At 43.4% G+C, this 288,358-nt stretch overlaps 3 protein-coding genes, 1 long non-coding RNA gene and 2 pseudogenes across 7 annotated transcripts; 3 read left to right on the forward strand and 3 right to left on the reverse strand.

Annotated features, from left to right (window-relative positions):
* Positions 1-12,079: 12,079 nt before the first annotated feature.
* KCNK18 (potassium two pore domain channel subfamily K member 18) lies at positions 12,080-29,697 on the forward strand. Its single transcript, XM_082407114.1, has 3 exons — positions 12,080-15,570; positions 17,850-17,998; positions 25,635-29,697. Exons 1-3 carry the CDS (start codon positions 15,275-15,277, stop codon positions 26,426-26,428), a joined length of 1,239 nt encoding a protein of 412 aa, XP_082263240.1. The 5' UTR covers positions 12,080-15,274; the 3' UTR covers positions 26,429-29,697.
* A 17,240-nt stretch (positions 29,698-46,937) lies between these two features.
* SLC18A2 (solute carrier family 18 member A2) lies at positions 46,938-86,682 on the forward strand. Its single transcript, XM_082407257.1, has 16 exons — positions 46,938-47,006; positions 47,492-47,640; positions 49,056-49,407; positions 57,161-57,219; positions 57,495-57,578; positions 57,893-57,985; positions 58,693-58,782; positions 58,886-58,929; positions 59,000-59,060; positions 61,597-61,692; positions 70,962-71,040; positions 71,209-71,260; positions 72,309-72,372; positions 74,416-74,535; positions 74,676-74,809; positions 81,175-86,682. The coding sequence occupies exons 2-16, from the start codon at positions 47,520-47,522 to the stop codon at positions 81,277-81,279; spliced, it is 1,554 nt and encodes a 517-aa protein (XP_082263383.1). The 5' UTR covers positions 46,938-47,006; positions 47,492-47,519; the 3' UTR covers positions 81,280-86,682.
* On the reverse strand, positions 86,415-178,884 carry PDZD8 (PDZ domain containing 8). Of its 2 annotated transcripts, XM_082407251.1 has the most exons (5): positions 177,878-178,884; positions 144,608-144,733; positions 121,742-121,844; positions 94,191-94,353; positions 86,415-89,509 (listed from the first exon to the last, which is right to left on the reverse strand). In XM_082407251.1, the coding sequence occupies exons 1-5, from the start codon at positions 178,741-178,743 to the stop codon at positions 87,303-87,305; spliced, it is 3,465 nt and encodes a 1,154-aa protein (XP_082263377.1). In that variant the 5' UTR covers positions 178,744-178,884; the 3' UTR covers positions 86,415-87,302. The 2 variants fall into 2 exon arrangements, with proteins under 2 accessions (XP_082263377.1, XP_082263378.1); XM_082407252.1 differs by lacking the exon at positions 144,608-144,733.
* On the reverse strand, positions 104,640-105,703 carry LOC309635704. The gene is made up of 2 exons (XR_014248975.1): positions 105,617-105,703; positions 104,640-105,249 (listed from the first exon to the last, which is right to left on the reverse strand). It is a non-coding gene; the product is annotated as an uncharacterized lncRNA (long non-coding RNA).
* Positions 151,799-157,348, reverse strand: LOC309635696 (gamma-aminobutyric acid receptor subunit alpha-5 pseudogene; annotated as a pseudogene). Its single transcript has one exon. The product of its transcript is annotated as a gamma-aminobutyric acid receptor subunit alpha-5 pseudogene (transcript).
* A 40,443-nt stretch (positions 178,885-219,327) lies between the features above and the next one.
* Positions 219,328-246,076, forward strand: LOC309635699 (non-histone chromosomal protein HMG-14 pseudogene; annotated as a pseudogene). The gene has a single exon. The product of its transcript is annotated as a non-histone chromosomal protein HMG-14 pseudogene (transcript).
* The last annotated feature ends 42,282 nt before the right edge of the window (positions 246,077-288,358 follow it).

Below are 288,358 nucleotides of genomic sequence, written 5' to 3' on the forward strand. Positions count from 1 at the left end.
CTCCAAACACATTAAAAAAAGGGAAATTTCTGCAGGAGCAAAATAATCTTGAGAAGAAGGAAAAAGCAGTTGTGATGTCCTCACATGGTAATAAGGATGAAAACCTCGTGAACTCCAACTATTCTAATCAACAAGTGATCTAAGGTGGGGTTTGTCATGCTCTTGGATGCAGCTGCTGCATCTCTTCCCTGGGAATCTCGTCCCTTCATCCTGGCAGCAGAACACCACACTGCTGCATCCCCACCCCAACTGAGATGAGGATCTGCAGTAAAAAGGAGGCATGGGGAATCTAGCAGCTGGAAGCAATTTCCACTTTAATTTCAATGCCTGTATAACACAGTCTGTCACATCAGTGTTGTCATATGTTCACGGGTAGCTTGGAAAAGAGGGGCCTGAGGAGTGGGGCTGGCACTCCTGTGGATGTTGGAGATAGAATCTGGGCCTGGTTCTGGTTGGGAGGGCAGTTCTGGAGGCTGTGAATCCAGGCGGGGAGAATGCTGGCATCCCATCCTCTGAAGAGAGCACTATGGGCAGATTATAAAGGCAGGACTTCTGCTGTGGGGATCATCTGAGTCTGAAATATTCATGGGAAGCTCAGGGAGGAGGGCAGCCATTCTGTAAATCTACAGATCCAGCATCATTCTGCCATGTGTACTTGTCACAAAGTAGGAATGAAGTAAAACTGTTACGGGGTTTTAACTGGTCTTTGGACTGGCTGAAGGCAGAAAGCAGCATTTCCCCCTCTTCCTTCATAAATGAGAAGGAAGGAAAATTCAGGCTTGTTCTTTGAGCTCCCTCTGGTGGCAATTACCAGAAATAATCCAGCTCTGTGGGGTTTGCAGGGAGTTAGTGACACAGTGGCGGCCTGCGTTTTCAGTAAGAAGCTATAGGAGAAAAGATCCTCTACACTTTAATAGTGGGGCAAAGGGTCCACTGTCCCCCTCTGCAAGGTGGCCGCCCTTCGGATTCTGAGGAGTTGGAATTCCTTCCGATGTCCAGCCCTGCTGATGTGCATGTATCCTGGGGTGAATGGTTCCTGCAGAGGACTTGGAAATCTGCTCTGTGCTGCTTTGGCGCTTGTATTCTTGTTTACCCTTTCCTAGATTGGTCTCAGTTTCTCAACCAGATTGGCAGCTTCTCCAGCCCTGAGATGGCATCTTAATCACCTTTGAAGGATGCCTCCTTCCCTCCAGCACCTAGCAGGGGGCTTTGCTGATTGGAGTGCTTCCTGGAGGAACGCTAGAGCCAGGGCAGGTCACAAGGTGAACTGCCTGTGTGCCTCTGAGGCTGACGCTGGGTGATCGACCACATTAGCTGCTTGCCTGTCCCGTGCCGACTGGGTTCTCATAGGTTTTGACGGATGGTGGAGGTTTTGACAGCTTGTCAGCCCTGCGTGGACTCTCATCCCCAGTCACTGGTCTCGGACAGCCAGCTCGCTCTGAATGCCGGGCTTTTCTGCTAATGCTTTTGCCTTGGGAGATGGGAGCCAGGAGCAGCAAGGTGGGAATTCGAAGGCAGCCGTGGGGTTGGAAGAGAGACTTGCCCTGCCGCAATCACAGAAGTGCTTATGTCAACACGCAGACATCACTTGCTCTGAAAGCTCAGGGAAAGGTCGAGGAAAGCTCAAGAGAGCAGGAGGCTGTGGTACCGAGAGCATCAGACATGAAAACACTAGACCTGGGTTCCAGGCCTCACTCACTCTGTGGCTCTGGGCTGCTCACTGAACCCAATTTCTGTATTTATATAAATTTGATGGACATGTTTTCCAAAGATTCTTTTCCAGATCCAATATTCTTTTCAACATACATACTATATATTTTTATTTTATTTTATTTATTTTTTATTTTTTTCATACTATATATTTTTAAATAGCTGATGATGTGTTCAGTAGGCTGGGGTTATTTGCTACCACTTTCAATGATGAAAACTGGAATCTGCAACTCAAGAATTCTAATTTGTCTTCTTAACTGGTGGGGCATTGCCTGGACACCACTGCCCCCTTGTGGCAGCGAATCTAATTTTGTAGTGGTGTGGTGAGTTCAACAATTTATAAAGCCTTATAAACTTGGATTTATAAAGGGGCTGGAGAATGTCCCCAAAGCTTTACTCATCCCTGGAAGGAAGGCATGCTTGTAACTAGATCAGATTCCCCCTTAATGCCTTAGCCTTACTTCAAGATAGTGATTTAGAGGCAATCTTTAAGTGGATTTGCAGCCAGATTACCTAAATCCACTCATAAATTGACTCACAGATTAAAATTTGCAAGCTTCTGAGAACTGGTATGCTCCTACTTCAGAGTGGATTCATTAAAAAGAGAAATGACACTGGTGGCACTTGTAGGTATTACACATCCCATTTGTATGAAGACAATTTTTTCTTTTTTCTTTTCATCGAGGTAAGATCTATATAACAAAATCAACCATTTTTAAAAATTGAAGTATAGTTGATTTACAATGTTGTGTTAGTTTCTTGTGTACAGCAAAGTGATTCATATATATATATATATATATATCCTTTTTCATATTCTTTTCATTATGGTTTATAAAATCAACCATTTTAAAGTAAACAATTCAGTGGCATTTAGTACATTCACAATGTTATGTAACCATTTAGTTCCAACACTTCTATCATCTCAAAAGAAAACTCCCTACCTAGGCGGTTAGTCCCCATTCCCCCTGGAACCTGGAAACCACTGATTTGCTTTCTGTCTCTATGGATTTACCTTATTCTAGTAAATGAAATGGAATCATACAGTATTTGTCCTTTTGTATCTGGCTTCTTTCACCTAGTGTAAGGTTTTTGAGGTTCATACACATTGTAGCATGTAACAGTACTTCATTCCTTTTTGTGGCTGAATAATATTCTCTTGTATGTCTACCACTCATTCATTGATGGCCATTTGGGTTGTTTCCACCTTTTGACTATTGTGAATAGTGCTGCTATGAACATTCATGTACAGGTGTGTGTCTGAGTCCCTGTTTTCAATTCTTTGGGGTATGTATCTAGGAGTGGAATTTCTGGGTCATACAGTAATTCTGTGTTTAACTTTTTGATGAACCAAGTCCTCAGGAAGATGACATGTTCTAGCATCTAACAATTCCTACCAAGTCCTTGTTTATTCTCCCAGATCTCTTGCAGGTTTGCCAGCTGGCTGGTCTGCCTTTGCTTGGATGGGGGCGGGGAGTTCTGGTTGGCTCCACATGTCCCGCACAAACAGCTCCCAGAGATGTTAAGGTGCATAGCAGAAGCCCAATCCATGGAAACACATTAAAAAGCCATTTCTGGGGACTTCCCTGGTGGTCCACTGGTAAAGAATCTGCCTTCCAACGCAGGGGACGCAGTTCGATCCCTGGTCGGGGAACAAAGATCCCACATGCGGCAGAGCAACTAAGTCCACGCGCCACAGCTACTGAGCTCGCGTGCCTCAGCGAGAGAGCCCACGTGCCACAAACTACAGAGCCCACGCGCCCTGGAGCCCGTGTGCCACAACTAGAGATAGAAAACCCGCACGCCATAACTAGAGAGAATCCCGCGCGCTGTAACTAGAGAGAAACCCGAGCAGACGGTGCGCCATAAGGAAGAGATCCCGCATACCTCAACAAAGATCACGTGTGCCACAACTAAGACCCGATGCAGCCAAAAAAAAAAAGCCATTTCTGGCATCACATCTGTTACTATTTTCATTGGCCAAAGTCACGTGGCCAAGCCCAACTTTAATGGAAAAGGGATATAATAGTTGCCGGCTCTGTTGGGAGGCACTGCAAAGTCACAGGGCAGCAGGTGTGGCTGTATCATGGTATTAGAGGCAAAGAGTAAGGAACAGCAACAATTATACTCCGCACCGTCCCCAGTAAGGCTTGTTATCTCTTTGTAATGGGCTGGCTGCGGTTATTTTAAAAACTTACTTTTTCTATGTCATATTTACATTGTATCAAGGACATTCATGATCTTGATGCAAATGTGTTTGCACTGTGGGATGTTTGCAGTTTTTATTTGAGTTTTCATTGTCCTGGCCCTCAAACCACAGGGCCAGGACAGCCAAGCATCCTGACGGCTGGAAATGCCTCTAGGGAAGCTGGGCTTGCACTGTGTGGAAACCTCCAGCCTCCTTTAACCCAGGCCTCTTAAGGAATGTGAATCAATAAGTGGCATAAATTATTCACCTCAAGGAACGTTTTCAGAAATGAACAGCAGGCTGGAGAAATCACCAGCAGGATATTCATTCTTTTCAGTGTTTGGACCTCTGCTCACCTTCTGAAGGGCTGGGCATTTCTAAACTATTAAAAATTCAGATCTCAGAGTAGAACGAATGTAAGTTGTGCTTAAATTTCAAGGCAACTCCGAGTTTCCTTTTCCTCCTCTTCTGCAGGGTCAGGGGAATGAGCATGTAGGAACAGTCTTGTTTGTGGGAGATGCCACCGGCCCCCTCTGTGATGTGATCTCAGGGCTGTGGAAAGGGCCTATCCTCTGTTCAAAACGGTCTTTTTTACCTGTCTTCCAAGATATCAGAAATTCATTCCACCTCTAAAAACCATTCTGAGGGCTTTGCCTCTTTGGAAGACTCCATTCAGAATGCAAAACCTCGGGAAGGGAGGGGAGGAAAATTAACATTTATCAGACACCTATTATGTGGATGCATCCTCACCCACAAGATAGATATGCTTTGCAGATTTGCTTTATTAGTTTTTCCTTTTAAATAATTAATACATTACAGAAATATGCAATATTGGAAAATAAAAGTTAAAAAAAAAGGAAGAGTCTCTGCATTCCAGCCCTCAGAGATAATCTCTGGTAATGGTGTGGTGTATAACCCTCCAGGATTTTCTCTATGCTGATACTCACGTGTATTTGCATCTCACTTGACCTGTCAGCAGCACTTGACTGGATTGATGACTCTAGGGTGTCCTGGCTTCAGAGATGGAATTCCCCATGATTTCCCACTTACTACTCTGGCTGCCTGACCTCAGTGGCTCCTGTGGGTTTCTCCTCTCCTTGCCCCGTATGTTGGAGTTTCTCAGGGCTCAGCCGTGGGCCATCTTTCCTACTCATTCTGTACGTGTTGGGAAATCTTGTTCACTCCTTTACCATCTCGGTGTACCATCATATACTATCTGCCTAATTATGGACCTCCAGCCTTCTCTCTTCTGAGCTCTGACCTAAATACCCAAGTGCCTTCTGACATTTTTCACTAATATGCCTTATAGGAACTCCAAACTTACTTTTGAGTGAGAAGTTGATCTCTCTCTTTCAAAATCTGCTGCTCTTCCATCTCAGAATTTGGGACTTCCGTCTCCTGAATTATGATGATATTTTTCTCATCCTCGTTCCCCTCACTCAATCCATCATTAAATCCTGTCAATTCTGCCTGCAAATATATCCACATTTTACCAAATCTAAGATGTGTTGCTGCTGGCACTTAATCTTACCAGAAAGTGTCAATGGAATGTTTTCACCACACAACAACCTCGCAATTGTTTCATGGTTGATAGCAATTGAAAGACGCTATTGATTGAAGAGTACGTCTCAATTTCAGAGAAGTATAAATGTGAAAAAATGTGGATCTTAGAGTCGGTGAAATAGAGAAAATTAAATCTATCTCTGTCAACACTATTCTAGCCTAAGCCATCTTCCATCTGGACTTCCTGTCTCTTCTCTCAGACCTCACATTTACCCTCCTCAAGACTTCTGTTCTCCCATTTATTCATTGGTAAGTCCTGCTTACCTCCAAAATATATCTGGATTCCAATAACTTCACACTATCTTCCCTGCTATGACCCTAGTTGCAGGCCCCACCATCTCTTGCCTGGATAACTGGTCTACTTTCCTCCTCCACCAAGCCAGAGGGATCTTTCTAAAGAGTGAACCAGCCACATCACCCTTCATCTCAACACTCTCCAGAGGTTTCCACGTGTACCTGGGATACACTGCATGGCCCTCAAGGGCCTACGAGGGCCCCCCGTCTGCTGCTCCATTCTCATTGGTCTCCATTTGGCACCTTGCTCCCTGTGCTCCAGCCACCTGGGTTTCACTCATTTCCATCTGAGGGTTTTTGCATTTGCCATTCTGTCTGATTCAAAAGCTCTTATCCTGGATCTTTGCACAGTTAGGGGTCAGCTCAAATGTCACTTCTGAGGAGAGGCCTTTCCCAGACCAGCCTCACTAAAGCTGCTCCCCACCTCCACTCCCATCCGCCCCGCCCACCCACCGAGTCACATTCTACCACATGTAACACCTGACAGTATCTGATTCATGTATTTATTTCTTTTTCTCCCCTCACTAGAATGGAAGCCCCTTGAGGGCAGACACTCTGTCTTGTTCCCTGCTACCACCTCAGCACCCTAGTGCTTACCAGTGCAGGCACTCAATAAATATTGATGAAATGTTTGGTTGATGTAATTTCCTAATCCCTACTTCCTCTTTTGTTCTTCACCTCTCCTCCTAAACTCAATTGCTAGACAGACTGACCTTTTAAAAACAAAAATTCTGACCATGTTACTGCCCATTGCAACACTTAGATAATGCTTTAGCAGTATCCCACTATATCTGATCTGTTGTATTTTCATTCAGTTCAAAATGCTTTCTAATTTCCCTTGTGACTTCTTCTTTGACTTATGGGTTATTCAGAAGTATGTTATTTAGCTCCCAAATATTTAGGGGACTCCCAGTTATCTTTTTGTTACTGAATTTCAATTTAATTCCGTGGTGACCAAAGAACATACTTTGTATGACTTAGATCCTTTTACATTTATTGAGACTGGTTTTATGACCCCAAATATGATCAATCTCCATAAACATTCCATCTGCACTTAGAAGAATATATATTCTGTGGTTGTGAGGAGGAATTTTCTGCAAATGTCAATTAATCAATTTGGTTGATAGTGTTGTTCAAGTCTACTATGTCCTTGGTGATTTTTTGCCTACTTTTATGAACTATTTAAAGAGGGGTATTGAAATTTCCAACTACAGTTATGGATTTGTTTATTTCTCCTTGAATTTTATCAGTTTTTATTTAATGTATTTTGTAAAAGTCTTTATTTTAAAGTCTATTTCATCTGATATGAGTATTGCTACTCCCGCTTTCTTTTGATTTCCATTTGCATGGAATACCTTTTTCCATCCCCTCACTTTCAGTTTGTATGTGTCTCTAGATCTGAGGTGGGTCTCTTGTAGACAACATATATACAGGTCTTGTTTTTGTATCCATTCAGTCTACGTCTTTTAGTTGGAGCACTTAATCTGTTTACATTTAAAGTAATTACTGATATGTATGTTCTTATTGCCATTTTGTTAATTGTTTTGGATTTGTTTTTGTAGGTCTTTTTTCTTCTTTTCCTCTTTTGTTCCCTTGTCTTGTGATTTGATGACTATCTTTAGTGTTGTGTTTGAGTTCCTTTTTCTTTTTTGTGTGTATATCTATTATAGATTTTTCATTTGTGGTTACCATGAGGTTTTGATATAGCAGTCTGTATGTATATGTGATTGTTTTAATTTGCTGATCTCTTAATTTCAAATGCATTTCAAATATCCTGCATTTGTACTTTCCTCTTCTCACAATTACTGGTTTTGATATCATATTTGTGTGTGGGTAATTTCCTACCTTTACCATCTGTTTGCCTTTACCAGTGAGCTTTCCCATTTCATAATTTTCTTGTTTCTAGTTGTGGCCTTTACTTTCCTGCTTAGAGAAGTTCCTTTTGTTGTAAAGCTAGTTCCATGGTGCTGAATTCTTTTAGCTTTTGCTTGTCTGTAAAGCTTTTGATTTCTCTGTCAAATCTGAATGAGAGCCTTCCTGGGTGGAGTATTCTTGGTTGTAGGTTTTTCCCTTTCATCACTTTAAATATATCATGCCACTCCCTTCTGGCCTGCAGAGTTTCTGCTGAAAAATCAGCTGATAGTCTTATGGGTATTCCCTTGTATGTTATTTATTGCTTTTCCCTTGTTGCTTTTAATATTTTCTCTTTGTCTTGAATTTTTGTCAATTTGATTACTATGTGACTTGGCACGTTCCTCCTTGAGTTAATCCTGTATGGGATTCTGTCTTCCTGGACTTGAGTGACTGTTTCCTTTCCCATGTTAGGAAAGTTTTCAGCTATTATCCCTTCAGATATTTTCTCAGGCCCTTTCTCTTCCTCTTCTCTTTCTGGGACCCCTATAATGCGAATGTTAGTGCATTTGATGTGTCCCAGAAGTCTCTTTAACCATAATTTCTTTTCATTCTTTTTTCTTTATTCTGTTCTACAGCAGTGATTTCCACCACTCTGTCTTCAAGCTCACTGATTCGTTCTTCTGCCTCTTTTATTCTGCAATTAATTCCTTCTAATGTATTTTTCATTTCAGTTATTGTATTCTTCAATTCTGTTTGGTTGTTCTTTATATTTTCTAACTCTTTGCTAAAAACTTCTTGTAACTTCTTGCTCTGTGCATCCATTCTTTTCCCAAGTTCTTGTATCATCTTTATGATCATTACTCTGAACTCTTTCTCAGGTATTTCATGTATTTTGAAGCTCTGTTATTAAGAGAAAACCATTTAAGATTGTATGTCTTCTTGACTAATTGACCCATTTATGATTATGAAATGACCTTCATTATCTCTGGTAATATCCTTTGCTCTGAAATCTATTTTATCTGATATTAATATAGCCATTACAGCCTTTTCTTTTGATCAGTGTTAGCTTGGTATATCTTTTTCCATTCTTCTAACCTATTTGTGTCTTTATGTTTAAAGTGTTTTTCTTGTAGACAGCATCTAGTTGGGTCTTTCTTTTTGGTTTTATTTTTTTATTTTTTTTGGTATTTTTTGGCCATGCAGCACAGCTTGCAGGATCTTAGTTCCCTGACCTGGGATCAAACCCAGGCCCACAGCAGTGAAATCTCAGAGTCCTAACCACTGGACCAACAGAGATTTCCTGGGTCTTGCTTTTTAATTCAGTCTGACAATCTGTGCCATTTTATTGGGATATTTAAACCATATACATTTAATGTGATTATTGTTATGGTTAGTTTTAAGTCTATCATCTTGCTATTTATTTTTTATTTGTCTGTTCTTTTCTCTGTAGATCACTATCTTTTGTTGCCTGATGTTCAGGTTTTTGTTTTTGTTTTTGTTTTTTTTTGACATTGTTTCATGTCTTTTTTCCCCCTGGTAAGTCTTATCCCTGTTATTCCATCTTGACTGGACCTATTGACTCTCTTTGAGTTCATTAGTTCTTTCTTTTGTTGTGTCCAAGTCCTCAATTAAACCCATCCAATAAGTTTTTTTAAAAAGTAGACTATTTTGGGTGCAGTTTTAGGTTCACAGCAAAATTGAGCAAAGTACAGAGAGTTCTCATATACCTCTGGCCCTAATACATGCACAACAACCCTTGCTATCATGATCTGACACCAGAGTGGTACCTTTGTTACAACTGATGCTGATGAACCTACATTGACGTATCATTATCATGCAAAATCTATAGTTTATATTTGGGTTCACTCTTGGTGTTGTACATTCTTTGGGTTTTGATAAATGTATAATGACATGTATCCACAAATACAGTATCATGCAGAATAATTCCATTGCCCTAAAAATCATCTATGCTGTCTATTCATCCCTCCCTACCCCATACCCCCCAGCAAGCACTGATCTTTTTACTCTTGCAATAGTTTTTAGTTTTGCCTTTTCCAGAATATCACATAGTTGGTATCATTCACTACGCAGCCTTTTTCAAATGGCTTTTTTTACATAGTAATATGCATTTAAAGCACCTCCATGTCTTTTCATGGCTTGATAGCTCATTTTCTTTTCAGTGCCGAATAATAATCCACTGTCTGGTTGTATTGCAGTTAATTTATCCATTCAACTATTGAAACACATCTTGATTGCTTCCAACTTTTGGCAATTATGAATAAAGCTGCTGTAAACATCCACATGAAGCTTTTGTGTAGGTGTAAGTTTTCATCTCCTTTGGAGAAGCACCAAGGAGTATGACTGCTGGATCATATGGTTAGAGTGTGTTTAATTTTATAAACAACCACCAAACTGTCTTCCAAAGTGGCTGTGTCATTTTGCATTCCCATCAGCAGTGAATGAGAGTTTCTGTTGCTCTACATCCTCACCAGCATTTGGTATTGGCAATATTCCAGATTTTGGCCATTCTAACAGGTGTGTAGTGGTATGTCATTGTTGTTTTAATTTGCAATTCCCTAATGACATATGATGCTGAGCATCTTTTCATATGTTTATTTGTACCTGTATGTATCCTTTGAAGTGTCTGTTCAGATCTTTTGCCCATTTTTAAATCAGGTTGTTCTTTTTCTTTTAAAAAATTATAAATATTTTATTTTATTTTCCAGCTTTATTGAGATACAATTGACATATAACAGTGTGTAAGTTTAAGGTATACAACATGTTGATTTGATGCTCTTATATATTGCAAAATGAGGTTGTTCTTTTTCTTATTATTGAGTTTTAAGAGTTCTTTATATATTTTGGATAAATTCTTTATCAGACCTCTCTTTTGCAAATATCTTCTCCCAGTCTATGGCTTGCCTTCTCATTTTCAGTAAGTTTTAAATTTCATATTTTTAAATTTTAAATTCTAGAATATCTTTTTGATTGTCTTTTATAAACTTACAGATTCTCTGTTAACATTGTTCATTCATCCGTTTGTCAACCTTTTCTTCTATCTTCTTTAACATGTTAGTTATAGTTAAAGTACTTGTCTGCTTACTTTAACATCTGGATCATATGTGGGTCCACCTTTCTTTTGTTTCCTCATTTGATTATGTTCACAATTTCCTCTCAATATGTCTATCAGTTTTTTACTGGGTGCTGAACAGACAGGATGGAAAGGGTGGGAACCTCCATATGCCAACATTCTAGAATAAAAATCACAAAAAAACCCCAAACAAAAAGCAAACCCCCAAAGAGGAACATCACCCCTTGAATTTATACAGTGCTTTAGAGTTCCCAAAGCACTTTCAAAGCTTTTTTTGGGGGGGGGGTGCTGCGATGGGTCTTTGTTGCTGTATGCGGGCTTTCTCTAGTTGTGGTGAGCGGGGGCTATTCTTCGTTGTGGTGCATGGGCTTCTCATTGTGGTGGCTTCTCTCATTGCAGAGCACGGGCTCTAGGCATGTGAGCTTCAGTAGTTGCGACTCGCGGGCTCTAGAGCGCGGGCTCAGTAGTTGTGGCGCATGGGCTTAGTTGCCCCGCAGCATGTGGGATCTTCCCGGACCAGGGATCAAACCCATGTCCCCTGCATTGGCAGGTGGATTCTTAACCACTGGACCACCAGGGAAGTCCTCAAAGCTTTTAATCTTTTGGCTTTCCTCATTCTTCCCTCACCAACCAGGATAATTAATTGCAGGCTATAATAAGAAGTCATCTGCAAAAGGAGATTTTATGAAAGCCCTTATCAAAGACTCAGAGATGTGCATCTCCTTCTGCCAGTGTGGCGACTTAGCAGCAGTCTCAGGACGTTGTTGCTCTGTTAGCGTGGTTGTGGTCAGTTGTGTCCTCATAATCAATTCCCCCTTCTTCCTGGGCAGTTGCCACCTGCTAGATGCTACATATACATTTTCCAGATGACCTTGTGTGACAAAATTCTCATCAACTGAATGTGAGCAGGAGTGATGTGTGCAATTTCCATCTCACTGGCTTCAAAGGAAAGTGATTTTATTTTACCTGCATCTTATGCACCTGTGTTCTCTGCAAAAAAGCCATTTGTTTAGAAGGGGAAAAATCCTTGCTATTATTTCCATCTACCCTTAGCCCCACCTCCAGAACTAGAAATTTGACCTCAGTCCAATCTATTACCATGGATATGCTCTCATCTGTCCATTATTCATCTCTTCCTTTGATATATTTTTAAAATTAATTAATTAATTTATTTTTATTTTTGGCTGCGTTGGGTGTTTGTTGCTGCGCACAGGCTTTTCTCTAGTTGCGGCAAGCGGGGGCTACTCTTCGTTGTGGCAAGCAGGCTTCTCATTGCGGTGGCTTCTCTTGTTGCGGAGCTCGGGCTCTAGGTGTGCGGCCTTCAGTAATTGTGGCACGCGGACTCAGTAGTTATGGCTTGCAGTCTCTAGAGCGCAGGCTCAGTAGTTGTGGCGCATGGGCTTAGTTGCTCTGCGGCATGTGGGATCTTCCCGGACCAGGGCTCGAACCTGTGTCCCCTGCAATGGCAGGGAGATTCTTAACCACTGCGCCACCAGGGAAGTCCCCTTTGATGTATTTTGAATTCTTCTGTTTCATGAGGGCTGCTGGGGCCACTCGAGCTCACAGCATCCCTCTTTCTTCCGACTCCATAAGCCACATAGTGTTTGCATCTCACTTTGTCATTCATCCCTCACTATATTTAAGTGCATAAACCCATGTATCTACATCCTCTCCTTTGATGGACATTGGGATTTTAATTGCCCTCACATAATCTAGTCTCTAGCCGACCCTCAGGAATGGCTTCTTGTCTGGTCCATCTGATGCCTCATTAAGAGAGAGATTTAGGCTTCAGGAAGAGGCCTGTAGCTACCCTGTCTCACTTCCTTCCTAAGAAAAGGGTCTGGATAACCTATGGGACTGTAGGAAAATTTCTCCTTTCTAAAGACAAAAGAAACTCAGATCACTTCAAAGGTGTTTCATGTAGTGGAGAGTGGTGGCTGGATTTCATGGCCCTGACTTTATCCACAAGAGTCCCCTTCTCTTGTGGGTTCTTACCCATTCCTGCTGCCACCATCACATTGGCCGAAATGTGGTGAAAAGACTCTTGTACACACACATTGAGTGACATGCAGCTAGATAATCTGGCCAATGAGCTGGAGCTCACTTACTGTCAGTTTGTGGCCCATCACAGGGTCCTTCTCTTCCCAGCAATCAGTCTACCTCCAGAAGGTGCATTACATCATGATGCCTATCATCAAGGGTGATGAGTACACAGGTTCTGTTATTCTCTAGACTATTCTAGATGTTGAAATATGTCTTCTAAAAAGACTTAAAAAGAGGAGTACAAATACACTTTCTGACCTCTACCATCTAATACTTTCATCCATTAACATTGCCCCTAAACACATTAAATAGCACTCAGAATGCATTACATAACAAATAACAAATGACTTATGCATTGTTATCTTACAATGTTGATTCTTGACTTGGGTAAAGAATAATGGGCACACGCTAAGGTGTTGTTCAAAAGCAATGGCCAGGAGAGACAGACAGGAGACATACTGTGTTCACGGAGTGGAGGGCTCAACATGGTAAGAGGTCAAGTCTCCCCACATTGATCTATGGGTTTAATGCAATTCCTATCAAAATCCCAGTAAGGTTTTATGTAGACATAGATAAGATTATTTAAAAACATATAGAAAGGCCTTTTGTTTAGAAGTATAGTTGATTTACAATGTTGTGTTAGTTTCAGCAAAGTGATTCAGTTACATATATATACATATATATATGTGTATATATATTTATATATGCTCTTTTTCAGATTCTTTTCCCTTATAGATTATTACAAGATATTGAGTATAGTTCCCTGTGCTATACAGTAGGTCCTTAAAGTAGCTAAAACAATCTTGAAAAAGAAGAATAAAGTAGGAGGAATCACTATACCCGATATTAAGGCTTTCACAAAATGGGAGCAGGGAGGAATATGGGTGGCAATCAGGTGACCCAATGGACAAACACAAGCAAGTCCAACCTGGAAAGGCTGTGGTTACCAAGGTCTCAGACCCTTCAGGAATGAGCATTTGGGTCATGCCATTGGGAAATCCATTGAAAGCAGTAAAAGAGGTGGCAGAGGGCAAGGAGAATTTAGAATGAATAGTGAAGTAAGGAGACAACGAAAATCAGTTGCCGTCCTGAGTTCAACTGCAGTGGAGGCCGTGCTTTGTCCTACTAACCTCCCTTTCTAAGTTTGCCTTCAGGGGATCAATGCAACTTCCTAATAACCATCCAAACTTATCCTTATATTTATCATTCCTTTCGTATGTTTTAAATGCCTGAATTGTTGCACCTGCACACCATCCCAGCTCACCATTGCCAAAAGTGTAACAACTGGATGGCTACCTTGAGCCAAGAGCTGCCTGCACGCCATCTCCTTACCAGTGGGTACTGAGCGACCCAGCGCTGAAACCCCATTTAAGAGCCTGCTCTCTCAGGTCACTCCTGTTGCCCACTAGCGCAGGTTGGATCCTCTGCGAAGCAGACACAGATAGAGTAAGGCATCCAAAAGCTCTATTTATTGGGAAGTAAAGGCAAAGGGAGGAAACAGGATGGGACAAGGGGAGCCTTCATATCACGATGCAGACCTGACAAAATCTCTGGCAGACCAACAGAGAGCGAAGATTTCATGTTGGAGGAGTCCGGCAGGCGGCAGAAATGGTTAAGCTCTTGTACCCCACCTTGCTCAGCCATTGGACAAGGGCTTCCCGGAGAACAGGGCCTGAAAGCTGAAGCAAACCCCGAAAGAACGAATAGCTGGAGGCTGTCAGGAACCATGCTCCCTGAAGCTGCATGGAGAAACCTTTCATGAAGGGGGATCTAAACCCCCACACATCTCCACATCCACCATGTGGGGCACTTTTTTTTCCCTAGTGGCAGAGGCAAGGCACAGGGGAGCAAGTGCCATTGTACGTTCACTTTTCAGGTCCCTGCTTACGTCATGTCTGCTAACACCTGATTGGCTGGAGCAAGTCACGTGGCTTAGTCCAATGCTAAGAAGGAAGTATGCTCTGCCCACCTTGAGGCCAAGGCAAGTCTGGGTATGCTAGAGGGGAATGAAGAATTGGGACCAATAATTAGATCCACACAGAATAAAGGCCATTTGTAAACTGTGGAGCTCTGGCCGCACTAATTACTATTATTTCTACCTGTCCAAGAGTCAGGGTACCACAGACAACCCCCAGGAAGGATGATCACTTGACTAAAAGCCAAAAGTCACATTTGGTACCTGGAGTCAAAAGCGCAACTTTGGGATGGGAAAGGCCAAAGCACAAGGCAACCACCACGCATTCCTCCCAAAGCCCCTGAAGGTCAGCTCTCGGGCTGGCCAGGCTGCTGGGAGCGCACCTGCCTGATGGATCAATATTAATTTGAGACACTAGGGGGCGCGCTATCTGAGAAACTCTCAGGAACTGAACGCGCAAGGAGTGCCGCCTGCTTCCCAAGTCCTTGGGGGAAGTTCTGGCACCATCCACTTAGCGCTGGAGCCGGGCCATTCTCGGGGCACTCCCCCTCCTCCTCCTGGCGGGACCTCTGGGCTCCTCCCTCTTCCAGCAGCTCCTGTCCTGCCCACTCCTGGGAGGATGGAGGCTGCGGGGCCGCCTCAAGATAGGAGGTGCCGCTGGGAGGCCCTGAAGAAAATCTTCCCTCACCTCTGCTTCCACTGTTCCCTGGTGACGTACGCGCTGGTGGGTGCCGCGCTCTTCTCAGCCATTGAGGGCAGCCAGGACCTGGGGGCAGATGACCCGGAGTTTGAGGAGTTCCTGGAGAAGCTCTGTGACATCTTGAAATGCAACAGAACAGGTAGGTGGCATACCTGGGCAGGGCGGACCTTTTCTCTCTGGGTAGAGGCAGGCCCCAGAGAGCAGAGACCTGCCTTGTAGGAAGCTGAGTCTGGGAGCCCTCTGCTTGCATCCTGCCCATTCCTGGGCAACCTTAAGCAAGTGACTTCTCTCTGGGCCTCAGTTTTCCCCTCTGTAAAATGGGGGTGGGAATAATGGACGGCCTCTCAGGGTTGATGTAAAGAATGTAGGAAAAGTGCTGAGCACCCAGCGGGTGCTCCCTTCCCTTTGCCTCAGCTCCCAGCCCTACCCAGACCGGCAGACTCTGAGGAGGATGGATTGCTGGAGATTTGATGAGGTGGGGTGGGGTGGATGGGTGACCAGATCTGGAGCTGTGGGTTCCTAGGCTGGTCCTCAGATCTGCCTGCCCCACCCCATGATTCAGTTTACAAGGACTGGAATTCAAGGAACAATCCAAATTGGGCTTGGACTGCCAAGATAGTAGCCTGCCCCCTGCTCTCCTACTTCTTGTTTCAAGTGGCCTTTTTTTGTGGTCGGACTCAGGGGAGGAAGGAGGTGTTGTGAGAAGAACTTGGGTCCTGGTTTCAGTCCCAGTTGCTCTCCCAGCTTGCTGTGTGATCTGGGGCAGATTGCCCTCTCTGGGTCTCAGTCTGCCAGGGAGAAGAAGGCCCACAATCTCAGGCCCACCAATCACAGGGACCCTGTGGGAAGCAGATGAGGTAATGGACATGAAGCCTCTTGGAAGGCACAAGGCACTTTATATATGTCCTTATTGCTTTTCATTCGTATTTGTCACTTATTTCCATACTGTCCCCTAAAGCTTGGAAAGATGCATTCAACAAAGCAAGATAAAATAACAGAGTAAATAAAAGACAAAGGAAAAACAGACTCTAAAGTTCAAGGGAAGAACAGGGTCCCATGGTATGACAGGTCCTCAGCCAGTCTGGTAATGACCCCTCCACCCTGTGGGAGGTCCTTTCAGCGGGGGCAGACCAGAGGCTGATCACAGGTGGCAGCGTCTCCTCTCCATAGAGGGTCCTACTCCTTCTCTCTGCATCTGCGCCAGACAGACACAGCCTACTCAGATGACCCAGGAGATGCCATCTGCCATCAGACACTCAGAGCCATCACTGGGTCCAGACTGTCAACATGTTCAGGGCTTTCCAAACCTGGCCACGCATCAGAATCATCCAAGGAGCTGGTCTAAAATACACATTTCCAGGCTCTTCCCCACACCCACTTAATCAGGATCTCCAGGACTGGGCTGGGAATCTTATTTTTAAAAAGTTTCCTGGGTGATTCTGATGCACAGAATGGTATAGGAAAACACAGCTGGTCCATCCGCATTTTGTACTGATTTTCACTGGAGATTAAAATGCTCAGTAAGTGCTGGTTAGTGCAGACCCTGTGCCAAGTGTTTTTCATGCACTATCTCACTTGATCCTCACACCCACCCTATGAGGTGGATATGAATTGTCCCCCTTTTACAGATCAGGAAACTGAGACACTGGGAGTTAAACAACTTGCCCAAGGTCACCCACTAGAAAATGGAGCCAGGGATTCAACCCCAGGCATTTAGATTCCAAAGCCATGTCATGCTGCCTCCCCGATGGGGAAACTGAGGCTCAGAAAGAAGCCTTTTGTCCACGACTACAGGAACTAGTCATGGTCAGAACTGGGTCTAGATTGCAGGTGTCTGGACTCCCAGGTTGGTGCCCATTCAAATGAGTGGTGACTTCCTGCTGTGCCAGGCTCTGTGACATCTTCTTACAACTGTGCCAGCTGGCAGGTGACTTCTGGGATCCCTAAAACCCACTGGCTGCCAGGCCAAAGGTACCATTTGGACACCTCCCTGAGAAACCAGGGCCCCCAGGCTTGCTTCCGCCAACTCTTCCCAGGCGTCCTCAGCCAGCTGATCCCAGTATGATCACCGCACTCCATCAGGCTTAATGGCTTCCAGGAGTGGATATGGTTTGCAGGCACGCAAGAGCTTGCATTTCATAAAAGCCTTTTTCTTTCAGTTCTCAAGACCCGCTGAAAGAGACAGAGCAGAAGTTAGTAGGCCCCTTTGCAAGGCTCAGAAAGTTCAGAAAGGCCACAGGGCAATTCCATGGCTGAGCTCAGGCTGGACCCCTGTGGGCCTCTCTCTTGGGTGCTCAGCACACAGGGTTACATGACCTCCTAACCTCTGCAGGTGCTGGAGCAGTACCTAAACTGCAGAGACATTGAACAAAGGGCTCTGAGATCCTCCATTTAGTGTTGATGAGGGCCACAAGGCAGGGGGCGTGGTCCCTGGGGAAGACACCCCTCCCCCTGGGCGGGACCTGTTTTAAAGGGTGTAACCTTCTCTCTCACGCTGGTCATCTCTTTCTGGAGTTGAGGAAGGCAGGAAGCGGGATCTCGGGAAGCTGCTGCAGAAGGTGAAGCCCCAGTGGTTTGGCAGGTCTGCAGACTGGTCCCTCCTGAGCTCACTGATTTTCTGCTGCACATTTATCAGCACAGTGGGTAAGTCCAGGGGCGAGGGCAGGCCTGTGGCAGAAAGCTGGGGGTGGGCGCAGGGGAGAGGGGGAGGAGGACCCTTGGTGGGGATGCTGAAGTGTTCAATTCATTTAGTGCAAGAAACAGCTGTGGAGTGCCTACCCTGCGCTCAGGGAGACGGCAGTGAGCAGGGCTGCCACTGGCCCATTTGTGGGAATGAGAAAAGAATACCCTTCCTTCAGGTGGGCACGGCCCCATTCCCCGGGGCAAAGGCCCCAGTGAGCGAGGTGTGGGCTGCGTTTCGGTTTCTTCTTGTCTCCCAGTGAGTGCTCTTGTACAAAACACAACCTGCCGGGTACCTGCCTGCCCAGGTTCCTTTACTCAGGGGCAACCAAACGTGGTCCGTGTGATGTGCTCAGGGTATCGCGGGAGCACAGCTACCCCAGCCTTGGGGCTGGGGAGTGGGTTTCAGAGTCACCAGCATACTGATGGCAGCTGACTCCAAGGGAATGGAGGAGGGCACGGCGTGGAGGGGGAGGACGGTGTGCCAGAGCAGGACCGGAAGCACCAACAATAGGGCAGAGGAGGAAGGGGAGCTGCAGCGCTAAGGAGAGCTAACAGTTGCCTGCAGGGGCCGTGCTAAGCTGCCTCCTTTAAAGCCCACAGTGAATCAGGTCAGGGAGCCCAAGCCCAGAGAGGTGATGTCAGGGGCCAAGGTCACGCAGTGAGTGGAGCTGGCGCCCACGAGAGCTGTTGACACTCCAGGTCCAGTGCTCCTTCCCCAAAGTAGGCTGCCAGCTTTGCAGGTCTGTGGGGTGCTGTGGAGACTCTGCTTACCCCTGCTCGGGGAGCCCCAGGCAGAGCCTCGCTACGCCTGGAAGCAGGGGCCGCTCAGATTCCTGTGTCCCGTTGGAGTGGATGACAGTTCCCAGAAGGGAAGGACTTGGGGAGAGGAAGGAGCTGGCCTCACCCTGTTCCCTGCACTTGCTTTATACGTGTCTCCAGCCTCCACGCAGGGAAAGACTCCTGTGCAAGACACTGTCCCAGCGAAGTCCCTTCCGGAGCCCTGGGCAGAGGGGAGGGTGTGGAGGCAGAGCTGCTTCCCTATGGTGACCACTTGCACGTTTTAAGATGGGCTCTGTGGACCCTCAAAGCCACACATCCTCCTCTCGGTGGCTGCACAAAGGGTGGGCTCCTGTGTGACACCGGACATTGGAACTGGGCTGTGGAGATGGCCTTTGCTTCTTCCCTCCCCCTCCTTCCTCCCTCCCTTCCTCCCTCCCTTCCTCCCTCCCTCCCTTCCTCCCTCCCTCCCTTCCTCCCTCCCTTCCTCCCTCCCTTCCTCCCTCCCTTCCTCCCTCCCTTCCTCCCTCCCTTCCTCCCTCCCTTCCTCCCTTCCTTCCTCCCTTCCTTCCTCCCTTCCTTCTCTCCTTCCTTCCTTCCTTCTCTCCTTCCTTGCTTCCTTCACAAATACCGAACGCCTATGATTGCAACAGCAGACAGCAGTGGCTGTGCTGGCTAACGCATGTGTATTTAAGGCTCATCAGGCTCCCTTTTAAGTTCTTTGTGATGATTAGCCCATTCAAACGTCGCAACAACCCTGAGGCAGCTGTTGTTGTTATTCCCACTCTCTGAGGCAAGGCAGGGCCACCGTTTTTGCAGGGGGCACAGCTCAGGTCTGGGTCCAGGCTGTCTGGGTCTTAACCTGGAACCCCACTGCCTCTCCCTGTACATGACTTATTCTGTGCGGGGCCTGGGGCTGACCTAGCTGGGTGCCTCCCCGCCCTGGTGGGCCTCCGAGTCTGATGGCGGCGGGGACAATGGCCAGCTAAGCACACAGACGTGCTCAAGAGGAGAAGCTCGGGCTGTGGAAGTGGGTGAAACAGGACGGGGGAGGGTGGTCCTGATTTTCGGGGATGGGGGAGAGGCTTGTCTGAGGAAGTGACCTTTGAGTTGAAGGATCTGTGGAGATTAACCAGGCAAAGAAGGCTGAGAGAGCTTTCCAGCCAGGCAGGAGGCAAAGCTCCGGGGCTTAGAGGCCCCTCTGAGGAAGAGACCACTGAGGCTGGCGGGCTGTGAGAAGCGGGGCTGGTCTTGCACTCAGGCACCGTGTCCCTGGGCCAGCGTCGGAGGACCTTCTAGTAACTAAGGGCCCCAGCTTCCCTCTGCGGCGCGGCAGCAGGGTGGGCCAGGTGCAGGGGCCGAGCCAGGCCTGGCAGGAGCCACCCCTGCTGGCGGTGAGGGGGTCACAGGAGTGGAGGTGGTGGAGCTGCCCTCAGCCACGGGTCAGGGGCTCCTGGGTCAGCGTCCCCACCAGGAGTGTGACTCATTGCTCAGCCCCTGCCCATCTTGGGCAGCGAAAGGTACTGGGGCCCCATCTTCATTCAAGAGAGCATCAATTCAAGAGAATACCGATCCCCGGGGGGCCTGAGCTCACGAGGGCCGTGGCTGGGCACTCGTCCCGGGGTCCCCTCACACTCGGGGTAGAGGTGGAGCACGGTGGCCAGCTGCGGATTCTGGAGGCCAGCCACCTTGGGTCAGAGCTGTGTGACCTCCAGTGAGCAATTTAGCCCGTCTGAGCCTTGTTCCCTAATCTATAACTCCTCCCAGACCTGCCTCTGAGGGTCAGCGTGAGGATCAGCTGCGACTGACAGAACACCCAACCCAGCTGGCTTAAACTGCAAGGAAAATGTGTCACCTCCCAAGTAGGAAGTCCAGTGGGGGACAGCTCTCAGGCCGCTTGATGTGCCGCTCAGCTGTGACATTGACTATCAGGTTCTCTCCGTCCTGCTCAGCGGGTCACAAGATGGTCACCAAGGTCCACTTCCCGTCCGGGCATAATTGCATCTCATAGATAGAGAAAAGGCTGGCTGTCATAATCGGCAAGAAACTCTTCCTGGGAGCCTCCCACCCCCCAAGCCAGTCCCTGGCAAGGGGATTGGATTACCAGGATGACTTAGATGGATCGTATCGATCTCGAAATCAGGTGAGAGAGCAGCGGCATTCCAGGGAAAGATGGGGGAATGGCTGCTGGGTGGACGACCTGTGCCTACTGCAACACACTTTCTTAAATGGGCACATATGCCTGTGTCCAAGGGCGCCCCCACGTGGTTTCTTTCAGAACCGGTCTCATTCACCTGAATGTTGATCCAAGCAGGGACAGGTCAGGAGCAGAAAGAATAAGAGTAACTTAATAGCTGCACTACTGAGCACTTACCAGCGCCAGGCGTTGTGTCAATGTGCTTTATATGCATGATTTTGTTTAATTCTCATGACAGCCCCACGAGGTAAGTGCTGTGACTGTCCCATTCAGCAGTGACCTTGGGCTCTGGGAGGGAAGTGGTTTCAAGCAGGGTAGAAGCAGGGCACAGCTGGCCTTTTCAGGGACCCCAGAGCTCCAGGGAATGCTTTGAGGAACAACAGTTACAGGGGGTCAGCAAGCGCAAGGAAGAGACTGGAAGCAAACGGGCTTGAGAGTATGGGGTTTCGTTAGGTTTTTTCTCAAGAACAAAAGGGGACTGATCTAAGGCAGCGTTTTTTAGCCTTGGCACTACTGGCATCTTGGACTAGAGGATTCTCTGTGGCGGGGACTGTCCCTTGCATTCATTGTAGGATGTTTGGAAGTATCTCTGGCCTCTACTCACCAGAGGCACCCACCTTTTCCCCTGCTGTCTTTGCCAGTTGCAACAGCCAAAAATGTCTCCAGACATTGCTAAATGTCCCTTGGGGGGCAAAATTGCCCCCTGTTGAGAACCACTGATGTAATGCAATGGTTATTAAAGCGTGGTCCCTGGACCAGTGGCGTGAGCATTACCAGAGAGAACTTGTTAGATATACAAATTAATTTCCAGACCCCATTCTCGATCTACTGAGTCAGAAACTATGGATGTGGGACCAGTGATCTGTGTTTTAGCCAGTTCTCCAGGTGATTCTGATGCACGTGGATGTTTGAGAAGCACCCTCCTGGGGCAAGTGTTCTCAGGCCAGGCTGCACATCAGATTTACCTGGATATCTTTTACACGCCCCCATGCCTGGACCCCACACCAATCAAGTCAGACTTACTAGGGACAGACCCAGGCATCAGTATTTTTCAGAGCCCTCCAGGTGATTCTAATGGTAGTCCAGGCTATGAACCATTGACCTAATGGAAATGCATTAGCTTGGTTTATATCCCAAGAAAACGATGCTGCCACTCATGGTACAAGTCCATTAAGACATCAAGCCATCCAGTGATTACAACTGGAAGAGGATTGGGGAAGGTTCTTCGCTGCCCGTAATCAGTAATGGTCCTGCTGGTAATACTGCTTCCCGCCCTACATCTCTGGGTCACCTGAAATGCACCTGGCCTTGATGCTGCAAAAGGGACCCCTGAAAGGTATGAGGTTGGTCAATCCCCAGTCATTCCCAATTGGATCAGCCCCCTTGGATTAGGAAGTGTACGGGCTGTTAAATACTCACAGGCTAAGTGGCGTGGACTGATGGAATATCGGCATGCATTATAAGAAATAATATGATTTTCCATTATGCATTTTAGCATTCAGTAGTTGGGTAGGTTATGCATTTCCTTCATAGGGGCCTGTGCCCTCTGAGACTTACTTCCTTGACGCGTTCTCTGCAATGTGGCGTGTCCTCTGGATTGTAAGCCTATTCCACCCAGAGGCAGCCACAGTGACTTTGTTTACAATCCACTAAACCCACATTTGCCAAGGAGAGCGTGCGTGTGGAGGGAGGTCTTCAGGCGAGGGGTGCCCACAGGCTGTGGGCTGTGCGACTCCGGGCGTGTCACCTGACTTCCCTGTTCCTTGTCCATTAAATGCAGTAACGATGGTGGTTGCCAGCATTAGGGGTTCTGCTATGCGGGGAATTCTGACTCTAAAAGGCACTTTACTCCATAAATCCTGTAAGAAATGTGATATTCTTTTCTTTAAATAAAATAGATCTCGCCCTGGGACTCCATCCTGGAGGCTGGGGGGCTTCCACTGGGGAGCCTCTCCTGACTTTCCTAGGGGCGCACGAGAGCTGGGGGCTTCCGGGCAACATCTGGAAAACGGGGTGGCTGCCTGCCCCTGGGCCCTGCTGCCGACACCCCTAAGGACTGCAAGGCCTGTGACAAGCTCAGGAGCAGGCATATTTGCTGACACCGGGGCCTAGGCTCCGGAGACCCCACGGCCAGGCCTCTCTGAGCTCCTGCCCCACCACGAGGGGCTCCAGGCTCCCTCCTCTCTTCTCTTCCCTGCTCCGGAGAATCTCTCCTCACCCTCCACAATCACCCTGGCTAGAGCGAGCCACTCCCTGGTGTGCCCAAGGCTGCCATGGTTTTAGCATTTAAGGGTTTACCAGAACATGAGGCTTTCAGTCCTGGGCACATTGGGCCGTTGGTCTTCCTCTCCAGGGCCCCCCTCTGTCCCCAACCCCCTCCCTCTCCCTAAGACCCCCCCCCCCCATCTCCTCCGTGGTTCTGGGCTTTCACCGAAGCCTGGACAAGATGCTGTCCTGAGGTCACTTCTGCAGCCTCCTCTCCCTGAGGGGAGGGCTGAGCTGCTGGAGACCTGCAGGGAACGGGGAAGGGAAAGAGAGGCAACAGACACCCTGCGCGCCCCCTCAGTAAGTCCAGCCCTGCGGAACAGCCTCGGGTTTCTGACGGGAGGCTTAGCCAGTGCAGGCTCACTCCTGAGCCTGGTGCCCTTGGGTCCTGTTGCACAGGTGGGGAGCTGAGTTCAAGGCTTTGCTTCCTGCTCGACTAGGAGCCCCCAGAGGGCGTGACCTCTGCCTGTTCCTCATTGTATCCCAATCCCACCCACGAAAGCCTGGCATAGAATAGGTGCTCAATAAATGCAAATCCAGGAGGGATGCCTTTGTTCTAATCTGTTGGTCTGCTCTTACACATCTTGTTACTGATCTCCACTTGTAATTGCATACTCACGAGGGTGGTTATTCGATTCATATCTGCTGTGCTCACCACTGTGTCCCATTGCATGCAGTAAGCACACACGTGCACAAACAATATGAGTGCACAGAGAGTTCACCACCCCTGCCGTCAAATGGTACCTCATGGACGCAGTCAGGGTGGCGTGGAGTGCCCTGGGAGGGGTGCACAGCGATGGGACCTGGTGAGGGCCACAGCCCTCTTCCAGAACCCTGAGGAAGATGGGCAGCCTGATCCTGTGCGTATGCCTGGAGGGCGGAGGCTGAGGCCAGAGTTTGCACAGGAAGCTGCAGCCCTGGAGGAGGTTGGGGATGAGCCAGCCTGGGAATTGCCTTCCAATTAATTTACATAATTAGGCTGGGTTTTTCTGTATTAGTCATCCTTTATGACACCAAAAATTAAACATAGGCATTAAATACAGAAACTTCTCCCTCTTTGTTGAAGGCAGTGAGCTTGCCCACTCCAGAAGATCCAACGACTTGCGCTGTGGGGTTCGACATCCCTCTGATCCCGCCCTCTCTAGACACGAGAGGGTGGGGGGCTGGGGTGATGGAAGGAGGGGGCTCCTGAAGAGCATGGAGGCTTCATCCTCTCTTTGCTTGCTCCAATCCTGTTCTTGATGGTTGGAGGGTCCCACCCCCTCGGTGCTCCTGACCCAGCGGAGGGAGCTGGCTTGGGAACTGGATGGCCCTGGGGGTTTGACCCCCAACTCCACACTTTATCACACGTATGCTCTTGGCTAAGTCCCTTCACTTCTCTGAGCCTCAGTTTCCCCATCTGTAATGGTGATAATACCTACCGATGAAGGCTGGTTAATCCCCAACCCACGGTAAATGCTCAAAAAAAACAGCCATTCGAATGAGGACACCAACATCCTGAGAACGACGCACTCACTGTGTGTGAGGTGCTGGTCTCTTGTCATCCTTCCAGCTGGTCAATAGACAAAGCAGGTATTGTCATCCCCATTTTACAGGTAAGACACCTGAAAATGTGAGCAGTCACGTAACTTTCTAGTAAATGGCAGAGCTGGAGTTGGAGACGAGGTGGGTAAGATTCTAGATGCTGGGGTCCTCAACGTTTCACTCTGGTTGATGAACACGTCTGACCCACTGAGTCACAAATGGCTCTGAGGGCAGCCATTGTATTTTAGTCACTGTCTCGCTTTCCGCCGTCCCAAACACCGTGCTGTACACACTGTACTGCTGTCCACGCCACTGGCACATAATAATTGCCTGCCTATTATATAGAAACAAACACAGAGGCCCAGACACCCCAGGAAGGACAAGGGTGGCTTCGTAAAAACCGGCGCCTTCATGGAGGATGATGGAGGTGAGGGTTGTGTTTGCAAAGCCCACATGTCCTGTCACCTGTGCTCTTCCTAGCCCTCCAGCGGAGCTGGGCCCATCCTCCTTCAGGTGCTCAGAAATGGCAAAAGGCAAGGCAGTCAGCTCCTCCCAAACACGGGGCTGTCTCCTGCCAAGGACATTGCGGGTCCAAGATCTGGACATGAGTCGTCCCTCATCCTAAAGAGAAGCTGGGTTTCCCCTCCTGCTCCCCCAGCAAAGCAGACCTAGTGTCAGACAAGTGGATGAATGTTTTAAGATGAATATTTTTAAACATGTTGTGTAAGATGTCATATGCCAGGGAAAGGAAATGGCAGAAGGTCTCTTTAAAGCTTTTTGAGCAGGGGAGGGGGAAGAGCAGCCGGCAGTCCCGGGCTCTGCCCTCTTTTTCAGGTTGCGGCAACACCTACCCTGTCACCAGGCTCGGCGAGTACCTGTGCATGCTCTGTGCTCTCTTGGGCATCCCCGTGATGTTCCTGGTCCTCACAGACACAGGCGACATCCTGGCAGCCATCTTAGTCATGTCCTACCACCAATTCCAAAAACTCCCTTTCCTCCCCACTCCCCTTCCCAAGTGGCGCTCCGGACCCCCCTGCGAAAGAAGACCTGACACCAATCCCGTAGACGAAGCCATCCCGAGGATTGCCATCAACGACCCAGAGCTCCCGGGCCCCAAACCTGCCCCCTCAATCCCAAGCAGCAACATGGAGCTGTTCGAGAGACTTCTAGCACAAGAGAAAGGGAACACACTGCAGGTGCCCCCTCAGGCCATGGAGAGGAGCTCTTCGTGTCCTGAGCTGGTGTCCGGGAGACTCTCGTACTCCATCATCAACAACCCGGATGAGGCGGGGCTGCAGGTGAAGAGGCTGGACATCCTCCTCCCCATCATCGCCCTCGTGGTCTTCGCCTACGTTTCCTGTGCAGCTGCCATCCTCCCCATCTGGGAGAAGCAGCTGAACTTCGAAAATGCCTTCTATTTCTGCTTTGTCACACTGACCACCGTTGGGTTTGGGGACATTGTTTTAGAACACCCTCACTTCTTCTTCTTCTTCTCCATTTATATCATCGTTGGGATGGAGATTGTGTGCATGGCTTTCAAGTTGGTGCAAAACAGGCTGATTCACATCTACAAAAATGTCATGCTGTTCTTTGCAAATGGGAAGTGTTACAATCCTGTTAAAAAGTGAAGTCTCCATCGACTCTCGTGTGATGATGCCGGCCCAGCTGGTTGTCTTGTCTTTTGGGACAGTGTAGTTAGAGCTGGTGGCACTGCAGCCTGTCAGCTGAGGCCTCAGAGTGACACCCTGCATGACAGCTGATTTCAGTCTCGAGGCCCTGCAGAAATGTGGCCAATGCCCTTCTTATCGGGACATTAGACAAAAACTGTCACCATCCTCCAAAGTTCAATTAATTGCCCTGTCTTCATTTTTCAAAAGCCCCACCTAATGTAGATGAAACCACCTTACAGATGTCACTGGATTTCTTGCAACATGAGAAAAAATTTACCTTTTGTTTTTGCAATTTGTACATTCAGCTAAATTAAAATCTTTCTAAGCTGCTCCCCATTTACCCTTGATGAAACAGAGCTAGTCTGAGCCACCTCTTTTCTTGAATGACTGCATGAATGGGATCAGCCCAATCCCAGCCCTTGTAAAATACACTGATGGCACTGAGAGGAATTGTCACCTGTGTTCACAGGGGCCTGGGATAGTTCCTGATTGCCAGATTCGGTGTAGACCAGTGTTCTCACCAAGCAGCACATGATCGCACCTCGTGATTGAGTTGGCATGTGAAAGTATTGATGCTTATGTGAGTGGATGGGTACGTGTAAGGGTTGGCACTCATTGGTGGCTGTACTCGTGACCTGTTCATGAATGAGTTGGCATGTGAATGGGGCATCTGCGTGGCAGATGCTGTAAGTGCCCCACCCATATGGCCTGGTACTCCAGTTCCCTTTGCCTGAGGACTTTCTCTGGCCACTAAAGCATAGGCATGCGCAGGACAGGCTAGAAGTGCCAAGGAATGAACACTCCTGGGAGCAGCCCTGAACCAGTGAACGATGGGAGTGGGTGGATGTATGGCCCCAGCTTCTTGTGCCACGTTCAACACCGTCTCCCCCAGGGGGATCAAGCCTCACTTGCCCACTTGCACCCTGTACGGCTTCCTTCATTTCTCTGTCTCCTGTCTCCCCTCCTCTTGAGATCACCCCCAGATAACCCACTTGCACACAAAGCTTTGTCTCAGAGTCACTGCTGGGGACCCCAGCCTGGGAGAGGATGTTCCAAACTGGTGTATGAACTGGTTGGCCCACGCACGTAGTACTACAAGCGTCGCACTGTTTCCCTAGTCAGTTATTAGAAATGTCTTATTTGAGAGAATCAAAGTTTCTTGAATGCTTCTTTGAGAGAATCTTGGAAAAATCAGCTTGTGTCCTGTGATTGGCCAAATTAGTCAGCTCCTGGGTAAATGGTGAATTTTGCTCCAGGGTATAGAACTAAAATTGCAAAAACCAATGAAAAGTGCCGGGAGGTTCCAGTTTGAAAAGAAAGGAAGTCAGCAATCCGAGGGGGCTGCAGGCCTTCCTTTCTGGATCTTTCCTCCTCTTCCCCAAACCTATTAGGTTTTTTTGCCCCTTCAGCTCTTTAAGACCTACCTCAGGAAATGGAATTGACACGGTGTGAACAAGAACCACTGAAAGACATGGGATTTCAGGCAGCAGCCACTGGGACTAGGGTTTCTGTGGAGTTTCTTGACATCCCTGAAGCCACAGTCGCCCAGTTTCTGTGCAGCAAAGCCCCTCAAACCCAAAGGTAATCAAGACTGGCCGCTCAAGTGAGAGCACAGGATCAGATTCAAAGTTCAGTTTGGCAAACGTTCATTGAGTGCTTGCTGTTTTCCAGGCTCAAAGAGGATTCCAAAGATAATGAGGCGTATCCTCAGAAACATGGAGGTAATAGCAGGTGATATTCAATCTCTCAGCCCCTCCCTTCCTAAGGCAGTAGAGAGTCCTGTTCAAATGCAAACATGGAGTTTGTCAGGGATACATATTATGTAAATAGAAGGTCACTATCATTTGCTTACTTCATTTCTATTGGGTATTCTTCTCTGGTTCTGAGGAAATGGCCCAGCATGCCTTCCTGCTCCTCATTTCTTGCATCTCTGCCCTACACACCCCATATTCCATCTACCTCGGGCTTTTTATTCCCATACTCCTGGGCAGAAATGTAAATTCATTCCTCCAAGCCTTTGCTTGGTGGTTCTCAACTTTGCCTGTACACTGACACCTGGGGGCTTCAAAGAATTCATGTGTCTCCCCATCTCTCTCCCCCTGAGATTCAGAAGTCATTGGTCGGGGGTGCCACCTGAGCCATTTAAAAGGTCCCCGATCGACCCCAGTGTGTGGTCAGAGTTGAGAACTTTGCTCTAGCTGCTCTCTCAGCCTGAATGCCCTTCTCCCTTGTAGGACTGATGAAGCCTTAAGTTCATGCCTCAGCACACATGTCCCCTCCTCTGGGTAGTGTCCCCCGACTCCTGGTCTCCCCTATGCACCCACTGCATCCACTGTCACCCCTTCCTCTGTTAGAGGATTTTAACTAGGGCCTCTCCAAACTCAGAGCTGCCCGAATGAAATGATTGTCTTTTTCACCATCATTGTTCTCTCTTTTAAGCCTCCCATCCGTACTCCGCAGTGCCTGCCACACACGGGAGAACTCTGGGCAGAACTTCGGTGCACAAATGCCAAGGAGGGCGGCCACCACTTCACCGCACACCGGCCACATCCGGACCCCAAGCTGGGTCCTTTCCCAAGTGGCCACCAGGTGGGCGTTGCCAGACCGCGCGGGCCCCGCGCTCCGAGGCCAGCAGGTGGCGCATCGTAGCCCGGGCCCTCGGAGGAAGGGGCCCCTGGGCGCCGGGAGAAGGGCACCTCGGACGGCTGTCCCGCATCTCTCAAATCACATGTCCTGCCAAGCTCCTGTGAGTGCCTGAAATGTTACCACTTGAGTCTCAGCCACTTGACAGGTGGCGTCCTGTCAGTAATTCTGCCATTAGCTCCCTTTCACCCTGGATGCTTCTCAGATCCACCAGCCTCATTAGAGAGAGCAGGGCCTTCCGGACCTTATGGAGCTTGCAAGAAAGACACCTGGAAGTTTCTACAATGTGCAGATGCCCTGTCCCACCTGAAATCTGCTGGGTGGGAGGCCCTGGGAGTGATGCCCAAGAATGGCTGCTGTCGGGGGCTGTGGTTCACTTTCTGTCTCTCAGCTGCGGAGGGGGATTCTCACTGAGAAGCACCGTCCTAAGTGGGAGGGTGGAGAGGCCCAGGGCTAGGCATGCTCTGACCGGAAGGGGCTTGGGGAGGCCTAGTGCTTCCTGGGAGGACTGCTGGGGACAGAGGGACTAGGAGACAGAAGACCTGGCCGGAGTGCCAGTCCTGGCTGTGACCCTGCTTCTGGGTCTCTCCAGAGAGGAGAGGATGGGCCTGGGCAGCCCCTGTGGTCCTGCTGACCCGCACGCCCGCCCCCCTCCCCCCCACCCCCCATGCCCAACCCCCAGCCAAGGTTTGAGTAGCTGCTGCTTTGATGGGTGGGAAGTAGGATTGATTGCCTAGGAGACTGGCTCGTAGGCTGCTGGATGCATTGCTCTGACCTTGGCCTCAGCTTGGGAGGGTGCCTAGCAGATGGGAAGAAGCTTTAATGAGCAACTAATATGTGCCAGGCTCTCTGCCATGTTACACATTTAAACCTTTTAGCTATATTTGAGAGGTTCATGGTGAAATGGCCCTGGCATGGCGTTGGCGTGTAGTAGGTACTCGGTATACGTCCGTAGTGTGAATAAATCCCTATGACTAATCTACAGAGAAGGTAAATATTGGTGCTTGGATCAGAGCCTTTGCCCCTGAACACTTGTGCCAGACCACTGGGGTGGGCTCTGCTCAGAACTGCCGAAACCTTCCCTAACACTGTCCCCTCCACAGTTGGGGTTGATCTGGGAGAGGCAGCAGTGAGTGGTGGCGTGAAGTGAGATCTTAATTCCCTGCCCAGGAATTGAACCTGGGTAGCCTGGATGAAAACTAGGAATCTTAGCCACCACACCCTCTGGCTCTTGCCCCCAGTGAAAAATGCCTTTCTCACAGAGGCAGAACTGTAAAAACACGTACAATGTTTATTATTAGAGACACAGCAAAACAGCAAGTGGGAGAGCACACAGAGAAACAGTTTGTTTAGTTAAGACAGAAGCAGGGCAGAGATGCACACCTGGAGAGCAAGGGTGTGGGTGTCCCCCTAATGAGGAGGAGCGCAGTGAAGAGGAGGTTAAGTCATTTCTATAGGGCAGTTCTTCCGGGTCTCTGTTTACCTCTGGCCAATTATCTGGTTTCTTTTTCTGCACCTGCCCTGCCCTAGGACCCTCCCCAACACGCGTGCGCAACATTTTTCCAAGATGGATTACAGCCCAGAGGCCTATGCAACGGCCTTGGCATCACCTATTATGGGGTGACGCCCCCTCCTTTTTGACCCCCAAGGAGCCTTTCTGCACATGTGCAATGTCTCCCTTGCCCCAAGGATGGGAAGTGTATGACCTCTTGATCTTTTAACAGGGTTTAGTCCCACTCTGTCCCTGCCATAAAAATGTCCAGTGTCCGGTTATTTACCCTATTTCTGTTACTGGTTTTTATATTGAGGTGCAGATCTCAAAATATAGACGCGAGTCCGGTCATAAATATGTAGTCCGTTTGTCTCTTGCTTCAGGAAATGTAAACAGTAATTTTACTTACTGTTTACTTACTGGTAATGAATTTCCGGCCTGGAGCCCATCTTCTTCTCACCCCAGGAGGTGTGAACAGGAGGCCAGTTGTAAATGTCTAGCCTGGAGCCCATCTATCTCCTGCCTCAGGGTGGACCAGGCCAAGCCCCAGAAGGTGGTGCTTGAAACAAAGGATCAGAGACTTCCACTGACTCTGATCAAGGTCAGTGTGTCAAAGGCAGAGGTGATTCACCTGGAAACTGACAAAGCTTATGCTCAGGGTCCTTGCTTGGCTCCACCCTGACAGTGTGGTCACGCAGTTGTATATTTTTGTATTTGTTGGCATTTTAATTTGTTATTTTTTCTCATTCTAAATAAGTATTCATATTCAAACCTAGTTTTGAATGGGCAATTTTGTATTTTTTTCTTAAAGAGGGCCCCTTAAATTGAATAAACATCCACAAACCTGCCCCTGGCTGACAGGTACTCAACAGGAGGAAATGCTGTCCATCTCCTTCAGCCAGCCTCCTGCTGATCCAGTGTCCTCCCCAGACAGAGGTCCAGCCACTTTGCCATCGGCCACTGGATCCCCTTTGGCCACATCAGCCTGTGCACACACAGGCACACAGTAAATAACCTTAAGTGGAGCCACAAACTAACAAGAGCTGTGCCCTGGTTTCTGCCAGGTGGTAAGACTGCCCACTGTCCAGAGATGCCCCCAAAGAAGGTGACTGATAGAGTCAAGAGGAAGGTACTCAGACACCAGAAACTTCCCTGGGGGCACCCTCAATGTGCTGACCCGGAAGAGACAGTACAGCCTAATGGTTAAGGCCTTTGCCTGTGGAGACAGGCAGCTTGGCCAGTCGACATAACAGTAGTACCTACCTCAAAGGGTTGTTGTGAGGATCGAACAAGATAATCCACGTGAAGTGCTGTAGCCCAGTGCCCAGCTTTACAAGCGCCAAAAAAAATCCTAGGTGTCTCCATTACTATGATTAGGAGGCAAAAATTGCCATGTTTCCGCTTTCTCCAGCACCCTTCCCCGACTCCCACTGTGACTGGGGAAAAGGATGCATTTAGTAAGCTTGCAGGACACTCAGTGAGCCCCTGCTGATTCTAGGGTGGTCCCAATCCCGTGGGCCCAGGCAGTGTGGGCAGTCCCCAGCCAGGTGGGGCATCTTCAGTGGCTAACACCCCAGCACGCGTGGGGTAGAGGCACTCTTCCTCCTCGGCTCCCCACTCGGTACCCTGAGGTCTCCAGGCATGACTGCATCCTTCTTCCCCAGCCTACGCTTGTCTCTTTCTCTTGGTTCCCACAACACCACATTGCCTGATGCTTTCTCTCTGATGGCTCATGTTTTTTTGCTGGGCCCTCCTCATTGGGCTCCAGGGCTTACACCTTGGACCCTTCATTTCTTCCCTGTCTCCGCTCCCTCCCTTCGGTCTCATCCACTCTGATGGATATAAACACCATCTCCAGTCCTGGCTTCTCCCCAGCACTGCAGACTCACGACTGCTTCCCCAGCACCTCTCCCTGGACAAGTCCAGGACAGACCTCTAACCTCTCCTGGGGCCCTGCTCCGCCCCACCCATCTGGGGAGTGGCAGCCCCAGCCTGCTAGTAGCTCAAGCCACATGCCTGACTGTGCGGCTGTCTTGACTCTGCTTTCTTCTCTCTCCCGCTCTGACTTGAGAGGCATGTGTGTAGCTTTCAAGAAGCTCCCCAGTCTTGAGTGTACCTCCCAGCGATTCTGATCCAGCTGATTTCAGGTGGGGCCTGGCGTTTGTATATTTTAGAAGCTCTCAGGTGACTTTGGCTGCTTCTTCATTCATTTACACATCACAAGGTTTTGTTCAATAACTGTGTGCCAGACACTGAGGTATAGCTCTTAAGGAGAGCACTTCTGATGCCCAGGCACGTAGCAGGTGCTCACGTGTGTTGAGGTGGAGCTGGTGACCCAGAGCTCCCTCCCTCAACAGACAAGCAGTAAGAGAGCTGGGTGACAGAGGGGCCAGGCTGAATGGGTACTTGGACTCCCCACCCACTGTAGTCCCTCTGTCTCCCCCGCCATCCCCAGCTTCCTGGAGTTGGGCTGTCAGGGTTGGGCGGGCTGGGCTTCTCGGTTGTTGCCATGGTGACTGATGTGCATCTATCTGTTCAGCAGAGAACTTTGAAGTTGACTTGGATGTGGGATAACAAAGGGCACCTCCATCCTGGATGCAAATTATGGCTTCTTTTCATCCTCCTGGGCTCTTTACTGCTCTGCTTTTGTTCTTGCCATTTAGATCAGAGAATAAAACCCTTTCAAATGCTGTAAATTCAAGACATGGGCAATTAAGGGGCCTCTCTGAGGTTCAAGCCTCCCTTTAGTCTCGTCAGAAAGCAATTTCACGTGTGGGAAAACAGATGACCCTGCAGAGACAGTCAGCATTGCTTGTATGTCACTATCCAATGAATATTTACTAAGCATCTACTATGTGCTAGGACTTGGGGTGGGGTTGGGATGCTGGGGATTCAGCGTGGTACAAGACCAACCGGGTCTCTGCTTTCTTAGAGCTTATGGTCAGGACCACATCTCCATGCCTCAGTTTCCCCAGAGTACAAGGGGACTGAAGTAGCCCAGGGGCTTTCATACAGAGTTTTCTGAAACCCAGGCAAAGGTTCCAGTCACTTACGCCTGTTTTGGCCTGAGTAGCTTTGCTTTGCTCCGTTTTATATATTCTGCTTCCCTATAACATTTTGTTTGAAGAAAGACGTCCATAACTTAAAAAAGAGAGAGAGACAGAGAGAGAGTGGGTTAGGAATGAAAACCACCGGCTGAGGATTCGCTAAGGCTCTCTCCAGGTGGAATGTTCTGTGATGTAGATGCTAAGGAGACTGAAGCTTCTCCAGGCTGTTTGGGCACACAGAGACCAATACACAGAAGGAGGTGCATTTAGGATGTAAACCTGCCTGGGATGACAACATCCTGCCTTCAGTGTGAACAAAGTAAGGAACCTGGTGCGAAGAGAGCAAATCCCATTCTGTTTCCTTCCGAGTAGACCCAGGGCTTCGCTCTTAAGGCATCTGCCTTCTCAGACTCTGGATCCCACCTCGAGGCCCCACCCTTGCCCTCCCCCCTTTCCCTGCCTCCTGCTGGCCTCCGCACACTTACCCTGTGACTGAGGCCTGTGTCTGTCCTCTCTGGCTGGCTGGACTGTGCATTCTTAGGGCAGGATGTTTGTTGAAGAAATGTTAGTAGATGAGGTGCTGGGGCCCTGTTGGTGCTACTTATTCTTTGGGCCCTGACCCCACCCTGCGCCTTTCCTGGGGTTGCTCCCGAAATGCAGGAGGGCCCAGTGGGCAGAGCGCGCCCTCTGCCACCTTCCTTTCCTCCCTTTGCAGCACCCACCCTTCCTCCTTCCCAACAGGTGACTGAGGGACACCAGGCCCCATTACAAAGGCGACCTGAGTCTTTCCCCAAAGCCAATCCCACGGCCCAGCCAATCCCACTTAGAGCCATCATGCTGCCTGGGCCCACTGGAGGGTCACGCCGGTATTGTTAGCCCTAGGCTGAGTCATCTCCTATTTGGTTACCCTTCTCTCTGAAGGCCAAACTGATGCAAAGAGCAAAGAGAGGTTTTGGATGGGAGAACAGCTTCTATCTAAACACCCTGAACTTGGCAAAGTTGCCCCACTGTGTGGGACTGTTGACACTTTGCTCTCTTGCCTGATCATTGCGGGGTCCGTTGGGAAATCAGAGGCACTCAGGTGCTCTGCACGGTCCTGGCACACAGTGGGCTTGCAGTACAGACGGGAGGATGGGCCGTCTGCTGCTGGGCATGTAGGCTCAGCGGCCTCTCGGCTTTACCAGCTTTGGGGAATCCCTTCCCTCTGGGGATGTGTGCGGTTCAGTGTCACCAGCAAACCCCGCTAACCAGCCCCTCCCTCATCTTTGGGGAGATGTGAGCTGTGGAGAACAGAGAGAAAGGGCCGTGTCAAGATCTGAAGCAGGCTGGTCGGTCGGCACACAATTTACAACCCATTTCACCTTCTCATTTTCCAGTTGCATAAAGACCTTAAAAAAAACTTTAAAAATTAACAGTATGTATTCATGCAACTATTTTAGAAAGCATTTGACATTTGCTGGGAAGGGTAAAGCTGTGGGTATCCCATGATCCAGCAGTTCCTCTCCCAGGCACAGACCCTGGAGAAACTCAGGACACACATCTCTAGTGTGTTATTAGCAACACTGCTAATAACAAATGCAGGACACCACAATGTCCATCCACAGAAGGAACAAAGAAATTGCGATATGGTCCTGCAATGGAATACTATACAGCAGTGATTAGGAATGAGCGTTAGGTATACATCATATGGATGAACCTCACCAGTGATATTGGTGAGACTGAAAAGGAACCAGATAAAGAACACCTACAGGATGATTCCACTTATAAAAAGATAAAAAACAGGCAAATCTCAATTATATTTTTAGGAAAATGCCATAGGTGGTAGAATTGTAAAAAAAGTAAGGAACAGAAAATCTAACAAGTCAGGAAGTCTAGGGGAAAGGAGATTATTGTGATGGAGGAGAGACCTCCAGGAGCTCCGGGGCTTCTGGCTGGGTTTTTAAAAAAATTTATTTATTTTATTTATTTATTTTTGGCTGCATTGGGTCTTCATGGCTGCACGCGGGCTTTCTCTAGTTGCGGCGAGTGGGGGCTACTCTTTGTTGAGGTGCGCGGGATTCTCACTGCAGTAGCTTCTCTTGTTGTGGAGCACGGGCTCTAGGTGCGAGGGCTTCAGTAGTTGTGGCACGCAGGCTCAGTAGTTGTGGTGCATGGGCTCTAGAGCGCAGGCTCAGTAGTTGTGGCGCACGGGCTTAGTTGTTCCACGGCATGTGGGATCCTCCCAGAGCAGGGCTCGAACCTGTGTCCCCTGCATTGGCAGGCGGATTCTTAACCACTGTGCCACCAGGGAAGCCCCCGGCCGGGTTTTATATCTTGACCCAGGTGGGGTCACATGAGGCTAACTGAACAATTATTTTTTACTCTGTAAACATATGTTTTGTGCCCTCTTCTGTATATATGATATATCCCATAATAAAGATATGAGAAAGAAGCAATAGAAGCTTGTGGTAAATAACACTTCAAAAAAATTGGATGGGCATAAAGTTACCCGTGGAGAGTAAAAATCTTCACCTTCCTACTCTCCCTCCCCCCACTATTTTCAGTCCCTGGAACTAAATACAGTCAGTACTGTATTGACTGTACAGTATTGTGGGTTGACCATCACCCATCCAGAACTGATCTGTCTGCATTTTGCATTAGTACATGTATTTATAGCCTTTTTGATAAGTTCACTTGTTTTCCTAAATGAATCATAGCAGACACGCTATCCTGTGAGCTTTGATTTCACAAATCAAAGAATGAAGAATGTCTTGGATACTCTTCCATGGTAAACCTTGCACTACCTCATTTTCTTAAGTGGCCACTGGTTATTTCACTGTAAGGGTGACCACCACTTACTTTCACAGTCCCCCGTGTGCAGCCAATCAGGAGCTTCCAGATTTTTCCTATTGCAATTCTAAAGTCACACAAGTGACTTGACATGCAAATGTCTTAACTAATTTTCAAAAGATTTCTCATCCTCAAGTATTTTCTCTCATTTAGGGGGTTTGGCAAATGCCTGGGGTTGCAGAAGATATTCAGTCTCTCCATGCTGCCATTTTAAAGGGATTCGTTTTCTACTCTCCTCAGAGGAATTAGGGTGGCAAAATCTGGAACCTCAAAAATAAGACCCAGAAAGTCACCCAGGTTAACAGCAGCTCTGGCCACCTGTGCAAAAATGGTGGACCAGAACCTTCCCAAAGGCTCCTAGAAAAGAGACAGCTCTCCCGTGTGTGTGTGTTTGTGTTTATGTGTGTGTATGTATGTGTGTGAGTGTGTGTACGTATGCATACATGTGTATGTATCTGTGTGTGTGAGTGTGTATGTGTGTGTGTGTGTGTGTCCCTGTGGCACCCAAACACTGGTTTTGCAGGGAGACAACATCTTCTACAACAAGACAACAGTCAATGTAAATCCAATTGGACATAATGACTGGATTTCTCTTCCCCCTCAGAGATGGTGACAGTGATTTCTCAGATGCCTTTTAGTTACAGACAAGTTTCTGAACAAAATAATTAGGTTTGGGGCTTTGCAGTCGGCCTTATTGGACTATTGATTATCCACTAAAATCTCCTGCCCTGCAGATGTCTGGGTGTGCAGTCAGCATGCAGTCAGCATAGCAAGTGGGCAAAGACAGCCCTGAGTGGGCGGGAGGAGCCTCCCAAGTCCCTTCTAGCGTCCTCTGCTGCTGAGGACTACCTGTGGGCACCCACCTGTCGGCCCCTCCAGCTGCCCCCAAGCCACGAAGGCCCGGGAAGCAGAGCTCTAGTCTTCACTGCCCGGACCTCACACGTGGTGTGGCTTTGGGCAAGCCTCTACCCCTCTCTGAGTCTGCTTTCTCGCGTGGAAAAGGCAGCCATTAGACTCAATAACATCCGAGGCCCCTTCCAGCACTGATGTTCTATCCCCACACTATCCAGTAGAAATATAACATGAGCCACAAACTCCAGCCATGTAGGTAATTTAATTTCTAGCAGCCATGTTTTAAAAAAGTAAAAAGCAACAGGTGAAATTAGTTTTAATAATATATTTTATTTAACCTAATGTATCTAAGATATTGTTTAAGCATGTAACAATACAAAACATTAATGAAACTCTTTACATTTTTTTCATACTAAGTCTTTGAAACTCCGTGTGTATTTTTTGGGTTTTTTTTTCATATTTTTTTATTGGAGTATAATTGCTTTACAATGTTGTGTTAGTTTCTGCTGTCCAATGAAGTGCACCAGCTCTATGTATACATATATCCCCTCCCATCCCACCCATCTAGGTCATCACGGAGCACCAAGCTGAGCTCCCTGTGCCATACAGCAGGTTTTGTACTTATAGCACATCTCACTTCGGCCTGTGGCATTTCAAGCGCTCCAGGGCCATGGGTGGTGAGTGGCTCCTGGGCTGGACAGGGCAGGTCTAGCCGGTCCATCCACTGCCTGTGCGGATGAGGACACTGAGCCTTCTGCCCACTGGGGCAGAAGGCTCTGGCCCCAGGCTCCTCCCTGATGCCGGTCCCAGGGGTCTACTCTGTACAGTGCACAGTGCAAGCCCTCCTGGGGGAGACAGAGAGGAAGGAATCACTTCCCTTGCCATCAAGGGGCGAATGACCCAGGTGGAAAAAAGAAAAAGAATGAGCCCAGATGGACCTACTGCGGAAGAGCGCTGGCTGGTAAATGTTCTGGGGGACAGGCTATCAGGGCTTTGTGTATTCTTGGAGGTAGCGGCCCAGGACGGGCTGTGGGTCATCCCAGGCTTGACTTTGTGGGGACAGAGCACTTGAGTTGGGCTCTCGGGCTAGGAATAAGATTTGCAGAGTCAGAGGGATGAGGAGAATGTGAATAATGTCTGTTGCTGGGGCACTGAGGAGGCCAGTCTGATTGGAGCAGAGGGTGGGAGCTGGGGGTGCAGTGGGTGGATTGTGGACGACCCTAGAACGTAGGCAGAAGGGTTTAGACAGGAGCATTAGGGAGCCACCTCAGGCTCTTGGGCTGGGGAGGGGCTCGTTGGAAGCAGTGGTTCATTGAGATCCGCTGAGTCACCGATGGATTGGAGGCAGTACCTGGTGCCAGGGAGCGGGTGAGGGGGCTGCTTGTGCAGGAGGTGGTGACTGGGATTGGGGGGGTCTTAGGAGGAAAGAGGAGCCATTCTACAGAGGTAGAGGACGCCTGTCCCATGGCCGTGAGCCTTCAGCTTTGATGGTGAAAACGTGACCACGTGATGACATCTGGGCGTTTGGCTTCTGGCTCGGCTCCCCTTCCCAAGGTGGATGGATCTGCCTAAGCAAAGACTCAGAGTCAGGAAGGAACAGAGGCTGAGGGGCTAGAGCTGGGGGCGGGATGGCTGCAGGTAACTGCTGGGGAGGGAGGGGGCATGAAATGACTCAATTATTTGAGGCTTGTTAAACAAGCAGAGATGGCAATTCCTTATGGGATCATAAATTGAGTGGGTTTTTTGGTGAGTTGGTGGGATAGTGGGAAAAAAGTTTTTCAACCCCAACCAGGTAGGAGGAGGCAGGGGCTTGGGTAGGTAGAAGAAAGGGGGTGGACAGTGCAGGTGAAGGACGTCACTTCTGCAAAGGACGTGAGCTGGACTGGACATAGCACTTTGCTGTCTCTATACAGCCTGTGAGAATAGAGGTCAATTCCTCGAGTTATCCCCAGAGGGCGCTCACTGCTTAAGTGATCAGGGAAACCTGAGTCAAACGCTGCTTTTGTTGATACTTTGTGCCAGGCAGTGTGAGGTTCTGGGGGGATGACGCGGGGAGCAAGACGCCAGAGGCCCTGCCCTGGCCTCAGCTTGCGTGGCGGAGGGATATAGAAGTCAGACATTAATTACAGTCTCATCAGTAAAATTGTGATTATAATGAAAAGTACCGGGAATGAAAGGTTTAGGGACCTATCAATATAGTACAGGGGACAAATGCATAGGGGTCAGGGATGACTTCCCTGGGAAGAAATACCTCTCCATCCATTTACTTTCAACCTACCTGTGTCTTGACCTGAGACATAAAGGCTAAGGGGGAACTAACTAGTTAAAAGGGGTAAGAGGGAAGGACATTCTAGGCAGCATAAATGGCCTGAGCAAAGGCTCTGGGGTGAGAAGGATGTATGAACAGATGGGAGACTAGGAATGAGAAAGATAATCAGACCAAGAGGGAGAGGAAGAGCTTCGCAGGCAGAAGGAATGGAGAGTGCAAAGGCCCTGAAGCAGGGAACCCTACTGAAAGGAGCCCTCTGTGGCTGGAGGGGGAAGGCAGGGGCCAAGTGGCATAAGATGCATGGAGGCTGCATGACCCAGGCTGGGAAGGGCCTCCGGGCCAGGGCTCCTCAGGCTGCAATGCTGGGACCCTCGTGATACACAAAGATATCTGAAGGCATATGAGAGCCCAGATAATTATAAGGGAATCCAATTTTAGATCAGAGTCAAGAGCAATGTGGCAAATGAAGATGGAGCAGTGGTCGAGGCTGGACCAGGCACTTCCCGTTGGGCCACACTGAAGACATTTGACATTATTCCAAGTGCAAGGCCGCTGAAGGTTTAGACAGGGAGTAAGTAGCGTGACCACCCTGGTGTTCTGAAACTCCCTTGAGCTGGTGAGGAGGCTGGACTGTGGGAGGGCTGGGTGGCCATTGGAGTAGCCACTGGGGATGACTGAAAAGTCCAGGTGAGAGTGGAGAATCAAGGCATAAAGCTGATGAAACGTTACCCTTAACAGCTGGCTGGCTCCTCTGCAGCCTCTAATTACAGCAAATGTCCTCGGACAGGTTAGTGATTCTATCAAAGTGGCCAAACCTGGAGACCCGCATTTTACAGATAGTGCTGCATGAAGCCAGTTAATTCAGTGATTGAATTATTAAGTTAGAGCATCTATGGCTTAATTTCATTGGCCATCAGCAAGGCCTCCTTCAAGTAAATTGACATTTGCTTTGCCATTCTGTCTTAAAACCAGAACAGTAGATTTGGTTCAATTTCATACAGAAAATGTGCTTTTGCAGTATGCGGAAGAACTCAGAAAAGAATAAAAATAAAATGCATTAAAAAAAAAAAAACTGTGTCCTCACTCTCTGTATGTGTGTTCAACAGCAGTAGAGCTGGCTTCAAAGAGAAAAAAAACCCTCTCTGAATGAGATAGCTCCTGGCAGAGAGACCTTCCATGAACACTTTAAAAGAATGTGAAGTCTGCTATTTGTTCAGGCTAAATAAATATCAATTAAACCAAGGTGGTTGATGGCATCATTCTGATATTCTGTATTGCTGATTTTTTGGTCTAGGTGTTAGATTCCCCAATTTGGATTGTGAAATTGTCTTTTTCTCTCGTTAATTCTGTCTGGTTTTGTTTCATACATTTTGAAGCTCTACTGTTGGGTGTATACACATTATGATTCTTAGGTCTTCTATTGAATTAATCACTTTTGTCATTATGATATCTCCTTCTTTATGTCACCATTTAAAGTGTTGTTTCGAAATCTATTTTATCTGATACTAATGTAGTCACTTCAGCCCTCTTATGCTTACAGTTTGCATGGTGTATTTTTTTCATCTATTTACTTTCAACCTGCCTGTGTATTACATTTAAAGAGTCTCCTATAGACAGCATAGAGGTGGGACTATTTTTTTAAAAATCCATTCTGACAATTTCTGTCCTTTAATCGTGTGTCCCTGAACACAATGTAATTGTTAATATAGTTGGATTTCAATCTATCATTTTATTTTTTGTTTTCTGCTTGATTCCTCTGGGATTTTTTTTTTCTCATCTGTTCCTCCTTTCCTGCCTTTTACAAGTATTTGAATACTTTACAGAATTCCATTTAATTTTAATTTTCCTGTTAGCTATTTATTCTTCTTTGTATTACTTATACAGTGGTTGCCCTAGAGATTACAATACACAACTTTGACATTTTACAGTCCATTTACAGTTAATAATATACCACGTCACATAAAATACAGGAATCTGGCTGCTTTATAGCCCCACAACCAACCTTGTCCTTTAAGTTATAGTTGTTATAAATGATATACCTACCCGTGCCATAAATCCCTCAATTGTTATAATTTTAAACAGTTAAAAGTTTATAAAGAAAATAAGAGGGAAAAGGCAAAAAAACAAAACAAAATAAAACAGAAAACCACCTGTGTGTTTTGCATTTAGCCAGAGAGCTTACTTTTTCTGATGCTTTCCGTTCTTTCCTGGACCTTGGTTTCCATCTGCTCTCATTTCCTGTCAGTCTGGCTTGAAACAGAGCACAGCCCTGCCTGCCCCAGGAGATAAAACCCACGTACAGCCTATGCCGCTCAGAACAGCCAACTCTGTACTGAAAGGCTTTGACTTCTCTAGGCATCCACAGGCCACAGCCCCCTTTGGGGGGAACCACGTGCACAGGGAGTTGAGTTGATCACCTGTCTCAGCTCTGAGTGTACTATCATCATTGGTCCTTGCAAGGTCCATTTCTTGGTTTATTTCCACTTTTTTTCCACTTTCCCACTTCATCCCAGATGCTCACTCCTCGGCCCCTTCTCTACAAAGGCACCCACTCCGAGGGGCTTAATACGGACCCTTGAATAGGAATGAAACCTCCAAAATAAGTGGTGCCCTGTGTGCTTTTACTGAACTAACATGCAATCTTGTTACAGAACTTGCTCTCCTCCTCCTTCCTTCATACTCAAGACTTAGGAAAATCTGTGCACAGACACGCAGGTTAATCCCATCTACATGGCACTCCACCACAAGCATCCTCATTTCAATTATTTATTCCCTCGTGATGGAAACGGAGGTTGCCTCTAACGTCCCACTGCCACCAGAAACACTGCAACGCCTACCCTAGTTCTTCCCCCTTAGGGATTTCCCCGAGTCGTAGACTGGATCAGAGAGAGGGTGCGTGCTGACCTAATCCCACCAAGCACTCCTGATTGCTCTCCAGAAAGGCTGCACCAGTTCCCACTCACCACCAAGGAAAGCATCCCCATTTCCTCACATCTTCACCAACATATGGCATTTACCCAACTTCCTAGTTGTTGCCAGTCCAATGGGTGTAGCGCTGCATCTCCCTCTCATTTTAATTGGCATTTCTCTGATCACTAGTGGGTCTGAGTGTCTCTTCATGAGCTTGGGAGCCATTGGGGCTTCCTCTATCTACGAACAGCCTGCTCTACCCTGTGCCTGGCTCTCCCCTGGGTACTCCACCTCCTTTCTCTACCCATGTGTTAACCAGCGTATCAGGTTTTGCTGGCCCACGAACCATTGTGTCTCTTCAGGATGCTATTGTTCATTTCTGCTGTGATCCATTGTTTGCATTTCACAGCATAATGTCCAGGTCATAAGTTTGTTTTCATTATTTCCAAGTTCTCTGGTTGGGGGAGCACCTGAGGATTTTCCCCACAGACCAGCTGCACCTCCTACATATCAGCACTTTCACTTTCCCGAGGCCAGGGAACACTTAAAGTGTGAGCCTCTGCTATGTGCCAGGCACTATGCAAGGATCATCTCCCTTGATCCCCAAAACAACTCTGTCAGGGGGCCCTCTTATCATGCTTGAGTGACAGATGAGAAGCGGAGGCACATAAAAGTTAAGTAACATGCCCCAATTCACAGAAGTGTAAAAGTGACCCAATCGGGATGCTATTCATAGCTTAAACTCATGTTAGTTTATCTCAAATAATGCCTATTTCAAATAACTGCTATGTTCCAGAAAGTTCCATGCCTTACTTTTCCTAAATATTGAAATTTAGTGAAAAAAAGTCAACCCTGGTGGTACCTTTGTATCTTCCCAGTCCCTAGTGTTTGAAAAAGGTGGTTGAGCTCACCAGTCTGAGTGCCCAGGAAGAGCAAATAAATATTGTGTTCACTAGGGGGCTTCCTCAAAGCCTGGTCCCGCAGGAGTGGCCTCTGGTGGGGGGAGGTGTAACCTTTGCCTTCCAGCAAAGGCGCTTCTCTCTCTGGTCCCCATGGCTCCGCTTCAGAAGGGAACCCGACTTACCCAGAGCACATCCTCTTTGCAGGTATTTAATGAGCATCAGCTGTGTTCTGGGACCTCAGTGATGACCAAGAAGAGTATCCCCAGTCCTGATAACCTAGGGAGACAGAGATAACTGATCACACTTATGTGAGTATTGTTCCTCATGGACAGACATCTTCCGGAGGAAGTAACAGTTCCATGAGGATTTATAAGAGAAGGGGACCTGTCTGATACTTGGGGGGATGTCCATGAAAGTGTGGCTCCTCCTAAGAAGTGGCACTAGGGCTGGTAATGAAGAACGAGAAGGAGATAACTAGAAGAGGAAGAGGAAAAAAATTCCTAGGCAGAGAATGTGCAAAGGTCCTGAGGAACCAGAACGTGCAAAGGTCCTGAGGAACCAGTGTGGCTGGAGGGGAAAGGCAGGGGCTGAGTTGAATAAGAGGCTACAGAGTCCCAAAGTCCCAGATCAGGCAGGGCCTCCCAGGTTGGTTCCTCAACCTGCCACTTCAGGACACTGGGTATGTATGAAGACTTTCCAAGCCATAGGAGACCCTCAATTTCCATATGTCCTGTATTTAAAAATTGATCTGGCTAAGATGGACCCAGGTAGAGACACGAGGATTCTCTTTTATCACCTCCCCTTTCAACAATCTCCCGTCTCTCAGTTGACGAGGAAAGGCTTACCTCCCACCCAACCTTACTCTTACCATTTTGCTGGGTTACATTGTTCTGAGGCGTAAAAACAATATAGTTTCTCTTCTTCTAAGGCTCCAAAAATCCTCTCTCCACCCATCTCATTAGGTAATGCACTTCTAATACAGTGTTCCTTTTTGTGTTTAATATTTATCAAAATTCATATTATATGAGGCTTTATCATTTATATACTACTACTAATTGTTATAATAACACAATTTTAGAGAGAACCTTAGAACTTAGAACCTTATGGCCATAAGAAAATTTTAAAAAGCTAATGCATATTCATATATTTGTTGCAGTTCATATAATAAAGGTGGTGAATACTGGATTTAAATAATAAAAACATTACAGTTGGATAAAATTCTGTTGAAAGCAGACAGAAAATATACTTTGAAGGCATAAAGGAAACAATGTAAATTTTTTGAGTGTTAAAGAGAAACTTGTTAGTATTTTTAAATATAATATGGTAGTTTTATGATTCATTGGGTACATTTAAAAGAGAGTTATAATGGTTTTATATATAAAGGTGAATTTACATAATATATCCCTAAACTATTAAAATTTATGATAAAAGAATATTTTAGATGTCAACTGAGAAAAGTGTGAGGCATACCTATCTTTTTAAAAACTCTTTGGGGGTGTCAACAAGAAGTTTGAAGACACTGTTATAGGCCATGGTGCTCTAGGGGTGGTGGCAGAGATCAGGAGGAGGGAGCACAGGTATTGGCATTTTCCCTAGTGCCATATTCCTCCAGCTGGCTGGGCTGGAGTTGGTGTGGCTTCCTGTGTTCACTGTTGTGGTGTTGCTACCAGAATGTGTAAGCACCCCAAGGATGGGTATTTTGTCTCTTTGGGCCGTTAATGTCTCTCCAGTATCAACCACAGTGCCTGGCATGTACTAAAAGCTCAACAAATATTTGTTGGATGGATGAATGGTGGACGCCGACTCTCACTTTGTGCCAGGCACTGTGTTAAGGGATGACTGTGGATCCCCACTTAATCCTCACAACAACCCTGCAGTATGTCCAGTTGGCATCCCCATTGCAGAGATGGAGAAACTAAGGCACAGAGAGGATACATAATGTGCCCAAGGTCACCAATCAAGGACGTAGTGGACTGGGACCCAGGCATCCTGACAAGAGCCCTTAACCATGACGCCTCTCTGCCCAGGGGGCACAGGGGCAGGACCTGTGTCTTTATTCTGAAACTCCGGGCACTTTGGGGCACCCCATGAGCGTGATACCCTTCACAGCCAGCTGAAACAGCTCCCTGCCATCTGTTCTCTCCTCCTAAGTGGTTTTCCTTCTCTCCTCCCTGTTTAATATTTAAGTTGCACATATCCTGGGACATCCCGGAGTCCGCATGTTACTGACCTACTTACTTATCCAACCATTTTTCTCACATCGGGGGCAGCACAGGGGGGTTTCGGGAAGGAAGTAAGGAGGTGCAGAGAGTGGGGAGCCCTACACATCCCCCTGCTGCTCTAAGCAGTCTCCAGCTGACAAGGAAGCATTAATAAAACAAGGCCAGACTCTACTGCTGAGGCTACAGCTGATAACATTTATTCCAAGTGGCTCTCCAAGAAAACAACTCCTGCTCCTCCCGCCCCCTAGAAGGGTCTTCAAAGCTCCAGCTCTGTCTGGGGCATGTCTGTTTGTTTCTCTTCTGTTTGTAAAATGGAGGGACTTGGAGATCAAAGGTGGGCTCCTACTCCTTGGTGGTGAGGACGACAGCTCCAGGTCAGCCACAGGCAGGCACTTTGCCTGTTTCAACCATCTTGTTAAACAGAATCCCTGGGGAAAACGCTGAGGGGAGAGGACTACAGCACACAGGGCCTGGGGCAGCTGCCCCCTAAGCCCTTTTACTAAGGTGCCAGGCACTCACCTATTCTCCAGTGTCCCCTGCTCAGGGTGACATGGTCTTATTTTATGATAACTGGATTCAGCGCCTGGGGCCCTCAGAACCCCACTCTCTCTGTGGGGTGACACTGAGAGACGTCCCCTTTCCCCCTGTTTCCACATCACCATCTGGAGGGTACCCGAGGACCCGATGGCCAAAGACTCCAAGTGGCACCCCGCATCATGATCCCGAGGTGGGAGACGGGAGGGGATCCCGAGGTGGGAGACGGGAGGGGTGGTGGGGTGCAGAGTGGCTTCTCCAGGAAAGAGATCGGTCCCCGGCTCCCAACACCCTAAGACCTCTTTCCCTGGCACACTCACTAGCCTTCATGTCCTCAACGGCCAATTTCAGGAACAGGGAGGCTCAAAGAGAGCTTCAGCTCCTAATTGGGCCAGATGAAACCACTAATCCCTGACTCCTTATCTTGGCCCCTGACCCTTCACCCCGGGATCCTTGACCCCTCGCCCTGGGGCTTTTGACATCCTCCCTCTGCGACCCATCCACTTCACCCGGGCCCGGGTTCCCAGGGCTCACGGCCAAGTGCAGGGACAGGGGCGAGGGTCTGCTCAGGACGGGGCGACCTTAGGACCCGGGCTCAGAACCTGGTCGGGGGCCTGGCGGGGAAAGGAAGGCGGTGGCTACTCCGACACAGTGACGGCGCGGGAGGGAGGAGGCCGGGGCGCCCCAGCCCCCCGCCCCCGCCGGCCCTGACGTCAGAGCCAGACCCGGTAAACTGAGCGGCGGCCGCCGGGCGCTGGGGCGGAGACTGCGACCCGGAGCCGCCCGGACGGACGGAGCCCACGGCGGCCGGGGCAGGCAGCCGCAGACCACCCGAGGTAACGCCGACCCCGCTCCCTGCCCGCGGGGCTCGGCGCTGGGGACGGATAGCCGCCCGGGGCGCGGGGGAGAGCGGGGCCCGGCCGAGGGCGGGGGAAGCCCCCCGAGGCGCCGCGCACGGGGCTCCAGGGCGTCCCGGGAAACCCGGGGCGCAGGACGCACGGTGCGCAGGGGTCCTGCGGCACTTTCCGAGCGCGCAGCGGGTGAAGTGGGACCCGCGGGGGCAGCGGAGAGCCGGGCGGCCCCCAGGATCTGGCCCAGACGGCGTTCGCGGGCGTTATTAACAAGGAGCGCAGGTGCCGGTGAGAACGCGCTCGCCAAAGGTAAGCCGAGGGTGGGACGCCCGGGACCATCCGGCGCCGCCCGGTGCGCGCCGCTCCCTGAGCGCCCCTTCGGCGGCCGGGCCGGGCGAAGTCTGGGCCCTGGGGTTGGGGGAGCCCCCAGCCCGGCAGAGCCCCTGACCGACCGCGCGCCGCGCCCGCAGCCGAGCCCCGGAGCCGAGCCCCGGAGCCATGGCCCTGAGCGACCTGGCACTGCTCCGCTGGCTGCAGGAGAGCCGTCACTCGCGGAAGCTCATCCTGTTCATCGTGTTCCTCGCGCTGCTGCTGGACAACATGCTACTCACCGTCGTGGGTACGTACGGACCGGGCGTCCCCCCCGCCCCGGGTACCTCTTCCCAGGGCGCCCCGCTTACCCGAGCGCGGTTCGGGAAAGTTGGAGAACACGTTTTGCAAGAATACATTCCCCAAGACTGCCTCGTCTAGGCTAGTAGCCGTGTTTGTGGCTTCGTTTTCCTGGCGGTCCGGTCAAAAAATGTGACAGCAGATAAAACCCAGAACTTATGTTTCCTCCTGATAATTTCCTGCTTCCCCTTGTCACTTTCAACACGATTAAAAAAAAAAAAATGTGTTAAGGAGGAGCAATTCCCAGGATTCAAAATAATGTTATAATAATTATTACGCTACCCGGAAAGGTGGGTCAATAATGTGGTCTATCACCTCAGGGAACAGGTCAAAATCCCTCCCTCCATAAAAGGAAGGGACATTTAAAGGTAGTGATTCCACAAATGACTTGACATGGAGATGTTACAGGACCCACATCAAGAGCAATTTTAACAGCATTGGTTTTCATCTTTTTCCTGTAATGGATTTTTGAAAAACTAAATAATTGACATCCAGTTCTCTTAATTAGCACCATTAACAGCAACAGATTTGACGTGCTTTTCCTTAAAAAATCCCAATTTTTAATGAATAAAAAATGATTTTTTAAAGGGTTGTTTCCCTTCTCTCCATTTAAAGTTCTCTCTCGATGGTTTTCAGAACATCACACAGTCAGGGTTTCACTTCCAGGAATATCAGAGCTGGGGCTGGGGCTGGGCGCGGGGCGCTCATCTGAGTTCAGTAACAAGGGCCCGAGGCCTCCTTTGTCTTGAACGCTCTGTGATGCACATGCCCAAAGCTTCCAGTACATCAGTTTTTCTTTTCCTCTCCGAAAGTCTCAAGAAGTCTCAAATCTTCCAGGTTGTATGAAACATTGAAGCTTCCCACTCAAGTAAGGGAAAGATGAAGTGGGCCTGCTGCAGAATTTCAGAATTATTACTTCCTGCAGGTTTATTCTTTTCTAAGACACCTAATGAAATTTAGCTTTCTGTTTCCTTGATTCATTCACTTAAAGGTCTTTCTAGCCTCTTTCTGAGAAGCACTGGTTGACCCCAGGTCAGCACTGATTAGACTTCAGACCGAATCTTGCTTTCCTAAAATATTCCTGTGAAGGAGCCCTGTAATGGGAAAGCCCACAAAGAACAGGGATCTCTGGGGCGGGTCAGGTCTGCACAGTAGCTGGCCCTGAGAGCTCTCACAGCCTCTGGGGCTTTGTTCGCAGAGCTGAGCAACGTGAAGTTGTTCAATGTCGGCGGGGAGGTCCCATTCCCGAGGCAGACATGCCACTTGTCTGGGCCTCATTTAGCGTTTGATGAGACCGCGGTTTTGCTGGCTTTGGTCCCGGGCAGGGTTTCAGTGTAATCACCACTCTCCTGCTCTTGTTCCCAGTCCCCATCATCCCAAGTTACTTGTACAGCATCGAGCATGAGAAAGATGCTATAGAAATCCAGACTGCCAAGCCAGTGCTCAAAGCCTCCACCGTCGGCGGCTTCCAGAACATCTTCTCCTATTATGACAACTCCACCGTGGTTGCCGGCAATAGCACCGGCCACCTTCAGGGGGCGCTGCTGCATGAGGCCACCACGCAGCGCACAGTGACTAACAGGTCCACCGCCCCTTCCGACTGTCCCAGTGGAGACAAAGACCTCCTGAATGAGAACGTGCAGGTCGGCCTGTTGTTTGCCTCGAAAGCCACCGTCCAGCTCCTCACCAACCCGTTCATAGGACTGTTGACCAACAGGTGGGTTATATCATTTTGGTCAAAAAGTGTGATATTTATATTGTTCCAGATCACTTCCCCCTGGGATTTTTGCTTCTCATTCATTGATCAGAATCTGGAAAACCAAAGCTGGGGAAAAAGCCAGTCTCCTTCGCCTTATGTTTCTGTCCTTAGTCAATCACGATTTCCCATTTGGTCTTCCTTTTCATTGCCACCATGGCCATCCTTGGGGGATTGTACGTGCCATGTGGCTTTCTCTTCTCTTGCACCTCTGGTCATGCGCTTCCTAGTAGACAGCTGAGGTGGTTTCCTTCAGGGCTGGCGTGGTCAGTGCTCGTGGGGATGGCCAGGTGGGGAACGTGGCACATAAGCTGTAGTCCTGCTGCATATGTGAAACATCTCGCTGACACCGAGGTCCTAGGCAGTGTACCAGTTCTTCCCCTGCCACTTACTAAGCTGCATCCACGTGCACAAAGGGAAGAGGCTTTTTTTTCTGGATAATTCAAGCTGCCCAAACTAGCTCTATATTAATCTCAATGTTCTGGAGTCTTTTGGGACCCACATTACTTTGAATAACTGTTCACATTTCCATTGCTGGTGGCCATCCAGCAAGTATTTGCTCTTCTACAGCTGAGGTGGGCCAGCTCTGCCTGATATATGGGGGCTCCCAGTACAGGACAGGGGGCTTGCAGAGGAAGGGAGGAGGTGTCAGCTGCAAAGAGTGGGAGCTGGTAGAGTGTGAGTGGTGGTGGGGGGCTGCTGTATAACAGTGTGACCCCAAAGGCAGCAGTGTGAAAAATGCGGCAGTGCCCAGAGTCCTACCTGTGAACCAGGCCTAGTAGCAGGAACCAAGACAAGGACTAGAGAAAAAAAGAGAATAAAAGAGGGGGCGGGGTGAACTGAGGAGGGCGGGGCTGGGGGGACCCGGCGGGGCTGAGCTATAAGAGGCCCCATATGCTAGATGAGAGAGGAGTGGGGCTTGTTTGGGGGGCACTTGGGACCCACTAGAGGTTCCGAAGCCAAGCTGCAGAGTCAGGGAGCTGAGCACAGTTTTAAGCCGGTCAGCCCAGCACCCCTGCAGGCTGGGAGCAGGGAGGCCTGTACATTTACCAGGCTTTGGCCTTGGGAAAGGTGGAGCAGGGCTGGCCGGGCCTTTTATTAAAATATTATTAAGTATTTCAAGATGGCAACAACAAGCGTTAAACCAAGCAGGGGACCCTTCTCAGAGCGGGGCCCACTCGGGGGGGTGGGAGGCCTGGGGCGTTGGCAGGGGCTCAAAGAGGGGACCCGCCCTCCTCCGCACGAGCTGTCCTCTGGCACGCAGGTTGCTGGTAACGTACTCATGGTGAGTCCGATGGAAGCACATTTTCAACTTCTGTGATTGGATTTTCTGCGCCGAGTAGGGCCACTGAATCCATTTTAACCATCCAAGGCCACATCCAGCCTGCAGTTTGCTGTGTAGTGTTATCAGGCTGCTGCATAAAATGCCGAGCAAGTTAACGCAGGACGCTGGGCTGACTGGGAGCCCACCAAGAGGCACCATTATCGCGGTGACGTTCGGCGGTTCCTCTGTTCTTCAGGAGGAAAACCAAACAGACCTTCGTAGTTACAGGGTTTTCTTTCTTTTCTCAAGCCTAAGAGCGCTTCTTAAAATGCATCTGGTATAATTACAGAAAACAGCTCAGGGTTTTGTATTCTGAGAAAGCAAACAGCTCAAATACTCTATGGGAAAATTGAGGACATTATTGTAATAACGCCTTGCCAATCACTTGGACGTGAATGTCACTAGCTGTACAGTGTAATACTTAGAAACTCGGCTGAAATGATGTGTGTTCCAATCTTCCAAACGTAAATGGCAAATGAAAAGCTTACAAAAAAATCCCATTCTTGTTTTTAATGCTTCGCTTATGCTACCGGGCAGCAGCTTGTTTAAAACCAGTGAGACCTTTCCCCTAGTAGATACTCCAAACGCTTTGACATTGCAGCCACCTAAGGCTCATGTTTGGGGCTCCCAAAAAATTATCTGCCAAGAGAAAACTAATTTCCTTTAGTGACCTGTGAGATTTAGTCTATTGGTATGGTGTGTAATCCACTTTGGAACTTATTGAGGGCAAAATTTTAATCCCTAGCTGATTTCTCCCAGCTCTCCAGCAAATTTCAAAGTAATCTTCATCTTCTAGCACTGCCTTGTCATGTGGAAATGCAAACAAGTTTTAATATTGATGTAGGACAACACACTCTGTTGTCCCTCCAAAATGATCATGATAAGTAATTTTTTTCTAATATTTTCCAAACCCAGTAGATATGAATTTGGGGACTTTCAGCATTTCTGGGCACTCCACGGCTCTGCTCAGAGAAGTGATAAATACATTTCCCTTTACAGACTTTTTCCTTGTGAGCCATTGCAAATAACCTTCTGATGTAATTTGTGCCAATCACATCCGCAATTACCAACAAGACGTGTGACTCACATTTTCAGTGTTGTAAAGAAGTGAGTTTACAATAGCATTTTACACTTGGTTAATATGTTTCTGGTTAAAGAGTAGTTAAAACATGAAGCATCAGATCTTGAGGAGACTTTAGCAAAAGCTTTTGGGTCTATCTTAGTATTTTATAGGCAAAAGGGTTTGCTACTCAGGAGGAGAAAGCATTTGTCTAGAGTCTGGCCAATGGCTTCCTTTCTTCCCGTTCTTTCCATCTGCTTATTGTTACACAGTTTGTACCTTTGGCTACGAAATGTAAACAATGCAGGTCAAAATCTGTCTTTTTTGCATCTACTCGGGCTCTCCCTTGTTGTGCCAGGCTGAATGAGGGAAGGTCCAAACAGTAAGTTGTTGGGTGCTATTTTTATTCAATGGGAGGGAGTTTAGGAAAAATCAGCCTGATTTTTGGGACATGGATCCTCCCTCACCTCCCGGGCCCTAGAAAAATATCTTTTTCCAGCCCGTGATGTGAGCTGGTCCAACTTCCCAATGTCTCTGCAGTGCTTCTGATAGTGGGGAAAAGAAAGGCCTCCTGCATCCCCAGAGATGTGAGGGGAGCTCCATAGAGACAGGCTGGTTGGAGCCGCTCCTTTCTAAAGCTTCTTGCCGTAAGTGGGACTCACTCTGAAATGAGACACCCAACATCACACAGGTCATAATCTGAACCCCCATGTTACAACCTGGGGCCCCATAATTCATGGTCACGATGCTGCTGAGTGAGTGGCTTTGTGGTGACACAGGACGCAGGCTGCCTGTCTGTTCTAAATATTGGATAAGATCTCATGCCAAACCCTGAGAATAAAAAATGACAATTCTTGGGAAGCATTTAAATGCTCATTTGGCTGTTAATATGATACAAGTAATTCCTGTTTCATTTACTCTTCGGGAATTATATTTTTACTGAATAATATGTGACCAGATAGGGAGCAAAGGACCTTTTGATTTTGGCGAGTGTGGTGATCACATGTACAGTAAGGCACTTTCCAAAGCCTGTGGGTGCCTTGCTTGATCTAATTGCCATCTTTGAGGCTTGTGTGACTTATTTTATAGTTCCAGTTTAACTATTAATTTCGTGATTGCAGTTGTGAGTAAAAGGGGGTAGAAGGACTTATACTAGCAACACCTGTTGTCTTTTGGTCCGGCAAGTGGATTTTAGACATACACACATAAAAGGAATGTTCCAGGCCGGTAAACAATGTGAAAACCACCTTTACATTTCTCTCTTCTGTAAGTCAGGTTAAGAACGAGGCATCATGGTCTTCACTTGCTTAACGTAAGGCTTACATAGTAGTTGCATCTTTAGACCCAGGATATTCCAAACGAACCCGGCAGCTTGGGAAAGGGTTAACTCCGGGGACAGGGGTGGGGATGGTTCCCTCCTCAGCTTGTCATTGTGTTAGTGGCCTGCTTTTTATCAAGCCAGCATCAGTGACTTAATTTATTTCCATAGTTACCTAGTATATTTGAAAGCCAGTTATTTTTCCTCACAAATCTTAGCTAACATCTGAAAGTCGGAGAAAGCTGCAGGGCATGAAATCTCTACAAAATCTACTGTGGGTTTTTTTTTTTTTTTCCCTTTAGCTTCAGGCAGTTGGTCTGAAGTGGGCTTTGTAGGAATAAGCAGTGACCTTTTCAGAAAGCTCCTCCATGGACAGGGAAACCAGCTATTCTGGAAAGGGATTTCCCATCCTCGATGTCATTAGGGTGGTGGAGATGGTGTGACAGCATCTTTGCTTCAAAATCAGAAGAAGCTGGCCGTGGAATTGGGTACTTCTCATGGGAGCAAAGCCCTCACGTGACCTGTGCGTCAGTGAACACCCTGGAGAATAAGAAATCCAAGGCTCGCGTAATTCCCCACACACATCTGATAGCTGAAAAAGACAGACCCAGGGGCTGAACCTAAGAATTTTGTTTTATTTATGAAATGGTTGACCACAAGCTTCCTAGTATATCCTAGCAAATGTAAAATACCTTTCCATTTACTGCTCCAGGGAGTATGTTGAGGTAATTGAAATGGGAGATGTCACCTCTTGTCTCCTCTGGTGACAGTTTGTACCCTTCCCTGTCCCCTACTCTGTGTCCTTGCTTTTGTCACTTACCACAGCAGAGGGAACCCAGGTCTTAGCAAGCCTGGGAAGAGAGCTTACATTAATCTTTATGGTAAAGACAAACTAATTAGTAGCATTAGAGAATAAGTACTGATTGCCAGTGACAATTTAGAGACAAAGTGGGGTTTCTCTGCTGACTGGGTAGGGATATGTAATGAATATAACTTTTATTGCTTTGCACTTTTTTCTAGGATTCAAATATATGATTTTTAGTTTTATTCAACTGGATTAACTGCTCCCTGATGCTCTGTGAGGATGACTGTGAGCCAGGATGACTCACGAGGGGGTGATAATGGGATATTTGGTTAAAGGTTTGCCACATCAGACGTGGCTCTGCTTAGTAGCACTTTAATTGAGATGGCATTGAATTGGGACAAGAGGCCGCATCAGACATTTATGACTAATGTCAGTTGAGGTTCTGTCCATTTAGGAGACATTGTGGGAAAGGAGAAAGGACAGTGGCGATCTGCCCATCACTCAGTGACCCTGGGGCCTTGAGCAAGTCTCCTGAGGTCGGTGTTCAGGGGGCCAGGAGAGTCTGAGGGTGGAGAGCCAGGAGCTGCCCCTTGGGCCACACTGGCCGTGGGGCTGAGCTCCAGGGAAGGACGCTGCCCAGCACTTTCCACTGGGCAGCCCTGCCAGCGGCTTGGCTGATGTTGAAAGCATAGGGCGCATGGGTCTGGTAACAAGAAGGAAGCAGCAGGAGCCCAGTGGTATCAGAAGCGATTGGCTCGCTCCACCTCTGAACCTCGGCTTTCTCATGCATGTTGGGGGTTTGGACTGGCCAGCCTTTGAATTTCCTCCTAGCTTCGCCGTTTGGTTATTCCATTTGTGCTTTATTAAAATCCCAAAGGAATTAAAAAGCAAAACAGCAGCTACAGCATTTTTAAAGGAAACACAGCACCTGGCCTTGGTAAAAAGGATCTTCCGTGAGCACACAGCCCTGTGGATACGGAGCCACCTGGTTTTAAAAGATACTGTGGACCCTGGGTTCCACTCAACCCGTGTGAACCTCTGCTCCTGTGACTGGTGTCCCCACCAAAGTGTATGCTAGCAGGACCTGCCACACCTTAGACACTCGAGATATGCCCATTGCCCTGAATTTGGGGCAGCTCCCCAAGCCTCAATGTGGCCATCTGAAAATAGGGAAAAAGCCAGCTGCCTCATGGAATTGTGGTGAGAATCATAGGTGACCCTTATAGTCTCCGGGAGTGCTGGAGCCTCCTGGGAAGGAGCCCACCTCAGCTGTGTCCTGCCAGGTGACCTTGGCCGGTGGCTGGGCTGTAGACTGGACATAATATTGCCGGTATTCCAATAGCTTTGACATATGTATGGTTTTCCAAGTAGGATGTTGAAAGGGATGAGAAGCCTGTGTTTATTCCGGGGCAGTCGTATGTCCATTCTTCCCCCAGACATGCAGTAGTTGCTGAGAAAATAACCTGCCTGTGAGTTCTCTGAGTTTCCTGGAGGTTTCCTTCAAGAGTATCCAGCAGTGCCATGTTGGACCTGGTGTTGTGAACGGCTTTCTTTTACTACATGAGTAAGAGCACAGAGCAGTCAGCTCGGTGTTAGTTGAGACAGGAGAAGCTGTCGTTTGATGGCATCTGAACTGCAGTTCAGAACTCTGGTATCTTTCCTAGTTCACAGGATTGGCTTCAAGCCCTGCTTTGTGAATTACAAGCTCATTTCAGGTCACAGTAGAGGAATCTTTGCCTGGGTTTGTGGGAGGGCGACTGCCTGAGAATGCTATGATTTTGTGATGCTGTTTGGTTTCTGGATGCACATGAAGCAGTTAAAAATATTTGTAAGTGTGACCAGAACTTTTAGAAGGGTTCTATTTAAAGCCACGTATGCCTTTTGGCATATACCTGAGGAGGTAGTAAAGTTTGCAAGGAAAAGTCCTGGACTGGATTGAATGGCCCTGAGTGAAATTAGCCCTAGGACATTAGACAAGTCATTTTTTGTACCTCAGTTTCCTCATCTGTAAAATGGGGAGGTGGTCGTCTGCCCTTATCAAATCATTGAGCTCGTGTGTAAGTGCTTGGAGAATGGAGTGTTACCTTAAGGTGAAGGTATTGTGTTATGATTTTTTTGTTCAAGCCTGGAATAGAAGAGCCCTCCCAGGCTGTGTGACTGGGACTCGGGGTTCCTGTTCCCATTTGGTTTCTCTCCAGGATCTGGAGGGTCCAGGGCTGGAGGGAGATGAGGCCTGGAGATGCTCAGGGCTGTTCTGGGCTGACACAGATCTCCTTTAGGGCAGTAGCTCAGCCAGTGCTGGCCCCTCTCAGGCCAGGTGGTGGGAGGGAAAGAAGCTGCCTTCACTCTCATGCCCTGTCCATATGTCAGGGACCAACCTGCTTGCTTAATCTGCAGAAACAGGAAAAAAGGAAGAGAATGAGGGAGGAAACAAAATTTCTGAGGCACTTTTTCTGTTCCGGTTGCCCTGGTAGCAGTTTAACATCCATATCTCATTTCATACCCACTCCAGCTCTGGGAGGTGGGTGGTGGTCTTTCTGTGGGGCTGAGGGGAGATTTGCCTGGGTTAAGTGGCAGGGCCAGGTGTCCAGGCAGGGGTGTGATGCCAGGAGGCCAAGGTCTCCCCACCTCCCCGTCCGCCTGGTGGCAGAGCCCTGTACAGACAATGGTCTTACAGAGCAAATAGGATGTTGAATTTTTGCACAGAAAACAAGGTCTGTCTTTCTCAGCTGGCTTCATCGGGGTCAACGTGAAGACAGATCTGAAAATTTCCTTGCTTCCTAATGCCTCTTAGATGTAGTGCCATTGCATCTGCTGCCCGTTGAATCACTTGATGACCTTTTACTAGAGTCATTTGATTGCAGCTGTCCCTTTGGGGAAGCTCTAGCAAAGATTATCATTAAAGAAATTTTTACAAAATGATAGAAACAGGGGCTGTGTATTTGAACGTGTTCTGGGTTACTTGCCAATATTTTATTAACATTTATTCCAGAGAAATTTCAGAGTGGCAATCTGTAAATGTATTCACGCTCCAAGATAGTCAAACACAAAAAGGTCATATAGGAAGCACCAACTCTATGAATTTTTAGAAAAGTTGACCAAGCACTTATCCACCTGATCCCAAAGGGTAAGCAGGAGAGACTCAATATAAAGGCTTATAAAAATACAAAGCAGTCACCAGGTTTTCATTGTGCTTCTGTTTTGCAGAATTGGCTATCCAATCCCAATGTTCACGGGCTTCTGCATCATGTTTATCTCAACAGTTAGTAAGTGTCTGATGTTTGCCTTCTGAGTGTGGGTCACCAGGTGGGCTCTGACCACCACCAGCTGGGAACTGAGAACACAGCCGGGGGTGGGGGTGGGGGTGTGTTTTGGCAACAACTGCAGAAAGAAGTTGATAGGAGAGGACTTCAGGGAGCAAAAGCACAATGTGGTTAACACGGAAATACCCCATTGGGTTAAGGGAGGTCCCTGTTTGAGCTGATTGGGTCACAGCACCAGTGGGTCTACAGTGACTGTGGCCTGGCCCCTCTTTCCGCAGTGTTCGCCTTCTCCCGCAGTTACGTCTTCCTGCTGATCGCCAGGTCCCTGCAGGGCATCGGCTCCTCCTGCTCTTCTGTAGCTGGTAGGTGTGGAAACGCCTAAGTCAGTGCTCCGGGGCTTCCGTCTGTTGGAGGGGCCACTGGCATTGCCCAGGCTGGCAGCCCTCTGCAGAATGAGTTGGAATAATTCAGGGAATCTAGGTATTGGTGGTGGTGGTTGGTGGTTGGTTCTCAGAGAAGGTACCACCTCCTTGTTGGATGCTGCTTGGCCTTATGTTCTGTTGGTCTGGCAGGTGTGGGAAGACCACAGTCTGGGCTGGGGGTGGGGGAGGGCAGGTTGTGATGGTTATTCTGTTGCTCCCAGAGCTTGGCTGTCACTGTTTCTTTTCCTGTTTAGGGATGGGCATGCTGGCCAGCGTGTACACAGATGACGAGGAGAGAGGCAATGCCATGGGGATTGCCCTGGGAGGCCTGGCCATGGGGGTCTTAGGTGGGTGAGGGCCACTGTGGGGGCCACCTTGGGGGAGGGGCCTATCTGGCGTTGGACAGTGAGCCCCCTTTCACACTACTGTCCTCTGTTTCTTCCCTAATTTCACGGAGCCTTTGAAAAATGGTGGGAAGAGTCCTGACCTGGGAGGACCTGGACTCCCCAGACCTCTCTCCCAGGCCCAGATGTAAACCCAAGTCTTGAACAGGATGGCCTGCCAAGGCCCCTCCTCTTGAACATTCTCTGAGTTACCATCCCACCTGAGGACTGTCCCACTTTCTGAGCCTGCCTCCTCCACCTGCCCTGGCTGAGCTCCCAGACCAGATGCAAACACCTTCCCTGAGAGATCCAGGTCCTCTCCCTTTTCTGTTACACTCCTGGCCTTCATCTGGGAGCCCACAGTTCCTGTCTGTGCTGCTGTGTAATGACTGTGAAGTCTTCACTGGTCCACTTTCCTGTGCACTTTTGTTGCCTGGGTCTTACTTCCTCTGACCTTTACTCTGGGAGTGATTCCATGTCTCAGGTGTGAAACCACTTGGAGGAAGTTGCCAGGGCAACTTAACAGTCCTGAACAGAATGTAGGGTGGCCACCCCACACAGTGTTTGGAACAAAGTAGAGGGAGAAACGCAAGAAACGCAAGATGGTTCTAGACCAGGGGGTGGTCATCAGTCCCGGGCCCGGCACTGGCCCTTCTCTCTCTTCCCTGCAGTGGGCCCCCCCTTTGGGAGTGTGCTGTACGAGTTTGTGGGGAAGACAGCTCCGTTCCTGGTGCTGGCTGCCCTGGTGCTCTTGGATGGAGGTGAGTCCCCGTGGACCCCTTGGCCGTGACCTCGGGGGCCCTGAGCCTGGCGTCCCTGGGGGCAGGTGCTTGGGGCCACACCTCTTCTTTTTTTCTCCTGTAGCCATTCAGCTGTTCGTGCTCCAGCCGTCCCGGGTGCAGCCGGAGGTGAGCAGCAGGGCAAGGTGGGTGCTGCGGTGGCCGCGTGGCCTCTTCTGACCCCTGTTTTCCCTGACAGAGCCAGAAGGGGACGCCGCTAACCACCCTGCTGAAGGACCCGTACATCCTCATCGCCGCAGGTGGGGCTCCCCCAGCACCCCTGGTTCTTCCCAGCCAGGCGGTGGGGGTGGGTGGTGAGGACCGGCGTTCATTTTGCTGCTGGAAACGTTGGGCTGTAGAAAAACATAAAAGGCACAAAGAGGTTACACGTCAGAAGAAATGGTTTTCTTCTGTCATTAATTTCTGACGCAGCCAAGCTCCTTTGTTGTTTTTCATCTGGGGCAAAGATGGCTGAGTCACAGAGACGCCTTCCGCAGAGGATTGTTTTGGGCCAAACTTGCTCACTGTGTTTGTGTCAGAGGCTGTCCTCGTTTGGCCTTGAACTTCTGGAATGGGTCCATGGCCTCCCTGCCGGTGCCTTAGGTGGGTGCTCTGATTCACCTTGGCATCTGTGAATAGAGACGGACAGCAGGGCCCCAGAGGGCCAAGGGGTGCCTCTCTTTCTGCAGAGGGCATCCTGCGCAGCGGCGGACACCTTTGGGTTCTTGGCCGAGATGGGCTCAAAGGACGCCCTGGGGTTCTGTGGCTCTTGGGGAGGATAATGGGCTGCATCCATCCAAGCAGCTGACCTCCCAAGACCACCCCAGGGACACAGGCCTGGAGCTGCCTCGTGAGGGACTAGCCTTACGCGGCCTGGGCCTGGACACAGTGGTCAGCAGTGGCCCTTGGCATCAGGCCGGAGAAGGCATCCATGCAGGGTGGCCTCAGGCCCGGTCAGGGTCCCCTCCAGGTAGGGGTAGGTGTGTCTAAGCGGCAGTCACAGACACTAGGGCTAGGGGGAGGCTGGGTGAAGTGAGGCACGCCCCGCCTGAGGACATTCAGATTCAGCCGCTTTCAGAACCCCAGGCTGCTTTTGTTAAGCTGTGCACTGCTGGGTTTGGTCCCGGCAAAGCATAAGAGGCCTTGGTCTAGACCTTGTCTGTCATGCCTGTTGACCAAAGGGTTATAAGCCTGGTGTGGTGACCTTCTCATGCAGGGGGGACCTCGCTGTGCCCCCAGCAAGACACAGGGAACATTCCAGAGCTGAGATTCCCCTGGAGCCCTGGCTGTCCGAGCTGGGGGGTGAGGACGTGTGTGGTGAGAGATGGGGGCCCAGAGATGCGAGTCCCTGCACCTTGGGGCACACGTGTGGGCAGGCTGTGCTGCCTGGGCCCTCACTGTCTCACCCCTACCCACCCTTGGAGGTAATATAGAAATCGAGCTGGCACTCAGTGTCAGGCCGTCGGCAGGTCCGGGCAGCCTGGATGGTGGGGTGTGGGGTGGAGCTGGGGGGCAGGCGGTGTCTCGTTTGTACCCCTGGGGTTTAGTTTACGGAGGCGACTGAGTGACGAGATGACATGGAGAGATTAATACCACCAAAGGATGATTTTATTACTTATGTTTCTGGAGAAAAGGGGGCATGCCACGTCGCTCAGGGCCACATGGGGAGGCACCAGGTTTGGTCAGGAGGCAGAAAGGGGCGAGGGGAAGACCCAGGCCAGAACCTAGGCGTTTCCATGAGAAAGTGGAGTTTCCATGGGAAAGGTAGGGGAGGGTAAACAGTTTAGGATTGGCTAGTTTAAATAATTCCAGTCTGGGTGCTCTCCCCAGTTGCCTGGGTGGATTTAGGGCAGGAGATACTGGTGAGGTGGGTGAGAGTTAGATAAAGCAGGGGCTCAGAGTATGGGTTCCGGATCACAGGGGAGACGTGAACAACTCTGGTTGTTAGTTTGGCCCTGTAATTAACGTCAGATAGACAAATACAGAATTTAAGAAAACACGGAATAGGTGGGCGAGGGGAGTCCAGCCATTTCAGCATCATTTTTATGTTCTGTCTTTAAATGCTACAAAGAATGAAAGAATCTTTCATCGTATGTAAATACCTTAATTATGATCGCACCATGTTCTTTGGATCAGGAGTCTAGCAAATTAGAGGTTCCACGGCGCACAGCACAGGAAGCTCTCAGAACAGTGGGGGCAGCAATGTGTGTTTTTCTCCAGATGGTTCTATATTTACAAAGGGTTCTGGTTAACACAGTGATAAAGGATATTTGCATGGATACCCTATAGGTATAGCTGATTTAAAAAAAATCCCTCAACAGCATATTTGTACTGAATGCACTTGAATTTTGGGCAACCAAGGGCATCGTTAGAAATATCTGTGTTTGTTATACAGTGAAACATAGACGTAGGAGCCTCAGGTTGCCTGAGTCTGTGTATGGTCAGCCTGAGCTGCTGAGTAGCCTCAAGCAAGTTACTTCATTAATAAACTGGAGCTCCATTTCTTCATTAATAAATTGGGAAGGTTAAACCTAGTGATCACTAAGCCTCCCTCCACTTCCACACTTTATGACTCTGGGATTCTAGTTGTTTTAAGTAATAATAATAATTTAAAAAGCAACACTCCCCACTATCCCTTTGACCTGTTATTTGTCTTTTTCTTACAAAAGTAGACGTTCTGGGTATCTGAGCTGATTGTTCTGGCTGTGGGCACATGGGATTTAACTGTGTTTGGAAATGGTAGGGGACACTTGAGACCCAAAACATTAGGACACTAACCTTCTTCCTCCCTCTAAGGGTCCATCTGCTTTGCAAACATGGGGATTGCCATGCTGGAGCCAGCCCTGCCCATCTGGATGATGGAGACCATGTGTTCCCACAAGTGGCAGCTGGGTAAGACTGGGCCGCGAGTTTCTGGTTCTAGAGTTTTTGTTCCCAGGTTGGGTCTCATTACTGTAGTCCTGCTGAGCCGCCGGTAGCAGGATGGTAAAGTGATTGTTTCTGTTTGTCACTTAATGGGGTCAGTGCTTAGGTTAGCAATGAGCTTTGGGGTTTGTTTTGGCTCCAGTTTTTGTATCATCCCTGATAGGGGCATAATTAATAACAAGGCATCAGACCTGGGCAGAAATGAGAGATGAAAAATACATTCAGCATTTCCTCACACTTCTGAACTGGACAAGTTATATTAAATATATGTGGACAGTAATAAAATTTATGGGAAAGAGAACAACAAACATAGTTTTATTTTTTTTTAATTGAAGTATAGTTGATTTACATTGTTGTGTTAGTTTCTGGTGTACAGCAAAGTGATTCAGTTATACATACATATATGTATTCTTTTTCATATTCTTCTCCATTGTGGTTTATTACAGGATATTGAATATAGTTCCCTGTGCTATACAGTAGGACCTTGTTGTTTATCTATTTTATATATAGTAGTTTGTATCTGCTAATCCCAAACTCCTAATTTATCCCTCCCCCCACCTTCCCTGTTTGGTAACCATAAGTTTATCTTCTATGGGTGTGAGTCTGTTTCCTAAATAAGTTCATTTGTGTCATATTTTAGATTCTACATATAAGTGGTATCATATGCTATTTGTTTTTCTCTGTCTGACTTACTTCACTTAGTATGATAATCTCTAGGTCCATCTGTGTTGCTGCAAATGGCATTATTTCATTCTTTTTAATGGCTGAGTAGTATTCCATTGTGTATATGTACCACATCTTCTTTATCCATTACAAACTTTGTTTTTAAGAGGATGAATTTTTGAAAGTATTTTTTATTTAGAAAGTAATTCATGCTTTAAAAAAATCAAAGTACAGGGACTGAGGAAGTAAAAATTGTAAAAATCTCATATTCATCTTTCCCCCTCTCCCAGCCCAGTCCTCTGTGACATTCATTGTTAATAGTTCTGTGTGTCTTTTTCTCGATTGTTCTGCATTGATCACCATCTTTGTGAAATGCCTGAAAACCCAACCCGTGTGGAATCTTGCCATTTACACACTGTGTGACCTCTTGTTTTTCTATGTTTCTGTGTCAGAATGGGTAGATTTACTTTTCACAATTAATTAAATTTTAATTTTTTGTCAAAGTTACACATGTACACAATTTTTAAGTTAAATATGTTATAAAAATCATAATGAAAAAACAGCAGTCTTTGCCCCATGCCTCCTCATCTCCAAATCTCTTCCTCAGATTTGATCACCTTCAACTCTTTTAGTTGTTTCTTCCGCTAATTTCCTTTATGTCTCTAAATAATGTGTACACTCCTATTTTTTGATTTTCCAATTTCTGACATTGTCCACCAGCTTCCTAATACAGTAGATGAGGATTTAATGCCATTATTGCTTTACCTGAAAATATCAACCAACCAACTCACATGTTTTCTCACCTTCTGTTCTCCTAAAACAATTGTATTACAGGTTTTGATTAGATTGGCATTCAGTATTGACATTATTGTGAATATGTAAATATTATTCAAAGACGAGCTCTGTAGGGTTCTGTGATTATTTCCTTTCTTTTTTACAAACTTCTTGTTTTTCCTGGAGTTAGTAATTGTGGTGTCTTCCTATTTTCTTAGTTTTCTGTGTAGCATTTATGAATATATCCCTCAAACTCTTTTGCAGAGATGAAAGACCCTCTAAATATGGACAAGTACATCCACAGACCTAACCTTTCTGTGTTTTTGCTTGTCTGTGGACATCTGTCCCAATCACTCTGACTTCCTGTTCCAGTCTAGAGTTGTTCCCTGGGCCATCCAGAGATTTTCCTCTTCTAATATCTGGGCATCTTCTTTGCCTCTCTTCTGTTTCCTGTATCCTCCTCTCCTGTATTCCTCTCTTTTGGTTTACTTTCTCATTATGCTGGAACCCGTCCTCCAGCAGCTTCCTGAGGGGGGTGCACAGCAGGTAAAGTTCTCTGGGATCCTGCTTATCAGCAGCATCTTTATCCTTACCTCAACTTCATCCTGAGTTTGGTGGACTTAGTCTGTTGGGTATATAATTCTTGGTTGGAAATCCTTTTCCTTCTGAGTCTTGAGGCCAGGGTTGCTGTTGCCTTCTGGCATATGCAGGGTTGCTGTTGAGGAGGCCAGTGTCCTCATTCCCCATCTTCTGTAGGAGCTCGAAGGATCTTCTCTTCGTCTCTAGGTGATGAGCATCCACGATGCTGATTTGCAGGGAGTCCTTTCCTCCACTGTGCTGGGCACTTGCTTGGTCAGCCTCTTCATTTGGGAAATCCCTTCTTTCAGTTCTGGGAAACCTTTTTGTATTATTTCTTTAATCCCTCCCCGCTCTTCCATTTTCTTTCTTCTCTTTTCTGGTACTCAGGTTGGTTGGATGTTGGGACCTCTATGTTTTATACTTTTAATTTCTTATTTTGCCTTCCCTTATTTCCATTGATTTCTTCATCCTCCTCCTCTAAACTCTATTGAACTTTTACAATTGGTGTCATCGTATCACACTTTTGAAGAGCCCTTTCACATTTACCCTAAGTGGTTTTGTGTACGTGTGGGGTGGTGGAGGGATGTTGAAATGATACCCTTTACCATTCAGTAGGAAGACTTCTTTTCACCTCCCATTTCAGCCTCTTGTGACATCCCTGGTCTCCATGCTGCCTGGGGTCCCTGAACCTTTTCAGTTCAGTTTCTCTAAAGAAACCCTCTCCTGCTAGGTGAACCACTGAGGGCTGGGGGGGTCCAACTGCTCTCTTTCTGGTTGACAGCCTCCGCCCTCAGCCTTATGTTCACAGTACCTGGAGCCTTCAGTCCCTTAATTTTCTGGGTTCTGAGGCACAAAGGTCTTGCTGCTTCTGCCCGCTCTGTGAGCAGGTGGAAGGTTCCAGTGCTCTCTGCTGTGTCCATCTCTGCTCTCCCTCTCCTTGTTCCTCCCTCTTGTTGCTTTTTCCCCTTTCATTTTGCCTCTCCTTGGGCAGAGAGGGGGAGGGTCTATAGTTTTCTTTTATTCCTTTACTAAAATTTAAATGGAATTTCGAGTGGGAATAGAGAAAAACTCGTAGCTTCAGTCTGCCCTGTTTAACTGGAAACCCATCATTCCTTCCGCTCTGATTGCCTTTTATTCCATGTTAAGGTTATACCATACATTTTCAACCCGTCCTTATTGCTGGACATCTAGGTTCATTCCAGTTTTGCCATCAGAAACCATACTGCAGTGAAATATCCTTTCCACGTATTCCTGCTCATGTTTGGAAGTACATATATCTGTAGGGCAAATTCTTAAACTTAAACTGGCATTTTGATATTTGGTAGCATTGCACTAACACGGGTATTATCAATCTTTTCCAATCGAGTGTGTGAGAAAGGGGGTCTCATTTTGATTTATTTTTACAAATTCTTTGTGAGTGAAATTGAGCACCTTTTCATATGTTTATTATCCATATCTATTCCCTTTACTGTGAACTTCTTATTAATATCCTTTACCCATTTTTTCTATTGAGCTCTGTCCTTTTTTAAAAATTGATTTTAAGTGTTCTTTGTATGTTATTAATCCTTTATCAGATGTTTTGCAAATATTGCCCTTTGTTGTGTGTCTTTTGACTTTATAGGTGGAATCTTATTTTATTTTATTTTAAATTAAAAAAAGTTTTTACCACTCGGAACATTTAAAATGCTCTGAGTCAGATTTAGCAAGCTTCCCCTTTACATCATTGTCATTTCAAGTCAGGCTCAGGAAGGCCTTTCCCTTGCCAAGATTATTTTTTCACTATGTTTTCCTCCAGTAAATTTGTGATTTATTTTTTACATTAAACTCTTGGATTTACACGGAATTCATTTTGCTATAAGGTGTGTGATAGGGATCTGGTGTTACTGTTTTCTTTATGGCTCGCCAGCCCTATAGCCAGGGACCCTAGGAGTCCATCTGGTATTTCCCACGTCTGTCATGCTGGAAATGACCGTGTGTTCTTGGGTCTGTTTCTGGATTTCTCTCTTGTGTTCCATTTGTCTGCTTGTATTCCTGTGTCAATACCCTCCTATTTAATTAGCTTGAGAATATTGCTTAGTACCTGGAAGGCTAGTCCCTGCACACACACATTTCTTTAAGAATTTAACAATTGTCCTTCCTAGAGGTTTATCTTCTTTTCATAGTTCTTTCACCTTACACACTGACATCTTCAGATGGAGACTCTCAGTTCTGAATAAGCCCACTTGTTAGTGCCCCCAACCTTCCTCAGGTGAACTTGCATTCCCTTTGCGGAGGCGTCCTGGCAGATGCTGCCTCCTGGTTTGGGCTGGTCCCTGATCTTCCGGCCTCACTCCAATTGGCCTGGCCTGGGCACTAGTCCTTTTGGGTTCTGCATTGAATTTCTGTGTTCGTTCATTAAAAAACCCCCCAAAATCCTTCATTAAAAAGCCCCAAATGGTTGGAGGTCGGGCCAGATGTGGAAGGACTGCTAAAGGGTGTGAGGTTTCTTTCTGGGGTGATGAAAGCGTCCTGGAGTTAAATCGTGGTGATGGTTGCACAGCCCTGTGAATATACTAAAAACCAGTGAACCGTGCACTTTAAAACGGTGAATTGTATGGTTCGTGGATTATGCCGCAAAACCAAACCAAACCGGGCCCCCAACAACGAATCATTCAGTGAAGGAGGAAAGATTCTGGGAGGTAAACTAAGGCTAGTTCTTAGCAGGAATTTCGCTCTGGACTTCCTGGCCATGGAGAGAACAGAGGAAACCCAAAGGCTCTCAAAGGTTCTAAGGAGAGCTCACCACTTTGCAGGAGGGGTGGACGTTTTCTGTCCTCGAGTTAGCGAATAGCAGCTTTGCAAAAGATGAGGAGACATTCTTCGTGTCTCGGTGCTGGTACCGGCGGATGACACCCTGGGAGCTGTTTGTCTCGGGCTCTTTCCCGCTGGGCCTGTGCTGATCAGCGTCTTCAGGTCTCCACAGGAGGCTCCCTGTGTCGGTGGCGCGTGGCTGTGAGTGGAGCTCCCATGTTGGCTTTGCACGTGCTCCTGGGCAGAGATGCTTTCCTGGTGTTTCTGTTTTCTCCACTTAACTGACTTATCACCCTAATTGAACGCGTCCTGGCCATGTGCAGGGCTCTTCAGCTGCTTTGCCCTATTCTTCTCCAGACACAGCCCGAGGCTTTCTGTAGAAAGTCTTTCACGTCAGTCAGGGACCCAGGCCATCCGGGTTAGATAGCAGGCCGCAGGCTGCCTAGATTTCATCAGGAGGTCCTCTTGTGGGGCTTATCACCCCGGCCAGATGTTCCCCCGACCCTGTACCTTTCCACCAGTGAGATGGCTCCTTCCTTGTCTCAGAGCTAGACTTGGGTTTCCTTAAGAGAATCAGATTTCTGTTCCCGTTTGCAGTGTCATCTCCAGTGAGGGGAAGCTCTCCTCTTAGGTGGGCCTCGCCACCTCTCGGCCCCCTCTCCTGAGCCCCTCAGGCCCCTCCGAGCCTGGGTGAGAAGGCCCCTGGGTGGGCCTGTCCCCGAGGCGAGGACCCAGCTCTAGGAGGTGGCACAGGACTTCCCCGGAGGCCCGGGCAGCTCAGCCCCTCCCTGTGTGAGCTCTCTCCAGCCCAGTGTGGAAATGGAAGCCGTTCTACCTTTTGCTTCTCTGATTGTTTCTGGAGAAAGACCGTAAGATTTGAAGTCAAAGCAAAACAATCTTAGGAGCTGCGTAGGGGACGCATGATTGTTCTTGTTGAACGCAGTGTTTTGGGCCATCATTTTGGGGGAGGTAAAGACGCAGCCCATCCCTGCTCCAGGGGGCTCCCTTGCAAGCCCGTCCCTCAAACCCCTTGTGCTGCCACTTGGGCGTGGCCCTGGCTTTGGGTTGGTGGAGAGAGAATCATCATGGCATCTCTTTACCTCAGTCCTGGGTCAGATGACCTCTCCCTGACACCCTGAGGCTTAGGGAATCAAAAAGTTGATGTTCATGGTGAGGGCTATGACCCCAAAAGGGAAGCACAGGCTCTGAGGAGCAGGCCCCAGACAAGGGTGGAAACAGACTTTTTCTTCTGGTTCTTTAACGAGGTGTGGTGGTGCAGTGTGGGATGGAGGGAAGGACACTGGCCTGCTGGTGGGGGACCATACTGCTCCCAGCCAGCTGTGACCCCAGGCATGTCCCGTGCCAGCCTAGCTGGGTGGCAAAGACAAGATGATGGCCAGCCTCCTGTGGTTCTGGGATGTGATGACTTCAACCTTCCGAGCCTCCCTCTGGGGAGTCCAGATGGGACCCCTGCCCCATTCTGGTTCCTAGCTGAGTCCTTGGGGACGACAGGGATGGGTCACCCGGAGCTCGGAAGAAGCCCAAGGCCTCATTCTCATGGTCACTTTGGGGCTGCGTGTCCAGGATGAGCTCTCTGTGGACTTTGTGATGGTCCAGGCCTCTCCCTTGAGTGCAGGTCAAGCCTGTGGTCAAGGCCAGACTTTCCATAAAGGCACTAGGGGCAGGTGGGTGGTCCCTCTTGGTTAAACTTTCTTGTATGAGCGGAGGCGAGGGAGCAGGCACCGGCACCCCAGGGGAAGAGAAGGGGCTCGCGCGTGGTCCAGCCCCAGTCAACACTTCTCATGCGGCTGGGGAAAGGCCTAGAGAGAAGTCTCGCTGTGTTTGCCGGTGATAACAAATTTGGGAGGGATAAAGATGTCCAATTAGTCGCAGATTCAAAAAAATCTCCACAGGCACAAATGAAGGCCTGAGAGGAACCTGGGGGGATCCTGTGGTGAGAGTGTGAAGCCCTGCCCAAGGCTGGAAAGCACCCCAGGAAGGCGAGGTCGGGGGCCTGGAGGAAGCGCAGGTCTGTGCGCGGCAAGCCGGGTGAGCGCATGCGCCGCTGGGGCTCCAGAGACTCGTCGCTGTGCGGCTGCCCCAGAGGGGCGTGGCCGAGGGGCGTGGCCGAGGGGCCAGACCTTGGAAGAGGCTCGTAGGATTCCTTCAGCCCTTCTATTTTTCCTCAGATGCTAGTGGTCCTGTGCTGTGTGTCCGTCGTGGGCTGGGGCAGTTCTGGGAACCAGGTTTCGAGGTCGAGAATGTGAACGTGTACAGAGGGGCCGCCGTAGGCGCCCTGCCTCTGGGGAACAACCCAGAGCCTGAGGCCGTGTTTCGTCGCGAAAGCCGAGCGGCGGGAGGGTTGCCTCTCACTCTCCCCACGCGCTGGCGGCGGGGCTGGGGGAGGGGGTTGAAGCCAGCTTCTCTTGGCTCTGGAATGTGAACCAGGGCCGGCGGGTGGAGGTGGTGGGAGGCTTGGGGCTTGGTGTTAGGATGCGGCCCTGTAGGAGGAGGAGGCGCCCCTGAAGCGCCGTCTGGAGGAGTCGTGGGCTCCCGGCCCCAGGTTTCCCAGCAGAGCTGGATGACCCCCTCCTGGGACCCCGTTCCTCCCCGAGGCACACTGAGGTTTCTTTGAGTTCCGAGAGGCAGGTTCTGTGGATTGTGTGCGGGGGTGGAGGTCCTGGCGAGGCAGACGATGCTGAGGCTGTGTCAGAACAGGAAAAGGGAATTTGGAACCTGGGGTCCGAAGAGTGCATGGCCCCGTCCGCAGCTTGGAAGTCAAGAAAGGAGGACTCTCGGCTCCCGACCACACCCTGTCTGTTACCCCATGGAGTAAGCCCGTGCTGGACCAACGGGGGTGCCTTCAAGGGACGGCCTTGGGTACTTCCAGCTCTGTGAAGTGAACGTCCTCACGCAGGGTCTTTCCTCTAAATGGTCAGCGTGTTCTGGGCGCCTCCCGTGTGCCACCGTGGAGTTGGGCTGCGGGGAGACCCATGAAGTGGTCCCTGCCCGCAGGCGCTTACTGCAGTTTGGGGAAGGTCAGCAGGCTGGGGTGAGTGGTGAGTGAGGTGGGGTTTGTATGGAGTGACAGGGCACAGGGATCAGGCTGGGAGGGCTGGTGCCACAGCCCTTATTGCACACGTTGCCGTGTGATCTTCAGAGCCTCCCCGTGAGGTGTGTGCAGTAGGAGCTGTCACCGTCTCTTGGGCTCTAAGAGGTTCAAGTGACCCACTTAATTAAGCCTTGGGTGGTAAGTTTCCAGCTGAAATGAACACCTTGTTTCATGCCTCCTAATCCCATGCTTTGGGCTTGAGAATGGTGAAGTGGGTGTTTGCTGTCTGAGAGTACAGTTGACCCTTGAACAACTCGGGGGTTAGAGGCGCAGACCCTCTGCACGGATCAAAACCCTCTGTAACTTATAGTCGGCCCTCCGTGTCTGTGGTTCCTCTGTAGCTGCTGTTCACGTCTGTGGATTCAACCAACCATGGGGCATGTAATACTGTAGTGTTTACTATCGGAAAAAAATCTGTGTACAAATGAACCTGTGCAGTTCAAACTCATGTTGTTCAAGGGTCAACTGTATCTGCTGTCCATGGAAAATAACATATGCTGGCTTCTGAGTCACATGTGTGAGCTCAGCACCCCACTCGCTTCAGAAAGATGTAGCTTGTCTGGGGCTTCCCCTGAGCTGGTCTGCATCCCTGCTTTGAAGCTTGGGCTTCAGAGATGGTTTCCATGCTTCACTCTGGGAGTCAGGAGTCACCAGCAAGCCATTCTGGCCACAAAAAATGACCACGGAGACATTTACTTATTTATTTTTCTGGCATGGAAAGATGTTCATGAAGGTTATTGAGAAAAGCAGGATGTAGAACCATAGGTATAATCCCATATTTTTTTGAAAGCAAAAAGCCTAAATCCTGTGTACACACATTTATTTATGTATGTAAAACTTACCAGGGAAAACTGTGGTGATTATATGAGTGAAGGGGTGTGGGATAATTTTAATGTTTTTTTGCCCTCATCTTAATGTTCCTCGATTTTGTCAATGCCCATGTCTTTCTCCTGTCGTACAAATCATGAACGGGGGGTGGGGAACAGAAGCAGATGCCCATTGCTCACTGCCCATGCCGGGAGCTGTCAGTGTCGTCTCCGGGTAAAGCTCGCCACCAGGCAGAGGTGGAGGCGAGATGAAGCTGATGATAGAGGGAGGAATCTCATTTCTGGAGCGTCTCGGCAGCTTTGGGCGGCCGGATAAGCGGCGTGGGGCCCAGACGGGCTGTGGCAGCAGCCGGATATTAGCTGCTTGGGTGCAGGCCCCAGGGCTTCATTTCATCAGCTCTAATCACCAGCGTGGTGTCTCACAGTGATTAGTTTTTCTCACATGTGACTGATATCAGTACCGATAAGGTGTCCTTTTCATACATTTGCAGGCGTTGCTTTCTTACCAGCTAGTATTTCTTATCTCCTTGGAACCAATATTTTTGGGATCCTTGCGCACAAGATGGGGAGGTAAGATGAAATGAGACAACACTCACTCTGCTATAATAATGTAGTTCTTTAAAAAATAATTCCAAGTGTTTCTGCCTTCACGATTACAACTTACTCTTTTGATTTCCATTGAAAACTTGGATGGGGGAGGAAATCATGTATTGATGGTGCTTTTTTGTTTTTTGACAGGTGGCTTTGTGCTCTTCTAGGAATGATAATTGTCGGAATCAGCATTTTATGTGTGAGTGAAAGATGACATTTGGCAAGTGGAAATAATCTGTGAATGAAACTTTTGCTTTGGGCAGAAATCACCAAGAAATATTTTATAGCAGTTTGAAGTTTGTTGACATTGAGTTTTATTACATCTTCCATTTTCTTCTCATCATTTTTTATCATCTTAAAAATTTTGGACAAGACTCTCCAAAGGGTTTATTTTCACTTCATGTTGGTTGGAAATTATTTAGAATGTTTTATTACATAGTTTTTATTTCACTTTGTAGCCCGCTCCCCAACATCTTAAACATTGGCGTGTCTTAAACACTTTAGGGCAGGTAGCCAGAAACAATAGCAAGATGTTTTTCTAGAATAAAACATCTTCTACTAAAGGCCAATATCTATCCCAAATGAGACCTTATGGTTCTTTTCAAAAATGGTGTATGGACGAGGCTGAACTTTCACATATGGCAGTGAACTAGCTTTTCGTGGTGGTCACAAAACCCATTTCAACTCCGAATATTAGAGATTTGGAGGGTCTACTTCTGCCCAGACCTCATCCTGCTTCTTCTCCTACTTCCTCCAGGAGGGAACACGCATAACAGGCCAAAGAAAGCATATCTTTAAGACTTTCCAAGATGATTTAGAGTTGGATAGCATGTTATTTTATTTATTTAATTTTAATAAATTTATTTATTTTATTTTATTTATTTTTGGCTGTGTTGGGTCTTCGTTGCTGCGCACGGGCTTTCTCTAGTTGTGGCGAGTGGGAACTACTCTTCATTGCGGTGCTCGGGCATCTCATTGCGGTGGCTTCTCTTGTGACGGAGCACGGGCTCTAGGCGCGTGGGCTTCAGTAGTTGTGGCATGCGGGCTCAGTAGTTGTGGCTTGCGGGCTCTAGAGCGCAGGGTCAGTAGTTGTGGTACACGGGCTTAGTTGTTTTGTGGCATGTGGGATGTTCCCGGACCAGGACTCGAACCCCTGTCTCCTGCATTGGCAGGCAGATACTTAACCACGGTGCTGCCAGGGAAGCCCCAGCATGTTATTTTAGCATAACATTTATTTCCTCTTACAGATTCCTCTTGCAAAAAACATTTATGGACTCATAGCTCCCAACTTTGGAGTTGGTTTTGCAATTGGTAAGTCACACGAGTCTTTTACCTAAATTTAAAACTTTGTTTTCCCATTACTAAGACAGAGTTCCTCTTACTTGGGCAGACTATAGCTACTCAATCTAAAATATCTAGAACTTTGACAGGAGGCTGTGGGCAGCTTAGCTCATGTACGGCTTGTAGATCGTCCATAGAAAGGTACCGGCTTCCATGTACTAGTCATTTATTTCCTGAAAACCGGTCTTATAAAAAGCCTGCTATTTACAGAAGCAAAGCGACACTCCACTGCTGAGCTTGGGCAAACAGGAGAACTGCTTCCTCAGAATCCATTTGTTTGGGCTCATATCTGTGCACAGACCTTCTCATATGAGGCTGGGGGACAAAGAGACTTCACATGTTATGTTTTGTATAAGGTTTGGTACAGAAAAGGTAGACTGATGTATTGATGACCAGCTGTACTGCAGGAATTTTCACAGGCAAAGAGGTTGAGTCTTTGCAGTAATGTGAGGAACAGTAAGTAATATGTTAGGGAAAAACCTTGTTAATATTTTGGATAAATAGCATATGCTTGTTTCTCATTTATAATATACACATTGATCATGATAAAAAGAAAGGTAAATCTGTCACAGGGTAAAGGCAGGAGTTGACTCTTTGGTACAGTAGAAAGGGTGGAGCCTTTGTGGACCCCTTAGACCAGGTTAGGTTCTCCTAGCTTGTATGTATACGTATACATAACCTCTCACAGTGCCTTTATAGCCTCAATCACAGTCGTAATTATTTATTTATTTATTATAAATTTAATTATTTATTTATTATTTTGGGCTGTGTTGCGTCTTCGTTTCTGTGCGAGGGCTTTCTCCAGTTGCGGTGAGCGGGGGCCACTCTTCATCGCGGTGCGCGGGCCTCTCTTGTTGCGGAGCACAGGCTCCAGACGCGCAGGCTCAGTAATTGTGGCTCACGGGCCCAGTTGCTCTGCGGCATGTGGGATCTTCCCAGACCAGGGCTCGAACCCGTGTCCCCTGCTTTGGCAGGCAGATTCTCAACCACTGCGCCACCAGGGAAGCCCCACAGTCGTAATTTATTTTCCAACTCTTTGTTCGTTTTGTTCTCCCCTGTGTCCCAGCAACTTGCACATGTTAGGTGATCAGCAAATACTAGTTGAATGAAAGAAGTGTCCCTTACCCTCCTGCCCCTGGTGGGTGTTCGGGTACGGGGTCTATCGTTTGAACGCCCTGCTGGGCGTGTTCACAGCCATCACCTCATTCAGCCAGTCATTGTCATCTCCCTTTTATCCATGGGGAGACTGATGTTCAGAGAGAGAAGGCATGACAGCGCTCACCCAGCCAGGGATTTGGACCCAGAACTCTGAATATATGTGTTTTTTCTTTATGCTTCCTGTCCCCGACTATTCAAGAGACCAGAGATTCTAATACAGGTCTTGGAGGTGGTGGTGGCGGTTTTGGTTTTTTAGCCAAGTAAATGAGCAAAACTCTTTCGATTTTAATTTCCTGAGTAGGGCAGGATGATCCCTCAGACTCCTTCCTGTTCTGGTTCCTTCTGATTCTCCCTAATACTTTCCAACTTTAACTCTCATAATCTAAGTGTGAGGCCACAGTGTGGATGGGGAGGGAGCTGGGGGAGGGAGCTGAGTGAGGCATGTAGGTTTGCCCACTCTTTGAGGGCAAAGGACTAGTGGACCAGAAAATAGTGAATCAGGAAAACACCCACAGGAAGCAGGCTTGGGGTCCACACAACCAGTAACCAGCATCCCTCTGGATCTGAAGAACGGCAGGTGAGTCACCAGAGGACTGGGTGCTGTCCACCAGACAGTGGAGGACAAGGTGAGGCAAGGTGGAGAACAGCAAATGGTGGTCTGGGTTCCAGTCTCAGCCTCAAGCACCTTCAATCTGTCTTCAGCCAAAGGTATGTTGTAGGGAGTTTGCCTCAAGGCTTGCAGGTAGCAGTGAGAAATCTTGGCAGGGTCGTGAGTTTAGGACACAGTCCCTGACATTCAGTTCATTATTGGTTTCCATCAGTTTTCTATAGACTGTGTTCCCTGATTGTCCACAGGCATGGTGGATTCGTCAATGATGCCCATCATGGGCTACCTGGTTGACCTGCGGCACGTGTCCGTCTATGGGAGTGTGTATGCCATTGCCGATGTAGCATTTTGTATGGGATATGCTATAGGTAAGGACATTGGCTTTCAAAACAACCTTTTTTCTCAGTGCATGATTGATAATGCCTACTGAAAATTATTTAAACCTTTGCATCTTTCTGCCTACAAGACATTTAGAGAGAGCTTTATCTAATTCTCTGTTTCCTGAAAGGTCCTTCCGCTGGTGGGGCTATCGCAAAGGCAATTGGATTTCCATGGCTCATGACAATTATTGGAATAATTGATATTCTTTTTGCTCCTCTCTGCTTTTTTCTCCGAAGTCCACCTGCCAAAGAAGAAAAAATGGTAAGCAAATTTTAGGATGCAATGAAGTATTTCTTGATAATTTTATCATCTCCTGGATAGTGTCTTATGGCTTAGTTCTAAAATATATTTCTGCTCCTTTTGAACAGAACTCCCCAAGTGTAAATGGTAAGAGTTCCTTTTTAGTTTATACCACATAGGGCAGCTACTTGTTTTACTGTATCAAGCATTATGTTTATATATTTGAAGAATGAAACTATTTTTGTACATAGATTAGCAGTCAATATAGCTCTTTTCATCAACCAAATATAAACAGGGATTGTTCAATTTAATTTTCTAAGGTTCTTGAAAATCTTGAAGATAACGTTTTTGCCTCTTGTGCTTACTTCTAAGATCAGCCAGTTTTGGTCCTGTTTGCTTTTCTCCTAACCCTTACAGCTTTCAGTAATAGTGTCTTAGTCCTTACTGCATAAGATTCTGGAGATGGTTTTAATGTAGGTAACAGACGCTTATGGAAAAATATTGTTTATGCACCTTTGGGCACATGTTAGCACGTATGTATAACGTTTAAGTTCATAATTTCATGACCAGAATCATAGCTATAGGCAAGATGTAGTATTGAGTGTTAAGTGTTCCTCTTCTGAATAAATTCATACTTATTGATTCTAATTTGAATTTTGAAATGCATTGGTCATTTTACCCTTTCTGATAAGCATTCATACCTGGTTTGGTGCTGCTGCTGATTTTTTTTAAACATCAAATGGTGATAGACACTCGTCTAGTTGAAAGATGAGGGCCTTAGGTTAAAGATGAATGAGAGAAACAAGGCTGGGGGAGATGGTATTTGGCGTTTAGGAATGGGTGTGAGGTTCCCTTGTTGCTGTTCTCTAGGGAGTACGTCAGAAGTTCTGTCTGATGTTTGACCTGAAATGGGTTTTAAGGCTTTGGCATTTCTTGACTGCCCTTTTATATGATTATCCCTAAAGAGTGGATTTAAAGAGAGACACAGACCCTGAAGTTAGGTTGTGTGCAGTCTTTGTTTTGGGCACTTTTTGTATTTATTAATATGTGCAGTATATTTAAAACATATGTCCAGCACTGAGCACTGGTCTTGTGCCCTTTACTCTATAGGATTGAAGTAGGTGATTTTGAATTACTCACGAGCCATTTGACTCTTCCTCTTTGCCTATGCTTGCCAGCTCCGAACAGCCACAGCCATAGCACTATGTCACATCTCTCTCGGGGCACTTCCTGTTTTCCAGCCTGGTTGTCTAAGTTGCCTGTCTACCTTTGTTTGTCCGACCCCAGCACAGTACCTTGGCCCCAATCAGGGTCAGAAAATTCTCTGTGCAACCACAGAAAACAATACTTGTCCTGTTGCCACCGTATCAATCTGATTAAGGCTGAATGAAGATTACTCCCAACCCTATTTGACCAAAAAAAAAAAAAAAATCACCTACAAATGCTTCTGTCATCCAGGAGACTGTTTAAGACTCAGGAGACAGCGCAGGGCCAGCATGGGCAGCCCTGGAGCCGAGCTGTCTGTCCCACGGGAAGACGATAGCCTCGACCTCACAGAGTGGTTGTGAGGATTAAATGAAAGAATACTAGTGGAATGCGACCCTGGAGTCTGCACACAGTAAATGCTCAATAAGTTGTCACGCGTTCCCATCTCACCCCACTCTCCTTTCTTGCTCTCACCTAACCCTGACTTACTCTGTCAGCCCAGCAGTACCCCAGTTTCCTCCCTCTCTTCCTCTCTGAGATGAGAGCCTCCTTTTACTCTCAGAGCCCAGGGCTGCCCAGTGGGCTTCCCTCGCCGAGCAGCAGACGTTAGTGGCTGTTGTGTTATCCGTTCGTTGGCAGCAGCGTGAGGGCTTATCTGAGGTCTTGGAGGAAGTGGATGAGGTCAGGGGATCGGGGGGTGGGGGTGAGCTTGTCCTGCCAGCTCCCACTCTGGGGTCCCCATGTGATGGGCGGAAGTCAGGCCTCAGTGCCTCCTCCCACATTTAAACTAAGGCTTTAGTTCATTTAAAAAGAAAAGTGCTGAAGGAAGTGGAAGAGACAATTCTGAAAGGCAAAGCAATAAGAATGACAGGCTTCCAGAAGCCACTTCCACTGTAAAATGTCAAAATCCTTAATAAGTGCCTGGCAAGATGAATCATTAAAAACTTGAGAGAATGCGCATCTGCCTGCCCATAATTGATGCCCGTAATTGAATGCATCGTGTCAGACGCCATTTGACTGGCATAATGGCAGCACGCGAAGGTGGCAGCCAATAGCTGCCACCTACTCACTGTGCAGGCAGAGCAGGAAGGAACCAGGTGGAAACCAATAGCGCCGGATGATGAGGGGAGCGAGGGCAGGAAGCAGTGAGTGCCGTGGAGGAGGGACGATCGATTACTGCCCACTTGAGAAAATCCAACACAGACAAGTGCTGGCATTCAGGATCAGCAGTTACCAAACGCAGGGGACGTGAGAGCCAGAGAAGGTACACAAACCTTAGCAACTCATTCTTTCATTAGGAAGCATTCTGATTAAGTGGTGTTTGGGCTTCAGCTAGAAATAGAAAATTCGAGTGCTGTTTTATGGACCCTAAGTCATCCAGTCATGAAGCAGTTTGTGAGCACTTGAGTTTTTCTTCCATTTGGTTTATTGGATTTCTGCTTTTTTTTCTTTTTTTAAATAATCAGTGTTATCAATACAGGCAGAGAAAAAAGCCTGTTACTCCAGTTCCTCTGCAAGTATAAGAAACACCAACTCTGTCATTTAGGAAACTGTGTTCCAGTTATAAGACAATTGCTTACAGCCTCTAACTGTCAGAATACCCAGTGAGGAGGAAAGCTGTGTTCTGGAATGGAGTTTTATTTTTTCAGGTTGAATTATTTTTAAAGATAGGGCACATTTCTTAGGTCTTACTCTTGAAGTTTCTAATTGTTGCCCAGACAGGAAAGTAGGTGGTTTGAGGACTGCAGCTTTCTTTCACTGGGTGACCCTGATGCAAAACCATCACTTTTTTTTTTTTTTTTAAAGATGTGGTAAATAAATCTTTTCTAGCACATAGGCCTGGTATCTGTCAAAGTCTTGAAGCCTGGAACTCTTACATTTTAATGCTTTTACTTTTTCACTGTCCCAGCTTTGTATTTGTGTTATTTTTACACTTCACTTGGTCCAGCATGTTTTTACCAGTTTGGAAATCCTGCCTCTCCTGTGTCTGATATGAAACCAGGCATTTGGTAGGACCAGGGCTCAACTCTCAGGAACCAGGCGTTGCCCTGAGTTCAGATGAAAATGCCCTCCCCCTTTTTTTTTTTTTTTTTTTTTACTTTTTCTTCAGTCCAGAGTCAAACACACCTTTTTCCACACAGCAGTGCATGGAGCACTGCTCTGATTACCAGGCTGCTCCCCGGGCCACTCTGCACACGTCCCCCGCGCACTTGACTTAACCCACTTGATCTTGTTCATGCCCCTCTTTTCGTGGCACTTTTGGACTATTAGATGCCATCTGGCTTAATCATGTACAACTTAAAAAAAAACAACAACTATGGCACAATAAATCTTTCAAAAGAGGTTCAGAAGCCAGTAAGCTAGGTTTTAAAAGCTACAGATGATCTTTTAAGAAAGAAAACTTCTTAACCTGATATAGGTAGTGTCAACAAATGCAGTTTGGTTAATTGATAAATTCTATTTAAGTCGATATGATGCCAAATAACTGGTCTGACTGAACTTCTTCCCTTGCAATGCAGTTTTTTAATTGAGTCTGTATTAACGTACCCAGTGCTAGGTTCCAGAGGTCCTTAAGTCTACATGTACCTACCGTTAGGTATAATGGTGGACAACCAAGGGATAGAAGGCAATTGTGATAAGGTAGAATGATGGCCATCCTTTCCAAGCCTGCCTCGCCACCCGTGGGCCTGGGGTCAAGGCCCCTGCCTGGCATTTGGGGCCCTGCAGTCTGGCCCCGGTTGGGCTTTCCCGTGAACGTCTCCCTGTGCCTCATCATCAGATCGGGGGTGGGGGTGGGGTTGGCGGGGAGGCAGGCTGTTTTACTTAATGTCTCGTTTGGTAAATAACCTCTGCCGTGCTCGTTCCCAACTCCCTCGCTGTGAAAATCCTTTCCATCATTCAAGCTTCAAGTCCACCCCTATCGCTTCCACGTTGCTTTCCCTGAGCACTTAACCCACAGTGAGCGCTCCGCCTGCAAACCCTATGGAACCTGTCACTCGTGTGCAGTGAGGTACCTAAGTTGCTGGTAGAGGACCTTAAGGGCACTGACACACATCTGGTAGGTGCCCAGTAAGCTGTTGTCAGCCATGTGACCCTACTGTGCCCTAGAAAATGCCACATAAGTCGGGCGGTGTTTCTCGCAGCACGTTTCTCACCCTCATGTGAGGGTAGGGACGGGGGATTTCATTTTTAACCTGCCCCCTCAAGTGATTCTTGGGCACATTTCTTTGAGGATCACCAATCTAGAGAGGCAAGACATCGAGCTCTTTGGTGGCTAGACCTTTTGTGTTACGAGCACACACCCACGTGGGGAGAATGGTCCTGGTATACAGTGTCTGTTGCCTCAATTACTTATTTTTAGAAATTGAGCTCTGTATGAAGTCCGTGTATCAATTCACTTGGCAAGAAGCATAATGAAAAAAATAGAGTTAAATTTGCAGCTGACAATTTGAGCTGGCAGCCTAACTTAGAGGGTCCTGGAAGTCCTTATCTTAACATGCCACACAGCAGATCATTTTAGCATTTCTTGGGAAATGATAAATGGGTTAAGCACTTGAGTGGAGACATAGCAGCTTATCACATCTGTGGGGCAAGAACTGGGAGGAGTAGCTAACAAGCGCCAAGATAGGTTGCAATAGGCCAACAGAAGATAAATTTTAATCCAGATAAGTGCTGCCATTTAGATTTTCAAACTGCACAGAAAGGCACTGGAGGGAATAGTGTACATGGAGGAAAACTCTGAAAGACGTTCTTTTTTTTTTTTTTTTTAAAGGTATAAGTACTTTTTTTTTTTTTTTTTAAAGGAACTCCTTTATTTATTTATTTAGTTTTGGCTGTATTGGGTCTTCGTTTCTGTGCGAGGGCTTTCTCTAGTTGTGGCAAGTGGGGGCCACTCTTCATCGCGGTGCGCGGGCCTCTCACTATCGCGGCCTCTCTTGTTGCGGAGCACAGGCTCCAGACGCGCAGGCTCAGTAATTGTGGCTCACGGGCCTAGTTGCTCCGCGGCATGTGGGATCTTCCCAGACCAGGGCTCGAACCCGTGTCCCCTGCATTGGCAGGTTCTCAACCACTGCGCCACCAGGGAAGCCCGTGAAAGACATTCTTGATGAGAGAATTCATTTCAGTTGCACCTGATGTCGTGCTCTACACTCCTGCTGTCCTGTGGGGCATCGCCAGAGCAGACTTTGGCATAGGCTGCCTGGGCTCGTATCTGCCCCATTTGGCTGTACATCCCTTGGTCAAGTTCTTTAACCTTTGTGCCTACACGGAGGGTTATCAAACTACCACATAGGTTATTGTGAAGTTGAAGTATTGCATTGAAAATGCTTAGCACAGTCCTGGCGTGATAAACCCCAGCTGTGCACTCAGACTACGTGCTTGGTCTGTACACTTTCGTGAAGAATGATGACTGCAGTGCTTATCAACTGAGGATGTTTATCAGTTGAGGATCAGTTGACCTTTAAAAAAGTTTTCAGTAACAATAAGGGAGTGCATGAGATTTTTATGTACATGAGAGGAATGTATTTTTTAAAATACACTTGAGCAAGAGGCCAGCCAGGATTTGGGGAGAGGTCCTCCTGAAATGCCATTTTTAAAAAGATAAGGGCCCTGTGACGTTTAGTCTAGGGAAATCTAAGGGGCCATGGCCGTGGTCTTAAAATATTGTAAGGGCAGGCTGTGAAGACGGCTGGAGTCAGAACTTGATCCACAAATAGAAACATGGAGACAGGTTTAGTCCAGCCTCAGGGATGTTTCTAACACGAGAGCTTGCCTCATTAAGGAGGGAGGACCTCCTTATTAAGTGTTGCCACTGTGAAGGTGCATTGGGTGACCTCCAGGATCCCCCCACCCTAATTCAAAGATTCTAAGTATAACCTAAACCTAACCTGCATATCCCTTTTTTCATAGCTTACAGCTTCCTCCAAATCGACTTATGGCTCCTGGCAGGTATAATGGGAATACTGCAGACTGCTGCTGCTGCTTCCTATTGCCTGGAATTTTCAGTTTAGAACTCCAGGTCTTCTAGGGAAGGCACCTGGCAGTTGCACCAAGTTACTGGTTGGTTGATAGTGGGTGGTACTATATGTAGTTTTCAAACTGCTAATCCTTAGAAACAGGGTAAGACTATCTTCTCTTTATGAAACAGTAAGTTAATATATCTGCACTTTGCTCTCTTTTAGGCTATCCTCATGGATCACAACTGCCCCATTAAAACAAAAATGTATACTCAGAATAATATCCAGTCGTATCCGATAGGTGAGGATGAAGAATCTGAAAGTGACTGAGACCCTCAAAAGTCATCCAAGTATCTAATTGTATAAAACAGCGTTTCCAGTAAAATGACTCATCCAGAACTGTCTTAGTGATACCACTCATCCCTGGTGAAAGAGTAAAACAACCAAAGGTTTTCTTTTCCATGGTTATGATCGATTGCCAACAGCCTTATAAAGAAAAAGCAGCTTTTCTAGGGGTTTGTATAAATAGTGTTGAAAACTTTATTTTATGTATTTGATTTTATTAAATATTATACAATATATTTTGACGAAATAGTGTAAATCTATAAATATTTGAATCCAAATCAAATATAATTTTTTAACTTACATTCACGAACACCTGGGCAAAAAAGTCTTATATATTTTCTGAATATTGGTAATGAGTGTTTAAAGCACGCATTATCTCCGAGACACTTCCAATAATGAGGAACTAGAAGGAAGTCTGAAAAACAGAATCAAGTAAGACGGCATATATTATATAGTGACACTGAATATTGAGTTACTGAACTTGTAATTACAGTTGACCTTGAACAACACAGGGTTTGGGGTGCCGACAACCCATGCAGTCGAAAACCTGCGTACAACTTTACAGTCAGCCCTTCGTATCCATGGTTTCACATCTCTGGATTCAATCAACCACAGACCATGTAGTACTGCAGCCTGTATTTATTGAAAAAATTCTGCATATAAGTGGACCCGTGCAGTTCAAACCGTGTTGTTCAAGGGTCAACTGTACTGTCAATATATTCATGAGTTAAAAGCTAGTTATCTCAGATGCAGAAGACAAGAACTTGAGCCAGTCGTCTTTCGGATTTATCCATGAATCTCAGCGGGCATTAGTTTTCTATGTAATCACCTACCTGGAAACAGATGGTTGTGAATTATATGTTTACATGTCATGTGGTTGGCAGCAAACATTAAAGCCAATAAGGGTAAAATAGTAAATGTTCTGAAAGCAGAGAAAAGCACCCAAACGTATAAACAACTAGAAGCTTTCCTTTTCAGATATATACTTGTCTTACCGGATGACAGAAAATTGAGGATAGATATACCTTATACCGTCAGGGTTGTTTAAGCATGATGAGATATATCAACACCTAGCTCAGGTTTTAGAAAAGAAATTTAAAAGGCTAACAGCTGCTGTGATGTGAAAAAATCAGACTATAATTATCTTTGACCTGGAAGTCATCCAAGTGTTTTCTAGGGATCTACTAATTTTGAGTTGTTTGAAACTATTATTTTTTAGACTTCTGAAAGTTGTTCACATCAATGTGAAAACAAATTTTACATGAAGATGAAGAAGGAATGAAATTGTCTTCAATCGTGTTAGGAAAACAGGTAAAAATAATAGGGTGGTCAGGGCTCACCCCCTTTCACAGGCAGGAAAAAACCCAAACATCTAAAAATGTCTATGTAATACTGTATCACCTAGTGCTGTGTGATGTAGTTTTTCTAAGCATGACGACGTTGATGTGCCTTTTCGATGTGATAGCAAGTACCGTGTTAGTGAACATTGTTAGTTTACATCGAGTTTTGTATGAGATATGAAGATAGTGTGGAATGTCTCAAATAACACTTGTTCATTCTGTAGTTCTGTAATCGTAAACAAAAACTACTTAATGTCAGTTCTTTGTTAAGCTAAAATTGTGCTCCTGTTAACTTGGAAGGACCCCTCAACCTTATAATTCTCTAAGAAAGTAGCTAATACTTCCCATTTTCTTTATGAAGCTTTTTTTGTGGGGCTTTGATCTGAAGTCTGGTTTTCAAGTGCATGTGTTGGAAGCAAACAAGTGTCCTACTCGTGTATTTGCGTTGGGCGACTTACACAAGGACTCTTCTTTGCTGGAGGCACTTCTATGGCCAAAGTAAAAAGGCAGGATTGTTCTCTACTTCTGTAGGGGAGAGCCTTAAAAAAGAATGTGCTGCAAATCAATTCTCTTGCGGGGTTTGTGGTTCTCCTCACTCCCAATACCATGTACCTTATCCCTCTTTTCTTTTTGCCTGCAAGGCTTCAGTCTCTTCAAGAATGACTGGCAGCCATGTCTGCTGGTGATCCCTAGCGATCATATAAAAGATATATATTTTTCAGAACTGTTTTGAGAGCAAAAGGTGTCAGTTGTATCTGAAGGAGAAAAAAATTGTAAGGTCTTTTATATGACTAGTATTCTGGGGTTGGCAAGACTATGAAAAGAGCAGCTTTTTTTTTTTTTTTTAATGTGTGTATCAGAACAAAGAACACACAGCTCTCTGAACATTTATTTTTTGAGCAGAGGTGGTTTTTATGTTTGTACCTGGCAAAGCAGATACAAAAAGCTTAATGAGGTAGTGATGAATATTCAATTCTTTCTTTTGACTGCTAAAGTGTATCCACCTACGTCATGTTTTAGCTAGTTTACTTAATAAATCTTCTGAACACTACTGTGCCTGTTGTATTCCTTTGTTAACCAGATATTATCATTGGAATAAAATATGTAAGAAGGTATTGTTTTAACTGTGGGTATTCAATTAAAAACTATTCTTCTTTGCTTGCAGGCATCAGGTAAAATCCACTCCAGACTAGTTTGAACCATACTTTTTGGCTTTGCAAAATTTGTTTTAAATTGAAGTATGTAACTAGCCACATGGTGTCAGTGTGGAACCAACCAGTAAGTTATCCTTGCATCTCTAAAGTTATATTGTTTTCCTCATTGCTACGAACAAGTAACTATATCTGATGAAAATAACTATGATATGCAGCCACTTGACACAGTAGGTCCACGGCCCCTGGAAGTTCCATAAGACTTAGGGTGCACATGTGTGCACCTTTCAGGGGTGAGAATCCATGGTCTTAAACAGATCTTAAAATGGATCCATGGCTTAAAAAGGCTTAAGGGAACCTCCCCCAACCCTGTTTTTAAAGGAAAGCTGTTATCTCTCAATTTAGAAATAAACTCATTTTAAAACTAAAGTGATTTTAAATTTATTCACTTTTAGGGGACTTAAGATTTTATTATCTTACTAGTAGTAAGAGCCAAATACCTTCAAACTGCCTTTCAAAAAATTCAAAAATACTTAAATTTAGAATTGACAGTACCCTCAAATTTTTAGCATGTGTTTTCTCCTCTCAAATTCACAAAATGTCCACATAGTATTTTAACTAGTTCTGATACTGAAGAATGTAAGGTTTGATATTAAGAAATGTAGCATATGAATTGATTCTAAATGCTAAAATATTGCTCAGCTTGACTGTCTAACCTAATAATTCATCTAAATACCAATGTAGCAAATACACTTTAGTCCAATTACTACTAGATAGCAGAGGCAAATCCATAAATCTGATTATTTCACAGCATTAAAAAAATAGTAAAACCAAAATTTAACGCTTTTAGACAATTTTCAGAATAGCAATTTTGTTTAGCAAAAGCGGACTTTGTTAAGCTTATCTTCATGGCCCAATTATACCAGGCAATAATTCCATAGAGATGCAGCAGTCACCTTTTTCAGATGACATCAAATGAAGATATTCTTGTTTTCTGTGGTAGTTTTTATTTAGTATTATTTTTTAGCTATTGATAACATAGCATGGCAGAAAGATTACATCAGGACTGTGATATAATACAACTGTTTTCACTGAAGCCTTATACCTTACTATTCCTTAGGCTATTGGAGTGTCCCACCCCCCGCCCCCCCCCTTGCACGAAACTACAACTGTGATGCCTCTACTGCCTCTCCCAGTAAATAGAAAAATATTGCACTACATTGAAGGTATACTTTACAAATATCATTAGCAGCATTACTGAGCTTTCCAGAATTGTGGTTCTACAGAGTTAAATACTTTTAAAACATGAGTAGATTTTTATGAAACCAAGGTTTTGCATTATTTCTACAGCTCTTTCAAATGCATCCGTTTCAGCAGCATGCTTGGATGTCACTAAAACTTCCATGGTATAATCCAAAACCACCAGCCACTTACTCTGCCTTCCAGGTTGTCAGTGGTAAGTGATTTTTTTATGATAAGATGACAGTTGGTTATTACATTGGGCAGATTGTTTCAAGCTATTGTTACAGAACAACATTTTAGCTTTCAGTGAATTTGGTGTATAAAGACTTCTACAGCAGTGTTCTTTTAAAATGCAAGCATGTTTAAATAAAAATGGGGGGTATACACAGATATATTTTTGTTATAAACTTGGCCAAGAAAGGTATTTAGTTTCCTAATATTTTACTTAATAAATAATAAAATAGCAAGAATGAGAACTGGCTATTGATTTTAAAAGTGGAATGGCTTTTCTACCCATAAAAATATTTTTATCATCCATATAACCCTTTTATTTCAATAGCTTTTTACTGTTCAGAGAACTTTTGCAGTTATGCTGTTGTTTTCCTCACAACAATCCTGTGAGGTAGAAAAAATTTTGTTTATTCCTACTTTACAGCTGGGGAGCCTGCAGCATGGAGCCCTTTTGTGGCTTGCCTATGGTTACACAGTTCACTAATGGCCAACAGAAGAGCTTGAACTTAAACTCTTGTATGGAGTCCTGGGTCACAGACCTGGGCCAGAATCCTTACTATTATACTATGCCTTTTCCTGCCAGCCATAAAAACTGCCATCATCTAGTTTTAAATTCATGTCAGTTTCACTATATAGCAATTATCATAGCAGTTACCTACAAAAGGGAAAAACATGTACGTATCTATTTTATAGACATATAAAAGGCCAAAACTTTTATGGTATACCAACAGAGGTCATGCTCACATGTTTTCCCTCAGTCATGTGTTATTGGGATCCACATGATGATGGCCTGAGTATCAGACTAGACCTTCATTTTAAGAGAAATGGTTCCAATTCCTATGTATCTATGCTGTGTAATTTTTTTTTTTTTTTAATAAGACAGTCTGAACTACAGAAGCATTCAGAACGATCACCATTCCTTTAAGCCTGTAGGATGTCAGACAAAGAAATAAATCTATTTTGCATGATTCCTCTCCCTTACAGCATTCTCATGCATGACTATTTTTCTAAAACAAAACAGCCAAACCAGATATCAACAAGGTCATTTTAAGAACAGTCTTCTGAAACTTCAAATATCTACATGCTTTATTTCCTATGGGAGAACTGAAGATGAAAAATAATCATAAATGTTTAGTACTTCCATTTGAAAGGCAAGTGTCAACATTTTGAAAGATTATATTTCAAAATCCTACTGGTTACTGTTTTTTTTTTTGTTTTTTTTAGTAATCTGGTCATCCTCTCAAAATTCTTGACCAACTGCATTCTGTATTTATTCCCTATTGCATTTTGGTTTTCAATGCAAGCTCTTCAAATTAATCACTATATTCTCACTGTACTTAAACTGCACATAAGCTTTAGAAAAAAATTTCACAAAAGCATAAAAAACAAGCAATATATGTAAAAAAATTTTTTTTTTTTTTTTACTAAATCAGCATAACTAACTAAAGCTGCGGCATCTGCTTTCATGTTACATTTGGCAAAATCAAAACAAAAAGCACTCCCCCAAACCCCAAAATAACAAAAATCTCAAGCAAGTAGATATGACAAACTTCATAACACAAAGTAAGATTCAAAACCTGTTCCCTCAATGATTGCTGTTGTCAATTTGGGCATGCAGCAAATTTGTTGTTATAACTGTGATGGAAATGAAAATATTTCAAGAATCTGGACAGTATCCTATTTAACACTAATTCAAAAACTAGGAAGAGGAAGGAAAAAAAACACAATGAGACATCACACCTACATAAACACGAAAAGTCAGCTTACATAATTACATAATTAGAAAAAGTTAAAAATAAATTAGTAAAAATAAATTCCCAGTATAAACCCAAAAAGCATAGCTATAAATGCAATCTGAAACAACCAATTTAGTGAGCTGGTCATGTTTTTGCTGGAAAACCACCTTTTCCACTCTAGTTCTTACACAAGCAAATAACTGTGAAGAAGCAGGCCAAAGTGCATAATAAGAGGGTTTAAATGTGGTTATATCTGTGGTACTTTAGATGCAACTTTTCCTCAATCACTTGAAAGTTTAAACAGACTGTTACACAGACTCAGATGGGCCAAATAAGTCATCTGATATGCTACTGAATGGCTGAGAGTCTATTAGTTGGGTTATTTCACTATCATCAAGGTCTTCTTCCGTATCATCTGTGTACTTGCTTATTTTTTTGGAGTGCTGGTCTAAGGACAGACTTTCTAAAGATTCAATATCTTCAATGCCTGCTCTGTAGTGGATCATAAGAAGTGTTAGAGCTTGCAGTCTTTCACCTGATTTAGCCAAAGCAGCAGAAAGAAGTGATTTTTTCCTCGTATCTGTTGTCTCTTTTTCTTCTCTAACAAGGGTATTATTATGTTCCAACTCCTGATCAATTTCATTCTGCAGTTTATCTAGCATGAACTCTAGTTTCTGGATCCTCTCCTCTGTAGGCAACCCCCTGTACAGATCACGACCGATTTCTTTAACTGCAATGAAAACGCTGTCATCCAGACCACCCTCCTTTCTCACTAATTTTATTCCTGTGTTGTTGCCCCGTTTAGAAGGGCTGTTTGGGCCACAGATCTCTGTGTCACTGCCTTCGTTGTCTGATGTGTTGGGTGTGTGTTTTGGTGAAGGTTCTACTAGATCAGTTCCTGGCTCAGAAAGGCGAGTTTTAGAGACTTGACGCAGATTTAACAAACGAGAGCTCGTATTGATAATATGTCTTGTCAAACCTGTTGTTCTGTTGACTGACTTCCCAGCTTCAGCATCAACACGAGGGGGCAGGCCTAAGAGGGTTTCTTGTCCTTCCAGCCTGAGATTTTTCAGGGCCCGGTCTATCCGCTGATCAGTTGCTCCACAAAGAGGAGTCTCGGCTAGACACTTTTCCTGACATTTTTTATGGCAAACATAAGCACAGAACATACACTGGGAAGCAGCTTTAGTCCAAACTTTTTTCTTACAGTAATCACACCAAGTTGGGTTCTGGAACTGAGTATCCTGGAAACTATGTTTATTTTCTGTTAAACTCATCTGTCCAACAAAGTGCTCCTCTTTAGGTAGGGCAGAAACCTCTTCGACCAAATGGAGTTCTTTTTCTTTCTCTAAGTTAGTAACTACATGGTGGTCTGGCTCTCCTTCTTTCAGATATTTGAAGTGAACAGTAATGTCACCGAAACAAAATTTGTCATTGAACCCCTTCTGCATACTCAGATTACGTAGCGCGGTTCTCGTGACCATGGCCTTAGGTGATGGGGCTTCCAGTCTGAATTTGGAAAGGTATTCCATGTTCGATGTAGCTAAGCATCCTAAAGCCACCTCTTCAAGTTTTAGGCTGACATGCCCCAAACAGATGAGACCCCCTAATTTGAAAGGCTCCCTGCACCACAGCGCGACGTTTAGGTACCTGTGGCAGGCGTCTACGTCAAAGAGGCAGCTGGCTCTGGTTCTTGTCCATTTTCCTAGCTTATTACGATAGAGAATTTCTGATGATTCCCACGTTTGATGGTCATCTGAACTGTCCTTAGGAGGGCAGGAACTTTCTGAAGTCAAATCTTTTGCCACTTCTTGCTTTGCTAAAGACTGCTTAGCTGCAGCTGCTTCTTCTACGTGATCCAGATTTTTCGCTTGCTTTTCAGCAGGTTTATCTGCAGCAGGCGGTGGCAGCACCTTCTCTGGCTTTTCAACGAGAATATCTGGTTCTGCCTGATTTGGGGCATCAGCAGAAGGCAAAGGAACTTTGACTTGCGGTCGTGGTGGCACAGGTGGTTTGAAAGTGGATCCTTGGGTGGGTTTTGACACTTGTGCTGGTTCTGTTATCTCAGAAGATTTTAGGGCCAAGGGCTTATTTCCTTCTTTGGATGGAAGTTTTGGGGGTGGTGGGTAACTTCCTACAACTAATTTACGGTTTAAAACTGGTGATATAGTTCCAAGGGGTTTAACAGAAAGTGTTGTTGGAGTACGTCTGGGACTGTGACTTAATGACTGTGCCTCATCTTTGACCTCAGTTTGTGCTCTCACATCACTTGCTAAGTCTTCAAATTCAGAATCCAGGTCTCTGTTTTCAGCATCTACTGCCAACCCACTTGTTTCCTCTTCATAGTTTGGTTGGCATGAGCCTGACAGAAAGTTGTCTTCCAACTGTCCAAAGTTATCTTGCAGCACTGCACCCTGGTTACTCTGGCCAACAGGCCTTTCATAATATACCAGGACTCGGTCACCAGCCTGCTTGATAAGCTTCAACACTTGCAGTGTAGATGTGATTTTCACACCTGTTTTAAGATATTAAAAGGGAAACATGTAAATTACTGCAGTAAAAATTACCTAAATTCACTAAGTGTAATTGCCATTAATTCATGATTACTTAACTAATGGAAAAGTAATAGTGAAACCTCTAAAATATCTTACGGGCTTATGGATACATCAGTGTACTGATTCTTAAACCCTGACTGCTCCGATGTCCTGGAAATGTTTACCTTTTCAAACCAAATGGTGACATGAAAATCCTGAGGAAGGTGTCAAGCTGCTAACTCCTAACTGCTTCCCATTCCTTCCTAGGTTTAAAAGACATTTTTCCTCAGTTTGAACTGAAGTGAGCAGAGTGAGACCTATTGAAAAGGATTTTATTAATGGTTAAACCAGGCTTAAAATGATGGGAAACTGTGATTATATTGAGGGAAATTGTAAAATGCATCAGGGATTACAAGCTGTATGGTGAATGATTCAAATTAAGAGACCAATGCTTGAAATAAACTTAGCAAAATATTGGGTTGGCCAAAAAGTTCATTCTGTTAGTGAATACATTGTTCAATAAAAGGCTTGGTGAAAATGAAAAATGTCTTTTATTTTCACTTAAAACTGAACAAACTTTTTGGCCACCCCAATACTATTATGAATAGTGGACCCTTACAGATTCTTTTCATTAGCCCTACCCATCAAACTAATCTTTTTCAGGACCAGAAAGAATAAGGAAGGCTTTAAAGTTAAATAAGTTGTTTACTATCTGTATCTATATCAACAATATCTATCTTAAGTTTTCATTTTATTTTCTAATAGGTGCTACATCAATTAGTTCAAAATTCAAAAAGTACAGAAAGATGTACAGTGAAAAATCTCCCTTCCACCTCTATCTCCCAGACGTATTGTCCCTTCCCTGAGGCAATCAAAGCTTCTGATGTATTCTTCTAGGGATATTCTAGGTGTATCTTTTAAAGGCTCTCTTTTTTCCCTACCCTCCCCAAACAGTACTTACCTAAGCCAACCCTTTCTGTAGGAGTTACAGAAAGGTGAGAAGGGGTCTTTGCTTTCCAAAGGTCTTAAGCCCATCCTAAATAAATCAAAGTAACACCAGCCCCATCTAATAACCTGACTTCAGAGTTCCTCAACCTCTATATTCTCCTACTTCGGCTGCCCAGGCAAGACCATGCTTTAGACCTGGTCATCACTTGGAAGTTTTCCACATCAAAGATCTTTTACTTGGAAATTAACCTCTGATCACAATCTCCTATTTCCACCTCTAACAATCCTGTCTGCTAACTGAATCTGTTTTGAGGTAGCTTCCATGTCCAATCATTCCTCCTTTGCTCTCATGGTCCAGCTGGTCTCCTGATACCACTTGCTTTTCTCCCCAACCTCGGTTCAAGACTTCAGTGGTGTTCACATCAAACTTTTTAATTCTTTTGCCCCAGCCCTTTCCTCTTCTACCATCTACCTGTCTTTCTGATCCCCAGCTTTGCTAGCCCCTTATCGCCCTTTCCTGCTCCTGAGCTTATCACCTGGATACAACTCCCGAGTTATACCATCTATCTGCAGCAAGGCTTTCAGTGCTGCTTTAGCATTCTTTTGACTGGTCTCTAAACAACTAAGTCTCCAAACACCAGCTTCAAACCTTTCTTATTCCCCTGAAACCCACCCTTCCTACTCTCTTTTATTCTGTAGATGACATCACCTTATTTACTGAAGATCAGTAAGAAGCCACCTCTTCTCCCTGCCAATCATTTTCAGGATCAAGCTATCTTAGAGGAGGAAGTATCCCTTGTACTTTGGATCCTACTCCCTATCCCCTTCAGGACTTTGCTCTATCAATTATCCTTGCTAAAATTTTAATTCCCTTCCTTCTTCTCCTTTAAAACCTTGTTTTCCTTGGTTTTCACAACACTGTACTAATTTGGCTCTGATCATCTCTGCTTTCTTTTTTCCCCCACCTGTATCTGTCCCTTGTATGCAAACGTTCCATGGTTTTGTCATTAGTTTCTCTGCCTTTTTGTTCTCTCCCTAGATTACACCCATTTCAGTAGTTTCAACTATCAACTTTTTCTTTGGTTGGCGTCCCCTCTTCTTCACTCTAGTCGTACATTCCCAGCTACTTCTGGATATCACCACCTGGATGTTTCGTTGATACTACAAATTCAGTGAAGTTAAAATCTCTCTTTGACCTTCTCCTCTTCCTGTTCTCACTACTACGGGAATCCATTTGCCACCCTCCCCGTTCAGCCGATCTGAATCATGGAGATGGCTGACTCCCTAGATTCCACCTGCTGTCAATCCTACTAGAGTTCCAGTCCATTGTCATTCCTGGTTCAGATCCTCCTGACCACTGGCTTCCACTGTAGTAATAAACAGCTTTTTACTATGATCCCTCACTTAGATCTTCCCTATTTTAATCACCAAACATATATTGCTTCCCAGTTTTCCTAAAACATTGGCTCAAAAACCTTTAGCCTACAAACTCATACTGAAATTCAGAGCTTTCTAGTATGACTTCATGATTCATCCAGCCTTAATTTCTGCTGCTTCCCTTTAACCACACTATGTCCCAGCAAAACTGTAGTTTGACATAAATAAAAATTAAGTCCTTCTAATGATCTGAGGTAGGCAAAAAACTTCAGCTCAATCTAAATTCATTCTTTGTGACTTAACATCTGCCTCTTGGGACTGTTCAGCCAAATATGGATTATTTTTCTTTTGGAATATTTCAAATATACGCAAAAGCAGAGGAAATAGTAAAATGAACTCCATCATTGAGCTTAAATATAACAAACATTTTGCCAATCTTATTTCAATTATCACCAATCCCGTTACTAAATGTTTTTTTAATGTTGTATACCCATACAAATAAAGTATAGCTATAAAAAAAAGAATGTGTATCATACCCTCCCCTTATCTCAATGAATATTATTATTATTTTTACAAATGTTAGACACGAAGAGATGACTTTTGCATTTTCACCCTGCCTGTATTTATATTGCTTGGATTTATTTATTTATTTTTGATAATAGATATTTACTACTTGTATAATTGAAAACAAAAATCTTTCATAAAGGACGTAAAAAAGAAAACAATTTTATGCTGTAAGTAAAACCAAACAGGGTATGTATACATATAAAAAATTCATACTGAACTACGATTTTTAGCTGAGGGATAACTGTTATGTTTATGTTAAATAACTATGTAACAGATGAGGTTTATTTTATAGCCTTATTATCCTAAGTGTCTATGAACCAGTATCATCATCTGGGAGCTTGCTAGAAATACAGGACCTGGAGCCCCACCCCAGGTCTACTGAATCAGAATCCACATTTTAACACCATGCCTGGGTGATTGGAATACACAAGAGAGTTTGAAAAGCACTGTTTATGACATAATCAGAGGGATTTCCATGTGAAATATTGACTTAGTTGGGCTTCCAGGTATGCAATTAAATAATTTTCATTATTTTATTGTCATGATGGATATGAATTAAAGGTAGAGTTTCTTCGACATATAACCAAAGACAACTGCTCCTTAATTTAGGAACTAATCTACCTTGTTATTTATTGTTTTAGCTGTGAGAGAATATTCCATGTTGCCTTTAAAAGCTCAATTGTAACCAACCATGGGTTCAAGAAATCTCTTGACAAGCCTAGAATGGGTGGGTCAGGTACTACAAAGGTCTGAAAAGGTTTCGACTTTTCCCCCACTGGTGTCCACAGTGAGTCTTACTGCTTATTTATAAACATGCAAGCAAATAATCTGCCTAACAATAGAGACTTTTGGTTGGTATCAACCCAGCTGATAGGAAGGCATGCAGGTGACACATTTTTCTGCCAGTGACAGTGACTTGGGCTGCACTCTGAATGCCAATCTACTAACAAATGGCTGGCCAGTCAGGAACAATAAGGGGCAACCAATATGGGGCCACAGGACAGTTCAGGTATGCCCTCTTAGACGAGGAATCTCTCTCCTGTTCATTATCTAGTCCTAAGTGATGGGGGCAGTAGTGCTAACATTGTCAGTTTTAGACGCAGAGTAGTAATGGTGGTGGCCACACAGAAAGATAACTGTTGACCTGCCCTTTCTTTCACATTCAATAAAAAAAAAATAGAAGTAGAAGGAGGAAAATGGTCTAAAGATGACGTATTTTAAAGATTTATAATTAGAACTAAAATGACATGTGTTTTAAATTTTTTAAGGCTTCCTTCACATTTTTATTTATAGTATAGTTATTACTTTCTTTCCATTGTAAAAGTAACGTGCTTATAGAAATAAAGAAGGAAAGAGGGACTTCTCTGGTGGCGCAGTGGTTAAGAATCCACCTGCCATTGCAGGGGGACACGGGTTCGAGCCCTGGCCTGGGAAGATCCCACATGCTGCAGAGCAACTAAGCCCGTGTGCCACAACTACTGAGCCTGCGCTCTAGAGCCCACGAGCCACCACTACTGAGCCCGTGCGCCTAGAGCTCGTGCTCCACAACAAGAGAAGCCACTGCAATGAGAAGACCACGCACTGCAATGAAGAGTAGACCCTGCTCGCTGCAACTACAGAAAGCCTGCACGCAGCCATGAAGACCCAACACAGCCAAAAATAAAAAATAATAAAAAAAAAAAAAGAAATGAAGGAAGAGAGGAAAACCCCCACATCTGTTCTCTGGTTTTCTCTGTAAATGCCAGGTATATTGCACATCAGCATAATTACCTCCAATAGCAATCAGTCGATCTCCCCGCTGAAGATCAGCAATTGCAGCAGGCGAGTTTGGGGCCACGGTCTCAATTATGACGTGCCCAGCATACCCGTCAGTTGACTGCACAAGACGAAGTGTAAGTCCGACACTTTGTAAATTCCCCTTTATTAATTCAACCTTTGATAAAGATAAAAAAATGAAAACAGATTCAATGGGTTCACAGTAGTGGAGTGAGAAAACACAACACATCGAGAGCACTACAGTTGACGCTTTTATACCACAGTGATTATTATTACAGACTAATAAAGGAGGGAGGAAATCTTTTATTGTGACAATATACATTAACATATGCTCAGACTGCACATTTGTGCCATCGAACCTTTTAAATGGTGAGGTGAAAATAAACAAATAGAAATCCTAAATATTTTTCCTACATCTGGTATCGCATGTGGCATGCACTCCCTAAACTCTGACATCATTACCAAAGATGATTTGGTTTTTAAGGTTTTATTACAGAAAAGTTAAAAAATATACAAAAGCACAAAGAATAATTAAAATGAACCCTGTGGTAGGTTATAAAATATAGTAACAAATTCTCCTTGACTTGAATGCATGTCCCTTTGCAATTAATACTTTACCAGACCTGCCGTTAGAGGTATACCTGTTTCTCCGTCCTTCTCTCAGCAACCAATATAACTAGAAAAAACAGACGAAGACACAGACGACCTGAACATGATCAACCTTGACTTAAATGACATTTATAGAACACTATACCTAACAATGCCAGAATACACATTCTTTTCAGGTATACATGGTAAGTCCACCAGGATGTGCTATGGTCATAAAACAAGCATCGATACATTTAAAAAGACTGAAATCCAAAATACATTCTTTGAATGGAATTAAATTAGCAATCAATTAACAATAAGAAAACTAGAAAAACCCCAAACATTTGGAAAGTAAAACAACACACTTTAAGTAATTCATGGTCAAAGAAGAAATCAGAAGGGAAATTAAAAAATATTCTGGGGGCTTCCCTGGTGGCGCGGTGGTTGAGAATCAACCTGCCAATTCAGGGGACATGGGTTCGAGCCCTGGTCCGGGAAGATTCCACATGCCTTGGAGCAACTAAGCCCGTGTGCCACAACTACTGAGCCTGCGCTCTGGAGCCTGTGAGCCCCAACTGCTGAGCCCGTGTGCCACAACTACTGAAGCCTGTGCGCCTAGAGCCCGTGCTCCGCAACAAGAGAAGCCACCGCAATGAGAAGCCCCTGCACCGCAACGAAGAGTAACTCCTGTTCGCCACAACTAGAGAAAGCCTGCGGGCAGCAACGAAGGCCCCACACAGCCGTAAAAAAATAAATTTATTAAAAAAAAAAAATTCTGAGTGGAATGATGATGAAAATACAATCTATCAAAACTTGTGGGATGCAACTAAAACAGTGTTTAGAGGAAATTTATAGCTTTAAATACTTATATCAGGAAAAAAATTCTAAAATTAGTGATCTCAGTTCCTTCCTTAAAAAACTAGAAACCCCAAAGTAGAAGGAAAGAAGAACAGAAATCAATGTAATAGAAACTAAAACAGAGAAATCATGAACGCTGATTCAATGAAATAGTCAATAAAACTGATAAGCCTCTAGGATAGACTGATAAACAAAAATGTGTACCACCAAAATCAAAATAAGAGGGGAATATCACTACAGAATCTAGAGACATTAAGACAGTAGGCAACATTATGCACAACTTTATGCCAATACATTTGACAACCTAGATGAAATGGAAAAATTTCCTTGAAAGATAACAAATGAGAAAAACTGACAAAAAATAGAAAATTTGAACACCCCTATATCAATTAAAAACATCAAATTCATAAACCTTTGCACACAAAAAATCCCTCCAGGTCTAGACTGCTTCATTGTGAAGTGTTGAAATAATCTTACTTGGAATCTTTTAGAAATAGAGAAGGAGGGTATGCTTCCTAAATCATGTGTTAAGGCCAATGTAACCCTAATTCCCAAACCCAGACAAGAAAGCAGAACTACAGACTAATCTTTCCAGTGTTCAAATATGGATGCAAAATTTCTTAACAAAATTTTAGGGAATTCAACCCAATAATATATGAAAAGGATAATAATCATAACCAAGTGGAGTTGATTCCAGGAATTCAAGGCTGATTCAAGCACCCAGGAGTCAATTAGTATAAGTCACCATATTAAGAAAAGAAAGGAGAAAACCATATAAATATTTTAATAGCTGCAAAAAAAATCAACATCCATTTATGATAAAAGCCCCCAACAAAGTAGAACTACAAGGGAACATCATAAATCTGATTATAGGCATCTACAAAAATCTATAAGTAACATAATACTCAAGGGTGAAAGACCTGTTTTCTACCCAAGATCAGGAACAAAGCAAGGATTTCTGCTCTTACCACTTCAATTCATTATTATACTGGGGGTTATAGTTAGGGTCATGATGTAAGAAAAAGAGAAGACATAAAGAATGGAAAGGGAGAAGAAAAGCAGTCTCTATTTGCATATAATATGACCCTATACATGGATAATCCCAAGAAATCTACAAAACAACTTTTAGAACTAATAAGTGAAATTAGGTCACAGAGTACAAGGTCAATATACAAAAGGCAAATATATTTCTATATATTACCAACAAATAATTAGAAAATAAAGAAACCAAATTAATTTGTAACAGCATAAAAATACTTAGGATTAAATTTTTAAAATTTATCTTTTTTGAGGTGACATTGGTTTATAACATTATATAAGTTTCACATGTACATTATATTTCTACTTCTGTATACACTACAGTGTATACTCATCACCAAAAATTTTGTTTCCACCTATCACCATACAACTAATCCCCTTTATCCATTTCACCACCACCTCTCCTCCCGGCCCCTTCCTCTGGTAACCACTACTTTGTTCTCTATATCAACATGTTTGTTTTTGTTTGGTTTGTTCATTTATTTTGTTTTTATTTGTTTAAATTCCACAATATGAGTAAAATCATAAGGTCTTGCCTTTCTCTGATTTACTTCATTTAGCACAATGCCCTCAAGGTCCATCCATGTTGTCACAAATGGCAAGATTTCATCTTTTTTTTTTTTTTAATGGATAAGTAGTATTCCATTGTGTGTGTGTGTGGGTATATATATATATATATATATATACACCACATCTTCTTTTAGGATTAAATTTAATTGAAGATGTACAAAACCTGTATGCTGAAAACTTCTGCAAAGGGAAATTAAAGAAGACCTAAATAAATGAAGAATGACACCATATTCATGGATTGGAAAACTCATTATTGTTAAGATGCCAATTCCTCCCAAAGTTATCTACAGATTCAAAGTAATCCCAGTCAAAATCTTTGCAGGCCTTTGGAAAGGTAAAAGACCTAGAATAATCAAAGCCATCCTTAAATAGAACAAGGCTGAAGGACTTACACTACCTAATTTCAAGGCTTACTATATAATGTTAGCATAATTAAGACAGTGTGGTATTAGCCTAAGGACAGATATTAGTTGTAGAAATTAACATCATTATTTCTTAAGATATCAAATTTTAGACGTGTTGACTTCATACTATAATAGACAAGGATGATAGTCCATTCTCCTGCCCCCAAATTACAGTAGAGTTACATCATTATTTTTAGTTCCTCTACATATCCTCTTTATAACTTTAATTAATATACTTATACCCCTATATTTCTTATTTCATCAACTACAGACAATATCTCTCTTGATACTAGGACTTCTTTCTTTCCCTTCACTTCTCTTTATACCTCCTACCTTCTAAACTCTACCATGAAAGTTGATAACTATTATATTAATTTTTAAACTATTTTTAAGCTATCAAGGTTGACTGAAAGTCATGTTTATAATATTATGACTATAGAAATATTATTTATTGAGAACCTGGACATCTTTACATTTTCTGTCTTGTATAGCCTTTTGCTTTTCTTGGAGGTTTTTCTTTCAACAACATAGCTTTCACTTTAAATGTAGGATTTATGTAAGTACTGCTTCTGCAATTAGCTCTTAAATTCACCTATCCATTTGTTTACATATTAAATTATTAGCACTCAAAGCGAAGTTTTTCTTTACCCCCCCACCCTACTCCTGCCTAAGAAGAAGCCAGTTAATAAATGTAGAAGGAATGAGCAGATTTGAAAAATCACCCAAAAGGGGAGAGAAACATTTAGGTTAAAAAAAAAAAAGAGAGAGAGAGAGACAAAGAAAGACTAAAGAGATGTAACAACCGAATGTAATGTCTGAATCTTGGTAAGATCCTAGTTCAGGGAAAAAAAATCTACAAAAACATTTATGGGACACTGGGAGCATTTTAATATAGACTGAGACTTTGGTGAAATTAAGGAATTATTAATTTTCTTATGTGTGATGATGGTTATTGTAGTTATGTAAAATGTTCTATTTTTAGAAGATTCATACTGAAATATTTAGAGGTGAAATATGATGTCTTCAACAATGTCTTTCTCAGATGCAGAGCTATGAAAAGTTTCAGTATTTATTATTATACTTATTAGTAAGACTTAGCACTACTAGTCAAAACAGGATACAAAAGGAAATTTAAAAGCCAATCTGCTGTGAATGAACTCAATATACAGCTGAGGAAACAAGGCAAACATATTATGAAACAAACATCAATTCAGGGCATTAGAATATTTAAACTATCTTATCTATCATTCAAACCTTAATTTACTTTTACAGGATCAAGATTGAGAAGCTAAAATAATTTTATGATCATATGACTTTAAAAACTATCCTATTAGAAAAGACAAAGACGGTGACTGACATCGACACTCAGTAAGAGAACAGAAGCCAGTTCAAACCCACTAGGAGAAGAATGGGCTCAAGCATGGTCTTTACTTCCAAAGAACAGAAATCATACCAATGGTGGTAAATATCTACCTTTTCACAAAATTATGTTTTCATCCTGCTAGACGGTTTCCTCTATGTAGTAGACTAAAGACATATCAAATGAAAGGAAAAGGAAGGGGCTGAAAAAAGGAATAGCAGGGAGAGAAAAAATTGTATTTCTTATGGACAAATAAAAGCATAGTGAAGAAAAAGTGAACATGGAACAATACTATATTTTCCTTTGGGTTGCTAATCATGAAATCTTTATTAAAAAAAAAAGAAAAGCGGGATGAAAGTGGAGGTAAAATGTCTGATAACAAATACAGGAATAGATTATGGATGGGAGACCTTCAGTCAATTCTAACAATCATGTAATAACTTTTCCTTTCTCATAAAAAGCCAATTAGATGTTTTTAAGTCCACCAAAATCTGGGTACTCCCCTATTCCAAAAGATAAGCTATGATTAAGGAAAAACTAACATCTGCAGAACTCATTTTGTCTGCAAAGAGAGAGAGGCCTGACAGTGATTTAGTTTCTAGTTCCAGTTTGTTGCTAAGGCCTGGCTGTACTACTAAAAGCTATGCAGAGCCTAGCCCACACAACCATGAACAGTGGCCCTGACACCTGACTGTGGCATGAAATACCATGGAATCCTCAAAATAAGCACACCTTTTTTGCTTAAGTGAGTTTTAGTAGGTATCTGTTTCAAACGGGTTCTGGCTTAGCAGGCACCGTGTTAGAGACCATCATATACAATATCTCATTAAACTCAAAGTGCTGTATTTATTAACTACAAAGCTACAAATACATTATAAATGTAGGATGGACTCTGCCCGAGCCTAGCCAGGGGCCTCCGCCGCCCGCCCTTGCAGGGACTTAGCGCCTGCAAGATGGGTCAGAGAAGGGGAGGAGCACCTGGGCCAGTGCTATAACAGCAGCTCCTCCTGACACCAGAGGCTGCCTCTTCTGCAGATAGGGGCCTGTCCAGGAGGTGATGGGGGCTCGGGGCTTCAGAAGTGTGGTGCTATCCTCACCATCGTCCTACAGAGTAAAACCAAGTCCCCCTAAAACAGAGTTCCCTTACTGAGTTTACAGTTATTCTATCTAAAATTTTACTTCCTTTCTTTGTCACCTCTTACCCCAATCCTGTGCTAACCGAACATTAATCAACTAGAGTCAGATGGCTAAGATTACTATTGTTAACATCATTAATGTACCAAAATTGCTGCTGTAGATATCATCATTAACATACAAACTCAAGTTGTTTCTCCAGCGCAAGACGAGCTAACAGACCCCTGAACCATGGACCACCTGGCCTGAGAATCATAAAACAGAGACATCCTGACTCCTTAAACTATGATTAAGAAATGTCACATAGGACTTCCCTGGTGGCACAGTGGTTAAGAATCCGCCTGCCAATGCAGGGGACACGGGTTCGAGCCATGGTCGGGGAAAATCCCACATGCCATGGAGCAACTAAGCCCGTGCGCCACAACCTGTGCTCTAGAGCCCGCGAGCCACAACTATTGAGCCCGTGTGCCACAACTACTGAAGCCTGCGTACCTAGAGCCCGTGCTCTGCAACAAGAGAAGCCACTGCAATGAGAAGCCCGCACACTGCAACGCAGAGTAGCCCCCTGCTCACCGCAACTCGAGAGAGCCCGTGCACAGCAATGAAGACCTAACACAGACAAAAATAAATAAATAAATTAAAAAAAAAAAAGAAATGTCACATACAGTATGGGATTAAGAGATACAAACTACTGTACACAAAATAGATAAGCAACAAAGATTTACTGTATAGCACAGGGAACTATATTCAATATCTTGCAATAACCTATAATGGAAAATAATCTGAAAAAATACATACATAAAACTGAATCACTGTGCTGTACACCTGAAACTAACACAATATTGTAAATCAACTATATTTCAATTACAAAAAAAGAAAAAAGAAAAAAAAAGAAATGTCACATAGAGTAACCTAGTGGTTACCAGTGGGGAGAGGGAAGAGGGAAGGGGCAAGATAGGGGTAGGGGGTTAAAAGCAACAAACTACTATGTACAAAATAAATAAGCTACAAAGGTACATTGTACAGCACAAGGAATATAGCCAATATTTTAGAATAACTATAAATGTAATATAACCTATAAAATTATGAATCACTATGTTGTACACCTGAAACTTATATAATACTGTATATCAACTATCCCTCAATTTTTTAAAAAAATCACATATTAATAAAAAAGAAATGTCACAAGTTGATGATTAATCCCAGCCTCTTTGTTCTTCCCCTTTAAAAAAGCCCCTCAATCAAAGTCCAAATTGGAGCGGATCTGAGACTTGTTTCCCACTCTCTTGCTTGGCACCCTGCAAATAAACCCTTACTTTGATTCAAACACGTGCTGTCAGTGTTGGGCTTTCACCTCCTTCTGCACCTTTACATTATGGACCAGGAATGGTTTTCCCATTATGGAATGGGAATGGTTATCTGCATCTAAAAGCCTACTGTTAAAAAGTTCAGTTTTATACAGGTGTTGCGTACATATGTGTACAGGTTATTGTGTCACTTCTCCCTTTCCTGCCCCCTACTCTACTAAAAACGCTAGGAAATAGTCCTCATAGTCCACAGGAGCCCTTGCTCCATAACAAGAGGACCCCCCAGGCTGGCAGCTCCAGGTCTGGAGTGTTAGCAACAGAGAAGGTCTCTGAAGGGTGCAGGCCCAGGCACCTCCAAGCTCATAAGCTGCGTCCCCAGGCTTGAGCTGCTGTCCCTACTCCCAGGAGCAGTGCGGTGGGCTTCGGAGAGTCTGGGAGGAGTGGAGGACTGTTGGAGGCCGTCCTTGCTGGGCCAGGAGCACACCCCAGCTCCCTGCCCTTGTAGCACCCTCCATGTGCTAAATAAAGTGGGCTTTATTATCTGCAACTCATATTTTAGTAGTTGATTATACTCTGAACTGTTATGAAGAAATTCTTTAATATTGTTGTCAACATAGATAAATAATCAATAAGCCAATCTATCATAGGAATAGAAAAAAAAAATGTAGGATGGAAAGTGCTTTCTCTGTGGCTTAGCCTGTGTCAATTGGCCTGAATTTTGTTGAAACCAAAAGATAAACTTCTATTGGAAGAGAAATACTATTTCTAGTATTTTTTTGCATGACATACCAAAAAAAAGTTTATCAATTGTCAAGAATTGCTGACACATACTAAACAGCAATTACATGAGCTTAATCACTAGTCAACACATACAAGATTGCAGACAGCCTGCATTTAACTTCACCAATCATGTTAGACACAGGTTAAAAAATTCTAGCTGTATGTGTACCTATCTGGTGGAGAGCAATTTAGTAAAAACACCAAGATAGCCTTTAAGAGCTCTCACACTCTGACATCCTTTTAGCCTTTCCTGGACCCAGCTGGGATGCCTTATTTTCACCTTGCCGGGGGGCAGGGTGGGGAACAACATATTGATTTTTTAATCCCTTCCTAACATGGACATAATTTTATACAATGGATAAGAAGAGGATATATTTTAATAACACATCAATATAACTCTTTTACAAACTGTTCTCTCTTACTTGAGCTTGTAACATTGAGCAAAAAACCAAAAATGCAAGAAGAGTAAAAGGATCACTAAGAGAAAGACCCTGAATAACTGTGACCAGGTATACTTTTGAGTATTCCTTCATCAAAAAAGCTTCTGAAAAAGACATCATGAGGACCATTTCCTAGCTTTTTTTAGTAGAGTAGGGGGACAGGAAAGGGAAAAGTGACACAATAACCTGTACATGTATGTACACAACACCTGTATAAAACTGAACTTTTTAACAGTAGGCTTTTAGATGCAGATAACCATTCCCATTCCATAATGGGATAACCATTCCTGGTCCATAATGTAAACCAATACCTATTCTACCAGAATTCTCATTATATTAAAAAAAGATGCCCATGATATTCAGGCATATTGGTGTATTCTCTACCTCCTTTCCCCAAAATGAAATGATGGTAATATTTTCAGAAAACCAATACTGACCTAAAAAACACATATTTAACATAAACTATTACAAAACTACTGAGGAAGAAAAGTAATGGAAAAAAAATGCATTAAGTGATTCACTCACTCATTCAAATGCTTAGGCACTGTGAACAACTTAGATGAGCTTCCCTGGCCTCATAGTAGTAGAAAAGGTAGGCATGAACAAGTAATTACTTGTGTGATTTAATAGGACTCACCTAACATTTAGAGAGCAGGGAAGGCATTCCTAAAAAACAAATTTAATTTGACACTTGAAGGATTAGTAGTAGTTTGCTAGGCCAGGTCAGAAGTGGAGGCAATATATCTGAGACCAGCAGGTTTGAAGGGAAGAGATGAGGGCTAGCATAACATACTTGAGGAAGTGAAAAAAAGTTCAGTATTACAGCTCTTTGACAAGTTTCAGTCTATGTGAAGAGGGAGGGAATCTTGGTTCATTCAACTGAAAGATATCTTAAAAGAAAGCAGCATAACATCAATTCCATTACCCATTTCATGCCCTAGATAGTCAAAGTTAATAAATGGTAAATGGTATAAAAAGCATTTGGATGTACTAATTAATGCTATGATGTGGCTGAAAACTTGAAAGCAAATAATATTTAATCCACATGGATCTATCCAAGCCCTTTTAAAAATAATCCCAATTTCATGAATATTAGCAGAAGACAAAGGTTTTTTCCCTAAAAAAAAAAAAGTCAAATGTTTAAAAGTGAAGCAAGTTTCAAATTGCTTCAAAGTTTGATTGCTTGCTAAAAAACATACCATTTACAAGAAACTTCCATAAAGATACATGTATTTGTAAACCATTAAGTGCTTCTCCTTTCAAAGGACACTTCAACATTATCCATATTCCCCAAACTCAAGTACTCTCAAGGCCATAAAGTACAAAACTAGGGGGTCAGAAAATAGACCTCTCCCATGGATACATTTTATTTACCTAATCAAAATCTGAATGTTGAGAAAGAGGCACTTCAGAAATTGCTAAATGAAGGCTGAGGCCCTGAAAGTAAATCATAAAGTTCTCCCTGCTTTTCTCAGGGAAATCTGCTGTTGAGATGAGCATACTTGTCACTTGGAGAGACTGCTTAGACTGACCCCTCACAGGTAATAATGAAAGACAGAATGCCCTAGTTCTGAAATCCTACACACAATGGCCAAAATGGTGAGAAGTACAGAAACAGGTCTGACTTGGGCAGCACACATGCAAGCTCTAAATTCCTGGGCTAGCTCAGCCCAGCCTTGCTGCCTGCCTGGCCCCAGGACCAGCCAAGATTCAAGGGGAAAGGTCTCTGGACTAATACTTTCCCACCTATCTGGGAGAACTGAAACCTAAATCTCCTTTCTCCCTTCCTTCATTCTCCTGTGCAGTGGATAAGGCCCCGAGCCAGCCACCAAAGACCCAGGACAACAAGGTTAAACGAGGAAGGGAAAGTACACTTAACACAGCTCTTTTCAGATGGTTAGGGACTGGATTACCTCAGGGCAGTGATGGCCTGGAACAACAGAAGAGCCTTCTCTAGGAGTGTGTTTTTGTTTTTTTTTTTTTTTTTGAGAAGAAAAAGATGCCAGACGGCTGCTAGTGCCAAATAGCATCTGATTCCAAAAGGGGGGTGCCTTGAAGAAGGAGCCATCTACATAGTTTAATCCCTGTCGTTAAACATTTCTTGGAAGGGCATTTCCTATTCATTGTAGTAGTCAATTACTACTGCACTGATCTGCAGTGGTTTTGTTGCCTATATGTTTTTTTTTTTTTGCCTATATGTTTTAAAAATTGAAAACATGTACCCTGTCAGCTATAACAGGGGCTTTTGTAGACTGGCTAAGGAACCTATATAGAACAGTTTATATGGGAAACTCCTGTTTCTGTCAAGTCAAACCTCTACCCTCTCCTCCTCCTCCAGGTCTCTTTTCAGTACCAGGCCAGCTCTCTAGCTTTACCTACTTTCTCATAGGTTATAGAGATTTGACCTGCTTTCCCTTCCTTTTTAAAAGCTGACACCACCTAGCATCCTGGCTTCCTACTTCTATTACCCCAGAAAAGTGTACTATTCCTCTGGCTGGGGAAACATCTTAAACATGGGTAGAATTAGAGTAACAAGTATAGAGAGTCTAAGAGCAATTAGCTTATAAACTCAAGCTTTCAAAAATTCATGCCTGAAAGTAGAACTATTTGTTTATGCCAACCAAATACCCTGGATATTCTGAGATTATTCAAATTTTTAAAATGGTCTTTGGTGGGACAGGGAGGGTGGGAGGGAGATGCAAGAGGGAGGGGATATGGGGATATATGTACACGTATAGCTGATTCACTTTGTTATACAGCAGAAACTAACACACCATTGTAAAGCAATTATACTTTAATGAAGATGTTAAAAAAAAAAAGTCATCCTATTATTGCAGCATCCAAATATTTCTGTCAGAAAGCCACTTGGGTTTACAAAATTTGGTTTCTGTGTTCACGAAATACAATACAGCTCCTTTGGTCAAAGTAACCAAAACTCTACATGCTAAGGACTTCCAGATGGTGACTAAAAATCATCGTTTTTGATGGGCCATTGTACAGATCACCTTTACTTGGCTTGCTTTGAGATGTGGCAATTGAATTCTGAATATCAGGGACCCAGGCAATTATGACTAGAGTATTAAAGATTTATTCCCAAACTCTGATTTATATTTGAGATGTCAAGATTTCTAAAACTAGAACAACTTTTATATTAAATAAGTTACTGAGCCGTTTGCAAGGGGAACTTCGATGTACAACAAACTCGGCACAGAGTGTGTTAGAGGTATAACTTTCTGGTCATTTGCTTGAAAACCAGATGTCAAACCAATTTGTTTACGGTTACAGGGCACAGATTACTGCTTGGCTAGGGACCAACAGCTTACTGTCCATCTCAATTAGAAGCAGCAATGAGGCTGTTGAAGATCTAGAGCCAGATTTCATATTTTACCATCCATCACCTTTAAAAATCACAACCATAATTGATGATTCCACTAACTTCATTAGTACTATGCTAAACACTCACAAGGAAAAGTGCATGTTCTTATTCATACTCATTGTCTCCCCTTCCCCTCCTCTCTTCTTCTCCCTCTTCTTCTCCCCCACACAAACACACTTGAGTGTAAAGTAACGCAAGTAACATTTGGCTCAGTTATGAAGTAACTGAGTTAGAACTAGAGTACTATTACTCAATTTCTGCTTTTAAAGCATATGTCAATAAATTATAATTCTGAGAAGTTAATAAAACAATGTTTAGGTTCTAGAATGAAAAAGGAAATACATAAGAAAGAGAAATACTGAGTCTCTGAAGGGTCATTCTGTATCAATTTAATCTACTTTTACACTCAGGCAGTTTTAACAGCACAGAAGATTCAAACTGAAATATTTCATGGGACTCTCAACTACTGGGTAACTATTTTGCTTCCGAGGATTCAACTAAATTCTCAATCGTCCTCCATTCAGATTTATCACTCTAACAGAAAAAAGCAGATACTATGCTTATTAGCTGTCTCCTTTGAAACTGTCTCTTATCAGCAAAGAGGATTCACAATTGGGATGCATGTAATCATACTACCTTTTTCACATAAAGTATAACTCTTGAAACAGACATACGGCAAATGTCTTGTTTTTATCTCTTGGCATACAAATTACTATCAACTCCCACAAAACCTTTCAAAGACCTGTCATTAAAGTTTAACCACTTCATAAAGGTTTAAATCATAACAGATCTTAAACTCATAAGCCAGATAAATAAAAGAGTGCCACTGCAGAAGTAAATTTTCATGCCCCGTCCCAAATGATGACAAAAATTATTTTTAAAAGGGGGGGGGTCTTAAAGGGGCATATTTGCATAGTACAGGGAATAAATCCTAAATTCTCTCACATGGATTTTACATGTAAACATTTTCTTTGTCAGTAGAATGCCTAGATTTTCAGTAATCACTTCTTAATGAATAGTTAAAAAACAAAACAAACAACAACAAAAATACTGAAATCAACTCCTCCTCAGTACTAGGACAGATTCAAAATTCTTTCTTGAAGTGTCTGGGATGGTCTATATTCAGTGTTGGGTCTGAATTCTAGCTCTAACGTTTACTAGTTTTGTGGTCTCAGGCAAGTGAGTTAGCCTCTGTGAGTCTTATTTGTAAAAAGAGGATACTAATGTCTACCACACTGGGTTGTTGTCAAGATTAAATGAACTCCAGGAATAAATATCTAGCACAATCCAGGCACTTTTATTATCTCTCTTCAGGTGGATTAGGAAGACCTCTTTCTGGGGTGAAAATACAAGTGAAGCCCCTCAATCTCTAAAACGGAATGCCAGCTTGGCCATCTGATAACCTTGTCTCTAAAGCAACTGAATGGTAAATTAGGACTGCATCCTTTCATTGCCTCATCTCAGAGACAACAAAGATGTAGAAATATGCTGAGAAAATAAAGTCCATTATACAAATACAATTGACCTAAGAGATCCAAAGAATAAAACTGATCCTTTGCCCAGGTTGCAAGGCTGTTAGGAAAGTAATCACGTCCAAATGATTACCTTGCAATACAAAGGGTTTCTTCTCTCTCCCTTTTTAAATGTGATTGAAGTCTCCATTAATATTTTGATCTGAAACTATAATAATTTAAAATTTATACAACTATTCCAGTGAAATAAAAAACTCTGAAAAGTATGTAAAGTCTGAGTTGTTATGGGAACAATGGAGTGGAACACTCTTGCCCTTTTTAATTCCTTTGTCAAATAGAAACAGCTCTGATTCTGAATCACCAAGTCAACCCTCAGCTTCCTATATTACCAATGTCCTTCTACAGGGTGATTTACACCTCACTAAGGAAGTATGAGAGCTTTAGGGCCAGATTGTTTTTTATTACTTTTTATCTTGAAATAATTCCAAACTTACAGAAATGTTGCAAAAATGGTACTAAGGGTTTCCATTTATCCTAAATCTAGATTTACCAATTATTAACATTTTTTTCTCTCTCTGCATATTTTTTCCTGAACCATTTGAAAATAAGTTGCAGACGTGATACCCCCTCACCATTAAATATTTAAGTGTGTATTTCCTAACAAGGACATTTTCTTATATAACCATAGTACAATTATCAAGGTCAGAAAATTAACATTGATACAATACTATTATCTAATTTAAAGACTTGATTCTAGCTGGGATGCAATTTTGAAATACGTATTACTAGCCTTTTATTTTTGCGTAATCTTTGATCAAGGAATCATAATCGGGGTCAGCAAACTATAGCTGTTTTAAAAAAGTTTTATTGGAAAACAGCCACACTCATTTGTTTATGTATTGTCTCTGTCTGCTTTACAGTTAAAACAGCGGAGTTGAGTAGTTGCAACAGTTACTATCTGGCCCACAAAGCCTAGAATATTTCCTATCTGGCCCTTTATAGAAAAAGTGTGCCAAACCATGACTTAAATGTGCATGAATATATATACACTGCCATTATAGATTTCTCTACAACATCAAAAAATTGGAAAAAGTCTAAATGTTTATCAATAAATGATTGGTTAAATAAATTATGGTACCCAGTGGAATATCATGCAGATATAAAAACAATAATACATGTATATGGAGATGAAAATATGCCCTCAGTATATTGATAAGTTGGAAAAAAAAGTAGGTTATAAAATACACAATCTCATTTTATTCTTATTTAAAGAACCATACCTAAGGGCGGGACAGGAATAAAGACAGATGTAGAGAATGGACCTGAGGACACAGGGGCGGGAGGCAGGGAGGGGAAGCTGGGACGAAGTCAGGGAGTAGCACTGACACATATACACTACCAAATGTAAAATAGCTAGTGGGAAGCAGCCGCATAGCACAGGGAGATCAGCTCGGTGCTTTATGACTACCTAGAGGGGTGGGATAAGGAGGGTGGGAGGGAGGCGCAAGAGGGAGGGGATATGGGGATATACGTATACATACAGCTGATTAACTTTGTTAGCAGAAACTAACACAACATTGTAAAGCAATTATACTCTAAAAAAGATGTAAAAAAAAAAAAAAAGAGAACCATAAACATACCTCATGAATAGTGTGTGTATACTTTTATTTATAAAGTTCTTCTAAAAAGTTATTAGTGGTTTCTCTGGATAGCAGGATTATGGCTGACTCTTGCAGCTTTCTTTATAGCCTTCTGAATTTATTTTTAATATGGGCAAAAAAAGAAAGCTCATACCAATTTCCAAACATATATCACTTTTATCTTATAGAAATTACTGATTTTACTGTTAAAATATGCAAGTATCCTCCAATTTCACAAATGAATGTATCACCACAAAAACTAAAACTCTGCTTCATGATAGCTACTTCCTTATGCTCAATGGTTTCTTACTTAGACTTCTGACAACATTCTCAGTGTTGATCAATTTATGAAAGATAACTCACACATCATTTAGAAAACAAGCTATCTGTCTATAAGATAATCACTTGATAACCTTTAAAGAAATATAATTTTTGACCCAGAAGTAGTCTTTTTTTACAGTGATTAATAAAAACATTATCTCTTCCAGTATAGAGCATACTATTTATATATAAACAGCTTTCAAATATAACCACATATTTGCCTAGTACAATTCAGTATCAATGTAATCAACATGCTTACAAATGGGAAACGCAGCTGTCCCTAAACCCACTTTAAATGCTATTCATGGTCAATATTTATGTGGAGAAATACACAACACCTTATGGAAATACTCATTTGATAGGGCACATGTATTAAGCATTGTTGTTGCTGCCCTTTCCAGTTGGCTGTTTGAAGATGATAACACAAATTTCAACCTGGTTTTACTTTTGGCCTATGCATCTTAAAGTACCTTCAATAAGTAAATGATAAACTTCACATTTATAGTAAAATGCAAAAATGAGTGCTGCTACTTCCTATATGTTCTAAAATTATATTATTACAGACATCTAGACTTTTTTTACTGTGCTATGACATTAACACTCTTTATTCCTAAGAAGTTCTTACTTGTCTTAAACCTTCCTGAAATTTAAGTTTGTCAATGCTTTACCCTCAGCTGAGATGGCCAACAGCTAGTTGATCTCTATCCTTCTTATAATAGCCTTTAATAAACTTGCTGAGGTTCTTAAAAGTCACCATTTGAAACTCTTGTCTTAAAACAACACTATCCTTTGAGGAAGCTATTTCCTTGTCCTCCTCCCCTTGTTATAGGAAGGATTTTAAAGGGAGAGGGGGATTTATAAGGATATACAAAATATCAGATAGCACTAAAAACACTGGAGCAAAAGAGGCGGCATTTGGGTCAAGTTCAGTAATAAAAGTTACTGTTACAGTTACCATGATACTGGGCAAAGTGTTTAACCATTACTATTATCTCTTTTTTAGAGATTATGAAATAACTTGTTCACGGGCATAGAACTTGAGTGGAAGAGCTGGACCTGAAGCCACCATTCATGGAGACGGTACAGTAATGAAGAATACCGGCTCTGGGTGTGCAGACTGCTTCTACCACCTGCTTAGCTGGATGATCTGGGTAGGTTACTTTCTCTCTGTGTCTCAGTTTCCTCGTACATAAAATGGAGATGATAATAGTGCCTATTCTCATGGAGTTGTTGTAAGAATTAAATGGTTAATGCGTATGTCTTAAAATCCTGAGAGGCACAGAGAAATCACTCACATCTTGTTATTGCTCCTAAATATCACTGGACTGAACGCACATGGGCAAGGAATTGTATACACTGCAGGATCTCTGACAAAACCTCTCTAACACTTTTCTAAATTGTTTATTTCCTAGTTCTGTATCCTGCATCTGAGTGTATGACTCAGAAAATGAGCTATTTGGCTAAATGGATTTCTACGGTAAGGTGCTACTGTGCCTTGAATAGGAATGTTTTAGTTCATGACAAAGTATGAACTTAGTGAATCAGTTTTACTTGGATTGCAGTGAACTGGAGGGTTCTAAGAAACAGAATGTTTAAGTTTTATTAAAACCAACGTTTAAGTTTCATTAATATTATTTCCTTAACTTGTTCTCAAAAGCTCTTTTCAAAAAATATTTAGATTCTTATTATTCTTTTGTGAAACCATTCTGCTTCTCTTTATCCTACTTGAAAAAAGAAATCTAAAAACAGAGCATATACCCCAAATAAAGTGTTCAACTTACCAGATACTAAAACTTTCATCAACAGCACTGAAAATATTAAAAACAAACAAATGAAAATGAATAATCAAAGCAGCACATAAAAAAAAAAATCCATCTCTGGACTGACTTTTGACCATCACTGTACCTCAACTTCAACACATCCAGAATGAGATCTCCTTCCTCTTCTTCCTTCTCCCTCCTCATGGCTCTCGTCTTTCTGGCTTCCTCTCTCCTTCTCCAAAACCCCCTCCATTTCCAGTGGTATCCAAGCCACAATGATTCTATTTTCCATTTTCACCACCATTCTGTTTCAGACCTTCATTACCCTTCACCTCTTCTATTTCAAGTCTTCCCCTTGTCAAATCATCCTTGACTTTACCCATTTGCTGCCAGATTTAGTAAACATCTTACTACCTACTATATGCCAGATACTGTGCTAGACATTTTAATATACAGAGTCTCATTTATCCCTTACACAACCATGTGAAGTACTATCATTCCCATTTTATAGAGGAATAAAATACTTGTGGATGAGACAGGTTTGGGGACTGTCAATAAATGAAATATCCTTCTGTCAATAAGTGAAATAGCTAAGACTCAAAGTGAGAGCCAAGTCTGCCTAAAGCAAGATTGTGATGAGATCACTTTCATTTTAAAAGCTTCCATAACTGCTAACTGTCTGGGAGTAACAGCCAAACTTCTTAGGCTGGTATTTAAAGCACTTCTTTAATTGGATAACATGGTCCAATCCTTTTACTTTTGTTTTGCATGATCTTCCTGCATTACCATATTCTTCAGCCAACCTGGATGACTCAATGTATCCTAAACATACTCAAACATTCATACTCTTTATTTGGGTTTACCCCATGTTTTCCACCTTGAAATGCCCTCCTTACTACCATTTTTAAATCCTATATATACTGTGAGGCTTGGCTCAAATGTCACCTCAAAATATTCTTTCCTGGTTTTTCCAAAAGAATGCTATCTCCCCTTCAACGGAACCTCATAGTACTTTATTATGAAACTCTCTTAGAGCATTCATATGCTATAGTAATATTGATGCTCATCATACTGTTCTTATTTCCTCCTCCTTGAAGGAAGGGACCACATTCTCACTGCCTTGCACCTCATACTCAGTTTCTTCTTTCTCATACCCAGTGCCTTACACTGACTTGATTTGGAGACACTTCTATATTTTAACCTAAGTTTCTACTCTTTTCACAGAATTTCACAATCATATTAAACACACTTAGAAAATATGAGACAGAAAACTGCATCCCTCATTTCTAACCAAGATGAACTTTAAGAGTGGAAATGCTGAATAGGATTTACTACTAAAGCTCAAAGGCATTTAGTTTATTTAAGAAGCCAAATTATAGAACATTACATATGGTTAAAATTTCTTTGGTCCCTACTGTATTTGCAAATATTATCAAATGGAACTAAACCAGAGTTTTCATAAAAACTGACATTTTCAAAAAAGCTTTATTTGCTTTAATCTTTCTCTTCCTTTTGACAAGATTAAGACTGTAAATGGCAAATGGTTAAATAGGAGCACCAAATAATACTATCTGCAAGGCATCTGGCCTTAAATAAACACACCAAAATGCCAACTCTGAAGCATCTAGCCTAATGTATTTATTAATTTGTCTGTCTCTGATGTTCTTACTTGAAACCACAGTTCTTTTTTTTTTTTTTTGAAACCACAGTTCTTTAGGGAGTTCTTTGAGACTCTTTGTATGTACACTCAATAATTCATGGACAAATATCATTCAGCAAGAACTTCTAAAACTCTCCAAAACTAAAAGGGAAGTAAGGCAAGTAAAATTTTAGATGCCACAGTCATTTTATTTAGGCTATGCTGAACTACACGCATTGGGTAAGAAGTTCTTCTGATATTTTCAATAATGCCATTATACCATTATGTACCGTATTTGTAAACTCCTCACTCTAAAAACCAGGCTTTTTATACAGAAGGAATATTGAGCAGTAAATCTAATTTTGTGGACCTCCTCAACCTAAACATTTTTATTTGCTTAAACCATACATCAGAGATAGCCTTGAAGGAAGAAAAGAGACAGAAATGTAACTATGTCATGCTGAAAGTTTGGAAGAAAAAAGGTTAAGGGTAAATGGAGGCTCATAGCTAAACAGACAGCTTCAGTGTTCCCAAAAACATTTATTGAATACCCACTAAATGCCAAGTGCTGAAAGCAAAAACAATCATGGTATCTGCTGTAAAGGAAGATACTGGCAGAGATAACCCCAATCAAATTATCATACAAATATAAATGAAAACTCCCAACTGTGATAAATATTAACAAAGAGTTTCATGCTCATTAGGAAAAGTTTCCCAGAGAAATGATGATTGGTTGGTGAGTCAGTTAGGGACTGATAAGAAGGCAAACACACATAAATATTTGAAACAGAAGGACTTTAAAAGGAGGAAATGGCTGCTCAGTGATGGAAGAACTGAGAACCAAACAGGAGACAGTGAAGCAACTCTGTCTCAGATAGTCACTACCACCCTTCGGCTGGAAGGACAGAGGGAAGAAGTAGTATTAGGTGAGGCCAGGGGCTGGAGCATCAAGCAGAAGCTGGAAGCATGGTGAGCCTGTCCTGTGAGAAGTATGGAGCCATGAAGGCCACTTATCCTCCCCTCCCTCCTCCCAGGACAGTCATTGAACAACTGCTACATGCCAGGAATTCTACTAGGTGCAGGACACATAGCATAAATAGAATATAGCATATTTGTGCTCCTGCAAAGTCTATCAGCAAGTACGTAGTATGCAGTATTACCAAAGACCTTTTAAGTGCCCTTCTTTTAGCATTTAGCATGTAATTATCATTAGCGCTATGAGATTTATCTTCATAGACCCAGAGACTTAGTTCCTTGCTCCATAAATCTGTTGATCATTCTATTGTTTACTTTGTATATTTATATGCTTCCGTTAATCATTCACCCACCTTTGTCTTTTCAGCTGAAGAACATTAATTTTTTCCCATCCATTTATCTTTATATGGCTATCTCACTTCCATATAAAGTTCAGTTCTTTCTCCCCACCTTATCTAGCAATTATAAATTTCTTGTATTATAGAAACAAGAAATGTACAAATAATTTATTCTCTCTGAGAACTTCATAGTTTTAAAATAAGCATATTCATTTTGTGACACCCACTCTAATGAAAAGTTGTCTTGTTTTGGAGGTACAATGATATATTGTCTATTTCTTTAGGGAGCCTAGATCTCACATATTTTAGGCAGTTTGGAATTCTTTCTTACATATTTGTCCTGAGAGAGCTTTTTCAATTTTGTACCTTTTAACTTGGCACGTTTTATCGACAGAAGTTTAATGACATGTGCAAATCTGAATATTATATTGTACGTTGCTCCCTCTACATCTGTGCTGTCTGATACAGTCACCACTAGCCGCATGTGGCTGAGCACTTGAAGTGTGGCTAGGATGAATTGTGATGTGCTCTAAGTGTAAAATATCCTCCAGATTTCAAAGACTATTAAAAAAATCTCCTTAATTTTTATGTTGATTACATGTGGAAATGACAATATTTTAGGTGTATGGGTTAAATAAAAGATTACTAAAATTGTTTACTTGTTAATTTCTACTTTAAAAAATATGGCTACAAGAAAACTTAAAATTACCTAAGTGGCATGCATTTAATTTCTATTGGACAGTGCTATTTTAGATCATTTGTGAAAACTGATCAAAGTCCCGGACTCAATCATTCAGGATATCACACCTGGTCATTTTTACCCTGTTTCCCCTATCCTTAATGCAGATCTATCTGCGACAAAATATTCTCCTAGTAATTAGATGATTTGGGAGCCTCTGGTATGGATCTTCATCAAAAGCTTTCTGAAAGTTGAGAATGCATTTACTGTTTCCATTTCTTCTATATGCTTGTTTGGCATCTTCATATTAGACAGGAAAGATTTCCCTATACATTGTATTTTCTCCAAAATGACTACTTTCCCTCTACCAAATGTTTCCTGTATTCAGTGGCCCTAACCTCTACTCTGGAAGTAAAGGGAGACTCACTGAACTCTATAAGGCATATTATCAGGCTCAATCTTTGGCAATTAAACATGGCTGATCTTATTATGAAGGCCTTTCCACTCAAATTCCATCTCCCCATAGTTTCAGAGCTTTCCTTGCCTCTGCTCTAAAATGATTCCACTAACACCACTCCCAAACTGTCTCCTAATTATCAGAATACCACACACAGTCTAGTTTTGTTCGAGGTAGTGGGATTTAAGGGAGCAAGTACAGATCCTACGGGCAAAAGACTTTGGCTCTTTGTATATGGTAAAAGTATCAATATTTCAGACTCTAAAGTATTACATATGTGACATATCTGGTTTACATGTCTCTTTTCCTACACTGACAGTTCTTAGAAAGTAGGCATCATCTCTTCAAATGTCTAATTGTAAGGGTATGTTTAAGGTTTTGGGACTTCCCTGGTGGCGCAGTGGTTAAGAGTCCGCCTGCCAATGTAGGGGACATGGGTTTGAGCTCTGGTCTAGGAAGATCTCACATGCTGTGGAGCAACTGGGCCTGTGCACCACAACTACTGAGTGTGTGTTCTGGAGCCCACGAGCCACAACTACTGAGCCCGCGTGCCACAACTACTGAAGCCCGCGCACCTAGAGCCCGTGCTCTGCAACAAAGAGAAGCCACCTCAATGAGAAGCCCGCGCACCGCAATGAAGAGTAGCCCCCGCACTCCACGACTAGAGAAAGCCCGCATGCAGCAATGAAGACCCAATGCAGCCAAAAATAAATAAATAAATAAATAAATTTATATATATATAAAAAATGAGGTTTTGATAGGGAAGCAGCAGTACAGAGAAGGAAAAGTACCACTCAAATCAAACAAAAAGATAAAGTCTAGACTCTAGATAATTCTTCTGACTTCATAATTTTGGGTGCAGTAGACCCTATCTAAAGCCCTTCTTATAGCAGTGGCCAATTTCAAGTTGCCAGCTGACACCATATAACCCTCTGAAAGGAAAACATTCATTCTGATTAAGAGCTCCAAATTATTATTTATGGACTCTCCCCAAGTTGTGTGCTGAATGCTTTTCAGGAATTTATTACTTCTTATTTTTCAGACAGATCTGAAATATGACATTTCCTAATGTCTTTAACCATCCATAGTTCCCTCTGGTACCTGCATACTGGGCTACATGAAGTGCTTCTACTTCTTTTTACAATGAACACATGACTGTTCCAGGATCTCTCTTTTGTCCACCTAATATATTCAGGGAAGATTCTTTTCTAATTCATCTCCACTTCAAAGGAAGAAATCGATATTCTTCCTTCCTCTTTGACAGTGACATATTTATGCCAATGGACTGACTTAACAAGTTAGATTTTTAGCCTTCTATCTCTAATTAGAGAAGGAAAGACTTGACCCTTACAAAGGACAATTGCTATCAAGTGTCTGAGTGCATAGTGTGGTAGGGTGGAAGGAGAGGGAATAGGGTTAGTATCAAAAAATGTACATTAAAAAGCTTGTTTTTAAAATTAAAACTCTTTTCATAACTCCTTTTATTCAGAATGGAGAACAAGGGAAAGAACTAGACTGAACAGCCAGGCGCCAAAAGGCCCCAGTGCTTTTTCCTCTACCCCAGAACTCCCAGATTCAGAGGCTCCACAGCTCATATTCATGGTGCCTTCTTCTCTTCTCTCCAAATGGCCTCAAGAATTCCAGGCTGCACCAAGAATAAAACAATGTTTGAAGACTCCAGTGACAGTGGGGATAAATGATGGAAGAGAAGACATGGATGGCACAGGCAGGAAAGTTGAGAGAGAGTAAGAGAAAAGAACATTTACTGATAACCTATTTTATGCCTGGGGCTAAGGGTAAAGCAAGTGGGTGGTCAAAGATGAGGGAACTCCAACTCTGGGAGGGTAAGACTCAGGATCTCTCCCTCTTAAAAACTATGTGTGTCTATGTGACATTTATGAGATCTGTTTGCTTTACCATGCATATAATAATGATTATGTATACTCAATATGTTTAATATATGTCAGATTAATTTTATTGTGAATGTTATTTGATAAGTACTATAAATTCTAGAGTTATACAGTTGTTTTCATAGTTTCCTACTGAAATATCATGGCCTGAAACTTTTTTAAAATCTGAAACTCCTTGAATTTTCTTCCCTAGTGAAAGGGAAGCAAATTATCATCGCCAAACCTGCATAATGCAACAGACTGAAATAAATCATAAAGTGCCTTGTCTCTTTTGGTGTAGGTAAACATATTTTTAGTATTGGCTCTCTCGTCTCTTGCAAGATGATCTTATAATTTTTGTTTAAGCCTAATTTCTAATTTATTTGCTATCAAATCTTATGGGATTCTCAGGAGGAATGTTCCTTATTTATTATTTTTAAGGAACAAACACTACCACAAAGTACCTCATTTACCCTATGAGCTCTTTCATTGTGCAAATGAGCTAATAAGCAGGGCACTGACCTAAGTGTCTGATTTTGATCCAAACTTTCCTCAGATATCTAATAAATAGGAAGTAGGTTCTATGCAGGGTATTTATTAAATTCTTCTTTTCAACTATTCCCTGATATCCCAATTCAAGAAAAATTCCATTAAAAATAAAAAGTCATCAAATAAATTTGAATTTTTCTTGTGGCAAGACTGTGGACTGGCCTTCTAAAAGGCATTAGTAACTCTTTTTCCCTTGCCTTCTACCTCTACTAAGGCTGAAAAACTAAAATGATTCCCCATACTTCCTTACTGCTGGGGGAGGCCACGTGATTTAGTTCTAGCCAATGAGATATAAGTGGAACTTCTAGGAAAGCATTTTAAAAAACCAAAACCTGGCTGACATGTCTCTTCGGCATGCCTTACGCCTCACCCTTTTTCTTGAAAGATGGATACCTAGGGGTGCATTAGCCATCTTGCAACCATGGAGACAAAAACCCTGTGCTATGGATGATGGAGGAGAAAGCCAATAAGAGCCATGCTCCTTGATTACAATATTGCTGAGCTGCCATACTAACCCAGGGCTTATCACACGAGACAGATAATTCCTTTTCTTGCTTAAGCCACTATTCATTAGATTTTGCTAGGACTCACAGCTATTGCATTACAACTGTTCCATCTCCACACCTGCCCAACCCATCTCCACCCCCCCCCCCATATTTGTGCAAATACTACAAATTTAAAGCTTTCCATCTATTATTGATCTTCCTTAATTTAACAGCATAAGGTACATTATGCTTTAAAAAATGTCTGAAAAACTCAAAGGCATATTTAAAATACGTAATTAATTTTTCTTTCATTCTGCATATTCACTGAAACTGGTGGCTAACTTCACTTAATAAATTTCAAAATTAAAAAAACTGATTTAAACCTGAATTATTTATTTATACAAAGATAGCTTCTAAACTCAAATACTTTTTAGCATACCTTTTTTTTTAAATGATGTACTTTTTTGCTAGCCAAATTTACAATGTATCTCAAATTATCAAATCCTATTCTGTAATGCTTTATGTAATCTTGAGAAACACTCTAATTCTCCTCCCTAGAGTTATTAAATTCAGACATATGTAATTTAGTGCCTGGAGACACTTCAGTGCTGCTGACATTTTTGACACCAGATGTAATTAGTAACCTAGAATTCCTTCTCCAAAACTACCTATGACATATGCTGAGATCTAAAATTATGACTCAAGATTAAAGTCTTACTAACCTTTGCTACAAAATATTAAAGCTGTCTAATCTCATATTTTTGCAAGTATAATAAAGGAAACTGAAAATGCCAATTGCAATGGCAAGTTATGACCATTTCATACCTAGACAAAACAATACTGCTTTTTCATGTATTTATTATTTCAGAACAAATTATAAAGCTGGTTATTTTCTCTGAGGAGTTGCTTCAAACTGCTTGAGATGTAACTTAAAGGTGGCATGAACAACCATGAGAGAAAGGGGAGATTTTCCTAAAAAAAACTATTTTGACCCTGTCATTCCCATGCCCCAAATCCTATTCTCCCAACTACTTTCATACATTCAAACTCTGGGGGTCAGCCCATCTTCCCTTTCCAGCTTTACTTCTCCCTACTATCTCATACTCATTAAAATTACTCTATTCCAAAAGAATTTCACACTGCTCAATTTTTTATATAAGAATGTTCACAATTATTACATGGAGAAATTGGAAACAATTTAAAAGTCAAAGAGGCATCCAAAAAAATACCACATAACCATTAAAAGTCATAATTTTTGACAGCATGGCAATATGCTTATGTATCTATTTAAGAGAATTGTAACTCTTTAAAAATGCTATGCAGAATAACAGACTATCCCAGAAATACCAAAAAGCAAATTACTACTACTATAAAACAGCTAGGTAGTACAGTTCAAAAGTACCTATTCACCAGTATAATGAAGACATAATAGAGAGAAAGTTTTCCTAAATATTGGCTACAAATAATAATCATAGGATTTGCTATACTGCCACCAAGAGTTAAATGTGATAGAAACAGCTAAACATCTAACTTACTAAATACAGCTTTAAAGAACACAACTATAATTTATTCCTGCAAAAAACTACTGATGTGCTAAATAGATCTTACCTTAAAACAGACTAAAAGCAACTCTGGAGAGGTCTAGGGGTTCCAAAAGCACTCTTGGAATTTTATTATTACCAAACCCTAAGATGGTGTGAAAAAAACTCAAACGAACTTTTTGGCCAGCCCAATATTTCAGTATATGCTTAGTAAATTAAATAAATTTTCTTTACAAAAAAAGGCTGAGGATCCCTTTAGGACACTGATTTTTTTTTTCTTCCCTATTTCAGCCATAAAATTCTGGGATTCTATTTTCATTGTGAAACTTCATAAGCTTAATAAAGAAATTCTGTAGACAACATCTTGATAAATGCTCTAAAATCTTTAACAGACAACTAGATTTATGCAAATTCCAAGAAGCATAACATAACTGCTATTAAAACTGCTATGCAGAATATTCAGAAAACACCAACTCAACTTTGGTTGAGTTGTTTGGTTGTTGGTTATTAGCTCAACAAATTAGCTAATAACTAGTGACAATTTTTACTCATTTAGGAATCCAAAGAACCCAAACAAGTCCAATTAAAACACGTTGAGAGGGCATTTCCTGGTGGTGCAGTGGTTAAGAATCCGCCTGCCAGCACAGGGGGCATGGGTTCAAGCCCTGGTCTGGGAAGATCCCACATGCAGTGGAGCAACTAAGCCTGTGGGCCACAACTACTAAGCCTGCGCTCTAGAGCCCATGCGCCTAGAGTCCATGCTCCACAACAAGAGAAGCCACCGCAATGAGAAGCCCGTGGCGCAGCAATGAAGAGTAGCCCCCGCTCGCTGCAACTAGAGAAAAGCCTGCATGCAGCAGCGAAGACCCAACACAGCCAAAAATAAATAAATAAAATTAAAAAAAAATGTTGAGAGTAAAGCACTGTTTTTGTGTATTTTTTTAAAAATTAATTAATTTATTTATTTATGGCTGTGTTGGGTCTTTGTTTCTGTGCGAGGGCTTTCTCTAGTTGCGGCGAGCGGGGGCCACTCTTCATCGCGGTGTGCGGGCCTCTCATTGTCGCGGTCTCTCTTGTTGCGTAGCACAGGCTCCAGACGCGCAAGCTCAGTAATTGTGGCTCATGGGCCCAGCTGCTCCGCGGCATGTGGGATCCTCCCAGACCAGGGCTCGAACCTGTGTCCCCTGCACCGGTAGGCAGACTCCCAACCACTGCGCCACCAGGGAAGCCCTGTGTATTTTTAATTATAGCACTTAAAATATTTTAAAAGCCTTTACATTTTTTTCAAAGTCTTGCAATTTAGGTGACAGTTTCTTCTGAGAGATCAAAAAAGAAACTGGAACTCTAAGTCCTTCACACACCAAAAGTATGTCCCAAATCCATTCTCTTCTTTCCATTTCCTTGGCTACCACCTAGTTAAAAGGAGCCAACACCTCCCCCTAAATACCTCCTAACTGATCTGATCTCTCAGGTTTACCCCATCCTCCTATAATCCTTTCTCTCTACAGGCAGATGATTATCAAACCTCTCCCCTATGACAGCACCACAAAAACAGGGTCTCTTGTCTTGAACTGTTTCCGCAGCATCTAACACAGTGCCTGGTACAAAGTCAGTGCTCATGAAATATCTGATGAATGAATGAATGCTCTCAATTTACATGCTTTCTAAGGTGTTCAGAATCATTTCCTTCTGATTCCACAACTATGAAACAACTTTAAAGTTATAAAAGGAAAATTAGTTAGACAAGGTTTCTTATGCAAGCAATTAATACTATAGTTTTACATGATTCATTTTATTATGGATATATTGCAACAAGACAAATAAGAGCTATTCATAATTATTTGCATATGACCAAAAATAACTCTAAGATACAGAAATATTAATAAAACAACACTTATAGAATATAAACTTTATACAGATGTAAAGCTATGCAAATCTATTTTACCGTCTTAATAGAACTCCTTTGTTTTTCTTCCCAAACGCCACTGCTCAGCTCAAGTGTGCAATGAATATTTGCCTCTCTGTCATAGGATCCAAAAATAAGTAACCTGCAGTATAAAATAAAACAAGGGGACTATTATACCAATTACATGTATTAAACTTTTTCTTTCTGATCATTATACTAAAAAGTAATAAATTACTCTGTTAACAGAGGAAAAAATTTAATTAAACACTTTGTATACCCTCTACTGGAAAAGTAAAGCTAAAAATTAGGTGAAATTCAAGGACAAGTTGTTATTCAGCAGCTAAATCAAAGAAATAGAAAGTAGTATCTATTCATGAGGTAAACAAATTGACCAGATATCTATACACAGTAGCAAAAGCTATAGATTTTCAAATCAGCTATAGATTTGAATTTTAAAAATAAGTTGCAGAGTGATACATATATACAGTATGATACCATATCTATAAAAATTAAACACAAAATAGTACAATATAGTTGCTATGAACACACATACATACATGTACATCTCTACCTACTAATGTGACCTTGGGCAAATTATTTAACTTCTCTAAACCCATCTCTTCCTCTGGAAAATTCAGGCCAAAAATAAAACTTACCTCTTAGAGCTGTTGTGAGAATAAAAGACAATGCATATAAGGCATTTAGCATAGTGTCTAGCAAACAGTCAGTGCTCAATAAATGTTCATTATTTCTATTATCTTGAAAATAACTGTCAGGGAATAATTGTATCACTTAATTTTACTGTTTAATATTCAGATCTAAAAAGGAAATCTTGGGTCCAATCTTGAGATGACATAAAGCAGTTTTTCTTATTGAAGGAAAAAACTGTTACCCACATGCTCAACTTCTATATTATCTATCTTCTAAGCCAGAATGTAAGTCTGCCAATGTTTTTTAGGAGTAAGTTTGAGACTATCTTTAGCATTAATCAACATTTTGACTGCTACTCTATTACTTTATCTCTACACGAAGATTATAGGGACAGGAGTGAGATAATGAAAGAAAAGTGGATAAAAGACCTTAGAGTAATAAGAGAAAATTGTGTCCTAAGGTTGGAGAACTCAAGCAAATCATGTCCATACTTCACAAACTGGCCTCATAACCTGAAAAGTCAGAATAAACTCATGGCAAAAAAAAGTTCATAAATTTAAATAATTTTTAATCTGAAAGGCAATTTAAACTTACTGCTCAACAATTTACTGCCAAGAGCATTAAGAAGATTCATAATTATAAAATACTAAGTTTAGGAAAATGAGAATTTTCATTCATCAAAGCTCTGCTGCCACCATGTGTCCAAAAGAGCAAACTGCCTAAAGGCCTTTACGGTCATGCAGAGAAGGCTATGCACCAGCTAGTACTCTCAAATTCTCAACAGATATTACAGGATTCAGGAATAAGAAAGCATAATGCTTGGAATCTCCCCCTGAAATCATAAGTCATTCTATATTTTTCATAACACCTTTTTTTACATTTTAAAAACGTATAACAAAAATTAACTCAAAATAAGTCACAGACCTAAATGTCTAATAAGAAAACATAAAAGCAAATCTTTGTGACCTTGGATTAGGCAATGATTTAAGATAGGACACCAAAAGCACAAGTAACAAAAGAAAAAATAGGTGAATGGGACTTCACTGAAATTAAAATTTTTGTGCTTCAAAGGATACCACCAAGTAAGCAAAAAGATAATCCACAGAACGGGAGAAAATATGTGCAAATCATGTATCTCGTAAGGACCTAGTATAACCTAATTTAAAAATGGACAAAGAAAATGAATAGACATTTCTCCAGAGAAGATATGCAAAAAGCCAATAAGCACATGAAAATATGCTCAACACCATTAGCTATCAGGAAATGCAAATCAAAACCACAGTGAGATACTACTTCATACCCACTAGATGGCTAATTAAAAAACAGACAATAACAAGTATGGGTGAGGATGCGGAGAACCTAGAATCCTCACACATTGCTGGAGGGGTTGTAAAATGATGCAGCCACTTTGAAAAATATTTTGGCAGTTCCATAAAAAGTTAACATAGAGTTAACATATGACCTAGAAATTCCACTCCTAGGTAAATAACCAAGAAAAATGAAAGCATACATTCATACAAAACTTGACATGAATGTTCATAACAGCATCATTCATAATAGTCAAAAAGTGAATACAACCCTTATGTCCATCAGCTCATGAATAGGTAAATAAGATGTGGCATATACATACAATGGAATATTATTTGGCAACAAAAGGAAATGAAGTAATGATACCTGCTACAATATGGATGAACCCTGAAAACAAGCTAAGTGAAAAAAGCCAGTCACAAAAGACCACAAACTGTATGAAATGTCTGGAAATGGGCAAATTTATAGAGGCAGAAAGTAGACTGTTGATTACTTAAGGGCTGGGGGAGGAGGAGTAGGGGGATTAGGAATTGACTGTTGGAGTATGGAGTTTCTTTGAGAGGGACAAAAATGTTCTAAAATTAGGTTGTGATGATGGCTGTAGAACCCTTTGAACATACTAAAACACACTGAATCATATACTTTAAATGGATAGATTGTATGGTATGTGAATTATATCTCAATAAAGCCGTTTAAAGAGAAAAAGAATAATGAGCGTTCATTAGGGTTATATCAAAAGTCTCAGAGATTTGTTACAAAAAGATATAATAATAAATGCTTGTTTTATTTTTACTATGAATCAATACACTGCAATAAGATTATGTATTTCAATAAAATATAAAATGGATTTTTATCTGATGTTGACATTTGATAACAGAAAATATTAAAAGAAGGGTCCCTTAAAATAAATTCCAAATAAAAATCATTTAAAATATTGAAATACCACAAATATTTAACATTTAATAGTTATCATTCTTAACAATGAAATTTTAAAGTACATAAAACATTAACTGCCCTATCAGAGAGCCTTGATCTTTGTTTTGTGACAAATATTCCAGATACAGAAAACTTTCATTTTAAAAGCAACTGATCAACTATTAAAAGTACTTCCAAAAACACCTTTAGGTTGGGTTGTTAGGCTCTGTGTTGCTTCAGATGTTTATTTCTTTTCTTAAGGATGAAAATATTTTGTCTGATTACCCTGAATTTAATTTTGCCATTGAAATAGATACTGCTTTTATTAATTCTGATTTTACATCAACTTCTGATTCTATGTCAGAGCACTCCACAATACTCACTTCTACTCTTTACATTTCTTCTGTTAAAGTAGTTACAAAGATCTGTAGCCAATGGTGAATATTCTGGAAAAACTGAGCAAACATTACTAGTACTCTAGAAAAGCTAACAACACTACACTAAAGCATGTGTCATAAATGCCAATTTAGTAAGGATCTATTTTGCTTAGAAAACTTATTTCTTTTAAAAAAGTATTATTTCTTAGGATCTGTATAAAGTATACTATGTGTATAAACTTCTTAATATTTATTTTGTTTGCAATAATGACCCACCATTAGCAACAGACAGGGAAAAGATACCTGAGACTGACTGCTTAGATTGACTGTTTCTCTCCTACAAGCACCAGATCTGGTTCCCAGGACATAATTCCTATGTTAGCGTTTCCTAAACCTGCTTTTGACTTGCAATCAGTGGATTCCTTCAACTACTAATGATTCTATGTTGATTAAGATTTAATTCTTTTAGAAGAATAATAATAGTATCCCCCATTTTCCTGATTTCTTGACTGATATCTTGACTGATTTGGAAAAACATATAATTTTCTAGAGAAATGCCAGAAAGGAGTTTCCACTGTACCACTAGTACCAGCCAACTGGGTGAATTAAGACGCATTTGCTTTAGTTTACATAGAACATTTAAAACAAAAGTATCCACTTTCATTGTACATCTACAATTTAGTCTTGAGTTAAACAAAGGTTTACCATTCAAATTATATAATCACCAGAAACAAGTAGCAACAGTCACTGGTTAATACATATTTTGAGTAAAATGAACACTCAACATATATTGAATTAACAAGAAATGAGTACAAATACATTTCTACTATTACTACTTCCTAAGGGAGCAGGAGTCTGTACTGCAAACAAAAAAAGCAAAGAAAATTGCCTTTAGACATCTGTCTCTGGAAAGAGCTATTAGCTCTATAAAAGTTCTTTCCAATTTCAAAATGTTTATTTTTTTTAAAGGCAAAGGTGTACTGAAACCTCATGTTGAGCATAAGCACAAACATCACCTATCAAGAAACAAAGAGAGAGAATTTATATGACTCAAGACCAAACCACTGAGAAAAGGAAAGGAATTCCCTGTGCACCCTTCTATAAGAAAGTCATTTTTTTATAATCAAAAGTGAAAACCAAAAATCTTTTTTTCTTTTTTTGTATGATTAAACTTAATTTGAAAGGAGAATCTCACACCTGAAGGGAGTCAAATATCAACTCAAGGGTTGTGAAAAGAATCAAACTTGGCTGACCTCCTATATACGCTTACCTCTGGTCTATACTCCTACCCCTTGGAAATTATCCCCACCCAGGACTTAACTCTCCCTGTCTATGACGAAGACCTCCAAACCTAATCTACAGTCCCTGTCTTTCTCCTTCTCCATGTCTAAACCGTCAAGTTTGCAGAACACTTCTACAAGGAAATCTAACCATGCCCTACTACTTAAGACATATAAAGTCAAACTCATCTCCCTCTGAAACAAGCACCTCTATTTCCCCCACTAGTCCTGAAAGGGAGAAGCTTTGTCTTGATCTTTATATCTCTAATATTAGAAAATAATCAATACTTGATGACCAAATCAAAGTCAATGAGACCATAATTCTCCTAGACTCAAATCCTTAACATTCCTTTGCCTCTTCCACCTATACCCATCCACATATTCAGTCACTCACTAAACCCTATCCTAGTTATACCAGTTATCCCTTCCTGTTTCTACTAATACACGTCTTTCAAGAACTTACTTCCTCACCTTTAACCTAAATACCTCTTAATTTGTCTCTGGGCCTTCAATTTCTCTTTCTATGCAATCCATATATAAACAGCAATTTCTGAAAACAGTATATCTTAATATCACCTTCAGATGTCTTCAATAAATTCATTAGAAGAACTAATTGACAGTCATGGAATAATGGTGCAAAGAGAGGGAAAATTCAGATAAAACACTGTTTTGAATTCTTATTTTTCTGACCACAGTTCATTTTACAGTTCATTTTTGTTGAAAGTATCATATATAAGTATATAGCATGTCAACATTGCACTTAAACATTTTGGAGTTTGGCATTTTAAAACATAGTGTTGGCTTTATGTCATCTGGGTTCATACTTAATTTCTTAAATTCTTTTACAATTCAGACATCAGAAGAATTAAAACAGCTGTTTTACTGTATGAACTAGCAGTAGAGGTATACAGGCATACCCTCGTTTTATTGTGCCTTGCTTTGTTGCTCTTTGCTTTACTATAGTTTGTAGATATTGCATTTTTTACAAACTGAGGGTTTGTGACAACCCTGCATCGAGCAAGTCTATCAGCACCATTTTTCCAACAGCATTTGCTCACTTCGTGTCTGTGTCACATTTTGTTAATTCTCGGAGTATTTCAAACTTTTTCATTATTATTATATTTGTTATGGTGATCTATGATCAGTGATCTTTGATGTTACTATTATAATTATTTTGGGGCACCACGAATCATTCCCATGTAAGATGGCAAACTCAACTGATTTTTGAAATGACAACAAAGGATTTAGACTATTACATAAACTTAGTTGATAAAGCAGTGGCAGGATTTGAGAGGACTGACTCCAATTTTGAAAAAAGTTTTGCTGTGGGTAAAATGCTATCAAGCAGCACTGCACGCTACAGAGAAATCATCTGTGAAAGGAAAAGTCAATCAATGCAGCAAACTTCTCTGTTGTCTTACTGTAAGAAATTACCACAGCCACCCCAACCTTCAGCAACCACCACCCTGATCAATCGCAGCAGCCATCAACATTGAGGCAAGATTATCCACAAGCAAAAAGATTTTATGACTCGCTGAAGGCTCAGATGATGGTTAGCATTTTTTAGCAATAAAGTAGTTTGCAATTAAGGTATGTACAGTTTTTTAGACATAATACTATCACACACTTAATAGACTACAGTATAGTGTAAATATAACTTTTATATGTACTGGGAAACCAAAAAATTCATGTCATTCGCTTTATTGTCATATTCACTTTATTGTGGTGTTCTGGAGCTATGCCTGTACAATTACAAAAGAAACAATACTATTTTCCAACACAGTAATCTTAGGAAAGAGGAGGTGGGGGAAGAATACCTACATAAACCCAGGACAAATGAACTCTAAATTTGGAATCTTCTGAAAAGTCTTCTTCTAGTCAAAAGCAACCTTGACAGACCTTTATGATTATAGATCTATATAGCTTTAAAAACCACTAGGAGTAATATTCAGCAACAGCTCCAAGTAATTCGTTCTGAGTGGAAGTTTTCCCTTACACAAATTTAAATGTCTCATGTTTGAGCTAATTTCCTTTTATCTCTCCTCCATGAAGGAAACAACTTCAGCCTTTATCTTAATGATGCTTCATTACTAATGCACATTTTCTACATCCCAAGATCTTCTTGAAAAGGTAATTTTTTAAAAAATATAATGACTTGCCTTCAAATAGGTTAAAAAAATTTCCAAAATTTATATACTTCTAACATAATATGAAAAATTTAAGAACCAAAATTTTCTTCAACAAGTTTTAAAAAAAGGCTATGAAGATAGAATGAGTGAAGGATTTTGAAGTCAAACAAACCTAGATTCAAATTCCAGCTATGGGATCTTGGGCAAGTAACTTATGGATCTCAGTTCTTCATCTATAAAATGGATATAATACTAATCTCATAAAGATGTTCTGAGGGCTGAAATAATGAATGCAAAGTACCTACCATATATTATATATTGCAGGTAATAAGTAAATGCTATTAGTAACAACAGAGGTATTTGTAGAGTCATGCCCCCAAATATATTCAAATTTAGCTAGATATTTTCTCTTTTTAAAAAAGATAAACTGTCAAACATTAAAATAATTGCAGAGTATAAGGAACACACATTTACCAACTACTTTGGGAGGCGGGGAGTTAATATTTAGCCTTATTTACTTCAGATAAAATTTTTAAAAAAACAGTTACCACTTGAGTCAAAAATAAGTCGGACTTCCCTGGTGGCACAATGGTTAAGAGTCCACCTGCCAATGCAGGGGACACGGGTTCGAGCCCTGGTCCGGGAAGATCCCACATGCCGCGGAGCAACTAAACCAGTGCACCACAACTACTGAGCCTGCTCTCTAGAGCCCGCGAGCCACAAATACTGAAGCCCACGTGACTAGAGCCTGTGCTCCGCAGCAAGAGAAGCCACTGCAATGAGAAGCATGCGCACCACAACAAGGAGTAGACCCTGCTCGCGTGCAGCAGCAAAGACCCAATGCAGCCAAAAATAAATAATAAATACATTTAAAAATAAAATAAAATAAAATAAACAAGTGAATATAATCAAACTCAATACTAAAATAAAGGGAAGACCACAAACAAATGCAAGCTAGAAATATTTCTTTGGTTTTAACTTCTAAGACAGCTCATCTTGTAAACGAATTTCAAAATTCCATGTTAACAGCCTTCTCTATAGAAGAACTAAACATTTCACTATATAATATGGATATAATGCTACTTAAAGTATTAATTCCTTCTACCAAATTTTTACCTTGAAGCTGCCTCACCTAATAAAAGAAACAGCTGATTTTATTTCAAAATAGTTTAATCACATAATTAAATCCTTTCCTTTGCCTTATAAAATCAAAGTAAAAATATGTATTTCTGGTTCTAGAAGGATGGCAGTGGTGGTAGCATGGTTTTGAGTCTCCCCAAATCTTCCCATAAAAGCACAAAGAACAACCGGGAAAACAAAGGCAATACCTGTCAACAACATCTACAAGAAAACCAAGTGAACAGTACTTTTGGTAATAGTGGTAAAGTGGTCACACAAACTCTCCAACAGACTGCAGTTATAAAAACTGGATAAAAAGAATTTTAAAAACACATTTAAAGACAATGTAAACCTTCCCAAAGCAGACAGAAGCCAGAGGACAGTCTAATTTCATAAAATTGCAACACGGAGTACAAACTGCTAGCATGGGGTTTTCATAGCTCAGGGCTATGGCTGCAGGAAAGTGGTGGTGTAGTTCAAGCAGCAGAAAGTTGAAGCCTTATGGGTTTCAAGAATCAGGATAGAGTGCAAAGCCAGCAGAGCCAGCAGAGCAGCTAGAAATTATGGGGAGACAAAGAAATCACTGAGAGGGTAAGTCCCATCTCTGCTCAAATCCTTGGCTGATTGCTAAATAAAAAAGGAAAAATTAGGGCACCAGTCTAAAAAGGCAGCAGTGGGAAGACAAAGGAAGAAGAGAAACATATGCTATTGCTGGGAAGATGGAGAGGGTGGGAAGAGTATGGAGACAAAGTTTGCAACTTGAAAATAGGCAAGTTAACTGCCCACTAGAACAGAAAATCAATCATCCTCAGAATATAAGAGAATACAGAGTTGCTACAACTCATTATCTACAATGTCCAGTTTTCAATCAAAGAAAAGAGGAAAGTATGACCGATGGTCAACAGGACAGGCAGTCAATAAAAACTGACTCCTAATGGGTCCAGATGATAAGACTTCAATGCAGCATTTATATATTTTTTCCAAAGAAAAAATATATACATATACTCAAAGAATTGAAAGAACATCTTGTTCAAAAAATTAAAGAAAACACAATAATGAGTGAAAAGATAGGTATTCTCAACAGAGAAATGATAACTGTACAAAATTGAACTTCTAGAGCTGAATAGCATAATAAATGAAATTAAAAATTGGAGATAGCAGACTGGAGATAGCAGAAGACTCAGTGAACTTGAAGACAGATTAGTATTACTCAATCCAAAGAACACAGAGAAAAAAAGAAGAGTTTAAAGAAACAAACTGAACCTCAAGGACCTATGGGGAAAATGAAACAGCCCAACATATATGTAATTTGGAATCCCATAAGGAGAGGTGAAAAAGAAAGAAGCAGAAAAAATATCTGAAAAAATAATGCCCCCAAACTTCCCAAATTTGATTGAAAACATTAATGCACATATCCAAGAAGTTCACTGAAATAGAAGCATTAAAAACAAACAAAGAAAACTACCCCTAGACATAGTCAAAGGACTGAAAGCCAAAGTGAAAACTTGGAAAGCAGCTACAGAAAAATGACACATTGCACATGGAGAGGAGCCGTAAGATTGATTGCTGACTTCTCATCTATAGGATTGAAATAATTAAAGTGTTGAAGGAAAATAATTGTCAGCTTAGACATCTATATCAGGAAAACTATCCTTCACAACTGAATGAAAAATAAATTTCCAGATAAACAAAAACAGAGAATTTGTTGCCAGCAAACCTAAATAACAAGAAATGCTAAAGGAAGTTCTTGAGGCTGGAGGGACGGGATACCAGATGATCTAAAGGAAGGAATGAAGGGCAATAGAAATGTTAAATATACAGTAGATGTAAAAAAAATTTGTTTCTTTTAATTTCTTTAAAAGACATATGACTGTTTAAAGCTAAAAATAACACTATTGATGGGTTAATAACATATATGAATGTAATATACAGGTTTCCCCCCGCTATGCAAAAGCAGAGCATTCCTATGAAACCTTTTGTAAGCAAAAATGGTGTAAAGTGCAGAAGCAATTATCTTAGGACACATCTTGCTAACGGATGCACAAAATAAATCAAGATAAAGCACAGATGTTCACAGACACAGTTCAAAGCTACGGTGGCTTGATGCTGGGATGCTGAATGTAGTTCCCAGAGAAGGAGCTTGGTGGTGTCACTCTCACTGCTGCTAGGGTACACAGCTACCTCTGTAACAGCTTGTTGCAAAACAAAGGTTGAATGACATTTTCTCTTTTCAATTTCTGTAAAAGTAAAAATCCTCTTCAAATTTCTTTCAGTTAGCAAAAACAGGTACTAAAGTAGGTCTTTCATAAAGGTGAAGTGGAGTAAAGCGAACTTTCAAAAAGCAGGGGATACCTGTATATGACAACACCGATGATGTGGGGATAAATGGAAATATGCTATTATGAGGTTCTTGTAATTTACCTTAAGTAACAATATTCTAAGTATATGGGATACATTAAAGATGCATACTCCAATTCCTAGAGCAACCATATATACAGTGTAAAACTACAGTTAGCAAGCCAATAAAGGAATTAAAATGGAATACTAAAAAATATTTGATTCACAAGACAGGAAGGATGAAAAGAAACAGAGGAGAGAAAAAAAAAAACAGATGAGACAAAAAACAAATGGCAAAATGGCAGACCTAAAAACACAACCTCATCAATAATTACATTAAGTATAAGGGAACTAAACACTTCAATGAAAAGGCAGAGATTGTTATACACATAAAAGCAAGAGCCAACTGTTTATGACATATGATACAATTTAAATATAAAGACACAAATAGATTGAAAGTAAAAGGTTGTTAAAAAAAAGATATATATCTACACACACACACACACACACACACACACACACACACACACACACACACATATATACACCATGAAAATAATAAGAAATCTGTAGATGCTGAGTAAGGGCTGTCTGTATATATTTTTGTATAGTTTTGTGTTATAGAAGCATGTTAATGCTCTACATATGAAAAAATAGGAATCAATAAGGATAGAAAGGCAGGGGTGTGGGGAGACTGAAACTGAAAGCAAACTGAAACGAACCCAACTACATTTCAAATGAACAACATAATCACACTAAAGGGGAAAAATTATTCTAATTTATGAATACAGTACATGACCACATGCCCTCAATGGGTAGGGTAGGGGAGAACTGCAAATAAATCCTGAATTCCTTTTAGTAAGTATGTTCTCTGTTCACGTAGGGACAAAGCAATTCCAAAACTATCTGAGATGTAGTATAGGATTGAGCAAATGAGTCAAAGTGCTGATATTATTGGGAGTCAGGGCTCAAGGGACATAAAAATACAAAAGGGGGAAGAACCAAGGCAGGGAAGAACCAAGGCAAGGAACAACCCTATGAGGATGAAATAGACTTGGAAGTATCAGGTGAACTCATGATTTCTAAATTGTGTGTCTGTGTCTGTGTGTGTATGTATGAATATGTTTACAAGTGTCTACACATATATGTATTTCCTAACTCTGCTCACTGAAGGGCCCTATGAATATATGAAGTAGCAATGAACATACCCAACACCCAGATCTTGATTCCTAATATCATTCTCTACTAAAAGGAACCAGTGCTTTTTGGAAAAATAGCCGATTCTAGGACTGTGATGGGGAAGATACAAAATGAACCTGGAACAGCTTGTTATATGTACAAGAAAGTAGTGAAGACCTAAAAAAAAGAAAAAAAGAAGAAGAAAGAAAAGAAGGAGGAGGAGGGGGATGGGGAGGGGGAGGGGGAGAAGAAGAAGAAAAGTAAAGAAAAAAATACAGGGTTATTTGAAGAGGATCCTAGTGGTCATATATGAGATAATTTAGGCACCAAAATAATTAAGGATGGTAAAGAATTACAGCGATTGAAAAATATAGGAATCCATGAGTCCATGCTGATGATAGATAATTATGGAACAAGGGAGAACTCTTGGTAATGAAAGAAGAATTGATCAAGCGCTGTGGTTTTTCTGTATTTGTGTTAACATTTAAAAATTTTAAAAATGATGTATTTTTGGAACCCAGTAAAACAACACTCTAAAAGGTGCTGAGAAAATAGAGGCTTTAGAACAGTGTAAGTGTGACTCAGTGAAGAACTGACCTTAATTAGAACTTCTATCTATAATTAGGACAGACTATCCTAAATATACTGCTCTAGAGTACAGAACTCTCACACAACAGAACTTTATACGCTTTGCCTTCACTGACTATAATCTTAAGTTTGTTTTTTAAAAAATATAACTGGCTGCTAAAACCAGGAAAAGGAAAGAGAGAAGAGAAGAGAAGAGAAGGGAAAAGAGACCCATTACATTGTTCAATGTCTTTTACACAAAGATGTAGGGGACAAATCCCTCCTAGAATTTGAGGTCAGAATTTCTTTTCCCCTGAAAAACATGCACAGTTTATCAAGAAATAAAAACTAGGAACTCCATCAAGTTTCCTTTGCTACCAGAAAACTGATCTTCTCTTCTCTACATGGTTGTTTTTGATCTAATTTATTTTCTATTTAACTGCACATAGGTATATTATTTTCTTTGCAAAATACCTAAAATCCTTTTAGAAGATGGACTATAAATTATAAATTTAAAAATAATAATCTTAATATGATTGTAATGCTAATGTGAAATAATTTAGTCTAATAACAATACTACAAATACAGCAACTGAGTTCTTCTGTGGTTAAAATCTAGCCTTAGTCAATGCGAAAAAAAAAAGCAACTATTCAGAATGACTTTGCTTTTTGGTAAATAGAACAAAACTGTGTTTCCATTCTCAAGCTTTATTTTGGAAATTCAAAACTGTTATTTCATATAATTAGAAAAGAACTTTATAGTGTGAGACCCTTTCAAATTAATAAAATTCAAATTCCAGTTCTCATAACCAAATATGCAAAAAAGAACAGTTTTGTTTAAAGATTTGTTTTCTTCTTGATAAACAAGATAATGATTATATTAAGGAATAATAATAGAAGCCGTATCTACTGAAGCCTTACTATGTGGTAGGCAACTGTGGTTTATTTACCTACCTCTGATCACAATTATCAGCAAGGTAGCACCCTTGTCCATTTTTACAGATGTGTAACTTCCCTGAGAACATATAACAGTAAGAGCACATAGCTAGGATGTGAACACAGCACTTTCTAACTCAAAAGCCAGTATTATTTCCACTTCATGTTGCCTTCTAAAGCATAAAGCTTCCAGCTGTACAACTCCAGTATTTTCAGTAAGCAGTTTTCTATGAATACTTCTAACTTGTTTTCTCATTGGCAAAATTCACTCTCAAAGCCTTACAACAGCTAAGTTTGATAAATCTTCACACAGACTTCTGTAAGTCTGAGATTACTTCAAAAGAAAGTTAAAAAAGAAAAAATCCTCACACAGAAACATTTTATTATTTCAAAATAAAGTTTAAAAAATAAAAAGAAAGAAGTCCTTGAACAGAGCCATCGCTGTCTGTGGATGATGAATATGATGTTCCATTTTATAGATTTTGGGAAAAAATTATTAAAGTTACATTCTTTTTACTTGACTCAAGGGCAAGCTCTAAAAAGCTTATAGTGGGCGGAGTCAAGATGGTGGTGTGGGAAGATGCTGAGTTAGAGTCTCCCCACAACTAGGGCACCTGCCGGCCACTGGTGGGGGACCCTGACACCCAAGGAGATGGGAGGAACCCCCAAGTGAACTGGTAGGATGTGGGGGGACTGAGGAGTAAGAGAAGTGGAGGTCAGACAGGATCAGCCCCCCTGAGGCCAGGGAGATCAGGAGAGGCAGGTGGGAGGGGCCCTCCAGGAGGAGCAGGAGAGGAGGGCGTTTGCCCTGCCCACTCGAGCCCAGGAAGCCTGCTGGGCTCCCAGGTGAGGTCCCCCGCCCTCTGAGACCAGGGGAGGGGGGCACGCCTGGGCCCCTTCTGTTCTGTTGAGCCTAAGCCCCACCCCCCACAGCCTCCAGGGCCTTTTCCAGCCCTGTGGGTCCTAAGCATAGGCCCCACCCACTGCCCAAACCTCACCCTTGCTTAGGCCCCACCCTCCATAGCTAAGCCCTCCCCCCAATCCTTTTTTCCTTTCCCCTCCTCCTCTTTTTTACTATTGTGGTACTGTTGTACCTTCTGGTTGTTGGTTCATCTATATTTTTATTTTTATATTCTTTCTAACATATCTGTTAGTTTCCTAGTCTAATTTTATTTTTTACTTTGTTATTGTTCTGTTTTTTTTGGCTGCCCCTCGCGTCTTGTGGGATCTTGGTTCATGAGCCAGGGGTCAGGCTGAAGCTTCTGCAGTGGGAGCTCCGAGTCCGAACCACTGGACTAACAGAGACCCTCAGACCCCAGGGAATATTCATCGGAGTGAGGTCTCACTGAGGTCATCATCTCAGCACCAAGACCTAGCTCTACCCAACAGCCTACAAACTCCAGTGTTGGAAGCCTCAGGCCAAACAACTAGTAAGACAGGAACACAATCCCACTCATAAAAAAAAAAAAGAGAGCAAAAAAATTTGTCACAGATGAAGGAGCAAGGTAAAAACCTATAAGACCAAATAAATGAAGAGGAAATAGGTGATCTACCTGAAAAAGAATTCAGAGTAATGATAGTAAAGATGATCCAGAATCTCAGAGACAGAATGGAGGCTCAGACTGAGAAAATACAAGAAATGTTTAACAAAGATCTAGAAGAACTAAAGAACAAACAGAGATGAACACAATAACTGAAATGAAAAATACACTAGAAGGAATCAATAACAGAATAACTGAGGCAGAAGAACGAATAAGTGAGCTGGAAGACAAAATGGTGGAAATAACTGCCACAGAGTAGAATAAAGAAAAAAGAATGAAAAGAATTGAAGACAATCTCAGAGACCTCTGGGATAATACTAAATGCACCAACATTCGAATTATAGGGGTCCCAGGAGAAGAAGAGAAAAAGAAAGGGTCTGAGAAAATATTTGAAGAGATTATAGTCGAAAACTTCCTTAACATGGGGAAGGAAATAGTCACCCAAGTCCCGGAAGCATAGAGAGTCCCATACAGGATAAACCCTATGAGAAACACACCAAGACACATGTTAATCAAACTAACAAAATTTAAATTCAAAGAAAAAATATTAAAAGCAGCAAGGGAAAAACAAAAAATAACATACAAAGGAATCTCCATAAGGTTATCAGCTGATTTTTCAGCAGAAACTATGCAGGCCAGAAGGGAGTGGCAGGATATACTTAAGGTGATGAAAGAGAAAAACCTATAACGAAGATTACCCAGCAAGAATCTCATTCAGATTCGACGGAGAAATCAAAAGCTTTTCAGACAAGCAAAAGCTAAGAGAATTCAGCACCACCAAACCAGCTTTACAACAAATGCTAAAGAAACTTCTCTAGGTGAGAAACACAAGGGAAGAAAAAGACCCACAAAAACAAACCCAAAACAATTAAGAAAATGGCAGTAGGAACATACATATCGATAATAACCTTGAATGTAAATGGATTAAATGTCCCAACCAAAAGACAGACTGGCTGAATGGATACAAAAACAAGACCCATGTATATGCTGTCTACAAGCGACACACTTCAGACCTAGGGACACATATAGACTGAAAGTGAAGGGATGGAAAAAGATATTCCATGCAAATAGAAATCAAAAGAAAGCTGGAGTAGCAATACTCATATCAGATAAAATAGACTTTAAAATAAAGACTGTTATAGGAGATAAGGAGTGACACTACATAATGATGAAAGGATCAATCCAAGAAGAAGATATAACAATTATAAGTGTTTATGCACCCAACACAGGAGCACCTCGATACATAAGGCAAATGCTAACAACCATGAAAGGAGAAATTGACAGTAATACAGTAATATGGGGGCATTAACACCCCACTTAAACCAATGGACAGATCATCCAAACAGAAAATAAATAAGGAAACACAAGCTTTAAATGATACAACAGATTAGATTTAATTGATATTTACAGAACATTCCACCCAAAAGTGGCAGAACACATTTTCTTCTCAAGTGCACATGGAACATTCTCCAGGATAGATCACATCTTGGGTAACAAATCAAGCCTCAGAAAATTGAAATCGTATCAAGCATCTTTTCTGACCACAATGCTATGAGACTGGAAATCAATTACAGGAAAAAAACTGTAAAAAACACAAATGCATGGAGGCTAAACAGTGCACTACTAACCAAAAGACCACTGAAAAAATCAGAAAAGAAATTAAAAAATACATAGAAACAAATGACAACAAAAACACAACAACCCAAAACCTATGGGACGCGGCAAAAGCAGTTCTAAGAGGGAAGTTTATAGCAATTCAATCTCACCTCAAGAAACAAGAAAAATCTCAAATAAACACTCTAACCCTACACTTAAAACAACAGAGAAAGAAGAACAAAGAAAACCCAAAGTCAGTAGAAGGAAAGAAATCATAAAGATCAGATCAGAAATAAATGAAAAAGAAATGAAGGAAACAATAGCAAAGATCAACAAAACTAAAAGCTGGTTCGAGAAGATAAACAAAATTGATAAACCCTTAGCCAGACCCATCAAGAAAAAAAGGGAGAGGACGCAAATCAGTAACATTAGAAATGAAAAAGGAGAAATCACAACTGAAACTGAAGAAATACAAAGGATTATAAGAGACTACTACAAACAACTATATGCCAATAAAATAGACAACAACAAAGAAATGGACAAATTCTTGGAAACATACAATTTTCCAAGACTGAACCAGGAAGAATTAGGAAATATAAACAGACCTATCACAAGTAATAAAATCGAAACCGTGATTAAAAATCTTCCAACAAACAAAAGTCCAGGATCAGATGGCCTCACAGACGAATTCTATCAAACATTTAGAGAAGAGCTAACACCCATCCTTCTCAAACTCTTCCAAAAAATTGCAGAGGGAGAAACACTCCCAAATTCATTCTATGAAGCCACCATCGCACTGATACCAAAACCAGAAAAAGACATCACAAAAAAAGAAAATTATAGACCAATATCACTGATGAACATAGATGCAAAAATCCTGAACAAAATACTAGCTAACAGAATCCAACAACACCAATTTATGATAAAAACTCTCCAGAAAATGGGCATAGAGGGAAACTACCTCAACATAATAAAGGCCATATATGACAAACCCACAGCAATCATCATACTCAATGGTGAAAAACTGAAAGCATGTCCACTAAGATCAGGAACAAGACAAGGATGTCCACTCTTGCCACTCTTATTCAACATAGTTTTGGAAGTCACGGCAATCAGAGAAGAAAAATAAATAAAAGGAATCCAAATTGGAAAAGAAGTAAAACTGTTACTGTTTGCAGATGACACGATACTATACGTAGAAAATCCTAAAAATGCTACCAGAAAACTACTAGAACTAACCAATGGATTTGGTAAGGTTGCAGGATACAAAATTAATGCACAGAATCTCTGGCATTCCTATACACGAAGCAACGAAAAATCAGAAAGAGAAGTTAAGGAAACAATCCCATTTACCATCGCAACAAAAAGAATAAAATACCTAGGAATAAACCTGCCTAAGGAGGTGAAAGACTTGTACTCAGAAAACTATAAAACACTGATGAAAGAAATCAAAGATGATACAAACAGATGGAGAAATATACCATGTTCTTGGATTGGAAGAATCAATATTGTGAAAATGACTATACTACCCAAAGCAATCTACAGATTCAGTGCAATCCCTATCAAACTACCAATGGCATTCTTCACAGAATTAGAACAAAAAATTTTACAATTCATATGGAAACACAGAAGACCCCGAATAGCCAAAGCAATCTTGAGAAAGAAAAATGGAGTTGGAGGAATCAGGCTCCCTGACTTCAAACTATACCACAAAGCTACAGTAATCAAGACAGTATGGTACTGGCACCAAAACAGAAATATAGATCAATGGTAGAGGACAGAATGCCCAGAGATAAACCCATGCACATATGGTCACCTAATTTATGACAAAGGAGGCAAGAGCATACAGTGGAGAAAAGACAGCCTCTTCCATATGTGGTGCTGGGAAAACTGAACAGCTACATGTGAAAGAATGAAATTAGAACACTACCTAACACCATACACAAAAATAAACTCCAAATGGATTAAAGACCTAAATGAAAGACTAGACTCTATAAAATTCTTAGAGGAAAACATAGGAAAAACACACTTTGACATAAAATACAGCAAGATCTTTTTTGACCCACCTTTCAGAGTAAAGGAAATAAAAACAAAAATAAACAAATGGGACTTAATTAAACTTAAAAGCTTTTGCACAGCAAGGAAAACCATAAACAAGACAAAAAGACAGCCCTCAGAATGGGAGAAAATATTTGCAAATGAAACAACACACAAAGGATTAATCTCTAAAATATACAAACAGCTTATGGAGCTCAATATCAAAAAAACAAACAATCCAATTAAAAAATGGGCAGAAGACCTAAATAGACATTTCACTAAGGAAGACATACAGATGGCCAAGAGGCACATGAAAAGCTGCTCAACATCACTAATTATTAGAGAAATGCAAATCAGAACTACAATGAGGTATCACCTCGCTCTGGTCAGAATGGCCATTATCAAAAAATCTAGAAACAATAAATGCTGGAGAGGGTGTGGTGAAAAGGGAACCCTCCTGCACTGTTGGTGGGGATGTAAATTGATACAACCACTATGGAAAACAGTATGAAGGTTCCTTAAAAAACTAAAAATAGAACTACCATATGACCCAGCAATCCCACTACTGGGTATATACCCTGAGAAAACCATAATTCAAAAAGAGTCATGTACCACAATGTTCATTGCAGCACTATTTACAATAGCCAGGACATGGAAGCAACCTAAGTGTCCATTGACAGATGAATGGATAAAGAAGATGTGGCAAATATATACAATGGAATATTAGCCATCAAAAGAAACAAAATTGAGTGATTTGTAGTGAGGTGGATGGACCCAGAGTCTGTCATACAGAGTGAAGTAAGTCAGAAAGAGAAAAACTAATACCGTATGCTAACACATATATATGGAATCTAAAAAAAAAAAAAGGTACTGATGAACCTAGTTGCAGGGCAGGAAGAAAGATGTAGACATAGAGAATGGACCTGAGGACACAGGGTGGGAGGGGGAAGCTGGGGCAAAGTGAGAGTAGCATCGACATATATACACTACTGAATGTAAAATAGTTAGCTAGTGGGAAGCAGCAGCATAGCACAGGGAGATCAGCTCGGTGCTCTGCAATGACCTAGAGGAGTGGGATAGGGAGGATGGGAGGGAGGCTCAAGAGGGAGAGGATATGGGGACACATGTATGCATATGGCTAATTCACTCTGGTGTACAAGAGAAACTAACAGTACTGTGAAGCAATTATACTCTAATAAAGATCTATTAAAAAAATAAAAAGCTTAAAAAATAAACATTTATAAGAATATTAAGCTAAAACTATAACAACACTAAGTGATCCCTATGACATTATAACAACCTGGACATGTTTAAATAGTGCTCGCTCAAGCAGGAGAAATGTGAATATGTATGCCTAAAGGTTAAGAACTCAAGAAACTTCAACTGGTGACAGTAAGCTAATTCAAAACAACGTTATATACATACAAGTGGTCTACGGAAATGTTCTAATCTTAATTGGTTTATGTGCTCTTAAAAATTTGATCATTCTAAAACTTTCCTCTATTTGTTTCAAATCTTCTCATATCACTAAGTGAAGTTGTCACGGTAAAAATATCTCAAGAGGGGCTTCCCTGGTGGCGCAGTGGTTGAGAATCTGCCTGCCAATGCAGGGGACACAGGTTCGAGCCCTGGTCTGGGAAGATCCCACATGCCGCGGAGCAACTGGGCCCGTGAGCCACAATTACTGAGCCTGCGCGTCTGGAGCCTGTGCTTCGCAACAAGAGAGGACGCAATAGTGAGAGGCCCGCGCACCGCGATGAAGAGTGGCCCCCACTTGCCGCAACTAGAGAAAGCCCTCGCACAGAAACGAAGACCCAACACAGCCATAAAAAAAAAAAAAAAAAACAAAACTCAAGAGGACTTAAGCCTTAAATTTCCAACATTGAAATAAATGATAAGCATTTTTTTGTCCTTCCTCCAAAAAAGGGGGCACTGTTATTTGTTCTTCCATTTTCTCTAGAGTGTCACTTTCTTTCTGTTTTAGAGATTACAATAAACCCCACAAGATGAATTTATATTCAAAAGCATGAAAATACTTAGATTACAGTAGTATCTCCTCTTTAGTTTGAATCTTACAAACTTGTAATCTATATGAATTGAGAGTTCTTTTTTTTCTACTAACAAAAATGTTCAGAAGAAAAACGACAATGTAAGAAAGATTTTAATAAGAATATGAGAAGAATAAAAAAGCAGGAATGAGTTGAAAATAGTAATTAGTAATTTATTCTCTCTTTCATTAACAATTTTAGGTAATCCTTAAACTGTGTGACTAACACATAGCACCACAACACTAAGTAACTTTACATGGTTGGGTTTATAAAGATAGTGACTAAAACACTATTGAGATAGTGTGCTTGTTCCCAAGATTAAGCTGTCACATGGGGAAAGGTGCTGGCCTACAAGGACTAACATAAGAACATGAACTACTGTCCATGCTTTCTCCTTCAACTCTCCAGAAATACTGGTCTTTATTTTTAAATTTTTTGACAAGGTGATACAGTCACAAAAATCAAGCAGTATAAAAAAGGTTATAGTGAAAAGTCTGGCTCTCACCTTCACCCCTGTCCATCATCATTAACCCAGTTCCCTCAACCTTTTCCCCATAAAAATTTTTATTGGTTTCTTGTATATTCTTTCAGAGATTCATTACAAGTTTATTTAAAAGTTCCTTATTAAAATAAAATAGGATACATATACTTCACAAATTGTAATGTTTTTCTTTGTATTATTTATCTCAATTCAACATGACCTAAATAATGCCTGACTACACTCTCTCAATGCCTTCATGCAGTCTTGGGTTCAAGGCTGACCCAAGGATTTACGTGAGCAGTATCTCAAATAAAGCAAGAGAATGGTGAGCAAAGGAGACAACAATAGCTAGTGGTTAAAAAGCCGCAAACAACAGACATATAATTAATCCATAATCCCATCAGCAACACCAAGACAAAAGAACTAGTTTTTTAAAGTTCCTAGCACAGTACCTATTACACATCATATATACTGCATTAAATATCTGTTCAATGAATCAATCAATCAATCTTCTTCAAGGCTATCTTTGCAAGTTTGGGGATGGGCAGGTGAATAGGTAGGTAGGAATTAACAACAGGAGAGTCAAGAAATTTTGTACAAAGCTGCCTTTCAAATGTTTAGAAGTTGCTATGATTATTTTGGAAAAGGTAATCCAATGGTATGATTTTGATGCCTGTGAATCTATAAGAAAATTCACTGAAAGAAAGTATCAGTCCAAAATTTCCTCAGACACAGGCCACTTGAAAAACATCCTTCCAAATGATAATATGACAAGCCCAAATTATAATTAGATATTTAATACTTATGCTTACCATAGCGTATTGGCTTAGCTACTTCAAATTCAGACTTATGTAGAGCCGTATTTTTATTGTATATATCATTTTACTGTACATTGCAGTCCCTTTTACAAAATTTACAGCATATTCAGTCTTTCTTTGATAAAAGAATTCCCTTTAAACTAGACTTTCTGACATAATCGTACACAATATTGATTCACTCCAAGACTTAAAAAAATATTTAGCATATTATTAGTATACTCAAAATTAACCTATTAGCAAGGATACAGATATATCTGGTATAAAATAAAACCTCTGGACTCAAGCACTTATTTTTTATTATGGGCTGAAAATAAAAATAGAGTGATTAAGCATCAAATAAGTGGTCACAGAAATGTAGCATAAGGATAGTATATTTGTAGTTGGAATGATCAGGAGACACAGTAAGGAGGCAGCTTTTAAGGTGAAGCAAGAAACGCTAGTCTCAAGGAACAGAAGATGGGGTAGGGCCTTCAGCCAGGAAAATAGTGGAGAGTCAACACAGGAGCTTGGTACGTTAAAATATCTAAGGCAGGGAATGGCAAACTATGGTCCATGGGCCAAATCCAGTCCACTGCTTGTTTTTATACGGCCTGTGGGCTACCAATGGTTTTCACATTTTTAAATGGCTGAAAAAAACAAATCAAAAGAACTTTATGACACACAAAAATTATAAAATTCATATAATAAAGTGCTATGGGCACACAGCCATGCCATGCCCATTCATTTACCTGTTGTCTATCTATGACTGCTTTCACACTACAAGGCAGAGTTGAGTAGTTGCAACAGAAACCATGTGAATCACAAAGCCTAAAATATTTACTATCTGGCCCTTTAGAGAAAAAGTTTGCCAACCTCTTCTCTTAGGAAGGCCTATGTGGCTGAAGCACTGTGAGTGAGGGGCTGGGTGGAGAAAGAAACTAGAGAGGTAAAGAGGGGCATGCAAGCCATGAAAAAGATTTGGGTCTATATTCTAAGAGGAATGGGGAAGCCATTAGAGAATTTTAAGTAGGAAAGTGATGATCAGATATGCATTTTGAAAAGCTCATTCTGGTTGTCATAATGGTAACCAGTGTTAGGAGATAAGTAAGGAGGCTAATGTAGTAAGTAGTTCAAGCAAAGTATGAACACAGCTTAGACTATGGGGCTGGAAAAATAAAGAGGCTGGGCAAGATTATTTCTGAGATTCCCCTCCAGCTCTAAAATTTTAAGAATCACAGGAGTTTACAAGTCTGGTTTTGCAACTTTCCAGGGTATTTCCAATTATCAAAAACAGTTCTCAAAACTGTTATGCTATGAACAGCTTTCTAATAGGTAGTAAGAAATATGCCAACAGAGCATTAGGTATCGAAAAAGTTTGGAAATTACTGCAGGATAAATGATCACCCCCACCATTAGAATGCTTTCTAAAATATAGTTTGTATTTTTTATAAGTTGGAAAGGACTACTTTTATGAAATTTACAATTAAAGAATTTACAGATAATACAATATAAATTAACACAGTGGGGAATAAACACAAATACTGCTCAAGTACATTTTCAGTGTACTTTCTTTCCTATAATGTAGTAATGACAAAACAAAGAACATACCTGCTACATTCTAACAATGTAACTTTAAGGCGGCCTTCAGTAAGTGCCCATTGTTGTATATGGATATGCTCTTCATCATCTTCTTCGAATCCTTGCAAGGTTTGGAATGGGAAAAACGGCTTAAACCTGACAAAAGTAAAGATAAGTCTAAATTTCTGAATAATAAACACCACACTTTAAAGCGTAATAACAAAACCTACCTGTAGGAAAACAACACAGAACAAACATCTAATACTGCATGTGCCCTATAAAACCAGAGCTTACCACACTCCCCCATAACTGGCAGCAAATAGTGCCTTCTTGGTGGCACCCAGACTTCCTGGTTTTTTGGCATGCCCTCATTGACAAGGCAAGACACCTAGAACAAAGGAAAAGAAAATCTAGAAGCCACCAGTGGGCCCTGAAACTTGGGTGGGACAGGAGAGAGATTCTTTCTGGACCCGATGGGAAGAGTGTTCCTACAGTAAAAGATCAAAATTCAGAATGCAATGTTCCATGGAAACAATAAAATTGGATAGCAATTAGTACTAGATAATGATAAATAATAATAATAACAACAACAACAATTAACAGCAGCAAAGGTATTTATCAGAGATGTTTACTATTTGCCAGGCAGTGTGCTAAGAGCTTTACATGCTTTATATCTTATTCAATGCTCAAAATCCTGAGTGGGCAATATGATTAGCTTCCCTCTCCAGATGAAAAGAGTGAGGGTTAGAAAGGTTAAAGAATTTGTTCAACATTACACAGTGAGTGGCATAACCAGAATTCAAGCTAGTTTGACTAGTTGACTACGTAACACTTCAGTTACCTATGAATTATTCAGGTCTTTATGTGCTCACTGTTAATACTCTTGGGTTTTATGTAGAAGCTTGTGGTGAGTTATAAACTGTAAGCTTTAAAAACTTTAATTTGAAACATAATTCATACTCCTCCATTAAAGCAAAGGACAAAGAAAATGAGAAAATTGGGCTTGAGGGCCTATAGTTTTCAACTAACCCTACACGCTGTCACTAGACATGACATTTGTCTGCTCAAAAGCTTTAATGCCTTCTCACTAACCACACACAGTATAAAAGATAGTCAAAAGTTCTTGGTTTCATATTCAAGGTCTACCACAATTAATCTTTCCAATGGTATTTTTCCTTATTAGAAACCTTCCAATCTAGGAAGTGTAGTCACCTCATGTACCCAGAAGATGCCATGCATATTCCTGCTTTCAAGCCTTTTGTACCAACTGGAGGTTTTCCCTATTCCTCAAAGCCTACCCAAACCCTAAACACTTTCTATAATCAGCTTTAGGTCCTACATCACAGCAGACCACATGCACTGCTTTCACTCTTCTTTATCTTGCAGTCATTTAAATTGCTGGGCACTTATGCCTTGAAATCTCAAATGTGACCTGGTTTCACAATTATCTTTACCCCTCACACACACTATCAGGACTGAAGTATGTATTGATCTGATTTATAAAAATCCAACATAAAAAATGAAACAAACATTTAGAAAATATGAATAGCCCACAACAATTTATACTGAAAGATACTGATAGAGGGAGAAATACTATTTTACGGTTTCCCAATGAACAGGATTAAAGAAAAAATTCTTAGGGAAAGATAAGGAGGTATACAGACCATGCTCAGTGCTTTTCTCTTGCTTCTGGAAACAGATGGAAAACAGAAAGCCCCTTTAGTTTCCTAATTTCCATTGAAATCATTTGATTCAGACAGACTGGCACCAAATTTTTGAGAGGAAAAAAGGAAACTACATTTATCATGTTAATACGATGTTGTAGCTGAGTGTTTTTAATAAACAAGCCTTATGGCTCCTGAAGAACATATAACTGTCACTCTATTAAAAAAAAATCACAAAAAGCACTACATACACTAGCAACTTTGAATATAATAATCCAAGTTTGCTAAATCACAGCTGCTCTATGAATCAACTTTTCTTGTCAAGTATAGCCCTAAAATTTGATTAAAAAATTTCTCACAGGTGTGTGACTTCAATGTGATAAGTAGTAAAGTCTAATTTGGGGGCTTCCCTGGTGGTGCAGTGGTTAAGAATCTGCCTGCCAATGCAGGGGACACGGGTTCGAGCCCTGGTCTGGGAGGATCCCACATGCTGTGGAGCAACTAAGCCCGTGAGCCACAACTACTGAGCCTGCGCGTCTGGAGCCTGTGCTCCGCAACAGGAGAGGCCGCAACAGTGAGAGGCCCGCGCACCACGATGAGGAGTGGCCCCCGCTTGCCACAGCTGGAGAAAGCCCTCGCACAGAAACGAAGACCCAACACAGCCAAAAATAAATATAAATAAATAAATAAAAAATTAAAAAAAAAAAAAGTCTAATTTGGGTTTATTAATGCTTCTAGGGGGTTTGCTAAAAGGATTTATGCACAAAAATAAACTAAAATCAGAAAAAATGTATTCCATTTTAAAATAACACACTAAACAGTGGGATAGAGCTACTTGTTCAACATCCTCTCACCATACACAAAAATAAACTCAAAATGGCTTAAAGACTTAAACATAAGACATGAGACCATAAAACTCCTAGAAGAGAACATAGGCAAAACATTCTCCGACATAAATCGTACCAATGTTTTCATAGGTCAGTCTTCCAAGGCAATAGAAATAAAAATGAAAATAAACAAATGGGACCTAACCAAACTTACAAGCTTTTTTGCACAGCAAAGGAAACCATAAACAAAACAAAAAGACAACCTATAGAATGGAAGAAAACATTTGCAAATGATGCGACCGACAAGGGCTTAATTTCCAAAATTTACAAACAGCTCATACAACTCAACAACAACAAAAACAACCCAATCGAAAAATGGGCAAAAGTTCTAAAGAGACATTTCTCCAAAGAAGAAATACAGATGGCCAATAGGCATATGAAAGGATGCTCAACACTGCTAATTATTAGAGAAATGCAAATCAAAATTACAATTAGGTACCACCTCACACTGGTCAGAATAACCATCATTAAAAAGTCTACAAGTAACAAATGCTGGGGAGGCTGTGGAGAAAAGGGAACCCTCCTACCCTGTTGATGGGAATATAAGTTGGTGCAGCCACTGTGGGAAACAGTATGGAGGTTCCTCAGAAAACTAAAAATAGAATTACCATATGATCCAGCAATCCCACTCCTGGGCATATATCCAGACAAAACTATAATTCAAAAAAATACATGCACCCTTATGTTCACAGTAGCACTATTCACAACAGCCAAGACATGGAAACAACCTAAATGTCCATTGACAGATGAATGGATAAAGAAGATGTGCTAAATATATATAATGGACTACTACTCAGCCATAAAAAAGAACAAAATAATGCCATTTGCAGCAACATGGATGCAACTAGAAATTATCATACTAACTGAAGTAAGTCAGAAAGACAGATACCATATGATATAACTTATATGTGGAATCTAAAATATGACACAAATGAACCTATCTATGAAACAGAAACAGAACCACGGACAGAGAGAACAGACTGGTGGTTGTCAAGGGGGAGAGGGTTGGGGGAGGTATGGAGTTGGAGGTTGGGGTTAGCAGATGTAAGTTTTTATATATAGAATGGATAAACAACAAGGTCTTACTGTATAGCACAGGGAACTATATTCAATATCCTGTGATAAACCATAATGGAAAAGAATGTCTATGCGTATAACTGAGTCACTCTGCTGTACAGCAGTAATTAACACAACATTGTAAATCAACTATACATCAATAAAACAAAACAAAAGCTATTTGTTCAAGCTACTAAACAGAAACCAAACATTCACAAAGAACACTTGGTTTTCAAAACTTTTAGTCCAAGTCTTTAAATAGCCCAAACTCATAAAGGAATTCAAACAATGAAGTAGGCTACTTCTATCCCTTCCTTTTATCTTCCCATCATACCACAGAATCCTTCCTTCATTAGCCTATATCTCCTGTGAACCTATCAACTTAAAAATGTCATTGTTTTCTCACTCAAGTTCCCTTTCTTTTCCCCTCACTCAAACCTTCTTTTACAAGCTATCTGTACTTCCTCTTGTAGAAAACTTTAAAAACCAACCTGGGAAGATGGACTTTTATAATGACAGCATGAGACACTCCATTGACCTGCTCCCAGTGAAGCTGGTGAAATTATTAAAACAAATATTAAAGCCTCTGGAAATGGTCCTAAGGGCAAACAAAGAAATTTCCATTCAAGAAAACCTATAGAAATATGGTAAGAAAGGTGAGAGTCTGTGGTGTTAGAGCCAAGATTGCTCAGCAGGGAAGCGATTCCAGTCTGGACTGCTGAAGCGAAGAACACAGGCTGCCTCACTTCCCCAGCACCCTGTCAGAGGGCTTTCTTCCTGGTTAAGAGCAGGGCATCAGTGTTTCTCATCTGGTCCTCGACCACCTATTACTAGGCTAAGTTCCGGGAAAGAATGGTCAAGAAGTTGGGAGCTCCTTTCTTTGACCGAGTTCCCACTTGAGAAAGAGAGACTCTACCTTGGGCACAGCACACTAAGAATACTGAGGCCTTGATTGTCCTTGCCCTGGCTCATGAAACAGTGCTTCTATGCCAAGAGAGGCAAGCCAAGAGAACCTCAGGCTGCTACCACCCCTCATCCCACCTCCATCTAGTGTCCAACAGCTAGAGTGGGGGTTTCACTCACAGAGAAGCTTGCCATTGTCCCCAACCCTAGCTCCAGAGCCCTGGCTCAAAGATTTTGCTGAGGGAGAAGGAGAGGGAAAGGCAGGACATAAAACAGCTCCTAAACTCTTCCCACACTTTGATTGGATTTGTGTGTAGAACAATGTCCCAGGGCATTGTTGAAAACAAAAGGCACAATGTCAGAGACTTAACACTCCACTAAAATAATCCAGGCAAATCACTAAAACACAAATAAATAAATAATAAATCCGGGGAGAGGGGGACCAGTATCCAGAGTTACTACAATATATTATCTAAAATATTTGGTTTCCAACAAAACTTATGAGGCATATAAAGAAACAGGAAAGCATGATCCATAAAGCAGAAAGAAAGCAGTCAACACAAACTGCCAGTTAAAGTGACCAGGTATTGGACTTAACAGAAAAAGACTTCAAAATAGCCCTTACAAATACGTTCACAAAAAATTTTTTAAAGCATGATTAAAGAAGTAAAGGGAGGTATTATGACAATGTCACATCAAATATATAATATCAATAGATATAAGAATAATTTTTTAAAAAAACAAGTGGAAATTCTGGAGTTGAAAAATACAATAGGGACTTCCTTGGGGCGCAGTGGTTAAGAATCCACCTGCCAACACAGGGGACACAGGTTCAATCCCTGATCTGGGAAGATCCCACATGCCACGGAGCAACTAGGCCCGTGCACCACAACTACTGAAGCCTGCACACCTAGAGCCCGTGCTCTGCAACAGGAGAAGCCACCGCAATGAGGAGTCTGTGCACCACAACGAAGAGTAGCCCCCGCTCACCGCAACCAGAGAAAGCCCGCGTGCAGCAACAAAGACCCAAAGCGGCCAAAAAATAAATAAAATTTAAAAAAAAAGTACAATGCAATTTTGAAGTTCACCAAAAGGGTTCTGAATAGTAGATATGAATTGTCAGAAGAAAAAAAAAGTAGTGAATTCAAAGACAGAGCAACAGAGGTTATGTAAGCCAAAGAACAGAGGAAAAAAAATGAAGAAAAATAAACTGAGCCTTAGAGAAATGATACCATTAAGTATACTAACATACACATAAAGGGAGTGCCAGCAGGAGGGGAGGGGAGAAGAGAGAGAAGAGCAGAAAAAATATTCAAATAGAGGTAGGTAGCTAGTAAGCCCCAAAGCCACAAATTATGTGATTTCATTCTTATGAAAATCCAGAATAGAGAAATCTACAGAGACAGAAAGTAATCAGTGGTTGCTTAGGGTTGGGGGTGGTAGGTGGGCTAGGAGGATGATAGGTTGAGGGTATGGGGTTTTGTTTTTGAGGTGATAAAAATGTTCTAAAATGACTGTGGTGATAGTTGTAATATATCTGTGAATGTACTAAAAACCACTGAATTGTAGGTTTAAATAGGTGAATTATATGGAGTATGAATTATATCTCAATAAAGCTACTTTAAAAAAAACTTAACCCAGTTACCCAGAGATAATTGCTCTTGTCATTGCTTTGGTATGTAAATGTTTAGTTAGAATTATCTGATTAAAGAAACAAAACCATAAATGACACAGCTCCATTAAAATAACTTAAAGCCCCTTTTAAGGCTTACGAAAAACACAGATTTGTTGAATGGCTACCATACCAGGTACTGACTGTATAAAGCATTTATTTGCTCACTTAATCCCCCCAAACCAGGCATTAGCACACTGTACATTAGGAAGCAGTCCTAGAGGTCTCACAAACACTATACACTGGAGCCAAAACTGGAACCTATATTAGTTTCCTAGCACTGCCACAACAGAATATCACAGACTGGGTGGCTTAAAAAACAGAAACTTATTTTCTCACAGTGGAAGTCTAAGATCAAGGTGCCAAGAGGGCTGGTTTCTGGTAAAACCTCTCTCCTTGCTTACAGACAGACACCTTCTTGCTGTATCCTCTCACGACTTTTTTCTCTGCACGCATACTCCTGGTATCTCTTCCTTTTCTTTTAAGGACACCAGTCCTATTGGATTAGAGCTCCATCCTTATGACCTCATTTAACTTAAATTACCTCCTTAAAGGTCTTATAACCTCAAATACAGTTACACTGAGGGTTAGGGCTTCAACATTTTGGGGGACACAATTTGTCCATAAAAGAACTCAAATATAACTCTGGAGCCTCGTCTATAGTTCCTGAGGCTGATTTGACTACCGACCTGCTGGAATACATGCTCTAAACCTGGTCTGAAGTTATCTGACAAGGATGGTCATGGTTTCACATATATTACTGTGCTTGATCCTCACTCACAATAACATGGTGAGGCACGGTTGCAAATCATTTCCCCATTTCACACAACAGGTTCAGAGAGTACAAAGAGCCTTGCTGCAGGACTGCATACTTTATTAAAAAGTTATATGAAGATACATGCCAGCAAAATGAGGGCCTAAAGCAAGAAAGAAGAAAGTGATCCAGAAAATAATGGCTCCAAGTCAAGAAGGCAATGATGTCCTAAACCCAGATGACAGAGGTCTGGCAAAGCAAGAGAGAAGTCCAATTTGGGGAAGGTGATGAAAACTCCAAGAAGGAGATCTCCAGGAAATAGAGAATGAATAGAAGAGGCAGAAGACATGAGAAGGAAGAGGTTCATTTTTTCAATTAAAGCTTGAAGATTTGGTTAAGGCAACTTGGTAAGAGAATAAAAAAGAATTCAAACTTGACTCTAGGAACATAGTGCTTTAATGGCATAAAGATTTTGAAACTGGAATATAGAAAAGGAAGCATAAACTTGCATATTAGGCAGCTCTGCAATAAAAAAATTGTATAGACGTAACAATAACATAAATATTTCAATCAAGGAAGATTTAAGTCTGAACAGAACATAAATGTTATTATATATAAATAAGGATGTAGTTCAATGAATGAATTGAAAATAGTGACATAACTAGATTGGGAAAAGACAGAAGGGAAGGTGAGAGAGGATATCACTTAGCTAAATCTTCATCTATCTTAGCAGGAAGTCAATCAATAGAAAATATCTAAAGTCGCTGAATCAAGACAGCTGTATGACTTTGTTGAGCAAAATATAGGTAACATCATAATTAATTACTATAGCTAACATTTACTGAGTACTTACCACATAATAAAAGTCATTATATTTATTAATTCTCACAATTCTATGAGATAGGTACTATAATTAATCTCCATTTTGTAGATGAGGAAATTGAGACACAGGTTAAATAACTTGTTCAAGGTTACACAGTTAATAAGTAGTGAAGCCAAGAAAAGAATCTAAGCAGCCTGGCTTCAAAACCTGTGTTATTAATCACTGCCTCTTAAAAGTTGTTAAAAATAGAAATAGTACTTATGGTTGCTTCTGAAGAGTGTGACCTAGGCGAGGAAAGTAGAGGGTTTAGGGAAGTAATTGTTGATTTTAATTCTAAGTCCTTCTGTTATATTTGATTTTTAAATTATGTACATTAACGCAAATGAAAAGACAGACAATATCAAATGTTGAAAATGATGTGAAACTGCTAGTGTGCCGTAACTACTTTGAAAACTGTGTGGCAATTATCTGCTACACAGGGATAGATGCTTAACCTATGACCCAGCAATCCTAGATATCCAATAGAAATATGCATAAATGTTCACCAAAAAACATGTATAAGAATATTCATAACAGCAATATCCAACTGTCCATCAACAATAGAAGGGATAAATTGAGGTACATGTGGAAGACGCCACAGCAAATATAATAAACAAACTACATCAATACACAATAACATGAATTAATCTCACAAACATACTGTTGAGTCAAAGAAGTTAGAAAAACGATGAGTGTAAACACTATGGCTCAATTTATGTACAGTTAAGAAACAGGCACCTCCCTGCCCTGCACCCAGAGCAATGGTGGTAACAAGTCAGGATAGTAGTTACTCTTAGGCAGAGCAGGGAAGGTAGCGTAGCATATGAGGGACTTTCTGGTTGCTGGTAATAATTCTATTCCTTGTTCTGAATGCTGTTTTGTTCATTTTGTAAAAATTCATTGAACTAAATTTTTACAGTTAGTGTACTTTTTAAGCAGTGAGTTACACTTCAGTAAAAGTTTAAAAGAAAAAACATGTTTAATTTAAAAATATGTGTTACTCTGATAACATTTTTAAAATACATATTTAAAATTTTACACCTACAAGAGACGCCAAGCCTTCTTCTCATATGTGGATCTGAGATACTCTTTTTTAACATCTAAAATATGTTTTTGCTCCAAGATGTTTCTTCAAGACTGTTCTATAAGCACCCTGAATGCCAGCTGGTGACATCTCCATCACATGGCAGCAGTAAAACCGTTTGCAAACACTGTGATCTTTAGAGAAAAAGGGTTTACTACAAACCCAATATAAAAATATTCTGCAGTCTAAATCTACTCTTAACTTCAGCATGGGTTCTTGTGTCCTTGCCAAAATAATAAATCTGCTAGTTTTCAACTCAATAAAAGGGAAAACTTTCTAACAATTAGAGCCAGTCAAAAAGGACACAACTGTCTCAATGCACTGCATGCCTTCTATCTCTAAAAATATTCAGGTAGAGGTTGGATGAGGCTTCGTCAAGGAGGGAAGGTGTTGTATAAAGAACACAAAATTTAGGGCTTCCCTGGTGGCACAGTGGTTGAGAGTCTGCCTGCCAGTGCAGGCGACACGGGTTCGGGCCCTGTCTGGGAAGATCCCACATGCTGCGGAGCGGCTGGGCCCGTGAGCCACAGCTGCTGAGCCTGTGCGTCTGGAGCCTGTGCGTCTGGAGCCTGTGCTCCGCAACGGGAGAGGCCGCAACAGTGAGAGGCCCACGCACCTCGATGAAGAGTGGCCCCCGCTTGCCGCAACTGGGGAAAGCCCTTGCACAGAAGCGAAGACCCAACACAGCCAAAAAATAAATAAAAAAAAAAAGAACACAAAATTTAGAATCATACAAACAAACATAGATTATGGTCCCAACTCCTAGAGATTTGTTTCAGAATAATCAAGGGAGGGGAGCGTGGGAAGATACAGATGATCATAAGTGGCCACAAGTTAATGATTGTCTGGCTACATATAATGGGGGTTCACTGAATTCTTAACTTTTGAGTAAGTTTGAAATTTCCCATAATGGAGAATTAGAAGAAGTTTGTTGTGTATACTAAAACAACTTGGGTTCTCTCCTCCTGTTTCCTTTCTCTTCTATATTTTCCTTAGCAACATCATTTGCTCTCACTGCTTCTACAAATTCCATATATTTATGCTTAAAAGTAAACGGAACACCTTTTCTTCCAACTTGCTCCTCCTCTCCTGTTTTACTGGCACCACTGATTTCATAGACTCTAAGAAACCTGAAGTTACCTTTTACTTCCCCCTTTCTCACAACCAACCAGTTCCACCTCCACTTCCCCAACTTCATATTGCTAAAATATGTCTTCTACTTTTCTTCTGTGTTCCCCACTGGCTTGGTTCAGGTTTTCAACGATTACTTAGAATTTTATGACTTCTAAAATTGTGTTTCCTCTTCTTAAAAAAGACTATTTTCCTGTATTTATTTATTTTTATTTTTTATTTTTTAATGAACATTTAAGGTTCATATACAAAACCTAACAGAGCAATAAGTCAATCATGAAATAAAATGGAAAATAACTCATTTACAATTTCTCACCACTGGAGCACTACACACTGGCTGCAGTGAGGTATGGTCAGTGTTCCAGACAGTGGATGCTCAGGCCAAATGCCAAGACTGTCATCACACTACTTTTTGTTTTAAGATCTTTTCTTTCTTGGTCATTGTTCAGTTAGTGGGGGGAGTCGGAGGGAGAGAAGTAAGTTTCATTCCCACCCCCCCCAAAAAATATTTTTTAAGCAGTTAAATTTTTCCTTGGGGAAACATTGTATCTGTTAATCTAACATACCATATATTTCTGTTATTAAATGTCTGCATAAATATTTGTTTATTCTACTTCTTAACATAAGATCATGCAGCACTTTTAATTTCAGAACAGTAAGAATTATCAAAGGTAATTAGTTTTGTACATAAATGCCCACAGTTTCTTTTTCAATGAAAAATGTGCTCTTTGTGAAATTTGTTTCTTGTGAGAGTTGGTGAAGTAATAATCATTGAGTATTTCCTAAAATATTTATTTGCTGGGAAAATTTGTATGAAATGACATTCAAAGTATAAAAAATATTGTTAGGTAACACTTGGAACAGTTAAAAATATACTTGTTTGTAAACTATCAATGTAAGATACTGAGCATCTGAGTGTCAGAGCCATTGTCTCCTGTTTTTCTAGAAAGTGGCTTGATTTATCAATGTGACATCTTTGAAACATCTGACATTATATATAGAAACATCAAGGCAATATTATTTGTACATATTATTAAACATGCAAAAATTTCCTGAAAGATAGTGCCCAAATAAGGGAGGTCTCCAAGCTCAACCTCTCCTTGGTGCCCGTCACTGAACATATGGCTGTCTTGGAGTTTGGGAGCATGGCAGCTCATTTTGGAGAGGTAGCCCCTTTAATCACTGGCTCCCTATTCAAATATGTTGCCCAGTAAACTAGGTTGAAAGTGCCAAACAGGACTGGGAATATAATTCGGGACATTTTGTCGATCTTGCTGATGCTGTTGTAAGTCTTTTTGTTTTCAGAAGTCTTGTCTTCAGGTTTTACTGAGGCTGAAGAGGCATTTGAGGTCCCTGCAGGGAGGGGCCTGCTCCTTTGCGATGTTTTGGGGGTAGGTCATCTTCCCAGTAGTATAAGCATTTGTTGATTTATTTAGTGTAAGTTCACACTCCTTTTTCTTGATCTTGGCTGCTTCCAAGGCTTTTTTGCCATCCCAGGCCCAGCCTCTCTTTGTGAAATAGTTGACAGTGGCAAACTCGATCAGCGCAGAGAACACAAAAGCATAGCACACGGCTATGAACCAGTCCACGGCCGTCGCATAAGCCACTTTGGGCAGAGAGTTCCGGGCACTGATGCTGAGGGTTGTCATGGTCAGCACCGTGGTCAACCCAAACACTGTCCTGGCTGGGAATGATTCTCGGTTCAGCCAAAAGGACACTTGCGACAAGATCACAGTCATTATGCAGGGGAGATAGGTCTGGATGACAAAGTACCTGATCTTCCTCTTCAGATGGAAATGAGCCGTCATGATTGTGTATTCACCTTTGCTGGTGCTGATGTTCTTCTCTGTGCCCACTGTCTGCCCCATCAGGTGGTACTGGTTCAGCCTGGAGCCATCTTCTGCCACCACCACCGACTTGGTTGTGCCGTTGGTCCAGACATAGACAACTGTGGAATTAGGATATGCATAGCTGCCAAATTTCAGAGGGCAGGCATGGGCATCCATCGGGAAGTCTTCAAGTTGCACTGGGCACTCTGCCGAGATGGTCAAGCACATGGTGTACAGCAGGGTGGCATCATCCTCCAGCCACAGCAGCTGGTTGGGCGTGGTCATGTTGTGGGTGATGGACTTCTTCCCATTGTGGAAGAAGGTGTCTGGAGTCCAGATTTTGCTGGCAAGGAGGTTGTTGAGAGGCGGCGCTGCATGAGACCTTCAAACCGAAGCCTTTCGTCTTTCCAGCTTTGTCAGAAAAACATGTCTATGGTGCATTCCATTTCCGTGTCAGACACCGGGCCGAAGCTGGTGACGTAGATGTCCGTTCTCACCTGAGTGATACGCTCTCCGAGCCCAGGCCTCAGTCTGTTGTAGCCATCCAGGAGCCCATCCAAGACCCTGGTGAATATTTTGATGTTGTCATTGGTTTCATCTTTTACAGAACTGGTTGGCATTTGTGAAAAGCCAAAGTGACTGGCTAAGTTCATGGAAATACAAAACAGAAGGCGGTTTTTGATCATGATAAAGCAAGAGAACATTCCACTGTCCATTCCCAATAAGAATAATCGCTGAAGCAGATGAATTTGGAAGAATAACTGTTCCTTTCTCCACCTTGATCTTGAAGCTTTCTGAAATATTTGCCACGCGTTCGAAGTCCGCAAGCTACTCCTTGTTCTGCAAGGTGCCTGCGCGCCGGCCCAGGAAGGCAAGCCGTTGGCGAGGGTGCATCCTCCTCCTCCTCCCCTCCTCCTCCTCCGCCTGCTCTCAACCAGCTGGCAGGAGCGGAAGGCCAGTGCGGAGTCACCGCCCCATCCCGCCAGCGCGAACTTCCCCAGTCCTCCCGGGCCGAAAGGCTCTGGTGCCCCCCAGCGCTCCCGCCGCCGCCCTGCGGCTCCGCTCCGCAACCGCAACCGAGGCCACGCTCTGCCCTGCTGCAGACCCCTCCGCCAAAAGACTATTTCCTTAACCGAGAACAAAAGTCTGTGTCTTTTATTTTCTTTAATAAAACGCTACCTCACAGGATTATTACAAAGATTTAGGGAGTTCATACATGTGAAGCACCTCGTAGAATTCCCAGCATGTAACAGGTACACAAATCCTGGTTTTCTTCCTTTGTGCTTGAGTCTCATCAAACTGGCTTCCTTACTGAATCCCTAAAGATATCATACAGTGTCCTGATTCTGTTCCTTTGCTATTTCTCCTACCTACACTGAACTTCCATCCCATCTTCCTATGTCTAAAGCTACACTATCCCTTAACAATCAGCTCAAATGTCATCTCATCCCTTCAACAAATATGTTTACTGTATTCTAGAGAGACCAATCAAAGTCAGGCACTCAGAGACTACTGTCTTATTTCAGGATCAGGAATACAAGCGGCACTACATCCTGCCTAAGGAAGAGAGTAGAGCAAGTAGATATAAATTAGGCAATTGGGAATTCTGTGTGGTTTTTGCCTTTCAGTCTGACAGTCTTGACTCTCTCACATTAGGAACTAGGAAACGTAAGTGTGCTCCCAAATCTCCTAAACCAAATATATAAACTAGATAAATCAGTGGTGATCGTTTCAGAATGTGCCTTCATTAACGTTCTTCAGAGGCACCTCGGTGGTCCTTTAAATAATGAGTTCTTCTGCTGCATTTAAATATCATCACAAACCTCTATTAGCCATAACTTGTATGGTGCACATTATTATGCCAAGTATGGCACACTAATACAAAACTACATGTAACTAGAAAGAAAACAAAGTACAAACAGTTCGAAACATTCTTAATTTTCTATATTCGTAAACCATGAACCTAAATTTCAAATCTATTTTACGTAGACAATTCAACTGATATTACATTAAAAAGACAATTCATACAGCAAGCCCCTCCACACTTAGCAAGGTTAACACAGCCACATTTTCTCCTGAGAGATGTGTCTGCCTGCTAATCACTCTGATCCCATAACTAGCCTCACATGGTAAGCTCCTTATCACTATTCAAGTTCTCCTTCAGAGTTACCTCCTCTCTAACCAGCACCGCTACCCCCCACCATCTGGTCATTGGTTCCCCATCTGTGTTCTAAAAGCACTTTATACACACTTCTGTTATGCCACTAATCACCCCATTTACATGTCTGTCTCTCTGTAGTTCTCCCACACCTCCCACTGCTCCCAACTAAATAGGGAGTTGCCTGAGGAGAGGAAACATATATGGCAGGTAGTACAGAACTGTGGTAAGAGCAGACTCTGTAGCCAGACAGCTTGGCTTGGGATCCCATTCTGCTGCTTCGTAGCAATATGACCCTGAGCAAACTCTTGCCTTTAAGCCTCAGTTTCCTCATATGCAGAAGGAGGATAATAATTACACCAACCTCACAGTGCTGTTATAAGAATTACATGAAATAATGTAAAGCACTTAGCATCCCTCACTTCTCAGCTTCTTTGTGACATGGTAGTTTAAAGCAGTGTTAAGGACACAGGTTTTAGTTAGGGCTTGGTTTTGAATTTTAGGTCCAATACTTATTAGCTTTGAGACCCTGGGCAAGCTATTTCAACTTTGAGAGCCTCAGTCTCTTCATCTGTAAAAGTAGGATAATAATTAGCACCTATGTTAGGGTTACTGTAAGGATTAGACGAGAAAGTTCACATAAAGCATCTGGCACAGTGAAGTGCTCTGGAAATATTTCCTATCAAACTTTCTATTTATTTATTTGAAGCCTGGTCTCCTAGAGACATGTCAGACAGCAAACTTCTTCCCTTCCACAAGGAACCATATCAGGACTCAGCATTCGCCACGTATGATGTTCAAGGTTATAGCTGTTTGTCTTCCTTGGACTTCAGATTTCCTATGGCCATGACTTCAGTCACTATACTAGTTGTCCTTTGTGAGGATATAAACTTGCAAGTGCAAGGAAACAAGTTAATAATAGCCAGTGCGCTTTCCTACCTTAGGTATCACCTTTAAACCTCCGTGTCATTAAGCTTTTTAACTAAGGCTTATATTAAACTGAATATATTAAGAAACTGACTTAAGGAGAAACCCATGCAGAATTGTTCTATTTATGGAATTCCTTGGTGTGCACTAGGCTGACAAAGTTCATACTTGGGAAAATGATTTTAATTTCTGTACTCCTAGGGAGAAAAAAGTACTCCTAAGTGGTAATGAAACTAAAACAAACAAGGATAACAAATATTGTTACAAAGAAACTTCTCCCACCTGCTCATCCATACACCGTCTACCTAATATGAAAGGTTCACTTTTATCTAAACTCCTAATTCTGCACAGACTGATCAAGATCTAAAATGCTTCAAAATTTTCTGAAGCGGTTTTATATATACGTCGAACAGGAGTGATAATAGAGGCTGTAAGTCCCTCATAACAGAACTCAATAGCTGGTGACTCAAAGATGAGTCAATGTTAACTGATCTCCTAGGCAGGAGAGAGATAAAGTATCAAATGAGATGAGTGGCTCAGGGAACCAAAGTAATTCTCTTGACCATGTCTAAAAAATCACCTATCTTTTTATGTTCATCACAACCTACAATGTGAAGGTCTCTTACCGTAGCCTATGATCAATTAAATTGAAACTCTCAGCTTTCACAAAGCTACAAAAAGGGCAGAACAATGAGAATTGTCCTCAAATCCCAATTCCTTCTATTCCTCTCTACCAGCTTTCCAATACATGCCTTGGAATAAGGGAACATAAAAATTACCACTTTATACGACTCTAGCACATTTACAAATTACATAATAATTTCATAGACATCCTTGATTCTCATAACTCATAACAATGTACAGCATTATAAGTCTTATTTTACATGTGAAAAAACTAAGGATGAGGAAGTTCAAGTAATAGCTTTCTGTGATCACATAGTAAATGGTACAGTCAAAACTGCAACACATCCACCCAGCCCTGTGCTCCTTACAACACCAAGATGTACAAGCAACACTATAAAGCAACAAAAAATAATGTATGTATTTAATATTCATTAAAGCTGACTCAGAAAAGTGAGGCAATAGGGATATCTCCTTTACATATGGCAAAAAATAAATAAACTTCAGGTTAGACCAGCAGTTCTCAAATATTCTGTTCACAGCGCCCCTATACATTTTAAAAAATTATTAAGGACTCCAAAAAGCTGTTGTTTATATGGGTTATATGAATTCATATTTGCCACATTAGAAACTAGAAATAATACTTTTAAACATAAGACTACAAAAGCTCACATTCCATTAGCCTTCAGGGTGATGATGTCATCGCATATCAGGAAACTCCTGGAAAACTCCATTGTACACTTATGAGAGAATGAGAGTGAAAAAGGTGAATAACATGTTTGTATTATAATGAGAATAGTTTTGACTTGGTAGACTGCCCTGTAAGGCTCTCAAGGTCCAAAGGGGTCCTCAAACCATACTTTGAAAACCATTAGTAACAACTCTTAGTCATGGCAAATCTTCTTAAATTCCAAGTTGTAACTCATTATTTTACTTTAAGTACATTGTTTCTCACACTAGATGAAAAAAAAATCTTGAAGGAAGGAAGGACTGTTTTATTTATTCCCTCATTGCACTAATTCTCTTTGCAGTGCACTGTGCCCTGGACAAAGATGGTATCAAACATTTACTGAGTAAACTGAATCTCTTCTGAAATCTAGTGGATGGGGGAAAAGAAAACATCTTATGCCAAAATTATCACCTCCTTACTATGTAAAGATAAGAAAGATGAAGTATATAACACAGAGGTCTGTCTTAAGTCAGTTAGCTGTATTGAACAGACAAAAACTCCATTCCAGATATGAAGTAAGAAACAGCAAAAGGTCTGAACAAGAGAAATGAGGCAAAAGTTAATACTTTAAGGTTATAAATGTCCAGCTTTCCCCTCAATTTTCTCTAACCAAATAAAAGTAGCAAAGCATTTTCTGAACTATAAATGATTTTTAATATTATCCATATCTATGCTACACTTAGTTCATAACCAATCACCTAACTAAAGTCAGAACTTATTAAATGAAAATATATTAAAGATGATTTGTACCTGCACATTTAGGAGAAATTCCTACATTAGACCTATGCAGAAATAACAGAGAAGTGAATAATAATGCCACCTCAACATTTACATAATTCTTTTCTCTAAGAACTTTAAAAACTTTAGATTTTTGTTTCATTCAGTATCAAAAATTACAAGTTACATGACTTACCCAACTATACACTAAATCAAGAAATCCAGAGTCAAGTGGATTAAGGTTTTACTGAGCTCTGACCGCCACAGCAACAGTCAGCTCTACCCACCACCAGAGCCTCCCATCAAGCCTCTTAGATAGCCTCAACCACCAGAGGGCAGACAGCAGAAGCAAGAAAAACTACAATCCTGCAGCCTGTGGACCAAAAACCACAGATACAGAAAGATAGAGAAGGTGAAAAGGCAGAGGGCTATGTACCAGATGAAGGAACAAGATAAAACCCCAGAAAAACAACTAAATGAAGTGGAGATAGGCAACCTTCCAGAAAAAGAATTCAGAATAATGATAGTGAAGATGATCCAGGACCTCAGAATAAGAATGGAGGCAAAGATTGAGAAGATGCAAGAAATGATTAACAAAGACCTAGAAGAATTAAAGAACAAACAAACAGAGATGACCAATACAATAACTGAAATGAAAACTACACTAGAAGGAATCAATAGCAGAATAACTGAGGCAGAAGAACGGATAAGTGACCTGGAAGACAGAATGGTGGAATTCACTGCTGCGGAACAGACTAAAGAAAAAAGAATGAAAAGAAATGAAGACAGCCTAAGAGACCTCTGGGACAACATTAAACGCAACAACATTCGCATTATAGGGGTCCCAGAAGGAGAAGAGAGAGAGAAAGGACCAGAGAAAATATTTGAAGAGATTATAGTCGAAAACTTCCCTAACATGGGAAAGGAAATAGCCACCCAAGTCCAGGAAGCGCAGAGAGTCCCATACAGAATAAACCCAAGGAGAAACACGCCGAGACACACAGTAATCAAAGTGGCAAAAATTAAAGACAAAGAAAAATTATTGAAAGCAGCAAGGGAAAAACGACAAATAACATACAAGGGAACTCCATAAGGTTAACAGCTGATTTCTCAGCAGAAACTCTGCAAGCCAGAAGGGAGTGGCATGATATACTTAAAGTGATGAAAGGGAAGAACCTACAACCAAGATTACTCTACCCGGCAAGGATCTCATTTAGATTTGATGGAGAAATCAAAAGCTTTACAGACAAGCAAAAGCTAAGAGAATTCAGCACCACCAAACCAGCTGTACAACAAATGCTAAAGGAACTTCTCTAAGTGGGAAACACAAGAGAAGAAAAGGACCTACAAAAACAAACCCAAAACAATTAAGAAAATGGTCACAGGAACATACATATCGATAATTACCTTAAACATGAATGGATTAAATGCCCCAACCAAAAGACATAGACTGGCTGAATGGATACAAAAACAAGACCCATATATATGCTGTCTACAAGAGACCCACTTTAGACCTAGGGACACATACAGACTGAAAGTGAGGGGATGGAAAAAGATATTCCATGCAAATGGAAATCAAAAGAAAGCTGGAGTAGCAATACTCATATCAGATAAAATAGACTTTAAAATAAAGAATGTTACAAGAGACAAGGAAGGACACTACATAATGATCCAGGGATCAATCCAAGAAGAAGATATAACAATTATAAATATATATGCACCCAACATAGGAGCACCTCAATACATAAGGCAACTGCTAACAGCCATAAAAGAGGAAATCGACAGTAACACAATAATAGTGGGGGACTTTAACACCTCACTTACACCAATGGACAGATCATCCAAAATGAAAATAAATAAGGAAACAGAAGCTTTAAATGACACAACAGACCAGATAGATTTAATTGATATATATAGGTCATTCCATCCAAAAACAGCAGATTACACGTTCTTCTCAAGTGCGCACGGAACATTCTCCAGGATAGATCACATCTTGGGTCACAAATCAAGCCTCAGTAAATTTAAGAAAATTGAAATCATATCAAGCATCTTTTCTGACCACAACGCTATGAGATTAGAAATGAATTACAGGGAAAAAAACGTAAAAAAGACAAACACATGGAGGCTAAACAATACGTTACTAAATAACCAAGAGATCACTGAAGAAATCAAAGAGGGAATAAAAAAATACCTAGAGACAAATGACAATGAAAACACGACGACCCAAAACCTATGGGATACAGCAAAAGCGGTTCTAAGAGGGAAGTTTATAGCTATACAAGCCTACCTAAAGAAACAAGAAAAATCTCAAGTAAACAATCTAACCTTACACCTAAAGAAACTAGAGAAAGAAGAACAAACAAAACCCAAAGTTAGCAGAAGGAAAGAAATCATAAAGATCAGAGCAGAAATAAATGAAATAGAAACAAAGAAAACAATAGCAAAGATCAATAAAACTAAAAGTTGGTTCTTTGAGAAGATGAACAAAATTGATAAGCCAGACTCATCAAGAAAAAGAGGGAGAGGACTCAAATCAATAAAATCAGAAATGAAAAAGGAGAAGTTACAACAGACACCGCAGAAATACAAAGCATCCTAAGAGACTACTACAAGCAACTTTATGCCAATAAAATGGACAACCTGGAAGAAATGGACAAATTCTTAGAAAGGTATAACCTTCCAAGACTGAACCAGGAAGAAACAGAAAATATGAACAGACCAATCACAAGTAATGAAATTGAAACTGTGATTAAAAATCTTCCAACAAACAAAAGTCCAGGACCAGATGGCTTCACAGGTGAATTCTATCAAACATTTAGAGAAGAGCTAACACCCATCCTTCTCAAACTCTTCCAAAGAACTGCAGAGGAAGGAACACTCCCAAACTCATTCTATGAGGCCACCGTCACCCTGATACCAAAACCAGACAAAGACACTACAAAAAAAGAAAATTACAGACCAATATCACTGATGAATATAGATGCAAAAATCCTCAACAAAATACTAGCAAACAGAATCCAACAACACATTAAAAGGATCATACACCACGATCAAGTGGGATTTATCCCAGGGATGCAAGGATTCTTCAATATACGCAAATCAATCAGTGTGATACACCATATTAACAAATTGAAGAATAAAAACCATATGATCATCTCAATAGATGCAGAAAAAGCTTTTGACAAAATTCAACACCCATTCATGATAAAAACTCTCCAGAAAGTGGGCATAGAGGGAACCTACCTCAACATAATAAAGGCCATATATGACAAACCCACAGCAAACATCATTCTCAATGGTGAAAAACTGAAAGCATTTCCTCTAAGATCAGGAACGAGACAAGGATGTCCACTCCCACCACTATTATTCAACATAGTTCTGGAAGTCCTAGCCACGGCAATCAGAGAAGAAAAAGAAATAAAAGGAATACAAATTGGAAAAGAAGAAGTAAAACTGTCACTGTTTGCGGATGACATGATACTATACATAGAGAATCCTAAAACGGCCACCAGAAAACTGCTAGAGCTAATTAATGAATATGGTAAAGTTGCAGGATACAAAATTAATGCACAGAAATCTCTTGCATTCCTATATACTAATGATGAAAAATCTGAAAGAGAAATTATGGAAACACTCCCATTTACCATTGCAACAAAAAGAATAAAATACCTAGGAATAAACCTACCTAGGGAGACAAAAGACCTGTATGCAGAAAACTATAAGACACTGATGAAAGAAATTAAAGATGATACCAACAGATGGAGAGATATACCATGTTCTTGGATTGGAAGAATCAACATTGTGAAAATGAGTATACTACCCAAAGCAATCTACAGATTCAATGCAATCCCTATCAAATTACCAATGGCATTTTTTACGGAGCTAGAACAAATCATCTTAAAATTTGTATGGAGACACAAAAGACCCCGAATAGCCAAAGCAGTCTTGAGGCAAAAAAATGGAGCTGGAGGAATCAGACTCCCTGACTTCAGACTATACTACAAAGCTACAGTAATCAAGACAATATGGTACTGGCACAAAAACAGAAACATAGATCAATGGAACAAGATAGAAAGCCCAGAGATTAACCCACGCACCTATGGTCAACTAATCTATGACAAAGGAGGCAAAGATATACAATGGAGAAAAGACAGTCTCTTCAATAAGTGGTGCTGGGAAAACTGGACAGCTACATGTAAAAGAATGAAATTAGAATACTCCCTAACACCATACACAAAAATAAACTCAAAATGGATTAGAGACCTAAATATAAGACTGGACACTATAAAACTCTTAGAGGAAAACATAGGAAGAACACTGTTTTGACATAAATCACAGCAAGATCTTTTTTGATCCACCTCCTAGAGTAATGGAAATAAAAACAAAAATAAACAAGTGGGACCTAATGAAACTTCAAAGCTTTTGCACAGCAAAGGAAATCATAAACAAGACGAAAAGACAACCCTCAGAATGGGAGAAAATATTTGCAAATGAATCAACGGACAAAGGATTAATCTCCAAAATATATAAACAGCTCATTCAGCTCAATATTAAAGAAACAAACACCCCAATCCAAAAATGGGCAGAAGACCTAAATAGACGTTTCTCCAAAGAAGACATACAGGCGGCCACGAAGCACATGAAAAGATGCTCAACATCACTAATTATTAGAGAAATGCAAATCAAAACTACAATGAGGTATCACCTCACTCCTGTTAGAATGGGCATCATCAGAAAATCTACAAACAACAAATGCTGGAGAGGGTGTGGAAAAAAGGGAAACCTCTTGCACTATTGGTGGGAATGTAAATTGATACAGCCACTATGGAGAACAATATGGAGGTTCCTTAAAAAACTAAAAATAGAATTACCATATGACCCAGCAATCCCACTACTGGGCATATACCCAGAGAAAACCGTAATTCAAAAAGACACATGCACCTGAATGTTCACTGCAGCACTATTTACAATAGCCAGGTCATGGAAGCAACCTAAATGCCCATCAACAGACGAATGGATAAAGAAGTTGTGGTACATATATACAATGGAATATTACTCAGCCATAAAAAGGAACGAAATTGAGTCATTTGCTGAGACGTGGATGGATCTAGAGACTGTCATACAGAGTGAAGTAAGTCAGAAAGAGAAAAACAAATATCGTATATTAATGCATGTATGTGGAACCTAGAAAAATGGTACAGATGGGCCAGTGTGCAGGGCAGAAGTTGAGACACAGATGTAGAGAATGGACATATGGACACCAAGGGGGGAAAACTGCGGTGAGGTGGGGATGGTGGTGTGTTGAATTGGGCGATTGGGATTGACATGTATACACTGATGTGTATAAAATTGATGCCTAATAAGAACGTGCAGTATAAAACAACAAACAAAACAACCAATACTAAACTTTCATTGGGTTATTTGTATGGAAATATGTTAATATAAATGTTTCAGACATTACATGAAATTTCTAAAGATCTTATATTTGTATTTGTATGGAAATATGTATGGAAATATGTTAATATAAAGGTTTCAGACATTACATGAAATTTCTAAAAATCTTATATTTGTATTTGTATGGAAATATGTATGGAAATATGTTAATATAAATGTTTCAGACATTACATGAAATTTCTAAAAATCTTATATGTTCTGGTATAATGTTATAAGTAATAATCCTAGTTATTACTTTAAAATGTATATCTCAGAAATAACTAATTTTCTTGTCAACTGCATTATTATGAGCTTTCATCAAATCTTTAACTGTGGTCATTTTTAAGTCTTTTGTCATTTACAGACAGTTCTGGGTGTACTCTGATGATTTTGCAAATATGTTCCTATAAAAGGGTTTCATCTTCAAGAAATTCATGGAAAAGACTCTGACAAGTACAGGTTTCTGGTAACTGACTGTACTGCTGAACTGAATGAATAAGCATTTTCAGAACTCTAATGAAAAACTGATGAACTCATAAAAGTGCTAACAAAAGATCAAGATGAAAAAAAAATTAATTACATGGGACTGAGTGAACTGATGAGGATGAGTATAATTTTTGTGACTTTCTGTCTGAATTCAAAAAAAAAAATCCCACAAGGACTCAGAGGCAAAGAATATACAAATCAATTTTCACTGCAAAGTAAAGGAGCTGTTACAGTGGAGGATTACTGGACTGAATGTCAATATTATGACATAGTATGAGTGTGTTTCATGTTTGGTAATTGCAATCATTGTTGCTTTTGTTGTGGTCATCCATGTACAATGCTTGGTGTCAGTCTATTTATCTCTTGTAAAAATAAAATACAGTGTGTGTGTGTGAAAAAAAAAAAAAAAAAAAGAAATCCACAGTAAACAGATGTTCCTCATCATATAATCCTACTATTTCAGGGCAAGAGTCTGAGTTACTTTCAAGAAAAACCTTAAGAGCACAGAGGCTCCAACAATTATTACCACAGATTCTGGTCTAAAATGCTTGTTGACTGGCATGAATCTCAGAATGAATCCAAATCCTAACTCTATAATAGTAAAAAATTCAAATAGTTTGAATAATTTACTCAAATATTTTAAGTAAGCAATTTACCCCCCAAATGGCTTATAGTTTAGATAAATTGTATTCACGGGCTTTACTACAGATTAAGATTGTCATGAATTTTCTCCTTACACTTCACTAATTTCAAAATAGCTGAACTAAATTCAATCTGTGCTATCTACCACTCCAGCAACAGTAAACAAAAGGAATCATATTTTGCTACAAACATTTACTTAAATTCTTCCCATGTCAAGAGTCTGCAATTCTAGTTCTGATTAAAATCCAAAGTTAAATACTGAGAACTAATAACCTTTCCAAATATTAAAATAGATGAGACATAATCTTCGTAAACTTTCCAAAAATAATATTGTACTTAATAATGGTGAGAACAAAATAAAATTTTCAGTGTATTATAAAAATAATTATCATACAATGAAATTAGCTATGGAAGAACGGCTCTTAACTTCAGCCTCGGCAAGTTTCACAGAACTAAAAGCTTTGAATTATTTACTTGCTTGACCAAATAACTAAGGTAGCGAGACTGTGTAGTCAGCAACCACATTCATCCTTAGTAATAAGTATGAGTATAATCTAAGATGCATGAAAAGCTATTGTGTGAAAAGAACGAGTGAGCACACCACACCAGATGCACTATTTAGTAGATACTGATGTCTGCATGAAATAGCTGTACTAAGAAAACAACACAATCATTTTTCAAAACAGAGATTCTTATAGCCAGCTACTAAACAGAAATAATATCTCCCCCATTATTGCTACTTAAGATTTTACAGCAAAGAAAACAATAGTCACTTATAATTGCAGATTATATAGGAGGATATGGAGTTGATCCTAGCAGAAACACCATTTCTAAACATACTTAGGTTACAAATACCTATTCAACTGGCACATACCTCACCAATGAAACAAGTACACATAACAGGTACTTAATACAAAAGAATAAACTCAACTAAAACATCTTTACTATGCTTGCTAATCAGCATTTTTGTTGTAAGTACATATCACGAAGAATTATGCTGGGGAGTGGGAAATTGTGTAGCTTTTTTTTTTTTTTTTTAAATCAAAGTTATGCAAATCAAAGCATGGGCATTCCAGTAACCCACCTACCATATCATCAGCTCCATTCTCCCTGCAATACATGAAGAATTTATGGGCATAAAGACCCAATGTGCTGATTAGGGAAGAAATACATGTTCTAAAGCATTCTGCTGGTTTCAGGAAAACTGGTAATTATGCACCAAACCAGTGAAAATAAGTTTTATTGTTATTCTATATCAGTCCAAGGGAAGGATGATAATCTGCAGTTTATCAATATTGGACCTTTCCTAAGAATGTGAAATTAAAAACCAAGGCTTCTGGAGTGTCAGAGAAGGCTGCAAACACATTTGTGTTTTGTCTTTGTTTGTGTGTGGGAATGAGAGGAGGAGAGATGGTGTCAGTTGGGTGCCTGACAGACCTTGAAGTCAGCACTGTGAACCGTTGGAAACCTCAATCCGCATCATTCGAGTGCGTGTGTGTGCCTGTGTATGTGTAGGGGAGAAGGCATTCCTCTTCAATACTGCTTTTACAATCAGAACTGGGTCATATATCATCAGTCTGTGTTTATAATGACAACCTTCAACCATTAAAAAAAAGGTTAATATGTTCTATACATTCTATTTAATGAAATTCAATGAACAGGTATTCTTTAGACAGACTAACTTCAAAATCCCAGGACTTCAGTTACAAGGCTGAGTTCATTTTGTGAAAATTTATTAACTGTATACTTACGATTTGAGCAGTTTCTGTATATACACACAGAAACATACACACACACACACACACTATGTGTCAGTAAAAAGTTTGTGCAAAAAAAAAAAATTCTGCGTTTAACAGGCTAGTGTACTTTTTTATATAGGATAGACAAAAAGTGATATGGAAGCAAGGAACTGAAAAGTGAAAGGGTGAGCTCTTTGGCTATCTGTGGGAAAAACATTCTTGGAGAAGGACTAGCAAAGGCCTTGTGATGGGTGCAAGCTTGGAGTGTGAGAACACCCAGGAGGCCAGAAAAGAGTAAGTGAGAGGAAGAGTTATAGAAAATAAGAGTTACAGAAAATAAGGTATGGCCGAAAGTGGAGTAAATCAGTAAATGACTTAGACCCATGCATAGTGCCTGGAGAAATGTCTATGTTATACCTACAAACTAATTTTCAGGGTCACATTTATATTATACTCCCCACTTTATTATTAAGGAGAAAAGGATGGGGAGATGGAGAGGGAGGGGGAGATGGGGAGGGAGGGGGAGATGGAGAGGGAGGGACAGAGGGAGGGACAGGCACCTCCTCAGCATATAAGAGGCTTGTATTTGTGTGTTTGAGCATAGAGCTGGGTGTACAACTCAAACTTAACTAAGAGACTAAGGGAAGATAAGGCCTTTTGTCCAAGGCCTTTTTGCACGGTAGAGCACTGAATTCAGGTATACGTTAATTCAAAACTCTGTCTACTGGAATAGACAATTTAAGTACTTCTCTATAGCTTCAACCAAAAGAATGAAATAATTCCATGGTATTGCAGTCTCTATGTAGCACCTGCAGTTCTACTCATTTGAAGGTAAATATTTAACACTTACACCTCATTTTTCCCTAGTACAAGTACAGTAAGTATGTGGTTTTATGGGAGTCCTAGCAATTTGGCAAGAGAGATTTTGAAACTACTCTGTAAAACTTCTGCTAATGACCCAGTAGTTGCTTTATGACTTTCCAATGAAGTGTGAAGTGCTCTCATGCCATGCCCAAAGTGTTGGTAGGTCCTATGACTCTAAAAAGGAACAAAGGGATTTAACGGCACTTGTTTCCTGGTGACACTGTTCTGAGGAAACGGAGAATGTGAAGGGAAGAAATGCTGTGTCAGTATTTAACTTCTAAAGGAGATATTTAGTGGTAGAAACTAACTAACTTGTTCGTATTGAACAACTGATTCAGAAAGTCTCAGCCTGTTATAGGGAATCTTACTAAGAGAAAAAAAAGAGACAGGTTATACTTTCTTGGACAGTGAGAGGTTTTTTAGAAATACCTGAGCTGAGGCTTCCCTGGTGGCGTAGTGGTTAAGAATCCGCCTGCCAATGCAGGGTACACAGGTTTGAGCCCTGGTTGGGGAAGATCCCACATGCTGCGGAGCAACTAAGCCCGTGCGCCACAACTACTGAGCCTGCGCTCTACAGCCCATGCTCTGCAACAAGAGAAGCCACCGCAATGAAAAGCCTGCACACCGCAACAAAGAGTAGCCCCCGCTCTCCACAACTAGAGAAAGCCTGTGTGCAGCAAGGAGGACTCAATGCAGCCAAAAATAAATAAATAAATAAATAAATTTTAAAAAAAAAAAGGAAAGAAATGCCGGAGCCATTGAAGCCATACAAGAAGGACAGCAAAAATATTAAGTGCTTAATATTTGTTTCAGCAGGTTAGTTTTAGTTATATTTATAGAAAGTTGTATCCCTCTGTCTGTGTTTACTATGCAACGGGAAGTTAAGGACCCCAGACAGGTTTCCAGGGGACTAAAAATTCCATGAAATTAAATTGTTTATGCATTTTTCTGCAGAGAGTATCCACAGTTTTCATTAGCTTTCCAAAAAGGACCCTCAAAAAAAGGTTTAAAAGTACCTTTCAACATATAAGCGTACACGTTCCTTTTTTGTACGCACTTAACCATAGTTTTTTGTTTTTTAGGGTTTTCTGTTTAAGGGTTTAGAGCAGGAATTAGCAAACCATTTTTTATAAAGGGCCAGACAGGAAATATTTTAGAATCCGTGGGTGCATATGGTCTGTTGCACATTCTTCTTCTTCTTCTCGCTCTCTTTTTTTTTGAGCAACTTTAAATGTAAAGTTAAAAAATGTAAAAGCCATTCTTAATTTGTGGGTCTAACACCAGCTTGTTTGCAAACTCCTGGTTTATTCAGAGTAACCATTGACTTATCTCTGCAGAAGTAACACAGCATGGCTTTGGGAGTCCAGGACTTTTTTTTAAAGGACTTTGAGAAAGTCACTAACCCCCTCAAAGTCTCAAGTTTCCACATCTTTGTAAAAATGATATAGGGACCTCTCCTACACAGTTCCTTTAACTATTAAGAGAGATAGCAAGTGTATGGAACTGCACACACATTGCCTGGCATATAGTTAGCAAACTGATTTTATTACCTGTGCCTCTATCTCATATGATAAATTAGTAATATTTATAAGTCAATATTAAGTTTTTGGTCAGGCATGCTCCTCCAATGCAATCTACTTTATAATGATCTGCTTTGGCTACTACTTCTACTAACAAAGTGGGGCTTTCCCGGAAGCCAACAGACCTGTACACTACTGATTAGAATCCAACAGTTTCCTCATAATTACTCTTCTCCTTTCAATATGTAAATCAAATTTCTAGAGCAAAGATTTAATTTTCAATATATTATTTTCCATCTGAAGTGTTTTAAATGCCTAAATCATAATAATCCAAAACAGCTTAAGAAAACCCAACTTGCAAGAAGTTATTAAAACCAACACTAAACTGGAGCATACTTAGGTGTACCAAGGAACCTAAGGTCACAAAATATTATACAACACAAAGTAATCAAGTATTTGCCTAGCAGAGACACTGATCTCTCCTCTGTTTCTCACAAAACTGAAGGTCTTAAATGTATCCAAATGTCATTATAATGAGCTTTAATTGTTCATTGTTTTCCCCTGGAAAACTAACCAGCTTGAAAGCATGAACTCTGTTTTAACCATTTTTTATCACTGTACTCTCACACAACAGGAGGTATGGTAGTCTTCAGGAAATAATTACTGAAAATAAGTGTCTATTTTTAAAATGACAACTATCTAAGGTAATGATCTTACAATTCCATTTATATAGAGATACTCATCTGAGCAGGAGTACAGAAAAAGCACAACAGATAAAAAATTAGCAAATACATTACATTATTACTCCAGAACAGCTAGCGTGATACCCCAATGTCCTTGTCTCCACTCTCCCAAAGTATCAAAGGTGAGTTACATTTCCTACTAACATTAGTAAGTAAAACTATGATTCCTACAATCACTAAGGAATTTTAGCAGCTATTTTAAAGTATTTTCCAGCCTAAGCAAAGATACCTTTTAGAAGCTGTCTATATATAGAAGGAAAAGTATGAAAGCGTAAGTGAATAAACACAGCACATTACACTTAACTTTACAAATGATTTTGTCAGCTTTCAGCGAATTTATTTTGAAAGTTTTTAAGAAGACATCGATTACTCGAAACTATCTTTACCTCAAATAATCAGTAAAATTTAAAATGTTATAATTAACATTAAGAATAAATGTTTTTCTTCCTCATCTCAGAAGACCAAGGAAGAAATAACACAATTACAAGCCACATTATAGAGTATGAGGCTTTCCAGATCAAGCCTAATTTAGTTCTCTGAAATTAATGGTATATTTAGAGAAGATGTAGATAAAGATGCTAAAAGACCCTATCTAACTAAATACAGTTCTGTCCTCGCCTCCTCAATCTCTAGTCACTAAGAACATGTGAAAGTTTTCTACACATACATACTGGAATATTTTCAAGAGTAAAAGAACAAAACAGTTATGACAAAACAGTCATGTTCAGAAGACATTCCATGAACCTGAAAAGTGAAGTTTCCCCCAAATATTTGTTCCATACTCATTCATTAAATTCAAATAGTGTCAATACGTAGATGCCCCCTTATTTGTAAGTCAGAGAAGTAAACACATATATAGTTAATTAATGACCCAAACCTTGCACTAAAGCAAAAGTCCACCAAACTCAAGGTAAAAGCAGCCACTGTCTACTTACTATCACTGTACTGCAGAGAAACGAAAAATGTTTCAAGGGATTTTTAAAAGATTTCTAACAGAATGATTTTTTTAACATGCAACATTATAATGACAATGTCTTTTATAAAATAAAGTTGCTCAGTGAAAGTCTCTTCAAAGATATAATGTTTAAAGAGGGATAGAAATTATCACCCTCTACTATCCAGCTGTTAACTAACTCTTCCCATTTCGATGAAGAGCAACAGTAACGCTCCTCACTTAGTAAGCATCTCAAGTTTACATTGCCAGGCCAGACAAGTACCATCAGTAAATGTAGCAAGTGGGTGGGAACTACAAGCTACACCTAAGAGGTTCCTGCAGCTGCTACTAGACTCCATCTCTCCATCTTATTATTGCTATGACAAATGCAGGCCTAGTGCTACCAGATCTTCCAAATTTTCCTAAGAAAAGCCAGAAATCCAAATCATGCAAAATTTTCCATTTTTAAATGTTGGCAATTAAGAAATAAGAAAACCACAGTGCAGGCCAAATTCAAAGTACCTACAAACTGAATGTGGCCTTTCAGTATGCAACGACTGCTAACTACACAGCAATAATACCCAAGGAACAGAAGCATCAGTAAGAATCTCAAACGTCTGACTCCCAAACCCTAAACTCCTCAGGACTATTACTCAGATTTCATGTTGAAGATGGATTCTCCGTGTAGTCAAGAACACTGGTGGTAATCCTCCTCTCTTGAAGACTAATCTTTGACTAATAATAATTTTAAAAACACTATGGCTTTTACTATTTTAAAGTATACATTTTAAGAAAAAAATCAAAACAATGAACACTGAGGTGGTGAAATCAGAATATTAGTAAAATTAATAAAATTAGAATTATAATATGTAGAAAATGTATACTTATTAAAAAATACTATAATGCTTACAAACTGTGTTAGTTGGGTAAAATGTCTATCAGCTGGGTCCCCAGAAAGCAACCAATCACTTGAGCTCCCTTCTCATCTCTTTATGAGACATCAGGAACAGGTAGTCCTGATGGGCCACTTTTACTTTAGCAACATGAAAATAAAAAACAAATGAAGAGGGGGAAGAAGTGACAACAATGTTAATTGGCAAGGTATTTCTGTTTTATAATAATTTCAAGTGCCAAAAGATCCTAAGTCTCAATACAATTTTCTTTACTGCTTTAGCTCTACTAAGTAGATTAGATAGCTAAAAAGGATAAACTAGCAAGACCTTCTATTTAGAAATAAAATCTGCTGGATTAAAAAAGAAATGCTAAGTGCGGCAGCACCCAAAGATTTAACCTTATGATTTAACCTTAAAAGGATCCTTTCTCAAAATTTCCGAAAATTTTTTTTAAGAAAAAAAAAAAAAGCTTTATAGTCATACTCAGAGTTCTCAGTTAATTTGGAAGGCTACCCCCACATATATTATTTTGATGACCTACTTAAAAAAAAAATCCTTAAGAACAACACAGCAGAGTCTAAGGAAAAAGGGCAGCTTGGCTTTATCAGAACTTGACAGCTGTGTGATTTTAAGCAAGTTATTTAACTACTCTGGGCACTATCCCCTCATCTATAAAAAAGGATAAACCATAGCTACTTTAACTCTCATGATGAGAACTGTGATACATCTTAAATGTATTTTAATTCATTCTCTTAGCTGAAACTTGAATCTGTACCACAACATCAGTACTTTAAAAGATTCCTGGCAGAACAGCTACACACAGATGAGAGAACTCAACACTTCCTGAAGCAGCCCTTTTCATCCTCACACTTCTATCATTTTCTTTTACTAAACTAAAATCAGCTTCCTAGTTACTTCAACCCCATCAATCACATTCTAGTTTAAATCTTATTAAGTATAGCTAATTCAATTCTCACTAAACTCCAACCTCCGTAAGGATTGAGACTGTTCAGTATTGAAACCCCAGCACCTAGAACAATGATAAGCACATAGCAGGTGTACAATAAATATTTACAGATTGAGTGATACGTTCTGTACAGTATTTACTGATTGACCATTGAAATGCCTTCGAATATAAAGAGCACAAGTGTGTATACTTCTGGAGGTGATCATTTAATGTTTAAGGTTTAAAAGTTGAAATATCATACATAACCAAACACGCATGCTATGTTTTTAAAAATCCCTTTGGATACAGTAAATAAAAGCAATTTTGCTACATTTTAAATGATGATGCTATTCAATGATACAGATGATAAAGTTCCTTCAAAGCAATAAACCTATTAATGGCTCCATAACTCCTAATCATAATTTCCTTCAGATTTAACTGAATTCCAAGTCTACGTTAAAAAAAAAACCGCCTCAAAATGACATGTACCCTCACTACCACTGGCTATCCTGCAAATAACCCCCAAATAATAACTTAGTCAAGTTTTATCACCTGAAAGTTACCCAGAAAACATGAGAATTGAAATTGTGATAGAATTATCAAAATCTGTAACAACTTTCTCTCATGACTTTCTTAGCCACACACTGCTATAAACACCTCTCTGCTTAAACACTAGAACTCATTTGTAATTTAGTCACTTATATTCCAGAGCTGAAAGAGTAGGTTTCATAAAATTATGTTCTACTTCACAGAACAGGAAATCAAACAGTGGATGACCTGTTCACCATCCTCTGCAAATCTATGGAAATATTTCCATTATAAATTTCTCCTGCCACCTGACGGTTTTAAACTGTCACTCTGTGCTATTAGCGTAAACAAAACACAATTACTAAGGTAAATCTGCCACATAACACAAGTCAATACTCCATCCCAAACCCAAACATAAAATATTCCTGAATTATTTGGGTCACTGATGCTTGAAACTGTGGTAGAAAATCAGTGATCTAGAAATATGTAACTTCCACTAAAGGAAACTAGGTAAGGCAAATACCAGATTGACATAATTTTATAGTAAAGAACAAAATCTAAAAGGGTCAAACGTTTTAATGAACACAAAATTAAAGGAGGACAGAAAGTAAAATTAAAAATTCATCTGTTTTGGAAGAAATAGCCATACATGACCCTTTCAACACCGACAAGCCTTCCCAGACCAAAGTGGATGAAGCCTCTAGCCCTACAAAACTTCCTGTCCCCTTCCACTTCTACGATATTTAAAAAAAAAAACCAAAACCCTTGTACATTAATCAAAATAGTATACTACAGAAAATCAAACCGCCAGATATAGGGAGACTTTAAAACAGTTAAAATCACTTTAAAATACTATCTGCAGGGCCACTTCGGGTACTGTGGGAGGAACTCAGAGCCAGGAAGAGCTGGAACGTGAGGGGCAGTCTGGGTCTGTGCTACAGAACCTACCCCCACAGGGCAGATGCCATTAACACAAAATGTACAGAGAACTGCAACGCGCAGAGGCTCCCAACTCGTTTCCAATTTGCAGTGGAAGAGTATTCCTTTCCAACAGACACTCCCTCTACCCTGAAAGTTGCCGAGGCAGCACAGCAAAACGGGCCTGCAGTTGCAAAATACAACAAGCCCTGGGCTACCAGCACACTCTTCACGCCTGCACTTTGTGTCCAGGAACGATTTCTCAACGTGGCCAAGGTGATGCTGCAGAGCTGCCCTCAATGCAGCAACCACGGACAGGAGTAGTTTCTCAACAGTCCCAGAGCCGTCCCGGGGAGGAGGGTGGACTTCCCTTCCATCTTCAGTACGCTGCTTCGACCCATGCTGACAGCGCCTTGGATGCCCAAGAACACACGAAGAGGTTTCTAGCTCCCATGAAGGCCCTTCGGAAGCGAAGAACGTAGGCACTACCTGCCTTCATCTAGGGCCCTGTCCAGGGCTGGGAAGAGCCCTGGAAAGCGGGGACTGGGATTCAGTCGCTGCCCTTCCCACCCACGCAGGCGGCAGCGGGCCTCCAGGCCCGGGGTCCCAGCAGCCAGGCCCCCGCGCCCGGGCGACCTTTCCCCCCACGCCCCTCTCACCTGATCTTGTAACTCGGAAGGGTGTGCTTGCGCTTGATGACTTTCTTGAGCTGGTTGACGATGATGGAGGTGAGCTGGGGCATGGGCCGCCCTTCGAACTGGGAGCGCACCTCGAAGTCGATCAGCGGGTCCTCCACGAAGGAGAAGAACCAGTGGGTGAAGGGCACGCGGGTGAGGACGAAGCGCAGCCTCCCCACCACCCGGGACAGCTTGACGAACAGGTAGGCGGACTTGCCGAAGACCAAGTCCACGTCGATGGCCAGGTGGAAGCCCCCGCTGTACTCCACCTCCGCCTCGAAGGCCAGCTCCTCGGGGGAGGTGGCGGGCAGCGCCTCTCCCTCAGGAACGTCGGGCTCCCCGGTGGCCGAGGGCACCACGGGCCGGAGGAGCCGGATGGTCTTGATGAAGGGCACGGTCTCGCCCAGGAACACGTCCCGCAGGCTCAGCCCCTCCAGCAGGCGCCCGGCCGTCTTGGTCTGCAGCAGCTCCTCGAACTCCACCTTGATCTTCTTGGTGACCCAGCGGCGGGCCAGCGCGGTGTCCCGCAGCTCCCGGAACAGGAACAGGATGGTGGCGTTGAGGAAGTAGCAGGTCTCCCGCGTCGGCGGGGTGGGGGTCTCGGGGGCCGGAGTCGTGCCGCCCTCGGGTGGCCCGCCGGAGGGCTCCTCAGCCCCGCCGCCGCCATAAAGGTACTCTCTCAGGGCCAGGTCCGGCACCGGCTTGATGTAGCGGAAGCCGTCGGCCGCGCGGGCGGCCTCGTCCGGCGGCGGCTCGGGCTGTTTGCGGTAAAGCAGCAGGAACTGGGTGAGCAGCGTGAGGAAGGAGCCCAGCACCACCGACGCCAGGATCATGAGCAGCAGCCCCATCCCGCCACCGCCACCGCCTCCGCCCGGAGCGCCCGCGCCCTTGCCCCCGCGCCCACAGCGCCGCTTTCTTCACGCCGCCCTCCCCCCTGCCTCCATCTTGAGGACATCGGGCGGCGGGGTCTGGGCGAGCGGCTCCCTGGGCCTCGTCCAGGGGGCTCCGGACGGCGCACTGCAGCGCCCCAGCCTGCAGCGGCCCGCGCCTCCTCAGAAGCTCCCGGAGGCGGCTGCTGTGGTGGCGGCAGCGAGGGCGGGAGGGAGCGGAACGGCGCCTTCCTCCGGCCGCCGCTTATTGGACGAACGGCGCGTGACGTCAGGAGCGTACTCGCTCCCGGCGGCGTCGCCTGGCAGCCGGCGCTCGGGCACGCGTACGTGGGTCCTTCTTCACCTCTCGGGCGCCCTTCCAACCCCGCCCCCACGCCAACATTCCAGTCCCCCGCGATACACGTGGCTGTCACTTCTGAAGCCGCTGCGCGGATCTGGGAGGATAACTGGGGCCACCGGTTGGAGGATAAGGAGGCCGGGCGGAGATGTCGTGGCGGCGCGTTCTTGACCCCGCTCATCCCGTTATCGTCTAATGCGCCCATCCCCCCTCATTGGCCGCGGTCCCTGTTACCCCTGCTGCAGTGTGATTCTTCCACTCCCGTCCCTGAGAATGGGCTGGCGGCTTTCCCTGCCGGGCAGCGCCGCAGAGGATCTGAGCTGGCCTTTCGGAGACTTCCCAAGCCGAGGACAAGATTGCACTGCCTCTGAGACCGCCGTCGCCGACCATCAATCTGACCAGCAGACGCTCTGCGTCCGCGGAGGGTGGGCCCTGGGAAGGAGGGACAGAGGAAAAAGGAGTCAGATGCGGACTAACTTTACTACCTAGGCGGATATTCGAGATTTAAACGAGAAGGACATAAAAAAAAAGAGCCGGTTTGAGGAATGATGAACTTGAGTGGGATGAACTTGCCAGATGATTGGAAGATGAATAATTACTGTCAAGCTATCGCAGTGCGTTAAGCCCCTGAATGTATTACCACATTTAGATCATTTAAGAGACAGTTATAGTTAGACACCACGCATTTTACAGATGCAAACACTGGCGCAGAGAGGCAAAGGAAGTTGCCTAGGGTCACACAATGGTGCCTGGTTTTGTCTAAAACTAAACCCTAAGTCCTTGGTCACTACTCAGTACTAGGATACCAAGATTGCTAGAGTTGGAAGGGGGCTTATTGTTTCCATGGTGCACAGGAAGGGGGAGTTAGGAAGGGGGGGTGAGGAAAGACTTATGGGAATTTTGCACAAAGTTGCACCTTAACCAAAGCCATACAGTTAATGAAGCCAGGTTGCCCAGCAACAATGTTATCCTCCTGCCATCTGGTTACTTCATAAATGCTTATGTGCTCCAACCACATAGACAACACAAAGATCCACCCTTAGTCCCACAAGGGTCAGATATTCCATACCTAAAAGTCAGGTTGGTTCTGGCTGGCCTTAAGGGGCCAGGGCAGGGCTCCTCTTTAGCCCTGGAAGATCCCCAAGCCAGTGACTGTCCTGAGTCTGGGTGATTCTAGAACAAAAAACAGAATTCTGACCCAACTAGAGCAGGTACAGAACTTTGGAACCAAGCCGTTCTCATCTTACTTACTCATCCCCAGGTGTGAGACCAGAATGGCTCCTTTGCTGCAAAAATGTTAGCCTGCTGAGAGGGCCAGGCTCAAAACCATCTTCCACATCCTATCGAAGTCCAGAGCCCTGCCGGGATATCTGGGAGCTCCAGGCAGCTTCTTTTCTTGTGATCATCTCTGGGCTGCTGTCTCAGTTCTACACTGTTTCAACCCAAATGGGAAATGTAGACCCTTAATATCCACCAAAAACCTTATTTATAATACTACTGCACCATTGTAATAAATGTCACAGAAGCTGGAGGTGGGGTGGAAGATTATCTGAGTAATTTTCACATTACTGAGATACAATATCCTCAAATTGTGTATTAATCCATTCTGCATCTTAAAATATTTTTCAACTACCTCCTTCCCCCACAAGAAAAGCTGGTGATTTTCCTGGGAGTGAGTTCTCAGTCTCACACTCCATCTTGCAGCCTTCTCCCTTTTCTCCCCTCCTCCTACCTCATTAGTAACAGAACTCCCATTTTATCATGAATGTCAATGCGTTGAGATAAAAGACACTTATTCCCCAATCTCCCTTACATCTAGATGTGTCAATGTTACTGGTTTCTGATATGTAAGAAGTTGTGTAGGACCTTCTGGAAGTCTCTTAAAGGGGACTGACTCAGCTGGAAGCTACACCATTTTGCTTTCCTCTCTTTGTTCCTCCTTCCAGCTGTCTGGAATGCAGTCATGATTTCTGGAGCTCCAGCAGCTACTTTGGATCTTGAAGTAACTTTGACAATGGAAGCCATATGCTAAAGATGGCAAAGTAGACAGATACGCCTAGATCTCTGATGACTTCTTGGAGCTACCATAGCAGCCCTGGATTTTCTGTTATATTTGGTCAAACCTAATCTTAATTGTTTCATCCAATAACCATCCTTCCCAAATTGCCCCCTCCTCTATGTTCCCTACCATTCACCCACCTGTCCAAACTTTGCTTGCCCTCCTTACTCCCCCTCATGCTTTTAATTCTATCTCCTTAGTATATCTCAGGTGTGTCCTCATTTCTCTAGCCCTATCACCAGGCCCTTATTTCAGGCCCTCTTCTTTTCTCTTGCAATGACTTTAGTTCTTCGTTATCTCCTACCTAGTCACTCTGCCTGTCTTGCCTCCTGTAATCATCCTCCACACTGTTGCTACAATGATCTTTCTCCAGTACAAAACTGATCTTGTCACCTTGTAGCTAAAAGTTCTTCAGTGGCTCCCCACAGCCATATTCATAATAATGGCTATCATACATCAAGAGCATAGTAAATGGGAAGCATTGTGCTAAGCACTTTAGAAGCATTTACACTCCCACAATTGTCTTTGCGGTAGGTACTATCATCTCCAGTTTATGGATGAGGAAACAGACACTTAATGCAGATAAATAACCTGCCAAAAGTCACTAAGTTAATAAGTGGAGGAGTGGAGATTTGAATAAACTCTAACCCCAAGGCCTCTCATTTTAGGTCAATATTCCTTTAGGATACAGTCCAAACTCATTAGCATCCTTTGTGAGCTTGCCTTTGCTTACACTTCAGCTTCTTCTCTCACTACTCCAGAAGTAGATTTTGAAGATTTTTTCCTGTCTTTATTTTTTTAGGTCCTTGTTGTTTATCTATTTTATATATAGTAGTGTGTATATGTTAATTCCAAACTCCTAATTTATCTCTCCCCCCCCCCTCCACTATCCCCTTAGGTAACCATGTTTGTTTTCTATGCCTGTGAGTCTATTTCTGTTTTGTAAATAAGTTCCTTTGCATCATTTTTTTAGATTCCATGTATAAATGCTATCATATGATATTTGTCTTTGACTTACTTCACTTAGTATGATAATGTTTAGGTCTGTTTATGTTGCAAATGTCATTATTTCATTATTTTTTATGGCTGAGTAATATTCCATTGTATATGTATAACACATCTTCTTTATCCATTCATCAGTTGATGGATGAAGATATTATTGATGAATTTGCTTTCATTAAAGCCAGAAAGTAAAATTATAATAAATGCTGTTTGGGGTACAAACAAAATATTTAAACTTAATGTGAACTTTAATATATCTACTTTTCAAATTTACTATATTTTTTCAACTACTTTAATGTTCTGGAATAAACTGGCCATTAAAATGTATTAGAATGTATATACAGGGATTCACATGTTGACTGAAGAAAGACACACAACCTAAAAGTTGCAAGTTATGTTTTATTGGGGAATCTTACTGAGGACTACAGCCTGGGAGACAGCCTCTCAGATAGCTCTGAGGAACTGCTCCAAAGAGGAAAGGGAAGAGCCCAGATGAATAGGAATTTTTGCTGAAAACAAAACAAAACATGTAGTCAAACATCAAAAGATTACTGCTAGTCATGAAAAACAGACATCTCGAGTTAATGATTTTAGTGCTTTTCTATGTATGGGAAGATGCAAGAGTCTGGGTTCATTGAAGTTATTCCTTAGATATGAATCTAAACTGTCTAGGGCCAGTATCCTGTTTTTCTCCACCCTGAATTTTCCTCAGGGCACACTGCAGGGGTTAGCTGCAGTGCCTGATGACTTGATGGTGGGCAACATTCTTTGTTTACAGAAATGGCAGGCAACTTTTTTTGCCCACCCACATTTGTCCTTTTGTCTCAGGCTCTGGTATTTCTTGGCATGGCACTGTCAGATCCTGTCTTTATTTAAAATCTTGATGTTTTGTTTATCATAGATAACATATTATTTTTATTTTTTAGATGCTGCATTAAATGTTACTTATCTTGTTGATTGGTTTTTTTGGTGCCCCTTCAAATTTTCTGCCCAAGGTGAGTACATCACTCACCTCACCCTAATCCTGGCCCTGCTCTTCAGCCATATGGGACTGTTTGCAGACTCCTAAACACACAATTATCTATCTTACTTCCCTTATTTTTGTCACTCTTGCCTAGCACATGGTGGGTACTCCATAAATATCTGTGGATGTGAATGAATGCTTTTCCTTCTGATCTTAACCCTTTGGTCCCCCTGCCCATTGTCTGAATAACTCCTACTTGGGGTTTTTTAAGACTGAACAGAAGGGTCACCTCTACCAGGAAGTTTTCCCTGACTGTTCACACCCCTGTCCCTCCTGACCTCATCTAAGTCTGGGTTAGGAGCTTTTCCATTGTCCTCAGCGCACTTTGAGATCACCTTGGAAACAGCATTTCTTATCATGTTCTGAGATTCCCTGTTACTTGCTCGGAATCATGAGTCCACTTGTGAGCTTCTCAAGAGCAAAGACCATGGCTTTCTTGTCTCTGTACCCTCAGCCCGCAAAACACATACTAGGAAGCATGCTCATAGGATGAATGGATGGCTGAATGGATGGAGAGATGGTAGAGTGAGATCTGCTTTATGATATAACTGGTAACAAATTGCAAGTGGAGTCTGTATGGAGGGAGAGTGAGATTTGTGAAGAAGCTTTGTCAGAATCCAGACAAAAGTTGATCAGGGATTAGACTAAGGCAGTAGGTTGGATTTATGAGACATTTTGGAGGAAAAATCAATGGAATTGGTTGGAAATTAAGTGGATGGAGAAGAACTCAAAGGCAACTGAGGTTTTATAATTGAGTGAGTAGGAAGATGGGGGTTCCATAAACAAAGACAGGCAACACAGGAGAGCAAGCTATAGGCCTATCACCTACACATGGTCATGGACCCAGAGAAAAGAGAGCGCAACCATAATCAGATTCCTATTAGATAGATGAGGCCTTAATCAGTATTTATATTCCTCCTAAATCCTTCTCCAAACCATTCCACTTTTCTCTGTCCTCTGAAGTTGCTTCAGCCTGGGCCATTGTCATCTTTTGTCTAAATTCCTGCCACTGCCTTCTAATTGGTCTACCCACCTCCAACTTTCCTTTCCTTACTTTATTCACCATTCTCAGCCAAGCCAAATTAAGCTATTCTCTGCTTAAAATCTTTCAACAGCTCTCCATAGGCTTCTGGATGAAGTGCTGATTCCCGAGCATGATCCCTCAGGCTTTCACGATCTAGCCCTTTCCTACATCTTCCACTCCGTTTCGCGATATGCCCCCACTTGTGGCTGTGCTCCAGGATTCCTAAAGTTCTTGTGATTCCCCCTTGTCCCTTGTCCTTTCTCTTATCTCTAGGCCTTTGCACATGCTACTTCTTCTACCTGAAACTCTTTCCCTCTTCCCTTTGTAGGCAACTGCTACCCTTCAAGTTTAAATATTTATTTCTAGGAGACTGTCCCTGGTCCTAGCCTTAACTTGACCCCCTGCTACGTACTCATATAACAACCTATTTTTCCTGATGCTTGTGACAGAGACTGCTAGTTGCCTATTCACATTACATACAGATGTGATGACTGGAGCTGTAATGGCCATCTTACAATCATGTGGTAATCTTGAGGATAGACGCCACACACTGAACGTAGTTAAACAGAAAGACAGAAGAACCTTGGGACACTAATGATATTGAAGCTGTATACAACCTTGCAATCCTCACCTCTGGACTTCTTCTACATTTGAGAAATATGTCCTTTAAGCTGTCATGCTAGTACTTCTCAGGACTCTGTTGCTAGCTACCAAATGCAATCCTGATAAAAGTTCATCACACCTTTTTGTTATCACTTGTACAATGTGTCTTATAAACCACAGTGTTTCCCAGTCCTCAACATAAATCTTGGAACATAGCAAGTGCTCAACTGATTTATTAAATGAATGAATATATTCACATGACATCCTCTCCACTTTTGGTGAGAAAGACCTACCCTATTCTCCTGAAACTTTGGGACCACTCGTTTGAAGGAAGAGGGTAAGGAGGAGGGAGCACTGATACCAGAATGCCCCAGTAGACTGGGAGAAGAGGCACTGCTGTTGGCTGTGCTCCCGTGCAAGGCAGGGGAAGGTAACTGTGGGAGAGAATAACAGGCTGCAGCAGCAAGAGGCTTGGAGACTGTAAGTCCTTGAGATCTATTGGTGGATCCAAATCTACTGCTGGGAATCAGTATAACTGTTGGGGTCCCAGGCACACTCACCTATTCTGTATTTATATTCACTCCTTAGGTGATCTAATCCAACGTCACGGCTTCAAATACTATCCATCTGCTGTGCTTCCAAATGTATTTAATCAGTCTGGACCCCTCCCTTGAACTCCTCTAGGAAACCCATATATCCTACAGCCTACTGGACATCTCCATTTGGGTGTAGAATGACTTAATGTGTGCAAAACTGAGCTGATATTCAACCCCACTGGTTCTTTGGGCAGGCTTCAGTTAATGGTGCCTCTGTTCTTCCAGCTACTAAGGCCAAAAGCCTTGTGTTGTCCTTGACACCTTTCTTTTGCTCATATCTATACCTGGTCTGTTGACAAGTCCTGTTGGCTCTATCTTCAAAATATATTTGGAATTTTACCACATTCATCATCCTGGTTCAAGCACCAGGTTGGACCTGGATTTTTGGAGTGGACTCTTAACTGGCCTCTCTGCTTCTTCCCTTGCCACCCTGATGTCTGTTCAAACACAGATGCCACAGTGATTACATTAAAGGACAAGTCTGATCGTGCCACTCATCTGCTCAAAACCACCAGTGGTTCCTGTGGTGGGCAGAATAGTGACCCCCCCAAAGATGTCCACAGCCTAATCCTTAGGACCTGTATGTTGTGTTAGATGACAAAGGGGAATTAATGTTGAAGATAGAATTAAGGTTGCTACTCAGCTCACCTTATGAGAGGGATATTATTCTGGGTTATCCAGTTATGTCCAATGTGATCACAAGAGTCCTTAAAAGTGGAAGAGGGAGGCAGAACAGAAGAAAATCAGAGTGATGTGATGTGAGAATGACTCAGTCCACTATTGCTGGCTTTGAAGCTGGAAGGGGGTTAGGAGCACGAAATGTGGGCAGCCTCCAGAAGCTGGAAAAGACAAAGAGCCTCCAGAAAGAAACACAGCCCTGCTCACACTTTAATTTCAGTCCAGTGAGATGTGCTGGAAGTTGGGCTTTTGACCTCTAGAACTGTAAGAGAATAAACTTGTGTTGTTTTAAGCCATTAAGTTTATGGCAACTTGCTATAACAGCCACAAGAACTAATACAGTTCCCTGTCGCATACAAGGTGAAAGCTGAAGTTCAGCAGTGAAGTCCAAAGTTCCAAATGACCTGGTCCCTGTTACCTATCATCTCCCACTTTCCACCTTATTCACTCTTCAGCCACAGTGCCCTCTTGATCCAGCCATTAATCTACAGCTTTGTAGAGGAATGAATGATTTTGAAACTTCATTTTCCAGAAGAAAGAGAGGAGAGGTGACCTGCCCCTGGTGCCCCAGCAGGGACTTGAACTCAGGACTCCTGCCCAACTACCTGTGGGCTACTAATTCTATGGTACTTAGCTTTTACTTCAGCTTCCTCTCCAAGAAAGTCTTGCGGTTACATCTCCCTGGCCACCTACTGGTGTCTAAATTCTCCTCCAATGCGGTTATCTTTCTTTTGACCCTATTCCTTGCAGAGAGTAGCTCGTTTCTTGCTGTCTGAAATTCAAAGACAGAAACATTTTTCCTTGAAAAGGCAGGGGAAGATATTCCCAGGGCATCAGATTGTAGTGATTGAGACAGCCAACTTCCTTAGGAGGAAAAGTCAGGCCTGCCTTTCTTTCAGCCAAGGAGGTTTGCTGTATGGATTCCTGTTTATGCCCTGTAGAGTGATTTACATAGAAACCAGGACACATTTCTAAATGTTGTTGGCCTTGTCGATCTGAGTGCAAAGAGCCCTCCTTATTTTGCTGACCTGGCACTTATAGTTCCAAAAGAGAAGGTCTGATTGATTAGCTTCCTTCAGTGGAGCCCCCAAACCCCCCTACCCCACATTTGTGCTGAGTCACCTCAGTATTGATCAGCCTGTCTTGTGTCCAGCTGATATATGTGTTGCAGGCTGCTCTGGGACTGATCTCTGGTCCGCTCAGCTCTGGCCACAAGAGCAGAGGTGGCTTCCTCTACAAAGCTTGTGGGCACTGGCCTGGCAGATATTACAGGCCTATTATGTCGTTTGGATTTTTTTTTTTTTTTTGGTCTGCCTAGCATTGCTTTCATTTGGGAACTCCCCTTGGATCAGGGGTCTGCAAACTTTGTCTGTAAATGGTGAAGAGTAAATATTTTAGGTTTTGTGGGCCATCAGTTCTCTGTTGTAGCTAGTCAATTCTGCCATTGCAGCCAAGTGCAGCCATAGGCAGTAGATAAATGAGTGTGGCTATGTTCCAGGAAAACTTTATTTACGAAAATAGGCAGGGGGCCATAATTTGCCTACTTCCTGGTCTGGAAGGCCTGGAACCTTGCCCTCTATTCGCAATCCATCCTCCCTTGCCTCCGCTCAGAATCTTCATGCTCCAATCCACAGGGTCCCTTGTTCACAGGGCTCCCAGCCTGGAAAATTCTCCTGAACCTTTGTATGGCTAACCCCTACTACCATCTCGATCATTGCTCAAATGTCATTTCCTCAGGGAAGTCTTCCCTGATTCCCCTAGTACACTTTCCTAGGGCACCTACCGCTCCTTCATGGCATTTTTAAATCATCGTTGTAATTTTCAGTCTTTTCATGTTAATTTGCTGTCTGTCTCCCCACTAGGCATAAGGGTGAGGCCCTGTCTATTTTGTTCAGTAGCTGGCATAGTGCTTCGTGCATAGTAGTAACTCAGTGTGTATCTCCTGGAAGAAAGAGAGAGAGACAGAGAGAAAGGAAGGAAGAAGGAATCAGTCTTCTGAACTTGCCTGTTAAATGACTGAGCATCTAAGAGTAACAGAAATAAATGGGACATTCTACTTACCTGTGCATTGTTAAAGTCAGGAGAACAGGAAGAAATGGCAACATTGGCACTCCTCCCCACCTATTCAGACATCTGGTAGCCTTTGGTGCTTGGGCATGTTCCCTGGAGGTGACCTCACATCTCAGGTCTGACTGCAGAGTTGGTGGGGACTTGTCCTCACAGCCCTTTCCTCCAACACCCTGACCCTCCCGCATCGCCTTCCTTCTGTCCAAGCTCCCAACAGGATGTGCATCAAGGTCATCTCCCCTAAGTGCCCTTTCCCAAAGTTACTCGGGCCTCCTGGGGTCAGATCCCAGATCCAGGACTTAGTGGGTATATGACCTTGAGCACGTCACTTAAACCCTCCAAACCTCAGTCTCCTGTCTGTAAAGCAAGGATAATAAAATAACCTGTGACATAGGGCTATCGGGAGGCTTTAATAAGGTAATATGTAGAAAGTACTTAATAGGAAGTCTGACATATACTTAGTATCAATAACTTATTACTAGCTAAATTTTAGAAAAAGAACAATCTGATTATCTGATTGAAGCTATCAGACCCATCCTTAAAGTATGTGGAATCAGGGCTAGAGTACATAAGCTTGAAATGTTTGAAAATTATAAATCAAGCTGTTAAATAAGATTTGTCTTCTCCCTCTACATTGACAAATATGGCTTCACAATGGCAGAACTTTTTAAAAATTGGAAAACTCTAGTTTTTACATGACTGAAAGATGGCAAAATAGCAAAGGCAACTGAATTTAATTATTATTGTGCATGTGCTATTGAGGGCCAAGAAATATTTGCATTGTAACAAAGACTCCTACTCAACCCCCAAAGAATCCCTGGGATGAATGGGACCTTAAAAGGCAATTTTGAGCCAGAAAGATGTACAGCGCCTCCTGCCCTCACTGTCCCTTACTGCCCCCCACACATCAGAAGAATGGGGTTCTTCAGCTCTGTGTCCTCATTCTGACTCTGCACTCTCTATGCTTTTGCTAAGCAGAAGTAGAGCCACAACTGTTAAGTAACAAAAGACACAGCAATCAAATGCTTTACTTCTTTATTTCCTGATTGATAGCAGAGTTTCAGGGAAGTACTTTGACAAGTAACTCAATAATAAACACATCAAAATAAAACAGAACTAATGAAAGAAGAATAAGATACTGATCTGCAGAAAATGCCAACACTATATTTTTTAAGTCAGGAAAAAGTCACCAAGATGTATTGCTCATAAATGCCTATTAAAAGCCTTTTTAAAACACAGGTACCTGCAACGGGCTAGAGCCTCAAATAAAAACTGAGGTAAGGATAGAATTCCTATTTTACAGAGAGGAAATGGAAGCACAGAGAGGCTAAGCAGCATGCAGAAGGTCACACAGCTACTAAGTGGCAAGGGAAGAATTCTAATCCAGGTTCATCTGTGTCCAGATTCTGACCTGGTGACCACCATGACACACCGGCTCTTTGCTCCCTACTGCCTCACATCCAGAGAAACCAAATAATCAACACTAGTGAAGAAAAATTCAGTCGGAACCCTGGCTGAGCATCTTTATTCTGCTGAGTCTTCAGTTTCTTCAAAAAGACAAATAAGTCTTATTAACACCACGCAAACAGTTAATAAGCATGTGTTAAAGTGTTGGGTTATAAGATGTTGTAAAACAACACTTAACTGACCTACCCTTTCTTATTGAGTAAAAACCTGACCGCTGAACTTTAAATTACCTCTTCCCTCTAATTACAAAACGTTGACTTGCTTAATCTTAGTTTTGAACACCAAGCGGCTTTACAACGTTATTACAAGTTGAAAAAGTGCCAAGAGGACCTTGAATAGCAAGATGGGGAAACATGTTGTAGTGCTATGAAGATACTGACAGTATCTTTATGGTTCGTCGATATCTTTATGATTAGTGAGATTTTTAATAGCTTTGTTGAAATATTTTTCATATACCATAAGATTCACCCACTTAAAGTGTATAGTTGATTAATTTTCATATATTTGGAGTTGTGACACCATCACCATGATCTAATTTTAGAACATTTTCAACACCCTAAAAAGAAACCGCATGCCCATTAGCAGTCACTCCCATTTCCTCTCACCCCAACTCCAGGCAACCACGAATCACCTTCTGTCTCTATCTATGTGCTTAGTCTAGATATTTCATGTAAAAGGAATCGTACAATATGTGATTTTGGGGTCACTGGCTACTTGCACTTAGCATAATGTCTTTAAGATTCATCCATGCTATAGCATTTATAAGTATTTCATTGTTTTTTTATGACCAAATAATATTCCATTGTATGAACATCCAATTTGTTTACGCATTTAGCAGATGTTAGACATTTAGGTTTTTCCGCTTTTTGTCTATGACGCATAATGCTGCTATGAACTTTTGTATACAAGTTTTTGTGTGGACATACATTTCCATTTCTCTTGGATAGATACCTATGAGTACAATTGCTGGGTCATATGGTGGCTCTATGTTTAACCTTCTGAGGAATGGCTAGACTGTTTTTCAAAGCAGTTGCACCATTTAACATTCCCAACAGCAGTGTATATGGGTTCCAATTTCTCCACTTCTTCGCCATCGCTTGTTTTCTTGATTTTAGCCATCCTAATGGGTGTGAGGTAGGATCTCATTGTGGTTTTGATGTGCATTTCCCTCTTGTCTAATGATGATCTTCTCTGGAGAAGTGTCTATTCAAATCCTTTGCCCATTTTTAAATTGGGCTACTTGTCTTTTATTATTAATTTTTATTATTAATTTGTAAGAGTTCTTTGTATTTCTGGATACAAGTCCCTTCTCAGGTATATGATTTGCAAATATTTTCTCCCATTCTGTGAGTTGTCTTTTCACTTTCTTGATAGCGTCCATTGAGGCATAAGCGTTTTTGACTTTGATCAAGTCAAATTTATGTCTTTTTTTCTTCGGCTGCTTGTGTTTTTTGCATTATACCTAAGAAACCATTGATTAACCCAAGGTCATGAAGATTTACTACTATATTTTATTCTAGGAATTTTATAGTTTTAGCTCTTTCATGTAGGTTTATAATCCATCTTGAATAAATTTTTGTGTATAGTGTGAGGTAGGGGGTCCAACTTCATTCTTTTTCATGTAGATATCCAGTTGTCCCAGACCATCTGTTGAAAATACTGTTCTTTCCTCTGTTGAATGGTCTTGTACCCTTTTCAAAAATCAATTGACCATGAATGTGAGTTTTATGTCTCAGGAGTCAGGGAATCCTGGTGGTCTGTATATATTTAAGAGAGGTGGGCCAAAAAGCTGACGGGATCTTTGAGTATGTTGGTGGGCTTCTAGATTTTGAACTTTGCTATAGAATGATCTGAATCAGCCATTCTTAGGGTAATTGTTCATGCTATATCTTTAGATATTTCCTCTTGGGCAAGTCAGATTCCTTAGAGAATGCTCTTTGATTCTCCTGGCTTGAAGATAAAGACCAGAATGTCAGGGTTCTGGGAACTGAATAAGGGCAGAAATCAGGAGGAACTCAGAGATCAGTATGCATCCATTACTGATTTCCCATTATTTTACTACAGTATTCCTACCCTCAGCTGTGTTTTACTTGCTCCAAGAGTTATACCTCCAGTCTTCTGCCAGGGTGAGAGAGGGGCAGTCACCAGTGATGTAGAGTGGGAGAAGGGAATCTATTTCTCAAACAGCTTTCAACCAGTCCTCCTAATTTTAGTCTCCCAACCTCACCCTCATTTCTAAAGGTATGCAGTGCCACTAATTCCTGAGTCTTTTGAATTTTCTCCATATTCCATTATTTCATGTTAGCTCTCACATTCCCCATTGCCAGTTTAGGATTTGGCTTCCTTGTGTCTGTCAAGTCAATTAACACTCATCTATCTGCTTTCTAGAATTTTGATGTTGTCTCTTAGCCTTGTCCTTGTGGGTTTAAGTCTTACAAAAAATTCCTTTAATATAGTTTTAAGTGAGGTTTTAAGAGGAGGAAAATCAGATGCTCAGCTTAATCCATTCTCTTTACCTGGGAATCTGATAACCATCTATTTTAAAAATACCAGTGAAAGGTGAGTGATGGAGTGGAGGCCTTTCTTCTCCTCATACTCCGTTCTTCCCTTGGATTCCATTACTCTGTCCTCTCCCAACTGATGTCTGAAATCTCTGATTATTTATTTTGGTTTCCTTTTCTGCCTCTTCTTCCTCTCTCTGTCCCCTAAATTATAGGAAACTCCACATTTGGGTCCTTTCTGACCTTTCCATCCTTTGCCAATTTAATAGCCTTCATCCCAGAATAGCCTTTCCAGACCATGCCTTCTAAGCTGCTCTCCCAACCCATTACTCTGTCTCATTTCCCTGATTATTTCCTTCATAGCACTCATCACTATCTGAAATTAAGTTTATTAGCTTGTGTATTCTGTCTCTTCCCATCAGAACATAAACTCCACGAGGGCAGGAACTGCATCTGTCTTGTTCAGTGCTGTATTGAGCAGTACCTTCCCGGTGCATAACAGGTACTCAGTAATGCTATCTGAAGCAGTGAGTGAAAGATCTGACCTCTCCCAGTGTGGAGAAAAGGGAACCCTCCTACACTGTTGGTGGGAATGTAAGTTGGTACAGCCACTGTGGGAAACAGTATGGAGGTTCCTCAGAAAACTAAAAATAGAATTACCATATGATTCAGCAATCCCACTCCTGGGCATATATCCAGACAAAACTATAATTCAAAAAGATACATGCACTGCTATATTCATAGCAGCACTATTCACAATAGCCAAGACATGGAAACAACATAAATGTCCATTGACAGATGAATGGATAAAGACGATGTGCTGCATATATACAATGGAATACAACTCAGCTATAAAAAGAAGGAAATAATGCCATTTGCAGCAACATGGATGCAACTGGAGATTATCATACTAAGTGAAGTAAGTCAGAAACAGAAAGACAAATCCCATATGATATCACTTATATGTGGAATCTAAAATACGACACAAATGAACTTATCTATGAAACAGAAACAGAATCACGAACATAGAGAACAGACTGGTGGTTGCCAAGGGGGGAGGGTGTTGGGGGAGGGATGGTGTGGGAGGTTGGGTGAGCAGACGTAAGCTATCATATATGGAATGGATAAACAGCAAGGTCCTACTCTATAGCACAGAGAACTATATTCAATATCCTATGATAAACCATAATGGGAAAGAATTTTAAAAAAAGAATGTATATATGTGTATAACTGAATCACTTTGCTGTACAGCAGAAATTAACACAACATTGTAAATCAACTATACGTCAATAAAAAAATATTGATTTAAAAAAAAAAGATCTGACCTCTCCCTATATTTTTTCACCTTTATCTTACATGCCTTCCTTCTCTGTTCCAATACTCATTATACCTAACCATCAACAGTCCCCTGAATACTAAGACTTTACACCTCAGGGCTTTTGCACAAGCAATTCTCTCATAATGGAGGGCCCTTGGCTTCCTGCCAGACTCCCCCTTTATTCTTGAAGACTCTCTATCCCTTCCCCAGGCATTCTGACACCCCTTCCTCTGGACCTCACTGTTGTCAGTACACACTTCTATCCTTGACTCTGTCACTCCACAGGGACCTTTAATTTGCTAACATGTCTGTCACTCCAACAAGACTGTGTTTCTTGAGCGCAGAGACTACATCCTACCTGTCTTTATAACTCCAGGCCCAGGAATTCAAATTGTGTTGAATGAATGATTTGGATTCACTTGGTATATGTGAACTCCTGTGGGTAGACAAGCACACTCAAATTGTGCAACAATTGACTCGAGAAGTCACATCTGTGCACATGTTTCTTATACAAACTGAAGAGGGGCTTTGACAATTACTGGATTCATTGACAAGTATTGGTTTATTAAGAGCCTTATCAGGCTTTATACACACATATTTAAGAGAAAACCATTTGAGGACCTGAATGCATTGATCAAATAAACTGATGGCTGTCAAAACTCCTCTTTTCCTGGAACTCTATAGAAACTGACTTAGACGCGCATTCAACCCCAGGAAATTCTGTTCTCATTTGCCCTAAAGCTACTTTCCTCAAACCACGCTTGGGCTCATGACATCCTCTGATACCTTTGGATCAATAGGTGGAAGATGCTCATGGGTTTCAGATGTTTTTACCCTCACTGTCTCACTTCCTGGCTCAGACCGAAATATCTTTGGACTGAAGACAATTCAAGAGCTGGCCAAAGACATTGATCCTGCCCAATTTAGACCACATGCCTTTTTATGGTCCTTCCCATCAGAGTGAGCATAATTAAGACTCCAGACTGATGAGTGTATGGTCTTTTCCATAAAATTGCTTAGCTGGGCAGACCCTTTCTCTTCCATGTTCTTTAGTTACCTCAAAGGTCTATGAGGTGGGGGTCAGGCGTGGGTCTCTTTCTTAAGGAAGAGGAACCAAAAGGTCTTTGACCAAGGACAATTTCCCACTGCAGCACTTAATACTCCATTCATGTTGTCTAATGAACAAATCTGACACATATTTCCAATGTAATATGAAGGTTAGGAATCTTCTACTTTGAAACTATTCTCTGCTTTGCAAAGGATTCTTCAAAGGACTTCATACTACTTTTAACCACAAAGCCGCTACAAATGGTGTTGCATTACTCCCTTCCCTTACCCTTTGTGTCAGAGTTCAGAGGTCATATGTAAAGATTGAATGAATTGCATTTAATTTGTGAAATTAAGCATACCCTTTTGCTGCACTTTAGTCATACACTTTTATTAAAACATTCTTAACTCATTCTACTATCAAAACAGCAACATTTCAGAAGAGATTTTAGAGCTACAGTCTGTTAGAAGCAACAAACATGAACAACAAAGGTCCACTTAGGAAAGCCCTAGTTGAAGAGGGGGGAGAAAGGGTCTGAGCTGTACTCTCTTCCCCTCTATTCTCCAATCAGTAGTTCACCTCTTCCTCCTCCCTTGGGGGCAGAAAGAGGCCTGTAGCCTCACTCTGATGGAGTTTCTTTCACATGGAAATATAAAAAGACTCATCGCTCTCAAAGGTTTTTTTTTAGTCTGATAATTTAGGGAATCAGTGGACTGACCTCTGATAAGCAAAGTCAGTCTGATTTCCTTACTGCAGACCTGGGAGACTCTAATATGTGTGCTGTGATTCTTAAGGGACAACATGGCGGGCAGTTTTCTCTAAAGGCATTTGACCATGGAACACTTTCTTCCCAGATCATGTCTTTTCAAGGTTAGCGTTCCATGGAACACACTTTGAGAAATTCTGCCTGACAGGAGTCTAACCCCTGGTTTTGCACATTAATTCATACTTTTTTCCATACCTAGGAACCCTCCTTTCAAAAAACAATCACTTCTCAAAAAGGAGGAATATTCCTACTGCTTAGGGCATCTCTGGTTTAACTCAGTGAAGAATTGTCATGCTATTTGGCCAGAGCTAAGCCATGCCCTCTATTATAGCTTTATCAGTAAGAAAGCAGATATCTTCATTTCCAGCTATTGGAATACTGTGTCTCTCAATTTGTTCAAAACTCAGGCCCATTTTACTGGCTCATTACAACATCAACAAGATGCATTACACTGGAGTTCCTCCAGATGCATTTTGAAAACCACTGCTGTAGGTTGATGGGGGGCCATCACAGAGTTGAAAGCAAAGGAACAACAAGATCAAATCAAGAGCTAATATAGGTAGCGAGATCTGACTGAGTCCAGGAAAAAGATGCTGGGGACCTGATCCAGGGCAATGCTGGCTGGGGGAGAGAGGAAGTCACGGAGGTGGCAGAGAGGTGGGCAGGGCTTGATGGGGCACAGGGGAGCTGAGGATGACATCCTGGTGGCTGACTCGGGCGACTGTGTGTGTGGAATAAAGGTGGAGGTGAGTTGTGATCTTGATCTGCACTGTGTGTCCTCAACTCTTAAGGCTAGAGGAGGGGAAAGATACCATTGGCAACAAGGAGGAAGAGGGAAACTATGAGAATAGGGTGAGGCTTTTGAAAGGAAATCCTTTCCTGGGGTTGGGGTAGAAAACTGCTAAGACAAAACATGTACCAAGAGAAGCCCTTCTCTTTGGGGCTTGACCTTGGAGGCTGCTTCCCTTCAGTTCCCATCCAGGTCCACAACTTGGGAGGTGACATCAGCAGCTTCTCCAGCAAGAAGAGTATTCTAATTCAGGAGGTACTTTCTCACCTTCAGGTTACAACTGCCATTCTGGTGTCTACCTGTGTCATGTTTCCTTAAGTTGTTAGGAGTAGTTCTGTAGGGGCTGGTACTCCTGGGAATTGATGAGAAGGAACATCTGGGACTTTGCCCTACTGACGTGAGCACTTGTGTCCATGGGAAGCCCTGGCTAGTGTGATCAGCCTTCCATGAATTTCTGCACCATCTCTCTCGTGGAGGAACTATAAAGATCAAAGGAGATAACAATTGTGAAGAACCAAAGGCAGTGCTTGGTGCATAGTAGGTGCTGCCCATATTAGGTTCTTCTCTTTTCTCTAATATCCACAGCCCTCAAAGGTGCCAGATCTCCAAAAAGGTCATCCTGGCGGTGAAAACTCTGACTTGGTACTAGACCAACTTGAGTGTGACTCCTGAGCATAATAATACCACACTTAGAAAATCATTGTTTTGCCCCATAAAGAGCCAAGTACAATGCTTGGTACCTAACAAGTGTTCAACACACCACACTATATTATCATCAATACAAATCCAAGAGAGTCTAGAGAAGATAATGAGTTCAGATGTGACAGACCAAGGCTTGACTCCATCCCAGAATATTCAAAAACAATTTGCCACAAAGCACTTTTCCCACAAAAAAATGCAAATTGCTTTTTATTTCATTTATGCATCCTGTAGAATCTATAAACAGTTTGTGTTGTGGGCTGTGCATCAACTGGTCACTGACACTTTGCAAAGCTAATGAGGAATGTTTGATCAACTCACCCCAGGGCTCAGTGGGTTGCAAGGTGTAGTGAGTTGAATGGTGGCCCCCCAAAATATATGTCCAAGTCCTAATCCACAGTGACTATAAATGTGACTTCATTTGGAAGAAGGGTCTTTGCAGATGTAATTAAGGATCTTGAGATGAGATGATCCTGAATTAACCAGGTGGGTTCTAAATCCAATGACAAATGCCTTTAGAAGAGACAAATGGGGAGAGATACAGGCAGAAGAGGAGAAGTCCATGTGAAGGCAGAGGCAGAGATTGGAGTGATGCAGCCACAAGACAAGGAATGCCAGGAGCCACCAGAAACTGGAAGAAACAAAGAAGGATTCTCCCTCCTAGAGGCTTCTGAAGGAGCATGGCCCAGCTAACACCTTAATTTCAGACTTCTAGCTTCTAGAACCGTGAATAATTTCTGTTGTTCTAAGCCACCCAGTTTGTGGTAATTAGCTACAGAAGCCACAGGAAACTAATACGTAAGGAACAGAAACACACTCAAACTAACTTTGACAACAAGAAAGGTGGAGAGGGGGCATTTTCTAGGAAGACACAGTGGGTACCATGGATTCCGAGGATGGGAAGTTCAGGCTGGCCTCATAAGGGACAAGGACCAGGATCTAAGAAGTTGGGAATAGGGTGGCTCTCTTGTTCATGGACACTTGACCTCTCTTGTCATCCTCTCTCTCTATCTGCAGGCTGGCTTTCTCTGGTTCTTCACACACGCAGCCAAAACAGTCACCTTCAACGTGACCTGTCTGCACATCGCATTTCAAGCGCATAAACAGTTCTATCCACCAGCTTGACAGGTCAGGGAGACTCTGACCTTCTTTCCAAGTCTTCTTTCCCGCATTATAGGCAATGTCCTTAGCTTTCTAACCTTCTGTGTCCTCAGACTCCTCTCTCTGGCGTAAGCGCATCATATCGCAGAGGCGGAGAAAGCAAAGAGCTGTCCATTAGATCCTTTTCTTGTTCTAAACATGAAGTTAATCTACTGGAACAAAAACATTATTGATTTGTATCTATGATAGCCTTCTGAAACAACCAGTGTGTGCTCCTCTTGGCAAAATAGTTGGCTTGTTTGCACTCAGATCTTAATTTTTAAAAATTCCTATTTACAATTTTGCATTTTGGCTTATAAGGGCTCCTTGAGGCCAAGTGGTATAGGAGATATTGGGAGGCAGAATGACTTTGCCTTTGCCTATAATGCCTTTGATCTGAAAAGCCAAGTTTCAGACCAAACAGAAATCCAAGCCAGGCAGGGGGGTAGCAGAACAGGAGAAACGGGTTCTGGGGAGAAACTCATTCCTTGAAATTCATTGAGTAATCAAGGAGAACTTGCTGAGTGCATAGTACACGCAGAGCACTGAGCTAGAGCTGGGATTACAGAGGGGAATAAGCCGGACGTTGTGCTTCCCACATGGAGCTTATGACCATGGGAGAGGCAGGCAGAGAGAAAAGAAAACAACCGAGAGGAATGCATAATTGTAAGCTACAACAAAGGTCATGGAGGAGAGGGGTCTGGCACAGTGAGAATGAATAACTCCGGCAATTAGCCCAAGGGGTCAGGGAAGGCTTCTCTGAGGAAGGAGCATTTCCCTGAGATCTGAAGTGTGAGTAGGTGTTTAACTAGATGAATCTGAAAGGGGTGGGGAGATGGGGGATAGTCTAGGTAAAGGGAACATTGTGTGCAGATATTCATTATGCCATCCAGGTAGAAAGCCATAAACCGTAAATTAGAGACATATGTACACTCACAGACCCACTGACTCGTGAAGCAATGAGACATCAGGCAGTTATGCTCTGCTTTTTTGCACACCTGCAGGTACAAGAGGCTGCATGAGGCTTTCCACCAGGCCTCTGACCCCAAGTAGCTCTCCCTAGAGTCTCCGGCATCCCTGGCCTGGTTGAGTGCCTTCAGGGCTGCCTCTGGGTCAGCACCCTCTAGAGCATATCAGGGAGCTCAGTCTAAAGGAGGCTAGGCAGACAGAAAACGGTAGATTTTGTCAGAAAGAAAATTTATTCTGAAACGAGGAACTGTTTTGTTTTCTTTTGCCTCTAAAGGGAGAAGATGGGATTCCTGGGGCATGCGGAGATGCCCAGCTGAGATTTGCCCATCTGAGGGGTTCCCGTCTGAGGTCTGCCAGTCCTCCTGAGAAGGGCACCTGGAGGAGTAAGTTTATCACCCCAGGAGAAGGAATCAATGGAGGGAAGAGCAGAGGACATTAGGAGGGGCGCCTGGCTTCTCCCCAGGACATCAACCATCACTGGCCATCCCTGATGGCCCACCCCTTCCTGTGTGTCCCAGGAGCCCGGGCTACGCCCCTCCTGTGGCCTGCTTTCTAGTGCTTTGCCGACCTGTCTCTCCCCCCCAACTCGCCACTGGGCTCTTTGAGGCACTGTGTCTTTTTCAGTTTTTGTTCTGTGCCTAGCACCTGGCATTCACATGATAAGCATTCAATAAATATTTATTAAAGGAATGAATACACGAACGTTATTAATTTAAACTCCGCTTTAGTCCCAAACATTCTGAGGCTGAATCATGCTGCTTAGAAATAGATGAGTGGAGATTAAATGAAGGGTATGGGTCTCACTGCCTTGTACATAGTCCGTGCTCAATTGTGACTAATTGAATGAGTGGTTATTAACATGGAGATGTTACATATCTGGTATGTATATGTAGCACAATTTATTTCTTAACGGCATTGATTCTGTAACAAAGCAGCACTTTGGGGTAGGATTCATACATTCCTAAGCTAGCTATTTCAGTGAAGCAGAATCTTCCAATTACCATTCTCTTTATACATAAGAGAATATACTTCTGTCCTTCCATTAAAGATAGGACATAGGGGCTTTGTTTTGTTTTGTCTTATTCCTGACCCTTGAAGGTCAGGACAACTAGTTCCCCTAATTTGTATGTGAGTGTGTGTGTGTGTGTGTGTGTGTGTGTGTGTGTGTGTGTGTGTGTGTGTTCAGGAAACAAAGGCTGAAAGCCCTTCAGCAAAGGCGGCTGAGGTTCCTGTGTCTCCTCCTTGCATAATGAGCCCTGCCAGTTAGGGCTGCACGAGGGTGGGAGCGGGTGGCGGCTTGCCAGCATGGTTGGAGGCATTTGGATAAACAGACATCAGTATTTATCAGAGCTGCTCCGATGTGCTTCCACAGCGGCCGCCAGAACAGGGAGCTCTCTCGTGCTTATATATAGTTTTCTCTGTATGAGATAAAAGTTTGGGGCCATTAAGGGAAAAAAAATGTTTGTACTCTGCTCCCCAGTTACCTAGGCTAATTTACCGCACTAGGAGTCCTCGTGGTTCGTTAATAATATACAAATACAAACCAAGGGAAGAAATTGCCTTGTTAATTGACTTTTGCGATGCTAATCTAGGACTCCTTGGCTTTAAACATTACTCAACAACTGCGCTTACACCAAACATTTTGGAGAAAGCAGAAAGCCACCCAGTGCAAATGCTTGAAATCATTGCCTCTGGGCTTTATAAACAGACACTCACCTCCACTCCTTCTCTTTAAGAGTCTGGGGGTAGAAGACACAAGGAAAAGACACAGAGAGATGGGGATACACTCAACCATCCTAGAATACAGCACAGACATGCTACAAATGAAGGCCAGGCGGTGCTGGTCAGTGCTGGGCTGTGCTGGGCTGTGTAGAGTGTTGCCAGGTTCTCTACTCCAGACCAGATGGCTGCAGCGCTTGATTAGAAACAGTATTATTAGGCTCAGCTGACTGGTCCAATTAGAAGCAAAGTTCATCAGTGTCTTAAGAAACAAAATCTCCCCCACTGACATCCCTAGGCTAGGCTTCTGTCTCTTGTCCTCTCTGATCATTGCCTATGGAGAAGACACGGAGCTTTTGTCAGTTCACTAATGATGACCTGGGAGGTAGCAAAGTTGAGTGACAAGGTTTCCTAGGCCAGCCTTGATAGTCAAATGGATCTGAATTTGAATCCTACTCATTTTCCCACCAACTATCCATCCCTACAAGTCTGGGAGTTGGAGTTTCAAGTTCATGAATGTGACCTTAGGCATTAGCAACTTCCTTATCCCCTTTGAGTCTGCTGGGGTCATCAGGATGACAAATATGGTTCCTCCTTGTAGAAGCCACTCACCCATGGTGTGGGGAGCCATGTAGATTTTACTGCAGATTTCATAAGGTAGACAAAGGGGAGCCTTTAAGTTACATGTCCCACAGTATACAGCTTAATCCTTCTGCTGGATTTTTCTATTCTCCCCAAGGCCCTCCTTAATTGCTTAAACTCTGTGACTTTTTCCTCTCTGATCTTGCCCTTTGGAGTCTCCTAATTCCTCTCATTCTTTTCTTTTTTGATTAATAGAACAAAAGTGAGAAAATCGATCTGGTGTGCGAAGCTTGAGATTCATTTTTCTGTTCTGTAAAATGGGGATGATATTAATTTCTACCTTATAAGGTGAGAGGGAGGATTAAATGAGAATTCAGTAACTGTGAACTCTAAAGCAATGTTTTTCTAACATGATCCATGAAATCTGTTTAATGGGTTGCCACCAGCATTAAAAAAAATGAAGTAAGAAAAAATAGAATAGAAAATATCAGAGGGCATCACTTGTAGTAGGGGTCAGTCTTATTTTGTGAATCTTTTCTTCCAGTTTTATATATTTGTGTGCACGTGTGTGTGACCACTGATGGACTGTAAATGGATTTTTTACTGTAGGTTACAGTAAAAAAAAGTTTGAAATATTTGTCATTAAAATTTGCCTTCATCTTTGAGGCAATGATCTCTGAGAGTTAGGGAGACACCAAATCCTAATGTTGAAAAGATCAGAGGCCCTACATCCAGCCCCCAGCCGGGAGGCTATGACATCACACCAAAGGCACGATCTAGCAGCCCAGGGGCCTAATTCTGTTCACAGATATTTTTGTTAGGCTCACATTGCATTGATAAAAAATTTTGAAATCATTACTATCATTTGAAAATCAGGAGGTTGGACATGAAAATCTAGATTTTCAGTTTCTCTGGAAAATTCAGATTTGACCATACCAGGTATCTTTCCCACAGTCTCTGTCCTGCCTGCATCCTCATTTGTCTCCTGCCTGGGCTCTGGAAGCACGTGAAGCCTCAACTCTTGGTGGATCCCATGGGCCATTTGCTGCTCACTCCTTGACCTAGGGTCTTTCCCCAGCTAAGGCTCGATGTTTGTTTTAAAGAATCACAAAGCTGGATTGTACTCAAAGGTTCCTTTGGTCCAAACCCTCATTTGTGGGTGGAGGAAAGAGGCCCAGGGAGGAGGAGGTGACTCACCCAAGGTCACACGGATCATCACTGATGCAATGGGAAAGTACCCAGATCTCCACCCTCCTGGGTCAGTGCTCCTGTCCTCATGAAAACGGAGACTTTCTTAAGAGATGTGCTTGATTCACTTCAAAGGTCATCAGCCCTCACTTTTTCCTCTGTCTCCATCAAGGCAAATGTTCACCTTGCAAAGGTGAAATTAGATCCAGAGTGGTTCCTGCTTGTTTTACAAGGTATTTTCATGACTCCGCCTTTGCCCTCCCTGACTTTTCCTTGCAGCTTTGCTGTAACTGCAGCCACATGAGTGCAGCTTCTGCAGGAGAAAGACACCCAGGCAAGGGATTCACCTGGGTGGGTGTTCAGAAAGGACATGTTTCTCCAACGCTGTCTGGCTGTTGGTTTCACCTCATTTAGTTGAAGGGCAGAGAAAATCAACTTTGGGTGCGTTTTTTGTCCAGCATGGTCGCAGGCAATGTCAGCATTAGCAGGCTGATGTATAATTCCCTGATCACCCTACAAGAAGGTGCAGGGTAGCCCTAATAGGGCCATTCTCAGAGGTGGGAGCCTCCCTCTGCCAGGCACATGGCCAGGAGCTTGACAGATATTTTGGTTGTTTTTAATTTTTTAAAATTTGTTTTGCATTATAAAAATAGTCAAACATACACACAAGTAGAAAGCATAGTATAATGAACCTCCGTACACCTATCACTCAGATTCAACAGTTATCAAGATCTTGCTATGTATACTTCCTAATCCCCCTTTTTAATTTTTCTTTAACATGTAATTTATACACAGTAAAATGCATAGATATTAAGTGTACAGGTATGAGTTTTCTTTTTATTTTGAACTTTTATTATTTTGAAATAATTTTGTACTTACAGAAAGTTACAAAAATAATACAAAGAATTCCCATATACTCTTTAATGTGATTCCCTAAATGTTAAAATTTTACCACATTTGTTTTATCATATTTTACACACACATTATCATCATCATCAACATCACCATCATCTTTCTGAATCATTTGCAGGTTGATGAGTTTTTCCGAATATTTGCATCCATGTAATTATCACGCAAATCAGGTTATAGAACATTTCCAGCACTCCAGAAAGCTGCCTGGTGCTCTTTTCCATTTTTCGTTTTTCACTTATTTTCATTCATTTCATTTCATTTTCATTTCAATTCTCATTCTCATTCTCATTTTTATCATCATAGATTCACTCTGCCTGTTCTTGAACTTGATGTAAATGAGATCATTCCCCACTATATTTTTGCTCTGTTATCTTAAGCCCACGATCTCATGTTGTTTCATCTCTATACACTTTGTGTGTCTCTCTAAAAGTTTTGGGCATTTTCTTACATAATCACATAATCACAATGCCAATGGGATTATGTAAAAAGTCTTAATAACAAGTTACTGTGATTATCTCTATTTTACAGGTGAGGGCACAGCCCCAAGGAGGCGGAAAAACTTGCCCAAGGTCACCCAAGAAGTAGCTGGTGGAGTAGGCAGTCTTCATCAGAGCCTTCATCAGGCTTCTTAGTCTCTGCTGTGGCCGCAATGAAGGGTCCCTGCAGAGGAGTTTGCTGCCTCTGGGGCACAAAGAAGGCTGACACCTCTGCAGACCCTTTCTTGCGGTTCCTCTCAGCTGGGTCCTGGCAGCACATAGCACATGACAGACCAGAAATGCGCTCAGAGGGACCCTTTGAGCACCCCGCCCACATACACACTCACTCACACCAGCAGGTTTGAGAATGCCACCTGTGGCCTCTGGCTGACTCTCTTTAAAGACAGAAGAAAGAAAACACTCAACTCCCCAGTGGCTGAACAGGTGAGATGGCAGATGTGTTTGAAGGCTGCTGAGAGCTTCCCATTCATCAGGATCTAGACCTTGAAAAGGTACCAAGTTAAATAGTCCAAATGCAGAAAAAACACATTTCTTGCCTTTAATATTTTAGGTCATATTTGCAAATGAGTTCCAATAATACACAAACTCACCTTTTATTTAAAAAAAAAAAGAAAGAAAGAAAGAAAAGAAAGTAACACCCATAGCAATCTGTTCTTCCAAGAGACAATTAGGTAGAAACAAACCTAAAAGGGTATTCCAACGCATCCCCACCCACCTCGAAGCCCAGCCGAGAACTCACTGGGAACAACTTGTAAGTCTGAATCAACTGCTAGTAATCACGATTTTATTCAATCTCATATCGCAGGGCTCGTGACGCAACTGGATAATTCAGACTTAAATGTATTCACATATCAAACCTTACACTTTTCCCAGAAGATATATTTGTTTGGTAAATACATTCTTATTGCTTGTTTCTAAAACAGCTGGATGCAGCTGTTTAAATGGAAATGGATTTTCAGCAAAAAGATATTTCTCAATTACTTAGAAACCTTCCCCCTTTCCCACTATCATTGTCTCTGTTCTCCACACGATGGGTCTGTTGAACCTTACAAGGTTTTCAGGCTGTGTTTCCTTTCCATGGAAATCCAAAGAAGGGCCTCATGGACCAGGGGATGGAGGGTGGGGAGTGGGGGACTGAGGGGGGATGGTTGAAGCTTCCCTGTCTCTCCCTCCCTCCTTCCCTCCCTTCCTCTTTTCCTCCCTCCTAATAAGCTGTCTGGCTCCTTTTTAACCTGTTTTATGTACTAAACTTGTGTATAAGATTGCCTTTGGAGAACCACTGGCCTCATCAATGTTTTCTTTCTCTAGCATGTGAGATGCTAAGAAAGTCAACATGAGGGGGTGTAATTCTCTAGGTTGTCAGCACACTGCAGGCCTGGGAAGTGGCCTTAGGTTCTGCAGCTGTAGATTCTGGTCTGATGCCCATGGACTTGTTGCTATGGTGCTTCCCCCTCCCCAGTGACTTCTTGGTATCCAGAGAGGGAAAGGGTGATTTTAAATGGGAACCAGCAATACACAGAGGCTTGAGAGGACTTTCAAAGTTCTTAACCTCCTCCTCTTCCTTTTTCTCTTTGTCCTTATTTTCTTTTAATTAATTAATTAATTAATTTTTGGCTGCGTTGGGTCTTCATTGCTGCGCGTAGGTTTTCTCTAGTTGTGGTGAGCGGGGGCTACTCTTCGTTGCAGTGTGCGGGCTTCTCATTGTGGTGGCTTCTCTTGTTGAGGAGCACGGGCTCTAGTCGCGCGGGCTTCAGTAGTTGTGGCTCATGGGCTCTAGAGCACAGGCTCAGTAGTTGTGGCGCACGGGCTTAGTTGCTCCGCGGCACATGGGATGTTCCCGGAGCAGGGCTCAAACCCGTGTCCCCTGCATTGGCAGGCAGATTCTTAGCCACTGCGCCACCAGGGAAGCCCCTCTTTGTCCTTATTATCATTATAAAGATACATGCTCAAGGAAAAATTAGTAAAACACAGAAAAGCAGGAAGAAGACCAAAAAAATACAAGCCTCATTGGCTTCTTGTGTCCGTTGGCTAGACACAAGAAGGTATACATTCATCTTAAAACATTTTTAATGCATTTTATCATAGCTTGGATCATGCAGTATGCACAACTTTGTACTCTGCTTTTTTTCACAGGCCTTTTTCCACACAGCTTTTACTGACTGTGTAATACCCCACTGCAGTATTGGACCAAGATTTCCATACAGGTGGGGCTTTGCAGGAGGGTTTTCTTTTCTATGAAAATTGCTTAAAACGTTTCCTAACCTCGCACTGAGGCAGGAACTCGCTCCCCGCTCTCTCTTCAGCATGAACAAGAGGGCTGAATTTTGCACAGAGCCTGTGCTGATGGGGCAGGCAGCCACAAAGGCCAGCTAAGAATGGACTTCTTATAAATTCTGACACAAAGACTATTCACGTGGAGCACGGTGAGTGCAAGGCTAAGGTCTGTGACCCAGGAAAGTGCTCTCGAGTTCTCTCCGGCTAGTGATGCTGGAGCACCGCTGCTTCTGGGCAGTAAATCACTTCCTTGGAGCAGTTTCAGGAGGCTCACTGCCCACCGGTCTCATTAGTCATATGTATGTTTCAGGCTCTTGAAGCCTTCCCCAAACCTTCATTATTCCCTCCAAAGGACCCAGAAAAAGGTCCCCTCCTCTCCCTGCACCATCAGATGGCAAGCTCTAACATACAGCACTGTAGAATGTAATGCCCCAAAAGGGATGACTGAAATATTAGCTGGATGTCTCTGCACCAGGCATTGTGCCAAGGAATTATGCGTATGAGCTTTCATTTCATCCTTGTGAGGCGGGAACTGTTCTCCCCACTTTGCAGATGAGGAAAGTGACACTCAGAGCTTGAATTACATGCTTAAGACCCCCAGGTAGGAAGGGCAGCACGGGGCCTAGGACGCATCTCCCTGCCTTAATCCGCCCTGTCCTGCACCGCCGCCTCTTGGTCACGCATCAGCTGCATGACCTCCCCGCTGCGGCCAGCCAGGCCTCCCTTCCTCGCCCCGACGCTGCCTGCTCCTGGCTGGAGGAGCCAGCAACACGTCCCCCCAGGCCTTCTCAGCACCAAAGGTAAAGGTGTACCCTCGGCCCCCTGAAAAGACCTCATGATCTCTCCAGAGCCTGACGGTGCTCAGAGAAATGAAGCAGGAAGAGCTCTCTGGAGACAGGGCCTTTTTTATTTTATTTCATTTCACAAACACAATGAAAAAAAAATTCTGCTAATAGGATTGCCGACTCAGCACGCCTAGGCAAGCAATTCTAGATAAATATAAAGCATCGTGGCACACCTTGGGATTGATGACAAGTTAGGAACAATGACAGGCAGCCAGAAATTAATCAGGAGAGTTGCCTTTTCCTAAAGGGAGGGGGAGGGAGAGAGCAGGCACGAGGGCACAGCCATTATTACCAACCCCTGTTGATTCTGTGCCTGTTTCTCTCAGGGCCTCTTGGCTCCTAGGAACAGAGGAAGCAGTCAGGTGGCTCCCAGGCTGCCTGAGTGCTTGCAATTCTGACCAAACCACCACGCTTCCTCATGGGGAGTCTCACTGCCTGTGAAGGCGGGGCCTCCTCCTGCCCAGGTGTGATAAACCTTCTGTGGTCCAGAGCCCTGCCCTCCAAGTCTCGCCGGCAAGGCATAGTGTCTTCTGGGCCAAAACGGCCCTCCTTTCTAATATTGGCCTGGCACCAGCAGCTCTAACTTGGGGCCGATGGACCATGGCCAGCCTCCAAACTGCTGTCTGCCATCTCCTGGGTTGGGCTGGTCTTGGGTGGATCTTCTGCGCGTTGCCCTTCCCTGGTCTTCTTTCACCTTCTCCAGGCAGCTGACTGTGGTAAGGGAGCTGGGCAGTGAGCCGGCTGGTGTCCGCTGGGGGTGATGGAGAAACACAGGCCACGCTCTGCTTTGGGCATGTATGGCTCACAAGCCCCCTTTTCCTTCTGGTCACATTTAGCTCATCTGGAAAGTGATCTGTGCTTGCTCCGTTCTTAGAAGATATAGTCTCAATGTGTCAGATGACATTCAGGGCTTTCATGAGCTTACCCTTGACCTCACACCCTATGCCCCGGTCAAGAGTTTTCCAGAATGCCCCATGCTCATATAACCTCTCTTTGCTCTTTATGACTTTACTTAGCTACTTACTATTCCTCCCTTAAGTCCTAGCTCCAGCATCACCTCCTCCTTGTTTCTCAGAAGGCCTTATTCCTCCCGTGTGTAATCCCCACATCTTGTCTGCCCTCTAAATGGCAGGTAAATGTCACTCACTCACTGCTATACACTTCTATATCTCAGTGCTACATACCAAAGAAATACACCCAGTAGAGGTATCTCAGGCATGACTTTGTAAACTACAGGCACATTTTAGGGGTGGAAGCATTGGATCCATTTCTAAACCCTGAAATCCTGCTACAGAGGCTCCCAATTTTCTTTGGAGATTCAGAAGGTCTTCCTGAGCCTGAGAGCCACCATGAGAAACATTAGGTTTATCGCATTTATTTTCATTTTAAGATTCAGCAGTAAATTCTAGGAGTGCTAATCCCTGTGGACGAGGAGCACTGCCTGCTTCCTTGGTTTTCACTGTCTCTTTCCCACAGAGCAAAGGGCAGAGCAGCATTGTGGTGTTGGAGCCTTTTACATGTTTGGCTCCTAAATCCATGGAGATCTGTGTCTTCAGGAGGTCCCGGGTTCCCCCTGGAGGGGGGAACACCCACATCTCTGTAGGGAGAGATGGGCAGGGCACACGTAGGGCCGGGAGGCCTCAGAGGCTTCGGGCTCACAGGGGTGGCAGTCTGGTGGACCGGGAGCTAGGAGACCTGGACTCTGCCTGGTGCTGCACTTGGAGGCCAGGAGTTTCTTCCTGCCGCTCACGGTTCAACAGAGTTTCATCCTCTTCAGCCAAGTTTATTCTCCAGCCTTTATTCTTAGGGTCTCTGGGTACCAGGTTTTCTGGTTCTATGAGATAGGGCAGAGGGATGCTCACATCTGAGGAGAACGTTGGGACTATAGGGAAATTGCCATCCAGAAACCACAGATGGGTAGGGGTTGACCTTGAGAGGTCAGTCAGCCCATGTCTGTCTTACCACTTAAGAATGCAGAAAGTTGGAGGGTTTTGTTTTGTTTTAATTCAAGAAGAACACGAATCTCTTAGCACTATGAAAGTAACTGAAGAGGCAACATGGCAGTCAAAATTATCAGGCACCCAACTGTAGTAGATCCCCATGAGGTGAAGGCCCAGATCACAACAATTGCCGTTTCCCTAAAGGAGGCTCACCGAAATAGGACCAAGTCTGGGCTCTGTGGTCCCGAGCCTGTGCCACACCCGTGCAATTGATTAGTTCAGTGCCGGGCCCCTGACTCAAGCTGGACCAATCAGAGTTCTTCCCTGTGAATTTAAAATACTGGAACCATTTGGAGGTGGGAGCCTCGGGATGGGAGATGGAAGATGTGAGTGAGCGTGTTCTCAGCCACATGGAGAAAACTGGGCGACAGGGAGAGAGAATTAACTCAACGGGCAGAGGAAAGGTGGTGTTGGGGTTCCTGGTTTCAGTTGTTTTTGTGGCCCAGCTGCAGCTCTCTCCTTCCCGTGGTTGGATGAGATACCTCCTTTTTGTCTGAGCTACTTTGGGTTGCATTTCTGTCACGTGCAGCCCAAAGTGTCCGGACTCACAGGAACAAAACTGTATCAAGCATTTCACATGCTCGGAGCTCTTTGTCCTTAAAATCCCCACCTGGATCTTAAGAAAGACCATGGCATCTGTAGCAGATGATGTCATGAGAGAGTTCAGCGAATTGGAAGTGTCTGTATCGAAATTATATTAGGCTCCCAGAAAGAGCTTTCAGAAGCAAACAAATAAACAAAGTGCAACTTCTGGTGTTACCCTAACTACTTCTGATCTCAAGGCCTCCTCACTGCTGCTCTGATCTGCTATCCTTCATCTAACTTTTCCATGTGTTGCTAGGGTAGAAGGAACACTGGACTGAGAGCCCTGATTCTGTTCCTGTCTATCATTTGATGTCAAACAAACCATTTACCTCTCTGAATGTTTCCTCACCTATAAAATGGAGACAATAATAATGCCTAACTCACAAGTTTATAGTAAGGCCGAAACGGGAGTGAAGTTCCAAATTCAAGTGCTGTGGCTATCTCTTGTGAAACAAACAAACAAAAAAACAGGCCACATGGTCTGACAACTCTTCAATCATTTGATTCAGGGCAGCACCATTCAATAAATATTGCTATGTGGCCCGCACACGCCAGTTCTGTTTTGAGAGCTGATGATCCTGTAATGAGCAGGACAGATGAGGGTTGTTCCTATGCAGCTGATGTCCTAATGGGGACAGCAGAAAATAAACAAGTCAACCAAGAAATGAGCACATAGGAAAATTTTGAATGAAGAGAAGTGCTATGAAGAGAGCAAAATGGGGTATAGAGTGAGGGGGTGAGCTCCTGAAGAGAGCAGGGCAGGCTATTTGAAACTGGGCCAGTCCTAGAAGATCTGGGGCATGTGGCTACCATGATAATAAACCTGTCTTGTTTGGTCATACACCCAGCATGCAGTGATGGGCCTATGACCACTGGAGGATGTGGATAAATGGCTGAAGAACTCCACGCACATTGCCTACCCAGTTTTGGACTCTGCAACCCAAAGAACTGGTATCAGACTCAACTTCAAGAAAAAAAAAAGTATATTAACTGAACAATGGCTTGAGTAAGGAAAAAAAGCCCACCCAAACTCACATTTCCTTTGCTTCCTTCCTTGGGCATTTCTTTGCTATAGAGGATATCTTGAAACTTTTCTAGGTTAAGGCTGATTTGGCATCAGTTTTTTTCTTGGACAGTTGGGTCCCACTCAGTTTGTCCAGCTGCTGACATCCTTAGAGGAGATTTTCACAACTGGGCTTTTAAATCCTTCTTCCAAAATGATTCTAAATGTAGGGAGGAAGGCACTAAAGCCTTAGACGTTGTACCAGGCACGTTATATCATTTAATCCTTATAGGACTGAACTTGGAGAGGTCTTGTGACTCACCCTAGGTCACAATGCTAGTTATAAACCAGTCACGCCTGCCTCTAAGTCCTGGGTTGGTCGCCCAGCCACTTAGCTTCTGAGTTTTACCAGTGACTCTCTGTCTACAAATGACAGGAAGCATCACATAGCAGGCTTTAAACAAAGCCATTTTATGGGAGCTCTTTTGCACTCATTGTCAGTTGATCTGCACAATGGCTCTGAGGTGTCGTGGGCATTTTTATTATGACTTGTCAGCATTCCTTATTCTCTTTCTCAGCTTTGCTCCCCCTTTTCAAGGAACTGCACCTTCCTCATTCCAACAAATTGGGTCTAGAGCCATGGCAATAGATCCTGCCCCACACCAACCAACCAACCAACCAAACAAAAAACAGAGCTCATTGTGGAAGCTCATTCTTCTGGCTGCAGTGATTGGCCCAAGGATGTACATGTGACCCAAGCTGGGCTAATCAGAGTTGTTCTCAGGGATTTTTATACTTTGAGCTGGAGGAATGAACCTTTTTCTCTTAAGCAATAATTGTGCATACGTGAGCCCAGAGCTGAGGGTAGCTGTGTTCCGGCCTCATGAATAAAGCACGTTTGGGGAATGAAGCCAGAGGCTGAGAAGAGACAGAGAATATCCCGAAGTGTTGGAAGCCCTTGCTTTGATTCCTCCTGTCCTTCTTTTTTGTCTAAGCCAGTTTGGGTTAACTTTCTAGGCCATACATTCAAAGAGCTCTCACTGAGAGGCCCGCTTGAGCTGTTTCTGGGGTAGTGCCAAGGGGCAGTGGTAGAGGTTGCATATAGGTTGTTTTTAGAGGCCATTTAAGGGAAATATCTCTGTGGATGATATGCAAAAAAGTATCTGTCTCTGTACGATGCAAATGACAGAAAACTCCAATATAAACTGGGTTAGGCAATAAAGTAGATTTAATAGCTAATGTGATTTAGAAGTCTAGAGAAAGCATGCTTTCAGGTAATGCTTGATCCAGGCTCTAATGATGTCCCTGAAGTCATTTCTTTACCTCTCTACTCTACCATTCTCAGGGTTCACAGAACGACCCTCAGAAGCTTCAGGCTTCAAGATTCCCCTAAAGGAGCAGCATGCATCCATTTCAGGCCTTCAGAAAAGGAGAGGATATTTTACCATTGAGTTTTTAGAAGGGCTGGGATTTACTTTTCCTTAATGGCTCAGGCTGCATCCGAGGCCTATCCTTGAATCAGTCACTAGCTAGCCTGGGAAGGGGGATACGTTGCAGGGAGTGTGGGAGGCAATTCCGTCCAGATTTCATGGTGGAGGATGGAGGAGGGAGACTTCTCTAAAGGAAAATCGAACACCGTTGGGAGAGAAGCAGAGAAAGGATGTGACGGACAGAGCAGCACATGTCCACTGCAACACTTAGCGCTCAGGCCACTGTTGTATCCAGGCTTGGGATAGACTTGGCTGAGATGCTGGGGCAGCGTAGCTTGCACAGAGACAAGCTGCAGTGAAGGTTTTAAAAACAACTGCAGGGGAAACACACTTTGAAGTGATCTGCAGCAGCTGGTGTCCACTTTGCCAAGAGATGGCACATGTCCTAGGTGGCTGTCTGGGGACCTAGCAGATGATATGTGACCCAGCCTTCCTCCTGGTCCCTGGATCCCCATGTGGTAGAGCAGGATTCTTAACCTTAGCTCTCTGACACTCCCAACTCTAGTGCTCATGGAGGTCAAAGCCATGTCCTCTCTCCTGCTCTCCTTGCCTTCTGTGCTTCACCTCCCTGAACTGGGCACTAGTTAGCTGTGCATAGTCCTATCTGTTCTCAGCAGAGGGCAGGAATGGCGGGGGGCATGCTTAGGAAGCCCTCATGCTGACAACTGAGGCTCCATCAATGTCTGCTGAGTCAAAATCTTTAGGGCTCAGATGAAATTTTTTGAGTCAAATTCTGGCCAAAGTCCCCTGACCGTGTGGTGATTGGGAAGATATAGCTTCAAAATATGGTTCAGGTCTTTTGCTTCTGGAAATCTGACCTTTCCAAATGTCTGAACAGCTGTTCCTTTTGCATTATGTATAATAGGGAATAATTAGAGGCAACCTCAACGTCCACTGGTAGGGTTCCTCTGATGGGACACTCGGCTGCTCTTCTTAAACATGTGACTTATAATCACATCTCTTCTCACGGAAAGACCACTAGGATATACGTCCAAGTGACAAAACAAATTATAGGACCGTATGCAGTACAACCACCCCCCTCCGCAAATGCACAAAAACCTCTGACAGGCTACCCTCCAGACTCTGAACAGTGATTCCCTTTGGAGAATGGGATTGGAGCAGGACTCATCTGGATTCATTCATTCATTTGGATTCATTTTTTACTTCATTTCTGTATTGTTTGTTGTCTTTGACAGTGACCATGTATGACTTTTGTAATTAAAAGACATTTCAATTAAAAAAATAACTCTAAAATAAAATAAAAACAAGCCATTGTGGGGGCATGGTGCTCACTGTTTGGTACACTCTCCTTCTGGTGTCCCTTCCATGGTGCGGAAGCCAGAAACGGAAAAACTACATTTCCCAGACCCCTTTACAGCTAGGATTCTGGGTGTAGTTTAGATTTAGCCAGTGAGACACCTTTAGGTGAGATTAGGAAGGGGATGTGAAATAGAGGCTGCTCAGCTGTTGCTTATGCTGACAAGCTCAGCCAGCTGAGGGGGAATCAGGCTCTTTTGAATCAGTGTTAGCAAAAGTATCCATGTCCCATCACTTGCTCTGTGGGTGCAGGGTGCAGCACTCGTCTGCTGCTCTGGATTGGAGCTGCTGAGGGCTGGACACTTCCCAGGTCAGTAGGTGGCTTCCTGGTAGTACAAGAGTCAGCTGCTCCCTTGTGGCCTGATTCCACTGTGTGACTGGAAATTACACTTGTTTCTTTCAGCCCTTCTTATAATTCTATAAACTGTAATAAACCCCTTCTGGGACTAGAATACAGTTGTTGTTTTTTTTTTCCTTGACAGATACACTTGTATGGAAATCTGGAAGCAGCAGCATAATACTTCTTTGGGTTCAAAGCCCTCTGATACCTTTAGGAAACACGAGAGGATTGGCTTTTGTTTCTTTTAAATTAAGCTCAAGTAGAAAGACTAGACTAAACTTTTAAAAATTCCACTCCAGTAATTTATGAAATCTGATGGCACAAACAGAAAGAGTCAGGAATGTGGTCTTTGAGCCTCCAAAATCACCTCCCTACATTTTCTCTCCTATGCACACACCATTTCTACATCTCTGGTCATCTCATAATTTCATTTAGAGCCACTTTGCAAGACCAGTCTTCCTGGGCAAAACCCTAGTCCAAATACACGTGGAAAAACAAGAAAAAAATTATCAGGAAATGTACAAGGGTGTAGTCTACCAGTGCAATTGACATTAACAATAGCTCCCTTGGATATTAGAATAAAAGGTGCCTCATATTTTTTCTTTGGGTTATGATTCTGTTTTTAAAAACCTGTTTGATATATGATTTTCGAAGTTAGATGGCCCTTGAAGTTACTCACCCATGTTTATCTTTGAGACTTGAGTCCAGAGAAAAATGCAGAATGCCCTTTTCTGATGAGGTCACCCTGGCAGTCCAAGGCTGAGTCTCCAAAGTTTCAGTGAAATTGGAAATTGGAAGTGTTGTCAGCTGGCCAAGCCTCCAGAGTCATAGTATCAATACTTAGCATCTCCTCACCAGCTCCAGCTTGCCCTGCCCTGTCCATCACCATTCCATCCTAGCAGCCCCAGCTGTACAGCATTTTGCAGCTTACAAAACGCTTTGCAAACATTCTCATTTGACATTCACCACAACACTATGAGGCTGGCTGAGCAGGTGAGGAAGGTGAGGAAGCTAAAGCACAGAGAGTTTAAGGGACTGCTCAAGGTGACACAGAGCAGCAAGTCTTGAATCAAGTTTTCTAACTTAAAACCCAGTGTGTCTTCCAAGGCCCTGTGGCTCTTTAACATTTTAATTTTTTATGGTCTTGCCACATTGCCGGTGATAGCCCCCATTTCTCCCTGTGACTCTAGGGTCATCATTCAAATAACCCCTGGGCATCTTGTAAGCTGGCAAGGCCTTGGTCTGGGTTGCTTGCCTCTGGCTGCAGATCACACAGATCACACAGATCCAGGTTAACAGCACCCATCCGTAGCTGTCAGCCTCCATTGCTCCTCCTTTCCCTGGGTGAACATCCACTGCATTCTGGGAAGAGAGAGATGGAGAGCTTCAGGCAGAGAATCCTCTGTGACCACTGGATGTCAGTACTGATCTATGCCAGAGAGCAGAACTTCTTCCCAGGCCGGGCAGAGCCCCTAGCGCAGGGATTTAAAATGGAACCGGAGAGGCACATTGATTAAAAGCAAAGTGTACAGTGAATACGTATTTTAGTTAAACAGTTGGGTTTCTGCGGCCCCATCTCTGAAGGCTGCTGTTCTTGGATCTTCCCTCTAAGTTGTTTGATTTAGCTGTTCTGGACCTGATCTAGCGAGAGAGAGAGAACAACCGGCATTCCAAGCAAAACTTAGGACATCTCTGTTGGCTCGTTAATTCCCTTTCCAAGGATGGCACAACTTCAGATGTATCAAAAGTATCGTCAAGCAAAGAGTTTAAGTAGTTGCCTTTGAGATGGAGAAACTGGGGGGAGGGGAACCTTGTAGAACTATGTGATTCTTTAAATTAAAATTATGTGAATATGCAGTTTGAATTAAATAGAAGCAAAAAAGTGTTATAAAGCAGCCACTAATGGGCTTCCCTGGTGGCGCAGTGGTTGAGAATCTGCCTGCCAATGCAGGGGACACGGGTTCGAGCCCTGGTCTGGGAAGATTCCCACATGCCGCGGAGCAGCTGGGCCCGTGAGCCACAATTACTGAACCTGCGCGTCTGGAGTCTGTGCTCCGCAACAAGAGAGGCCGCGATAGTGAGAGGCCCGCGCACCGCGATGAAGAGTGGCCCCCACTTGCCACAAATAGAGAAAGCCCTCGCACAGAAACGAAGACCCAACACAGCCATAAATAAATAAATAAATAAATAAATAAATAAAATTAAAGCAGCCACTAAATGTGGGAGGAGGGGAAAGAATATAGGATAGACTTATGGACTGGCCACAAAGGCACTGGGTATTAGAGATTCAGTGACACTGGATGAAATCATTCACTCCTTTTTGGGCCCTACAGCAACCTCACGAGGTACTGCTGGATGAGGAAATGAGGGTTTAGAGAGATAAGTAACTTGTCCGAGGAGCCAGTGGTGGAACTGGGTTTCAAACTCTGGCCTGCCTGATTCTAGAACCCATCTCTCCACTGCTCTGTTATGTTGCCTTCCTTCACCTTTACCCAAAGGGTCTAGATGACTTGTCCAAAATCACACAATGTTTGGGGCTAGGGAGTGGGGCAGGGACAAAGTTCCCTGACTGTCTCAAATGTTTTTTCCGTGGTCTCACTGGGCTTTGTCCAGATGTCTGTGTTAGAACCGGGGGGAAAGTGAGGCCAAGGAGCCTTGTGTCTTGGGGAGTGGCCCGGATGGCCATGGCGCCATTTTGGAGCGGGAAGGCAGATTCACAGCCCACACAAGCACAGCTCTGAACTAGCCCAAAAGATAACTCACACTTCCTGGGACCCTCCCTTCCTTTCCTCATGCAGCCTGCACCCCTCAACCTATTGTGATATCCCCAAACTGGCAGGTGATCCTTGTCTCCCCCCATCCCTCCTCCTCTGGCCCTGGAGCTGTTTTTAGTTCCAGGAAGCCTTCCAGCCCTCTCAATCTGGTGCACATATTGTCAGGGACCTTTTCCTCATAGATGGAAACCTAGCAACAGGGACATCAAGGATGGACCATGGTGTCTGGCAGCCAAGTGCATTCTGACCTAGCCACCCAGGGCACAGTGTGAGACGACTTAAGAGAAAGGTTAGGTGGATATGTGATGATTCGGGCCCAGAAACTTTGGCTCTAGGTCATCTCTAGACTGAGCATAACCCAGAGGGTTTTTGTATTTATCCTTTATCTCATTAGGCCTGTGGTGTGGATTTCTACCCATGCCGGAGACAGTTCAAGACTCAGAGAGGGACCTCAAGGGATGGGTCAGTCTTGGGGCTGTGTAATCATGGACTCTGAGGCAGGCGATGATCAGAGCTTGTTCACGGACATATTTAGGCATCTTTGTGGACCTTGGAAACATGAGGAAAATGGAAATAGTTATTCAAAGTGTATTTTTTTTTTTTTAATAAGAAATACTCATTAACTTTTTTTTTTTAATTTTTATTTATTTATTTATTTTATTTTTGGCTGTGTTGGGTCTTCGTTTCTGTGCGAGGGCTTTCTCTAGTTGCGGCAAGCGGGGGCCACTCTTCATCGCGGTGCGCGGGCCTCTTACTGTCGCGGCCTCTCTTGTTGCGGAGCACAGGCTCCAGATGCGCAGGCTCAGTAGTTGTGGCTCACGGGCCCAGCTGCTCCGCGGCACGTGGGATCTTCCCAGACCAGGGCTCGAGCCCGTGTCCCCTGCATTAGCAGGCAGAGTCTCAACCACTGCGCCACCAGGGAAGCCCTCAAAGTGTATTTTAAATAGGATATTTTTTAGAGCAATTTTAGGTTCACAGCAAAATTGAGTCCAAAGTGCAGAGTTCCCATATTCCCCTGTCCCCACACGTGCATGGTCTCCCCATCTAACAACCTTTGTTACAATCAGTGACTCTATGCTGACACATCACTGTCACCCAAAGTCCATGGCTTATATTAGGGGTCACTCTTGGTGTTGTACATTTTATGGGCAAATGTATAATGATGTGTAGCCACCATCATGGTATCATACAGAGTAGTTTGATTGCTGTAAAAATCCGCTATGCTCTGCCTATTCATGCCTCCCTCCCGCCTAACCCCTGGCAACCACTCATCTTTTTACTGTTTCCAGTAAACAGCAGTAGTTTTGAGGTTTCTAGAATGTCACAGAGTTGGAATCATGCAGGACGTAGCTTGTTCAGATTGGCTTTTTTCACTTAGTACTACTCATGTATAAGTTTCCTCCATGTCTTTCCATGGATTGATAACTCATTTACTTTTAGTGCTAAATAATATTCCATTGTCTGGGTGTACCACCACTCATCTGTTGAAGAACATCTTGATTGCTTCCAAGTTTTGGCAATTATAAATAAAGCTGCTATGAATGTAGATGTGCAGGTTTTTCTGCGGACATAAGTTTTCAACTCATTTGGATAAATACCAAGGAGTGTGATGGCCAGATAAGAATATGTTTAGTTTTGTAAGAAACTTCCAAACTGTCTTCCAAAGTGGCTGTACCATTTTGCATTCCCATCAGCAATGCACGAGAGTTCCTATTGCCCCAAATCCTAGCCAGCATTTGGTGTGGTCAATGTTTTGGATTTTGGCCATGCCAATGGGTGTGTAGTGGTATCTCACTGTTGTTTTTTTTTTGTTTGTTTTTAAAAAAATTTTTTTTTTAAGTACATATTTTTTTTTAATTAATTAATTAATTATTTTATTTTTGGCTGTGTTGGGTCTTCGCTTCTGTGCGAGGGCTTTCTCTAGTTGGGGCAAGTGGGGGCCACTCTTCATCGCGGTGCGCGGGCCTCTCACTGTCGCGGCCTCTCTCGTTGCGGAGCACAGGCTCCAGACGCGCAGGCTCAGCAGCTGTGGCTCACGGGCCCAGTCACTCCGCGGCATGTGGGATCCTCCCAGGCCAGGGCTCGAACCCGTGTCCCCTGCATTGGCAGGCGGATTCCCAACCACTGCTCCACCAGGGAAGCCCCTCACTGTTGTTTTAATTTGCCTTTTCCTGATGACATATTATGTGAAGCATAGTTTCATAAGCTTTTTACTACCGGCATATTTTCTTTGGTGAGGTCTGTTTAGATATTTTGGCAATTTTTAAATCAGGTTGTTTGTTTTCTTACTGTTGAGTTTTAGGAGTTTTTCGTATATTTTAGATAATAGTCTCTTACCAGATAAGTCTTTTGCAAATATTTTATCCCAGTCTATGGCCTGTCTTCTCATTCTCTTGACATCATACTTTGCAGAGCAGAAGTTTTTAATTTTGTTGAAGTTCAGCTTGCAAATTACTTTATTTGATGGATTGTGCCTTTGATTTTGTACCTAAAAAGACATCACCAACCTCAGGGCATCTATATTTTCTCCTATGTTATCTTCTAGCAGTTTAATAGTTTTGCATTTACATTTAGATCTGTGATCCATTCTGGGTTTTTTTTTTAAATTTTTTATTTATTATTTATTTATTATTATTATTATTATTATTATTATTTATTTTTGGCTGTGTTGGGTCTTCGTTTCTGTGCGAGGGCTTTCTCCAGTTGCGGCGAGTGGGGGCCACTCTTCATCGCGGTGCGCGGGCCTCTCACTATCGAGGCCTCTCTTGTTGCGGAGCAGAGGCTCCAGACGCTCAGGCTCAGTAGTTGTGGCTCACGGGCCCAGCTGCTCCGCGGCATGTGGGATCTTCCCAGACCAGGGCTCGAACCCGTGTCCCCTGCATTGGCAGGCAGATTCTCAACCACTGCGCCACCAGGGAAGCCCTGGGTTAATTTTTTTGTAAGGTGTGTGTCTAGATTCATTTTTTTGCATGTGAATGTCCAGTTGTTCCAGCATCATTGGTTGAAAAGACTATCTTTTCTCCATTGTCTCCAAACACTTTTGCTCCTTTGTCAAAAAAATGTATGTTTTGACTACTACCTAGGTTCTGGGACTTGAGCAGGGAAGAAAACAGACTTGGTCCCTGCCTGTGGGAGTTGATATCTGGTGCACATAACTTTCTTAAGCCAAGAAGCAGGAAGGAGCTTGGAGCAGTGACTCTGGATATGTAGGTTCCCATCACTACTTTTGTGTCCCCAGGCTGGTGAGGCCTGGGTCATGGAGGTTACAACCATAAGAAACCGGAGACCCTGGCCTTCAGTTTTAGGTTGGGACTGATTTGCTGGGGTCCTCAGCTGACATTTGACCCAAGGTCTGATGGTTGCTGGGTGAGCATGGGGGCTTTCATGGTGTCTGTATAGGAAACTCTAGGGTCTTAGAAAGAAGGAAGACCCAGGAGAAAAGCCTCTTCAGGAATACTTGCCCACCATCCTGGGGAGTGGAATAACCACACTGACTTCTGTGTTGAAGGCCAGACTGGAGTGGGTCAAGTGGTGGGACTCAGAGGGAGAAGTCCCACAGGTCTCCAGTTAGTGATCAGTGGAAGGCCCCAGTTTCCTCACCTGTCAAATGGCCAAGTGGAGCTGGAGGACCTTTCATGTCCATCCAGCACTACTGTTCTGTGTTCCTAAAGGAAGCTGAACTTGGGGCGTGGCCTGGGTAGTCACATTTGGCTGACCTCATTCAGGACAAGAGAGGTGGGCAGACTTTCAGCTCACCCTTGACAGTGGGTAAGAGTGATTTAATGAAGTCCCAGACCGCAGGTGGGTGAGGTTCTGGGGGAAGGGCAAGATTACTCTTATCTTTAACTAAATGAAAATCGTTGCCCAAATTACAGTTTTAGTTTAGGAGGTGAGAAATCACCTTTGAGGTAAGTGACAAGATTTATAGGAAGGCTGGACATTCTTGTAAATTCACCCCCATCTTAAGGGAAAACCTTATGAAGAAGACTTTCTAGGAACATAATTATGGTGGATATTGACGTGGCTGAGGGGTCAGTGCGGGGGACAGGTGGACCACTGGGAAAGAGGCAGGGATGATGGGCACAATCAGTTGAGAAAGACATAAAAGGACATTTAACACTATGGCGTGTGTGCGTGTGTGTCTCTTGTAAACCAGGTAATATCGTGCTGTAACAAGGACATTGTCCCCCAGCCCACATGCCTGGATTGCCTCAAGAGCCCCCTAACTGGTCTCTCGGCCTTCCCTCTGCGCCGTCCTTTCTGCACAGATTAATCAGCCTAAAGCACCATGTTCATCTCATTACTCCCAGATCTTCCAGGGCGAACTTCCTCCCTGCAGGGATTTCTGACCTTCCTTACTTGGCCACAGCCTCCTGCCGCCTTTGTTTTTCGCTATTTCCCATCATACTTACACACACTCTCTCTTTCTCTCTCTCACACTCACATAAGTCTCCACATATTTGCCTGTGTTTTTGCCCATCTGCAATTCTCCCACCCTCCTCCACATTCTTTTTTTTTTTTTTTTTTTTTTAAAAAACAGCTTTAGGGCTTCCCTGGTGGCACAGTGGTTAAGAATCCGCCTGCCAATGCAGGGGACACGGGTTCGAGCCCTGGTCCGGGAAGATCCCACATGCCACGGAGCAACTAAGCCCATGTGCCACAACTACTGAGCCTGCGCTCTTGAGCCCGTGAGCCACAACTACTGAAGCCCGTGAGCCACAACTACTGAAGCCCGTGAGCCACAACTACTGAAGCCCATGAGCCACAACTACTGAAGCCCGTGTGCCACAACTACTGAAGCCTGCGTGCCTAGAGCCTGTGCTCCACAACAAGAGAAGCCACTGCAATGAAAAGCCCTCGCACCGCAACGAAGAGTAGCCCCCGCTCGCTGCAACTAGAGAAAGCCAGCGCACAGCAATGGAAGACCCAACGCAACCAATAAAATAAATAATAAAAAAAACAACAAAAAAACCCCAAAAAACCAGCTTTATTGAGATATAATTCACATACCATACAATCCATCTAGTTAAAGTTGTAAGATAAAATAGTTTTTAGTATATTCACAGGTATGAGCATTGTTTCACAGCTAATTTTAGAACATTTTCATCACCTTAAAAAGAAACCCCACACGCTTTAGCTATCACCTCCCAGTCCCCTCAGCCCCATGCTACTGGACCTAGGCAACCTGTAATCTACTTTCTTTCTCTACAGATTTCCCCTGTTCTGGACATTTCATATAAATGGAATCGTGCATGTGGTCTTTTGTGACTGGCTTCTTTCACTTAGCATAATGTTTCCAAGGTTTATCTGTGTTGTAGCATGTGTCAGTACTTCATTCCTTTTTATGGCCAAGTAGTAATATTCTAATTCTCCCTATCTTTCAAAACTCAGCTGAAGGGCTTCCCTGGTGGCGCAGTGGTTGAGAATCTGCCTGCCAATGCAGGGGATGCGGGTTCGATCCCTGGTCCGGGAAGATCCCACATGCTGCGGAGCAACTAGGCCCGTGAGCCACAACTACTGAGCCTGCGCGTCTGGAGCCTGTGCTCCGCAACAAGAGAGGCCGCGACAGTGAGAGGCCCGTGCACCGCGATGAAGAGTGGCCCCCGCTTGCCGCAACTAGAGAAAGCCCTCACACAGAAACGAAGACCCAACACAGCTAAAAAAACAAAACAAAACAAAACAAAACAAAAACAAAAACTCAGCTGAATCTTCACCTCCTCCAGGAAGCCTCTGTAATTCCTCGGGTCCTTCCGACCTCTCCCTGGGATATTTACAGTGTAGCATGGGATCCTTCCTGCGTCCCTTCTTCCCCCATTAGATGGTGTCACAGGCCAGTTCCCTGGGAAGCAGGCTCTCTGCACACAAGAAGTTTATTGGGGATGCTCTTGTGCCCAGCCTCGTGGGGGAGTGACAGCTGCAGGAATGGGCAGAGGGAGAAGCTGAACGGCAAAGCTGCAGCCAAGGTCTCAGCCAACCTCCAGGACCTCTGAACCTGGGAGGGCCCTCAGAGTTGGACAAAGACTGGACCTTTATACCCCACATCAACAGTCATTGGATGCAGCTGCTCCGGGAAGAAGGCGTGACCTTGGGCGAGTTGTCTCTCCTCAGCCAAGGGCAAGTCCTGGAGAGGGACTCAGCCGGGAGCTGTGGCTAGCAGCACCTCCAGCAGGTGGCGGAAACGAGGGCATCATGGTGTCTACTACGAATGGGAAGCCCTTTGAGATTGGGGGCCATGTCATCCTTCCTGCTTGCCTCTCCCCTCCCCTAGCACCTGAGTTTTGCTTGAAATCAGGCTTTGGGGTCAGACAGACATGGATTCAAGTCCCAGTTCTGCCACATATTATCTGAGGAACCACAGAAACTTTCCACATCCCTGAGTTTCTTCATCTACGAAGCAGGGCTAATAACAGTCCCTACTTTACAGCGTCACTGTGAATTCTACGTGAGTTGATATTTGTAAGCCATTTAACAGTATTGGTACATACTAAGCTCTCAATAAGTGTTGGCTATTGTTATTATTAATGTTATTATTAGCAGATGCTCAAGGCCGCCTGATTATCAGCTGGCAAAAGGATGGAAGCTGATATAAACTAAGGGACAACAAATGAACCAGATGTCAATATTGAGATGTCAGCATTCTAAGGTAGAAAATTATTTTTTTAATTAGGAAATATTTCAGACATCCAGAAAGGCCTAGGGATTTACTGAACATTCATGTTCCCACCATTGAAATTGATTTTCAAAATTACAGATATATTTGAAGCCTTTTGTGTACCCTGCTCCAATATGCACCTGTCCCCAAGGTGAATCTTACAGGTGATGTTTATTATTTCAAGGAATGTCTCGGTGCTGCTGTATATGTTTGAATCTCTAGATAATATATCATCTTCTGTATGTTTTAAAACATTTATGTAAATGACATCACAGTATATCATCTTTCTGCTTTTTTCACTCAACACAATGCTTGACGTCAAATGTGAGATTTGCCTGTGTTTTTACCTGCAGCTCTGGCTCATTTATTTTCCCTGCAGTATAAGGATGAAAATGCTGCTCCCAAAGTATAAGAAGAAGTGGAGGAAAGACACCCTTTCCGACTGAGCTGCTTGGTCCCAACTTCTTTCCAGCCACCCTCATCTTCTGGCGAGGTAGTGTAGCCTAGAGGTTAAAGCCACTGGAACCAGATTCTGTAGGTTTGAATCCCAAGTCTGCCAGCTGCTAGCTGGGAAACGTTGGGTAAGCTCCTTAACATCTCTGTGCCACAGTTTCCTCATCTGTAGCGTGAGAACAATAACACCTTGCGCCTGCTTTAGAGGACTGCTTGTAAACACTTCATGCAGGTGCTGGTAGGGCAGTACCAGCAGGGTTAGCTATTACTCTTTTACTTGGGTTGTTTCTAAGCAGACAGTATGGAACATATCTCCATGAAGCATTATCCCAGTCACGAGGGACTGACTCCTGCCATGGAGGGAAAAGCAGCTTTTCAGACCTGGATATTCCACGTTTGGAAAGCTGACTGTCCGATTGTTTGGTTCCATATCCTGCTGGTGGCTCCTGGTACAGTTGTGTAGAGAGGGCTCCTGGCTCCCATCCATCACTGCCTTTGAACGGTCCAGCTCCCTCGAGGCCACCCTTAGTATTGTTCCCATTGCACAGACGAGCAGATGGGCTCAGAGATGTGAGGTGACCTGCCAATAATAAGTGACTTCCGTAAGACCTGAACCCAAGTCTCCTCATTCCAAATCCTGTGGCCTCTAGCCATCTAGTTGTTTTCCCAAAATTCTATCAGTCATTTTCAGCCTCTTGTTTTCTTGCTTGAGGACAGTGGTGGGACCCTCGAGGCTGAGAAGGGAAGAGAAGCAGTTTTCGGGACCACTCACCCCGTGGGAGGCATGACCCGCTGCTGGCCTTGCAGCATATCAGCAATCACATGGCAGAAAGCCACGTTACAGCCAGAGGCTGCTGTGTGGATTTTTCTCTGTCTTTCCTTGAGGACTTTAGTGGAGCAGTCAAAATGTATTTTCCGAAAGGCTGAAGAGCCAGCAGGGTGGGTGTGAGGGGAGTGTGGAGGCAGGTGGTGGTCAGCCAGCATGGCTTGCATTCACCCAGATATACAAGTTTTGGCTTGTCTCGCCTTGAAAGGCAGTTTTCACGGGGGAAAATACGTCAAGGTAGACAGATTCTCTCCTTTATGAGATGTCTTATGACTACTCTTGCATGCAGTTATTTTCCTTTTAAAATAATTCGTAATGGCAGAGCTCACTGCCATAAATCAGTTTCTGTTTCCATTATGAATCCAGTTTGGAAGGTGATGGTGTCTGCCATTTCATCTTCTTCAGGGCTTAAACTTCATATTTTTCTCTGTAAAAAAGGAAGCGGTTTGTGTGTATGTTTTAAGAAACTAAGGGCCCGGGCTTTTAGGGGATGGTTTAGCAATAGGAACTTAGGCAAGAACAACAAAAGCAAATAGGTTTCAAGTCCCACGACAACTTTGATCAATTAGAAGTGGGTGAGTGGAGTGTTGTGTTGAGAAGGATTCTGAGACCATGTACAGCATCAATGGAAAAGAGCTGTGATTGATTAATGATGTCTGTCATGAATCTCAGCGTGGCAGGGGGGAGCCCAGAGGGATCCCTGCAGACACTCATTTGTAAACTAGAGTAAGCTTGGTAGTTTTCTCCTAACACAAACCCCTTACGTCTTTGTAGCATTTGATGGTTTGGAAAGCATTTTCATGTGCTTTATTTCCTTTTATAAAATTAAATTAAACTTTATTTTATTTTTAAAAATATTTATTTATTTATTTGGTTGTGCTGGGTCTTAGTTGCAGCAGGCAGGCTCCTTAGTTGTGGCATGTGAACTCTTAGTTGTGGCATGCATATGGGATCTAGTTCCCTGACCAAGGATTGAACCCGGGCCCGCTGCATTGGGAGCACACAGTCTTATCCACTGAGCAGCCAGGGAAGTCCCCATGTGCTTTATTTTCATTGAACCATTCCATCAACTGTGTGAAGTAGGGCTAATCTGTCTTCATATTAATTCATTTATCCATTAAATGTTTATTGGGCAATTACTGTACTAGGTTGTTGTAGCTAATCTCTAGGATGACTACCACCAATTTCTTCCCTTCATGTTCATGAATGTTGCCCCTCACCAAGAAGTAGAATCTAATTCCCTTCTAGAATCTGGGCTGTTCTCAGTGACTTGCTTGACTAATGAGATGCGGCTGAAATGATGTTCTGGGACTTCTAATGATAGGTCTTAAGAGCCTTTCAGTTTCAGCATACATCTTCTTGAAACATTTGCTTTTTTCTTTTTTAAAAAATTTATTTAATTAATTAATTTATTTTTGGCTGCATTGGGTCTTCGTTGCTGCACACAGGCTTTCTCTAGTTGCAGCGAGCGGGGGCTACTCTTGGTTGCGGTGTGTGGGCTTCTCATTGCGGTGGTTTCTCTTGTTGCGGAGCACGGGCTCTAGGCGCGTGGGCTTCAGTAGTTGTAGCACATGGGCTCAGTAGTTGTGGCTCGCAGGCTCTAGAGTGCAGGCTCAGTAGTTGTTGCGCACGGGCTTAGTTGCGGCATGTGGGATGTTCCTGGAGCAGGGCTCGAACCCATGTCCCCTGCACTGGCAGGCAGATTCTTAACCACTGTACCACCAGGGAAGCCCGAAACATTTGCTTTTGGATCTGCCACATAAGAAATGTTACTACCCTTCTGGAAACACCATGTTGAGAGGCCCTGAGACTAGAGAGAGGCTCCCAGCTGAGCCCAGCCTTCCAGCCACCCCACTAAGGCTCCAGTTATGTGAGAAGCCATCTTGGACTCTCCAGACCAGCCCAGTGGCCAGCTGAATATCACTGAGTCACCCCAGTTGAGACAGTGTGTAACAGAAGAATCACCAAGCTGAGTCCTGCCTAAATTCCTGACTCACAAAATCATGACGTGAAAGGGTTGTTATTTTAAGTGAGTAAGTTTTGGGGTAGTTATGTAGCAATAGGTAACCAGAACATTGACATTGGGCTTCCAGAGATGAGTAAGACCCAGTTTCAACCCGTAGAGAGCTCATAGTCTCTTGGGAGAGATGGACACATGAACAGACAAATCATAATTTGGCGAAACCAAACATGTACAAGATAACTCTAATTAAAAGGGGCTGGCAAGGCTTCCTGAAGGAGTGAGGTCTGTCTGGGCTCTGGCCACTGCTCTTGGGAGGCATGGCCCACAATAAGTCATTTTTTCCTAAGAATCCGCTAATACTGAGAGAAGGGTCCCCAGCAGCCAATTTATATTAGGTCACTCTGTTTTCCTGGCTATAGCTGATAGATCCAGGGGTGAACAAATACTCAAGGTGGGCCAATCAAGTTCTGTCTCCCAGTAAACTGAAATTTGGGATGGAGAGCCTCAGAGGCTGGTGTCATTGGAGCCAAATCACGGTGATGGTAGCCCTCTAGAGCAGGGTTTCTCAGTCTTGGCACTATTGACATTTTGGGCTTGATTAATTTTTTCTTGGGGTTGGGAGAGCTGTCCTGTGCATTGAGGAATGTTTAGCAGCCTCTCTGATCTCCACTCAGCATATGGCTCTAGCACCTCATCTCTAGTCATGACAATCAGAAATGGCTCCAGACATTGCCAAAATCACCACCCCCCAAGTTGAGAACCACTCCTCTAGAGTGACGGCCCTCAAGTTCATGAGCTGTCCTACCCATGCCGTTATTGAGATATGGTACTTAAACTCTTCTTTTGAATCTGTGAGGCATCTCAGAGCCTTCTAATAATTCAGTGTCAGTTTCCATATCTTGCAGTGAAAAAAATCCTAGTTCCTACAGTATTGAAGATTGGAAAGGAATTTACTGGGAAGGCATTTGGATATGGAGATATGAAACAGCACTATGGAAGATTGGGTATGGCTGGGGCTACTAGCGAAGGTGGGCGGTGACCTGGAGGCACACAAGGGCCCACCTTCGCTTTGCAGCCACACTCAAGTTTGCAGCCCTGGCGACTGTGGCCCTGCAAACCACCATAACTTACCTAAGCTCAGCGCTTTCCACTGAACCAAAGGCCTCCTCCATGTCCCATTTTCTCAGGATAAAGGTTCTTGAATGACTATTAAAGGCTAGAGTTTGGGACTTTAGAAGATTACATTCCACTGAGAATATTTTTCCTTGTTGAGGGATCAATTGCTCCCAGATTTTAACCCTGCCTATGTTTCACAGACAAACTAAAGTGAGGAACTGAGGACACTTCTTGAATTTTGCTGGATCCCACATATCTTCTCAGTGTTAGGCAAAGGCGGAGTCCTTCAGGCTTGAGTCAGTCGGATGAAAGTTTCCCATTGTCCCTTCCTGGTGGTCTAGTGGTTAAGACTCTGTGCTGCCAATGCAGGGGGCATGGGTTCGATCCCTGGTCAGGGAACTAAGACCCCACATGCCAGCGTGGCCAAAAAAAAAGAAAGTGTCCTATTGTCCACCTTGCCGTGTGTGTGTGTATGTGTGTGTGTGTTTGGGTGTGTGACAGATGATCTTTTGGGTCACAGAGATCAGAGTTGCACTCGGGTTGTTTGAGGTTACAGGGCACATTGTGAGGTGCTCCGCATCCTCAAGCAGCCGTGCCCCAGGAGCCTTCTCTCCCTCCAAGACTCACCTCCTCTCAGCAAATCGTTCCACTGCTCATGCAGTAACAGATTTTCTGCAGCTCTTAAGCTCCCCAGGAGAGAGTCCGGTCTGGTTGGTTTAGGTTTTGCTCTAAGACAGAGCTTTGGCTCCTGATCAACTATAAATCCTGCCTTTGGGGGCTGGGTCCAACTCCAGGTGAAGTAGGTGCAAAGCACGGTGGACCCTCTGTGGGAAGAGTGTCTCAGAAGAGGCTTGTGAGGAAGAAGGACCCCTAAGCTGCCCCAGAAGGTGAAGTGTCCTTGGCAGGCACGATTACGATCACGAGTGCTGGAGTTAGGGCTGCGCTGTGTTACCGATCACCCCTCGCAAATTACAGGCCATGGCTCTGAACCCAGAATTCCCGGTTTCCAACCAATTGGCCAAACCAGTAGCCTTGGACCAGGTGCACCCAGGGGAGGCCACTTTTGAGAAGTTAGCTTCCAGGAATAAATTCCCTTGGGAAACTCCGAGGGCAGCTTAAATCTTGAGAAAACAACTCATTAGGAGCTTGGGGAGCTGTTTAATTGCCCTGTCCAGCCAAGATGCAGTGCTGCCGTGCCAGCTGGATGAAAAATAATGAAGTCACTAGAAGTCCCAGTTCCCTCCTTGTCTGCCCACGTTCCCTCCTGCTTCCTCTTCCTCCTCTCACCCCAGGCACTGTGGCCCCCTGCTGCCCAGAGACCCTTGCTGTGGTGTTCAGTAACCTGTCTGTCCCTGGGGCAATCAGATTCTCAGAAAGAACATACAAAACCAGGAAAAGGGTTGTTTTGTTGTACTGTTAATGTATTCATCTGGAAGCTATGTTTACAAAGGTATAAGGGTTAAATCACATAGAGCTACTACTCATCTCTTCTTAGAAAAGTATGACAGCTCAAGAAATTCATCCAGTCTTGGAAAAGCTGTGATTTTTGGTTGCCATGGCCACACTCACCTCGTCTCTGTCCCGGTCCTACACCGCAGCAGGCCAGTTGCAGGCTGGAGGACAGTGCAGTGGGGCAGAGGACCGCTGGAAGGGGAGCTGGGAGGCTTGTGTTCTGGTCCCAGCTCTGATGCTAACAAGGAGCTCCGAGCTTCTGAAGCAGGAGTGCTGCACTATAGATCTCAATCTTTTCCAGAAGGAACATTCCATGGTAATTATCTGAACACAAGGGACCTTAGACCCTTTAAAGGGGATCTAGCATGTGAAACCACTTGGTACTAGGGGGCATTCTCCCACAGTGTGGGTTAAGGTACGGGGCAGAGCCTCCAGCTCCTTGGGGAAGGGGGCATGGGGCAGAGGTCGTTTCTCTGATCTTGTCCCCTAGGGGGCAGCACCTAACCTATGCTGGCAACTGGCTCTCTCCCCTAGGACCTGGAACCTGGAGAGTTGACCCAAAGAGATGGGCTCAGGTAGAGGTTGTTCAGGGTGGCAGCAGCTGAATTGCCAATGCAATGGCCGTGGTGGGGCGTGTCCAGTGGTGTCAACAGTGATGTCTCAATCAAGCTTTTCCTGTGGCATGAACGTGACTGTAATCGCTGTTAACTTCCATGGTCTTGCCTCTTTCTCTGCTTCATGTTCAATTTTGTGAGTAACCCAATACCTTCAATAAGGATTTGATGTTTTCTCTTCAGCTGGCCAGCGTTGATTTCGTTTTTTTTCTTTTTGTAAGCGATTTTTAAAAAATTGAAGTATAGTTGATTTACAATGTTTCAGGTGTACTGCAAAGTGACTCAGTTATATATATTCTTTTTCAGAGTCTTTTCCATTATAGGTTATTACAAGATATTGAATAAAGTTCCCTGTGCTATATAGTAGGTCCTTGTTGTTTATCTGTTTTATATACAGTAGTGTGTATCTGTTAATCCCAAATTCCTAATTGATCCCTCCCCACACCTTTCCCCTCAGAGTTGATTTCTATTGTTTGTAACCAGGAACCTCAATCAGAACCTTGATGAACTAATTACCTCGCAGTTTGCTGTTCGTGATTGAAACCATTTTAAGGTCTCACCTAATCCCAAAGATGTTTAGGTTTCAAGGAGGATGCTGGCATCAGTGAGACTTCAACTTGAGGATGCCATATAGATATTACTTCAACTGCTAGCTCTGCTCACTTGGCAGTGGCTACATGGGGCGCTGTGCTGAGGATTCTGAAGCTAAAGCTCACGAGTGATGTCTGCCAGCAGGGAGAGGGGAAAGTGCGGCCGTGCCCCTACCATGCAGATGCTTCCCATGCTGTGATATTGTGCTTTATGAGAAAGATATATCTGGTTATTCAGATGACCAAAATATATTCCTCACATATATTTGATCTTTGTCTGCAGTTCTGGCTCACAGCTCCCCAAACCTTTGGAATTTCCTAACTGTTGAGAGTGATACAGGTGTCTTTTGTTAGGGAAATGAGGTGACTTTTGGAGCCATCCCAGGGTGGGGACTGGCTGCGGGGAGAACCAACTGTGTGATTAGAGGGTTGGAACCTTCAGTCCCATCCCGATTTCTGGGGAGGGAAGAGGGGACTTGCGGTGGAATCAAGAGCCCTTGGCCAATGATTTAGTCAATCATGACTATGTAATGATACCTCCATAAAACCCCCAAAGGACAGCTTTTTGGCTCCCTTTCCCAGAGAGCTTCTACTTGGGGGACCCAGAATACTTCCATGTGCCACCATGCAGGGTCCCAAGCTCCATGAGGACAGAAACTCCCTTGTTTGGGACCTCGCCCTATGTACCTCTTCATCTGGCTGTTGATTCATATCCTTTAATATCCTTTTACAATAAATTGGTAATCTAGTGAGTAAACAGGTTTTCCTGAGTTCTGTGAGCCATTCTAGCAAGTTGATCAAACCCAAGGAGGGCGTCATGGGAACCTCTGATTTAGAGCCGGTTGGTCAGGTGACAACCTGGCCTTGAGACTGGTGTCTGCAGTGGAGGGCAGTCTTGTGTGACTGAGCCCTTTACCTGTGGAATCTGATTCTGTCTCTGAGAAGGTAGTGTCAGAATTAAGCTGAATTTCTGGACACTCTGCTGGCGTCTGAGAATTGCTTGTTGGTGTGGGGAAGCTTCCCCACACCAACCCAATGCACTGGAATTGGGTCCAGGAACCCCTTTTGCACATGCCTACACACAAAGGGGGAATTTCAGGGGGTTGGAAAGATGCATTTGGTGGTAGTCGTGGTGGTGATGGGTTATCCCAAATCCCCTCAAACTTCTTGCCTCTGTGGAAGGCAGCTGAACTCCCTTTGTCATCATCCTCTGGCAGGACAGCCTCTCTGACAAACCAAAGTGCAAAACCAAAGATGAGATCAGCATCCCTCATGAGGCCCGGCACAGAGAAATGCAGTGTGAGCTGCCCCAGTGACTGTAGCCACACCGCCCAGAGGACCAGCCTATGGAGGTCAGAGTGTCAGAGCTGGAAGGGCTCTTAGAAGTCATCCACTCCAATATTCCCATTTCACAGATGGGAAAAACTGAGGCCCAGAGAGGGAAGGGATGACTTGCCCATGACTCCTCAGTCAATTTAGTGGCAGTTTGGGGTTTCACACATCAGTTGGCTCTCAGCCGAAGTTCTTCCCATATCACCACCGTCTCATATCCACTGGACTTTAATCATCTCTATCTTTGGAATATCCCACAGTATTAGTTTCCTGTGGCTGTTGTAACAAAGTACCCAGAACTTAAACAACACGAATTTATCTTAGAGTTCTGCAGGTCAGAAGTCTGACACAGGTCTCACTGGGCCAAAGTCAAGGTGTCAGCAGGACTGCTTTTCCTTCTGGAGGCTCTAGGGGAGAATCCAGTTCCTTGTCTTTCTGGCTTCTAGAAGCTGCTGACATTCCTCGGCTTGTGGTCCCTTCTTCCTGCATCATCAAAGCTAGCAGGAGCTGATATGTCTTTCTCACATTGAGTCACTCTGACACTTACTGTTCTGCCTCCTCGTACTTTTAAGGACCTTTGTGATTACTTTAGTCCCATCCAGATAATCCAGGATAATCTGTCAATTTTAAGGTTAGCTGATTAGCTACCTTAATTCCATTTGAAGCCTTAATTCCCCTTTGCCATGTTAGGTAACTTATTCCTAGTTTCCAGGGATTAAGACAGGGGCATTTCGGGGGCGTCATTATTTTGCCCTCCACATCTACCTTCTCTCTGAAGTCAGGATTTCTCAACCTGAAAAATCATTTTTTTTTGGTCCTGCCACCCATGCTAAGCTCCTCAGAGGAGGGTCTATTCTTGCTATTTCCCATCCTTTACCACTCATTTTTTTTTCTTTAAATAGAGATATAATTCACATGCCATAATAGTCACTCTTTTAAATTGTACGATTTACTGGTTTTAGTGTATTCAGTATGGTGTGCAACCATCACCACTATCTAATTCTGGAACGTTTTCATCACCCTAAAAAGAAAACCCATGCACATCAGCTGTCACTCCCAATTCCTCCCTCCCTCAGTCTCTGGCAACCACTAAACTACTTTCTGTCTTTATGGATCTGCCTATTCTAGCCCGGACATTTCACATAAATGTTATCATAGAACATGTGGCCATTTGTGTCTGGCTTTTTTCCCTAAGCATGGTGTTTCCAAGGGTCATTCACTCTTATATACCTTGCAACCTGGCTTCTGTGAACCTGCCCCACGCTTTACTTCCTGAGCTCCCCATGATGTCCATTCTGCAGTTCCCAAATTTCATGGTCTTTCTCAACCCTTGGTCAGTCACTGGTGGCAACTTCCCTCTTAGAATATTTCCTCCTTGGCTTCTGCCATGATGCCTCTTCTTGGTTCTCCTTCCATCTCTATGCTCTTGCTTCTCCTCTGGTCCAAGTCTCCCCTGGTCTTCTGAAAGGAACTGCCCCGCAATGTTCAGCCTAGGCTCTCTGCTGTTTCCTGTATCCCAGAGGTTCTAGAAGCCCATGGGTGGAACCTTAGATTGTAGACAACATTTTGTGTATGTATCCAACGCTTTCATCTGCTTCTCAAATGGGTCCATGAATACTAAAGTGTTGTAATCTTTCTGCCTTTGAGAACTGAGGTAGCCAAGAAACTTAGGGTTGCAAGTGACAGAATCCCAAATTAAGCCAAGTTGAACATAAAGGGAATTTAATGACTTACATGCCTGGAGTAGTTCAAAGAACTCAAGGAAGCACAGCAGCTTTGGGGGTTTGGGGGACTGGAATTTGGAACATGTTGCTGTCAGGATTCTCGATTTCTCAACTCTGCTTGTCTCTGCTTGGCTTATTCTCTCCTGCAAATTAGCTTTTTCACATACCACAGAGGATGGTACCTGGCAGCTCTCAACTCCTTCCCACTCTGGGACTCAAAGACCAAGCCCTTCTCCTTCAACTCCAACTTAAAAATCCTGAGGAAGGGCTCTGAACACCCTGTGTTGGGTCATAAGCTCACCACTGGAGCAATCGCATGGCCAAGGGAGTTGTGTGCTGGGATCAAGTGGGGTTAGGCCTGTTGTCTACCCTTGTATTTTGTGGGGCAGGGCTCGGTGGTCCTGCCAGATGCCCCTAATGGGAGTGGAGGGGGTGAAGTTCTTCGAAGGGGTGTGTGTGCATGTGCTGGACAGTGGATGTTTCCTTCAAGAGCTCCCCAACCACTGCTGCCATGACTACCACCATGTGGATAACTCCCACAGTCCCCAGCGGCCAGGTGCCTACAGAGTTCTACCTCGTGGCCCACCGGCACCCCCGAACTGAGCATCTCTGGTCCCCCCAGTCTTTGTCAATGGCACCACCCCCAGTAAGTCTCCCAAGCTTCTCCCAGCCCCTTGCCCTCCTGAATTGCTGTCCCCCACTCCTACCTAGGTAGTGGCTAAGGCCCACTGATCTTAGTACTTCAACATCTTTCCCAGCCGTTGTTCTCATCCCCAAGGCTCCCTCTTTAGGTCAGACCCTCAGTGCCTCTGGCTCGAGCCACACTCCTGACCTCTTAGAGAGACTCCCTGCCTCAAGGCAGATTCGGCCACCATCTATGAAGGCCCCCCTCTATGCCAGAAACGTGCTCAGCATCACTTAAAAAAAATCCTCATAACAGTTCCATGAGTAGGATAGTGTTATCACTGGTTTACAGGTTAGGAAAGTGAGCCTCAGTAAATTAAGGGCTTGCCAAAGGAGGGAGGGGGGGTGGAAGGAGGATTTGAACTTGGCTCTCTAATTCTGAGTGTGGTGTCTATTCTGGCTCCCCTCCACTGCCTTTTCAAATAGTTACCTAATGAATTTATGAAAGATTACGTTATGCTGATTTCTTTCTTTTGGCTCACACAGCTGTTCTGAAAGCTTTGTAGTTTATAAAGTAGAGTCCTTAAGCAGACCCAGGCCTTGCCCATTGCTCACAAAGGGAAATGCTGCGGAGGTCACCCTGATATCTGGGTCTCCCTGAGAGCTCTGGGGGGTCCCTCTCTCCCACTGGTTGCCTGGGGGCAGCAGGAGGGAAGAAAGCCTGTTTCCTAAAAGAGTTAAGCTGAAGAATCCAGTGTTAAGCACTTAACACTGAGTGCTTGATAATTAGTAAACACCTGATAAGAGTACTTATCAGAGAGCTACACAATATGATAGTTATAAGATAGTTAACCACAGCTTTAAATCGGGGGGCTGGGCTGGGGGTGGGGCTACATTGTCCTGGCTGTCCCGGAGGAGGTGCCCTGTGGCCTCCTCTGGGCGGCTTGCAAAGGCTCTGGTGTTTGCTTGTTTATGTGCTGGTTTTCAGTCTCTCCCCACTCCCCCCAAATAAGCTCCAAGTGAGGACCTTGCCTATTTTCTCTGGGACCAGTGCCAGACACAAGAGTAGGTGCTCAATAAATACTGATTGGATAGATGGATGGATGGTTGGATGGAATGGAGGGATGTGGAAAAGAGTTTCTAATTAAAGTCCTAGAATGAGATATTTTGAATTGTTATTACATCTGGTTATTCCACCCAATGGCAATTTGTTTTCTACTGAGTAGACCAAGTGTGCCCAAACAGGGCAACTCTGCAAGGACAGGGCGTCTAAACAGTATCTGAAGGCTCTGTGAATAAGGCCCTCCCATGGTTAACTTCCTGCTATAGAACATTGGGTTGCTCTCTAATTGACCTTGAATGAGGCGGTGTTTACAGCTGCAACTTAGCAGCCATTGATCTTGAATTGATTAAGCCAGCATTTTGAAAAGCAGAACTACAGGAACAGGGACAAAGAACCCCATGTACTGAGGATTTCACACCATCCATTCACCTCCTTTGCATCTAGTGTGTGTGTGTGTGTGTGTGTTTTTAAAAAATAAACAAATAATTAATGAATTACTTAGAAAGAAGAGGAAACAGGTCCAAGTTTGTCTCAGCAGGAGGGCAGACTGGCTGCCCAGAGCCTTGAAAGGGCACCCCCAGCGCTCATTAGTTCTAACTGGAGAGGGCTGTCCATGCTCCCTACAGTGGCAGCTGATCAGGGCTTGGCGCGTTGGGGCTTCGTCAGGGATTGTAAACTCTTTGGATCTGCTTTTTTTTGTGTGTGTGGCAGTTCCAGCACTTGGCAGGGCACCCGTAAAGAGCAGAAAACTTGGGGTTCTCCTCTTGGCTCTGCCTGGCTGAGCTTGACTGGGCAAGTGACCTCACTTTTGGGGCCTCGGATCACTCGTCTATAAAATGAGGGGGTTGGAACAGGAACACTGATTTCCAAACCTTTTACTTTTTTTGCCCTGGAATCTGTTCTTTAAACAAAAGCTAACTGGGCCACCTCTCCCCCTACAACACGTTAACACGAAGTTGGGAAAAAAAAGATGGGGTAGGAAGAGGCAGCATGGTCCCATATGCCCCCACCCCCAATCTCCAGTCTGAGAGGGGAGCTCCGTGGAACCTCCCAGCTTCTGTGGCACACTGTTTAAAAACCACTTCAGGCTCCCATCCAGCTCTAATTGGAGTTGTTCCTAATCAGAAGAAGCCTAATGCTTGTAGCAGGTAGGAGTTGTGCATGGTTGCTAGTAATAGAAACCTGACAAAGGTTTAAGCAGATTGGGGGGGGCGGTTATTCATTCATTCATTTATTTGGTAACAAGAAATCTGAAGGAAGGCACTCCAGGCCTAGTATGGCAGCTCCAAAGCATCATCTGGGAGAAGAGGCCCAGCCTCATTTGATTCTTCTGTTCCATCTTTCTGAGCATATGGCTGCCATTCTCAAATCTGGCTCATGGTCAGAATATGACTGCTGAAGCTCCAGACATCACACTCACATTCTAAACAAGAAAAAGGAGGAAGGGGAGAAGGGCAGACAGGCACATGCCAATTCAGTTTGCTCCCTTTAAAAAGCTTTCCCGGGTGCATTACTGAGGATTCTAGCTGAAGTCACCTTGGAAAGAACTGAGTCACATGACTACTTCTGAGTGCAAGGGAAGCCAGAAAACATTAGCATCGCTGTTTTTAAACCAAGGTGTATTGGCATCCAGCATAAAACCAGGGATTTGCTAATAATGACAAGAGGATGGATATTAAGTAGGCCACAGGAAAAACCAACAACAGCTAACACTTATTGAGCACTCATTAAGTAGCAGGCACCATGTGGAGAACTTTGTATGCTTATCTCACTTAATTCTCATAACTGCCCAGTAAGGTAAACACTCACCATTCCCATTTTATAGCTGAGGAAGTTGAGGCTCCGAGCAGTTAAGTGACTTGGCCAAAGTCCCACAGCAAACAAGTGATGAAGCCAGGACATTAACCCAAGCACTCATGCTAGAGTCCAAACCCTTAACCACCAGGTTATACCACTATGGTAAAGACCAAAATGTAAATTACATGCAAGGCTTTTCAATGCTGTTTCAGCATCTTTAAAAAAGCGAGACACACGGCAACCTACAGAGTGCCAGGGCCTGCCTTTTCTGCTCCTCTGCAGTTTCCACATTGTCTTTCTCCTGGTAATGACAGCAGCGGTGGCAGACTGAATCGACTATGATGCATTTACCAGAAGGTAAGTGTTTTAGATACGGTTTGGAGGGAGTTCAGGGGAAACATTTTCAGGGACTCGACTTACAGAAATGATTTATGAAGTAAGATTAAAAGAGCTAAGTCTGTATGGGCTGGCACAATATGAAAAGGGTGGGAGGGAAGAAGGCGACACAAAGGTCAAGCATGTAGACAGCCCGAGAGTTCCAGAAACCTAGGGGAGGGCTGCAGTAGCATGAGGCAAAGGGGTCACAGCTCAGATCCAGTTAAAAAAGGAGAAAAATAGGGCTTCCCTGGTGGCGCAGTGGTTGAGAATCTGCCTGCCAATGCAGGGGACACGGGTTCGAGCCCTGGTCTGGGAGGATCCCACATGCCGCGGAACAGCTGGGCCAGTGAGCCACAATTACTGAGCCTGCGCGTCTGGAGCCTGTGCTCCGCAACAAGAGAGGCCGCGATAGTGAGAGGCCCGCGCACCGCGGTGAAGAGTGGCCCCCGCTTGCCACAACTAGAGAAAGCCCTTGCACAGAAACGAAGACCCAACACAGCCATAAAAAAAAAAATAAATTAATTAAAAAAAAAAAGGAGAAAATAGCAAGCCCTTGGCTTTGTCAAGCAGATGCTTCTTCAGTGCTCCGTCTGCCATCAGCTCTGTGACGGGAGGTGGGGTGGCTCCCGCCTTCATGAGAGCCAGGAGGCACCATCAGAAATGGAGCCGTTTGCTGGGGCGCTAATGGTGCAGGTAGAACTCAGAAACTTGGTCTCCCGAGAGGAGTGGGCAACGTCTTTAAGTCGAGTTTCATATTTATAGACCACTTGGGCAACATTTTTCTCTTTTAATCATCACAATAATATTATCCCCATTCTGCAGATGAGAAGCCTAAGGCAGAGCTGGCTCAAGTGACTTCAGTTTCAGGTGACGTCACACACCCCAGGCAGTGGCAGATCCAGGAGTGGGGATGGCATCAAAAGTGGCATCTTCACTCAGCATAGCTGCTGGCACATCACAGTTGCACGGTAAAAGTCATCTGTATCAAATCCATGGACATATCCCTTGTCAGTCAGCATTTCTCTTAAGGGAAGTTCAACTTCAGTTTGTTCATCAGGAGAAAGACTTACCGAAGAGAAAGTGGGAATACACTCTTGTTAAGACCAAGGAGTAATGCAAAATAAATTCTTGTAAGCCAACGCGGAATGAGCTAGCTACTAACCTGGGATTTTATTTTCTAATTGAATTCTTTTTTTGTTTTAAGGAGGGCTTTCTGGGCTTTTGGTAACATTGTATATCTTGATCCATTTGTGAAAATTCATTGAGCTTTATTATTTGCATACTTGAATTAAACTAAATATTTAGAAATGTTCTTTAAAAAAAAAAAAGGTCCTAAATTGGCATTCTGGTTAAGGCTGTGATGTGGGCGGGTCCCAGCAGCTCCGGCGGCGGCGGGAGGTGTGGCAGCGGTCAGGCAGCCCAGCTTCATGAAGCCTCTTGGCGCATCTCGGCCCGCAGGCACCTGGCACGCGCCGGCCCCGCCACCACGATGCCCAAGAGGAAGGTCACCTCCACCGAGGGGCGAAGGAGGAGCCCAAGAGGAGATCGGCGAGGTTGTCAGCTAAACCGGCTCCTGCAAAAGTGGAAACGAAGCCAAAAAAGGTGGCAGGAAAGGATAAATCTTCAGACAAAAAAGTGCAAACAAAAGGGAGAAGGGGAGCAAAAGGAAAACAGGCCGAAGTGGCTAACCAAGAGACTAAAGAAGACTTCCCTGCAGAAAATGGAGAAACTAAAAACGAGGAGAGCCCAGCCTCTGATGAAGCAGGAGAGAAAGAAGTCAAGTCTGATTAATATCACACACCTGGTCCTGTCAGTGGCCCCTGTCTCCCTTCTTGTACAATCCAGAGGAATATTTTTATCAACTGTTTTGTAAATGCAAGTTTTTTAGTAGCTCTAGAAACATTTTTAAAAAGGAGGGAATCCCACCTCATCCCATTTTTTGTGTCAGTGCTTTTTTTAAAGAGGTGAAATCATTTGCTGGTTGCTTATTTTTTGGTACAACCAGAAAATAGTGGGATATTGAATATGGGAGGCTTCGATTGTCTTGGGTGTCAAGCTTAACATTCTATAGATGAGGGGTAGCTTTTATATCCTATAATACAAAGCATACTAAATGGCAGTCCGAAGTCAGTTATGCATTTAATGTCTTAAACACTTTAAATTACTTCTCTTCCCATGTTGTTTTTGGTAGAATTGTTTCCTAAAGCAAACCACTCACCCCTTGATCTTGGCTCTCCTGGGCAGAATTTTGTGCACTCTGTAACATCTTTGGTCATGGTAGTCCAGTTCTTCTAGTAACTTTGTTAATGTGCTGTGACTGACAATTTGAGTATGTAGTGTATATGATATTAAATTGTGAATTAGGGGGACTTACGATGTAACAGCATATCAGTATTTGAAGATATTGGTACTTGATTTCCTGTCAAGGAAAATTTGCCTCCAAATTTTAAGCTGGAAAGTCACTGGAATAACTGTTCAGAAAAGAATCACAAGTACATGATTTTTTAGATTTTTGGTAAGTATGTTAAGAATTGTGTACAAATTGAAATGTCTGTGTACTAATCCTCAAAACAACCAATAAAATCTCAATTATGAAAGAAAACAAAAAAAGACTGTGATGTGGCAGAGACCACTAGGTGTCTCTCAATCTCACTCTCCATTTCTGCCTTAGAAGGCAACTCCTGATTTTTAACTGGGCACAGAGCCAGGTGGAATAAAGCTACATCTTCCACCTTCTCTTGCAACTGGGCGCAGCCTTGTGACTCAGTTCTGGGCAGTGGGATATGATGTAACCATAGCATGCAGTTTTCAAGAAGTCACCTTCTTTCCTTCCCTTCTCCTTCTTGCTGGCTTGAAAGTAGATGAAATGGCTGGATCTTTGCAGCTATATTAGTCCAGGAGGTGGAAACTGTACTGTAGATGGTGGCACACAGGACAGCTGGTCCTTGAGTATCATGGAGCTCCCACAGCAGCCCTGAACTGCTTTCCTTCAGATCTCTTTATGAAAGTGAATAAACTTTTATCTTGCTTGAGCAACTGTTTTGGGTTTTCTGTGATTTGTAGCTAAACTTAATCCCAACTGATACATAGGATGGGTGCCAAATTCAGGTTATTTTGAGGAGGGGGAGGAGAGAGTGTGATCAGCTTCAACTCTATTGGTAAAAAGTTTGTTTCTTAAACTGGGTGGTGGGCATAAATGTGGTAATTATATTTTAAACTTTTTGGGTATATCTAAGTATCACATATTAAATCTTTAAAAAAAAAAAAGGTACTGGTAGAAATAGTGTCAAAGCAAAACCATGAGACACATGGAAAAATAATCAAATGGTGGCAGTTTGGGGCTTCACCCTGGCTCCGCGTCCAGATCGTCTTTGATGTTAGGGTTTGAGTGCAGCCTCTGAATAAGCCTCATGGACAGAGTGAGCAAGACCTGAAGGGGTCTGTGGGTACCAAACCTGTGTTTGGAAGCAAGAAGGGAAGAAGAAGAAGGCAAGGGCTGGGCAGCACTCCCTCCCCCATGCTGCCTGGACCCTGTCTGGATTGGGTCACCAGGAAGCTCTCATTGCAGACAGGTCATGGAAAGGTCTCTTGACCCCATCCACCGGCCCCATCCCTCCACTCTCCACCAATCCCCACTGTCATTTTAAGGGAGTAAAAAAAAAAGTGTACTTAAAACCCCACATTTTCATTGCAACAAATTCAACCAGGTGCGATTAAAGTAAAATATGGACATAGTTTCCTCCTCCGATCTAATCCTACCCTTCAGAGCTAGCCATGCTGAACAGCAGAGCAAGCATGTGACTGCTGGCAAAGCCAAGTTAAAGGCTGGAACCCCAGGGAGACCAGGGAGACGTCTTTAGCCACTGGTGTCCTTTGCCTGGATACTGCCCACAGACACTGTAGGCTGCAGTGGTGGGGAAACGGCTGCTGCTGTTGAGGGGCTAGGCTTAGGAACTCCTTGAACTTGTAACCCAGGCTCAGCCCTGGGATCAGAACATTCCAGAAGAGGTAGACCTACTTCTTGTCTTGATTGGCCCTCAGCCTTTTGGCCACACCTCACCAGGAGAGGCCCCAGAACCCAGGAGGCTGCTTTCTCCCACCTTTGTGATTCCCTTTCAAGTGCTCCTGAGTACCATGGTGATAGACATTACAGAAACACACGGATAGACCAGCATCTTTGTGGGATATCCCGAGCCCGATGAATCATGTGTCAGGAAACTGGCATCCTCAGCCTCTGAGGGTTTACGGCTGCAGCGGCAAGAACAGCTTGTGGTGACACGCACGTCTGTGCCGTGCCCAGTAACAGTACGATGGGACACCTCAGCTCATCTCTGCTTTGTCAGAGGATACGAAAACTATGCTCACTCCATTCCCTGAAAGAGCCATGGAGACCTCATTGCTTGAAACAGGAATTGAGACAGAGCTTGGAGAAGGGCTTTTCTTGACTTTTACAATTACAGTCATAGAAAGGCATTTAGTTTTACTACTGAATTGCCTTTACTGAAAAGTTGGGACTGTTCTAGTAAATTCAGACTCCCTATGTCTAACTCAATACTGAGTAGTAGGCACCAAGAATGTTGTGAAATGGACTTTTGCGTGGATTATCTCATGAAATCCACATGTTAAATCCCCAAATTTGGGAAATAGGTAAAATTTATCCCTAAGTTACAGATGACTGAACTGAGGCTTATAGGGCTTAAATAACTACCAGAAATCACACAGCTAGTTAGTAGTGGAGTGCATATCTGAATCAGGCAGGCTGACTTCAGTGCCAGAACCCATGGGCTTAGTCAGTATGGTGTTCTGCCTCTCTGGAGTCCTAAGGGAGCCAGATTCAGTTGAGGTTCTGTGGAAGGGAGGTGTGGTTATTCATTACAGAAAGATAAGAAGGGCATAATTATAAGGGCAATTGGAACCAACAGGCGGCCTTGATAGAATTTTCTGTCTTCTTGTGTCATCTAAGATGCTTTTTGCTGGTGAATCAGCAACAAAACAAAACAACCAAAAAAAAAAAAAAAAAAACCCACAACCACAACAAAAAGACCTAACCAGTGATTTAACTAATAAGGAAAACATTTACTATCTCACATAACCAGAAGTCTAGAGATATGGTGGCTCCAGGGTTGGTTAGCTTAGCAGTTCAATATTGAATGCAAGGCTTCAATAGCAAATGCAAGACCCAGGTTCCTTCCATGGTTTTGCTCAGCCATCATCAGCACATTGACCTTTGCAAGCTTGTCCCTCATGGTCACAAGATGGCTGCCATCACTCTCACACAATGTCCAAAGGCCAGAAGGTCAGAAGAAGACATAACTTTTCCTCATGCCCCTTTTGAAGAATATGGATCCTTCCATTTATATCTCCTTTGATGCCATAAACATGCCATGCATTCATTCTTAAGTCAACCATTGGCAAGGAGAATGCAATTACTATTACGATTGGTTTGGTTCTTAACCATAGCTGTACACTAGAATCACCTGCAGAATTAAAAAACAAAACAAAAAATGTATCTATGCCAAAATCCCAGTCCTAGAGAGTCTGCTTTAACTGATCTCAGATGGGATACATTCATGGCTATCTTTAAAACTTCCCCTGATGCTCTAAGGTACAGCCAGGATTGAAAACCCCTCATTTAGACCAATCAAGATTCCTCCCTGGGGCTGGGGCTGGGGACCAGCCTGCCATGAAACACATGTCACCTGATTCCGGAACAGGACTGGGGTTCTATTTAGTGAGAAAGAACATGGAAGGGTGGATGGGGGCGGGGGCGGGGGCTGCTGGGAGGCAGCCTCCAACATCTGCCTCCCCCCCCACGTCTCCCTGCATGTGGAGGCCAGGATTCTGGCAGAGTTACCGCACGGCTAGGAAATGTCTTCTTTCCTGACTCATCAGATGCCTTCAGTGATGCAATCCCGAGCTGAGGTCATACAAGGAAAGGAGACAATGGCGGGGCCGGGGTTGGGGGAGGCTCCATCAGCTCAAAGATTTTGTGAGTAATGGGGATGCCAAACTTCACTTTTCTCCATGTGGTCTCTGACCACCAGGGCAACTTAAACTGCAGATTCCTGGGCTCCACTCCAGACCTGTGGAACTAGAGTATCTCAAGGTGGGACCCGAGGACTGGCATTTTAATGGACACTGCAAGTGAGCTCCTATTCACTCTCAAGCTCAAGAACAACTGAATTAGATGTAGCAGAAACAAAGAAAAAGTCATCAAGTTTTCAATTTCTCCAGGAGGAAGAAGCTTGAATATTAGCTTTCTTATTTTCTTTTGGGTCACAGTGATTTGGGAAGATGGAAGATGCTTGCCTTCAAGTTGGCTCATGGGGCTGAAAAGAATCAACTCTGAAAATTAACATGGTGGGGACAGTTGAGTCGCCTTGGAGGTGTGCTCAGTGACAGGCCCAGTTCTGCGCCTGGGGAAGCCATTCTGTCCTGAGAAAAGAGGCAGCATGGGATGCCACCCTCAGGTGTGTGTGTTCCTTTAAGGTTCTCATGAAGTACTGGGAAGAATATTAATTGAACCCTACTCCTTGATAAGCCGGTTCTTATCCCGGAACAAGTGAAATGGAAACAGGAAGCTGAACACAGTGACTTTCCAGGTCAGACCTGCCCTAACTGGGATCCTCAAGCTTCAAGGTCTCTAGTCTCCCCTGAGTCCATGCTGCATGAGGGGTGAATCTGGTCATCCGTGCCCTTGAATCCTGGGCTCCCCCTGGCCCAGAACACACCCACAAGTCCTCCTGGATCTGCCCCCTCCCCCTGCCTCCCCAGCTGGTACCCCTCTGCCCGCCCCTCTGCTTCCCCTGGGGTCTCCCCTCTGCTCTGCCACACGGAATCCCCTGTGGCTCCCCAAATGCCTCCACGCCATTGCTTTGACTTCTCCTTCAGCCCTGCTTCCTCTGACTCATTCTTCAGTTCTTACAATGGGGGAGCCCATCCAGGAAGCCAGTCCTGAGCTCTCCCCTCCCTGCAGGAATCCCCACCCTCACCTTTGGGTCCCAGCAGCTCTCCATGAAGACTTCATGGAAACATTTGCAGCCCTTTATAGCATGGATGTGAGCACATGTGCTCTCTGGCCTTGGAGAGCCCCTGAGGGAGGGTTTATCTCCATGTTCTGAAGGCTCTGAGCCTTTAGACCAGCCGGAGCCCCTCAAGCGCTTGCCAGCTGAATGAATGGTGTTTGGCCCAGACATCTGTTTAGAGCCACATCTAAGATATGCTGTGTTGCAGGACAGTCTCCCCACCTTCCCGGGTGCCCAGGCCAGTCACCACAATCCTCTAACTCTAACAAGGAAAAACCACCAGCCCCTGCTGGGCCGAGCCCTCTAAGAAGTGGGAGAAGCTTCCAGAGCAGGAGCCTGGCCTGCTGGCCCTCTACCTTGAGGGCCTGGGAACAGACATGGAGGAGAGAAGGCAGGAAGGAGGGCAGGGGAAGGGGAAGAGCAGGCAGTGATGCCTTTCTGGGATCCACACGCTTTGCAGCGGCATCTTCTCTCTCATCTCCACAAAATCACCTCAAAGCAGGTGTCACTCTTCTCTCCATCTCACAGAGAACACTAGCTCAGTGCGAGAACTTGCCCAAGGTTCCACAGCAGGAAAAGGAGGCCTAGATTGGGCCAGTCTGTTTGGTTTTTGTTTGTCTGTTTTCTTTTTGGCTGCACCGTGCAGCGTATGGGATCTTAGTTCCCCGACCAGGGATCGGACCCGTGTCCCCTGCATTGGAAGCGTGGAGTCTTAACCACTGGACTGCCAGGTAAGTCCCCAGTCTGCTTGTTTTTAAATAAGCAGAAGGTTGGGCCAGGGTATGATGTGGCCACCCCTCGTGGGCCAACTGGACAGAGAGGCTGCTCACCTGCTGGGAGATGGGTCCAACCTAAGTAGGAGGACAGGTGAGATGCTTTCAGACCGGCACTCTATATAGACCCTACACACACATCCCTTTATACACTGATATAATAAAGCACGAAGCTCTTTAGTTCTGTTTTAAAGGTTGTAAGAGGAAACTATATAAAACACGTGCATGCTGGCTAAGTCCAGGAGAGGAGATGCACATCTGGTAAGGAGAGCTTTTGAAATCACTTCTTAGCTGAGTGCGCTTGGACAAATGACTACACTCTACTGAGTCTCAGTTTCCTCATCTGCAAAATGGAAATAACAATGTCTTCCTTGCCTAGTTGTTCAAGGATTTACATTTATGTGAAGTATTTAGCTCAAGCCTGAGCCATAAAAGCGTTCAGTGAATGAGCTGTTATTAAAATTGTTAGTGCTACTATTAGGATACATTTTTGTCTCCTCCAAGCATCCAGCAGAGTGCTGAGCCCATGGGGGCAGGAACTGTATCTCTTTCCCTCATCTCTGCATCTCTGGTGCCCAGACATCGTCTGGCACAACGGTGGCACTTGGTAAAGGTCTGTTGGGTTGGACTCAAGACTTGTTATTCTTCACTGTTATATGGCACTTTGCCCTTTTTCAAATCCTCTGAATATATTATTACTCTTGAGCCTTTCCCAATGCCTGTGGGGCAGGCAGGATAGATGATACTATTGTTCCCATCTTATAGCTGAAAAAAATTGAGGCTTAGAGAGAGGATGCTTCCTGCCTAAGTCACCTGGCTGAGCTGAGCTGAGGTCAAGCTCTTCAGACTGCAGGTTTCACAGCCACTGTGTGTGAAACCATCCACAGGAAACAGACGGTGTTGCAATGAGCTGAGCTGGAAACCCCCAGGGAGACAGCCCCCTCTGCCAATCCCAGGTCCTCTGCTAATACATTCAGAAAGGGCTTCAGAGAATGACCCAGCGTAGGTCACCTGGTCCCACTGATCTTGGCCCATCTTTCTACCACGGCTCAGTCCTGCTCTGCATCCGAGGTGGATCCCAGCTGGACCTCCTGGCCCATCAGAAAGCACCTTGAGAGCCTGTGGATGGCCTGGGGCACTTGGAGGAGCTGGAAGCAAGAGGACTTTCCTCGCTGCAAACAACACCCAGGGTCTGCATCCTGGCCCAGGTGACAGCGTCACTGACAGGTTTAGTACCACGTTTTATGACTTCCAAGCTTTGTCGCTGCCTAAGTCAGTCTGCTCAGAAACAAACACTTAGCAAAGCCATGACCCAGATGCTTAAGCAGGGAAAGGTGTACTCCTCCTCCCCCGGCTGAACTGGCCTCTGGAGCCAAGTCTGGGGACGCTGGAGGCAGCAAGGCTGTAGTGGTGGTATATTTCAGTGACCCACACGGTTGTCCTCCGGCCCGGGTGGGTGCGCCCATGGGGAGAGTGAGGTGCCCTGACTGCACAGCTGCCCTCCTGCTGTGAGGACAAGGTCCCTGCTGGGGACCCTTCCTCCAGCTCATTTGGGGGCCGCTTCTCAGACTGGAGAAGAGGTGAGGTGCCCAGTTAACTGGAAACTGGATCTGAGCCAGAGTTGGGCTCTGTGGCTTGTGACTTTGGATGGGGAGAAAGAACTTGGAGGATGTCATTGTGATTAAGTGGGTTTACTTGCCCAGTTCCTTCACAGCGTGGCTTTAGGGCACTTGGTCACATCATGTGCTTTCATTCTTCAGGTGCTCACTTAACCCTTTCACCCTCGATCAAGTCACCATTGTCACTTGCCTGATTATAACCACAAGAGCCTCCTCACTGATCACCTGGTTGGAGTGACAGCCCCTTGGAATGAATAATAGTAATCATTTTTTTCCTTCTTTCCCTCGCTGGGATTTTTATCTTCTTAAACACAATCCATCTCCTTCATTTCTATTTTTCCCTTCCCAAGACACTGAAGTTTTATTCTAAAAATTCCTCTTGATCTCTAGAGAATTATAATAGAACAAAACCTGCTGTAATGCTACTAAATGGGGATAAAAATTTTACACGCATGAAATAGGGTGGCATCACTGATACGTTCATAAAACAACTGGGATGAGCTTGTGCAGCTGGGCAGCTCCAGGTTCTAGGGGCCAGTTGTCAATTACATCATGTCCAAATTTACATAATCACAGGATCGGTATTAATGCAAAGGTCTTACTGAAGCAGCACCAACACCTACATTTTGGGCTTTAGCCCCAGAAGGTCCTAGATTTAAATCCTAACTCTGCCACAGGCTAATTTTATGACATAGACCAATGTATAAACCTCAGTTCTAGTGTATCCATCTATAAAATGGTAGAGAAAATACTTCACACAGTTGTTATGAGGTTGAAATACTGTATCAGCTAGCTACTGCTGTGTAACAACCACCACATCTCAGTGACATCCAACAATAAACTATTTATTTCTAATGTTTCTAAGGGTTGGCTGGGACCAGCTGTTGTAGCTGGGCTAGGCTGGGCAGCTCTGGTTCAAGCTGCATGTCTGGATGACTCCAGTCTCCTCCATGGGCCTCACTGTGGGCCCAGGCTGAAGTGGCAATAGCTGCCTGGGGAATCTCTTCTCACAGCAATGGCAGAGGCACAAGAAAAAGACTGCTCAAGCATATTTCAAGTCCTTGCTTGCATCTTATCTATTAACATTCCATTGTCTAAAATAAATCATGTGACTGAGCCCAGAGACAGGGATCAGGAAACACAATCTGCCCACAATTGGCCCATGGCAAGGGCATGGGTGCAGGGAGGAGTGAAGAATCAGGGTTGGTAATTCAGGCAACCACAGATGACAATGCTCATTCAAAGCCGCTATTCAGCTCCTGACACGTGGTAGGTGCTTAGTAAAAGGTAACCATGATCATTGCATGACCCCTTAGAGTTTAGGTAAAGCAAAGTGTCTCAGTCTCATCCTTGGTAAGTAGCAAAGTCAGGAATGTGCCTCAAAGCATCTTGCTACTGTTCAACATTTTTTTAAAGTGTCCCATCACCAGCCTCCCATGTCTGACTTATCCTAACCCCATACACTGAGGGAGGTAGGTAGGATAGATGGTGGGAATGTAGAAGTGAGAACCTTGGGCCTCAGCAGCCTAAGATATATCCAAGATGTGTAGACTAAATATAAGGGGAGATTGTTCAGCCCCTCCATTCCCATTGGCTTAGCGATGGGGAAACCGGTGGGAAGGGCAAGGCTGTGGGTTAGAATCCTGGTTCTGCCGCTCACTGGCTGAGTCACTGTGGGCTCCTGCAGACGGAAGTCCTCCCTGAGTGGTCTGTCTATATTAGGTCCCCATGTCATTCACTCTCACGGCACCCTTGGCCTTTTTTTTTTAACTGAATTTTATGGTGATGTATAATATAATTGTATATTTATCTGTAGGCTCATTTCTTTAATGTGGGCCTTGCTCACCAGACTGCAAGCTCCGTGAAGGCAGGACCCATGTCTATTGGGTCAGTTCTTACCTAGTGCTTGGCACAGTACTTGGTATGTTCATCTGTGGGATGAATGAATAAATCCAAACTCTCTGAGCTTTACTCTCCTCATGTGAAATACGAGATAATAATATGTTCTTTTTTTTTAAAATCTCATTAATAGCTTTTTAAAATATGATTTTTAAAAATTTATTTATTTATTTATTTTTGGTTGCATTGGGTCTTTGTTGCTGTGCGCAGGCTTTCTCTAGTTGCGGTGAGCAGGGGCTACTCTTCGTTGTGGTGTGCGGGCTTCTCACTGTGGTGGCTTCTCTTATTGCGGAGCACAGGCTCTAGGTGCGCGGGCTTCAGTAGTTGTGGCTTGTGGGCTCTAGAGTGCAGGCTCAGTAGTTGTGGCACACGGGCTTAGTTGCTCCGTGGCATGTGGGATCTTCCTGGACCAGGGCTCGAACCCGTGTCCCCTGCATTGGCAGGTGGATTCTTAACCACTGCGCCACCAGGGAAGCCCAATAATATGTTCTTTAAAGAGATTTTTTTTTTGAGAAATGTAAAGAAAACTATTTGGGGCATGCCTTCCATGGGGCCTGGCATGGTATGGGTGCATGGTACATGGTAATATATGCCCAGCACTCCACCCTTAATTCTTACCATTGAGTGGTTAAGTGTGCAGAGTTGAGATGTTTAAGGCAGACCTGTACTTCTAGCTTCTCTTTCCAGCTCATTCCCCATCTCCACAGTGACACTGGGGGTCTTAATCCTAGATTCCTGGGCTGCCTGCCTGAACTGTTCCTGTCTAGCCAACAGGGGAAGCCCTCATCATTCGTCCCCCTCTATCTCCACCCCCTTCCTCATGCCCCCTAGGTCCTTCTGACTCAGGGTTGTTATTTGCTGAGGACACACTGGTAAGTTCTCATGGTGATTAAAATATTGAAATCCTCTCATACCAGATGGTAAAATGTATGAGTTCATGAGACTCTAAACCATCAAATGACATTGGCCCAGGCAGCCCAGAGGTTACCAGGTGGCCAGATGCTGGAGAGGATGCTGGCAGCCCTTGCTGGCACCAAATGGATGGGGGCAGCGAGGGTGAGTGCCATGCCTGCCCACCGCTCCAGAGCAGCCAGCGTTGGTGGGCACAACAGAGCCAGTGGCAAGGCAGGCAGCCACTGTCGCAGAGGCTCTTTGCCTCCAGGCCACGGGGTAGATGTGTGTTCCTAGCCATGACATGTGGGCACAAGGCCATGCTTCATTAGCTGTAACAGAACACCAGGTGCCAGGGACCCAGTGACCATCAATCTGATGGGGACAACCTTGGAAGGATTTGATGCAGTCCTGATAGTGAACCGTGGCTCAGACAGGGACCTCCCAGCTAGTGGCAGCCAGAACAAATTAAAAAATCACTCCACAAATGAGTTGATAATTATTAGAGGGATTGAATAAATGATTTGTGTTACAACGTTCATTCCTAAGATGAAATGTCAGCATAAATAATTTTGTTAAGTTAGAGATAGAAGGTAACAGTCTGTTTTGGATTTACATATGGCCCAGGCTGTACATATTTTGCACATCCCCTTACCCTGGGTCCCTCCCAGGGATCCTCCTCAGGGTCCCTCTTCACTTCTGCAGTCACTCAGTCCCACTTGGCTTTGCACCTGCTCTGACAGGCTGGGGAACCTTTAACACAATCAAGCCTTTCCCGGGTCAAAGGTGACTTCTCATGCATAGCACTTATGTGTTTTTATGCTAAGTACCCTCTCTTTTTCTACTTTGAGCCCTGTGATGGTTAATTTTATGTGTCAACTTGACTGGGCCACAGGATGCCCAGATCATTAATGTCAAATGATCAAATAATGTCAAACATTATTTTAGGTGCATCTCTGAGGGTGGTTTTGGATGAGATTAACATTTGAATCCATAGATGGTATAAAGCAGATTGCCCTCCTACTGTGGGTGGGCCTTATCTAAATAGTCAAAGGCCTGAATAGAACAAAAAGTTGACTCTTCTGCAAGTAAGAGAGAATTCCTCCTGCCTGCCTGTTGAGCTGGGGCATCAGTCTTTTCCTGCTTTTGGACATGAACTGAAGCACGAGCTCTTCTTGGGTCTTTAGTCTGCTGGCTTTCACACTGGAATCAGCTCTCTTGGTTCTCAGACCCCTTCAGACTATACATGCATATCTCTTGCTGGTTCTGTTTTTCTGAAGGACCCTGACTGATACAAGCCCCAATTCCTCAGACTCCCTTTTATTCTCCTAGTTTTGGTGTGTGTTGGTGTCTATCAAGGGCCATGAGGGGGAAAACCTCCCACCCCAGGAATCCGTGGCCATTGGTATTATACCTCTTATTTCTGCTGTGTCCTTCCCCTCTGGCTGCCTCCCCGTCATGTTGCTGAATCCTGCTTTGGGGTAGGCAGAGTGATCCCGAAAAGATGGTGAACTGGCCCAGAGGGGTCATTCCCAAAGGCACTATCTGAGTCGCAGGGAGACTTCCACAGGCGGTGGGCTTAGTGGGTGCTGATTCATGTCCCTTTTCCCAAAGACGAGAGGCTGAGTGTCAGGGCTGCTAATCTGTCTCCGAATGGCTCCTGGCTCAACCCACATGGAATTAAATCCAGAATTAAAATTCAGAGCCTGTTCTGGACTCGAAGGGCAGACTTAGCTGTTTTCCTCGGGATAAAGAGAGGCCCAAGGCTGGCTTGGGAAGCATTGTCACAGCAGTTTGGAGCAGAGGGGCCACTGGCTTGGTGGATTGTCTGCTGAGTGTTGAGAGGAGACAGAGTCGCTGTCACCACGGGGTTTACAGATGTAACAGGGGAGCCTGGAGGGGGCACAGGAGGCTAAAGGGCCCTCAGTCAGGGAACAGCCTCTTGCCTTCCCTGTTCCAGAACATCAGCCCTCCCTGCAGGCAGTGGTACCCATACTGCTGTCCTCGGGGCTGCCACCTCCCCCTTAGCCTTGCTTTAAGTGTGTTAAAAAATGAAATTCAAATGAGTAAATCTGAAGATCTAATTGGCTTTATTCAATGATTCAAGAATGCAGCAGCATCCCACCCAGTAAGCAGAAGCGTGCTCGGAGGGGTTGTCTGAACTGAAGGTTTTTATAGGCAGGAGGAGGGCGGTGCACAGAAGCTGTCAGCAGAAGAAAGGATTGTTTCAGACCAGGTCACCTTCTTTCGGGGGTGGGTGGGGGGAGGATGAGGGTCTATCATGCAGGTTACCTCTTCATCCCTTGGTGGGGGAATGGACAGGGCCCTGTGATAGAGTACTTCACTGGTGCTGACCAGAAAATTCCAGACTGGCCGATTACCATTACATTCCTGGGGAAGGTCAAAACTACAGTTACGTCAGGTATGATATCTAGGTCAGTTAGCATGGGTTTTAGCACAGGTGACGCCATTTGGGGCCTTTGGGTTTTTTTTCCCTTTAACAGGTGGCTGTCTGTTTCTTTCCTAATTTTCTGGTAATCCTCTTCCAGGGGCTGCATGTGGCCATGGCAAGGGGAAGACAGGAGACAGAAGGATCCAGGTTGGAAGCCGGTCGGCTCTTTCTTCACCCCCAGCAAGCCTGCTTTTCACTCCACTCAGCTGTGCCCTCAGGCCTGGGCCCAGCTGTTTCTCCATGCAGTTTCTGGGGTGCCCAGGGCATGACCCAAACCCGAGGGACCCCACATGGGGAACCCACTCATGCGAGGAGGTGGCATAGTGGAGTGGTTAATTCTGGAAGGACCGTGTGGGTTCAGATCCCAGCTCTATCCCTCAGTAGCTGCATGACCCCATGTCAGTGCCTGCCTATATGCCTCACTTTCTTCCTCTATAAAATGGGAAGGATAATGGTTCCCACCTTCTGGGGTTGTTCCAGTTAATGTCATTAATGGATTAAATGAGTTAAGACCATAAATCACAGGGTCAGGTTTATCAGAGGCACTCCCTTATGTTGATTATATCATAATTAATTGTGATTAATTACAGGTGGGCCACCATGACCTTCTTCATTGCTCAATAAGATGATGTACTTGCCAGGTGTTGCAAGGGTCCCGGGCAGGTTCTCTGAATTCTTATTCCTTCTTTTCTCCTTGGTGAAGGCCCTTTTCTCTCATTGTTGGTTGTTAGAGATTCAGCCTTAATTAATAAAGCTGTAGAAATGCAGTTAGGAGGGGAGACACCCTGGTCTAAGATGTCGCCTTGTCTTGAAAGGCCCAGAAACTTGGGGCAGGTCCTCCTTGGCCCCAGAGTTGGGAGTGGTGATTATTGCCCAAAAGCCTGGTTTCTAATGGTCCAGCCCTGTAGGTCCTTCCAAGTTAGCCTACATCCATGGTCTGCTCCCCACTGCTGCAGGACCAGGAAGAACTCACAAGGGGGAGCCCCCAGCCCAGCCACAACCATCAGCCTGACCTGGAACAGCCAGTTTTTCCACTTTCTCTTGCTTCTAAATGAGCACCACCTTTTCCCTCCTGATTTGGAGATAATCTTTGTCTCCCTTTTTCTTTGGGTGTCTGTGATGAGTAATTTTATGTGTCAACTTGCCTGGGCCCCAGGGTACCCAGATATTTGGTCATACATTATTATGGGTGTTTCTGTGAGGCTGTTTCTGGGTGAGATTAACATTTAAATCAGTGGCCTAAGTAAAGCAGATTGCCCTCCCTACTGTGGGTGGGTCACATCCAATCAGTTGAAGGCCTGAATAGAACAAAAAGGCTGACCATCCTCTGAGTAAGGTAGAATTCCCCTTGTCTGACTGCTTTCTGACTAGGGTGTTGGCTTATTCCTGCCTTCCGACTGGAACTGAAGCATTGGCTCTTCCTGGCCCTTGGCCTGCCAGCTCTTGGAATGGAACTTACACCACTGGTTCTCCTGGTTCTCAGGCCTTCAGACTCAGACTGGAGCTACACCATTGGCTCTCCTTGGTCTCCACTTGGCTGACACACCCTGCAGATCTTGGGACTTGTCAGCCTCGATGATTGTGTAAGCCAGTTTTGTAGAATAAAGCTTTTCCTATGTATATGTACATCTTAGCGGTTCTATTTTCTGGAGAAACCTGACCACCACAGTGCCCTACTCCGGTAGAGCAGGGGCCTTCCTTTCAGGTTCCATAGCCCTTCCCCCATTTCTCCCATGTGGCCCAGGAGTCCCCTGCTGAAGAGGCTCCTCCAGTTTCCTAGCCCTCCCAAGGGGCGTGTCATTTGACACCCCTGTGCCTGTGACCCCTCTTGACCCATAAATGCCTGCATGTTTTGGGAGCTCCACTTGGCATCAGTGCGAGCACATTGCCAATCCCCACTCCATCCTGGCTTCACTTACCCAGAGGGAAGCAGAAAACATGATGAATAAAACCCATCACAGAGCCTTGACCTGGGTGTTGATCGGATCTCGTGCAAGAAGCAGCAACGTTACAATTAAGTAAATGGATGACCTCAATTCAGAGGCAGTGTTTGTTGAATTGAATCTTCAGCGGGTTAACTTTCCTCAGATGAGTAAAAATGATATTTGGGATTAAGTTTTCACTGCACTGAATGCATTACTGGATTTCTGCTCCTCGTCATTGGAAAGGGGACGTAACCTTCACTAAGGCTGTCTGCGGGGACTGGGACGGCTGGCATTGCCGCAGAGCGCTGACTGACCACAGGGGATTAAGGCTGAACACAACTCATTTCACGCTGAGAATAAGCTGATTTGTTTTTGTTTTTAAATAAGCCTTATTAAACTGGCTGCCGCTCACGCTGGATCTGTGGGAGCATCACAGGGCAGGGCTTGGCCATCCCTCGCTTGGCCGGCAGAAAACCACTTTCAAACAACTGCTCTTTCCTGTGTCAAATCGGGAATAACCTGGAGAGCCTCGCTGCTGGGGGCCCTGGGGAAGGGCCGGAAGGTGTACTCCCAGGGGGCAGCTGCGTGTGGGCAGCCTTGGGCCCACTTGCTAAACTGCAGGGACCGCTATACCGGGTCAGGTGGGCACAGCCGTGTCTCTCTGCAAGTCTCCCTGCACCCATCGGCCTTTCTGGAGCTCCTCCTAGTGGGGCCTTTCCCGACTGTACTTGACTTCCCATTCGGATACCCTCTCCTCCTCCTTTCCCATCCTCTCTACAGGCCTCTCTAGAGACCTTGCCCTAGTTCTAGAATAGACCAGCCATTCTCAAAGTGTGTTCTGGGAATGTTTGGGAGTCCCCTGAACCCTTTTAGGAGACCCACAAGGTCAAAACTATTCTCATAAGAGAATATTTTGCTGTTATTTGCCTTTTTCCCTTTCTTTCTCTCATGAGTGTGTGGTGGGGTTTCCCGGAGTCTACATGACATGTGATGATGTCATCACCCTGATGGACCGTGTGCTTCTGTGTTCTTGTTTGCTACACATATCTCAGCTTTAATTTTGAATATGGAAAATATCGATAGATATCAACCATATAAGCACAAGCCCTTTGGGGTTCTTCAAAACGCTTTAAGAGTGTAAAGGGGTCTTGAGACCAAAAAATTTGAGAATCTCTGTTCTGTATCTTTCTTGTTTTTTTTCCTTCAAGGTGAAGTACCATGTTTATGGTCATATTTATGTGTTCTTTAACCATTTAACACTTGTAAAACTGTGCTACTGTTTTGTTAGGTTCCTACATATTTTTAAAAATGTGTAATTGACAAAATTTTTGAGTGTTATGTCCCAACTCCATTTTTCCCATGAACTCTATAATTTTTATTATGCAATTAAAAAATTTTTTTCTAATTGTGATAAAATACACATAACAGAAAATTTAACATTTTAATCACTTTTAAGTGTACAGTTTAGTGGCATTAAGTACACTCATATCATTGTGCAACCTTCACCACTTTCCACCTCCAGAACTTTTTCATCATCTCAAACTGAAACCCTATACCCATTAAACAATAGCTCTCCATTTTCCCCTCCCCCCAGCCCCTGGTAACCACCACTCTACTTTCTGTCTCTATGAATTTGACTACTCTAGGTATGCCATCTAAGTGGAATCAGATGCTATGTCTCTTCCCTGCTTCACGTTTCCTCTGACTATGAATGTACAGTCTCTCAAAACTTCCTCGCTAGCCTGAGCACTCCTGGGTCCACTGCCAGCACTCACCCCCCTCTCGATGTAAGCCAGCTGGTTAGCTGGACAGAAGCCGCTCCCTGTCCCTCGAGTTGCCCCTTGGGGTGTCTGCCTACCTCTCCATCCAAGAGCTTATCAAAGTATTCACAGAAAGAAGCTGGCCGTCTTGCTAGGGTGTCTTTGCCAAGAGAACACAAGCTGATGCAGCCACTGAAGTGTATGCTCCCACTTCTTCCTGCCATCCCGTGCCCCTCCCCAATCTAGGGCCATCGTACCATCACCTCAGGAGAGGATCATTGTAGCACAGTGAAGAGAACAAGAGTTCAATTTTTGGCTTGTGAGTTTTGAAAGCCAAGGTCCAACTATGGAATAAAAGATCTGGAAGATCTTGGGTGATCAGCCCAAGCCAGTTTCCCCCCGCCCCCAGGAGAAGAGATCCAGCGAGTCCCAATGAAGGCTGGGTAGTGGGGGGTTATAAAGGGGAGCAAGAGGCCTGAGGTGGGCTCCTCCTCCCTGTCTGAGTTCCTATGTACATTGTAAGCAGGGAGAGGGCAGGGAGGGGACACAACAGAACCTAAAATACGTTTGGAGATCTGAGAGCAGAAATGGGTGCGTGCCCAGGAAAAGGACGCAGGAAAGGGTGCAGGTGTGTGCCCAGGAAAGGGGTTTGGCTTCTACTCTAATGGCTTTGGGAAGCCACCAGGGATGGACCAGGGCTGTAATGTAATCTGGTTTTCATTTTTTTTTTTTTTTTTAAAGACACCAATTGTACTTGAACATTTGTTACTTTTTTTTTTTAATTAATTAATTAATTAATTAATTTTTGGGTGTGTTGGGTCTTCGTTTCTGTGCTAGGGCTTTCTCTAGTTGCGGCGAGCGGGGGCCACTCTTCATCGCGGTGTGCGGGCCTCTCACTATCACGGCCTCTCTTGTTGCAGAGCACAGGCTCCAGACGTGCAGGCTCAGTAGTTGTGGCTCACGGGCCTAGTTGCTCCGCGGCATGTGGGATCTTCCCAGACCAGGGCTTGAACCCGTGTCCCCTGCATTGGCAGGCAGATTCTCAACCACGGCGCCACCAGGGAAACCCTGATTTACATTTTTTAAAGAACACTCTGCTCTGGGTGGAGAATGCATTAAAAGAATGAACCTTTTGGTATGGAAAGGAGAGAAAACATTTTGCTACTTACAACCCATGCGCCTTTCTAAGGAGGGTGGATCCCATTATATGAAAGGCCCTTCTGTCCAGGGTCGCAAAATCTTGGAGCAGAGGCTGGAATGAACTGAATTTCAGTGTCTAAGAAAAGGGAAGACACTTCCCTGGTGGTCCAGTGGTTAGGACTCTGCGCTTCCACTGCAGAGGGCACAGGGTTGATCTCTGGTGGGGAACTAAGATCCCTCAAGCCGCGTGGCCCGGCAAAAAAAGGGAGGGGGGAGGATTTATTATATTTTTGGAGTTGTTCTTTTGAGAGAGGATAGAAATATGGGGAGAAAGGAAGGGAAAGACCAAATAAAAATCTAGAGATCAGAGCCCTATTTCAGAAATGCTTGGGGGAATTTTTAGCAACAGGTATATTGAACTGTGAATTTTAAGTTATATGGATCTTAAGATATAAATCCTTCCAGTTCCCCTAAAGTTTCAGTACTCTGTACGCATATGAATAACTGTGTATGAGCGGTGTGTGCATGTGTGTGTGCACGCACGTGCGTGTGTTATAGAAAAGGGCTTAATCTGGATAAATGTGGCATGGGACAAAACAGCATGTATGGGATTACTAACAGAATGATTTCAGCGTTGCCCAGGGTGAGGAATCAGAGGCGACCCTACAACTGCAAACTCCTCCCCCTTCTCTCAGAGAATTTCCAGAAAACTTGGCAGGGCATTGACTTGGGAAAATCTAGAGAATGGGGATTGGAAGCATTATTACTTAGAATTTAAGGAGCAAGTCATCACCAGCTGATATCTGATCCATAAACACTTCGGAGTTTACAAAGTAATTTCACATCTTATTCATACCTAAAAGTGACATGAAATTTTTAAAAAAGGCTTTCCCTGAGAAATTATCACCCTCTGGTTTTGGAGTTGAAGATTATTCTGAAGGAGTGTGAATTGCAAGATCTTCTTGAGAAGCTATCAGGCAGTGCCTGGTACAGCTTAAACACACATTTCCTCTGACTCAGCAATCCCACTCCAGGACTCTGCCCTATAGCGTCAAAACCCCAGTATATCATGAGAGATGCATAGTAATTATTACAGGGTTGCTTATAATAATAGCAAAATAAAAACAAAACCCCAAACAACAACAACCACAAAACCCAACCTGGAAATAACCTGAACGTCCATCACAGAAGACTGGTTATTAAAATCATGATTACCATAGACTGAATGTTTGTGTCCTCAAATTCATATGTTGAAAACTAACCCTCAGCATGATGACAACTGGAGCTAGGGCTTTTGGGAGGTGATTAGGGCATGAGGGTGGAGCCCTCATGAATGGGATTGGTGCTTTTATAAAAGAGACCCCATAGAGCTCCCTCATCCCGTCTACCACATGAGGACACAGTGAGAAGGTCGTCTATGAAACAGGAAGCAGGCCCTCACCAGTCACTGAACCTGCCAGCCTCTTGATCTTGAACCTCCCTGTCTCCAGAACTGTAAGGAATAAATTCCTGTTGTTTATAAGCCACGCAGTCTGTGATACTTTTGTTATGACGGCCTGAAAGGACTAAGAAGACAATGGTATATCCACACAATGGGATGCAACAGAGCTGTTAAAAAAGAATGACTCAGATCCATATCTCATGACCTGGAACAATACCTGGGACATATTGCTAAATATTTTTAAGAAAGCAAGTTTAGGAATACTACGTGTCACCATTTTGTCTGGGGGAAAAAAGCCAGTAGGTCAGTGTGTTTTTATAAGCATTAAAAAAAATAAATGTACACATCAAAATAGTAATCCTCAGAAAGGTAGGATTAAAAGGAGAGAGGGAAGAGGGAAAGACCATGAACTTAAAAAAAAAAAATATATATATATACATATATGTACCGTACCTAAATAATACTTTTTATATTGTGCGATTTGGTTCTATATTTGCACAATGAAGTAGAAAAAAATCCTGAATTACTCTGAGGAGGTGCTGTCATTCCAGGCAGTGGGGGACGTGTCCTGGGGTTCTGTGGATACCTGGTATTTCCCTGGGGGATAAAGCAGGACAACCCAATACCTGATTCTCTAAGTGTCCCCCCCAAGCAGTGCCTCCTGCACTACTGATTGCTGAGTGTGTGTGTGTGTGTGTGTGTGTGCGTAGATGGGTGGAGGTGCGGCAGAGGGGCATAGCTGAAGCCAGGCCCTATAAACCCCTTACCCCGCACATCTTCATCCACAAACCCTCCTGAATAACCAAGAGCTGAAAAAAGCCAGTGTTGAGGATGGGGTTTCTAAGATGCAGGCTGAGTTTCCACATGCAAAGGGGAGTAGGTGGAAAATTTGACAAAACCCTGGAGACGGCTGGCAGAGTCCCAGGAAAGCTTAAATGATCTCCAGGCTTGAATTTTCCCAGTAGAGACTTAAATTTTCCTCATCCTCTTGCATGGGGAATACAGCTGGCAAAGGAATCCTGAGTAACATGGGCCTCTGCTGGCCATTTCTCCTGCCACTGGCCAAGTCTCCTCCACTTCCTGTCTCTCTGCTCTACCTATCTCTCCATTTCCTCTATCCCCACTTTCTCACTCTCTACTCCCATCTCTACTTCTTGCCTGTCTCTCCTCTTCTCACCTGTCTTAACCTGCCACTCAATACCTTGGGGCTGGCCTGAGCGCCCAGACCCCTCTTGGTCTCAGCCCCTGCAGAGTTGGCCCCTTAGAGGGAGAACTCTGCCCAGGGAGTCCCCCTCTGGCTCCACAAAGCAGCATGACCTGGAGTTCTATCAGCTGGATTTCTTTCCTGATTCAGTTTTCTCTTTTCCCCCTTATCAGCTCCAGGGTGAGGAAGGCTAGGAGGCAGAAGTGGCTTTGAGAAGCTTCTCCGCCAGGTGAACCAGGACTTGGACCGGAAGGAAAAGGCTGAGAGGGGGTCCAGGCTCTGCAGACGGGGCTGGGCAGTGGAGAGCAGATCGCTCAAGTTCCCCAGGTTTCCTCAACCCTCAAGTTTTTTTTTTTAATTTTTTAATTTTAATTTAATTAATTTATTTTTGGCTGTGTTGGGTCTATTTGTTGCTGCACACAGGCTTTCTCTAGTGGCAGCAAGGGGAGGCTACTCTTCGTTGCGGTGCGTGGGCTTCTCATTGCACTGGCTTCTCTTGCTGTGGAGCACAGGCTCTAGGCACACAGGCTTCAGTAGTTGTGGCACGTGGGCTCAGTAGTTGTGGCTCGTGGGCTCTAGAGCGCAGGCTCAGTAGTTGTGGCGCACAGGTTTAGTTGCTCCGCGGCATGTGGGATCTTCCCGGACCAGGGATCGAACCCGTGTCCCCTGCATTGGCAGGCGGATTCTTATCCACTGCGCCACCAGGGAAGCCCAACCCTCAAGTCTTAACAAGAGGCAAACGGCCACCAGCTCCTCAAACAGTGCCTGCCAGGAGGGTTTCTGAAGCACACTTCTCAGGGCGCCGGCCAGAGCTCCAGCAGACTGGGGCTTGGGTCATTCAGCATAAAAAATATTAAAAGAACAATGACTCTCTGCACACAAGTGGCAACTTTCCACTGGGGGGGAATTTATTTTCCACTTGCAAAGCTAATGAAAACCAGTCATAGTGAAAAACCCAGCCAAAGAAATAATTTAGGCTTTCTTTTCTTCAAGAGGAGAATAACACCAAGTTCTGGGTGGTTCTTTGTGGAATCTAGACCCAGGGAGGAGAGGGGGCTGTGACACTTGGAGTCCCTCAGACTCCCACCAGAAACTGGGCCTTGGGGTCGAACAGGAAGCTGAGTGGGGTTGGCCATGGCTGGCGAGGCAGGAAACATGCTCACTCTTCAGGGGGTATGGGGAATGTCTGGGTGGAGAATTCTGGAACACCTAAAAATAGCGGGAAAGTCAGAGCTGGAGAGCCCGAGAGAGACAGGAACTGAGCTGTTTTAATAAACTTGACACTTTCTTAGCTGTTTCTTTTTTAGTTTCCCGTGCTGAGGTGGGTGTAGGGAAAATCTGGGCTGAGCCTAAAATGCTCCAGGTGTGATGGTCTCTGTTCGGGGCTTAATGCGACAACCTGCCTTTCCCTCTCAGCGTGCTGCCTTCGCTGGGGCGCTGGGCCTAGCTGGATCCTCCTTTCCGGCAGAGGACCCTGCCTCTAGGAACCTTCTCAGATCCCCGCACCCAGGCTCTTCTCCCCCATCGCCCAGGGCACCCTGGGACAATATGGCTCACTTCTACTGCCCCGTAATCTTTTAGATGCTCTCTCGCCGCTTACCAACCTTCAATGGCTCCCTGTTGCTTCCAGAAGTTGCGCTTTTTAGGTTGCCATTCAAAGGTCTTTATAATCTTGCCCCGCCTGTCTTCACAGCTGCATCTCCCATCACTACCTCGAAAGCTTCTAAAATTCCAGAATTAAACAAAGGACGTATGCCCCTAACTGTACTCTTACACCAGGTGCTTTTGCGCATGTGCTCCAGGAGTTCCTTTCCCTTCTGCTTTGCCTGCTGGAGATTCTCTGAGTCCTTCAAGAAGCAGCTCAGATACCGTTCTGCCCTTACCACTGCCTGTGCTACTTTGAAAAGTCAGTCCCAAGCTCCCAAGGCAGTGTGGCAGGCTCTAGTTGGAGCACTTTGGACACTGAGTGGCAATTATTCAGACCTTGGCCACATTCACCTTTCAGAGCTGCAGGTTCCTTGTCTGTAAAATGGGAATAATAGGAGCTTCTGCAGGAGGGGAGGGGAGGATTACAAAAGAAGCAAAGCACGCAAAGCTTCTGGAAGTACACAGTGAATTGCTGGTTGGGGTTATATTATTAGACGGTGGACATTTTGAGGACTTCAACATATGAATTTTGGGTGGGGACACCATTCAACCCATAATAAAGGTCCATCAGGAATCTCATCTCCTCGAGGAAGCCTTCTGCACCCACACAAGCTCATGTAATCTCCCCTCTCTGGAACTCCTACAGCACAGAGTGTCTGAGGAACTCAGTGGCTGGGGCGTGCCTGGTCTCCTTGGGTGCTTATATGCTGTCTCTCTAAGGCTGGATTTCAGGTGGATAGCATCTGCGATTTTTTAAAACAAGCACAGCACAGCAGAAACTCTCTTATCTGATGCTATTAGGACTGGTGGTTAGGTGATAAAGTGAAAATCTGAGAAGAATGCCCTCAGAAGGCTTGCTAGCAGCCTGGGCCCAGCATGCGGTAGACGGCAGATTGACATGGGGATGGAGAGCTGAGGTCAACAGGGATGAATGAAGACTGGGTGCAAAGTTATCCAACCTCCCACGGAGCGTGTATTTTTTTAAAAAAGAAACCACTGACACTCCAGACCATTTAAGACTCCTCGTATCTGACACCTGGGTGTCAAGGGAAGTGGCTGTACAACTTGGGGGCTTTAAAACTGGAAAGAAATTCTGGGCTGCATTGAGAGGCCCCAGTGGAACCTGGGTTCAGAGAAATAAGGTAGTCTTCTGAGAGTTAACCTATAAAACAAATATACTAGTTCAAAGCAGAGAGGAGCAAACATTTTGTTTCACCTGATTCACAGTATTAACATATCCAAAAGGGAATATGGTCATCGGAAGTGTGTGTGTTTGTGTGTGTGTGTCAATGTATGTGCATATATGTGGTGTAGTGAGTGGTTGTATGTATGTGGGTGCACGTGAGTGTGAGCACGTGTGTGGGTGTATGAATGTGTGTGATTGTGCATGATCATGTGTATGTGTGTGTGAGAGTGTGTGTGTATGTGTGTATGCGTATACAGCTAGGGAGACCCAGGGAAGAGAGAGCAAGACTTAGCAAAGCCAAGCAGTGTGTTCTTGCCTTTCCCCAGTGGAAAGAGGGCTCCTGGGCCAGGAACTCGAGTGCCTGGTGCTGAAGGTCTGTCCATTTAGGGGGATAGGTACATCACAGGCATCAAGTTGTATAGTGTGATGCCTCTGTGATTAATATCACCCCCATCATCCAATGTTCCACTGCCCACCATCAGATTCCAAACTCGCTCAGCCACTGACTGTCATTTGGCTTCCCAGGAGCTCTCCCCCCAGGGAGGAAATGTGCCCATGAGCAGAAGTGCGGACCCAGCCCCTGGGGGTAAAGGCTAAGAACCCGGACTGGGGTCAGCCTGCCTAGGCATGAATCCCAGCTCCTCTCCTCACCAGCTGGTATCCTCTGGAAAGTTACCTAACCTCTCTGAGATTCAGTTTCCTCATCTTTGAAGTGGATTTAACAACAGTACCTGCCACATGGGCTGTTGTGAGGATTAATGAGATGATCCATGCAACGTGCTTAGCACAACGGCGAGTACATCCCAGGCTTTTAGAAAAGCGTGAGCTACCATCATCATAATTACAAATATTATAATAAATAAGCACATCAATTTTAGTTTTTATACATCAGCCACGTGCCCCTGAGAAATGGATCCATTCCCAGGGGCTAGCTGTGCAGTAAGTTTCATGAGGACACAATCTGCTTCTTCATCTCTGGACCCTCAGTGCTAACCACTGGGTCTGGGGTAATAGAGGCTCACTCAGTGTTTATTGAAGCAATGAATGAATAAGTGAGTTAGTGGGTGGCAAGTCAAGTTTGGCGGCCCATAGGTCCAGGGCTGTAGTAAATTCACAAGGGTAACGTTGCCCTACACACTTGTGCTTGGTGACCAGCCTCTTTTACCTGGGGATGGCTGACCCCAACCTACTCCCGCACATTGCTTACTCTTGGGGGAGAGAGCAGGGGAGTTTGGAGGAGCTCCTGATGCAGCCGCTTGGCCACCAGGACAAGTCTTGGGTCATTTCCCCAAACTTCCCAGGCTGCTGAATTGGGTCATCTACACCTGCTTTTGCTTTAGAGTCGTCTGCAGGGAGGCGGAAGTGGTGCTGAGCCAAGGCAGCGCCCTCCCATGCCTTGTTATTTATTCTCAGTGTATTCCATGGACCAGCAAATCACCCTCAGCTAGGAGCTCGTTAGAAGTGCAAGCTCTCAGGCCAGACCTACGGAATCAGAACCTGCATTTCAACAAGATCCACAGGGGCTGTGCGTGCACATTAAAGTGTGAAAGCACTGCTTTAGGGCAACTGCCACAGAGAACCTGCAGTTCGGTCACTTCTGGAAGAGAGGCCAGCATGTAGGAGTTGCTATTTCTCCCCCACTCCAGAAAGGGCTCCCAGTGTCTGACCAAAATGATGAGGCTGCGCGGGTCATGCACTCTGCGCTTGCTCCTTCCTGCCAGAATATCTCCCCTCTTCTTCTCTGAAACTCTTATGCTGCTCAACAGCCCTGCCTTTCCTCATGATTATAATGTGTTTGCTGATGGAGTCGTATTTGTTTCCCCGAAAAGCGTGTTTTTAATTCAAGGGAGTTGTTAATGCAAGCTGTACTGCTGTGAGTTTTATCACCCCTCCGTGGTACCACCCCAGGCCCTGGCGTGCACCCTCGGGAACTTGAGGAGAAAACAGGATGTTCAAGCTCCCAGACAATCTCCCCCTCCCCGCATCTTTCCCCATCCGCCCAGCTGTGCAGATCTGGCACCCGGGAACGCCCTCCCTTAACTCTCCCCCCTCTAACCTGCTCAGGAGAGAAATCAAACATATGTCAATGACAACACAGTAAAATCCAGTGTAGCCCAAGAGCTCCTAAATCTTCCCAACTGCTGTCTGCACTTCCTCTAACTTTATATCCTAGCATGCCTGAGCTGACCCGCCCTCCCGGGTCCAGCTCCAGCAGCTGCAGTCAAACATCTGCTCATTCCAGCTGCTTTGGGAAATGCCGGGGCTCCAGGTACCAGCCTCCTCCTGGCTGCACCTTCCAGAGCTGGGTACAGCTAAGGAGAGGGGGCCAAAGCGGTTGGGGGAATAGAAAACGGAACCCAGAACTCTCCCAAGTCCAAATCTTGCAAAGGCTCCTTCGGCTTTCCACATGGAAAACCAACCAACCAACCAATCAATGAATAAATTCAGTGAATCTGACACAGGAATCCCAAGGCAGGACACAGGACAACTCCTGGTGGGTAAGCTTGTGGCAAAGAGGTGGTATCTCTTTCCTAAGCAGCTCTATGTTATATATGGGAATCCAAAAGAAAGGCCTAGAATTTTCCTTGAGCAGCTAGAAATTAGGCTTCTGTCCTCAGGTTCAAGTTGAAAATAGTGGTTGGAATTCTGGTGTCGACTTTACCAAACAAGGGGGAATGGGGAGGCTCCTTGGAGGGGACACCACATCCTCCTTGGCTCCTGTGGCTCCAGCGTTTGCAAAGGGCTTCATGAGACAAAGGCTCTGCAGGGCCCACTCCCTCCTCTTAGGTGCAAAGAGGCCAGTGCTTTGCCTCCAAACCTTTTCTACTTAGGAGCAGAAGCTTCCAGTTTGGGTGGGAGAAGGAAAGTCATTTAAAAATTCATTTCTAAATGAAGAATTGATCATTTTTACGGGATTCCTCGCCTAGGCAGTCTTGGCGCTGGAGCTCCTCGTTTAGCTGGTAGAGGATTTGTCAGGATATAATGAAAGATGAATGCTCAATGCTGAAGCTGCAGCTGAAAGAGAAGGACGAACTAATTTCCCAACTTCAGGAAGAACTGGGCTTCCCTGGTGGTGCAGTGGTTGGGAATCTGCCTGCCAATGCAGGGGACGCGGGTTCGAGCCCTGGTCTGGGAGGATCCCACGTGCCGCGGAGCAACTAGGCCCGTGGGCCGCAGCTACTGAGCCTGCGCGTCTGGAGCCTGTGCTCCGCAACAAGGGAGGCCGCGATGGTGAGAGGCCCGCGCACCGCGATGAAGAGTGGCCCCCGCTTGCCGCAACTAGAGAAAGCCCTTGCACAGAAACGAAGACCCAACACAGCCAAAAATAAATAAATAAATAAATAAATAAATAAAAGAATTGATCATTTTTAAAGTGCCCTGCTCTTTGACCAACTGACCCTATAAAAAGACAAAGCATGATCATTTCCGTTCCACTGCTGACTCCCCAAAGCAGGATCAATTAGTTCAGGGTCTATCAGGAGACGGAGGGCATGCTCAAATAGGAAAATTTAAGGTCTCCTTAAAAAAAAAAAGACTATTTACAAAGGTGTGGGCAGGGTATAGGGAAACCAAGGGGCACAGTGGAGGGTGCTGAAGCTAGTCACTGACTGGACTCCCACCCCCTCCCCCGGCCTGAAGGGGCGAGGAAAGGGTGCATTGTGGAAACCTGGAAGGAGACCGTCAAGTGCGGAGGGTCGCTGAGAGGAGCTACGGCCTTCACCCAGGGGTGCAGCCGGTCGGAGCAAATCTGCGAGAAGGCAGCCAGAGGCAGAGCTATTCCAGCTGCACTGTCCTCCTTGCCTTCAGTCTTCTGCTGAGCCCTCACCCTGCCCTCCTGCTGACGCAACCTGACCAGGAGCCAGAGCGGAAGGAGCCTAGTCAGGGAGTACAGACGGGGGGGTCTCGCCAGGCCGAGAGCAGGGCGAGAAGGGTAGAGGGAGATCGTGGAGTTGCCAAGAGGTGCTACCCAGCACAGGAGGCATTCTTGTGCTGTCATCATCCTACGCTGGCTAGTTATCTAATCTGCTAAACCAGCTTGTAAACTGGGCACAGAGACTGCATCTTACCTCACACCCCCTTGCCGCCCATGGCCCTGGGTCCCTCCTGCACGCACAGGTACTCAGTAAGTGCATGGGTGTGTGTTCACGTGCCTATGTGCCTACGTGCACATCAGCCAGGATAGGCTAGGTTATGTGGCAGCAACAAGCACCAGATCTTAGCAGCTGTACACAGCGAATGCTTTCTATTCACACTACCCGTCCATTACAGGTCAGCAAGGGTGCTCTGCATGTCACGGTTACTTTGGGACCCAGAATGGCTTCATCTTGACACACACATCCACAACCATGACAGAAGAGGGAAGAAGATGGAATGAATTACACACTGGCCTGGGCTTTCTGCCCGAAGTGTCACTTTTGCACACATTTCATTGGCCAGAGCAAGACTCATAGCCATACCTAACTTTGCAAGTAGGGAAGCAGAATCCCAACATGCTCAGAAAGCAGAGAGCCAGAATTACTTTGTGAACTGTCTCCACAGTGGGCCAGGGTGGTCTCCACTGGGGAGCTCTGCAGGAGCAAGTGATGCTGTTGAATTTAACTGAATGGTGTCAATAAAAATTAAATGACTGGGCTTCCCTGGTGGCGCAGTGGTTGAGAGTCTGCCTGCCAATGCAGGGGACACGGGTTCAAGCCCTGGTCTGGGAAGGTCCCACATGCCACGGAGCAGCTAGGTCCGTGAGCCACAACTGCTGAGCCTGCGCGTCTGGAGCCTGTGCTCCGCAACAAGAGAGGCCGCGATAGTGAGAGGCCCACGCACCGCGATGAAGAGTGGTCCCTGCTCGCCGCAACTAGAGAAAGCCCTCGCACAGCAACGAAGACCCAACACAGCCAAAAATAAATAAATAAATAAATAAAATTAAAAAAAAAAATTAAATGACTAAACAAATCTATGCCTTTTGACATATTCAGTTCAAATCAGTCAAGTCAGCAACAGCAACAAAAAGTCAGAAATCAGGTGCTCAGGAATTATAGAAATTAAATGGACAGACTGGTTTATATCACAATATTCTATTTCTGGCTGGTTTCAACATAAGCTGTTTTGTTTGCTATGAATTGTTACTGGGATATGGATTCTTGTTTCCCGGCCCCCCATCAGGTCATGCCATTATTTTCTAGATTCTCATGTCCTTGGCTATCCTTTTAAGACTCTGACAAGTCGATATAGATATGCTTGTTGATCCTGATGCCTTCTTTGGCTCAGCTCCAAGGAGAATGTAACTGCTGCCACACTCGTCTCCCACTGTGTGTGGGGTGTCCCTCAGGAATGGTAGATACCCTGTGCCGTCCCCAAGCATCAGGTTACACACTTGCCCAATCCTGGGCCTCCAGGAAATCCCTGGACCTTACAGCAAGTCACTTCACTTCAAAAGTAGGAAAGGGTGAAAAAAATTTCCAGGTCTAGGCAATTTCTTTGTTGAATGAAAATATTTTTAAAAATTTAAACCAAGTTCTCAGTATTGTTTTCATAAGTAGAAAAGCATATTCACTCATCTTCAGAAATTGTCCACACTTAAGAACTGTTTGTGTGGTGACCCTGGCCACCTGAGGTTACCATCAAATTGTCTTGTCTACTCAGCTTCTCAAAGAAATTGCCTTCAAAAAACATGAAGAGACTGTGACTAAAGGTGTAAAAGATAATTATATTTTAAAAAGACAGTATCTCCTCTCCATTCCCTCTTATTTCTTTTGTAATCTTTTGCACACCATGAATCTTGAAAGCAAACGCCAATACTGCTTCCTCAAAGTAAACTGTCAAAGGAATTTTAAAGGCTGGATTTAGGTAGATGAATGTTTAATTTCTAATGGCAAACTAGATCTTTTGGGATGAATATTAATTCACAAGACCTCTAGGGGCCTCTTGGGGGGAGGGGTGACAAAAGAAGCGTGAAATTGACCCTTGTGACTCAAAGTGGTCATGGTCTTCGCGATAAAGTTACTGTGGCAGCAACCTCAGAAGCTTACAAAAGTGGATGGCGAGCAGGGTCCTTACCTGTCTCCCTGGGGGGTTGGGGTCAGTTCAGCTCTGGGACCTTCTACAGGGTCTTTTTGTGGCCTCTCATCTTCAGCTTTTTCAGCAATTCAGATTCTGATGTGACCTGCCAGAGAGGTAGTGAGAATGATCAGAAAGTGTAGCTTCCACTTTTATAATTCCTTTACCTGATTATAAAAGTAGTACATGCTCATTGCAGAGAATTTGGAAAATATGAAAAACAAACAACAAAAAGGGCACCTGTATTTCCCCACTCAGCGATAATCATCATCCATGTTCTGATGCCTCTCTCCCCCGTTTTAACTTTCAGCATTCTCTTTACTGATTTTTAAGTTAAATATTTCCATCATTCATTCATCCTTATTTTTTGAGCACAAACTATTGTCCTGTTCTCAGCATTAGCGAAATAATGGTAGGATCAATGGAAAAAAGTCTGTTCTCATGGAGATAAAATATTATCAGAGACAATTATTAAAATCTAAGGAGGAGAAAGACAACAGGAAAATCTCCAAACACTTGGAAATTAAGTAGCACACTTCTAAACAATTCATGAGTTAAAGAGGAAATCTCAAAGGAAATAAAAAAATACATAGAACTTAGATGAAAATTAAGATATAACATCAAAATATGTGATGTGCAGCTAAAGCAGAACTGGGAGTGAAATGTATAACACTAAATGCTTACTACTTTAGAAAAGAAGAAACGTCTCAAACAAAAAATTTATGTTCTTACTTCAAGAAGCTAGGAAAAGAAGAACAAAATTAGACCCAAAGTAAACAGAAGGAAATATTAAAGGTTGGAACAGAAATCATTGAAATTAAAAGGAAAACAATAGAGAAAAATCAATGAGACAAAAAGTTGGTTCTTTAAAGACATCAATAAAATTCATAAACATCTGGCAAGACTGACAAAGATAAAAAGAAGACACCAGATCAATACCAGAAATAAGACAAGGGCCACTACAGAAACTGCAGCCATTAAAAAGGTATTAAGCAAATACATTGAACAAATTTATGTTCATAAATTTGACAACTTAAAAGAAGTGTATCAATTCCTCAAATACCACAAATTACCAAAGCTCAACCAAGATAAAATTAATAATTGGAATAGCCCTATAACCATTAAAGAAATTGAGTTTGTAATTTTAAAAGTTCTGAAAGAGAAATCTTCAGTTCTACACTGGAGAATTCTTCCAAACATTTAAAGAAGTAGCATAAAATTTACATCATCTTTTCCAGAAAACAGAAGAGAGAATACTTTCCAACTCATTTTATGAAGTTGTATTACCCTGCTATACCAAAACCAGACAAAGACAGTACAAGAAAAGAAAACCAGGCGACTTTAAGTTTCTGGTCTGGCATGTGTAGAGCTTAGAAGTCGCCACTGCATCCTAACAAATAAAATAACACTGCACCCTGGCAATGTATAGATCTGAATAAACTGAAATATCAATAACTCCTCTTATATTCACCAGAGAAGTGAGGTCATAGGGCAAATTTCTGCTCCAAAAATTGGAGAAACAAACAGGAGGATACAGAAAGTCACAACTTAACAGAGCAGAAACCTCTGTGGAAACAAGTGCAGGGGTAGGAAAACTGGAACTGTAATTGACAAATATTTGGAGGCTCAGTGTGGACAAGTCTGTGAATTAAACTCTCCACCAGTTTAATTCACAGTCATAGGGGGTCCTTACATTTTTTCTGAGTTTTATCTCCAGGGGATCCACCAGTGAATAATGGAGAAAAATCCCCTTGTGTTTCCAGCAGGGGGATAGAAAAAGGAACCATTTTGAAATATGCCAGAGAATTCTGTTCTGAGCAAGCCCGCCCTCAAGCAAAACTATTTACTAGAGACTAAACTATGGGGTTTAACAGAGCCTAACTGACCCAGGTGGAGAGAAATACTCAGCTCCAGCTTGCTTTAGCCTTCCATGTGGAGGAAGGAAAATACCAACTTCAGCCCCCTTTAGCCATCCTGTCCCACCAAAGTTGGGGGAGAGGAACAGATGCATTGGTGAAGTTCACAGACCAGGGGCATGGACTCACCAAAAAACTGAGACCCGATCATAGGACTAAAGAATGCTTCCCCTCCCCCCACGTCTTCCCACTACATTGCTAAATGCCTCTTTAAGGAAGTTCCTTCTACCCAGTACATCATGTCTGGCTTTCAAAAAAAATTACAAGGTATACTAAAAAGCAAAATGCACAGTTTGAAGAAACCGAACAAGCCTCAGAACCCGAGTCAGATATGGCAGGAATGTTTAAATTATCAGACCAGGAATTTTTTAAAAACTATGATTAATATGCTAAGGGCTTTAGTAGAAAAAGTAAACAACATGTAAGAACAGATGGATCATACAAGTGGAGAGATGGAAATTCTAAGAAAGAGTCAAAAAGAAATGCTGGAGATCAAAAACACTGTAACAGAAATGAAGAATGCCTTTGATGGGCTCATCAATAGGCTGGACATGGCTGAGGAGAGAATCTTTGAACTTGAGAATATCTCAATAGAAACTTCTAAAACGGAAAAGCAAAGAAAAATGAAGACTGGAAAAAGTGGAACAGAATATCCAAGAACTGTGGGACAACTAGGAAAGGTATAACATATATGTAATGGAAATACCAGAAGGAGAAGAAAGGGAGAAAGAAACAGAAACAATATTTGAAGTAACAATGACTAGGAATTTCTCCAAATTAATGTCAGACACCAAACCACAGATCCAGGAAGCTCAGAGAACATCAAGCAGGGTAAATGCCTAAACAAACAAACAAACAAACAAACAAACAAAACCAAAAAACGACACCCAGGCATATCATATTAAAACACCAGAAAATCAAAGACAAAGAAAAAAATCTTGAAAGAGGCAAGGGCGGGGGGACACTTTATTTATAGAGAAGCAAAGATAAGAATTATATCCAGCTTCTCCTCAGAGAACATGCAAGGAAGAAGAGGATGGAGCAAAGTATTTTAAAGTGTTGAGAGAAAACCCCCCCACCAATCTAGAATCATATACTCTGGGGATTACACTTCAAAACTGAGGGAGAAATAAAAACTTTCTCAGATAAACAAAAATTGAGGGAATTTGTTACCAGTAGACCTGCCTTTCAAGAAATGTCAAAAGTTCTTCAGGAGAGAAGAAAAATTATATCGATCAGAAACTCAGATCTATATGAAGAAAGGAAGACCACTGGAGAAGGAATAAGTGAAGGTAAAATAAAAACTTAATTTTCCTTATTCTTAATTGGTCTATGGAACAGATATAGTTTGTTCAAAATACTAGTAAGAATGTATTAGATTATATATCTAAGGATATATAACTAATACACACACACATACACTTAAGTATGCTTATATATAAGCAAATTGAATGATGGCGATGATATAAGGAATGGGAGGGAAGAACTAGGATTTTTTTTGTTGTTTTATTATTATATGTTATTTTTGTTGTTATTATAAGGTACCTGCAACTCCCTGTGAAGTGGTATAGTGTTTGAAAGTAGAGAACTTGAAGTAGTTGTAAATGTATATTGCAAACTCAAGAGCAACCACTAAGAAGAGTTTTTTTTAAAAAAGTATAATTGATATGCTAAGAAAGGAGAAAGTGAAATCATATAAAATGTTCAATTAAAGCCACAAAAGGCAGAAAAATTGTGGAAGACAAAAACAGAAACAAAGAACAAGGACAACAAATGGAAAACAGTAACATATATGGTATATATTGATATTAATTTAATTATATCAATAATCTCCTTAAACGTCAATGGTCTAAATATCCAAGTTAAAAGACAGAGATTGTCAGAATGGATTGGAAAAAAAAAAAGGACCAAACTGTATGTTGTCTGCAAGAAACCCACTTTAAATATAAAGATTACATATGGATTAAGAGTAAAGGGATGGAGAAAGATATACCATGCTAACATCAATCAAAGGAAGGGAAGAATACCTATGTTAATTTCAGACAGAGTAGACTTCAGAGCAGGGAAAGTTATCAGGGATAAAGATGGGCATCACATAATGATAAAAGGGTCAATATTTCAAGAAGATATAACAAATTTTAAATGTGTATATGCTTAATAACAGAGCATCAAAATATAAGAGGCAAAAACAGAACTGTAAGGAGAAAAAGAAGAATCCAATACTATAGTTGGAGACTTTTTTTTTTTTTTTTGGCTGCATTGGGTCTTCATTGCTGTGCGCAGGCTTTCTCTAGTTGCGACGAGCGGGGGCTACTCTTGGTTGCGGTGCGCGGGCTTCTCATTGTGATGGCTTCTCTTGTTGCGGAGCACGGGCTTTAGGCGCGCGGGCTTCAGTAGTTGCGGCTTGTGGGCTCCAGAGCGCAGGCTCAGTAGTTGTGGTGCACGGGCTTAGTTGCTCCGCAGCATGTGGGATCTTCCCGGACCAGGGCTAGAACCCGTGTCCCCTGCGTTGGCAGGCAGGTTCTTAACCACTGCACCACCAGGGAAGCCCTAGTTGGAGACTTGAACACCTGTCTATCAGAAATAGATCCAGCAGGCAGAAAAGCAGTAAGGGCATAGTTGAAGTCAACAGCACCTTCAGTCAATTGGATATAATTGACATTTATAGACTAGTTCATCCGATAACAGCAGAATACACATTCTTCTCAAGCTCACATGGAACATTCACCAAGACAGACCATATTCTGGGCCATAAAACACACTTGAACAAATTTAAAAGAAATGGAAATCATATAATGTCAGCTTTCAGACCACCGTGGAATTAAACTAGAAATTAACAACAGACAGATAGCTGGAAAATCCCCAAACACTTGGAGGTTAAACAGTACACTTGTAAATAACACATGGGTCAAGTAAGAAATCTTAAGAGAAATTTTAAAATATATTTTAAGTAAATGAAAATGAAAATGCAATTTATCAAAATTTGTGGGATGCAGTGACAGCAGTGTTTAGAGGGAAATTTATAACATTGAATACATGTATTAGAAAAGAAATATCTAAAATCAATAATTTTAGCTTCCACATTAGAAAACTAGAAAAAGAAGAGCAAATTAACATAGGAGAAAACCCAGATGAGCTTGGGTATGGCAATGACTTTTTAGATACAATACCGAAGGCACCATCCATGAAGTAATAATTGATAAACTTGACTTCAGTAAAATTAAAAACTTCTGCTCGATGGAAGGCAATGTCAAGAGAATGAGGAGAAAATATTTGCAAAAGACACATTTGATAAAGGACTGTTATCTGAAATATACAAAGAACTCTTAACACTCAACAATAAGAAAACAGTCTAATTTAAAAGTTGGCAAAAGATCTAAACAGACCTCACCAAAGAAGATATACAGATGACAAAAAATGTATGAAACTATGCTCCACATCATATGTCATCATAGAAATGCAAATTAAAACAATGAGATACCACTACATGCCTATTGAAATGGCCAAAATCCAAAGCACTGACAATGTACACAAAAGAACTCGAACACAGATGTTTATAGCAGCTTTATTCATGATTGCCAAAACTTGGAAACAACCAAGATATCCTTCAGCAGGTAAATGAATAAATAATATTCGAGACAATGGAATATTTTCGGTGTGAAAAAGAACTATTTGTCTCTGTGTTCACTGATGAATCCCAAGTGCCTAGAACTATGCCTGGCACACAGTTCCTGCTTGATAAATATTTTTTGATTGAACGAAATACACTTCACTCTTTAGCCCTGCCAGCCAAGGAGATCACGTCATACTAGGATTGCCCAGCAGATGGCGGCCGATGAACGCTAGAGACAGCTGGGAGCCTACTCTCTGAACTCAAGGTTCCTCCCAATTAAGTTCAAGATAATGACCCAGCAGACAAAATCAAGTCCAACTTACTCCTAACACAGACTTGTATTCATGAGAAAGATGTTGTATGTAGGAGGTGAGCTGCTGAGTTCAGAAAGCCTTTATCTATTATCGGAGGTTGTTTACCCACAATTGAGGGATAAAAAAATGAAAACAGCTGTTGAGAAGAACTGAGGTCAGAGTCCTCCCACGGTGGGAAAGAAGCAGGGAAGAAAGCCTGCGGTCATGGATCTGCATCAATCCTCCAAAGGATGGAAAAGTGACACTTGACCACTATACCATCAAAGGACAGAAAAGTGACACTTGACCACTATACCACCAAAGCACAGAAATAACACTAAGAACTAACACTTCTTCCTCTGAACATGCCAGATGATGCTCTGTTACAAGAACCTTGAGTCTCCCGCTGCAATACTGTCCTCTGGGCCCCTGCCAAGCTGCGCTCTTCCTGGGCGCTTCTGTTACCAATGCAATCAGGGAATTGAGTTGCAGTGGTAACAAACCCTTCAAAAGCCAAGTTCAAGGTGACCCTGCCTTGGATCAAATTCGGCTGTTAGAGTGTGTCAGGTTAGGAGGAGGCTCCAAGGCAGATAGTGCTTGTGAATCTGAGTCTGCTGACCCAGAACTATCCAAGCCAGCTGGTCAACCTGCTCACTACTACACTGACAACCAGAGCTAGCATTTATTGGGTGCTTCCTGTGTGCCAGGCATGTGCTGAGTGCATCACCTGCATTCTCTCAGTAATCCTCAGAGCAACTCTCCCAAGTCCACACTGTTCTCATCCCCATCTCACAGAAGACACAAGAGACGTGTTACTTCGCTCCAGGACCCAGCAGGTTGCTCTCAAATTCACTCTCAACCCCTGGGAGGGAGGAATCTGCTGAGATGCACCACAGACCCTGATGGACCTCAGAGAACATTTAATCCAGCCCCTTCTCTTCAGATGGAGAAAGTGATGACCAGAGTGGGGAAGGAACTGGTCCAGGTTCACTCAGGGAACCCAGAAGCCTGCCCAAGCACCACTAAGAACTATCCTGTACCTTAACATTCTTGGCTAGTGTCAGGAGGTCATCCTCATCCCTGAGTCACAGGCTTTTATTTAATGTCCCCCAGACTCCAAATGTGCTTCAGTCCTGCTGGCACTAAACACTTCTGTGTAAGATCATGTCACAACAACAATGCATCTCTTGTTTTAGGAGTTTCATCAAGTGGTAGACTCTCCAGCCAGGATCACTCTCAGAATGTAAATTCTGGCTTCTGCAGCTGGTGTCCTTGGCCAAGCCACTCACCTGATCTGGTTTGTTCATCGGTAAAAGGGGGATAGCAGTATTCATGAAAGGGTATGTTATATTCTAGGCCAGTGTTGTCCAACGCAAATATAATGTGAGCCACAAGTGCAAGCCACGGTGTAATTTAAAATTTTCCAGTAGTCACATTAAACAAAGGTAAAGAAAACAGGAGAGCCAAAGCACTTGACACGCACACATCACTATTACTTTTCATAATTTGTTTCATTTAACCCAATATATTCAAAATATTATCATTTCAATATCTAATCAATATGCAATTCATTTTGTAATGTACATAATTGTATACAGTGGATTACAAGGAGATACTTCATGTTTTTTTTTTTTTCTTCATGTTTGATTTCATACCAAGCCTTCAAAAATCTGGTGTGTATTTGGTGCTTACGGCCCACCTCAATTTGGACTAGCCACGTTTCAAATGCTCACCGACCATATGTGGCAAGTGGCTGCCGCATTGAACAGCGGCGCTCTCCGCCTTGATGGATGTTCTCAGCACAAGACTCCATGTTTGCAGAGTCTCTATTCATACCTTGTCTGCTGCAGAGCATCTTCACCTGAAGAGGATGTGCTGGGACCCTGACAGGTCTGGAGGGTCTGTCTTTAGGCTCAGCAGTGGGAGGTGATAAATCCCCAGCCCCTCCCTGCTCAGGTCACTGGGTACCTTTGAAAACCTTCCTTTCACAGATCCATTCCCTTCAGTGTCACAAGCAGCGCTTTTGTGTTCTCTGCAAAAATCCTTGTCTATTTCGTCCTTGGTTCGGCGGGAGTGTTCGTAACGACTGCACAACAGACTGAGCTCCAATGAGGACGAAGAGTGGAGAGGACGGTGAAGTGACAGGACAGCTGGAGGAACTGTGTCCTCTCCGCCTGGTGGGATCCTGGGGCCAAGGACTCTGGTCACCTGGACGCGGTCCCTGCTCTCCAGCTCCGAACCTCACCTGGCCACACCCAGTTCAACTCCGTGGCCTGCCCTGAAACCCCCTCGATACCAGGACGCTCCACCTCTGTGTCCAGGACTTAGATTTGCTGATTCCCCGGTGTCAGGGCAGCGATTGCGCAAGGGCTGTGTTCAGAGAAACACAGAGTGGCTCAAGCCGGGCTTCACCCTCAGGGGGCTGGGAGGGGGGATAGGAGCCCTCATCTGCCTGTGTTTCCCTGACAGCGGTGGCCACTGGGGTTCAGGGAGAGGGCCGGGGCGGGATGGCCGATGAGGACAAGGAGGGACCCGTGAGCCGGGCTGAGACAGAGTGGGAAATGTCGGTGGGGTAGCTTAGACACAGGGGCCTGGGCTCTCCAGAGGCTCTGAGGGTAGTAGGGACCCACCTACTCTCCCTTCACCCCCAGCTCCCAGATAGTTCCTTACTTTCTTCTGGAAGGCAGTGGTTGAGGGCCAGGGCTCTGCCTTCACTTGGCCTGGGTTCAGACTCTGACTCTGCCATCTGCTGTGTGATTTCAGCAAGTTACCCAACCTCTCTTAGCATCAATGTCCTCATCTGTGAGGGCGATAATAGCTCCTTCCTAAATTGGGCCGAGGAGTAAATGAGGGGTGTGAGAGCGGTGCTTTTCACTACCTGGCCCCTTGTAATATTCACATTATACCAGAAGTGTGTATTATGGCTTCTCTTCTTTTTGAGCATGCAGTACTTTTTTAATAAAAACTAAAACTAATTAAAATATCCTCCCCTCTCCCCACCAATTACAAAGGCATGCATGGTCATTGTAGAAAATTTCCAAATTTTGAAGGAAAGCATGAAAATACTGTGTCGTTTCATTGCTGGATGTTTGAAGACCTGGGGTCCCTATACCTGGAGAGATGATTTGCTCCTAATTCATCTTCTATGTGTCACCATTTAAGTATCGGTTAGGATTTAGTTGGGGCAAAAGGAAAACACCAAAGGGGCTACTAGCTACTAGCGTATATGAATGAACTTACATGCACCCAACAGTCAAAGCATGACACAATGACACACACACACACCCCAGCAAACACAAACAACCGAAGGGTTACACTGCATCCCCACATACCAACAGCTGAAGGGTTGCCTCCCAGACACCCCAGCCATATTCCACACCCACAAACACACGTATCCCAACCACCAAAGCTCTCTACGCACATGTAACCAACAAGCAACGTGCTTCACACATACACCAAGAGTTTTTACCCACCCCCATCCAACCAAAGGGCTTCACACGCACACACCCCCCTCAATAATCAAAGAGCTTCACACACCCTTTCAATGATCAAAGCACCTCATTTACACACACCAATCACCAAAGAGCTTCACACACATACACACTCCAACAACCAAAAGGTTCACACACCCACTCACACCTTCCCCACGACCAAGCACTTTACACACACACCCCCCGAAAGAGTTTTACTCTCCCACCCAAGGTGCTTCATGCACACCCCACAGCAGCAAAATGCTTTACTCCTACGCGCAACAGCCAAAGCTCTCCATAGAGACACCCGCGCAAAAGAAAACCCCAAAGCACTTCGATTTGTCTGCCGCAGCAGCGGGTACTTGAACACCAAGACGTTCAACTGCGACTTTCTTTTCAGATTAATGAGCAGAGAAAGATTGGAGGGGGGGGGGGGGAGAATGGCGGGAGAGAGCAATTACACCCAAATCTTTTCTCTGTTGATTAGGTATTCCTTCTCCAGCCTGCTTTGGCTGCAGCTAAATCTTTTTCTAATGAGATGTGGCTTATCCAGATCAGGGCGCTGAGAAAAAAGTTGCAATTAACTTTAGGAAGAAAAGGAGTGAGTGGTAGAGAGAAGGAAGGGGGGAGGGGCGGGAGACGGTGAGTGGGGGCAGGGAAAGGGGCGGGGCTGGCAGGCCATGAAGGGCGGGGTGGGGGGGACCCGGCTCTCCCGCGGGGCAAAGTGGCGCAGGACCCAGCCTCGTTTGGACCATCAGCTCCTTCGAGTCCAGAGTCTAGGGACAGTCACCTGTGACCCCCATGCCTGCTGGGTCGGCCTTGCTGCCGCTCCAGGCTCAAGCCAAGCGTTGGGAGTGCTGGGTCTCCTCGGGTCAGGGGCCTTCCTGACTCAGCACACCTGACACCTGGCAGGGATGCTGGGGGAGAAGGGCCCTCTCCTCTGCTGCATCTCTTTCACACCTGAGCTCTACCTTCTGCACGCTGACTCCTGCAAAGACACGGGGCCTCGGCCACCTGCCAGGAACCTCCGTGACCCCCAGGTGTCCAGTCGGCACGAACTGTTTTCTCCAGACTGCTGGGTCCAGCTCTCCCCTGGCAGCCAGAAGAATCGGTCCTGGACTGGTCTGGGGTCAAGCTGGGGTCTCACAAGCTGGGGTGTCCCAAACTCGCCTCACTGTTCCCACCTGGGAGGGGGTCCCAAGCTGTTTTCGTGTGAGCCACTGAGAAGGGTGGAGAGGGTCTGGGATTGAAAGAGACATTTCATGTGGAAATGGTGAAAATGCCTCAAGCTCCTAGAAGCAACACAGATTTACCTTCATTTGCTTCTCTGTCGACAGCGTCCAGCTTGACCAAGCTACAACCTCGGAACCGACACTTCCTCTCCGTAGCTCTCAGCTTCTTCTTCTGTTAAAAAACGCAAGGGGCGGGGAATGGGCATCGGCTCTCCAGGGCATCTCCAATCCTGGTGCCCTGAGATCCCGCGAGAGGAGCAGACGCACGCTCGAGATCCCGGGAAAAGCAGAGACACCGATTCCGGAGGTCTCGGCGGGCGGTCGCGGACGGTTCGCGCCTCGCACGCTCTGCCGTGTGCACCTACAGGACGCTTCCACATCCCTGCAGTTCTTATCCAAGCGGAGACTGGGTTTTGCCCTGTTTGGCAATAAATATCCAGCCACTGCCTGATCACAGCACGACCTTTCCCCACGCCATGCACCTCCCAGTACAGATTAGAAAGGATTTGTATTGCACTGCTGGGGACTCAGTGGGAAAAAGTGAATCTGGGGCCTCTGAATCTTGCCCCACCTGACGACCTTCCTTGGTTCCCAAAGAAGAAGGGCCCCTGTGTGTTGGTGGCCACCCAGACACACGGTTCCCTCAGTGGTATGTTTGGGTGACCTCTTACCAAATAAGCTGTGGAGATGACACCAGGCCAGGGGACAGATGAGCTAAACCCATTTTTCCTGTGTCTGGCTTCCAGAGAGGTCAGCCTGTTCCTCAACTTCTAGGCCCAGGAATTCCCTTAGTGCCTGGGCCCCCGGATTCCTGGTCAGGCCTCCTTTGTGCGTCTGCCCTCCACCGTGTTAGCTGCTGAAGACAAGCCTGGCTTTCTCCTATCTCTCTCTGGCTGTCGCCAATCTAATAAGCATATGTGCTAGAAATACTAGCTGGAGTGCTAAGTTAGAAATTCTTCTTAAACATATAGTAAGGTCAGATGAAGGAAAAAAAAAAAAAAAAACACCCAGAAAACAAAACAGAAAACCCTGAATCAGAAATTGGACACAGGAGGGCAGATGCAGACTGAACAGGAAGTGCTGGCCCTAGGCTAAATGAAACAGCTGTCACCATTGTTCTGGACTGAAAACTGCCTTTGCAAACTCCATGAGGGCCAGGCTCAGAAAGCAGATGTTAATAATTACAGCACATGAAACGAAGGGCACAGGATTAGGCAAGTGACGAAAAAGCAATGGTACCAGTAGATTTATAACTTGCTCAGGCAAATCTGTTTGGGCTGGTGGAGGTGGGCAGGGTGACCTCACTGCAGACACCCCCGCCCAATTCCCTTCCTAGTCTGGCATTTTGGCTTCTGGGATTGTCTCAGAATGGAGGGATTGTTCAAACTGTTTTGGGGGGTGGGCTGTGGAGACCTTTCCTGGCTAAATTTCTGGGGACCCCAGGCTTGCAGGACCACAGCCCGTTGCCTCTGACCTGAAGGAAAAACATAAAAGCCTCAATACCCAACCCAAGTGCCAAAAGGAGATCTCTAGGCAGACTAATCCTGGAGTTGGATAGTTCGCTGCTTAACGAGGACTCATGGACACAAGGCCAGGCAGCCATCCTCAGAGCTCTTGCTTTACCAAAGGGTACATGTTTAAAATCCAGGAGCTCAAGTTCTTTGCAGCTGAGATTGATTCACACTTTAAAGTCAACCAGCCCCTAGCGCCTTGGAGGAGGCAAGGGAGAGCTGGGAGAATGTTGGGACAGTTGAAGAAAGTAAGCAAAGCAAGTTTCTTGGGCTAATTACATAAATAGAAAAGGCAGAGAGTCTTCCCATGTTTTCTTGAACGTTCCTCGGTGCTTTACCACGTGAGTCAGAGTTATAAAAAGCAAAACAAAGCAACATACACTCACTCACATCCACCCCAAATCCTCCCATCCCACCACCCCCTAGAAAGGACGTCTCTAGGAAAGGTTAGAAAGAAGGTAAAGCATGTGTTTGCCATCTTTACGCCTGATATGGAAACCATATGCTTAAATACACTAGCAAACATACTTAATGTAACACTCTCTTTTATTAAATGTGGTTTTATAAACGCTCTCCCTAGCCAGGGCACCTTTGCGGTGCTGGAGGCTGGAACTTGGCAAAATAATCTTCCTGCTGTTACATCTATTGATACACATTTTTTGAAAATGCGTCTCGGACCCTTGGAAAATAGACTGGTTCTGATTATTATTGCAAGCGGGAAGGGGCACACAAGGGCATCTTTTTTCCTCTGATAAATTAAAAGAACTGTAACGGGTGCTTTCTGCAACCTGTAAAAGGGCAGAACCATCTGTGATTCATTTAGCAGCTCCTTACGGAAGATTTATTTGATTAATTCGGTCAGAAGAGAGAATATGGATTTTCCCCTGCTCTGAAAGGCACATACGCACTCACACATGCACACATGCACCCACCCATGGGTAGACATCTCAGGAATGAAAAATGACTAATCATGTTATTGGAACTGGCCAACGCGAGGCCCCAGTGGTGAGATCGCAGGCTCTCGCCCTGCCGATGGGAGGGCCAGTTTCAGAATAGAGTTTGTATCCTTAGGCCCAATGCCACCAAAGGGTGATCCTAGAGAATAATAATACTGTGGACCCTGGATCACTTTTATTGGGCATTGAGCACTGGTGCCAGGCTCTGTGCTGAGCCTTTGTATGCATTATCTCACTGCACTGTCACAACCACCCCTCTTGGAGGAGCACTGTTATCATTTCTGCTTTACAGGCAGAGAGACTGTAAAGGGGCTGCATCTTGCCAGGTCTCTGCTCTCTCCTGGGCCCCCAAACCTCATAGGATGTCACTGAAGCTGCTCTGCAGACAGGATGAAAGGCATCCGCTGGAAAAGTGTTGAAGATTGAAATCTCACTGTTACTTTCAAATAATTAACCCCTAAACTGGGACAGACTGGTGCAGCTTGAACCCACTACATTTTACAATCCGGGGCTTAAGATTCTGGAAAGAAGTGGAGGGCTTCACTTTGGAGATGCTAGGGTTGGCAGACTTTCCCCACTGAAGCCTTTCCCACCCCTCTCTCACTTGCTGGACCACAGGAAATGCCTAGATCAAAGGCAACCAGGATGCAGTAGGCTGAAGGTATTGAGCGCTTGTCTGGGCTGGCTGCAGGCTGTCACCCGCATCCTCAGACTTTTCAGCCAGGCAGAATTTTTCTCTGGGGAAAATAATGGTTTTGTGAATGGAAGGAGGGGGTCTTCAAGCTCAGAAGTCCCCCCTTCCCACAGCCCCTTTCCTGCTGGTCCCCTCCTAGGACCTGAACTTAAACGTTTCTCAGCCTGGTGTGGCCCAAGAGGGAATTTGGGGTTCACGACCTAGTTCTGCTGAATGTCTGATTGGCAGAAGCAAGCTTTTCCATAGAAGAAATGAAGCTGAGGACCAGGACAGGTTTGGAGAATCAGAGAATGAGTCTGAAATACCACATATTTTGAAGGGAGGCGCCATGGCGCGATGAATGTTGTCACTACCACATTTAGCAAGGTTACCTGTCGAGTCTTCAGGGGACCTACTTGGAATGGATAAGAGTTGTGTGTAACTTGCATGTCAGCTATTGGGTTGCTTCGGTGGGCGGGCAGTTCTGTGATTTTTGAGAAGGCTTGAAAACACTTTGTTTAAACATGCTTTCTACAATCTTGTTTACACTATGAATTTGTAATTCATAGTGAAGAAAGGTTTGCTAACCAAATCATACTCTACCCCAGCACAGCGTCATAAAAAGATCACAAATATTGAATTATTCGAGGCCCCAAATAATGAGGATTTTACAGAGCTCAGATGACACCTCTTGAAGGGGTTTGTTGACCAAAAATCAATTGTTAAATAAAGGTGCCTGTCTGTACTGTGGAAGTGGTTTTCCGGAATGTTCCTGGCTGAGAGGGTGATTGAACAGGCTGGAGAAGGAGCCGAGTTTGGGCAGTGGGGGAGGGGTGAAGAGTGGGCAGGTGGGCAATGAGGATGGGGAGGCTCTCGGCACGCCATTTTGGATTCCATGTAGGGGTACACGAACAGGCTGAGGCATGTATGAGTTGTCCCTGAAGACCCCAATAAAGAGAGGGATCATGTGCCACTCAGAATTACAAACAAACTTAGGGGCCAAGCAGCTATTCCTAGCTGTGTGATTTTGAGCAACTTAGATAATCTCTCTAACACCTATCCCATAAGGTTGTTATGAGGGTTAAATGAGATAAAGCACTTAGAACAGGGACTGGCATATAGTATTAAGAAAACATTATCTACCTAGGGGCAAGACAGGAATAAAGATGCAGACCTACTAGAGAATGGACTTGAGGATACGGGGAGGGGGCAGGGTAAGCTGGGACAAAGTGAGAGAGTGGCATGGACATATATACACTACCAAATGTAAAATAGATAGCTAGTGGGAAGCAGCCGCATAGCACAGGGAGATCAGCTAGGTGCTTTGTGACCACCTAGAGGGGTGGGATAGGGAGGGTGGGAGGGAGGGAGATGCAAGAGGGAAGAGATATGGGGACATATGTATATGTATAACTGATTCACTTTGTTATAAAGCAGAAACTGACACACCATTGTAAAGCAATTATACTCTAATAAAGATGTTAAAAAAAAAAAAAAAAGAAAACATTATCTTCCAAATGTCCATCAACTGCTGAATGGATACACAAAATGTGGTGTATCCATACAATGGAATATTATTCATCTATAAAAAGAAATGCAATATTGATACATGCTACAGTGTGGATGAACCTGGAAAACATTATGCTAAGTCACAGAAGCCAGACACAAAAAGTCACATATGGTATGGTTCCATTTATACAAAATGTTCAGAACAGGTAAATCTATAGAGAGAGAAAGTTAGATTAATGATTACTTAGGGCTGGTGGGGGGATAGAGGGATAGAGAGGTGATAGCTAAAGGGTACAGGTACATTTCCATCACCTCTTTATGAGGTGATGGAGAAGTTCTAAAATTGACTGTGATGATGGTTGTACATAGCTGTGAATATACTGAGGACCATTGAATTGTATGCTTTAAATGGGTAAATTGTATGCTATGTGAATTATCTCAATAAATATGTTTTTTAAAGAAAATAAAATATTATCTTAGTTTTTTAAGCGTGTGCAGTTACCGTAACAGGGGGTGATGGGACCTGTGACACTGGACAGTGTGTGTCTCCTCTAGAGACATTCAGATTTTAAAAAAAAATGCCTGTTTTGGCTCAGACTTGGCCTCAGTTTCCCCATCTGCTAGAAGAGATAGATGCTCCTTGCTCAAAGGGATTTAGCACAGACTCTGGCATATGCTAGGCACTCAGGAGACAGCAGTGGGCCTTGTCACTCTTCCATTAGACTCTAGAATTCCGTGCTGGAGGGGCTTGTAGGGGACAGTCTGGTTGGAAAGGGAGGGGGTGACTGAAGCTGCAGGAGTTACAAATCAAGTCTACTGTATCAGCTTAAGTCATAAGTTTCAAAAAGATGTTTTGCAAAGTTTTCTAAAGATGCTTTTAATTACACTTTAAACGGTTGAAAGCAATCTATATCAAATAATATATTTTTTAAAAATTTCAGGTGCCTTTGAGGGGAGGCTGAAGATTGTAGAGGAATTGAATTCTCCCCCATTCCTGCAAGCCACCTATAAGTGCCACCATTATTATTAGAATTAAGTATTTAAGACAAAAAGCCATGTATGAAGGGCCCTGGGCAGCATCCAGTGCTGGGCTCTTGACCTGACTTGGCCACTCACCAACTGTGTGACTTAAGGAAAAAATTTAACTTCCCTGGACTTCAGTTTTTTCAACTATAAAATGAGAAGATGGTGGGTGTGATCTCTAATGTCCCCTAAGCAAAAAACTTCAGTCTATGGTCATGGCCCAAATCTTAGTGCCAATTAGTCTGGCTGTTTCAAAGGTGTGGACCCAGGTTCCACAGACTGGAACTTGTCCCTTCTATTCCAAGGGTCTTGAGTTCTAGGTGTCCAGACTGATGCTCAGAGCACACAGGCCAGAGAAGGACCTCACTGTCACCTCCATCCTGATTCCCCTCCAGACTGAAGTATCAGGTGGTTCCTTCCTCTCTCTGGGGCTGGAGATACTGCATTGACCAATGTCCCCCTCCAGCCCTAAAAAAATTTCACGTTCTCCAGAACCTGTGAAATAGGGCCTTTGGAGATATAATCAAGATTAAGTCATAATGGATTAGGGTGTCCCTAATCCAATGACTGGTGTCATTATAAGAAGGAAATTTAGATACAGAGATACATAGGGACATAGGGATGAGAATGCAAGATGAAGATGAAGAAGGCAGAGATTGGAGTTATACTGCCACAGCCAAGGAATAGCCAAGGATTTCTGACAACCACCAAGTAGCTAGGAGAGAGACATAGAAAAGATTCTTCCTCAGAGGCTCCAGAAAAAAACCAACCCTGATGACATCTTGATCTTGGACTTCTAGCCTCCTAAATAGCGAGAGAATAAATTTATTTTGTTTTAAGTCACCCAGTTTGTGGTACTTTGTTATAGCAGCCCTAGGAAACCAATATACGGCCGGAGGTTTCTGCTTCCACAAGTGTCAGGATCACCCTGATGAAGGGAAGACCCCAGCAGGCAGGGAGAGAGAATGCTGTCATGTGGACACCTGCCACCTTTGTCTACCCAACAGGTCCATGTGGCTGCTGCATAAGACTCTGCCTCTCCCTGGCCCATGACATTTAGCACGGAATTGGGCAGCAGTGGGCTGGGAACTGCACATTCAGACTATGAAGTAAGGCTGCACTTGGAGCAGGGTTTCCCCATGTTATTTTTACTGTGATTAACAGTAAGAAATACATCTTACATTGCAACCTAGTACAGACATCCACAAAATGAAGTTCATGTAACAATACTTGTTCTTACTTACACTTTGATATTTTCTATTTATATTTTTAAAATGCTTGTTAGTACCCAGTAAACTGACTTACAGATCACTAACTGGTAATGACCTACCGTTTGAAAAACAGAGTTGGAGGAAATGTGAAAATAGTAAGATCTGGCCTCTCTAGGCCTATTCTCTTCATATTCTTTACACTCAGAAAGACAGTATTACTATTAGCAACCTTATTCATTCATCAAATATTTATTAGCATCTACTGAGGCTTTGAAAGGATTGGGGGCAAGAAGAGAGCAGAGATACCAAGATAATAAGTAACACAGAGCCACGCCCATACACTAGGTATTGTGCTAAGCATATTATATGGATTTTCTCAGTTAAGAAAATTAATGCTCAGGTCATGTCAGGCAGTTAAGAAAACAGCAAGACCAAGATTTGAACTCAAGTTCAAATCTTGAAATTAAGTTCTTAAGTTAAGAGTCAATGAACTTAACCCCTTGACTATCCAGGGACTTAAGGATAGGAAGAAGGTTCATTTACGAACGTTTGAATAAATGCAGCAAAATTCCACTTCTCTTCCTAGCCACAACCACTGTCAATAGCTTGTAGACTGTCTATTCAGACATTTCTTTGTGTGTTTGATTACATGGGTACAATCAGAAATACAATCCTCTTTTTTGTTTGTGCTCATAGGAGCACATAAAAGGAATCTGTCTTTTCAACTGTCATTTTTAGATGTATCTCTGAATTATCTTTATGTCAGTGCATATAGCACTATCCCAGTCTTTTTCACCCTGCCTATTCCATAGACCAACTACTCCAGTTTATACACTCTTGGCCCTATTTCTAGATGTTAAACTCATTTCTAAATTTTCATTATTATGAGAGTATTTTGTATATGTACCTTTGTGCACATGTGTGACAATTTCTCTGGGGTGGATTACTAGAAGTGAAAGTACTGAGTGGAAGAATAGGTGCTTTTTAATAAATACTGTCAAATTCTCCCTTAAAGAGGCTGTACAATTTATATTTTAACCATCATGCATGAGAGTATGTGTTTCCCTGCAGCCTCATTACAGTGGATATTATCAATTATCTTGACTTGTGTTAATCTGATGGGTACAAAAATATTCTCCTTGTGTTCCTTTTGATTACATGAAGTTGAGCTTTGCATCTGTGTGACAAACATGGAATCTTTCATATACCCCAATATCCAAACCCTCATTCCTTCTCTTTGATAGAGCCTCTCATTGTTAGCAGATGGAATGAGCTCCTGGAATAAAAACTACATTTCCCAGCTTCCTTTGCAGCTAGGTGTGGCTATCCAGCTAAGTTCTGGCCAATGAGATGCAAGTAGAAGGGTTGTAGGCAGCTTACTAGAAGTGTCCTTAAAGGGAGAGAGCATGACTTTTTTCCACTCCTTGTTTCCTTTCTGCTGCCTGAAATGTGTCAAGATCACTGGAGTGGGAGCAGCTATCTTGGACTGGCATGCTAAGGAGGGTGGAGGGGTGAGATGGCAGGAGTTCAGTGCTGTCATATTAGCACTGGACTGTGTTCTTCCACACTTCATTTACTTACGTCAATCTTGTTTAAGCCACTATTATTATTGTTGTTTCTCCTATGCAGCTAATCTTAATCTAAACTAATACAATTAATTAAAGATCTTGTTTGCAAGCAATAGAAACTGGATCCTGGCTAGTTTACATAAAAGACAACTTTTGGAAGAATATTAGGGTTTAACAGAATCTGCAGGAGACTCTCAGACAAGGCTCAGGAACAGACAGGGACTAGAGGGGCTTTGAACACCAGGGGCCAGGATGGAAGCAATACAGCAACAATTGCGCCATCAGATGACCTTGGCCAGGATGAAGGCAAGCACCTCCCACCTTTCCTCGCATTCCTCCATCTCCTCCTCAACCTCTGGCACTTGATGAGGCCATCCAGTTGGCCAAGAATGTTCCTATGCCTGGCCCCCGTGGCCCCAGGGATGTGGAGAGGGAGGAATTGGCCCCTTCGGCTTCCATAGTGGGAGAGGAGACCTACCTTCCTCCATGACAACTTGCAGTGGGGAAGTCCTGTCTTGCTGTGCCCTGAAAGGTCAGCTAGGGGCAGGAGGAATGGGGCCTGCAGTGGCCTACAGTAGTAAGAAGAGGCAGAGATAAAGGCTTGCCATCCCTCGAGCACCTGGTGGGAGTGAGATTGTACAGTACAGGGATCCCAGAGCTTTAGGGCTGGCTGAGATTTTTCTGTAGACTCCTGAGCACTTTTGCAATTTCTAAGAGTCTCATGAAGTGGTGAAGGTACTTGTCAAAAGATCACTTGGGCTGACTGATACTTCACATTCCTCTGCAGTGATCTGGAATGACATCAGCTGCACATGGTGACGCCTCTTCTCTCGTGGTGGCCAGAAGCTGCTGGGAGGGCAGGACTGCAGCTGAAACTGACTTATTAAAATAGGAAAGCAATTAGTACATGATAAGCGCATTTGCTTGGTAAACAAACAACTTTCAAAACGTAGAACCATAGGGAAGAGTAAAATAATTGAAAGTGTTCTGGGGAGAAGGAAAGTCCTTACTTTATTTACTAAATACCTTTGAAGAGCACCTGTGTGCCAGGCCGTGCTTGGGGCTGTGGACAGTGAAACATAAGAAGAGAAGGCACCTGTTCCCTTGGAGCTGATGGGCTTACAGTGGGGGACAGAAAATAGGGACACAAAAGTGACCTTCCTTAGACACTTGGTAAGTGGTAGTTACTAAATTACATAGCCCACAATACGGGATTGGTTTAATATATTTTAATATAACCACACTTCAGACTATTTTGTAGCCATTATAAACATGGTTTTTGAATATCTTACGACACAGAAAAGTGCTCACAGTTCATTCATTCATTCAACAAACATTAGCTGAGCACCTACTCCATGCCAGGCTCTATCCTGAGCTCTGGGGACGG

Source organism: Balaenoptera borealis (assembly GCF_965194805.1).
Source record: "Balaenoptera borealis genome assembly, chromosome: 10".
Classification (NCBI taxonomy): Eukaryota; Metazoa; Chordata; class Mammalia; order Artiodactyla; family Balaenopteridae; genus Balaenoptera; species Balaenoptera borealis.

Coding starts and splice junctions, on each gene's coding strand:
- KCNK18 (XM_082407114.1), top strand. CDS start 15,275: ATGGAGGCTGCGGGGCCGCCTCAAGATAGGAGGTGCCGCTGGGAGGCC. Junction 15,571..17,849: donor AGAGAGCAGAGACCTGCCTT/GTAGGAAGCTGA, acceptor TTCTCTCTCACG/CTGGTCATCTCTTTCTGGAG. Junction 17,999..25,634: donor CACATTTATCAGCACAGTGG/GTAAGTCCAGGG, acceptor CCTCTTTTTCAG/GTTGCGGCAACACCTACCCT.
- SLC18A2 (XM_082407257.1), top strand. CDS start 47,520: ATGGCCCTGAGCGACCTGGCACTGCTCCGCTGGCTGCAGGAGAGCCGT. Junction 71,261..72,308: donor TCGGAATCAGCATTTTATGT/GTGAGTGAAAGA, acceptor TTCCTCTTACAG/ATTCCTCTTGCAAAAAACAT. Junction 74,536..74,675: donor TTGTATGGGATATGCTATAG/GTAAGGACATTG, acceptor GTTTCCTGAAAG/GTCCTTCCGCTGGTGGGGCT.
- PDZD8 (XM_082407251.1), bottom strand. CDS start 178,743: ATGGGGCTGCTGCTCATGATCCTGGCGTCGGTGGTGCTGGGCTCCTTC. Junction 144,734..177,877: donor CTTCCGAGTTACAAGATCAG/GTGAGAGGGGCG, acceptor TACTTTTGTCAG/GTTTAAGCCGTTTTTCCCAT. Junction 89,510..94,190: donor TCGACTGATTGCTATTGGAG/GTAATTATGCTG, acceptor ATCTTAAAACAG/GTGTGAAAATCACATCTACA.